The 229309-nt window shown below is 45.8% G+C and overlaps 3 protein-coding genes across 3 annotated transcripts in view; all 3 read right to left on the bottom strand.

The window, feature by feature from the left end:
• Nucleotides 1-10168: 10168 nt before the first annotated feature.
• LOC309558675 (uncharacterized protein) lies at nucleotides 10169-11048 on the bottom strand (the record flags this gene model as incomplete). Its single annotated transcript, XM_082261734.1, has 2 exons — nucleotides 10169-10552; nucleotides 10998-11048. 2 exons carry the CDS (start codon nucleotides 11046-11048, stop codon nucleotides 10169-10171), a joined length of 435 nt encoding a protein of 144 aa, XP_082117860.1.
• A 26338-nt stretch (nucleotides 11049-37386) lies between these two features.
• On the bottom strand, nucleotides 37387-180116 carry CARHSP1 (calcium regulated heat stable protein 1). The gene is made up of 4 exons (XM_082261303.1): nucleotides 179980-180116; nucleotides 92724-92918; nucleotides 49289-49411; nucleotides 37387-37557 (listed from the first exon to the last, which is right to left on the bottom strand). The coding sequence occupies exons 2-4, from the start codon at nucleotides 92903-92905 to the stop codon at nucleotides 37395-37397; spliced, it is 468 nt and encodes a 155-aa protein (XP_082117429.1). The 5' UTR covers nucleotides 92906-92918; nucleotides 179980-180116; the 3' UTR covers nucleotides 37387-37394.
• Nucleotides 180117-228785: 48669 nt separating this feature from the next.
• Nucleotides 228786-229309, bottom strand: part of LOC309558674 (uncharacterized protein) — a gene marked incomplete at both ends in the record, with an annotated part of 783 nt that continues 259 nt past the window's right edge. Inside the window, one exon of the mRNA XM_082261733.1 lies at nucleotides 228786-229309. This exon is cut by the window's right edge and continues 259 nt beyond it. Coding sequence (XP_082117859.1) covers nucleotides 228786-229309 — 524 coding nt within the window.

Here is a 229309-nt window from a genome sequence, read left to right as displayed (position 1 = left end):
TGTAAATTACTTGCCCAGCGCTGCCATCTGCGGTGTGTGCAGCTGAAGCCGCAGTGTCCCTCTTCATGCCCCTCTTCCGTGACGTCGGAGTCCCAGAATGCCATGCCTCGTCACTTCCGGTGCAGGCGCGTTATTCCACAGCTGGTACTGCGCATGCTGAGAAGCTGTTCTCATTCATTCAGCAGGGAATGATGCGCCTGCACTGGAAGTGACTAGGGACACCAGTGCAGGTGCATTGACTCCTGGGATTGATGACACTCATCTCCCAGTAGTCAATGCAAAGGAGGAAGTGACGTCGGCGGCCGCAGAAGGAGGAAGTGGCAGGAAGGTAAGTTTTTATTTTCATAAAAAAATAAGGTAAGTTAAACCTAAAAAAAAAAAATATTATCCAATTTGTTTTCATAATGTTTTAATGTAATGTGTGGTGTTAACTTCAAAAACTGGGTGGAAAAGCTCTTTAACAATACAGCATTCAAGGAACGGAGGGGATTGAAAATGAAGACTAGTAGATCCTGAAAAGTCTAAGGGATGGGATTAGGTTAGTCTGTCTTCCATGACTCTCTACAATATCCTGCACACAGGAACCTCTCAAGACAATTGAAGTATAAATGGATTGGTCTAATAATTAAATAATACTTCTAGGCCAAAATGTAAGTACAGTATACTCACCTTATTGCATTTTTTTTGCTCTATTAATTATGGGGCCACATACAGGGGTCATCCTGTTGGGACTCATCCAGCACCTAGAAAAACCAATGTATGTTACGTTATGGTGCAGCATGTTACAATGTAAGTGAATGTGTTTTTTCACATGTCATTTTTTTGGCATTGATTACTGAAAAAAAAAAAAAAAGTTTTCCAACGCAATGATTAAATCTGTGTGGATTTTGAGTATGAAGAAAATTGTTAAAGACAAAGCTTTCATGCATTGAGTGATAGACCTGACCTTTATACTGGAGTAGGGCACAAGCTATTTCCAGTCGTGCATCCATTACATATTCCGTAGATATCTTCACTTCAGAGATGGTTCTTGTCCTTAGGAACTCCTTGGCAAACTGTAAAATAACAATTCACATTTGTAACCGCAGTTGACATTTGTTATCACTGGCTGTTACTATGTTAGAAACTTTGTACCATCAAGATTAAAACTGCACAGCTACTGGAATCACGCTGGTTGCTGTGATACATAATCCATGTGCTCCATTGTGCTGACTGTTCTTCTGGCTTGTACATCCTCAAGAAAATACTAGCAATAAAAAAATACATTAAAAAATATATCAAAAAAAAAAAAATAGGAATAACTTTTGTAATTGAAGCTTGTACCAAGTTAAAACGGTTTACTGAGGCACACTTACTTCCAGTCCTGTTGCACTTTTGAAACATAGCAGTTTTCATTTCCCATGGGATCCATCAATACCGCGACCTTCTTGGACATGATGACAACCTGAAAAATATATCAGGAAATCCCACAAGTTTGTTGATCAAATTTATATTTTTAATATACCAGGTGAACCAAAAGTAGACACAGAGTGAAATTAATGAACTTCACAGCAGAAGAAAGTGTCATTTAACCACTTTACCACTGAGTACCGTAGTACTACTGCGGCAAAGTGGCTCGTTATCGTCTGACGACGTAGTACTACGTCGTCAGACACCCCCCTTTCTCGGCGGCGCGCGCTGCCGGAGGCTTGCTCTCGCTGTATTTAGTCACAGCGGGAGTCGGGCCAGGGGAGGAGCAGCGGCGATCGCCTCTGCTCTTCCCCGATCGTCAGGGATCTAGTGTGGAGATCCGCCTGCTTGTGTAAACACAAGCGGGCGGATCTCCCAAGTGACAGGCAGAGTGAGATTGCAGGGTTCAGCATAGCTGAAACCTGGATCTGTCCTTGTGTCACACAGTCACCTCCCCACACACGTCAGTAAGCACCAGGCATACATTAACCCCTCCCTCTCCAATAAAATTAACTCCTTCCCTGCCAGTGTCATTTTTACAGTAACAGTGCATATATATAGCACTGCAGTAATGTCACTGGTACCCCCTAAAGTGTCAAAAATGTCAGTCAAGGGTCCAAATCTGTCCGCCGCAATGTCGCAGTCCCGCAAAAAAAAAAAAGTCGCAGATCGCCGCCATTACACCAAAAATGACAGAAATCTTTCCCTTTGTTAGTAAACGCAATAACTTTTGCGCAAACCAATCAAAATACGCTTATTGTGATTTTTTTTACCAAACATAGGTAGCAGAAAACAAATTGGCCAAAAATGTAAAAAAGTTTTGATTTTTACATTTTTGGGGGGAATTTCATATAAAAAAAATGTGAAAAATATTGTTGTTTTTTCAAAATTTACGCTTTTTTTTGTTTATAGCGCAAAAAGTAAAAGTCGCACAGGTGATCAAATACCACCAAAAGAAAGCTCTGTTTGTGGGGAAAAAAAGGACGTAAATTTTGTTTGGGTATGGCGTCGCACGTCCGCGCAATTGTTAGTTAAAGTCGCACAGCGCCGAAACGCAAAAAGTGGCCCAGACGTAAGACAGCAAAATCCTCTAGTGGTAAAGTGGTTAAATGTTATGCATTTACATATCAGTGTGGCATTTGGAAAGAATAGTGGAGCGCAGATATAAAAAGTGGACAGCAGTTACAGTGATTCAACAGTATACATACTTTTGGACAACCCTGTATAGAGAACATTGGCATTGTGGTGACAACTTAAGGACAGAAAGTGAAATTTAATTTGTTCAATAATAAATACCAATAAAATCCAGTGAGCTCCAACGTTCACAGGGCATAAAGGAGAAATCGGGGGAACCCGGATCTAGGATTGTCTGAAGGAGGCTCTCTGGAGGTGGTCTTCCCGGCTTATGTCAGCATCCTTGTTTGGGCTTGGTTTGACCCGCATGGGTCTCTGTAGCTGGTAAGAGTACCTGGTCACTCTGCTTGGTGGTGGTTTTTCTTTACCTCACATATTTTAACTTATAGTAGAAGTGGATTCCGCCAGCACTTTTGGGACTTATCTCCTCATCTTCAGTTCATTTATTCATTTATCAACATTCTGAAATATGGACTAGCGCGACACCATTTTTACCATTACTGTTCTAGATATATGTTTTCTATCTATTTGTGTCAGCAGCTTATCCAGTAATGATTTATTGTATGTATTGAGGCATTGGGGCAAACCCATATGATTTTAGCGCAGTAATTTACTTTTAATATTTCTTATACTGAAACTAGCAGTGCTGCAGCTTTTATCGTGCATATTTTTGATATTAATTTAATATGGATATTTTTGATTTCCGTACTAAACATACTCTCAATGTGGATGAGGTTTTTGTCTCCGGATCTGAGGCCACAGATGATCTGAGTGGTCTCTTCCTGAGACTAAAAAATCTGCTCACCACTGAATTGCACACAAATTGGGATATTGTGTTTTTTGAGAGATATATTGTGGAAAACATGGTCCCCAGAAGTCTGCGTTGGGAAGTATATCCCCAAAGCGAACTGCTGGATATTAATGACTGGTACCAGTTCTTCAATAAGGCGGGGCTAAGTCTTCTGAACTTTATGCTATCTAAAAAGAAGCAGAAGTTGTTGAAGCTAGATACGGAGATCAATTCTATCAAAGAAAAGCTTAGTGCTTTTAAGGACAAGGAGGAATACAAGAAAAAATCAGAACTTTTAAAAAAACACTTAGAGAAAGAGGAATTGGAACAAAAAAAACAAAAAGAGGAAAAAATACGCCAGAGATTGTGGGGACTATCAGAACGGTTGGGTTTTCAAATGGCAGCAAAATAACCCAAATTTAACATCTGCTGATGTTGAAACCTCTAACGATATGGATATTACCCCAGCCCCCCCCCCCCCCTGCCACCCCCAGGTTGGCTCCTAACAGGGGAAATCTTGGGATGTCGCCGGCCCCTAGACCTGGCCAAGCAACACGCCGAGGCCGCGGGAGAGGCAGAGGTAGAGGGAGAGGTAGAGGGAGGGGTCACCTATCCCAATCTCACAATCAGGGAGGATATCCCTCTGATGGTAACAGATTTTCTCCATTGAGAAACCTGGTGGAGCCTGAGAGATATATGACATCTCACCCCTCGGGTCCGAGTGTGGCCAATAATGAGAGGAGAGATCCATATTTCTCTCAATATGACAATGGGTACTATCCCCCACGTCATAATCAGGAGGGAGACTATAGGAATAGAGCCCCTCCTAATCAGGGCTACCAACATGAGGATAGGCAACAGGTTTTTCCCCGGGGCACCCCGAGACTAAAAAGGCCAAAAAACTACGGAGAGGCACCAGAGGGGGGGAGGAGGATCAGAGCGAAAAAGAGGGCGGTTCTAAAGGATAGTGGACTGTTTAATTTGAGCTCTGCAACTCTTTCTAACGAGGAGAAACACGTTTTGAATCGGGGTCTTAGGTTTGCACCCCCAAAGACTCTTAACAAGTTCGAAACGTTCATAGATCTTCAAAAATACGTCCGTAAGCTTAGTATAAAGAGGTATTTTATTAGTAATCCAATTCGCCCTAGGTTGGAATACACCATGGGGGTAAGGAATACTTCTTTACACAACTCCTCTACGTTCAACCCCCCGGGTCCCTTGGCTCCTTCGTTGTCTGTCTTTCGGGACCTGGTGGCGAAGGACCTGGAAGAGTTGACATTAAAGAAACCCAGGGTTACCACTACTTTCCAAAGGGGATTAAATTCTCTTAAAGAAAGGAAGGACATAATAGTCCGCCCTGTGGACAAAGGAGGGGGGATTGTGATTCTAGACGCCTCTGCGTATGATAAAGAGATGAAACGACTCTTATCAGATCGGAGTACTTATGTGCCTTTGCGTAAGAACCCCACATTGGATTATAAAAAAGAACTTCAGGTACTGGTGGACAGGGGTTTTAGGCAGAAGCTGTTAACCGAGAAGGAGAGGGACTTTTTGGTCCCCTCAGCACCTCGGATCCCGGTAATGTATTACCTACCTAAGATCCATAAAGATGTGATTAACCCACCCGGGAGACCCATCATCAGTGGTATTGACTCTATCACCTCCCGGGTGGGTAAATACATCGACAGCTTTCTACAGCCGTTAGTGATTAAGACACCTTCCTTTTTGAGGGATTCCACGCAGGTAATTAATGAGCTAGCCCAGATAACGTGGAAAGAGGGCTACATCCTAGCAACTGCTGATGTGTCCTCTTTGTACACTATCATATCACATCATCACGGTATGGAGGCAGTTGCCCACTATCTGGGGAGGGATACCCTTCTGAGTTTTCAGAGGGAATTTTTGTTGTCCCTATTGGATTTCGCCATGCAGCACAATTACTTTTGGTATGACAACATTTATTACCGGCAATGCCGTGGTGTTGCTATGGGCGCGAAATTCGCGCCCAGCATGGCGAATCTATTTATGGCCAGATGGAAGGAGGATGTTGTCGGTGGTGTTCCTGTGCCGGGGTTGGTCCTGTGGCGCAGATACATCGACGACATCCTCCTCCTATGGGATGGCGATTCCGATTCTCTGAGCCATTTTATGTCCACCCTCAATACTAATGACAGGGGCATCTCTTTACAATTTGAGTCCAGCAACTCCGAGATACATTTCTTGGACCTCAAAATAAGAGTCTCGGAGGGTCGTTTGGTCACTTCGACCTTTTTTAAGGAGACTGACAGGAACGGATTTATCGAAAACAACCAGTTGCCATCATACGGCGTGGTTGAAGTCCGTTCCTGTCAGTCAATTCCTTAGGTTGAAGCGGAACTGCTCAACGAGGAGTGATTTCCTCAATGAGTCTGTGGTTCTTCGTGAGCGGTTCCTGGAGAAAGGGTACTGCCAGGAAGAGTTGGATAGAGCCTTTCTTAAGGCCGATCAGAGGGATAGGTCTGATCTATTGAAACCGAAGCCGAAGGTTAAGAATGATGCATTTCAGCATGCATTTTTTTCCTCGTATTCGGTACAACATTATTCTGTTAAGAAAATCCTTAAGAAACACTGGCGCAAGTTTTGCGCAATGACAGCGTTTTGGGCCCATCTCTTCCGGAGACACCCCCGGTGGTGTTTAGAGGAGTACCACCATTGCGTTTACAAATAGCGCCAAACATTCAAAACCCACCTAGAAGGGTTTCCTTCTTCCAGGAGAGGGGAGGATATTATCCCTGCAGGAAGTGTAATGTTTGCAAAATAAACATCGCAGGAGGTAGGAAAATTGAGTCTTTTCAGTCATCAACTACACAGGAGACTCATAAAATAAGACAGTTTATTTCCTGTTGTACTATACATGTGGTATACCTACTAAGGTGCCCATGTGGTAAAGACTATATAGGCCGTACCATTCGCCAGCTTCATGTTCGCTTACAAGAGCATGTTGCGAACATAGCTAAAGGATTCCCGAAACACAGTGTATCCCGGCATTATGACCTTTGTCATAATCGGGATCCTAGGGGTACATTGTTTTTGGGAATTGATCGCTTTGAGGCGAACTGGAGAGGTGGTAACAAAACAAGAGGTGTCTCCAAGCTTGAAACCTCTTGGATTTATAAGATGAAGTGCTACGTACCCTTCGGTTTGAATATCGAGTGGGATTTGAATGCCTTCATCAATAATTCTTAGGTTCTCCCACTCTGGTGTCATTTTTATAATTCCCCTTGTTTCTTATCAATATCCATGTATGTTCCTCCATGGATTGGTTTTATATTTTGAATTACTGTGCTTTTACTTGACATGTTATTCTGGTATTTATTATGATATAATATGTATTGTTATTTTTTAAATGTAATTCTTACTTTGAACTTTTAAAAGTGTGATGCAGTTGGGTTTCTTGACCACAAGATGGCGCCGCCTTCCAGGTTTGCGCTTTTTGTATTATAGAGACATGCTTCTAAATTTAGTTTGGGATGCTTTGTTTTTATATATATGATATCTGTAGACCGATATATGGTAATCTATTGCCATTATTCTGCTTTTGCCCATATCTGTCCGCCCCTTGTGGATGTACATTATCTGCGGACGGTTGGGAGCGATATCCGGTCTCTATGACGCTTTAAGAAGCGTCCACTTCCGGGCTATATGCTGCTTCCGGAGGTCACCGTGTTCTTTTGATCGGCGGACTTCCGGATCACGCCCGATCAGCCCCGCCTCCCTCGGCTATTTATTGGTGAGAGTCTCGGACCCAGGCCACACCCCTGACGACGTCATCTTCTGACGAAACGCGTCGGGATTGGCTGGAGCCGAGACGCATGTGCAGACGAGGGAAGCGGCGGCCATTTTGTTGGTTTGAAACCCACGCTACGATACTGATGTGCCATGATTCATCTATGTACAATGTAAGCGGCATTTTATTGTCTTAAATAAATGGTTTGACGCTTATTACGCTATGAGGGGCTTTGTCTTTTGTGTATTCCGAGCACCTAAAGGAGAAATCAGGGGAACCCGGATCTAGGATTGTCTGAAGGAGGCTCTCTGGAGGTGGTCTTCCCGGCTTATGTCAGCATCCTTGTTTGGGCTTGGTTTGACCCGCATGGGTCTCTGTAGCTGGTAAGAGTACCTGGTCACTCTGCTTGGTGGTGGTTTTTCTTTACCTCACATATTTTAACTTATAGTAGAAGTGGATTCCGCCAGCACTTTTGGGACTTATCTCCTCATCTTCAGTTCATTTATTCATTTATCAACATTCTGAAATATGGACTAGCGCGACACCATTTTTACCATTACTGTTCTAGATATATGTTTTCTATCTATTTGTGTCAGCAGCTTATCCAGTAATGATTTATTGTATGTATTGAGGCATTGGGGCAAACCCATATGATTTTAGCGCAGTAATTTACTTTTAATAGTTCACAGGGCATAGCCAGAGATCTTCAACTGGAAACTGTATCTGAAGAAAAAGGTGGAAAGGCAAATTGTTACAATTCCAGTTATACATTATAAATATATATATTAAGTACATTAAGTACTAAGTCACTAACCCTTCCAAGCTTTCCTATTTCACCGTAAAATAACACAGATGACAGGACAGCATCAAACTGTCAAACAGATTAAAAGTTATAATGCAAAATAATAACGCAACAAACAGAACACAAGAATGAACACAATTCACACTAGCCTGATGCTTCACAATTTGATGATGAATGTATGCATCAATCACCTGCATTAAAAAAAAATAAGATTAAATGAGTTTATATATATATATATATATACACACACACACACACAATTTTTTTTTTTTTTGCTTTACATTAATTATTAACAATGTATCTTATTACCTCATCAACCAGCCAATTATTGCCATGCAGCGTGCGGTAGGATGAAACATACAGCTTGTATGGACCTACAACTGCTTCCACAGAGCTGTCATCTTCAGCTTCCCACAGCATTTTAACTAAAAAAAAACAAATAAAAAAAATAAAAAACAAGAAAATGTAACTCCAGGTATGGAATGAACATTTGGGAGCCAAAGCTAACACAGGTTGAGTATGCCTCATCTTCAAATTAAGTTTTTTAAAATACAACTTATGGCAAAGTAAAACATCCTGCAAATATAACATCCAATTTGCAAGAAAACGCTTTATATATGCGCCAATCTTCCAAAATGCAATTCTGACAAGGGGAATAACTCAACCTGTATAGGTTCTTTGGTATAATCTCAAACTGGTATGGTTAATGATAACAAGAACTGTAAAAAACATAATGCCAAACAGTGCCAACTTCATCAAAAAAAAAAGTGCCAGAAAGGGCAACAGAGTAAAAGGCCAAACAAATGACCAACAGGGGTCAAACAGAGTGAAAGGCCATACCAACAGGGCATGGCCAAATAAATGACCAACAGGGTCAAACAAAAATATTGGAACCCAGTAACTGCTACCTCTGTCTTCTATGCTTTGCATGGCAATCAAAGATGCAGATGGCTTTAAAAAAATATCAAGATTTATGTGAATCACTTTCATATAACATTACTTTAAAATAACATACTACATAAAAGGAAGTATAGGATGAAGAAACAGAACAAGATACACTACATGTAATGCAAGGCTAGCTATATGCAAAAAAAATAAATGAATATATACACACACACACACACACATATATATATTTATTCGGGTATTCATTTTGGAGGTACCTCAATAGTGCTCTCCTTTTTTGGTGCAGCAATAGTGTGACAGAGGTCCTTTATGGTAGACAGGACACGAAGGTGCTGATTTCCTGCCTGTGGTCTGTGCTTTCCTCACGGGAGCCCCGGAGGATTTGGCTGCTAAAAGACCAGGGGTTTTTTTTTGCGATTTTTTACTGCGTCACTTTAACGGACAATTGCGCAGTCGTGCGACACTGTACCTAAACAAATTTGACGTCCTTTTTTTCCCACAAACAGAGCTTTCTTTTGGTGGTATTTGATCACCTGTGCGATTTTTTGATTATGCGCTATAAACAAAAAAAGAGCGTAAATTTTGCAAAAATAACAATATTTTTCACATTTTTTTATATGAAATTCCCCCCCAAAAAAATGTAAAAAATCAAAATTTTTTAACATTTTCGGCCAATTTGTTTTATGCTACCTATGTTTGATAAAAAAAAAAAAAAAAAAAAAAAAAAAAAAAAAAAATCGCAAAAAGCGTATTTTGATTGGTTTGCGCAAAAGTTATCGCGTTTACTAACAAAGGGAAAGATTGTCATTTTTGGTGTTTTTTTTTTTTAACGCGTAATGGCGGCGATCTGCGATTTTTTTTTCGGTACTGCGACATTGCGGCGGACAGATCGGACCCTTGACTGACATTTGACACTTTTGGGGGTACCAGTGACATTACTGCAGTAATCAGTGCTATACATATGCACTGTTACTTCAAAAATGACACTGGCAGGGAAGGGGTTAACTTTATTGGACAGGGAGGGGTTAAGTGTGTCCTAGGGGCGTGCTTTCTACTGTGCAGGGACATTGCTATTGGTGTAAAAACAAAGATCAACGGTTCTACATAGTAGAACCGTCTGATCTTCATTTTTACACCAGGGAGAATGACGGGCGGCTTGTTTACATAAGCCGCTCCGCCTTTCTCCCTTCACAGGAGCGATCGTAGTGTGAGCGGCGGACATCGAGTCTGCCGGTCACACGCACTGACTTGTCTGTGAACGAGCCGCGGCGGGCGCGCGCCCGCCCGCAAGTCAGTGACAGGCGAGTGACGTACCGATACGTCACTCTGCCTGGCCGGGGCTGACCGCCGCAGTATATAGTTGTGTGGCGGTCGGCAACCGGTTAAGTGTAACCCCGTCAGAATTTGCCAGTTTTACCACCTTGTCACACACCTCCTTGATACTGTAAAGACCAGAGAAGTCATGCTCTAGCCTTGATCCTTTTCTACCATGCTTCCTCATATTGTACAGAAGGACCTCATTGCCAACACTGTAAACTACATCTTTGTGTTTCTTCAGAACTTTCTTCGCATACGTCGTCTTCTGTTTATTCTGGGATTTTTCAATGTTTTCTGCCGTTGTTTCCTTTATCTTCTCCATCGATGTTTTCTTCTCGTTGACAAAGGAAACATAATTCTTCTCCTCTGGAAGAATGATGTTCGAAAGCTGTAAAGAAAAATATTAAAAAAAAAAAAAAAAAAAAAGAAGAAGGTTTTATATGTATACACAGACACAAAAATGTAAAACAACTAGTAAGATAATAAAGTCTGATTGAAATGTTGTAAAGATTTTTGTTGTACACAGTCATACAGCTATTAACAGAAAACAGAACTGATAATTTTCAAGATTACAATGTTTATGGATAACAATATATATTTTGATTAGTTACATGTGCACACATCATTAAATATGCTTATGGCAGAAAAGTGGATTAGATAATAGTTAACAAATAACTGTCCAACATTAAAACAATGTTATTTACCAATTATGTTGAATAAAGCTAGGCGACCGAGGCGAGATCTGTATATAATAAAGAATCATTACATATACTATATGGAAATATTAAAATATTTAAACTGTATGCAAGACAGAAAAAACAGCAACAGCTCACCGGCAGTTCAACAGGAACCTCGGCGGGGAAAACTGCCTCCCTCCCGTACATCTATAGAAACTGTGAAAATTTGGTCGTGCTTTAGACCTTCGATCTTATGGAAAATAATGTTGCATCCAAATGCACGTCCCAATTATTTTGTTTTTCATTCACCAATTTAGTGAGAGCTCTACAACGAATAAAATGAAAAACAAGATAAACACATTTACTACGCGCTTGTAAGTACAGCAGAATCTATAGTTCTCAGCATACAACAAGAGAAACAAGTGCACTGCAAAAAACTACATGAGGAGATGCCGTTTTGTGCAGTGCTGCGTTTTCCAACGCATGTTCAATAGCCTCCCAATGCTTTCATATGAGAAAGCATTGAATTTTCAGAGATGGTTAGATTTCATTATCTCTGCCAAGGAGACGGTGCATGGATGTGTATATCCGAGAGGAGACACGAGTATCTGTAAAAAGGGGAGTAAAAAGCATAATTTTAAAGTAAGCAGAAGAGGCCTGGAACTTAAAATATTTCTTTAACACTATAGTGTCATGATGAAGACAAGAAGAGGTTTGTATTCCTGACAAGATAGTGTTTTTTAAGTGAACCTGTGGAGCTAAGTTTAACTAAAAGCAGAAATAAAAACAAAACTTGAATAAAACTTGCCTTTTCATGTTATGATTAGTCTTTTCATCCAGGCCGTTGGTCTGTGGGTGATATGCCGCTGTCACGCTTCTTTCAATTCCAAGAAGACTACACATGTGGTCATTGAGCTGGGTAAAAAAGTTAGGAATATATAATTTTAATAAAGCAACATATTACAAAATAACTATTACAAACACTAGTAAATGTAAAGTACACATACTTGATTGATGAATTCTCTACCCTGGTCTGAAAGAATTCACTTGGGACAACCATGTCGATAGACCATGGAGCAAATATGGCGTCCCACCTCAGCAGCACATTTTGTTCTCAGTGGAAACATAAAGTCAATGATTACATGGCGCTCTCTGATGGTGGGTGGCATACCATGAGGTAAAGATGTAAAAATATAGAAAGTAAAAAATGGGTAGAAAAATATAAAAAAGAAGGATGAGGTGGAATGGGGGAGGGTGCCCACGAAAGCGGCTGCCAGCTGGAGCAAGGAGAGGCTCTGAGGAGAATAAACAAAAAGAAAGCAGCGCCAGCTTAGTGAAGCATAAGGTTTATTAATAAAAAAAACACATAGTGACTTACTCTTAGGTAAGTAAAGGCCGGTTCGGTAGGTGAATGGGATCATCCATCTTCTTGTCCTGGATCCTGTTGCAGAAAGGAGGGGTGCAGGGTGCCGGTGGTGCGTGGAGGCTGTTGTCTGGCAGCCTGTCTGATGGTGCTGTGGTGGTGGAGGACTCTCAATGGGGCTCCACTTCCTACTTCCTGTCAGCCCGACATCACTTCCTGTGAGGTGGAGGGAAAGATGGGCGTTGCTAGCTTTCGGAGCATCCGTGCTCCTTCATTAGGCGGTAGGGGTGGCTTATCAGGGACAGGGAATATATACCCTGTTGATAAGTAGCTCATTAGAGCATAAGTCCGGAGAGGGTGGGTCCCAAAAGGGGCAGGCCGAGGTGCTAGTGTGGCTTCAAACATAAACTCTGCATTAGGTTTAACAGGGAAAATCCCTGGAGGCATGACAGGAGCCATGATAAGTCCATTTAACAAGCATATACATGAATACAACGGTGGGGAAACACAGAATATCATATTACAAGAGAGGAAAAAAAAAAAAAAGAAAACTCTTGAACTTATAAGGGTAATGTGCCAAGGTGCACCTGGGACAGTGCATACCCTAGCAATGGGGTTATGAGTGTGAGGTGTATGGCAATAAGTGGGCCATGCCACCAGAGTGTATAAAAAAAAAAAAAAAATGAAGGAGCACGGATGCTCCCCTACCAGCTACTTGCACCCCCCCCCCCCCAAAAAAAGAAAAAAAAGGGAAACGGTTAAAAACTCCTCTATGTCATACCCAGTGACCCTGATCTGATGCTTCCTCCATGTTATGCTCTCATACCTAGTGACCCCCATATTCCTTCATGTAACACCCGGGGATCCTGATGTCCCTCCATGTCACACCCAGGGACCCTGATGTTTTTCCATGTCACACCCTGGTACCCCAATATTCCTCCATGTCATGCTGTGATACCCACTGACACCAATGTTTCTCCATGTCACACCCAGGGACCCCGTGTTCCTCCATGTCATGCCGTCATACCCAGTGACCCCAATATTCCTCTATGTCAGACCCTGATGTTCCTCCATGTCAAAACTGGGAACCCTGATGTTCATCCATGTCACACCTGGGGACCCTAATGTTTCTCTGTGTCACATCTGGGGACCCAATTCCCCCGTGGCACACTCCGGGACCCCAATTCCTCATGGCTCACCTGGTGACCCCGAACCCCTGTTACACCCGGTGACTCCTATACCCCATGTCACACCTGGTGACTCCGATTCTTCCTCCCACACGGCCGCCCCTCCCCTCAGCTCACAAGGATCATTCATGATGGAGAGAGAGAGTGCGGAGACATGGCTGCGCCCCTAGGTGGCAATGCGCCCTAGGCGGATGCCTAATTTGCCTAGTGGAAGCACCGGCCCTGCTTCCATGCCAGTGTCATTATTACAGTAGTAGTGCATATTGTTAGCACTGATTACTGTAGTAATGTCACTGGTCCCCCCAAAAGTGTAAAAAATGTCAGTCAGGGGTCCCATCTGTCCACCGCAATGTTGAAGTCCCGCAAAAAAAAAAGTAAAAAAATGCACATGTGATCAAATACCACCAAAATTAAGCTGTACTTGTGGAAAAAAAAAAGGACATCAATTTTATTTGGGTACAGCGTCGCACGACCGCGCAATTGTCCGTTAAAGTAACGCAGTGCCGAATCGCAAAATGTGGCCTGGTCATTAAAGGGGCAAATCCTTCTGGTCCAGAAGTGGTTAACATATGTTAACACTACTGAAACTATCCCTTTAACACTGTAAAATTAAAAATGCCAAACTTTGCAGTGTAAATAAACAATGGATTGACCGATATTGTTTATTTATTTTTTTTGAAAAACATTTTTTTTGATTAAAAAGGTAAATACACAAAATATCTATGCCAGTCAAAAATTATGTTTTCTAAAATATATGTGTGTTGTAATGGATTCCGTGAGAGTATTTCATTTGTGAATGTAGTGTGTTTGTGTAGTGTGTTTATAATGTGTGTGTGTGTGTGTGTGTGTGTGTCTTGGGGGGGGCGGTTCATTTTAATTTTTTTACATTTACATTCTTGTTTTTCATTAGTTTAAATAGTTTTTTCACCCCTCTCTGCTTGTTACTGGGCCAGGGAGGTGGGGGGGGGGGGGGAATATAGCATTCCCTGGTGGTCCGAGGTCATGGACTGTGCAGTGTGGGGGCCCAGCAACTACCTTCAGCCAGTGGCGGCTGGGACTCAGGGGCTCCGCCCCCCCATATCCATGCGTCCGTCCCCCTAATCTACATGCAGGGCGCCGGAAGCATGGAGTTCAATGGGGTTTTTTTTCCCTGAATCTCCTGATTAGAGCCAGAGGCTCTAATAGGCTTCAGAAAAGGGCGAACCCAGGGTGCAGAGCACTGCGCCCTAGCACACCAATTTGTGTGACAATAGCAAATGAAAATTCCCTATTGTCACACGGATCCTCCTCCTGGCCAATCAGGAAGCAGGGGTGTACCAAGGGGTTGGCCAGATTGGCACCTGCACCCATGGCGCCCCCAGGCGGCGTGCGGCTCCAATCCTGGGGCCCTGTGTCCACTCCAGGTGGCAGTGCGGGCTCTCCGGAGCTCTGTCCATCCACACATACGGGCTGTCAACAGTCACATGACATCATAAACCAGCTCCAGCTCGGGGGTAGGCTGGGGATGGGAACTGCACTGAGCTGTAAGAGGAGCCCCACCACCGGTGAGACTCCTTCAACCTCCTCTCCACTCCCAAGCAAAGCTGACTGGGGGACCCCCCCCCTCTCTCTCTGCCACTCTCTCTCTCTCTCTATCTCTCTGGCACCCCCCTCTCGCTCTCTATCCGCCACCTCTGTGCCACCCCCTCTCTCCGTCACCCCCCATCTCTTTCTCTCTCTGTCAACCCTCTCTCCCTCTCCGCCCCCCCCCCTTCTTGCTCTCTCCGTCACCCCCTCTCTCTCTCTCTCTGCCACCCCCTCCTCTCTGTCAAACACCCTCTCTCTCTTATAAAACCCACCTCTCTGTCTTTCGATACAGCTCCTCGCCAAGGGCGCTGGAGACCCTAGGTATGACTCTGTCAGGAAGCGGGTCCAAGACCCGCTTCCTGATTGGCCGAAAAGCAAACCCATGCCATTGGCCGAGGGGGAGGACTCGAGACGCGGCAGGGGACTGAGGAGAAGCCGCCGCCGCAGGTAACTGCACTGGTCTCTCTGCATTGAAGGGGGTAGGCACACTGTGGTCACTCTGCATTGAAAGGGGGCACGCTGTACCTTGATTACTGAAGGCCCCTTTTACCACTTTTGTGACCTCAACGTCACGCAATTTTTTACAGCGTTTTTTGCTGCAAAGCAATGCCTATTACATTTTTCTGTTTGCACCCCCCCATAAATTTGGAGCACCAGCCGCCACTGCCTTCAGCTCTCCTGTCTAACTCTCGCGGCCTGTGTGACTCTTGGAGGATTGCCATGGTAACCTGTGATGAGGAAAAGGGAAGCAGCCATTTTGTTTATCAAATATTTACTTATGATTATCGGGCACGGATTTGTGATTAAGCAGATATATTGGATTTATGTTTTGTGAGAGGTCGTATTGTATGGCAGCTGTTGTGTTCAGGAGCCATTTGCAGCTCCAGCTGTTAAGATTGCTATCTCTGCCGTTGAAGACCTGCTTAGCCAACAAGTTTTGGAAGTGACACATTTATGTTAAATGTCCATTTCGCATATCAAAGAATGTCATCAAAGACTGAGATGGAACTTCAAAGAAACTTTAGATAGATAGGTGCCACCCACTTCAGAATGTATAAATTGTAATACAAGTCTTTAGGAAGTTAGAGCAATGTTCATTAAGCCAACAGAATGTAATGTGATTGACTTGCTCTCCAAACATGTCTTTCTAACTACGTTTGTCTAAATAAATATAATTTTCAATCTGGCTTCAACAGTCAAAATGTTACTGAAACCCGTGAGTGTTGGGGTTACCCTTACACCCGTGGCAACGTTCTGATGGCCGCTGGACTTGCGAGATTTAGAAAGGGGAGCTAAAAAGAAAGTAAGTAAGAGCTTGCTGGGCCCCCCAGAACAACAGCATGGCGCTCCTGATTGGCAATAATCTGTATCTTTATTGGCCAATACTGCCCAAAATAACTAATATTGGCAAGACAGATAATCGGTTGATCCGTAAATAACAACACAACATTGTGCAAAGTCCACTAACACTGGACACTACAGTGTACTAAATTTACTAAATTTTAAGTCTAATAAATGTCACACTACGATATGGGTATTACTCACCGTCAGGGAGTCTGATGGGACTGGACATTGCTGACAAGTGAATCACAATGTGAAGCCTGTAAGGGGACAAGAAGTACAAAATTATAAAATATAATAATGGACTCAACACGATATTGGAATTACTCACTGTTGCAAAGTCTGATAAGACCAGACAATACGCGAGGCGAGGGACTGAATGAAATGCGAAGCCTGTAAGGAGACAATATAAGGACAAAATTATGAAGTGTTATTAAATTCCCACAAGGATATTGGTACTACTCCGTGTCAGGGAGTCTGATAAGACATGACCCTGGTTATACACAGCACAGTGTATGCATTACATAATGTTATCAAATGCTAGTGAACATACAATATCACACAGACTAACATCTGCAGTCCAGTCACATCCTCTGTACACAGTTAGGGAGACAGAGTGGAGTCTGTTAATTGGATTCATTGTTTTTCCCCTGTCTGATGTTTTATGTTGACTAGCGTTTGATAACAGTGTGTACAGAAAATGTACCTGCACTGCAGGGGGGGGAGGGGGTAATCTGTAAAACACTGTCCCTGAAAATGGATAACACATTCAGATAAAGATAAGAAATTTCAAAAGACTTAAAATAGCTTTACATGGGACAGAAGGGGGAAGGGGTGTAATTGATGTCTACATCTCTGGTCTAAACACTGCTTATACAAAGACACCTCCATAAATTTAGAAATAAATCTTGTAAAATATATAAATATGCATATATAAAACTTAAACATATACTTGAAGAGGGGATGGAAAGGACATCCTATGCAACGCTGCTATGGACTGCAACTCCCATCAATGTCGTTGGAATGCTGTGACTGATAGATGGGTTCACGGGCAGAGGCGGCTCTCTAATTAGGCCGGTAAGGCGGCCGCCGAAGGCCTCGCACTTAAAGGGGCCTCGCATGATCTTTCCCAAACATTTTTTTTTTTTTTAATGAATAGATCCGGGGTCCTCAATAGGCGGACTCTGGACCCACACGGATTAAAATCTGGACCGCCGAAGCGGTCTGCTTCCTTCTGTCTCAGCGGGGGGCAGAATGGAGAGGATCAGGAGGATCGGAGTGGCTGTGTTTAGCGCTGCATGATTACAAAAAGCCGAGTACAAGTTCTTCTGCGACGGAGAGGATGTCCTACAAAGTCCCGCCTCCTGGGCCGGCTCTTACCTATGATAGACAGAACACTGGTGACGTCTATCATAGGAGCCGGTGTTCAGGAGGCGGGACTTTGTAGGACATCCTCTCCGTCGCAGAAGAACGTGTACTCGGCTTTTTGTAATCATGCAGCGCTAAACACAGCCACTCTGATCCTCTCAATTCTAACCCCCCCCGCTGATGACAGAAGGAAGCAGACCGCTTCGGCGGTCCAGATTAATGGGGGCACACACACTGGTCAATCTGCAATATTGGGGGCACACACACTGGTCAATGCATTATTGGGGGCACACACACTTTTCACTCTGCATTATTGGGGGCACACACACTGGTCACTGCATTATTGGGGGCACACACACTGGTCACTGCATTATTGGGGGCACACACACTGGTCACTGCATTATTTGGGGCACACACACTGGTCACTGCATTATTGGGGGCACACACACTGGTCACTGCATTATTGGGGGCACACACACTGGTCACTGCATTATTGGGGGCACACACTGGTCACTGCATTATTGGGGCACACACTGGTCACTCTGCATTATTGGGGCACACACTGGTCACTCTGCATTATTGGGGGCACACACTGGTCACTGCATTATTGGGGGCACACACTGGTCACTGCATTATTGAGGGCACACACTGGTCACTCTGCATTATTGAGGGCACACACTGGTCAATCTGCATTATTGGGGGCACACACACTGGTCAATCTGCATTAATGGGGGCACGCACATGGTCGCTCTGCATTAATGGGGGCACACACACTGGTCAATCTGCATTAATGGGGGCACGAACATGGTCGCTCTGCATTAATGAGGGCACGCACATGGTCGCTCTGCATTAATGGGGACACGCTCTGCATTAATAGGGGCACACACATGGTCGCTCTGCATTAATGGGGACACACTCTGCATTAATAGGGGCACACACATGGGCGCTCTGCATTAATGGGGGCACGCACACTGGTTGCTCTGCATTAATAGGGGCACGCACACTGGTTGCTCTGCATTAATAGGGGCACACACATGGTCGCTCTGCATTAATAGGGGCACACACATGGTCGCTCTGCATTAATGGGGGCACGCACACTGGTTGCTCTGCATTAATAGGGGCACGCACACTGTTTGCTCTGCATTAATAGGGGCACACACATGGTCGCTCTGCATTAATAGGGGCACACACATGGTCGCTCTGCATTAATAGGGGCACACACATGGTCGCTCTGCATTAATGGGGACACACTCTGCATTAATAGGGGCACACACATGGTCACTCTGCATTAACGGGGGCACGCACAATGGTCGCTCTGCATTGGATGGGGGCAAGTTTTGGGGGAATGCCTTTTTTTGTTATTGGTGTTCTGTATTTGGAATTTGACGGTCACTTTTCCGGACCTCGGACTGAATGGAAAATTTGTAAGTGGACCTTTCAAGTTTACATTTGAGTACCCCTGGAATAGATCATCATCATCTTTTTTTACAGTAACAGTTGTCCCCCTTCACCTTGCGACACGCCAGGTCGCCGGGGGCCGCGGCGGCCGCATCCGCGCGCTCCACGACATGCCACAGTGACATCCACAACATTGCCAAATGCCGGCGCAGCGGCGCTACACTAGTAGACTGTCTGTTTCTCTCTCTGTATAGCAATTCTCCACTCCAGCCAGCCAGGCCCCGCAGTGCACGCACTCACATCGGCTTCTTCTGGTTGGGCTTATGGTTGGGCTGCTGGCTGCTGCTGCACTGAGTCTCCGCCTCTTTCTCCTGCATTCCACGAATCATGGTCCGGGATAACGATGACGTCACGACGTGATGTCACGTAACCCCTCCCCTGCATTCTCCCGGCTTCGGTAGTACCATGAGGAGAACTTGAAGATAAGAGCAGACCAGAAGAAGAAGACGAAAAGGTAAGGAGTAAGTACTGTAGCTGGACTGGAGGACTCAGAGTGGGTGACTGACTGCAAAAAGAAGGCCTGTCCTGTCCAAAAGGCAGCCAGCCGCCGCCTGCAGCTGCAGAGTACTGTCCTGACACCTGTCATCCTCCTGAAATTTGAATATTTAAGTTATAAGTACCATTCCAGGCTGGCTTGAAATGAAAAATATATTAATTAATATGGGAAATGTCCTTTCCTATGCATTTGAAAAAATTAGATTAAAAAAAAAATAAAGTGCTCAGTGCTTCTGCTCCATCATGAATCATGCTATTGCTTGTTATCTTATGACAACCAAATGGGATGGTTTTTTCTTTATATAAGTGCTCTGTGCTCAGATTCCTCACAATTTATTTTATATCCAGACCAGTGCATCCACTCAGTGCTCCCCTCTCAATCCCCCCCAACTCACCGGACAATTCAAGGGAAAAACGCCGGTCACAGTGTCACAGCTTTAATAAGGTGCCAGATCCCAGATGAATGGTGTAGACTGCCTGCACTTCTGCATAAAGGGGGTAACATGTTCTGGAGCTGAAGTGGTTAAAAGAGTTAGTGAATTGTTAATTTTTATAAAAACCAATAAAAAAAGTCTGCAGAGACGTTATTAATCCAGTTTGGTGTGTCCAGTATTCTTTGTATATTTGGAGTATATGTAATGCCACCTACCGTCCCCTGTTACATCACTTCTGCTTTGAACGCAAAACATCTTGTCACTTTGACACCTGCGATTCATGAAGTGTACCATATTTTTGACCAAACTTTGTGTGTGTGTAAATATATATATATATATATAAAAATAAAGTATATCAGACGGGGTTTCTCTTTTCCCCCCCATCTTTTACCACTTGCTGACCAGCCACCAAAACATATACTGCAGGTTGGCAGATTCCCGCAAAATGATGTGCCCATATGTCGCTTTGCAGGAGCGCACGCACCCATTTGCTAGGGCAGAGGGGAAGCTGATCATTGAATAAAATAACTGGAAGGTACCTCACTATAGAGATCTCTTTTTATACCCATGGGGGAGCTATGCAAGAGGCACCGTGACCCAAGGACTTGACTGAGAGCCATGTTTATGCCACGGTCTTATCTTCTGAAGAAGTTATCCTGAAGATAAGACCGGTGGCATAAACATGGCTCTCGAGTCCTTGGGTCACACACAGAGTTTGGTCAAAAATATGGTACACATCATGAATCGCAAGTGTCAAAGTGACGACATGTTTTGCGTTCAAAGCAGAAGTGATGTAACAGGGGACGGTAGATGGCATTACATATACTCCAAATATACAAAGAATACTGGACACACCAAACTGGATTAATAACGTCTCTGCAGCCTTTTTTTATTGGTTTTTGATATAAACAATTAACAATTCACTAACTCTTTTAACCACTTCAGCTCCAGAACGTTACCCCCTTTATGACCAGGCCATTTTTTGCTATTTCGGCACTGCATTACTTTATCTGGCTATTGCAGCTCTTGCAGTTGCAGCACTATACTCAAATACAGTTTATCACACTAATAGAGCTTTTCTTTTGGTGTTAAAAATATGTGTTACTTTGTGCTGTAAAACCTATCCAATGAAAAAAAATAGAATGTCTTCATTAAATTGGGCCAAAATGTATTCTGCTACATGTTTTTGATAAAAAAAAATCCCAATAAGTGTAGATTGATTGGTTTGTGTGAAAGTTATCACGTCTGCAAACTATGATATATACACTGTTCAAAAAAAATAAAGGAGCACTTTTTTAATCAGAGTATATTAATCAAGTCAATTAAACTTCTGGGATATTGATCTGGTCAGTAAAATGGCAGAGGGGGTTGTTTATCAGTTTCAGCTGCTTTGGTGTTCATGAAATTAACAACAGGGGCACTAGATGGGCAACAGTTGACCTCCAAAACAGGAATGGTTTTCCAGGTGGAGGACACTGAATTTTTCCCCCTACTCATCTTTTCTGACTGTTTTTCACTAGTTTTGCATTTGGTTAGGGTCAGTGTCACTACTGGTAGCATGAGGAGATACCTGGATCCTATAGAGGTTGCGTTGAATACCGAGGTTATGAGATGTATTAATGTTTGCCTTAAAATATGCAATTTATACAGTTAATAATATAGCTTGCTTGTTTATTTTTTTTATCGCGCAAGGGGGGCCTCATATTTTAATTTTGCCTAAGGCCTCAAAAAGTCTAGAGCCGCCTCTGTTCACGGGTCTGCTTACTAAATATTACTAATCAATTACAGAACTAGATGAGAAACTAGATTGCCGTGAAATATAGGAGGTGCCTGGTGCAGTCTCATTAATAAGGAATAAATATCAACGGTATCAGCTAAATTTCAACTAAACCATCCCTAGTGAGGTGACTGGATGTAACGGGGTAACTCAGGGGGTATATAGTGCAGGGCAGCATGGAGTTAACTGAAGCAGTACAGATTGTGAGGTTGGTATGGAAAAAGTATTCTCTTACCTTGTGTCCTGGTAAGCCTTCTAGGAGTGATGCACCCACAGGGTGGTGAAATGGTGGTAGATGAACAGTAGAACAGGTGTTCCAAATTGCAGTTAGCGATCAAACAAGAACCAACACAGATGCGACTAGTTCCAGCAAAAGCTCACGGTGCAATGTATGAAAATATCGGCGTGACAAAAGTTTCAATTCCCTACCCCCACACTGCGCAAGTGCAGTGCCATGATTTATATCGCCGCTTTAATCCCTGGAGCCGAGATCGGGCATGCACAGTGGGACGTGCTAAAACAGCTGATGAATGACGCGTGCACAGCTGTGAGCATGCGCAATGGGGAGAGGCTCAGCTGTTCAATGACAGGAAGTGATGTGGGTATGGATTTTTCACGGGATATGGTTTTCTAACGTTACAGCGGGTCCCACAGGAATACCGCTTACCAGACAGGTGGGGCTCATCATCTAAATTTAAAGTGTCCTTAACAGAGCTAATAAGCGCAGACACCGCAGTGCGTTCCCGTGCTGATCCGGAGGGGGAATCCTCCTCCACATCCGACTGAGACCCTTCAGGGGGTACACTGTCCGTGGCAACCAAATCTGCCTCTGAATCAGAAGACAGAGGGCATAGGCCTTTTCTTAGAAGCCCGGTCAGACATCAACAAATCCACTTTAGATGCTAAAGTCGCAAGTGCAGCAGTAAGTGAGACTATAGCAGAGGATTCAGGAGTACCTGAACCCTCCACCAGATCTGGGGGGAATTTTCTATCCTGGGACTCCATAATAGCAATCTCAATTTTAAATGACGCTGGCCCTTTAAAATCGGCGATTTCCGCGGTCCCCACCGCAAATGCACCGCAAAGGATGAGCAAGTCCTGTGCTACAGGAAACTGCAAAAAAAAAAAAAAAGTAAGGTTACAGGAATGCAGGCCAGGAAACACAATAAAACCCCCCCACAGTGAGCTATACTTGCCACGCTGTTGAATCGATCTGCATGTGCAAAAAGAGGAAGTGACCTCACGCCTCTAGAGGCAGACACAGCCCTGAGCCACAGAAAAATGGTTGCCAATGCAAGTCTATGGGGAAGCTCTGGGAAAATGGCCGCTGTCCACATTAGGACATATTGCCCACACTAAAGATGGCGCCCGATCGGCGCCAACAGCATTACAGAAAATGGCTGCTGCCCTCACAATGAGGCCAAACAGCCTGCCCACACCTAAAATGGCGGCCGTGCGGTTTCACGCCGATTGTGGCTCCCATACACCATGTACTCTACCCCAATAGTTGCACAAGCACATCAGGGACATAGGAGACCCCTGCAACCCCCCATACAGCGGCAGAACCGCCACAGCGCCCCCGCAGGGACCAGGAAGGGACACACAGGGACCGCGCCTATAGACATGAGGGGGACCTTACAGAACCCATACTGAACTGCCATCCCCATAAAACAGAGGGCCCACATACACACCCCGACATGACAAAGTGAGAGACAGAGGGGTACCATGGTACTCACTGGTCCAGCGAAAACGTGGGTACGGCTCTGTGACAGGAAGCCTCCCACTCTGGGTGGTGGTGCTGTCAGCCGAAGGGGGTGCTAGCAACACGCGGCGTACCGCAGTTGAGCCATCCCAGCGAGGATAGCAACTTCGTAGGCTCGACCCTGAGGTCAGGGACATAGTCGTTTGCGATGCCTGGGCATACACATAACCTGCTAACGCTCGATGGCAGGCTGGGATTCCATAAGGCTCTAGAATAACCAGTGCGAGTCCCAGCTCCGCAAACGCTGTAGTCTTCCGAAGTCCAACTAAGCGCAGGAACAAATAAAAGGCTATCTTTTTAAAAGAAAAAAAACTTTTCTAGAGAGAAAATATAAAAAGAAGAAAAAAGCCCCAGCCATGGAAAAGCCAGCCTACTCCTAAGCTAGGCAGCAGCAAACTGAATTGGAAATGCAGCTAGCTGGGGGTATTGGACCAGAAGGACAGCCCCCTGTAGGTGTGTCTATAACGGAATTTTTGTAAAATCTTACCTGTAAAATTTCTTTTCTCTGAGTCCTCTGACAGTCGCCGCCTCCTCTAAGTCATCACTGTTGGGTATTGACTTCCCATCCGCAGGAATAGCTAGGCATATAGACTTAGTCCAAAGACAAAAGGCATTAGCATATACACACCCATGGGGGCTGTCCCATCTGGTCAATACCCCCCCTGCATCACCACTCCCAACTTAGTTTGGTAGCATAGCAGTAGGTAATAAGAATCCCAAAAGAGGGGCGGGGGCGGCGACTGTCTGAGGACTCAGAGAAAGGAATTTTACAGGTAAGATTTTACAAAAATTCAGGTTTTCTCTTACGTCCTCCGACAGTCGCCACCTCCTTTAAGTCATCACTGTTGGGCTGTCCCAAAGCAGTATAGACATGAAGGGTGGGAGACGCAAACGTAGAAAAGGCAACGCAGTACCCACATCAGAGAAAGGAATCTTACATGCACTGTAAGAGAACCAACTGGGCAACAGAAAAAACAATGCTCAACAGGAGCAACAGCCCAGGAAAGCAAATGCCAACAGCCAGGGACCCATAAAAAAAACACAAGGGTCCATTAAGGCACTGCCGCACTAAGAACTTTGCGGCCAAAGGAAGCATCAGCTGATGCCAGAACGTCTACTTTGTAGATATTGGAAAAAGTGTGCACCAACGACCAAGTCGCAGTCTTGCACACCCGGGCCACCGAGGCCCGATGCCAATAGGCCCAGGACGCACTCACAGATCTGGTGGAGCGCGCCTCAACAGGGAACGGCGGAACCCGTTCCTTCAAGGCGTAAGCCTGTTCAATGGTCTGTCTGATCCATTTGGCAATAGTGGCTGCAGAAGCAGCCATGCCCTTTCGAGGTCCATCAGGAAGGACAAAGAGGGAATCCGTCTTCCGAAAGGATTCCACAGACGGCAGGTAAACCCTGATCGCCCGGACAACATCCAAGGAATGCAGAGCAACCTCCTTAGGATGCTTAGGCTTCGCACCAGGCAAGGGTAGGACAATGCCCTCATCAATGTGGAACTCAGAGACCACCTTAGGAAGAAAGGAGGGATGTGGACGCAAAACCACCTTATCCCGGTGAATCACCAAGTATGGAGAACGGCAAGATAACACTGCCAGTTCAGACACCCTGCGAGCCGAAGTGATCTCCACCAAAAAGGCAACCTTTTCAGACAGCAGAGGCAACGATATTCCCCTAATGTTTACAAAGGGAGCACACTGTAAGACGGACAGAACCAAGTTCAAGTCCCATGGAGGTAAAGGCTCCTTCCAGGGAGGAGCCAGATGTCGCACACCTTGATTGAAGGTGCGAACCAAAGAGTGAGACGCCACAGGGCGTTGAAAAAAAGAACGGCCAGTGCGGACACCTGGCCTATAAACGTGGCCAGCGCCAGGCGCTGGTCCACCCCAGACTGGAGGAAGGCCAACACTCTGGACACCGAGTACGAGCGAGGGGAGAACCCCCTGGACTCATACCAGGCGAAATAAGCCTTCCAGGTATGGTAACAGATTATACCAGAGGAGGATTTCCTGGCCTTGATCAGGGCAGGGATGACCCCCGGGGAGAGAGCCTAGTCCTTCAAGACCTGGGCCTCAACAGCCAGGCTGTTAAAGCCAACGACTGTAAGCAGGATAAAAGATCAGACCCAGAGACAGGAGATCTTCCCACAGAGGCAGACGCCACGGAGGCGCCATTGCCAGGTGAACAACGTCGGCGTACCAGGACCGGCGTGGCCAGTCCAGAGCCACCAGAATCACCACGTGCGGTTCCGAAACCATCGGCGGAGGAACCGGGATAGGAAATGAAACGGGGGGAAAAGCATACATCAGATGATACTGATGCCAAGGGGCTACCAACGCATCCGAGGCGTCCGCCAACGGATCGCGCGTTCTTGCCACGAACCTTTCCACCTTTTGGTTTAGCCGGGATGCGAACAGATCCACGTCCGGGGATCCCCAACTCGCACACAGCATTTTGAAGACCTCCGGGTGTAGGGACCATTCCCCCTGGTTCAAGGGCTGGCGGCTCAAATAGTTGGCCTGCCAATTTTCCACACCCGGAATGTGAACTGCTGGGATCACCGGGACAGGCCCAAGACAGAATGTCGGTCACCTCCCAGGCCGCTCGAGCACTCCTGGTGCCCCCCTGGTGGTTCATGTAAGCCACCGCAGTAGCATTGTCCTTCTGTACGCGGACAGGCAGGCCCCGGAGACGGTCAGACCACTGGAAGAGGCAGAGTTTGATCACCCACAATTCCAGCACATTCATCGGGAGGGAGGACTCCTCCTCCGACCAAGTGCCCTGGGCAGACAGGTTGCCCAGGACTCCACCCCAGCCCGGCAGGCTGGCATCCGTGGTAACCACCGTCCACACCAACGGACGGAAGGATTTGCCGTCCGCCACCGACGGAGACTGGAGCCACCACAGAAGAGCCAATCTGGTCTGACGACTCAATGAGACATCCAGATCCAAGGACTGAGACAGTCCGTCCCACCCGGCCACGCTCTCCGCCTGGAGAGCCCGCATGTGGAACTGAGCAAAGGGTATCGCCTCGAAGGCCGAAACCATCAACCCCAGGCCCGGCATACAGGTCCTGAGTGACGAGGACGGGCTGTCCCTGAGGGACCTGAGCTCGTCCCGCAAAGTCCGGAGCTTGTCCTCCGGCAAGAACATCTTTGCCTGGTGCGTCTGTACCGTGATGGACAGAACGCGCACAAGGTCCTGGCTGGCACGAGACCTCAGAAGCAGATCGTCCAGGCAAACCAAGACCGCAATGCCCTGGGCCCTCAACAGGCTTAGAACCGGCGCCAATACCTTGGTAAACACCCTTGGTGCCGAAGCGAGACCAAAAAGGTAACGCCACAAAAACGGAAAGGTCCTCAGCGATAGCAAACCGCAGGTACCGCTGATGACCCTCGAAAATGAGGACGTGCGGGTACGCATCCTTCAGATCTATCGAAGCCAGGAATTCTCCCGGACTCAAGGAGGCCACAACCGAATGGAGAGACTCCATTCGAAACTTCCGAACACGCACGAAGCGGTTCAGAGCTGTCAGGTCCGGATAGGACGCACTTTGCCCTCCTTCCTGGGCACAGTGAACAGATTCGAAGAAAACCCCCGAAAACCTGTCCCAATGAGTCACCGGGACAAACACCCCCTGAGCAAGCAGGTCCTGCACCGGTTGATGCAAATCCCGCAGACGCCCCGGAAGCAGATGAAGATTGGAGGGACAGAATCTGTCCGCCGGCCGGGAAAGGAATTCGATCATGTAACCCGATCTAACGATTTCCTGAACCCACCTGTCTGATAGCCGGAGCAGCCAAGGTCGAAGGAAACCGCGCAAACGTCCCCCCACCCCTGAAATAGGTGAGGGCGCCCCTTCAGGTAGAGGCGGATTGACCCGCCGAGCCGGCATTGCCGGACTCCTGCTTACCCGCCCAGGGCTTCTTCTGGGTGCCCTGGGCCTTGAAGGGCTTGCCCTTGGAATGGGTCCGAAAGGCACGAAAGGACCCCCGATTGGAACTAGACGCAGAACCCCGCCTGCCTCGAAAAGACTTTGTCTTCAGGTTCTGGGGCAGCATAGTGCTCATGCCCCCCGTGACGCCTGTTACCAGGGTGTCCAATGCCTCGCCAAAAAGGCGAGAGCCAGCATAGGGAGAATCAGCAACCGTTTCCCTAGAGGACTGGTAGGCCGACCAGTCCTTAAGCCAAATCAGTCGCCGTTGAAGCACCGCGACACTAGAGAGGCGAGCCACTAAGGGGGCCTCGGTCAAGGCTGCATCACACAAGTACATGACTCCTTGGTGGATCTGATCCACCAACTTCAGCCGGGCAGGTGTAACACCAGCAGACACAAGATTGCGCCTAAGCATCTTAGTCCAATCAGTAGCCGCCTGAGCCACCAGAACGGACGCGAAAACGGGTTTGAGCAACGAACCCGCCACCGTATAGGAATGGCGAGATAAGGACTCCAACCGCCGGTCTGTGGGACCCCGGAAAACTGGGGCATCCTCAGTAGGAACCAAGGTAGCCTTGTTCAGCACGGCCACAGTGTGATCTACCTGTGGAGGCACACACCATCGTGATTCCGTAGCCGGATCAAAAGGATAAAGCAACCTAAACCGACTAGGTACCAGGAATGGACGTTTTAATGTGCGCCACTGTTCATTAACAGTATCATGGAATTCCTCTGGGCAGGGAAAAACCTGCGCAGACTTGCGGGTCCTGTGTGTCCCAAACGGGAACACAACGCCCGGAGGACAGGGCTCATCCTCCAAATGTAAGGTGTCCTTAACAGACACAATCAACTCATCTATGGTTGCCCGTTCTTCAGGCGACCCCGGGGAGGGGGCATCAACCCCTTCCATCTCAGCCTCCCCCTCAGACCCCGGGGGGTCCAAAGATAAGCGGGACCCTGAAAAGGGCACGCTCGCAGCAGCAGCCATATCCCCATCTGAATCAGAAGAGAGAGACAACCTGGGACTCTTTCTCGCAGCCCGTTCAGACATCAGCATTTCCATATTCGCCACAGCAGCCAGATCGGGGCGCAGCGGGGCCACAGGAGAACAGGGGCCCCCCACTAAAGCTGGAGGAAACTTGCTTTCCTGAGAATCCATGGCTCAAGTTATCAGACAAACTACAGTGCAAAAACAGTGTACTGTCCCCTTTAAGAACGCTGCGGTGTGCGCAGCCCACCGCTACTGCAACAGTGATGAAAGACCCCCAAAGGAGAAAAGAAAACTGAACCAGAAGCGATATACAGAGGGAAATCGAGAGTGATAACCTGCAGAGCGTTGCTACCAGTGTCCCTGCTGCTGATGGAAAGGAAGTGCTGCTGGAGAGGGCTGGACTATAAGCCAGACCCCGGGAAAATGGCTGCCCCATAGGGATGCATTGGAGGCTACGCCAAAATGGCCGCCGACATGCGGCCGGACCAATCGTTCCACCGCCCACAAAATGGCAGCGGATGGCGCCAAAATGACATGCAGGATCGTCCCAGAGGAGCTATACATGTGTGCCCAATATCAAAGATGGCGGACCGCGCGAAAATGCACCGCTGCGGTCACCACACAAGCACAAAACGTCTGCACCCCCAACATGCACCTAAGGTGACACAGGGACAGGGACCCCCAGGCAAACATACAGAGCTGCACAAGCGATCCCCGCAGGAATCGCATAGGGAGTCACACAGGCACAGACACGGGGAACACACAGCAACACAGACTGCCACCCCAAACAGAAGCCCCACACAGAAAAGTACTTACCTGTACCAGATGGCGTGGGGAGCCCCCATGCATGGAAAAACCTCTGTCCTCATCTGACAGGGAGTGCCGTGAGCCAGGGACATGACGCTGCAGCACCGCAGACAAGTCCTGTGAGGTAGCCACCTCACGGCTGCATCCCTGTAGCGAACAGGGATGGGTCGTTCGTAATGCCAGGGCGAACCATAGCTGAACGCTCGATGGTGGGCTGGGGGTCCATCTGACCCTCTGTGCCCTGGAAAACCAGGGCGGTCAGTCTGAATCCCAGCACCGCATGATCCATCTTCATCCGAAGAGAAGACTAACACTAGAGCTGACAAAATAAACAGCTAGTAAAGTAAGAGAAAAAACTGACATTTTCAAAGAAAATCAAATAAAAGATTAGGAAGGCTGAGACTGAAGCCCCAGCACAAGGGAAGCCTGACTATTCCTGACGCTAGGCAGATTAAAACTGAGTTGGGAGTGGTGATGCAGGGGGGTATTGACCAGATGGGACAGCCCCCATGGGTGTGTATATGCTAATGCCTTTTGTCTTTGGACTAAGTCTATATGCCTAGCTATTCCTGCGGATGGGAAGTCAATACCCAACAGTGATGACTTAGAGGAGGCGGCGACTGTCGGAGGACGTAAGAGAAACAAAGTTTTTGTGAATGTTCTAACAAAATCTTCTGCCTAGCTTACTCCTGTGGAGAAGGCCAATACCCCCAGACGTGCAGATTGTATGAGTGGGCGGCGACTGTCAGAGGACACAAGAGAAAACAGTTTTCACTGTACTGCTTAAGACTGTACAGATACAGCTAGTCTGCTATAACCAATCACAAAGATGAATCCCCAGAAACAGGGTCACATGAAAACTGCCTTAGCTCTAGTCCGGCAAACCCATAAGGAATCCCCAGACGTACTGACCTAACCTTAAGACATAGTTAATGAAAAAGACATCCGTCCATCCAGTTCAACCTATGATGTATGTGTTTGCTGTTAACCGTACATTGTATACCCCTCTATGTTGTGGTCTTTAAGGTGCCCGTCTAATAGTTTTTTGAAACTATCGATGCTCCCTGATGATACGACTGCTTGTGGAAGAGAATTCCACATCCTTACTGCTCTTAGTGAAGAACCCCCTACGTATTTTAAGGTTAAACCGCCTTTCCTCTAGTTTTAGTGAGTGGCCACGTGTCTTTTTGTATTCCCTTTCTCTGAATAGTTTGTTCCTTATGCTAGGGTCGCCAGTACAGTATTTGTACATTGATATCATATCCCCCCTCAATCGTCTCTTCGAGAGAGAGAGAGAGAGAGAGAATAAGTCCAGTGCTTGTAGTCTTTCCTCATAGCTGATGTCCTCCATTCTCCTAATTAGACTCTCTCCAGTTCCAACACATCCTTCCTGAGGACCGGTGCCCAGAACTGGACAGCATAGTCCAGATGTGGCCAGACCAGAGTCCTGTAGAGTGGGAGAATAATTTCTTTATTTCTGGAGTGAATCCCCTTTTTTATGCATCCCAGTATTCTGTTGGCTTTGCATGCAGCGGCTTGGCATTGCATGCCACTGCCAAGCCTGTTGTCTACCAGTACCCCCAGGTCCTTTTCTATCTTAGACTCACCCAGAGGTTCCCTTCCTAGTGAGTAGCTTGCTTTCTGGTTTCTGGCACCCAAGTGCATTACTTTACATTTTTCAACATTAAACCTCATCTGCCATGTAGTTGCCCACCCCATTATTTTGTTCAGGTCCGCTTGTAAGGTTTTCACATCCTGCATAGAAGATGTTGGCATGCTTAGTTTAGTATCATCCGCAAATACTGAGATTGTACTAGATATCCCCTCCTTTAGATCATTTATGAATAAATTAAACAGGACAGAACCTTGGGGGACCCCACTTTCTACACCCGCCCAATCCGAGTACTCCCCATTAATCACCATCCTTTGCACTCTCCGCTGGAGCCAGTTCTCTATCCAGGTACTCACCTTATGGTCCATACCTACCTTCCCTAGTTTGAACAGTAAGCGTTTGTGGGGAACGTTGTCAAAGGCCTTTGCAAAGTCCAGATACACCACATCCGCAGGCTTACCTTTATCTAGGTGGCAGCTCACTTCATCATAGAAGGTTTATAGATTGGTCTGGCAAGAACTAATTTTCATGAATCCATGCTGATTAGTAATGAAAATGCTATTATTAGTAGTAAAGTCTTGTATGTGGTCCCTTAACATCCCCTCCAAAATCTTGCAGACTACTGATGTTAGGCTGACCGGCCTATAGTTACCCGGGATATATCTCTGCCCTTTTTTAAATATTGGTACCACGTTGGCTTTTTTCCAATCAGCTGGCTTCATACCCGTCTGTAAACTATCCATAAAGATCAAAAATAATGGTCTGGCAATCACCTGGCTGAACTCTTTAAGAACCCTCGGGTGCAAGCCATCCAGTTGCGGTGATTTATTAATGTTAAGTTTCTCTAGTTTAGTTCCAAGTCTATCTTCTGTTAGCCATGGTGGTACTTCCTGAGGTGTGTTATTTAGTTTGGCCTTACAAGCTGGGTTAGTGTAGCCCCCCAATTCTTTTGTGAAGATTGAAGAGAAGAAATTATTTAACACTTCCGCCTTTTCTCTGTCCTCTGTGGCCATATTTCCTTTGTCATCTTTTATGGGGCCAATGTGTTCTGGCCTCGCTTTCTTACTGTTTATACTTTTTTTTTTTAATTCTTTTTATTTCAATATGTGCATAAAAATGAACATTCCAAACGTCCTTTCAACAAAGGGACAAAACAATATAAAATATAAAAAAACTAAAAAACCATACAATATCCAAATAATTATCTGTTTACTTAGTATTCATAATCTCTTTATGCGAAGGTATATCCATTTAGCTTAATTGATCGCCGTTGTCCTGGGTGCCCCAACCCCTTGCTCCATCGCAATCATAGATTTATTTCCTCATCATACTATGTGCATCCCTCTATATCCTCTTGGTTATCTCCTTATATTCAACCATTGGTTAATGTTGATTGACACCAATTATCCCAAATTTTATTATATTTCATTGAGCATTCTCTATGCATATACAATACTTTTTCAAATGGTAAAATCTGATTTACCGCTCTTATCCAGTTCTTAACAGCAGGGGGCTTCACTTGAATCCACTTAACTGTGATTGTTTTCCTTGCCATAAACAGTGTTTCTCTAAGCATTATCTTGTGATATCTAGACCATGTTATTTCATCTAATATACCCAGCAAACAGGTTTCTGGGGTCAAAGGTACAGGCATATTCAGGACAGAGGATAATATTTGAATTATTTCCTGCCAGAATCTTGATATCACTGGACAAAACCACATAATATGTATAAAGTCTGCCCGCTTAGCACTGCATCTCAAACATTTAGGAGATGCAATGCTTTGCATTGCATAAAGTCTACTTGGAGAGAGATATGATTGATGTAGCATATATACTTGTATTAACCTATTGTTTGCTGCTGGCGATACATATAAATGGGATGAACAGGCTTCTTTCCAATCTTCGTCAGTTAAATTGGGAATTATTTCCTGCCATTTTGTTCTTATTGCCAAGGGATTCATTCCTGAATTAACCCTGGTTAAATGTGCATATATTTTAGAGATTAATCCTTTAGGGCCCTGGGACCTAAGGATACCAATCATTGGATATTTAGAGATCCCAGGTCAAAAAACTCCAAATTGCGCTTGTAACGCATGTCGCAACTGTAGGTATCTATATAATGAGGTATGTGGTATATCATATTTCATTTGTATATCTGAAAAAGAGTACATATGTGTTATGTCATATACGTCTGCAAGGACGGATATCCCTTTTTGTTCCCAGAACTGATACTCTACCAATTGTTTCAGTTGATTAAACATTGGGTTTCGCCATAGTGGGAGATCCATGTTTATTTGTGTGTTTCCCTCTATACGTTTTGCCTCTCTCCATATTATACGAGCTAATGTTAACATTGGTATTTGCTTATATTTTAATTTATTCAAAGGTGCTTCTAGGGCTATAAGTAAATTATCGATTTGTAAAACATGAGCCAGGTGTGATTCTACCATCTGTAGTGTTACTGGTACTATCCATCCTGTGAGATGTTTAAGTTGCCCAGCGAGATAGTATCTGTATATATTAGGAAGTGCCATATCTGCTTCTGTTTTAGCTCTCTGAAGTGTGGTTAACCTTATTCTATTTCTACCCTTTCCCCAAATAAATGTGGTAAATAGGGCATCTATTTTTTTTTAAAATAGTTTTAGGGACTATAACCGACATATGTGAAAAAATGTATAAACATTTCGGTAATAGGACCATCTTGATTAAATTTATTCTCCCTGCAACTGAAAGTGGTAATTTAGCCCAAGTAGCTAATTTAGTTTTAATTGTTGTCATGAGTGGATTAAGGTTAGCCTGTAAAGCTGCTTGTGGTAATCTTGTAATATTTATTCCCAGGTATTTGAAAGAGGACACTACCTTTTAATAAACTTGAATCCTTGCTTAGTGTGAGTAGTTGTGGTTGCAATGGCATAAGGAAGGATTTTTGCCAATTAATTTTAAGGCCTGAATAAGAACCAAATAGTTCTATTATATGCATAGCTGCTTCCAATGATCCATGTGCATCATTTAAATATAAAACAAGATCATCAGCATATAATCCCACTATATCTATCCTTTCTGCCAATGTAATGCCCCGTACAGAAGGGGTTTGCCGAAGTCGAAGTGCCAAAGATTCAATAGCTACTGAAAATAAGAGTGGTGATAGAGGGCATCCCTGCCGGGTGCCTCTATATAATTGTATGGCCTTGGTTAAAAAGCCATTTACCAACAGCTGAGAAGTTGGATTTAGATACATTATTTCCACCCAAGTACAGAATTTCTCCCCAAATCCAAATGCCTTAAGCACTGCCTGCAAAAAGGGCCATTCAATAGAATCAAAAGCCTTTGCTGTATCAAGAGAGGCCAGGACACTTGAGTCTGGTAGTTGATCTCTAAGCTGAGCTATAAGTTGTGTTCTTCGAAGATTTATAGATGTGTATTTTCCTGGCATAAATCCAGTTTGATCTGGATGTATAAGATTAAGTATTACATTGTTTAATCTATGGGCCAAAATTTTTGCAAGAATTTTGTAGTCTGTATTTAATAATGATATGGGTCGGTATGAAGCACAATCTGTTAAATTTTTTTCTGGTTTTGGAATTAGTACTACTGTAGCTAAATACATGGATTCTGGAAGTCTTTTTACCCTGAAAGCTGCATCAAATACTTGAACTAGCACTGGGGTAAGAATATCCACGTATTTACTATATACTTCTAACGAAGTCCGTCTGGTCCTGAAGCCTTTCCTATTGCTAGACTTGTTATTGCTCTTCTTACTTCTTCCTCGCTTGAATTTTCCTCTAATGATTTAACCTGCTCGGTTGTTAAGGCTGGAAAGTGTATTTCACTCAGATAAGTTGAAATTTCATCTGCATTATACGTAAGAGAGGTGGCATACATATCAGTATAAAACGAGTGAAAGCATGACATAATACCAGCCACATCCCTTATGTATTCCCCGTCAGGGCGCTGTATATTAGTTATAACTAAACTTGTACTTTGTTGCTTAGCCATATGTGCTAAAAGTCGACTTGAAGTATTCCCTTGTTCAAAGTACTTCTGTTGATATTCAAATTGTTTGTATTTAGCTATTGCTGCTATATGTGTAGTATATTTTCTTACTGTCATTTCCCATTTTTCCCTAAGTGCCCCCTGTAGATATGCTCATCCGCTGACATCCGCAATGCCATTGACATACATTATGTCCGTAAATCATCCGCAAAAAAATAGGATGATTTGCGGACATACGGAGCGGCCGTGTGAAAGGGCCCAAATTCAAATTTTTTTTTCTTCAAAATTGTACAAACAATACATCATAGTGACAAGGTGAAAGTTTGTTTGAAATCTTTGCAAACTTATAAAATACAAAAAAAAAAAAAAATCATGTATACATAGGTATTCACAGCCCTTGCCGTGGCACTCTAAATTGAGCTCACGTGCGTCCTATTTCCACTGATCATCCTTGAGATGTCTATACAACTTGCTTGGAGTCCACCTGTGGTAAATTCAGTTGATTGGACATGATTTGGAAAGGCGTACACCTGTCTATATAAGGTCCCACAGTGAACAGTGCTTGTCAGACCATAAACCAAGCCATGAAGTCCAAGGACTTGTGTGTAGAGCTCTGAGACAGGATTGTATCAAAGCAAAGATCTGGGGAAGAGTACAGAAAAATTTCGGCAACATTTAAGGTCCCAATGAGCACAGTGGCCTCCATTATCTGTAAATGGAAGGAGTTTGGAACCACCAGGACTCTTCTTAGAGTGGGCTGCCCGGCCAAACTGAGCGGTCGGGGGAGAAGGGCCCTAGTCAGGGAGGTTACTAAAGCCTCGTACACACGATCAGATTATCGAACGATCTCGCATCAGATTTTTGTTGCACGCTAGTCTCATATCTAAAGTGAAGAGGTTACTTTCATACGAAAATTCCCGTACGACAGAATTCAACTTCAGAAGTGATGTCATGTGTTGAATTGTTTTCTATGTGTACTTTCGTTTCTGAGCATGCCTAGTCTTGCTCTTACAATTTTTTTCAGACGAAAACTGTACTAATAAAACGAAAATCGGACGTTGTGTTGACGTACGATAAAAATTTTATAGTCTGCACATCCAGATTTTTTCGTCTGAAAACTCGGCCGTTGAAAGCACCATACTAACAATCTGAAAATATCGGCAGATCGTTCAGACGAAATGTTACTTCCGATTTTCTTTTCGTGTGTACAGGCCTTAAGTACCAGATGGTCACTCTGATAGAGCTCCATCATTTCTGTTCCAGAAGAACCACCCTCTCTGCAGCACTCCAAACAGGCCTGTGTGGTAGAGTGGCCAGACGGAAGCCACTCCTCAGTAAAATGCACAATACAGCCTGTCTGGAGTTTGCCAAAAGGCACCTGAAGGACTGACCATGAGAAACAAAATTCTCTGGTCTGATAAAACAAAGATTGAACTCTTTAGCCTGAATAGCAAGCGTCATGTCTGGAGGAAACCATCCCTACAGTGAAGCATGGTGGTGAAGGGGCGAAGATTCATCTTCCAACAGGACAACAAGCCTAAACACACAGCCAAGATCACAAAGGAGTGGCTGTGAACGTCCTTGAGTGGAACAGCCAGAGCCCAGACTTGAACCCGATTGAACAGCTCTGGAGAGATTTGAAAATTGCTGTGCACAGACACTTTCTATTCAATCCGAGAGGTCCTGCAAAGAACAATGGGAGAAACTGCCCAAAAATAGGTGTGCCAAGCTTGTAGCGTCATCATCAAAAAGACTTGAAGCTGTAATTGGTGCCAAAGGTGCTTTAACAAAGTATTGAGCAAAGGCTGTGAATACATGTGAATTTTTTCCTTTTTAATAAATTTGCAAATATTTCAAACAAACTTATTTTTACGTTGTCAATATGGGGTATGGTTTGAAGAATTTTGAGGAAAATATTGAATTTAATGCATTTTGGCATAAAGCTGTAAGAGAACAAAATGTGAAAAAAGTGAAGTGCTGTGCATACTTTCTGGAGGGACTGTATATACAGTTAATTTAAACATGATTATTACATTTTTATTGAAGACAAATATGGTTCAGAGATATTTATTGTTTATTTAGAACATTCAGTGAAAACAAATCCACAGTACTAAAATATATTTTAGTCCCTTGCAAAGATGCAAGTATGTATCAAGTGAAGAAGAGATATGCAACCAAATATAGTGCCCAGATAAAAAAAATATTGAATTAGATAAGCCCCTGGCAAATAACGAGCAAAAAGGCTTATTGTAACTGAGGTGAAATTCAATAGTAGTTCCTTAGATCTGGTTTTACAAATCAGAAATGGAATGGCATTAAAGATATAAATCACTCAACTATATTCCTTTTATTTAGCAGTGGCCACTTTATGCAGTAACCTATGATGTTAAACAATAGTAACAAAATAAAAAATCCAAGGCATCTTAATAGCAGTTGATGTTGGTGAAACATTTAGGAATCAATGATATGTCCAGACCACGTCTCATGCTTTGTTCCTGCAGCTAAATGGGTGATTACAACTTCTACAGCTTGACGTTTCTCATTTTTTGGTGGAATTGAGCAAAGCTTGAATGTGACCTCATCTCCTTCTACAGGAACATATTCTCCTTCAATACTGCGTGGAAGAAAAAAACAAAAAAAAAACAAACATGAACAATCCTACATATATAGATGCGTTCAGCATCAGTTCCTAGCAAAGAAAATGTTTTTATAGTTGAAAAGCTGGTCTACCTAGTACAGGGATGAGAAACCTGAAACTCATTTTACAAGACACATACAAGTTCCAGCAACCCTTACCACCCACACAGTCACACCCATACTGGAACATAGGATAATTGTAATGTAATTCATTTTTTTTTTCTTTTAATCAATGTAACCTGGTAAAAATATAAATTTATAAGCCTGTAAACTTGAGGGGGGGGGGGGGACTGACCCCACACCATTCAAGTGTCTCTTGATCAAACAATATGGGGAACAAAAAGGAAGGCTTGGGACTTTGTATGAGGCGTGTTATTAAGACCTCATCTGGAATATGCAGTTCTGTTTTGGGCACCAGTTCTTAAAAAGAATATCAGGGAACTGGAAAAAGTGCAGAGAAGGGCAACCAAACTGATAAGAGGCATGGAGGAGTTCAGCTATGAGAAAAGATTAGAGGAACTGAATTTATTCTCTCTTAAGAGGAGATTAAGGGGGGATATGATCAACATGTATAAATACATAAGGGGTCCATATAGTGAACTTGGTGTGGAGTTGTTCACTTTAAGGTCAACACAGAGGACAAGGGGGCACTCTTTATGTCTAGAGGAAAACAGATTTAATCTCCAAATACGGAAGGGTTTCTTCACCGTAAGAGCTGTGAAAATGTGGAATAGACTCCCTCCAGAGGTGGTTCTGGCTAGCTCACTAGATTGCTTTTAAAAAAAAAAAAAAAAAAAAAGGTCTGGATTCTTTCCTGGGTGTACTTAATATATACAGTAAGTGGGTACTAACATTTTTTTAGGTAAAGTTGATCCAGGGAATATCCTTTCGGGGGATCAGAAGGATTTTTTTCCCCTGCTGTAGCAAATTGGATCACGCTTTGCTGGGTTTTTTCCCCCTTCCTCTGGATCAACAGTTTTTTTTTTTTTTTTTTTTTGTTGGTTGAACCAGATGGACTTGTGTCTTTTTTCAACCTGACTATGTAACTACAGTTTGTCTGTGATGCCTCTTTGGATGCGGCTCCTTCGATTTCTAGACTGTCAGCAGTGGTCCTGGATGTGGATGACATCATTAAGGGTCTCACGGGGGGGGGGGGGGGGGAAGAGTACTCTTCTTCCCCAGGCTTCCAAAGACAAGGAGCCCCGTTATATATGGGGGCCATTCTTCTCGGGTCATGAGGCCTTTTCGTGCCTCAGGGTCTCAAGACAAGGGATCTAAGCTCTTCAGGGCCTCCACTTGAGGTTTCAAGAGGAACTGGTCTGGCAAGCCACGAGTGGGCTCTTCCAGAAAAGCCGTCAAGGCTTCCTCAGCATTAAGGGGCGCCCTCACCCATATCTGGGGTGAGGAGACATCTTCTCTGGTTTCCGGATCCGTGGATCTCCCTGGTACAGGACACGTGGGTCCACAAAGTCATTTGGTTCGGCTACAAGATCAAGTTTCGGTCTTATCCTCCAGAAAGGTTCTTCCCTTCCAACCTGCACTTGTCCCCAGATTGCTTACGGGGTCTCTTTGGGGCAGTAAGACTTGTTACTTCAAGGGGTGATTATTCCAGTTCTGACTTCGGAACATTTTAAGTGGTTTTACTAAAACCGGTTTACAGTTCCCAGGAAGGAAGGCAAGATACGTCCCAATTCTGGACCTCAAGGTGCTAAACTGCTTTGTGCGGGCACTTCTATCAACATCAAGGACATCTACATTCACATTCCAATATATAACGGTAACCAATGCTTCCTCCGCTTTGCTGTGGGCAAGGAACATCATCAGTTTGCGGCGTTATGCTTTGGCTCCTCGGGTCTTCATAAAAGTTTTGGCCCCGGTACTAGCATTGTTGCGTCAGCAGGGGAATCACAGGTCTGGGGTACCTGGACGATTGTCAGATCACTTCTTGGTAGAGGCCGAAATGCTGAGAGGGCTTCCCTTGCAGCTCGGTGCGAATCACCCCTGGAAGTGGGACAGGAGGTGACGCGTCCCAAGGAGCACTGGATGCTTGTGGAGTGCAGGTAAAGGTTCACAAGGATATCCTGGAACAACTTGCAGGGCCTCCAGGGAATCAAGCAATGTGCAGGTAAAAGCCAGGCCGAGGGTCATACACAGGTATCAGTCCAAACAGGTCGCCAAGACAAGGGGATTGAGCAGAAGCAAGTCCGTTGAGCAAGCCGGGATCGGTACACTGGAAGTCAGGCAGAGGACAAGAGAGCAAGGATGGTCACACAAGCCGAGGTTCAAACACTGGAGCAGGATCGAAGGGTCAGACGAAGCCGTGGGTCGAAGCCAGGAGAGAGAGCAGACAGGTCAGAAACAAGCCGGGTCAAACTGGAATCCAGGAAGTAGCAATACACAGGAAACAGGAAGAGCTGAAGACAATCCAGCAATCAAATGGGCTGAGCAGAGTCCTTTTATAGGCCAGTGAATTAGTCTATGGCCTGAGTCCATTGCAGCCATGGGAAGTACTGGCAAATTTGCCAGTTGCAGCACAGCCATTTCACTGACAATGAGTCTATGGCCTGAGTCCATTGCGGCCATTGGAAGTACTGGCGGAGTTGCCAGTTGCAGCATGGCCATTTCTCTGACAGTGCCCCCCCCCAAGGGGCAGCCTCCGGATGCCCAACCGGGCCAATCTTTCCGGGAATCTCCTGTGGAATTCCTGTACCAGCCTGGGGGCATGCAGGTTACTAGCGGGTTCCCAGGAATTGTCTTCAGTGGGGTAACCTTTCCATTTAATAAGATACTGTATGACCTTCATATTCAGGTTCACCCTCCACTGAAACTGGAGGTGGAGGCAATTCTTCCCTCCCTGGGAAAGGGCTAGAAATTGCAGGCTTTAGCAGGGAAACATGGAATACAGGATGGATCTTGTATGAATTAGGTAAAGCCAGTTCAAAAGCCACAGGGTTTATCATCCTTTTGATTCTAAAAGGCCCAATAAACCTTGGTCCCAACTTTTTAGAAGGGCAAGATAGTCGTAGGTTGTTTGAGGAGAGCCACACCTTATCCCCGACCTTATACATAGGATTTTCCTTTTTCTTGCGGTCATAAAATTTCTTGTACTCCTGTTGGGCTTTGGATATGGAGTCCTGTAGCACCCGGTAGTTATCCCTGATAGCCATTATCCGGTCTTGCACTGCAGGAACTGATGTTTCTGAGAAAGCACTGGGCAAAAAAGAAGGATGGAACCCGTAATTCACCCAGAACGGGGTCTGGTTGGTTGCAGAATGCAGGGCGTTATTATACGCGAATTCCGCGCACGGAAGTAAAGAGACCCAGTTATCTTGGGAGCAAGTGCAAAAGCAACGTAAGTATTGTTCAAGGGTCTGGTTGGTCCTTTCCGTTTGACCATTACTCTGCGGGTGGTAGGCTGATGATAGGCATATCTTAATGGACAAGGATTTGCAAAGCTCTTTCCAGAATTTGGAAGTGAATTGGACGCCTCTGTCCGATACTATACTGTCCGGGAGACCGTGTAGCCTGACCACTTCTTTAATAAACATGTTAGCTGTTTCCACGGCAGAAGGTGTGCCAATCATAGGCAAAAAGTGCGCCATCTTCGAGAGACGGTCCACCACCACCAGGACAGTAGTGAAACCTTCTGAAGGTGGTAATTCCACTATAAAATCCATGGAAAGTTGCTTCCAGGGCTGTTCCGGGATGGGCAATGGCCTTAACAGGCCCCAGGACTTGGTCTTAGCCCCCTTGTTACGCTGACACGTAATACAAGAACCCACATAGGATTTACAGTCCCGAACTAAATTGGGCCACCAAAAGTGGCGCTGAATGAGTTCACATGTCTTCCTGACCCCGAAGTGCCCGGCAAGCTTGTGATCATGCAAAGTCTTTAGGACCTGTAGTCTGATCTGTGAAGGAACAAAAATCCTTTCTTGGAACCACAAGAATCCCCCGCGTTTTTCCAAGGAAGAGGTCCCAGGCTCGAGACATTGAACTGAGGCTTGCTTAATTGCTGATTGCAGATCCGTTTGAATAAGCAAAAAATTTTGAGCCGAGAGGATGGTGTTAGGTTCGGCTGTGTTTGGGGTATCTGGAAACATTCTGGACAAGGCGTCTGCTTTTCCGTTCTTGGACCCTGGCCTGTAAGTAAGATGAAAATTAAACCGGGAAAAGAACAAGGCCCATCGAGCTTGACGGGGTCTCAGGCGTCTTGCTGTCCTGAGGTATTCCAGGTTTTTGTGGTCTGTGAATATTAAAATGGGATGAGTAGCCCCTTCAAGCAAGTATCTCCACTCTTCCAAGGCACATTTGATGGCCAAGAGTTCCCGATCCCCTACGTCATAGTTTCTCTCCGGAGGTGTCATCTTCCGGGAAAAGAAAGCCACAGGGTGCAGAAGAGTCTTCGGGCCTTGTCTTTGAGATAAGATTGCTCCAGTGGCTATTTCTGAAGCATCCACTTCAAGCACATAAGGTAGGGTTGGATCAGGATGCTGGAGAATAGGTGCTGAGGTGAACAACGTCTTCAGTTTGTCAAAGGCCGTTTGAGCTTCCTGTGACCAATGGAAACGGACCTGTTGGCGGGTCAATTGGGTAATGGGGGAGATAATCATAGAGAACCCCTTCACGAACCTCCGATAGAAGTTAGCAAACCCCACAAAGCGTTGAACTCCTTTCTTATCACAGGGGGCTGGCCAATCGAGAATTGACTGCACTTTCTGTGGATCCATGGAAATGCCATTTGTTGAGATAATGAGACCCAGGAATTGAATGGAGTCTTTCTCGAATTCGCATTTCTCTGGTTTCACATAGAGTCCGTGTTTCCTTAAAGTAAATAGTACCTTTTTAACATGGGTCCGGTGGAGTTCCAGAGTGGAGGAAAAAATGAGTATGTCATCTAGGTAGACAATCAGAAAGAGATCCAGGAATTCCCTAAAAATGTCATTAACTAGATGTTGGAAGGTAGCAGGGGCGTTACACAGCCCGAAAGGCATGACCAGGTATTCAAAATGGCCAAACCGCGTTCTGAACGCCGTCTTCCACTCATCTCCTTTCCTAATGCGAACAAGGTTGTAAGCTCCACGGAGATCCAATTTGGTAAAGATCCGAGCTGCCCGGAAACGTTGAAACAGTTCTGGGATAAGAGGTAGAGGATACCGGTTTTTAATAGTAATTTTATTAAGCTCCCGGTAATCTACACAAGGTCTTAGTGTGCCATCCTTTTTTTCGACAAAGAATATCCCGGCCCCTGCTGGTGAGGAGGAGGGGCGGATAAAACCCTTTTCCAAATTTTCGTTAATATAAATCCGGAGGGTTTCCAGCTCCTTCTCAGATAACGGGAATATCCTTCCGAAAGGAATCTCGGCTCCAGGCAGAAGTTCTACAGGGCAATCATAAGGCCTGTGAGGAGGCAGAGCTTCAGCCTTTTTCTTATCAAATACGTCCATGAATTCCTCATAAACTGCGGGGACATTTTCCGGGAGATCATGTACTGGTTGGACGGCCAGGCAAGCAGCAGAAGTATCAGATCCAGGTAGGAAACAATGGTTCAGGCAGTAATTAGACGTGAAGGAGATCCTTCTCTTAACCCAATCAATCTGTGGGTTGTGGGCCTGTAGCCAGGGAAGTCCTAAAATAATGGGAAACATTGGTGAGGAAAGGACGTCAAATCGGAGGAATTCCTGGTGAAGAGAATCTGTCGTGGTGAAGATGGGGCACGTCTCTTCAGTAACAGGCCCGGAACTGGGCAAAGAACCATCAGCCAGAAGAATATGGAGTCGCTGTTCCTTAGCTTGCATGGGGACACACAGTCTTTGAGCTAAAGAACGGTCCAGAAAGCAACTACATGCCCCAGAATCAACGATCGCCAGAAGCCGAATCTTCTTTTCTGCTACCTGTAGGGAGACAGGGAGAATAAGATGAGTAGGGGATGACCCAGCGACTTGACAGTTCAGCAGAGGCCGTGAATAGGACTTACTGGGTCTCACAGGACAATTGCGTAGAAGTGGCCAGATTCCCCACAATAAAGGCAGAGGTTAGCTTGACGGCGACGTTGTCTTTCCTCGGGGGTCAAGGCAGAACGGATTAGACCAATCTGCATGGGTTCTCCTTCTGATCCCCCGGAGACAGAAGGCCCAGGATGGGGTGAAGCAGCAAGTGGGACTTTCGGGAGAACCCAGGTAGGTCGGGCCCCTTGAAGGCGCTCTGAGCGTCTCTCCCGCAGGCGCCTGTCCAGTTGGATTGCCAGTGAGATTAGACCTTCCAAAGACGTAGGGGTTTCTACCCGAGCTAACTCGTCCTTAAGGGCTTCAGACAATCCGTGACGGTACTGGTACTTGAGTGCTGGCTCATTCCAGTCTGTATCCGCAGCCCATCTGCGGAAGTCAATGGTATAGTCCTCTACAGGACGTTTATTTTGTTGTAAGGCATGTAGGGCTGATTCAGCCGTAACAGTCCGTTGGGGGTCCTCATATAACTGGGCCATGGCCTGGAAGAAGGAGTCTACAGAGTTCAATGAGGGGCTCTTTTCCTCAAGGAGGTTATGGGCCCAGGTCTGGGGTTCTTCTGACAACAGAGAAATTATGAATCCTACTTTGACAGTCTCTGAAGAGAAGGTTCTGGGCTGAAGGGCTAAATACAAGAGACATGCATTCTTAAAGGATCTGAACCTTCTCCGTTCCCCACGGAAGCGTTCGGGTGTAGGTACCCTGGGTTCAGGTGGGAAAACCATGGCTGCCTGCGCAGGGCCGGCTGGTCCTTGCTGAGTGGAGGTGCCCCCGGAGCTAGCGGGCGTTTGATTGGGGTCGGAAGGAGAGGGTGCGCCAGCTAGGTTCAACACTCGACCCTCTAGTTGAAAATAACCGTCCTGCAGTCTCTGGACCGCCTGTGTTAAAGAGGAGACTTGCTGACAAAGAGCCTCGAGCTGGGAAGCACCTCTGTCGGCCTCTGACATGGCTGGATTGTACTGTCAGATCACTTCTTGGTAGAGGCCGAAATGCTGAGAGGGCTTCCCTTGCAGCTCGGTGCGAATCACCCCTGGAAGTGGGACAGGAGGTGACGCGTCCCAAGGAGCACTGGATGCTTGTGGAGTGAAGGTAAAGGTTCACAAGGATATCCTGGAACAACTTGCAGGGCCTCCAGGGAATCAAGCAATGTGCAGGTAAAAGCCAGGCCGAGGGTCATACACAGGTATCAGTCCAAACAGGTCGCCAAGACAAGGGGATTGAGCAGAAGCAAGTCCGTTGAGCAAGCCGGGATCGGTACACTGGAAGTCAGGCAGAGGACAAGAGAGCAAGGATGGTCACACAAGCCGAGGGTCAAACACTGGAGCAGGATCGAAGGGTCAGACGAAGCCGTGGGTCGAAGCCAGGAGAGAGAGCAGACAGGTCAGAAACAAGCCGGGTCAAACTGGAATCCAGGAAGTAGCAATACACAGGAAACAGGAAGAGCTGAAGACAATCCAGCAATCAAATGGGCTGAGCAGAGTCCTTTTATAGGCCAGTGAATTAGTCTATGGCCTGAGTCCATTGCAGCCATGGGAAGTACTGGCAAATTTGCCAGTTGCAGCACAGCCATTTCACTGACAATGAGTCTATGGCCTGAGTCCATTGCGGCCATTGGAAGTACTGGCGGAGTTGCCAGTTGCAGCATGGCCATTTCTCTGACAACGATCTTTTGTGAGTGGAGTCTTCGACTTCTCTGATTGGACAACTTGGGAGATTACTCTGCGAACTCTGTGGGAGTTCGGTTGGATTCTGAACCTTCAGAAGTCGGCTCTGGTTCCGACTTTGGACTCGGCCAGAGTGTTTCTTCCTCTGGAAAAGCTCCAGAGATTGTAGGAGGCAATTCAGCTTCTATTGTCCAACAGACAATCCCTCCAGGCTTGCATGCAGGTGCTGGGCGGGATGGTGTCTACCTTCGAGGTGGTTCCGTTTTCCACCGTTCCACACAAGATCTCTGCAAAAAGAGATCATGGTGAAATAGGACAAGGATCCTAGGTCATTAGACAATCTGATCCTGTTGAGCCGGGATATGAGAGGGTCCCTGATCTGGTGGCTTCGTTCGACAGGGAAACTTTGACTTCGGCACTTCGACAGGGAAAATCCTCTTCCCCTGTACTGGGCGGTTGTCACCAAGGATGCCAGCCTGTCCGGGTGGGGAGGAGTCCTCGGGAACAGTTTGTGCTCAGGACTGCCGATCAATGTACTGGAAATCCAAACAATCAGCCTTTGTCTGGGTAATTGGACAATTCGTCTACAGGGGTGTCTGGTACGCATTCAATCGGACAATGCCAGGGCTGTGGCCTATGTCAATCACCAAGAGGCTCAAGAAGTGTCCTGGGAGCTCGGGAAGTAGCTGGTATTCTAAGGTGGGCAGAACTATTTGTCCCAGCCCTCTCTGCTGTACACATTTTAGAAGTGGAAAATTGGCAAGCGGATTACCTCAGTCGACAGGCGTTAGACCAGGGGGAATGGTCGCTCAATTCAGCGGTGTTTCCTCAGTTGTGTCTCCAGTGGGGTACTCCCGAGGTTGACCTCTTGGCCTCTCGTCTCAACAGGAAGGTACAGAGGTTTGTGGCATGGTCTCGGGATCCTCTAGCCGACGCCACAGACGCATCAGTATTGTCCGATTTACGCCTCCCCCCTCTCAAACTTCTGCCAAGACTCCTGTGCAGGATCAAGGCAGAAGGGATTCCAGTCATTCTAGAGGCTCCTGGTTGGCCTCCCCGGTCTTGGTACGCACATCTGGTACGGCTGGTCACCGATGCTCCTTGGAAACTTACTCTCAGGGAAGATCTGCTGTCCCAAGGGCCAATCTTCCATCCGGCTTTACATTCACTGACTAACGGCTTGGCTGTTGAAAGCCATGTGATGAAGGATAGAGGTTTGTCTGAATCGGTGATTCCTACGCTGTTAAAGGCTAGAAAATCTACCATCATACTTGGTAAACGTACATTGCGTGGTGTGAGTCTCTTGGGGTTCACCCCCGCTCCTTTTCGGTGGCTCAGACATTGGCTTTCCTCCAACGGGGGTTGAGCAGCACTTGGCCTTGAGTACCATCAAGGGCCGGGTTTCGGCCTAAGCAGTTTTCTTTCAACGTCCATTGGGCATACATTGCTTGGTGCGTACTTTTATCCAGGAAGTTTGACACTTGGCTCCTCCAGTGCGGTCTCCTTTGCCACTGTGGAACCTCAATTTGGTGCTGTCAGTTCTTCAGAAACCTCCTTTCGAAAGTCTTTGGGAGGTTCCCCTGCTTACATTGTCCCAGAAAGTGGCCTTTTTTGGTGGCTATTACTTCGACACACTGTGCGCAGGAGCTGGCGGCGTTGTCTTGTCATTCACCTTACCTGGTGGTTCAGAGATAAGGTGGTTCTTGGCCCGTTCATTGTTCCTTCCAAAGGTTGTCTCTGATTTCTATTTGAATGAAGACATTGTGTTGCCTTCCCTATGTCCCAGGCCTAAACATCCTAAGGAAATTGCCTTGCATTCCCTGGATGTGGTTTGGGCAATCAGTATGTATCTGGCAGCTACGGAGTCTTTCAGGAAGTCAGACTCACTATTTGCTCTCACTGATTGACCTTGAAAAGGGTTGGCCGCTTCTGCTGCGATCATTTCCAGATGGATCAGACAGACAGTGGTTCAAGCCTATTTAATTGAGGGTTAGGTTCCTCCTTTCCCTGTTAAGGCGCTTGGTGCTTCCTTAGTAATGCATGTTTGCAAGACGGCCACCTGGTCATCTGTGCACACTTTCACAAAGTTTTATTGGGTGAATGTGTTGCCATCTGCAGGATGATTCCTTTGGCTGCAAGGTTTTGCAGGCTGCTGTTTAGAGGTCCTGGTCCTCTGAGGGTGTACTGTCTTTTCAGGTGAGCTCCAGTTGTTTATGGTTGAGCTCCAGGTTACCTGGTTGGCTAGGGTTTAGCCTTGGGAATTTTTTTTTTTACTGTTCCCACCCCTCATGTTTGACACCGCTTTGGGACGTTCCAATGATCAAGAAGATAAGGAGCTGTGTTCGTCAATGAACAAAAGAGAAAATGGGATTTTTGACTTACCATAAAATCCATTTCACTGATGTTCATTGACGGACACAGCACCCACCCCTCTGGAGTTGGCTTTCTTCTGATACAGCTTGTAACAAAACTGAGTGCCTACAGCCGAGAGTGGGAGTATACCCCCTGGGACTGCCCCATAGGCGTAGTCAAGCTTTTTCCTGCCTAGTGTCCTACTCCTGTAGGGGGCAGTATAACTCAATGGTCAAGAAGATAAGGAGCTGTGTCCATCAATGATCAACACAGAAATGGATTTTACGGTAAGTCAAAAATCCCATTTTGTTTACCATTTTGGGCCAGTTTTCCTTAGATAAAAAAATCAGGAGATATCCACTACCATTAACCACCAAATGAAAGCCCAATTTGTCCTGAAAAAAAAAAAAAAAGGTATAACCACTTGCCGAACAGCCGCTGTAGTTATACTGCAGCAGGTCAGATCTGTTACGCAAAACGACGTACATGTATGTCGTTTCAGGTAGCAGTTAGTGGGGGCGTGCGCACACACGACAATTGGCTAGAGGGGGACCCAATCAGCGGGTCCGGCAGACGAGATGTCCGCCGGGCACCTGCGATCGCTCCCCATGAAGACAGAATGGTGGTCTGCCATTGTAAACACGGCAGACCGCTGTTCTGTCAGTTATGAACACAGGGATTCGGTGTCCCCCCTATTTAGGAACACAGGTCTTCGTCCATCCAGTGAATACAACCCCCCACAGTTCGAAAGCATCCTCGTGGCACACATTTAACCCTTTGATCGTCCCGGGTGTTAACCCCTTCCCTGCCAGTGTCATTAGTACAGTAACCGTGCATTTTTTTAACACTGATTACTGCAGTAATGTCCCTGGTCCCCCCCAAAAGTGTCAGTTAGGTGTTCAATCTCTCACACACAAAGAATTTAGGTTGTTTTAAAACTGCAGTATTAATATATTATGGGACAGCAAATGATTCTAAGTCACTTCTAATGCAACAGTCAGGTTCAAAAAGACACCAGTCTATCTAGCTAAAGAAAAGAGGAAAAAAAAATAGAAAACCTCCCATATACTATCATATACCCACATTTGATTGAGAGAAAGGCAAAAAAATACAGGTATGATCCTATTTGCTTCGGTGGAGAAAAAAAAAAAAAAATTTCCTCCTGATCCCCCAGAAGCCAATCGGCTATTCCCTGGATCAACTACTCCTGGTGTTATTAGATTTAAAATGTTAGTACCCAGTTATATTTGTGCATTTAAGAATACATCCAGCTATTTTTAAAACAATTTACTGAGCTTACCAGAATTCGTTTTTGAAGGAGTCTATTTCACATGTACATACAGGAATTAACAAAATGATTTATTGCTTTATAAATAAGTAAATCCACAGAACATGAAGATCTACAGACTAATACACCACATTAGATTTATTAGTGAAGCATTTCTAATATAAATCAGGTTTTGATGGTTGGCTGGCAAACCCATGACATATTGTATATAGGATAATATATAGTATTAATAAGCTTTACTGAACTGGAACAAGCGAACATCCAATTTTTCATTGTAATAATAGGACAGTAAATAGGAGCCATAATATTGCCATATTGGGGTCGAGAACACCACATTTCATCACTGTGCATACAGTAAAGTACCAGTGTCACACAAGTATATCATGTCATAGCACTTACTCAGAGATATGTAAAAATACATCAGGCCCTCCATCTTGAGGTGTAATAAAACCATGTCCCTTAGAGCGGCAGAAGCATTTGCAAACTCCTTTGTAGACTGGTCCTTCAGATGCTCTTGCCGTGCTGTGACACACACAAAGTAATTGCGCATTAAAATGGAGTTGCAAAAAATAAAATAAAAAAAATCATACCAACAGGTGCATCTCAAAAAATTAGAATATCAAAAAGTATTTCAGTAATTCAATTCAAAAAATAAAAAAAAAAACCTCATATATTCATAACACACACAGAGTAATATTTTAAGCATTTCTTTCTTGGACTTTCTTTATGGATTACAACTAGTGAAAACCCAAAATGCAGTATCTCAGAAAATTAGAATATTGTGAAAAAGTTCAATATTGTAGACTCATGGTGTCCCACTCTAATCAACTAATTAATTCAAAAACACCTGTAAACATTTCCTGAGCCTTTAAATAGTCTTTCAGTCTGGTTCAGTTGGTTACACATTAATGGGGAAGATTGTTGACTTGACAGTTGTCCAGAAGACAGTCACTGATACCCTCCACAAGGAGGCCAAGTCGCAAAAGGTCACTGCTAAAGAACCTGACTGTTAACAGAGTGCTGTAATCAAGCATAATAATGGAAAGTTGAAAAGAGTAGTCCCAGATCGTGAGTGACCCATGATTGCCATCATCCCATGAAACATTTGGAATACACATTGGTTTTTCTCCTCTTAAAGGGGGATTTTCAAGGCAATCAAAAGAAAAAAAAAAAAAAAAAAAAAAAAAAAAGAAGCAAAAAAGATCTAAATAAAATATGAATGTTTATTAACCACTTGCCGACCGCCGCACGACTATATACGGCGGCGGTCAGCCCCTCACAGGCAGAGTGACGTATCGGTACGTCACTAGCCTGGGAGGGTCTGGGGAGCGAGCGCGCGCCGCCGGCGGCGTGGTCACGCACCCCCCCACGCATGTGACCAGCGGACCCGATGTCCGCCAGTCACTCTGCGATCGTCGGGGGAGAGGGAGAAAGGCAGGCAGCTTGTGTAAACAAGCTGCCTGTCAGTTCTCCCTGTGTAGAGACACTGATCATACGGATCTAATATGTAGAACCGTTGATCAGTGTAACTACACCTCAAGCCACAGCCAATCACAGTTAGAATCACGCCCCTAGGGACACACACAGCCCCTCCCTCTCAAATAAAGTTAACCCCTTAACTGCCAGTGTATTTTTACAGTAACAGTGCATATATATAGCACTGATTACTGTAGAAATGTCACTGGTAACCCCAAAAGTGTCAAAAATATCAGTCAAGGGTCCGATCTGTCCGCCGCAATGTCGCAGTACCGCAAAAAAAAAAAAAAAAAAAAAAAAAAAAAAAAAATCGCACATCGCCGCCATTACGCGTTAAAAAAAAAAAAAACAAAAATGACAAAAATCTTTCCCTTTGTTAGTAAACGCGATAACTTTTGCACAAACCAATCAAAATACGCTTTTTGCGATTTTTTTTACCAAACATATGTAGCATAAAACAAATTGGCCGAAAATGTTAAAAAATTTTGATTTTTACTTTTCTTTTTTGGGAATTTCATATAAAAAAAATGTGAAAAATATTGTTATTTTTGCAAAATTGCCGCTCTTTTTTTGTTTATAGCGCGTGATAAAAAAAAAAAAAAAAAAAAAATCGCACAGGTGATCAAATACCACCAAAAGAAAGCTCCGTTTGTGGGAAAAAAAGGACGTCAAATTTGTTTAGGTACAGCGTCGCACGACCGCGCAATTGTCCGTTAAAATCACGCAGTGCCGAATCGCAAAATACCCCCTGGTCAGGAAGGGGGTAAAATCTTCCGGGGCTTAAGTGGTTAAGAACTAGTTAAAATGATATTGGTAACAAACATTGAATAACCATAATGACTAATCCTGATCATATGGTCAAACTGGAAGGAACCATGGTTGACCATATGCAGGTGGATCCACATACAAATACTCGATCAAAAAATAGTGACAAAAAAGAGAAAGGAGGGGAAAACATAACTCCCACCATGGGGAGAGGACCCCCAAGGGGGGGAGAGTGGTGAATCTGACGCGTTTCAAAATAATTTGCGAACTTTGATTTCAAATCTTCATCAGGGATATGTGCATGTTGTAATCCCCTTTCTATGGAAAAGAGAGAAAAAAAGAACAAACAAAAAAAAGAGAAAAATACATCACTGATTGACATAAAAGTGGCCATAGACGTGAATCCTCCACATATTAGCACATGAACTGTTATCCACCACGCTTCTTGTATTAGCATAATTCATCCATATTTTCTTCCAAGAAAATGTCATCATCCAATACCATAGTAGTCTTAAGCAAGGGAAGGGGAGGGAGAAGCCAAATGCCGATCCACACCAAATATGATGGATGAGCCCTTAATTCCAGTAGGACCATGAGGTACAAGGTTAAAAGGACCCCAAATGTTGCGGTGCCTTAAAAACAGAGAAAAAATACGATATTGATATTCTGGCAAATAAGAGAGAGTTGGCTATTAGTCTTTGAGGGGTCAAAATGGCTGCTCCTAGCAGAGCCTGCACAACACTCAAGGATATAAGGTAAAAAGCCGGACCAGTAACTGAGGTACTCACAGAGAAAGTATATGCCTGTATCCTGGGTTGTTAAGTGCAGCAATCGCCTTCACGAAATAGCCATAAATTCACTCCCAATTCACCTGTTCAAATGAGGTATAAATATCCACCTCCTTCCATGTAGGAGAGTGGAAGAGAATGGCGCCGACGATGGTCCTTGGCGTCCCCTTTGTTTGCCCATGCGTGGCGGGAAGAGGCACCCCGGGCGCCTCCCCCTTCTCGGCGAGACTCGGAAGTCATCGCCTCGAAGCCGACGGACTAGAAATACAACAACCGGCGCTCTGGAAAGGACGCCAGAAGCTGTTCCGCTCCGTCCTGTAAGGAGGACACAGCCAGAGACTAATAGCCACCGACACAGGATAAGCAAGCACTGAACAGGCAGGGGCCAAAGGTCACCGCTGCTGTATCGGATGCATCGCTCATAGCCCGCCACACAACTGCATGTGAAGGCTTACCTGTGCCTGACCGGGAAAGGAGGTCAAACATCATGAAAGGTTCCCCTAAAGCTGAGTGAAATATGTATGTAAGGGATGATGATAAACAGTTAAACCACTGTGGGGGAGTCAAACAGGAAGGGACCAAAGGACGTCAGTGAGCGCCAGCGCATATGCGGGCCACCCTACATATATGAACTGCATGAACCAACCGCCAGGTTGACCATATGATCAGGATTAGTCATTATGGTTAATCAATGTTCGTTACCAATATCATTTTAACTAGTTCTTAATAAACATTCATATTTTATTTAGATCTTTTTTCTTTTGATTGCCTTAAAAATCCCCCTTTAAAGAGGAGAAAAACCAATGTGTATTCCAAATAATGGAAAGTTGAGTGGAACAAAAAAGTGTGGTAGAAAAAGGTGCACAAGCAACAGGGATAACCGCAGCCTTGAGAGGATTGTGAAGGGAGATTCACAAGGATTCACAAGGAGTGGACTACGGCTGGTGTCAGTGCTTCAAGAGCCACCACACACAGACGTATCCAGGACATGGGCTACAACTGTCGCATTCCTTGTGTCAAGCCACTTCTGAGACATTAGAGGCATCTTACCTGGGCTGAGAAAAGTCCAGATACACCACATCCACAGGCTTCCCTTTATCTAGGTGGCAGCTCACTTCATCATAGAAGGTTAATAGATTGGTTTGGCAAGAACGATTTTTCATGAATCCATGCTGATTACTACTAATAATACAGTTTTCATTACTAAAGCCTTGTATGTGGTCCCTTAACAACCCCTCCAAAATCTTGCAGACTACAGATGTTAGGCTGACCGGCCTATAGTTACCCGGGATACATCTCGGCCCCTTTTTAAATATTGGTACCACGTTGGCTTTTTTCCAATCAGCTGGCACCATACCCGTCTGTAAACTATCCTTAAAGATCAAGAATAATGGTCTGGCAATCACCTGGCTGAGCTCTTTCAGAACCCTAGGGTGTGCAAGCCATCCGGTCCCGGTGATTTATTTATGTTAAGTTTCTCTAGTTTAGTTTTAAGTCTATCTTCTGTTAGCCATGGCGGTATTTCCTGAGGTGTGTTGTTTAGTTCGGCCTTACAAGCTAGGTTTGTGTAGCCCCCCGATTCTTTTGTGAAGACTGGAGAAGAAATGATTTAACACTTCCGCCTTTTCTCTGTGCTCAGTGGCTATATTTCCTTTGTCATCTTTTATGGGGCCAATGTGTTCTGGCCTCACTTTCTTACTGTTTATATACTTAAAAAACTTCTTGGGGTTCTTTTTACTCTCCTCCGCTATATGTCTCTCGTGTTCTATTTTAGCCGCCCTGATTTCATCTTTACATTTCTTATTACACACTTTGTAATGCTTAAATGCTGCCAATGACCCCTCAGCCTTGTATTTTTTGAAGGCCTTTTCTTTAGCACTAATATGCATTTTTATGTTGGAGTTTAGCCACCCAGGGTTTAGCTTTGCTCTTTTAAATTTATTTCCCTTTGGAATGCACTGGCCAATCCCCTTGTTAAGTATGCTCTTGAAGCACTCCCATTTTTCCTCTGTGTTCTTTGTTCCCAGGGTTCTATCCCAATTGATATTTTCTAGCAGCGAGCGCAGTTTTGGGAAATTGGCTCTTTTGAAATTCAGCGTCTTAATATTACCCTTGTGCTTCCTATTACTGTAATTAATACTGAAACTTATTGACCTATGGTCACTGTTTCCTAAGTTCCCCTGTATTTCTATATCCGTGAGCAGGTCTGTATTGTTAGTAATCAGTAGGTCAAGTACCGCATTGTTTCTTGTCGGTGCGTTCACCATCTGACCCATGAAATTGTCCTGCAAAACATTTAGGAACTGCCAAGCCTTGGCTGAGTGTGCGGTTCCATCTGCCCAATCTATATCAGGATAAAGTCCCCCATTATAATGACATTTCCCATCCTTGCTGCCAATCCTATCTGTAAAATGAGGTCCACCTCCCCCTCCTCCCTCTGGTGGGGGGGCCTATAGCATACGCCCAATATTACCTTCCCCACCGTGCCTTCCCTTTAAAGCTCTACCCATAGGGATTCTGCCTCGTCCTTAGCTCCATTATTAATATCATCCCTCATATTTACCTGTATACTGTTCTTAATATACAAACATACCCCTCCCCCTTTTTTACCTTCTCTAGCTCTGCGATAAAGGGAATACCCCTGAATGGTCGCCATCCAGTCATGAGAGCTGTCAAACCAAGTCTCAGTTATCCCCACAAAATCTAAGTCCTCCTCAAACATCAGCAGCTCCAGCTCTCCCATCTTGTTGGCCAGGCTTCTGGCATTGGTATACAAACCTCGTAATTTTGACCGGTTACAACTATCCTCATTTGATGTTTTTAGGCTGCTCTTTCGATTTTTCCCCATACCCACCCTGGGTATAGGAGCTCCAAACACCCTACTGCTAATGCCCCCATTTCTGCCCTCTGAATCTTGCTTTCCACTGGCTAATTCTACATCTGTACCCTCCCCCCCATTCCCTAGTTTAAAAGCCCCTCTAACTTTGAGGCCATCCTCGCACCCAGTACGGCTGCACCCACCCCATTTAGGTGCAATCCGTCCCTACCATAGAGCCGATGGCCGACTGAGAAGTCGGCCCAGTTCTCCAGGAACCCGAAACCCTTCTTACTACACCAGCTCCTCAGCCACTCGTTAACTTCCCTAATCTCCCGCTGCCTCTCTGGTGTGGCTCGAGGTACAGGTAGTATTTCGGAAAATACTACCTTGGAGGTCCTTCTCCTCAACTTAGTGCCTAAGTCCCTGAAATCGTTTAGGACTCTCCATCTTCCTCTGCCTATGTCATTGGTACCCACGTGTACCATGACAGCTAGGTCTTCCCCAGCCCCACCCAATAATCTGTCCACCCGATCCGCAATGTGCCGAACCCGAGCGCCCGGCAAACAACAGACTGTTCGGCACACACGGTCTGTCACAGATTACACTGTCTGTTCTTCTAATAATTGAGTCCCCTACCACCAGCACCTGTCTTTCCTTTCCCTTTCTCCCGGCCTCACTGGCGGAGTTCTTCCCCTGGCAGCTAGGGGCGTCGCTCTGCTCTAGCAATGCTGGTCCCTGACTGGTTTCCCCAACATCACACAACGGGGCGTATCTATTGGGGTGCTCCAGCCCAGGATCAGCCTCCTTGCCTTGTTCCCTTCTACCCCTCCTAACTGTCACCCCTCTACTCTGATGCCTGCACCTCCGATACTCCGCCCACCTCTGTGCAGACCCCTGCCTGCACCTGACTGGTACGATCCTGGCTCTCCTCCGGTATGGACATTCGTCTCAGTCTAGTGTGAAGTTTCTACAGTCAGTCAGTGATAATTTGGGGAGCTATGTCATCTGCTGGTGTTGGTCAACGCCGAAGTCTTTCTTATGACGAAACGTTGGCAACTCCAGACGCAACGTCCACACGCCCCCCAACGGAGCCGGCTGTTCTATATGTTGATTTGGAGACCTGCGGGACGCCGCGGTTAGATCCACGACCAGCACAACTACATGCCTGTTTTTGTCTTTTAAATTGTAAGTAGTTTTTTTAATAAATTTACCTATTGGTTTACGGGATTACGCTACGGGCCTCTATTTCTTTCTACATATGGCTCTACACTTGGAGTAAATGAGAAGTTTCAAGCGTGATACATACTAATGCAATTGGTTTAACAACATACCGGAAAAGGCTTTCTGCTTTGGGAGTTTTTGGAAGCACCTGAGCTTGATATCAGTCGACCTACTGGTTTAATACTAGCTGGGAGAGGCTGTCTCATTGAGTTGAGCAGCCACGGAATTTCGGTAAGCTGCTTGTTATACCTGAGCACAAAGGTGTCCCCTTCTTACACTTTTCCTTGGTGTCACTGGAAGAAATCCTATTTTCTCTTACGTCCTCCGACAGTCGCCGCCCACTCAAGTCTTCACCAATGGGTATTGACCTTTTCTCCGCAGGAGTAGCTAGGCAACAAGAATTGTTAATAACAAAAGCTTTTAGCATAGACACACCCCTAGGGGCTGTCCCCTCAGTCAATACCTCCCTGCACCAGCATTCCCAACTCAGTTTGATCTTGCCTAGCTTAGGAGTAGCAGGCTTTCCTGTGCTGGGGCTTCAGTCTCAGCCTTCTACCCTTTTTGATTTTATTTCAAAGTATTTTTCTTTTCTTTACTAGCTGTTATTTTGTCAGCTTTAGTTTAGGGTTCTTCGGATGAAGATGTTCATGCGGAGCTGGGTCTCGGACTGGCCGCCCTGGATCTCAGGGCTGAGTGCCAGATGGATCCCCAGCCTGCCATCGAGCGTTCAGCTTAGGTTTGCCCTGGCACATTGAACGACCCATCCCTGTTCGCTGCAGGGATGCTGCCTGTTAGGTGGCTACCTCACTGGACGCCATGCTGCGGTCTATGGCTGCAGTCCACAAGCGTCCTGGCTGCGGCACTCCCTGTCTGCCTTGATAGCGGTTTGTCGCTGGAGACGGCTCCCCACGCCATTTGGTACGGTAAGCACCTTCTGTGTGGGGACCTTCTGTGTGGGTGTCAGTCTGTGTAGAACCCCCCATGTCTGTGTAAATGCGGGCTCCCTGTCAGATCCCTGTATGGCTGCATTGCCTGTGGGCTGCGAGGGGGGGCCATCCTGCTCTGCTGTGAATTATGTTCTGGTGCAGATTTAGGTACAGACATGTGTTGTGCGGCGGCCGCTGCTGCGATCCGCCATTTTTTTGCATATATGCTGTGGTCGGCCCTGTCCCTGTACAGCGCCATGTTTTGGCGCCATTTGCCGCCATTTTGGCGGGCCGCGCTCGTTCGAGCACATGTCGGCGCCATTTTCCCGTAGCCTCATCCCTCAGCCGAGCGGCCATGTTTGCGGAGCCTCATAGGCTATATCAGTCAGCCAGCTATTGCATCACTTCCTCTTTCTCTGGGAACAGCGATCGGTGGCAGCAGCCTGTTGTGCTCTCTCCAGGTTTTTACCTTCTTTGTCCTGTCATTCCTTGCTCAGTGTTCTCCATCCCTATGGGATCGGTGCATACAGTAGTGTACGGTGGGCTGCGCTCGCCGTGGTGTTAAAGGGCCAGTACCAAGGTGTCATGTATTTGTGTGATGCGGACTTAAATTTAGCTCCCTTGGCTGCGCGCCTGTCCAGCGAGGCGATACTGAACTGTTGTCTGATATGGCTGAAAAGTTGGTCGGTCGACCAATCTTCTCGCAAGACGCTGGCGGATTTTCCCTACGCGGGTTCTCGCCTTTTTGGCGAGGCTTTGGATACTCTGATTAAGAGGAGTTACGGGGGGCAAGAGTACTTTCTTGCCCCAGTCTCACAAGCATAAGTCCTTCCGTGGTAAACGGAATTCCTCGTCTAGGCCCTCTCAGGGGTCCTTTCGTGCCTTTAGGTCGCAATCCAAGGGCAAGCCCTTCAAAGGCCAAGGCTCCGGGAGAGGCCGTGGGCGGGTAAGCAGAAGTTCGGCCAGTCCGGTTCGACTTCCCACGCCAATTCCGCCTGAAGGGGCGCCCTCACCCGTTTCTGGGGTGGGGGGACGTCTGCGCGGTTTCCTACAACCTTGGCTGACCCACATTCGGGACAGATGGGTTCAGGAAATCGTTCGATCTGGTTACAAGATCGAATTTCTCTCTGGGCCGGCGGGCAGATTTTTTCCCTCAAATCTTCAGCTGTCTCCGGAGCGCTTGCAGGATCTGCACCTGGTGGTGCGGGACCTGTGGGCCCAAGGGGTGGTTGTTCCGGTGCCTCATCGGGACAGATTTGGGGGGTTTTACTCCAATCTGTTCACTGTGCCCAGAAAGGAGGGCAAGGTGCGTCCGATTCTGGACTTGAAAGCTCTAAACCGCTTTGTGCGGGTTTGCAAGTTCCGCATGGAATCCCTGCGCTCAGTGGTGGCTGCCCTGAGTCCGGGGGAATTCATGGCCTCCATCGATCTGAAGGATGCGTACCTACACATCCCCATTTTCGAGGGTCACCAGAGGTACCTTCAATTCGCCATTGCGGAGGATCACTACCAATTTGTGGCGTTGCCTTTCGGTCTCGCTTCGGCTCCGCGGGTTTTTACCAAAGTGCTGGCGCCGGTTCTGGCCCTGTTACGAGCACAGGGCATTGCTGTCTTGGGGTATCTGGACGATATCCTGATAAGGTCAAATGCCAGTCAGAGCCTGGTGACCGACCTGTCCACCACGATGCGGACGCTGCAGGAATTCGGTTGGACCATAAACGTTCCGAAGTCGACTGTGTCCTTCGGTTCGCCTTCCCTACCTGGGAATGATTCTGGACTTTGTCCAAGCGAAGGTCTTCCTACCGGAAGACAAGCTTCGGACACTTCAGGACGAGGTCAGGTCCCTCAGGGTCAACCGGCACTCGTCTCTCCGGACATGCATGAGATGTCTAGGTTTAATGGCCTCGGCTTTCGAGGCGATCTCCTTTGCCCAGTTTCACACGCGGGGTCTCCAAGCGGAGATTCTTGCCGAGTGGGACGGGCGGCCGCAATCCCTGGATCTGCGGATCTCGTTGAGCCAAAGCACCAGAAGGGATCTTCTGTGGTGGCTCCAGTCCCCGGCAGTGTCGGGGGGCAAGTCTTTTTGTCCATTATTGTGGACGGTGATCACCACGGACGCCAGCCTGTCGGGCTGGGGTGGTTTTCTGGGTGTTTTGTCCGCCCAGGGAACTTGGTCGGAGGTGGAGTCCTCCCTTCCGATCAACATTCTGGAATTGAGGGCGATAAAGCTTTGCCTTCTGCGATGGACGGACCGGCTTCGGGGCCGTCCAGTTCGGGTTCAGACGGACAATGCCACCGTGGTGGCCTATATCAACCATCAAGGGGGCACCAGGAGTGCCCGGGCGGCTTGGGAAGTGGCCGACATTCTGTCTTGGGCAGAGACGCACGTCCCGGCGATAACGGCAGTTCACATAACCGGGGGTGGAGAACTGGCAGGCGGACTATCTGAGTCGCCAGACCCTGGACCAGGGGGAATGGTCCCTTCACCCGGATGTCTTCCAGATGTTGTGCGCGAAGTGGGGTTCTCCAGATGTGGACCTGTTCGCGTCTCGTCTAAACAACAAGGTGGAAAGGTTCGTGGCAAGAACGCGCGATCCTCGGGCAGACGCCTCGGACGCGTTAGTGACGCCCTGGCATCAGTATTGTCTGATGTATGCCTTTCCCCCGATTCAACTGCTGTCCAGGCTGCTTCGCAGATTAGCCTCGGAACAGCATGCAGTGATTCTGGTGGCACCGGACTTGGTACGCAGACCTCGTAAATCTGGCAGTCGACGCTCCGTGGCGCCTGCCACTTCGGGAAGACCTTCTGTCTCAAGGGCCGATATTCCATCCTGCTTTACAGTCGCTGGCTTTAACGGCCTGGCTGTTGAAAGCCAGGTCCTGAAGGATAGGGGTCTCTCCCCTGAGGTCATTCCCACTTTGATCAAGGCTAGAAAAGCCTCTTCAGGAAAAATTTACTACCGTACTTGGAAAGCGTACTTTGCCTGGTGTGAGTCCAGGGGGTATTCCCCTCGCTCATACTCGGTGTCGAGAGTGTTGGCTTTCCTCCAAACTGGAGTGGACCAGCGTTTGGCGTTGGCCACGATTAAGGGTCAGATTTCTGCGCTGGCCATTCTCTTTCAACGCCCCGTGGCGTCTAATTCATTGATTAGCACCTTTGTTCAGGGGGTGCGACATTTGGCCCCTCCTAGGAGGGAACCTTTGCCCCCATGGGACTTGAACTTAGTTCTGTCCGTGTTACAACAGGCTCCCTTTGAAAAGATCAGGGAGATCTCGTTGTCTCGGTTGTCCAAAAAGGTTGCTTTTTTGGTGGCGATCACTTCGGCTCGCAGGGTGTCGGAGCTGGCGGCTTTGTCCTGCAGCTCTCCCTACTTGGTGCTTCACAAGGATAAGGTGGTCTTGCGACCTAACTCATCCTTTCTTCCGAAAAGGATCTCGGAGTTTCACCTTAATGAGGACATTGTCTTGCCTTCGCTCTGCGCGAAGCCTAAGCATCCGAAGGAGGTTGCTTTGCATTCCTTGGATGTTGTTCGGGCTATCAGGGTTTACCTGTCGTCCACTGAATCCTTTCGCAAGTCGGATTCCCTCTTTGTCCTTCCTGAGGGACCTCGGAAGGGCATGGCGGCGTCGGCTGCGACCATCGCCAAATGGATCAGAAAGACCATTGAGCAAGCCTATGCCTTGAAGGGGACGGTTCCTCCCTTCCCTGTGAAGGCGCACTCTACCAGATCTTTGAGTACGTCTTGGGCTTACCGTCATCAGGCTTCTGTGGCCCAGGTGTGTAAGGCGGCGACTTGGTCGTCCGTTCACACCTTCTCAAAATTTTATAAGGTGGATGTTCAGGCATCTGCCGATGCCTCCTTTGGCCGTAAAGTTCTCAGTGCGGCAGTTTCTTAGGGACCCTTGTTTTTTTGGGCCCTTGGTTATTGGGGTGTTTTACCCCTGGGTTACTTGTTTTCCTGGGTTGTTGCTCCTGTTGAGCACGTTTTCCTGTTGCCCAGTTGGTTCTCTTACTATGGTAAGGTTCCTTTCTCTGATGTGGGTACTGCGTTGCCTTTTCTACGGTTGCGTCTCCCACCCCTCATGTCTACACTGCTTTGGGACATCCCATTGGTGAAGGCTTGTGAGTGGGCGGCGACTGTCGGAGGACGTAAGAGAAAACGGAATTTTTGTAAAATCTTACCGTAAAATTCCTTTCTCTGAGTCCTCCGACAGTCGCCGCCCCCCCGCCCCTCTTTTGGGGTTTTTGTGTACTCTTACTGCTATGCTACCAAACTGAGTTGGGAATGCTGGTGCAGGGAGGTATTGACTGAAGGGACAGCCCCTAGGGGTGTGTCTATGCTAAAAGCTTTTGTTATTAACAATTCTTGTTGCCTAGCTACTCCTGCGGAGCAAAGGTCAATACCCATTGGTGAAGACTTGTGAGTGGGCAGCGACTGTCGGAGGACTCAGAGAAAGGAATTTTACGGTAAGATTTTACAAAAATTCCGTTATTTTGCACGTGGATTCATATATCTGCACTTGTTATCGGGACTATTCATTTGGACACTACCCCATTTCCTTTATATTATTTCAAAGCTTTTCAGCATTTCAATTGTACACTGATTTCAGCGCTGCACTTTTTGGTTTTATTGCATTTTTTGAATCACTGTTAGTTGATTTTGTGCTAGCTGCTCACCACTGTCTTCAATCACTTCAATTTTTTTGTCATATTTAGCGCGGAAATTTCTTTTTATATTACATTGGTGTTGGTCAACTGTTTTATCAAGTCCAAAATCAGCACAGCCCTCTACCAGGAAATTCAAGAGCACTTCATGTTTCCCTCTGCTTTATAGAGATGCTGATTTCATTTTCCAGCAGGACTTGGCACCTGCCCACACTGCCAAAAGTACTAATACCTAGTTTAATGATCATGGTATCACTGTTTGACTGGCTAGCAAACTTGCCTGACCTAAACCCCATAGAGAATCGTCAGGAGGAAGTTGAGACACCAGACCCGACCCATTAATGAGCTGAAGGCCGCTATCAAAGAAACCTGGGCTTCCATACCACCTCTGCAGTGCCACAAGCTGATCGCCTCCATGCCACGACACATTGATGCAGTAATTCATGCAAAAAGGAGCCCCGACCAAGTATTAAGTGCATACTATACTGTACATGGACATACTTTTCAGTAAGCTAACATTTCTGTTATAAAATTTCCCTTTTTTTTTTAATTGGTCTTACGTAATATTCAAATTTTTTTTTTTATACTGAATTTTGGGTTTTCCCTAGCTGTAAGCAATAGTCAAAAAAATTTAAAGAAAAAATGCTTGAAATACACTGGAGATCAAAATTAGAGAACAATTCATTAACACTTGATTTTTGTCTGAAATGATGTAATCATTATTACTCATTATTTGATGGAATTTGTGTTGCGGCTATACCATGTTAATAGAACAGTGTTTTTCAAAATAACCTAAGCCAGAGATTCCCAAACTACAGCCCTGCAGTTGTTCAGAAACTACAATTCCCATCATGCCTAGTCATGTATGTGAATGTCAGAGTTTTACAATGCCTTATGGGATGTGTAGTTCTGCAACAGCTGGAGGGCCGTAGTTTGGAAATCTCTTAACCCAAGCACACAAAAAAAAAGTTTTCTCTTTCGTAAATTGACGGACACATCAACCTATCTTCATTAGTCGAATGGGACGTCCCAAATCAGTATCAGGATGAGGGTTGGGAAACAAATACAGCAAGCAAACAATTCCCAACAGGGCTAAACATAGCCAACCAGGTAACCCAGGAGCTCAACCAGGAACAACTGAAGCTCACATACCAGGATAAAAAACACCCCTCAAGAGGCAGAAGTCTCTGCCACTGTGGCCTGCAAAACCTTGCGGCCAAAAGCAGCATCTGCAGATGCAAAAATATCCACTTTGTTAAACTTAGTGAACATGTACACAGACAACCAAGTGGCCGCTTTGCAAACTTGAACCACTGACACCGGATGACGGAAGGCCCAGGAGGCACTGAGCGCCCTTGTAGAATGCGCCTTAACAGGGAAAGGAGGAACCGGACAATGGAATAGGCCTGCACCATTGTCTGCCTGATCCATCTGGAAATTGTTGCAGCAGATGCTGCCTGTCTCTAACAGTGACCCTCCGTAAGAATAAACAAGGAGTCCGACTTCCGAATTGACTCAGTCACCATCAAGTACACCTTAATGGCCCGAACCACGTCGGGGTGCTTAGGCCATAACGAAGGCAACACAATGTCCTCATTCAAGTGAAAACCAGACACGATCTTAGGAAGGAACGACTAACAGGTGCGAAGCACCACCTTGTCCTGATGAACCACCAGATAAGAACCCTGCGTGTGAGTAATTGCCACCAAAAGGGCCACTTTTTGTGACAAGTTAAGTAAAGGAATTTCACAAATATTCTCAAATTGCGGCCTTTGGAGAGCCGACAACACTAAGTTGAGGTCCCACAGAGGCACTAGGGACTGCACCGGGGGAACCAAATGACGAACTCCCTGCACAAATGTGCGAACCAAGGAATTAATCGCCAACAGTTACATAGTTACATAGTAGGTGAGGTTGAATAAAGACATTAGTCCATCCAGTTCAACCTGTGTAGGTGTGTGTGGCTGTAATCATCTCACATACCCCTGAATGTTCTGATCCTTGAGATGTAAGTCTAAGAGTCTTTTGAAAGCCACCATACTACCCGCAGAAACCACCTCTTGTGGTAGAGAATTCCACAATCTTGTAGCCCTAACAGTAAAGAACCCCCCACGTTGCCTGAGGTTAAAACGCTTCTCCTCTAATCGCATTGTATGCCCTCGAGTCCTCATGCAATCCCTTCGAATGAACAGCTTTTTTTCTAAGCTGGGATCCCCATTAAGATATTTATAAATTGCTATCATGGCCCCCTCAGACGTCTCTTCTCCAGGGAGAATAAATCGAGCGATTGTAGACGCTCTTCATAGTCAAGGTCCTCCAATCCCCTAATTAGTTTAGTTGCCCTTCTCTGGACTCTCTCCAGCTCCAACACATCCCTCCTGAGGACTGGCGACCAGAACTGGACAGAATACTCCAGATGCGGTCGGACCAGAGTTTTATAAAGTGGAAGGATTATAGTCTTATCTCTGGAATACATCCCTTTCTTTATGCATGCCAATATTCTGCTGGCTTTGGCAGCTGCCGCTTGACATTGCATGCTGTTGCCTAATCTATCATCAACCAAGACTCCCAGATCCTTCTCCATTTTTGATTCCCCCAAGGGTTCCCCTCCTAACGTGTATTGTGCTTTTATGTTTTTAGTCCCCAAGTGCAAAACCTTACACTTCTCCACATTAAACCTCATTTGCCATGTCGTTGCCCACTCTATAATTTTGTCCAGGTCATTCTGTAGGATATCTGCTTCATGCTGTGCAGTTATTGCTCTGGCCAATTTTGTGTCATCTGCAAAAACTGATATCGAACTACAGATCCCGACCTCAATGTTGTTTATGAATAAATTGAACAAGGTTGGTCCCAGGACTGAGCCCTGGGGCACCCCGCTTACTACCTCAGACCAGTCTGAGTATGCGCTGTTTATTACCACTCTTTGGACACGCCCTTTAAGCCAATTCCGTATCCAAGAGCAAACCCTGCTGTCGATACCTGCAGATCTTATTTTATAAATTAAGCGCTTGTGGGGAACTGTATCAAACGCCTTAGCGAAATCCAAGTACACCACATCCACTGGTCTCCCCCTATCTAGCTCACAGCTCACCTCCTCGTAAAATGTTAATAGATTGGTTTGACAAGAACGCCCATTTGTAAACCCGTGCTGATTACTGCTGATGATGTTGTTGTCTTTAGCAAACTCTACGATATAGTCCCTTATCATCCCCTCCAGAAGTTTACATACTATTGATGTCAAACTGACAGGCCTATAATTTCCCGGGATATGCCTCTGGCCCTTTTTGAATATCGGAATCACGTTGGCTTTCTTCCAATCCCCTGGTACATCTCCTGTCCTAATACTGTCAGCAAAGATCAGGAACAGTGGTCTGGATATAACCTTACTGAGTTCCTTGAGTACTCTCGGATGTACGCCATCCGGGCCTGGTGATTTGTTTGTGTTGAGTTTATCCAGCCTTTCCCTGATTTCACCCTCTGTTAGCCATAATGGCAAGTCCTGTGTATTACTACTAACCAAACAGTCATGGTCAGTGTACCCCTCCGTTTCCTGTGTAAAGACTGACGAGAAAAAAGCATTCAGCACGGTTGCTTTTTCAGTGTCCTCTGTAACCATCCTCCCATCATTGTTAATTATGTGTGCAATATGCTCTGCCCTAGTTTTTTTGCTGTTGATATATTTAAAGAATTTCTTTGGGTTTTTTTTTCTATCCTCCGCTATTTGTCTCTCAAAGTTGATTTTAGCCATCTTGATTTCTTGTTTACTTTTCTTATTTGCCTCCTTGTATTGCTCGAAAGCCGATACTGTGCCCTCTGATTTATACTTCTTGAAGGCCAATTTTTTTCCCCTAATAAGTTTGACGCTATGGTTTAGCCAGCCAGGTTTGGCTTTGTCTCTTCTAAATTTATTTCCCATAGGAATGCACTGCAAGATGCCTTTGCCTAATATGTTCCTAAAGCATTCCCATTTTTCCTCTGTGGTCAGGGATCCCAGGGTTTGGTCCCAGTTTACCCTTTCCATCAATGAGTACAATTTTGGAAAGTTTGCCCTTCTGAAGTTTAGGGTTCTTATGTTCCCCACTTGCCTTGTTATATTGTTATTTATACTAAATGTGATCATCCTGTGATCGCTAGAGCCCAGATTGTCCTGGACTCCTACCTGCGAGATTAGGTCTGGGTCATTAGTGATCAATAGATCCAGGACTGCATTTTCTCTAGTCGGAGAATCCACCAACTGTGACATGTAATTATCCAGTAAGGTTTCCGTGAATAGGCGGGCCTTCTGTGAGTGTGCAGTCCCCTCGTCCCAGTCAATGTCGGGATAATTGAAGTCCCCCAATATGACGACTGATCCCAATTTTGCCACTTTACTCATTAGTGCTAAGAATTCCAGCTCTACCTCCTCCCCTTGGTTAGGTGGCCTATAGCAAACCCCCACAATTACATTCCCCTTTTCTCCTTCCCTATGGAGTTCAACCCACACAGATTCTAAATCCATGCTCATCCCTTCCGTAATGTCACTCCTTTCTATCACCTTTATATTGTTCTTGACATAGAGACATACCCCTCCCCCTCTTTTTCCTACCCTGTCCTTCCGGTACACCGAATACCCTTGGATATTGGCTAGCCAGTTATGTGAGGGGTCGAACCAAGTCTCTGTTATTCCCACAAGGTCTATGTCCTCCTCATGTACCAATATTTCCAACTCATCCATTTTATTAGCTAGGCTCCTGGCATTAGCATATACCCCTCTTAGTTTTACGGAAGTTAAGCGCAATTGGCGGTTATGTTTATTCCTGTTTGGTCTGAGATTTTCCCGCACTCCCACACAGTCTTCAAAAGAAAATAGCCAAAGCCGAAATCTGACCCTCAATGGTGCCCAACGCCAAAACGTTGATCAAACATCTCTTTGTAAAAACTCCAGAAGATGGGATAATGAAAAGGAACGAGGGGAAATTCCCTGAGACTCACACCAAGAGATCTATGCTTTCCAAACTCTATGGTAAATTTTTCGAGGTAGACTTTCTCGCTCTTAACCACGCTAGCGGTAAACCCGAGCGTGACTCGGGGTAGGAATTTCCTGCTATTATCGGTATCCCCGAGTCACGCTCGGGGTGAATGGGCAGAGCTATGCAGACAGCGCAGCGGATTGTCTTACCTTATTCTGGCGATCCAGCGATGAGCTCTCATTGCTGTGACCGCCAGCTGAGATCTCCGCCGCTCGTCTGTCGGTAGGAGGACTTCCTAGTTCCGTTCCCTGCAGCAGCAATGCTGCATGGGAGCGGAACTAGGGAGGGTAATAAAAAAAAAAAAAAAAAAAAAAAAAAAAAAATGTTGCACAAAAACACATTTTATATTATATATATGCATATATATATATATATATATATATATATATATATATATATAATAATATGTATGTGTATATATATATATATATATATATATATATATATATATATATATATATATATATATATATATATATATATATATATATACACATACATACATATACATACATATACATTATATATATATATATATATATATATATATATATATATATATATATATATATACACACATACACATATATATATAATATATAACGCATGAATTATAATCTAATCAATAATATAATTTTATTATATATATTATAGAATAAAACTATATTATTGATTTGATTATAATTCATGCGTTTGTGTTTCAAATTTATCACATCTGGGATGTCTACTAGAGCAGGGGTGGGGAACCTACGTCCCGGGGGCCGTATGCGGCCCTCAAAGTCATTTGGTCAGGCCCCCCATGCAGCTGAGTCTTTGTCTCTCAGCTGATTTGTCAGAATGGAGCCAATGCTTCCTGTATAGTTCCGGCTCCGTTCTGACAGTCTGAGTGAGTCACAGGCGGAGTGATATCAAATGCACTCCGCCTGTGACCAATACAGGAAACATTGCCTCTTCCTCCAGCGCGGCACCGCTGCTAGCCAGCATTTCCCGCCAGCAGCACACACAGCAGTACCAGCCAGAACCAGCAGTACCAGCCAGAGCCAGCAGTACTCACAGCAGTATAAGCCAGAGCAAGCAGTACTCACAGCAGTATGAGCCAGAGCCAGCAGTACCCACAGCAGTATAAGCCAGAGCCAGCAGTACCCACAGCAGTACCAGCCAGAGTCAGCAGTACCCACAGCAGAACCAGCAGTACCCACAGCAGTACCAGCCAGAGCCAGTAGTACGCACAGAAGTACCAGCCAGAGTCAGCAGTACCCACAACAGTACCAGCCAGCAGTACCCTCAGCAATACCAGCCAGCAGTACCCACAGCAGTACCAGCCTGAGCCAGCAGTACCAGCCTGAGCCAGCAGTACCAGCCTGAGCCAGCAGTACCCAAGGCAGTACTTACAGCACAGTACCAACCTGAATCAGCAATACCCACAGCAGTACCAGCCTGAATCAGCAATACCCACAGCAGTACCAGCCTGAGCCAGCAGTACTAGCCAGCAGTACCCACAACACAGTACAAGCCAGCAGTACCAGCCTGAGCCAGCAGTACCCACAGCAGTACCAGCCAGCTGTACCCACCAGCAGTACCAGCCAGCTATACCCACCAGCATTAACCGCCAGCAGTTATTTTCAAAACTTACCACCACAAAGTCGACTGCGCTCCAGACTGACTGATGCAAACCTGGAAAACCAGTTGCGAGTAGCAACATCATCAATACCAGCTAACATAACACACCTCACCAAAGAGAAGCAGTTGCAGCCATCACATTAGGGGTGAGTTAATTAAATTTTTGACCAAATGTAAAAGGCACATTTTTAAGTTGATAATTTTGTACGGCCCCCGAATGATTTTATAAATACCCAAATGGCCCTTGGCAGAAAAAAGGTTCCCCACCCCTGTACTAGAGTCTTGTTTTGGTCAGGTTTAAGTCAGTAATTACTAAGAATTGTAGGCCTATAATACATAACGCCAAATTTCCATGAAAAAAATTGTACCGCTTTTGGTACAGAATTCCTGACAGAATCATACCGCCAGGGAGGTTAACAGGGTAGGAATCACCGATTCTGACAAACCCCTATCCTTCAGTACCTGGCTTTCAATAATCAGGCCGTTAAAGCCAGAGATCATAAAGCAGGATGAAAGATCAGTCCTTGAGACAGAAGATCTTCCCTGAAAGGAATCTGCCAAGGGGTGTCGGCTACCAACGTTACCAGGTCCGCGTACCAGGAACGACGAGGCCAGTCTGGTGCCACCAGAATCACTGGAATCCCTTCTGCCTCGATTCTGCGCAGAAGTCTCGACAGAAGTTGTATTGGAGGAAATGCATTAATCAGACGATACCAGCCCCAAGGGGCCACCAAAGCGTCTGTGGCATCCGCCAGAGGATCCCGAGACCTCACAATGAATCTTGGAACCTTCTGGATGAGACAAGAGGCCAACAGGTCCACATCTGGTGTCCCCCACCAAAGACACAATGGATGAAACACTTCAGGGTGAAGAGACCATTCTCCCGGACACAGAGCATGACGATTGAGGTAATCCGCCTGCCAATTTTCACTGCCATTAGTGCCGGAACAAGATGTCCCGCCCATTGCAGAATACCGGCTACTTCTTTTGCCACTAGGGCACTTCTGGTGCCCCCTTGGTGATTGATATATGCCACAGCCGTAGCGTTGTCTGATTGGATCCTCACTGGATAACCCCTAGGCAAAGTCTGATGGCTCGAATTTCCAGGATGTTGATCGGCAGACTGGACTCCGAGGACCAGAACCCCTGGGCTGAATCCTTGCACAGGACCCCCCCCAATATGGGCAGACTGGCTTCCTTAGTCACCACTGTCCAGAACAGTGGGAAGAATGGTTTTCCTTGACAAAGTGCTGGGGAGCGGAGCCACCAAAGCAAAGACGCTCTCGCCATCCGACTCAACAGGATCAAATTGTCCAGAGACTGTGGGTGCTTCTCCCATTTGGTTGGAATCTTTTTGCAGATGTCTAGTATGGAACTGAGCGAAGGAAACTGCCTCGAAGGTGGAGACCATCAGACCCAGCACCTGCATGCAGGTCCTCGGAGATGACTGACGGTTGAATAACAGGAGGCGAATCGCCCTCTGCAACTTCAAGAGTTTTGGTTCCGGGAGAAACACCCGGGCTGACATTGCATCTAGAGTCAGCCCCAGAAAGTCCAATTCAGAATCCAGCCAAACTCCTGCAGAGTTCTTACCATGATGTTCAGGGTCCTCCTTCAGGACCGATGACAATTCGGCCCTCAGAAGGAGATCGTCCAGGTATCCAAGGAACCAAAATCTGAGTAAGGCCAACACTTTCGTGAACACCCAAGGAGCGTGGGCGAGACCAAAAGGATAATGCCACGAATTGATAGTGCTTCTCGCCCCTGGCAAAGCGAAGAAACCTTGATGTCCGATGTAGATCGGAATATGAAGGTAAGCGTCCTTGATATCAATGGAAGCTAGAAAGTCCTCCTAAGGGAGAGAAGCCACGACTGATCAAATTGATTTCATTTGGAATTTTTGAACCTGCACAAAATGGTTCAGGGCCTTGAGATCCAGGATAGACTCCCTTCCTTCCTGGGGACCATGAAGAGGTTGGAATAAAACCCCTGAAAGTGTTCCGACTCCGGAACTGGAACCATTACCCTTTGTGACAAGTAGTCCTGAACCGCTCCAAAAAGACCTTGAAGTCGGTCCTTGGACAGATGCAAATTGGGGAGGGGGGGGGAAATTTAGTGGGGGCAAGGACCGAAACTCGAACCTGTAACCGAACCAACCCGAGAATTAATTTGTCTTGGATGAACGCAGTCCATGGATCCGGAAAGAAAACAAAGACGTCCCCCCACCCCTAGAACGGGAGAGGGCGTCCCTTTAGGCAGAGGAGGGCTTCTCCGTGAGACCAGAGGGACCCGCCTTGGACTTACCACCCCAGGGTCTCTTGGAACTCCCCCGAGAAAGGTCGAGAGGGTTTTGACCCATTTCCCTGCGATCCGGTGGGACGAAAGGGCCGCTTGTGAGCCGAAAAGACCAGACCATGTTTGCGGCGAAACTCTTTATTCTTAGTAACCTGAGAGAGCAAGGTACTCTTGCCTCCCGTGAGCCCTTTAATGATCTCCTCCATGGAGGCTCCAGACAGATGGTCACCCACAAACCCACACCCACAACCATCCGTCAGAACCTTTTTGGAAGCCTGGACCAGCATCTCAACCAAATCATGTGGCGTAAAGTCACCGCCATCACCGATGCCCTACAGGCTAACGGAGCTGCATCCAGGGAGGCATTGCAGATATATTGCAATCACTGAATTATTTGCCCTGCCAGCTCCGCCATTTCCGGAGGGTGCTGACCCTCCTTCAAATCTTGGCGTAACAGCTTCACCCACTCGTCATGGTCTGGGAGACCAAGATAATGGCAAACACCGTCTCAGAATTGAGCCGACCATGGTAAAAAGATGGTGTACCAATGTTTCAGCCTTGATATCTGTAGGGTCCTTAAAGGGCGGAACATCCGCCACAGGCAATTAAGTGGCTTTATTCAATCTAGAAACCTGGGAGTCCAACACAGGTGGTACTGTCAGTTTATCTCCTAGTGAATCGCTTAGGTATCCTGGCCATGCGTTTTGGGGAGCCCCATTGACTAGTGACAATCTCGTCGAAATAGGCAGAGAAGGGAAATACTTTAGTCACCCTAGATGGCCTGCGGGTGCCAAACCATCAGTGCCTCTACCAGTGCTTTTTCCTGCGCCGAGGTGGAAGAAGAGGAATCATCCTCCCTGTCGGAACACTCGAAATGCGTGGACGAGAACCCCATAGGGCGACTTACATTTACGGCGACCATATCCACCTCAGATCCTGAGGAATCACATGAAACAGGAGAGGACAGCAGGCACTTTTTGACAGGTCTCTTGTGAACCATGTCCACTTAAGACACTAAAGATTGTAGGACTGCCGTCATGACAGAGTGAGACCTTGAAGATCCCCCTTCTGAGAGTGAGTCTGGTGGTGAGACATGTTAGGCCGGCTCCATCCTGGTGCCGCAATGTGAACACAGTGAAAGTTCCAACAGAGCTGCAAGTAATAATAAAACCCCAGCAACACTGATGCCTGTGGGACTACAGATCACAGAACACTGCAAATAGCCCGACCAGGTAGGGAGATACCGCCCTAGAACTCACCACCACTCGCGTGTCTGCAGCAAGGAGCGAGGGAAAGAGGCGCCAATCCCTTGCAGCACGCCACTTTGAATAAGGAACGGCTGCACATGGTAGCCAATGGCGGCGCCTGCGGGCACAGAAGAGTAACCCCCAACCCCTCTAGGAGCCTGCCCGGTATCCCCCCAGTACAGTACCACACTCTTGGCCCCACAGAAACACGGCAACTAGTCGTAGACCACCCACTGCACCTCATCCACAGACTAAAGGCCCCCAGGGAGGGAGATGGGGAGAATGAGTGGGGTGGGGGGAGATGGAAAGACCCCTGTGAGGGTAGTTAAAAAATATTAAGGGAGAGTAGTGTATCGCTAAGACCACCGACCCCAGGAGGACCCGCACTAATCCCTAACTTCCCGAGGGAGTAAGGGGTGTAGGGATGCACCGAAATGAAAATTCTGGGCCGAAACCGAAAATGCAGGATGCCCTTGGCCAAAAACCAAGACCGAAAATGACTTTTTTTTCCCCCAAATGATTTTAAAATAGATAGAACAGGGGCATACACCAAAAACAGGCAGCAGCGTACACCTGTTGCTGCCACCCTGTCACAGTATATGTACTGTGATGGGTTGGCAAGTGGTTAAATTACCAATGGTATTTGTATTATGCAGCATGAGGGGGTTAATGTATTGCCACTGCTGGTCACTGATGCATTAGTGACTGACCAGTGGCAGTTAATTAACCCCTCTGTGCTGCATTAGTGCAACCAGTATCAGTGTTAATTAACACTGGTTGCACTGATACTGGTTACACTAATGCAACACAAAGGAGTAATTAACTGCCACTGGTCAGTCACTAATGCTTCAGTGACCAGCAGTGGCAATACATTAACTCCCTCATGCTGCATAATACTAATACCATTGGTAACCTCGCCTCAGCGTCCCTCCCCCTGCCTCAGTGCCCCTCCCCCTGCCTCAGCGTCCCTCCCCCTGCTTCAGCGCCCCCCCCCCCCCCCCGCCTCAGCGTCCCTCCCCATCCCAATGATGCAATCTCCTTACTCTCAGCTCCAGTCCTCCTGTGTCCTTCCTTTCAAAAGATGCGCCTCTGGCTGGCGGCCCGCCTCCCGGTGATGTCACTACTACTACAATGTGCATGAATGAACTAACACACCGGGCGGGCGAGCGGCCGCTAATAGCTATAATTAAGTGAGCCCTTCACTTCCCTGTCAGCGGAGATACCCGCCTGATAGGGAAGTGAAGCGCTCACTTTGTTACAGCTATTAGCGGCCGCTCGCCCGCCCGCCCTGTGTGTTAGTTCATTCATGCACATCGGAGTAGTAGTGACATCACCGGGAGGCGGGTCGCCGGCCAGAGGCGGGTCTTTTGAAACCTGCTCTGTGCCCACGGCGGCCATCATTAATATCGGCATCTTTAACCCATTTTCGGCCGAAAATTTAGGTTGCCGAGATTTCGGTGCACCTCTAGGTGTTACTCACCATACCGTTGGAGACTCGGCAGGAATCGCTCCATGCAGGTCACCTCCCCATCTTGGAAAAAGGGGTGCTGCAGGCCCGAGGAACGCTGTGACTTCAGCAACGACCAAGTCGTGTGCATCCGTGCAAGGTGTTACACTTGCAAGCCAGTCCCTCCAGTGGGATCATGTTGCGGCCGACCTAGCGTGGAGCTGAGGTCTGCACGCGCTTACTGGCCGGACTGGGGTGACCATCGGGATCTGGAATATCCAGTGCGTCGCCCAGTCTGACAGTGAATTGTAGTAGAAAACAACAAGAGAGAAAAAAATCTTGTAAAAGTTAAAAGTGAGAAAAAATGCCAGGACCTGAGATCTCAGCACGGTGCTAGGTCCTTACTCCTGACTAGGCAGAAAAAAAAACAACCTAGAGCAGGAAGTGGGAGTATAGCACCTGGGACTGCCCCATGGGCGTAGTTAAAGTTCTGTTAACTTTGTTAACCCTTTTCCGCCTAGTGTCGTCCTCCTAGGAAGCGCAGCGTAACCCATTTGATTAATGAAGATATGTCGCTGTGTCAGTCAATGAACGAAAGAGAAAAAACTGAATTTTTGTAAAATCTTACCTGTAAAATTCCTTTCTCTGAGTCCTCCGACAGTCGCCGCCTCCTCCAAGTCATCACTATTGGGTATTGTCCACCTATCCGTAGGAATAGCTAGGCATATAGACTTAGCCAAAAGACAAAAGACATTAGCATATACACACCCATGGGGGCTGTCCCATATGGTCAATACCCCCCCTGCATCACCACTCCCAACTCAGTTTGGTAGCATAGCAGTAGGTAATAAGAACCCCAAAAGAGGGGCGGGGGCGGCAACTGTCGGAGGACTCAGAGAAAGGAATTTTCCAGGTAAGATTTTACAAAAATTCAGTTTTCTCTTACGTCCTCCGACAGTCGCCGCCTCCTCTAAGTCATCACTATTGGGATGTCCCAAAGCAGTATAGACATGAGGGGTGGGAGACGCAACCGTAAAAAAGGCAACGCAGTACCCACATCAGAGAAAGGAATCTTACATGCACCGTAAGAACCAACTGGGCAACAGAAAAAAACAAACAATGCTCAACAGGAGCAACAGCCCAGGAAAGCAAATGCCAACAGCCAGGGACCCAGAGAAAAAATCCAAGGGTCCATCATGGCACAGCTGCACTGAGAACTTTGCAGCCAAAAGAAGCATCAGCTGATGCCAGAACGTCTACTTTGTAGAACTTGGAAAAAGTGTGCACCGATGACCAAGTCGCCGCCTTTCACACCTGGGCCACTGAGGCCAGATGCCAACAGGCCCAGGAAGTACTCAAAGACCTGGTAGAGTGCGCCTTAACAGGGAAGGGCGGAACCCGTTCCTTCAAGGCGTAAGCCTGCTCAATGGTCTGTCTGATCCACTTGGCAACAGTTGCTGCTGATGCAGCCATGCCCTTCCGAGGTCCCTCAGGAAGGACAAAGAGAGAATCAGTCTTCCGAAAGGATTCCGTAGACTTCAGGTAAACCCTGATCACATCGCCCTGACAACATCCAAGGAATGCAAGGCAATCTCCTTTGGATGCTTAGGCTTCGTACAAAGCGAAGGCAGGACAATGTCCTCATTAAGGTGAAATTCAGAGATCACCTTGGGAAGAAAGGATGGGGGTGGTCGCAAAACCACCTTATCCTTGTGAATCAAATAAGGGGAGCGGCAAGACAACGCCGCCAGCTCCGACACCCTGCGAGCCGAAGTGATCGCCACCAGAAAGGCAACGTTTTTCGACAGCAGAGGCAACGATATCTCCCTGATATTTTCAAAGGGAGCACGCTGTAATGCGGACAGAACCAAGTTCAAGTCCCATGGAGGTAAAGGGTCCTTCCTGGGGGGAGCCAAATGTCGCACACCTTGAATGAAGGTGCGCACCAAGGAATGAGACGCCACAGGGCGTTGGAAAAGGACAGCCAGTGCGGACACCTGGCCCTTTATCGTGGCCAGCGCCAGGCGCTGGTCCACCCCAGACTGGAGGAAAGCCAAGATTCTCGACAACGAGTAAGAACGAGGGGAGAACCCCCTGGACTCACACCATGTGAAATAGGCTTTCCAGGTACGGTAACAGATCTTACCAGAGGAGGACTTCCTAGCCTTGATCAGGGTAGGGATAACCTCAGGGGATAGACCCTTGTCCTTCAAGACCTGGGTCTCAACAGCCAGGCCGTTAAAGCCAGCGACTGTAAAGCAGGATGGAAGATCGGACCCTGAGACAGGAGATCTTCCCGCAGACGCAGGCGCCACGAAGGTGCCACTGCCAGGTGAACAACGTCGGCGTACCAGTCCGGTGCCACCAGAATCACCATGTGCGGTTCCGAGGCCAATCTGCGAAGGAACCGGGATAACAACTGAATCGGAGGAAAGGCGTACATCAGACGATACTGATGCCAAGGGGCCACCAACGCATCCGAGGCATCAGCCAACGGATAGCGCGTTCTTGCCACGAAGCTTTCCACCTTTCGGTTTAGTCGGGATGCGAACAGATCCACATCTAGGGATCCCCATCTCGCACACAGCATCTGAAAGACCTCCGGGTGTAGGGACCATTCCCCCTTGTCCAGGGTCTGGCGGCTCAGATAGTCGGCTTGCCAATTTTCCACACCCGGAATGTGAACTGCCGAGATAGCCGGGACATGAGTCTCGGCCCAAGACAGAAGGTCGGTCACCTCCCGGGCCGCACTAGCACTCCTGGTGCCCCCCTGGTGGTTGATGTAAGCCACCGGGGTAGCATTGTCCGTCTGTACGCGAACAGGCAGGCCCTGGAGACGATCCGACTACTGGAAGAGACAGTTTTATCGCTTCTAGCTCCAGCACATTTATCGGGAGGGAGGATTCCTCCTCCGCCCAAGTGCCCTGGGCAGACAGGTTGCCCAGGACTCCACCCCAGCCCGACAGGCTGGCATCCGTGGTAATCACTGTCCACACCAACGGACGGAATAACTTGCCGTCACCGACGGGGACTGGATCCACCACAGAAGAGCCAATCTGGTCTGGTGACTCAGGGAGACCTCCAGATCCAAGGACTGAGGAAGTCTGTCCCACCTGGCCAGGATCTCCGTCTGGAGAGCCCGCGTGTGGAACTGAGCAAAGGGAATCGCCTCGAAGGCCGATACCATTAACCCCAGGCCCCGCATACAGGTCCTGAGTAACGAGGACGGATTGTCCCTGAGGGACCTGAGTTCGTCCCGCAAAGTCCGGAGCTTGTCCTCCGGCAAGAACACCTTCGCCTGAGCGGAATCCAGAATCATGCCCAGATAGGGAAGGCGCAGCGATGGAGACCGCGTCGATTTCTGAACGTTGATGGTCCATCCGAACTCCTGAAGCGTCTGTACCGTGGTGGACAGATCGCGCACCAGGTCTTGGCTGGCACGTGATCTCAGAAGTAGATCGTCCAGATAACCCAAGACCGCAATGCCCTGAGCCCTCAGTAGGCCCAGAACCGGCGCCAGCAGTTTGGTAAACACCCTTGGTGCCGAAGCGAGACCGAAAGGTAACGCCACAAACTGGTAGTGATCGTCTGCGATTGCAAACCGAAGGTACCGCTGATGACCCTCGAAAATGGGGATGTGCAGGTACTTCAGATCTATTGAGGCCAGGAATTCCCCTGGACTCAAGGAGACCACCACCGAACGGAGAGACTCCATACGGAACTTCCGAACCCGCACAAAGCGGTTTAGCGCTTTTCGGTCCAGAATAGGACGCACTTTGCCCTCCTTTCTGGGCACAGTGAACAGATTTGAATAAAACCCCCGAAACCTGTCCCGATGAGGCACCGGGACAATCACCCCCTGAGCAAGAAGGTCCTGCACCGCTTGATGCAAGTCCTGCAGACGCCCCGGAAGCAGATGAAGATTGGAGGGAAAGAATCTGTCCGCCGGTCGGGAAAGGAACTCGATCTTGTATCCTGATCGAACAATTTCCAGAACCCACCTGTCTGATATCCGGAGCAGCCAAGGTTGGAGGAAACCACGCAAACGTCCCCCCACCCCAGAGACGGGTGAGGGCGCCCCTTCAGGCAGAGGCGGATTGACCCGCCGAGCAGGCATTGCCGGACTTCTGCTTACCCGCCCAGGGCTTCTTCTGACTGCCCTGGGCCTTGAAGGGCTTGCCCTTGGATTGGTTCCGAAAGGCATGAAAGGACCCCTGAGTGGATCTGGGCGCAGAACCCCGTTTGCCACGAAAGGACTTGTTCTTCGGGTTCTGGGGCAGCATAGTGCTCTTGCCCCCTGTGACGCCTTTTACCAAGGTGTCCAACGCCTCGCCAAAAAGGCGAGAGCCAGCATAGGGAAAATCCGCAACTGTTTTCCGCGAGGACTGGTCAGCCGACCAGCTCTTCAGCCATATCAGTCGCCGGTTAAGTACCGCGACACTCGAGAGGCGAGCCACCAAGGGAGCCTCATTCAGGGCAGCATCACACAAATACATGACTCCTTGGTGGATCTGGTCCACCATTTCCAGTCGGGCAGGCGGCACGTCATCAGACACTAGGTTGCTTCTAAGCATCTTAATCCAATCAGCCACCGTCTGAGCCACCATAACGGACGCGAAAACGGGTTTGAGCAACGAACCCGCCACCATATAGGAATGGCGGGCTAGAGACTAGGGATGATCGAACGGTTCGGGTCGACCATCGGTTCGGCCCGAACATTGGGTGTTCGAGGTTCGGCCGAATTTAGAACTTTTTGCCCAAAAAGTTCGGAATTCGGCAACCAGAACCGCCCAAAATGCAATGCTTCAGGAAATGGGCTTTAAAAGCCCGTGATTGGACCAGAACCATTAGCAAAAGCCAATTGAGGGGGCAGGAGAATGCTAGGAATGTGATTGGAGTGACTAGGGGGTCCCTAGACCAATCATTAGTGAATACGCCCCCCAGTATACAAGATCGCCCCCGCCATATTCCTAGCATTGTTATACTGGACATGGAAGAGAGTGGAAGCAGTTCTGTTAATTTTACTTTAAAAGTGTCATTTAGCTATTTTTAGTGTGAGGAAAGGGATATCTAGTGTAGTTAGAGTGCTCCTTTACACTTGTTAGCTTAAAAAATGTAGTTTCTGTAGGGAAAGTATGAAGTGTCAGGGGACCGTAGTGTAGTGTAGGGTTAACTGACAGTGACTGCTATGGCAGGGTGACAAAACCCTTCCATAGCAGGGTGACCTCTATAGAGAAATGATCATTTCTCTGAATAGCTTCGGGACACCCTTATGGCTTCTCACCAGCCAAGCATTTTTTATGCTGCAGGGGCTGCCACTGTCAGTGCTTTTTTGAGGACATGTTTGATGTCAGACATGACATCTGAACATGTGTATAGGGGATATATATATATATATATATATATATATATATATATATATATACACACACACACACACACACACACACACACACATATATGTGTATATATACCCCTAGACATATATAGGTGTGATAGTAGCAGAAATAAATGCTTGCGCTAATGAAATCATGCACAGTAATATATTTCTGCTACTATCATACCTAGGTGTGTATATAAATATATGTATGTGTGTATATATACCACTATACACAAGTTCAGATGTTTTGCCTGCCTCAAAAGAACCCAAAAAAATGCCAAAAAAACGCTAGCGTCAAAAAAAAAAAAAAAAAATGCCCAGGTGTGTTTTTGCTGGCATTTTTTTGGGGGGTTTTGGAGGCAGGCAAAACATCAGAACTTGTGTATAGTGGTGTATATACACACATACATATATTTATATACACACCTAGACATATATAGGTGTGAAAGTAGCAGAAATATATTCTTGCGCTAATGAAATCATTTACAGTAATATATTTCTGCTACTATCACACCTATATATGGCTAGGTGTCTATATACATATAATTAGGTGTATATATATATATATATATATATATATCACTATACACAAGTTCAGATGTTTTGCCTGCCTCAAAAGAACCCCAAAAAATGCCAAAAAAAACGCTAGCGTCAAAAAAAATGCCCAGGTGTGTTTTTGCTGGCATTTTTTGGGAGTTTTTGGAGGCAGGCAAAACATCTATTTTTTTTTAATTTTTTTAATAATTGGCTTTTTTATCAAAAATGACAATTTTTAAGAACTTTTTTTGTGTGATTTTGTGTCTGGGGGGTCTAAAAGGTGTACCTGTGAAGTTTGAGCTCTGTAGCATGTCCAGAACCAGAACAAAAAAGATCATATAGGTGTTAAAGGAGGGTCCCACATCCCTGTTCTACTGAAAAATTATCTTTTTTTTTTCCCATGGTTCTGGACATGCTACAGAGCTGAAACTTCACATGCACACCTTTTAGACCCCCCAGATACTAAATCCAAAGTCAAAATAAAAAAATCTCTTTTTTTTTTTTTCTTTAATTTTTTCAATAATTGGCTTTTTTTATCAAAAATTACAATTTTTAAGAACTTTTTTTGTGCGATTAATAGTTAATGGGGCATGACCCAGAACCCCGGGCACTTTTTAGGGGCGTTTATTGGGTTTTAGGGCTTAAAAATTGTGTTTTTTGATTATCGAAGTTCGGGTCCCATTGATTTCAATGGGGTTCTGAAACCTGGGCCGAACTTTCGGGAAGTTCAGATGTTCTGGCCGAACCGAACTTTTCAAAAGTTCGATCATCCTTACTAGAGACTCCAACCGCCGATCCGTGGGATCCCGGAAAACCGGGGTATCCTCAGTAGGAACCAAGGTAGCCTTGTTCAGCACGGCCACAGTGTGATCTACCTGTGGAGGCACACACCATCGCGATTCCGTAGCCGGTGCAAAAGGATAAAGCAATTTGAACCGACTAGGTACCAGGAATGGACGTTTCAACGTGCGCCACATTTCATTAACAGTGTAATGAAATTCAGCTGGGCAGGGGAAAACCTGCACAGACTTGCGGGCCCTGTGCGTCCCAAATGAGGACACAACGCCCGGAGGACTGGGTTCATCCTCCAAATGTAAGGTATCCTTAACCGAAATAATCAACTCATCCATGGTCGCCCGTTCTTCAGGTGACCCTGGGGAGGATGTATCAACACCCTCCACCTCAGCCTCCCCCTCAGACCCCGGGGGGTCTAGGGATGAGCGGGACCCTGAAAAGGGCGCGCTCGCAGCAGCAGCAACCGCAGCAGCAGCCATATCCCCATCTGAATCAGAAGAGAGAGACAGCCTGGGCCGTTTTCTCGCAGCCCGTTCAGACATCAGCATTTCCATATTTGCCACCAAAGTCGCAACAACAGCAGCCAGATCAGGTCGCAGCGGGGCCACAGGAGAACTGGGGCCCCCCCACTAAAGCTGGAGGAAACTTGCTTTCCTGAGAATCCATGGCTCAAGATAATAAAAAAAAAAACTACAGTGCAAAAAACTGAATTTTTGTAAAATCTTACCGTAAAATTCCTTTCTCTGAGTCCTCCGACATTCGCCGCCCACTCACAAGTCTTCACCAATGGGTATTGACCTTTGCTCCGCAGGAGTAGCTAGGCACAAGATTTGTTAATAACAAAAGCTTTTAGCATAGACACACCCCTAGGGGCTGTCCCACTAGTCAATACCTCCCTGCACCAGCATTCCCAACTCAGTTTGGTAGCATAGCAGTAAGAGTACACAAGAACCCCAAAAGAGGGGCGGGGGGCGGCGACTGTCGGAGGACTCAGAGAAAGGAATTTTACGGTAAGATTTTACAAAAATTCCGTTTTCTCTTACGTCCTCCGACAGTCGCCGCCCACTCACAATTCTTCACCAATGGGATGTCCCAAAGCAGTGTAGACATGAGGGGTGGGAGACGCAGCCGCATATCAAGCAACGCAGTACCCACATCAGAGAAAGGAACCTTACCATAGTAAGAGAACCAACTGGGCAACAGGAAACAGTGCTCAACAGGAGCAACAACCCAGGAAAAAAACAAGTAACCCAGGGGTAAAACACCCCAACAGCCAAGGACCCAAAAACAAGGGTCCCTAAGGCACTGCCACACTGAGAACTTTACGGCCAAAGGAGGCATCGGCCGATGCCTGAACATCCACCTTATAAAACTTGGAAAAGGTGTGAACAGACGACCAAGTCGCCGCCTTACACACCTGGGCCACTGAAGCCTGATGCCGGAAAGCCCAAGACGTACTCAAAGATCCGGTAGAGTGCGCCTTCACAGGGAAGGGTGGAACCCTCTCCTTCAAGGCATAGGCCTGCACAATGGTTTGTCTGATCCATTTGGCGATGGTCGCAGCCGACACCGTCATGCCCTTCCGAGGTCCCTCAGGAAGAACAAAGAGGGAATCCGATTTGCGAAAGGATTTTGTGGACGACAGGTAAACCCTGACCGCCCAGACCACATCCAAGGAATGTAAAGCAACCTCCTTAGGATGTTTAGGCTTCGCAGAGAGCGAAGGCAAGACAATGTCTTCGTTGAGGTGGAAATCCGAGACCACTTTCGGAAGAAAGGACGGGTTGGGTCGCAAGACCACCTTATCCTTGTGAAGTACCAAGTAGGGAGAGCTGCAGGACAAAGCCGCCAGCTCCGACACCCTGCGAGCCGAAGTGATCGCCACCAAAAAGGCCACCTTTTTGGACAACAGAGGCAACGAAATCTCCCTGATCTTTTCAAAGGGATCATGTTGCAACACGGACAGAACTAGGTTCAAGTCCCACGGAGGCAAAGGCTCCCTCCGAGGAGGGGCCAAATGGCGCACCCCCTGAACAAAGGTGCGAACCAACGAATTTGACGCCACAGGGCGCTGAAAAAGAACGGCCAGGGCAGAAATCTGGCCCTTAATCGTGGCCAGCGCCAAACGCTGGTCCACTCCAGTTTGGAGGAAAGCCAAAACTCTCGACACCGAGTATGAGTGAGGGGACAACCCCCTGGACTCACACCAGGCAAAGTATGCTTAACAAGTACGGTAGTAAATTTTCCCTGAAGAGGCTTTTCTAGCCTTGATCAAAGTGGGAACGACCTCAGGGGAGAGACCCCTATCCTTCAGGACCTGGCTTTCAACAGCCAGGCCGTTAAAGCCAGCGACTGTAAAGCAGGATGGAATATCGGCCCTTGAGACAGAAGGCCTTCCCGAAGCGGCAACCGCCACGGAGTGTCGACTGCCAGATTGACGAGGTCTGCGTACCAAGACCGGCGAGGCCAGTCTGGCGCCACCAGAATCACCGTATTTGGTTCCGAGGCCAACCTGCGAAGGAGCCTGGACAGTAGCTGAATCGAGGGAAAGGCATACATCAGACGATACTGATGCCAAGGCGCCACCAACGCGTCCGAGGCGTCCGCCCGAGGATCGCGCGTCCTTGCCACGAACCTTTCCACCTTGTTGTTTAGACGAGACGCGAACAGGTCCACATCTGGCGAACCCCACTTCGCGCACAACATCTGGAAGACATCCGGGTGAAGGGACCATTCCCCCTGGTCCAGGGTCTGGCGACTCAGATAGTCCGCCTGCCAGTTCTCCACCCCCGGTATGTGAACTGCCGTTATCGCCGGGACGTGCGTCTCGGCCCAAGACAGAATGTCGGCCACTTCCCAAACCGCCGGGCACTCCTGGTGCCCCCTTGATGGTTGATGTAAGCCACCGCGGTGGCATTGTCCGTCTGAACCCGAACTGGACGGCCCCGAAGCCGTTCCGTCCATCACAGAAGGCAAAGCTTTATTGCCCTCAATTCCAGAATGTTGATCGGAAGGGAGGATTCCTCCTCCGACCAAGTTCCCTGAGCGGACAGAATGCCCAGGACACCACCCCAGCCCAACAGGCTGGCATCCATGGTGACCACCGTCCATAACAATGGACGAAAAGACTTGCCCCCCGACACTGTCGGGGACTGGAGCCACCACAGAAGACTCCTTCTGGTGTGGTGACTCGAAATCCGCAGATCCAGGGTCTGCGGATGCCGCGTGTGAAACTGGGCAAAGGGGATCGCCTCGAAGGCCGAGACCATCAATCCTAGACATCTCATGCATGTCCGGAGAGACGAGTGTTGGTCGTCCCTGAGGGACCTGACCTCGTCCTCCGGTAGGAAAACCTTCGCTTGAACAGAGTCCAGAACCATCCCCAGATAGGGAAGGCGAACCGAAGGACACCGAGTCGACTTCGGAATGTTTATGGTCCAACCGAACTCTCGTAGTGTCTGCACCGTGGCGGACAGGTCGGTCACCAGGCTCTGGCTGGCATTTGACCTTATCAGGAGATCGTCCAGATACCCCAAGACAGCAATGCCCTGTGTTCGTAACAGGGCTAGAACCGGCGCCAATACCTTGGTAAAAACCCGCGGAGCCGAAGCGAGACCGAAAGGTAACGCCACGAACTGGTAGTGGTCCTCCGCAATGGCGAATCGAAGGTACCTTTGGTGACCCTCGAAAATGGGGATGTGTAGGTACGCATCCTTCAAATCGATGGAGGCCATGAACTCCCCCGGACTCAGGGCAGCCACCACTGAGCGCAGGGATTCCATGTGGAACTTGCGAACCCGCACAAAGCGGTTCAGAGCTTTTAAGTCCAGAATCGGACACACCTTGCCCTCCTTTCTGGGCACAGTGACCAGATTGGAGTAAAACCCCCGAAATCTGTCCCGATGAGGCACCGGAACTACCACTCCCTGGGCCCGCAGGTCCCGCACCGTTAGGTGCAGATCCTGCAAGCGCTCCGGAGACAGCTGAAGATTTGAGGGAAAAAATCTGCCCGCCGGCCGAGAAAGAAATTCGATCTTGTAACCTGATCGAACGATTTCCTGAACCCATCTGTCCTGAATGCGGATCAGCCAAGGTTGGAGGAAACCGCGCAAACGTCCCCCCACCCCAGAAGCGGGTGAGGGCGTCCCTTCAGGCGGAATTGGCATGGGTTGCCGAACCGGCTTGGCCGGATTTTTGCTTACCCGCCCACGGCTTCTTCTGGGAGCCTTGGCCTTTGAAGGGCTTGCCCTTGGATTGCGACCGAAAGGCACGAAAAAGGACCCCTGAGAGGGCCGAAACGAGGAGTTCCGTTTGCCACGGAAGGATTTGTGCTTGGGATTCTGGGGTAAGAGAGTACTCTTGCCCCCAGTAACTCCTTTCACCAGAGTATCCAAAGCCTCGCCGAAAAGGTGAGATCCCGCGTAGGGAAAATCTGCCAACATCTTGCGAGAAGATTGGTCGGCCGACCAACTTTTCAGCCATATCACTGCCACACTGGACAGGCGTGCAGCCAAAGGAGCTAAATTCGAGTCCGCATCACACAAGTACATGACTCCCTGATGGATTTGATCCACCATAGCCAGCATGGTCGGCGCCTGAGTACCTTCGTCCAATCGGCAACCGCCTGGGCCGCCATAACCGAAGCAAAAATAGGTTTTAGCATAGAGCCAGCAACCATATAGGCATGACGGGCAAGAGACTCCAACCTCCTGTCCGTAGGATCCCGGAAAACCGGGGTATCCTCAGAAGGAACCAGAGTAGCTTTGTTTAAAACGGCTACAGCGTGATCCACCTGGGGCGCCACACACCAACGCTCGTCGGTGGAAGGCGCAAATGGATAAAGCAGTTTAAACTTATTTGGCACTGTAAAGGGCTTCTTTAAATTGCGCCACTGCTCATTAACCATATGATGAAATTCTGCAGGGCAGGGAAAAACCTGCGCCGATTTGCGGGTTCTTTGCGTCCCAAAGGAGGACACCCTAGCAGGAGGGGTGGGCTCATCCTCCAGGTGCAGCATATCCTTAATGGAGGCAATCAGCTCATCCATGAGTGCAAGCTCTTCAGGCGAGCCAGGGGGAGAAGTATCAACCCCCTCCACCTCTGCCTCCCCTTCAGACCCCATAAGGTCCAGAGATGAGCGAGACCCAGCCACATCGCCCTCTGAATCAGAGGAAATGGATAACCTGGCCCTCTTTGCGGATCGTTCAGCCATCAGCACATGCATCTGAGAAACTAAGGATGCCACTACAGTGGCCAGATCAGCCCCATCGGGGGGTGCAGCAGCCCCCTGGTCCCCCACCAGGGCGGGGGGAAACTTGCTATCCTGAGAATCCATGCCCAACAGCAATGAGAGGAAAAAAGGTACTGGCCCTTTAACACTACGGTGAGCGCAGCCCACCGTACACTACTGTATGCACCGACCCCGCAGGGACAGAGAACACTGAGCAAGGAATGACAGGACAATGAAGGAAAAACCTGGAGAGAGCACAAACAGGCTGCTGCCACCGATCGCTGTTCCAGAGAGAGAGGAAGTGATGCAATAACCGGCTGACCTATATAGCCTATGAGGCTCCGGCAAAATGGCTGCTCGGCTGAGGGATAGAGGCTACAAGAAAATGGCGCCGACATGTGCTCGAGAACGAGCGCGCCTCTCCAAAATGGCGCCGATTGGCGCCAAAACACAGCGCTGTACAGGGACAGAGCCGCCCACAGCAGTTCGCAAAAAGATGGCGGGCCGCAACAGCGGCCGCCGCTGCAGCATGTCTGCACACATTCCGCCCCAGAGAGAACTCACAGCAGAGCGGGGGGGCCCCCCCCCCGCAGCCCATTAAGGCATGCTAACCCATACAGGGATCTGTCAGGGTGCCCGCACTTTACACAGACATGGGGGTACACAGCCACAGACTGACACCCACACAGATGGTCTCCACACAGAAGGTGCTTACCATACCGGATGGCGTGGGGAGCCGTCTCTAGGCGACAAACTGCTATCATGACGACAGGGAGTGCCGCAGCCAGGACGCAGTGGACCGCAGCACGAGACCGCAGAATGGCGTCCAGTGAGGTAGTCACCTCACAGGCAGCATCCCTGCAGCGAACAGGGATGGGTCCTTCATGGCGCCAAGGCGAACCGTAGCTGAACACTCGATGGCAGGCTGGGGATCCATCTGGCCCTCAGCCCTGGGATCCAGGGCGGCCAGTCCGAGACCCAGCTCCGCATGACATCTTCATCCAAAGAACCCTAACTAAAGCTGACAAAATAACAGCTAGTAAAGAAAAGAGAAATACTTGAAATAAAATAAAAAAAAGGGTAAAAGGCTGAGACTGAAGCCCCAGCACAGGAAAGCCTGCTACTCCTAAGCTAGGCAAGATCAAACTGAGTTGGGAATGCTGGTGCAGGGAGGTATTGACTAGTGGGACAGCCCCTAGGGGTGTGTCTATGCTAAAAGCTTTTGTTATTAACAAATCTTGTGCCTAGCTACTCCTGCGGAGCAAAGGTCAATACCCATTGGTGAAGACGTGTGAGTGGGCGGCGACTGTCGGAGGACGTAAGAGAAAAGTAGTGTACTCCCCCCTTAAATAGCGCTGCGGAATGCGCAGCCCACCGCTACTGTCACAGCTATGAAGACCCCCAAAGGAGAAAAGAAAACAACTGAGCCAGTTGACATGCGGCCGCACCGATCGTTCTACCGCCCACAAAATGGCGGCGGATAGCGCCAAAAGGACCTGCATACTCGCCCCAGAGAGGCTATAAACGTGTGCACAGTAAAACATGTTGGACCGCGCGAATTGTCCCCCGCAGCGGTCGCCGCACATCACATAAGTCTGTACCCCCAAACATGCACCTAGGTGACACAGGGACAGGGACCCCCAGCAAACATACAGATCTGTCACAAAACGAACCCCGCAGGGATCGCACAGGGAGTCACACAGGCACAGACATGGGGACACACAGCAACACAGACTGCCACCCCAGACAGAGGCCCCACACAGAAAAGTACTTACCTGTACCCAATGGCGTGGGGGAGCCTCTATGCACGGATAAACCTCTGTCCTCATCTGACAGGGAGTGCCGTGAGCCAGGGACATGACGCTGCAGCACCGCAGACGAGTCCTGTGAGGTAGCCACCTCACGGCTGCATCCCTGCAGCGAACAGGGATGGGTCGTTCTTAATGCCAGGGCGAACCATAGCTGAACGCTCGATGGCGGGCTGGGGGTCCATCTGACCCTCAGTGCCCTGGGGAACCAGGGCGGTCAGTCCGAATCCCAGCACCGCATGATCCATCTTCATCCGAAGAATAAACTAACACTAAAGCTGAAAAAATAAACAGCTAGTAAAGTAAGAGAAAAAAACTGACATTTTTTAAGAAAATCAAATAAAAGATTTAGGAGGGCTGAGACCGAAGCCCCAGCACAAGGTAGCCTGACTATTCCTGATGCTAGGCAAAGTAAAACTGAGTTGGGAGTGGTGATGCAGGGGGGGGTATTGACCAGATGGGACAGCCCCCATGGGTGTGTATATGCTAATGCCTTTTGACCAAGTCTATATGCCTAGCTATTCCTACTGATAGGTGGACAATACCCAATAGTGATGACTTAGAGGAGGCGGCGACTGTCGGAGGATGTAAGAGAAATAATTTTAATTTTGTAGAAAACACAAAGATCAAAATTAGAGAACAGCAATGACTGTAGTATGGAGAAAGATTACAACTAAAATTTACAACAATCAACAATTAGTAAAAGATAGTAGTGTACAGATCCTTGTTTTGAATGACTTCAGCACATCTGCAGCCACAGGATACTAGTCTCTCACACAGCTATGCTGTGATTTTGTTCCACTCACCTTCAACAGTTCGGGGACTGTAGTGGCTTGCTTGGCCATAATATTGTCACCAAGGATTTTCCAGAAGTTTTCTATTGGGTTTAGATCAGGACTCTGGGCTGGCCATTTCATTATTTTAATGTTTTCAGCTTCAAGGAACTGCTTTACCGATTTTGCGATGTGGCAGGGGGCATTGTCTTGCATGAAAATTGTTGGCTAATTGGGTGATGAACGCAGTGAAGAAACCGCATGTTGTCGGAAGAAGGCAGAGTGGGCTTTCAGTCCAAATTCTCTTAAAACAGTGAGACACTGTATGATGACCTTTACTTTGTTCAGCGCTGAACTGGCGAGCAATCATAGCTGCAGTGTTGAACCGATTGCCCATTGAGATTCTCTACATTATCCTGCCCTCTCTTGCATTTGTCTTTCATAGACGACCAGCCTTCTTGGGGGACTGGAATGAGTTTGTAACGTAAAGATGCAATATTCTAGAAATCACAGATTTGGAATGACAAACTTCTCTTGCTATGGCTGTAAGGGTCATCCCTTTGGCCTTCATCTGGACAACCTGCTGCCGAAGGGTTTCAATCACTTTAGAGGGGCTCACCATCTTGCAAAGTCAGTGGAAACTGGAAAGTTAGCCTGCCAGTTAAATAGGGTTTGTCAGATAAAGAAATTAGCACAAGGTGTAAGATTAACACCAATAACTGGGAGGTAACTGAAAGTGTTCTCGAATTTTGAATAAATATTTTTTTATAAATCTCACTGAAGTTTTTTCTTCTATGCTTCAAAATATAGTCTAATTTTTTGAGATGCAACTGTATATTCACATGTTATGAAAAACATATGTAGCACCCTCCTATGTAAGTGTTAGTGAGAGAGTATAGTTTTGAGCTTGTCTGCTTACCAGAGGGGCTGCAGGTAAATCTATATTGCTTTCTGCCTACCAGAGAGCAGGATCTGTTAGTGAGGTCTGCTCATCATGCTCAGCATGCGATTGTCTAGAGCACGGATCCTCTAACTACGGCCCTCCAGCTGTTTGCGGAACTACACATCCCATGAGGCATTGTAAAACTCTGACATTCACAGACATGACTAGGCATGATGGGAATTGTAGTTCCTCAACAAATGGAGGGCCATAGTTTGAAGACCCATGATCTAGAGAGTGTTTTACACTGGTCCAATAGGGAGGCATGTTGGATAGTGGAAGGAAACCTGACGAATGGGTGTATAGTCTTTTAATACAGTCCTGGCGATTGGCAGAGGGCAGGTTGCCTCAGTGCATTCTGGGATACTGACGGCAAGAAGCCGAGGAAGAGCAGGAAGGAGAGTTATGCCATCTAGGTGTACAAGATGCTCAAGCAGATTCACCCCAACACCGGCATCTCCTCCAAGGCCATGAGCATCATGAACTCATTTGTCAATGACATCTTCAAGCTCATCGCCGGGGGAGCTTACCGCCTGGCTCATTACAACAAGCGCTCCACCATCACTTCCTGGGAAATACAGACCGCTGTCCGCCTCCTCCTGCCCGTCTCCGAGGGCACCAAGGCTGTCACCAAGTACACCAGCGCTAAGTAATACATACCACAGGCACAAAGGCTCTAAGAGCCACCAAATAAAAATTCTGGGATACTGTATAAAAGCTTGCGCGCGCCGCCGGAGGCTCGCTCCCGCTGTGTTTAGACACAGCGGGAGTCGGGCCGGAGGAGGAGAGGCGGCGATCCCCATCTCTCTTGCCCGATCGTTGGAGAAAGACTGAGAAAATCCGCCTGCTTGTGTAAACAAAGCAGGCAGATCTTCTCTGTGACAGAAAGGGATAGATCACAGGATTCAGCATAGCTGAACCTGCGATCTCTGTCACAGAACCCCCCACACACGTCAGTAAGCATGAGGCACACATTTAACCCCTTGATAACCAACAGTGTTAACCCCTTCCCTGCCAGTGTCATTATTACAGTAACAGTGCATATTTTTAGCACTGATTACTGTAGTAATGTCACTGGTCCCCCCTAAAGTGTCAAAAATGTCAGTTAGAAGTCCGATCTTTCCGCCGCATTGTCCCAGTCCCGCAAAAAGTTGCAGATCGCCGCCATTACTAGTAAACAAAAAAAAAAATGAGAAATATTTCCCGTAGTTAGTAAACGAGATAACTTTTGCGCAAACCAATCAAAATACGCTTATTGCAATTTTTTTTACCAAAAGTATGTAGCAGAAAATTGGCCTAAAATGTTAAATTTTGATTTTTACATTTTTTTGGGGAATGTTATATATCAGAATGTGAAAAATATTGTTTTTTTTTTCAAAATTGTCTTTTTTCTTTCAAAAATTAAAAATCGCAAAGGTGATCAAATAACACCAAAAGAAAGCTATTTTTGTGGGGAAAAAAAAAGGATGTAAATTTCATTTGGGTACAGCGTCGCATTACCACGCAATTGTCCGTTAAAGTAACGCAGTGCCGAATCACAAAATATGGCCTGGTCAGGAATGGGGTAAAATCTTCCGGTCTTAAAGTGTATAAACATACGCTCATTGAGAATTTTTTTGTTAAAGACATGTAGCTAAATACATTTTGGCCTAAATATATGACAAATATATATTGGATATTTTCTTAACTGTCAAAGTAGAAAATGTAAATTTTTCGCTAAATTTTCGCATTTTTTTATTAATATTGCAAAAAAAAAAAAAAAAGCACAGAGGTGATCAAATACCACCAAAAGAAAGCTCTGTTTGTGGGGAAAAAAGGATGTAAATTTAGTTTGGGTACAGCGTCACATGACCGCGCAATTGTCAGTTAAATTCACGTATTGCCAAGTTAAAAAAGTGGCCTGGTCATTAAGCAGCAAAATCCTCCGGGCTTAAAGTGGTAAAGCAGAGGCCATATAGAATAAAATGGTGGGTGTTGAAAGTTTTTCACGTCACGCGGTATTTGCAAAGTGTTTTTTCAAGGGCAATTTTTTTTGGGGGGGGGGGGGGGGGGAAACTTTCATTAATGAAGAAAAAATAAATAAAAAATTATCCCAATTTTTTCATATAATGTGAAAGATGTTACACCGAGCAACATGTCACGCTTTAAAATTGCGTCTACCCGTGTAATGGGGGCAAACTATGGTGCTTAAAATTCTCAATAGGTGGCGTTTTAAACGCCTTTACAAGTTACCAGTTTAGAATTACCAGTTTAGAATTGCACAGGAGGTCTGGTGCTAGAATTATTGCTCTCGCTCTGATGTTCGTGACAATACCTCACGTGTGGTGCGATCGCCGTTTACATATGTGTGCGGGGGTAACATATGTGTTCGCATTCGTGCGAACCCGTCCCACCATTTAAGCATGGTGGGACATGGGCGCTTTAATTTTTTTTTTTTTTCGATTAACTTTATAGCTATTACAAAGGATGAACAATATCCCTTGTGACAGCATGTACCGTGACAGGTCCTCTCAATGGAGAGATCTGGGGTCTTTTAGACCCCAAATCAATACTCTAGCCTCCCATGCAGCCAATCAGACATAGATCGGTTTGATCGACTGCTTTCCTGGCAGCTGGTGGCTAGGTAAACAGAGGCAGAAAATTGTCATTTCTGGTTGCCGGGATTACAGAGCGGAACAACGTCCGTTCCTCTGTCTCTGTTCAGGGCAGCCATCACCGCATCGCTCCCGGGCACGGCGATCGTACACTAGAGCTTGGGATTGACTCATATCATTTTATCCAATCAGTGCAAGTACCTGAATTTCACTTGCTGTCTCCTACAGTCCCGGTACAGCAGAGTTTACACTGGGGGGAGAAGCAGCACAAGAAGCCAATCAGGTGTGCTTCAATGCAAGGAGCATGCTGGTTGGTGGAGAGAGCAGAGTGCAAGAGATGGGCTCAGTCTTTTGCTCCTCCTTTAACTGCCTAATGTTAAGGTGAGGAGGAGACTTTTACAAAACTGCAGTAGAGGAAAAAAAGACAAATACAAATTCTTAAATAGTAAAAAAACAGTTACCCTTTAACCGCTTTTTGACCGCCCCATGTACCTTTACTGCAGAGGGGGTGGCCTCTCCCTGCACGAAATCACGTACCTGTACGTGATTTCACTCTTTCTGGTCTGGGGCACTCATGCACGCCACCAGTGACCAGCTCCCACTGTGCTTGGACACAGCAGGAGCCAATCAGCGGGTCCAGCGCCGATCGTTTCAAAGGCAGACAGAACAGCAGTCTGCCTATGTAAACAAGGCAGATCGCTTTTCTGTAACAGGAGAAGACCGAGATCTTGTGTTTCTGCTAAGCAGGAACATGGATCTCCGTCTTCTTATAATGCAAGTGAACACCCCTCAGTGACACCTATTGGGATTTTTTTTTACCAAAAATATGTAGATTACATATTGACCTAATTTAAAGAAGAAATTATATTTTTTTACATGTTTTTACTGTAAGTGTTTTTATAGTAGAAAGTAAAACATTTTTTTTTTACCTCAAAATTTTAAATTAAAATATTATAGCACAAAAAATAAACACGCAGAGGGGATGAAATACCACCAAAAGAAAGCTCCATTTGTGGGAAAAAGAAAAGAGGTGGGAGGGGGGAGGAGGAGGAGAGGGGAGGAGGAGAGGGAGGGAGGAGAGGGAGGGAGGAGAGGGAGGGAGGGGAGGGAGACACAGACAGAACAGGCACCTAGAAGGTGTGGCAGAACAAACTGGGGGGGGGGGGGCAGAGGACCGACACCTAGAAGGTGGGGGTCGGTGGTGCAGGGTCTACCTGTCACCTTCCGACCCCAATCTACAGCAAGCAGTTTGCTGTGGGGGCACTTGGCAGGAGCCAGGAGTGCTGACAAGGGACCCGAGAAGAGGAGAACCAAAAAACCATTGCACAGAGCAGGTTTATTTAAAAAATATATATGCTTTTACAATCACTTTAAGTTCAGTAACACAAAATAATTAATCCAAAGCCAACCTGTACTGTTGTAATTTCAGTACTAATTCTGAGTCATAGCTATAGGTTGACTATAAGAATTAGAAACCCAACTGTACTATTACTTACGCAGAAAATGTTCTTGTACGTCTAGTTGGAAGTGGGCTGGGAATGAAGTGGCCTCGCATTGGAGATGGAGAGTGATCTCTAGTACGGCGAGAATCTGGTAAATTGAGGGTCTTTGGAGACTGAGGAGATACCGGAGAATCGTTGGACGGGGCACTTACAGGCGAGTTAGATGGAGATGACATTTCTGTTGCCTATCTGAAATGAACAAAAAACAATACAGATCATTTAATATAACATTTGTCAGATGCCATACTGAAAGGTTACATGCATAATAGAGTTGTAAAATACTATGCATAGACAGAAATGAAGTCAAAACAACTAAAGGACACTTAAAATGGAATTATACTTACCTCTCTCTCCAGTGATAGAACACCCCCAAGCAACATCTTTGCCTGGTCTTTCACCAGGTTCCAAACCTTCAGGTGTAATGCCCATGTATGCGCAGGAGTGCATTCATGCTGGCAGATGCTGAAAGTGTACACTGAGCTGCACAAGTCTATGTACATTTTGAAGAGGATTTTGGACAAGAACATAAAAATCCTTCATTTCAGAAGAGACGTTGTAAAAGACTGCCTGTTCACACATTTTTTTATTTACATCATTGAATCCTATAATATGTATTCACTGCCGTGTCACGGAATTCACAGAGCCTGCCTTCTAAATTACATAGTTTCTGAGGAGGAGGAGTTTCAGTAGGCGCAGTCCGTACAGGAATAATTGCTTGCCAGCTTCCTCCTGGTAGAAGTACATGTATCCAGGGTGTTCAATGAGGGCACACATAAAAACTATTCAAGTATAACTAAAGGCAAAATTGGGATTTGCTTTTATTTTCACTTTCAATGGGTCGCCCCCTAAAAGTAATAGTATGGAAATCTTCCAATGGGGGCACCAATTCTGGTGACCTAGGAGTCCCCAAAGAAGTCCCCTAATTTTCAGGAAAATCCTCTCATTTCTTGTTTGGCTACGGGTAAGGAAGTGAAGCAAAATCTCCAAAATGGGACACAGATGGTGAAAAAAAAAAAATTTAAGGAACCCAGGAACTACTATTTGGCGTTCTGTGTGCTCTGGGATGAGGACACTATTTCTTGCTACACAGGAGATAATAGGTAGGTTTACTTTAGTATGAAACTATTGCTTGATCAATCCTAAGAGTTGGTTTGAGAGTTTAATCTCTCTTCCTGCTTTTTCACAGTCTGCACAAGGGTTGAAGTGGCCTCCTTGTAGCCCTCCCACCTAACTGGAAAAAATATTGAAGTTTATATTGAGAGAGCCAAACAATAGGACTCCTAAAAGTTTTGATAATCGCCTTTTTTGCTCTCATTTCTAACTGCCCCATTTTTCAGGGTAGGTATGTGGCTTTTCAGGTTTTGTAGGCATGCATATTATCTGGAGTAAATCCTTATTGTTTACTATACTAATATATCCCCCCTTAGGCATCAAATTCTTTGGGTTGTCTCTCTGTGGTATGCCGATATCGTTCTAACATCACCTAAATTACATATGTCTCCTTTATATGTCGGATATATCTTATTGTTTGATGCATAGAAATTTAACTATTCTTTCCAGAAGACTTATTAACGTACAGTGCATCCGGAAAGTATTCACATTGGTGCTTCACTTTTTCCACATTTTGTTATGTTATAGCCTTATTCCAAAAATTGAATAAATTTATTATTTGCCTCCAAATTCTACAAACAATACCACCATGACAACGTGAAAGAATTTAGTTTGAAATATTTGCAAATTTATTAAAAATAAAAGACTAAATGACATGTACATAAGTATTCAGACACTTTGGCACCAATTACAGCTTCAAGTCTTTTTTGTGTATGATGCTTCAAGCTTGGCACACCTATTTTTGGGCAGTTTCTCACATTCTTCTTTGCAGAACCTCTCAAGCTCCATCAGGTTGGATGGGGAGTGTTGGTGCACAGCCATTTTCAGATCTTCCCAGAGATGTACTTTTTTGCATTTTTACTCATGCTTCTTGCACACGATACTCCTGTTTGAGCATCTCCTTTTTCAGCTATAATTTTTGTCTTATTGAAAAGCGCGCATTTGAGAGTATTTTCGCGCATATGCGTTTGCGCAAATTCGCGTAAATCCGTGCCTCTGAATATGCAATTTTTTTTCAGATCAACGTGTTTATCGTGTGCGTTCATTTGATCGTATTTGCGTGCAAATGCTCGCATTAGGCGTAAATTACTGTCCAAAAATGCAGATTTTTCTATTTTGTCCTTACTGAAGAATATGCAGCGCTCATTTACGCGCCTGTGTGTATAGGCACATTAGAATGAATGGGCTCTATTTTAGCTCATAAAAAAAAAAAAAAGCTGTACTAAGCATTTTTAAGCTGCAGTGTGCAAGGGGCCTTATACTAATAGAATATTCGTTTTGGCCCAAGATTCAGAAGTGATGTCAGACATCACTCCGGTCCTCCAAGGGCATAGATCCTGGCCTCAATCGACTTCCTACCCAGCAATTTGCCACATTGTATTACTCCTGGCCTTTAACAAAGGGGTAGCGGGGGGAAGATGGGGGCAAATCCGCTCGCAGGACCACTTTTATCTGACCCAGAACCAGGGTAAAAAATATCGGGATTATGGCAGCTAGCACCAGTATTAAACGTCAAAGCAATGACGATTATTGAACTGCTATTGTAAAAAAAAAAAAAAAACTTAAAGCATATCTATGGTTAAAATGTAAAATCATAAAATTGTGATGATCCCTACACATTTAGTTTCTTTGGCAAGTATTCACAATGCCCTGTTGATAGGCACTGCTGAGCATGGATTTTAGTACCTGGGGCTACCGGGAGCACAGAGTACCAAGAGCATACAGTAACGAAGATTACTGAGAGTATTTGCATAATGAATTGGATAATATAGTAACTAGGGTATCAGAATTGGATAATATAGTAACTAGGGTATCAGAGTAATTGCATAATATAGTAACTGAGTACTGGGAGTATTAGTAGGCTTGTGACGATATCACATTTTCATGCTGCGATTAATTGATTAAGGTTTTGCCACGGTATACGGTAGGCCTGCACGATATTGGAAAAAAAATATATTGCGATATTTTTTTTTCAACGATATATATTGCGATATTGAGGGACCCGTCAATCCAGCCTTTCTGACCATAATGTATGTTACTGTAGGGAATGGGATTCAGTGCACACTGCAGCCTTCTACCATAGGGTTAATGTTACCGACACTGTAGGGATTGGGAAGGATTCTGGGAATGGAAATCAGAAAGGATGCAGGCAGCCTTCTAAATTTTAATTGCAGATACAGGGCACTGGGCAGGTCAGGGTTAATATGGTAAAATCAATTAGTGACATGTCAGCGAGGCGGAGGGGCGCTATGGCTGATCCAGCGGCATTATAAGACTTAGCTAATATAATGTCATTCTACACACTATAAAGCCATCCCGTCTGGATCTGTGTTTTTCTTTTAACAAAAACGTATGGCTTCTTTCTCTGCTCACTTAAGTAGATTACGGCATTAAAAGTTCATTGTAAATTTTTTGTTTTGGTTATACTACTTGGCCGTAACATTAATTGCAGCCTTCCCAGCAGCTGTAGGGTTAAGCCAAAGACAAATTCTTAATAAAGTACCTCTTCTTATCTCGATCAGATTAGATAGTGGTGGTTGTAGGAGGCTGGAGCTAGGAGCCGGGAAAGGATCACAGCACAGCCGCATACATTTACTCACTCCTGCACTGCAGCCTGCCCCACACGTTCAGTGAGTCTCACTCTCCGCCCTAGTTTTCTCAATGGCACATTCAGAGAGCCAATCACGCCGTGAGTAGCGGCACAGCGGAACCAATCAGGTGTGCAGGCACGCGTGATTGGTTAGCTGTGCAGCTAATCACGGCGTGATTGGCTCTCTGAATGTGCCATTGAGAAAACTAGGGCGGAGAGTGAGACTCACTGAACGTGTGGGGCGGGCTGCAGTTCATGAGTGAGTCAGTGTATGCTCACCGCTGAAGCGTCCCGACTTCTCCCCCTGCCTAACACATTAGTCTGTGAGTCCTCCGAGTCCCTCCCCCTGCCTATGCAAATATCGTGACCTCGGCGATATGAATATCGCCTACGGCCACAGAACGATAGTCGATATATCGACTATCGTTCAGCCCTAGTATACGGTATTATCACGGTATTCAATTATTAAATTTAAATTATTAAATTTCTACTTCACTTGAATTTCATTGCTGAATTTAGGGACTTTGGTTCACTTATGCACATTATTATATATTCAGTCAGCACAGACTCTGTGAACCAGGCCTAAAATGGGTCATCAAGCAGTGTCTGGCCTACCTGGTGATGACTGGTCCTGGCGCTCGGCTCCGATCCGATGGCCAAGTACTTAAGGGGGCAAATCCTTGTGGTCAAGAAGTGGTTAAACCTGAAGGAGGACCGGTGTTCTTTATAAATTACTTTACTATTGCTTTAGGCCTGGTTCACATGTATGCAGGTTGGCGGTTCACATGTATGCGGGTTAGCGGCCCACATTTGCACAGGCATAGCAGCCCATTGATTTGAACGGGCTGCTATGCCCTCATTTTCCGCAGAAAAAAGGTGCATGCAGCATTTTTCTAAAATTCAGTGGCCTTGACATCCATCCTGTTTTTGCACCATGCGACTAACCTGCAGCTCCTGCTCTGGCAAGCTTTCTGCGTTTTTTATATACGTGGGCCCAGCATTTAAAAACACATTTTGTGTGTGCAACAACTGCAGGTAAGTCGCATGGTGCAAAAGAAGGATGGATTTCATGGTAACTGCATTTTTTTTAATTCTGCATGCACCTTTTTTTCAGCCGCAAACGCAGGCATAGCAGCTCAAGCCCATTCATGGGCTGCTATGCCTGTGCAAATGTGGGCCCCCATCCCGCACACATGTGAACCAGGCCTAAAGCAATAGTAAAAAGTCATTTATAGATAAAAACACCGCTCCTCCTGCAGGTTTAACCACTTCTGGACCGCAAGGATTTGTCCCCTTAATGACCAGACCATCAGATCAGAGCGCCAGGACCAGTCATCACCAGGTAGGCCAGACACTGCTTGATGGCTATATAATAATGTAATGTGGGCTGCTCTGTGTGCGTATATATATAATATGCTGCTATGCCCATGTATGTATGTATGTATGCATGCGTGTATCTATTTATAAATATTAAAAAAAATATATATATATTTATTATCTATCTAGATCCATCTAATTCTATCTATCTATCTTATTCTATCTGCAGAAACTTATGTTTCTGTCTGTGTCTGAGCCCTGGAAGAAGCATGTGGGTGTGTGCTGGGAGTTGTCCGATTGGTTACAGGGAGGAGCTAAGTCTCTCACTCTAGGATCATATTACCAGAGCTAAGTAAAGTGCAGAAAGGGGTTGTAAACGGCGCTACCTTTGTGCAAATAAGTAATAAAGTGCATTCACTTGCAATCAAATGATAAATAAGGGGGTGTGTCCCATAAAACCAAAAAAAGGTAAATATATACTGTGTATCAGGTGGGTTCAAGTAAAATAGATCAAATATCCTGATGTGTGATAGGTAAAACCCAGAAAGTGCTGAAGTGCAATAAATAAATTAATGACATAGACAGTGTATTTATTGTGATATACAAATAATTAAATCAATACAGTGCAGAAATAAAATTAATCAAGTATTTGGTGATAATCCTGGCACTGTTACTATTATGAGCGCAACATGCCAGTAGAAGACATATAGGTGAAATAAAAGTGATGAGTGAAACCAGGGAGAAAATCCCTTAAAAATAAATGTCAGCTGCAATCACCTGTGTGACCACTAGGTGTCGCGCTGTATATACAACCTGCCTTGTACGGAAGTTAGGCAAGAGTGAATCTTCAAGGGTCCCCCTCCACAGTCAACAAGGCACCAGTTGGCATGTTTCCATATGGAGAGAAAGAAGAGGGGAGCCCCGTGAAGTATTAATCGCAAAAAGTAAAGAAAGAACGTAGCATCCACTCACTGTGAGAGCTGTGATAGCTGCCTCGGATCAGTAGCACTCGCCGGGAAGCTTCCGCGTTCCACGGCGGTAGAGTCTCAAAACCGGAAGTGACGCTGTGACGCAATGGACCCGCCCTACGCGTTTCGTCATCAAAGTTTTTTTTTATATTACCAGAGCTGTTTCTATTGAGTGAGTGAACTGTTGAGTGACTGAATGAGTCATCCAGCTCCCTGAAATGTATCAATTCAAAAGTCAGACTTGAGGAGCAGAGAAACACGGTATTTTAAAAATGCCACAACAACAATACCGTGGGTATGCAATACCGCGATATATCGAATTACCGAAAACCGGCACATCTCTAATTATAAGCATAATATAGGAACTTGTAGCGCCAGGGGAGCTTGGAGTAGTGAAGAGTACCAACAGCAGGTCTTTTCTTATTATCCCCAAGAGAAAATAGGATAAAATGTCCAACAGGACTGGTGATGCCACTCAGAGCACATTCAGCTCCATGTACGCATTCCTTGAGGAGCCAATCAAGGGCGAATACCGCTGTGCGAGATGTGAGAGTTTTCTCTAAAAGCCCAGATCCTGGATCTAGAAAACAAGGTGGCAACACTGCGCAACATCAACAACCTAGAAAGTAGTTTGGACATTACCCAGCAGGTGATGGCGGAGGTCAGTGTAAAGTAGGTTGGAGACATGGAGGCACAGGAGCCAGAGGTAGTAGCTGTGTGACAAATAGGAGGGGTAGAGGGAAGAGCGATAGGGAGGCCAGTCCCGAGTTGGTACACCCCATCAAATATGCCAAGTTGCATGAAGTTGGGGATATAAGCTCAGGGGTGGCAGTGCTGGAGCAGGCGCCTTCCCCTAGCTGCCAAGGGAGTGACTGCCCCATTAAGGAGGGGGGCAGAGATGCAGGGAAGGTTAGACAGGTACTGGTAGTGGGGGACTCTATTAAGAGGACAGAGGGCAATCTGTCACAAAGACTGTGGTTGCTGAACCACATGGCTGACCTCTCAGTTGGTAACCAGCACTTTAGTAAGGACGGGCTGCACCCTAATGGGGGTGGTGAAGCTCTATTGGGAGGAAAGATGGCCACAATGTTGGGAGGGGCTTTTAAACTAGGTGTTGGGGGGTTCAGAGGAAATGACAGCCTTTGTTTGATGTATGTAATTTTCTTTGTATACCACATTTTGAATTAATATTCGGTGGTATGTATGATTACCGCTATGTATCCATACAATCATTGCAGAACCTGTAACTTTGACCCTTGAAAAAGGCTCGAACGAGCCGAAACGCGTTGGGACACAATAACGCAGGAAAAACACTCTGTTACGATAGAGAATGTTTCTAAAAGTCACAATTTCCACATTTGTCACTTCGTTCTGAACGCTCATCACACATCTTCACTAGGGGTCTATAGCCCCTCACAAAGATCATGTCAATGTATATATGTATCACAATATAAGGAACAGTAAATCACAAATTATAATATTCTTTGTTCTATATTATTTGTTACTTTGCCCTTAAAGTCCCACATTTTTTCATGGCTTGAGGTACCATACCCCCAAACAAAGATTTACATAGGGACGGTGGCAAACCCTATACTATCTATAGGTAGCTAACGATCAAAAAACCCCCAAAGAGGAAATGACAGCCAGCAGTGCGCAAAGGACAGAGGGCAATAGTGGAGTTGGTAGTGATAAAATACATGTAACATCTAATCCTGGGGTGAATGAGTGGACAAATCAAAAACAAAACATGAGAAAACTTGAGAAATGAATATGCATCTCACACAACACAGAGGAGTATATACAAATGTTAGCCTAGCTAACAAAATGGAGGAACTGGAGCTGCTATTACAGGAGGAGGATTTAGACTTTGTGGGAACAAACTTGGTTTGACAGCTCACACAACTGGCTGGCAAATATTCAGGGGTATTCCTTGTATCGGAAGGACGGGGAAGGTAGAAAAGGGGGAGGGGTGTGTCTATATAATCAAAAAAGATGTAAGGGTGGTAGAGAGGAGTGACATTGTGAATGGGACGAGGGGTTTCAGTGGTTTCCCCGACTAAAAAGAATGCATTGCTAGATTTATTAAAACCTAAAAGAGAATTATACCAGAAAAGATTAGTTAAACCCACAAGTGCATCCAAGTCTGATCTCAGATGTGGCAATATGGGACAACGTGGGATCTAGCGATCACATTTACCGTAAATCATAGTAAAAGGAGGCATGAGAGTAGCACAAAAATTCTAAATTTAAAAAGAGCACTTTTCTGAACTTTGCTCAATACTGTGCATTCCAATGGGCAATAAATATACTATTCCAATGGGCAATAAATATACTGTGCATTCCAATGGGCAATACATATAGAAGAGCCAATTTTAAACCCGGGTGGCTAAACCATAACCTAAAAGTCTTATTAACCACTACCCATCCGCGCTACAGCCTATATACGGCTGCAGCGCGGACACGGCCCCAGCGCGCTGCGGGGAAAATCTGTGTCGGCCGTGTCCCTTGGACACGGCCGATCACAGATCGTGGTGAATGGCCAATCACAGCGGCCATTCACCACGTTATCTGGCCGTCCAATGAGCGATGATCTCATATGTAAACATATTAGATCATCTCTCATCGCCGGCGCTCCTTCCTCACACGGAGCCTGCAGTGTGAGGAAGGAGGGGGAGCCTCACAGCGCCGGGGACACAGGAGAATGTAATCAGGGCACCGATCACCAGTGCCCTGATTACACAAGGTAAAAACACACACACATTGCCCCCCCATCAGTGCCCACAGTGCCCGCCATCAGTGCCCCCCATCAATGCCCACAATCAGTGCCCATAGTGCTGCTAGTCAGTGCCCATCAGTGCCTGCTCATCTAGGCACTGATGAGCACTGACTGGCAGCACTATGGGCACTGAGTGTGGGCACTGATGGTGCTGCCCATCAGTGCCGCTCATCAGTGCCACCCGTCAGTGTCCAGTGCCATCCGCCAGTGCCCATCAGTGCCGTCTATCAGTGCCCATCAGTGCCGCCTCTCAGTGCCCAGCAGTGCCACCTCTCAGTGCCCAGCAGTGCCACCTCTCAGTGCCCAGCAGTGCCGCCTCTCAGTGCCTGCCTATCAGTGCCGCCTATCAGTGCTCATCAGTGCGGCATATTAGTACCTCCTCATCAGTGCCCATAAGTGCCACCTCATCAGTGCCCATAAGTGCCACCTCATCAGTGCCCATCAGTGCAGCCTATCAGTGCCCATCAGTGCAGCCTATCAGTGCCCATCAGTGCAGCCTATCAGTGCAGCCTATCAGTGCCCATCAGTGCAGCCTATCAGCGCACATCAGTGAAGGAGAAAAATGTATTATCAAAATTTACTCGCAGAAAATAAGAAAAACTTTTTTTTTTTTTTCAAAATTTTTTGTCTTTATTCTTTTTTTTTTGTAAAAAATAAAAAACCCAGAGATGATTACATACCACCAAAAGAAAGCTCTATTTGTGTGAAAAAAATGATAAAAATTTCAAATGGGTACAGTGTAGCATGACCGCGCAATTGTCATTCAAAGTGTGACAGCGCTGAAAGCTGAAAATTGGCCTGGATGGGAAGGGTGTTTAAGTGCACAGAAGGCAAGTAGTTAACCTCCCTGGTGGTAATCCTGAGTGTGGCTCGGGGTTCATTTTCAGTACCAAAAGCGGCAACCCCGAGCCACACTCGGGATTACCCTGTAGTAAAACTTACCTTGTCCCTCCGATCCACCGATGTCCTCCAGCCGATGCCGTAGTTCTATCAGAATACCACTACCTATCAGATTCTGCAACCGGATGTGACGGCCGAGAAAACTTACTGCGCATGCGCCATGTGTTTCAACATGGGCACTATGCCTTCCAATAGCTTTCCTAATGTAACATAACATGAAGCAGCAGCAGATATGTTCTTACAACCAAGCAACTCTTGAATTTCAGACTTATTTTTGCAGTAAACTCACCTTTTATACTGAAATAGACTATTTCACTCGCAAGTTTTTCACTATATAATCAGTTCATCGCTCAGTGTGGGGGGTGTACCAAGATGGACATCGCCACCTTCTACCCGCAGGTTACTTGCTATATTTACTATATTACAATAATAGAAATGTAATACTGATATTAGGAGGGATATACCGACCATGAGAGGATTGTTAACCACTTCCCACCCAAGGACATTCCTGTATGTCCTTGGGTTTCAGTGGTTATATCTGGATGATGCCTGCACCTACAGGCATCGTCCCAGTACCATTATTTTCAGCCGGCGATTCTGTAAAAGGCAGAAGTGAGACACTATATCACTTCTGCGGGTTGCAGAAGGGGGACCTACCCCCCTCCTGGGCTCTCCATTCCCATCGCACCGTTCCCATCGCAGAAGCCGGGAGCAATGCAGCGATGGCTGCCTGGGACAGAGGGAGGGGAACTGACGTCAATCTCCTCTCTGTGTAACCTTGGAGCGACGAGTATTCATCACTTCCGGTCCTGCCCCTTTGTTTACCTGGCCACCAGTGGCCAGAGAAGCAGCCGATCGGACCGATTTAGGTCCGATTGGCTGCATGGGGGCCAGAGGAGAGATTTGGGGTCTAATAACAAGCCATCCAGTCAAGCCATCTGGTCCCGGTGATTTATTTATGTTCAGTTTCTCTAGTTTAGTTCTAAGTCTATCTTCTGTTAATCATGGGGGTACTTCTGGAGGTGTATTCTTTAATTTAGCATTACAAGCTGGGTTAGAGTAGCCCCCCAATTATTTTGTGAAGACTGAAGAGAAGAAATTATTTAACACTTCGCCTTCTCTCTATCCCCGTGGCCAGATTCCCTTTGTCGTCTTTTTTGGGGCAAATGTGTTCTGGCCTCGCTTTCTTACTATTTATATACTTAAAAGAATTTTTGGGTTTTTTTTTTTTTACTCTCTTCCGCTATAGGTCTCTCGTGTTCTAGTTTAGCTACCTCGATTTCGCCTTTACATTTCTTATTACACTCTTTGTAATGCTTAAATGCTGCCAATGACCCCCCAGCCTTTTCTTTAGTATTAATATGCATTTTTATGTTGGCATTTAGCCACCCAGGGTTTAGTTTTGTTCTTTTAAATTTATTTCCCTTTGGAATGCACGGGCCAATCCCTTTGTTTAGTATGCTCTTGAAGCACTCCCATTTTTCCCTCTGTGTTCCCAGGGTTCTATCCGATTTGATATTTTCTAGCAAAGAGCGCAGTTTTGGGAAATTGGCTCTTTGAAATTCAGTGTCCTTATATTACCCTTGTGTTTCCTGTTACTATGATTAATACTGAAACTTATTGACCTATGGTCAAGGTTTCCCAAGTTGCCCAGTATTTCTATATCCCTGAGCAGGTCTGTATTGTTGGTAATCAGTAGGGCTGTGCATCTTCACTTACCTCACGATTCGATGCGATTACGATTATTAGGGTCGCGATTCGATACGATTCGATTCCGCGATGCATCACGATTACTGCCCAATGCCCATGCCCAGCCCACTGCCCAATGGTTTTCAAAACTTTATGAAAAAAACAAACAATCAAGCAGTCACAAATAAAAGAATCCTTTTTATTTTCATTTGCTTCAAAGGACACTTTCCTGGACCCTGTCATGGCCTGCAAGCCCTGCATACTTTAGTGCACTTGCACTGCAAACATAGGAAGGTCTGAAAATGCAAACAGCATAGCAGAGACAGACAACAACACTAGTATTTTACTAGAAGTAACAGTAAAATTAGTAAATAAACTGTAGTAGTGCAGTTTACTGCTTCATAAAAGAAAATATTAATATAAGTCAGGCCTACCACCATTTAAAGTACAACTAAAGGCCAAACTTTTTGGATTTTGGATAAAGTTTGGCCTATAGTTGTACTTTAAGGCAAGCCAAGATAGAAGCCAGCCAGCCAAGCTAATATTCTTGTGAAAATGGTCATCATAAATTCCCACAAAACATTATATATAAATCCTTTTATGTGAATATGCATTGCAATAAATTCCAGGTGTGCCATAACCTGTCCTCTACAAAACAGAGCACTTCCTGACTAGTAGCAAACATCAAGGGTGAACCTGGCAATAGTGCACTGCTGCATAACTTCCATGTTCACCGTGATGTTTGTTTCCCTCTGCAACTGCCAGTCAACTCAAGTGAGTTGATGGATTGGCTGCTAGAGGGGAGTTACAAATATAAGCTTTAAGCTTATCAATTCACTTATGTCACTTTTATGTCACTTACTTTACAGAAAACGTTACCTGTCCTGCAGACAGTCTCTGTCTCTACCACGATTAAACCCAACTGAAGCCAAGCCAAAGCCACCATGAGAGGAAGGAAAACCCTTGACAGAGTAAATCATCAACTAAAGCTTGAACCTTGAGTAAATCTTCATGGGATCACAAAAAAACACACAACAGGATTGTCTGCATCAGAATCATGAGAACTGAAGAAAGGTTTGGCATTGCCACACTGGTACAACTCAAGGCATATAGGTTAGGTCAGGTTTGTGTGTATTTGTGATCCAGTAAAGATTTAATCAAGGTTTTACGCTTCAATGTATGATTGATTTAATCTTTCAAGGATGTCCTTTCCTGTACCGTGGCTGCCTGGCTTGCCTTCAGTTGTCTAGATACACTTTTACCTTTAGTATTTGTTTGGTTGAGGGAACCCCCTACACTTGCTATTGCTACAAGTACAACAGACCAGCAGACAGACATGCGTTGCAATAATTTCCAGGTGTGCGCCATAACCTGTCCTCTACAAAACAGAGCACTTCCTGACTAGTAGCAAATATCAAAGGTGAAACTGGCAATAGTGCACTGCTGTAAACTTCCATGTTCACCGTGATGTTTGTTTCCCCCTGCAACTGCCAGTCAACTCAAGTGAAGTGAGTTGATGGCTGCTAGAGGGGAGTTATACAAATATAAGCTTAAGCTTAAATAATTATCAATTCACTTACGTGAATGGACCATTTTTGAAAACAAGCCATTCTCCATCTCTCCAGTGCTAGAAAAGCTGTAAAAAATATAAAATGTTCCAGGTTCACTGCGATTGTGTTTGCCCCTGCCATTGCCAGTCAACTAAACACAGTGTGTGTGTGTCGTGACTACTCAAAAGCTTATACGCAGCCTCATCAGCATCAACTCAACACACACACACACTTTGTGTGTGTGTGTGTGTTGCGTTATAAGCTCTTGAGTTGTCACGACAGTCAGTCAGTCAGTCACGTTACAGAAAGAAAACTTTACCTGCACTGCACTGAGCAGCACTCTACCATGTCGATTACATCTGTAACTGAAGCCAAGCTAGCCAACAAGCCACCATTAGAGGAAGGAAACTCCTTGAGAGAATAAATTGTAAACTGAAGCTTAACCTTGAGGAAATCCTATGGGGGTCACATTCACAAACTCACAAATATAGTATATTACACAAGAATCCACAATTGGCGTTTGTGATCCAATAAGATTTACTCGAGGTTAAGCTTCAAATGTACAAGTTATTTCTCTCAATGATTTTCCTTCCTATAATGCTGCACCGTGGCTGGCTTGGTGTCAGTTGTCCAGACCTCCATAGCTGACTGACACTGACAGAGACCCCCAGGCCCCCACTGACACTGACTGACCCCCCTGGCTGCCAGACTGCCACAGCAGAACAGTACCCCCGGGCCCCGACCGACCGTCCCCTGTCCCAGGCCCCCCCCCCCCCATCACAGACATCCACCAGAGATACAGACGAGAGACCCCCATGAATGATTACACAATTATTTGTTCGGACATACCTGCTGTGTGACGGTGTGGGTTGTTGTGCACTGCATTGCAGAGGAGGACAGGTGCTGTGCTGCTCTCTGGCGGGCGGCTGGCGTCACTGGCAGTGGCGTGGCGGCTGGGCCTCCAGGACCTGTCGGCTACGGTGAGGTGAGGCTGGCGGCGCTGGCTGGCTGCGATGGGGACGCACTTGGGGCTCCTCGCTCCTGTGTGTGGACTCACTGGACTGGCTGCTTCTGGCTTGGATGGCTGGCTGGCTTCTAGGCCGCACGTGGGACGCCGATACACGCGGGGGATGTCTTGCTGCGCCTCGGCCCGGGTCAAAGAGGCGGAAGGGGAGGGGCGGAGCCTTTTTATTAAGCTCCCGCCACTAACCCACCAATCAGTTGCCGATCCTGCGATCTTGTGTTTTTTTTTTTTTTCCCTTGCGCGATAGGGCGTGGCCGCGGCTGACGACGTCATTTCGTATAATCGATTATGCCGGCAGCCCGCATCGATGCAGAATCGCGAAGGGTCGAATCGCGATGCATCGATCTTTCGATTATATTCCCCAGCCCTAGTAATCAGTAGGTCTAGTACCGCATTGTTTCTTGTCGATGTGTTTACCATCTGACCCATAAAATTGTCCTGCAAAACATTTAGGAACTGCCGAGCCTTGGATGAATGCGTGGTTCCTTCTGCCCAGTCTATATCTGGATAATTAAAGTCCCCCATTATAATGACATTTCCCATCCTTGCTGCCACTCCAATCTGTGAAAAGAGGTCCACCTCCCCCTCCTCCCTCTGCATGGGGGGCCTATAGCATATGCCCAATATTACTTTACCCATAGTGCCTTCCCTTTGAAGTTCTACCCATAGGGATTCAGTTCTACCCATAAGGATTCTACCTCATCCATAGCTCCATTATTAATATCATCCCTCATTTACCTGTACACTGTTCTTAATATACAGACATACCCCTCCACCTTTTTTACCTTCTCTATCCTTGTGATAAAGGGAATACCCCTGAATGGTCCCCAGCCAATCACAAGAGCTGTCAAACCAAGTCTCTGTAATCCCCACAAATTCTAAGTCCTCCTCATACTTTAGCAGCTCCAACTCTCCCATCTTGTTGGCCAGGCTTCTAGCATTGGTATACAAACCTCGTAATTTTGACCGCATGCAAACTATATCCTCTCGTTTGATGTTTTTATGCTTCACTTGTGATCTTTCCCCATACCCACCTTGGATTTAGGAACTCTGAAAACCTAACTTCTAAAGTCCCCATTTGTGCCCGCTGAACCTTGCTCCCCACTGGCTAATTCTACAACTGTACCCCCCCCCCCCCCCCCCATCACCTAGTTTAAAAGCACCTCTAACTTGCTGGTCATTTTCTCACCCAAGTTATCCAGGAACCCAAAACCCTCCTTACTACACCAGATCCTCAGCCACTTGTTAACTTCCCTAATCTCTCGCTGCCTCTCTGGTGTGGCTTGAGGTACAGGTAGTATTTCTGAAAATACTACCTTGGAGGTCCTACTCCTCAACTTAGCTCCCAAGTCCCTGAAATCGTTTTTTAGGACTCTCCATCTCCCTCTGCCTAGGTCATTGGTACCCACGTGTACCATGACAGCTGGGTCTTCCCCAGCCCCACCCAGTCATCTGTCCACCCGAGCCATGATGTGACGAACCCGAGTGCCCAATAAACGACAGTTCGGCGCTCACGGTCTTTGTGACAAGATTGCCCCGTCTGTCCTAATAATTAAGTCCCCTACCACCAGAACCTGTCTTTCCTTTCCCTTTCTCCCGCTCTCATTGGAGGAGTTCTTCCCCTGGCAGCTAGGGGCGACGCTCTGCTCCAGCAATGCTGGTCCCTGACTGGTTTCCCCAACATCACGCAAAAGGGCGAATTTATTGGGGTGCGCCAGCCCAGGCCTCCTTGCCTTATTCCCCTCTACCCCTCCTGTCACCCATCTACTCTGCTCTGATGCCTGCACCCTTGTATCTCTGCCCTCCTCTGTGCAGGCCCCTGCCCAAACCTGACGAGTACACTCCCAGCTTTCCTTCAGTATGGACATTCTCAGTGTTGTCAGTTGCTTCCCTAGATTCAGAACCTGAGCTTCAAGGGAAGCAACGTGCTTACATTTTGTGCAGTTGTATTCGCCCTTGATCGCATGATTGAGGAATGTATACATGCCACAAGATGTACAACGAATCGCATCTCCACACCTGCCGGGCATTGTACCTACTAATCTAATCTGATGGGGATTCAGAAATTTAAGTTTGTCCTGTGTGGCTCTTTTCTAGCTTCCTAACTCTACTTTCTTACCCTCTGGTATTCCGCGACACTCACGCTAAGGTATTCCCCCCGGTCGCTAAGGTAAATTCTATTCTGACACTTCTCTCTTACATGTAAAAAACAATTTTTTCACTAGACCCCCAAACATATTTTTAGCAGAGACCATAGAGAATAAAATAGTGGTTGTTGCAATTTTTTATGTCACAGGTGATTTGCGCAGTGGTTTTTTAAACACATTTAAAAAAATAAATAAATAAAAATACACTTCAATTAATTTTAATGTGGAAAACACTATAGCCCAAATTTTTTGAAAAAATATAAAAAAAAGATGTTGTGGTGCTGAGCAAACAGATACCCAACATGTCACGCTTTAAAATTGTGCAAACTCGTGGAATGGCAACAAACTATACTACCTAAAAAATCTCAATAGGCGACACTTTCAAATTACCAGCTTCGAGTTACAAAGGAGGTCTAGAGCTAGAATTATTGCTCTCGCTATAACATTTGTGGCAATACCTCATGTGTGGTGTGAACAGTGTTTAAATATGCGTGCGGTGTCCTAGACCATAGAGATGATCGGTGATGTTCTGCTCCCAGATCACCTCTATGGCCAGCATAGCACCTCTATGTATCAACTGCCGGATCAGATGCCAGGCTCTCTGGAGATACAGAAGGGCCCAGGAAAAGTACCAGAGAGCAGCGGGAGGGGGAAGACCCCTCCTGCCACTTGTAAAAGCAATCAAGCAGCTAATTAGCCACTAGGATCGCTTTTACAGTGTAGGGTATCGCTGAACAAAACAATACTGGGATTATGGCTGACCGCTGCAGCCATGGCCCCGGTATAACCGCTTGAACACAATGACGCAGAGAAAGATGTACACCGCTCAGGCAGTTTGGAACTTCACAGCCAGCCTTGGGTGCAGGACCTCGGATCGCCACCACAGACAGGATACAAGAGAAATGGCCGCACACCAGGCAATAGCTCACGCTAAAAGGCTTTATTGAACAAGGATGCAAGGTACAGCAAAATGGATGGTAGACATGTTTCACAGGACTCATAGCGTGCTTGTTCACTACTGGCAGGCATGCCACCAGATGCAGCTTGTCACTGGCCACCAACGCAGCTCGTCACTGGCCACCGACACAGCTCGTCACTGGCCACCGACACAGCTCGTCACTGGCCACCGACACAGCTCGTCACTGGCCACCGACACAGCTCGTCACTGGCCACCGACACAGCTCGTCACTGGCCACCGACACAGCTCGTCACTGGCCACCGACACAGCTTGTCATCAGACGCAGCTTGTCCTTTGACACGTCGCCTGCCACCAGAAGCAACTTTTCACTTGCCACCAGATGAAGCTTGTTACTTACCACCAGATACAGTTTGTCACTTGCCACATTGGCTGTCGGCAGATGCAGCTTGTCACTTGCCACATCGCCTGCTACCGGATGCAGCTTGTCACAAAAATGCAAACACATGATGTCCATGTCAGTGGCAAGTGTAGTGCTGCAGCAAGGGTTAATAGATCATTGGGCACATGCCAAACTCAAGCTTTTAATGTTCATCGTGGGGCTGTATAGGAAATGGTTTGACAGCACTCCAGTGTCAAACTGGTGGCCGGTGCTACCAAGCCTTCGGGATAGATGCACTGACGGATCTATGGGAGGTTCAAAAGAGCACATGCTTTTCCCCGGATCCCAGTCATCCTCCGATTCCTGCAGCGATTCCAATCAGAGGCTGTCGAGGTAGTGAGGATAGCTCCATAATGGCTGAAAAGGCCACGATTTCCACCTTTAATACAGCTCTGTTATCAGAGTCCAGTTCTCCTTCCCCTCAATCCAGACCCTGTTGTCACGGGGCAACGCTGCATCCATGCCCGGCGCAGCTGCACTTGACAGTCTGGTTTTTGAGAGAGGCAGGTTGGAAGCCCTTGGCTGCCCCTCGGGTGTCAGCTCCACCCTGATGAGTTCTAGGAGGGCAAGCACAAAACAGAGTCTACAACAGAGTTTGGGCCAGGTTCACTGAATTCACATCCAATTAGAAATCATACACTTACCCGGGAGTTAATGAAATCTTAGAATTTCTACAGTCAGGTCTAGATCTGGCTCCGTCGGTTGGCACTCTTAGAGTTCAATTCTTGGCCGTGTCAGCCTTTACTGGAGTCTCCTGGGCCAGTCATCCGCTTGTCTGGCAATTTTTTTTAAGGGTGCAGCTAGACTTAGACCTCAGGAGGAAGCCAAGATTTCCCAAATGGGACTTTCCACTCATTCAACTCACCGGTCCGGTGCCGAAGGAGTCAACTATGTCTTTCAGGAATCTTTGCATCAAATCCGCCTTCCTTGTGGCGATCACCTCGGCTAAAGAGTCTCTGAGATTGGAGCCCTTGGCTAAAGAACCATTCCTAACCTAACCTTTCTCCCCAAACTGGGTAGTTCTCATACCCATGCTCAACTCAAATCCAAAAGTCACCTCGGTCTTCCCCGAAAACCGAGAGATTGTTCTCCCTATTTTCGGGAATCCAGAGGCTGTCAAGGCTCACCCCTTAGATGTGGAGATTCTGCAAGATTACCTTCAGGCTACAGCATCCTTTAGACAAACGGATCATCTCTTCATCCTCCTTTCTGGCAAAGACAGAGGGAATCGTCCTCATCTAGAACTATCATGGCCTGGATCGTTACATTGTTTGTGAGGTTGAAAAAAAGACATCATTCCATCCAGTTCAACCGATGTGCTTGTGTTTGCTGTTAACCGTACATTGTATACCCCTGTATGTTGTGGTCTTTAAGGTGCCCATCTAATAGTTTTTTCAAACTATCGATGCTCCCTGCTGATACGACTACTTGTGGAAGAGAATTCCACATCCTTACGGCTCTGACAGTGAAGAACCTCCTTACGTATTTTAAGGTTAAACCGTTTTTCCTCTAGTTTTAGTGAGTCGCCACGTGTCTTATTGTATTCCCTTTCTCTGAAAAGTTTGTTCCTTATGCTAGGGTCGCCAGTACAGTATTTGTACATTGATATATCCCCCCTCAATCGTCTCTTCTCTAGAGAGAATAAGTTCAGTGATTGTAGTCTTTCCTCATAGCCGATGTTCTCCATTCCCCCTAATTATTTTTGTTGCCCTTCTCTGGACTCTCTCCAATTCCAGAACATCCTTCCTGAGGACCGGTGCCCAGAACTGGACAGCATACTCCAGATGGGGCCGGATCAGAGTCTTGTAGAGTGGGGGAATAATCTCCATTTCTGAAGTGAATCCCCTTTTTTATACATGCTAGTATTCTGTTGGCTTTGCTTGCAGCGGCTTGGCATTGCATGCCACTGCCAAGCCTGTTGTCTACCAGTACCCACAGGTCCTTCTCCATCCTAGACGCAGCCAGAGGTTTCCCCCCCAGTGAGTAGCTTGCTTTCATGTTTCTGACGCCCAAGTGCATTACATTACATTTTTCAACATTAACCACTTAAGCCCCGGAAGATTTTACCCCCTTCCTGACCAGGGGGTATTTTGCGATTCGGCACTGCGTGACTTTAACGGACAATTGCGCGGTCGTGCGATGCTGTATCTAAACGAATTTGGCGTCCTTTTTTTCCTACAAACAGAGCTTTCTTTTGGTGGTATTTGATCACCTGTGCGATTTTTTGATCATGCGCTATAAACAAAAAAAGAGCGTAAATTTTGCAAAAATAGCAATATTTTTCACATTTTTTTTATATGAAATTCCCCCCCCAAAAAAATTTAAAAATCAAAATTTTTTAACATTTTCGGCCAATTTGTTTTATGCTACCTATGTTTGGTAAAAAAAAAAAAAAAATAGCGAAAAGCATATTTTGATTGGTTTGCGCAAAAGTTATCGCGTTTACTAACAAAGGGAAAGATTTGTCATTTTTGTTGTTTATTTTTTTTTAACGCGTAATGACGGCGATCTGCGATTTTTTTTGCGGTACTGCGACATTGCGGCGGACAGATCGGACCCTTGACTGACATTCTTGACACTTTTGGGGTTACCAGTGACATTTCTACAGTAATCAGTGCTATACATATGCACTGTTACTGTAAAAATACACTGGCAGTGAAGGGGTTAACTTTTTTTTTGAAAGGGAGGGGCTATGTGTGTCCCTAGGGGCGTGCTTTCTACTGTGATTGGCTGTGGCTTCAGATGTATGAACAGTGATCAACGGTTCTACATAGTAGAACCGTATGATCATCCTTCATACACAGGTGAGAATGACAGGCAGCTTGTTTACACAAGCCGCCTGACTTTCTCCCTCTCCCCCGACGATCGCAGAGTGACCGGCGGACATCGGGTCCGCCGGTCACACGCGCGGGGGGGATCCTTGACCACGCGGGAGCGCGCCTCCGGCGGCGCGCGCTCGCTCCCTAGACCCTCACAGGCTAGCGACGTAGACCTACGTCGCTTTGCCTGTGAGGGGCTGACCGCCGACGTAGATAGTCGTGCGGCGGTCGGCAAGTGGTTAAACCTCATCTGCCATGTAGTTGCCCACCCCATTATTTTGTTCAGGTCCGCTTGTAAGGTTTCCACATCCTGCATAGAAGATATTGGCATGCTTAGTTTAGTATCATCCGCAAATACTGAGATTGTACTCTATATCCCCTCCTCTAGATCATTTATGAATAAATTAAACAGGATTGGCCCCAGGACAGAACCTTGGGGGACCCAACTTTCCACACCCACCCAATCCGAGTACTCCCCATTAATCACCACCCTCTGGACTCTCCCCTGGAGCCAGTTCTCTATCCAGGTACTCACCCTATGGTCCATATCTACGTACCTTAGTTTGTACAGTAAGCGTTTTGGGGAACGGTGTCAAAGGCCTTTGCAAAGTCCAGATACACCACATCCACCGGCTTACCTTTATCTAGGTGGCAGCTCACTTCATCGTAGAAGGTTAATAGATTGGTTTGGCAAGAACGATTTTTCATTAATCCATGCTGATTACTACTAATAATACCGTTTTCATTACTAAAGTCTTGAATATAGTCTCTTAACATCCCCTCCAAAATCTTGCAGGCTACTGATGTTAGGCTAACCAGCCTATAGTTACTCGGGATATATCTGGGCCCTTTTTTAAATATTGGTATCACGTTGGCTTTTTCCAATCAGCTGGCACCATACCTGTCAGTAGACTATCCTTAAAGATCAAGCATAATGGTCTGGCAATCACCTGGTTGAGCTCTTTAAGAACCCTCGGGTGCAAGTTATCCGGTCCCGGTGATTTATTTTTTTATGTTAAGTTTCTCTAGTTTAGTTCCAAGTCTATCTTCTGTTAGCCATGGCGGTACTTCCTGAGGTGTATTATTTAGTTTAGCATTACAAGCTGAGTTAGTGTAGCCCCCCCCCCCCCCCGATTCTTTTGGGAAGACTGAAGAGAAAAAATGATTCAACACTTCCGCCTTTTCTCTGTCCTTTGTTTAGTATGCTCTTGAAGCACTCCCATTTTTCCTCCGTGTTCTTTGTTCCCAGGGTTCTATCCCATTTGATATTTTCTACCAGAGAGCGCAGTTTTGGGAAATTGGCTCTTTTGAAATTCAGTGTCTTTATATTACCCTTGTGTTTCCTATAAATATGATTAATACTGAAACTAATTGACCTATGGTCACTGTTTCCTAAGTTGCCCCGTATCTCTATATCCGTGAGCAGGTCTGTATTGTTGGTAATCAGTAGGCCAAGTACCGCATTGTTTTTTGTCGGTGCGTTCACCATCTGACCCATGAAATTGTCCTGCAAAACATTTAGGAACTGCCGAGCCTTGGCTGAATGCGCGGTTCCTTCTGCCCAGTCTATATCTGGATAATTAAAGTCCCCCATTATAATGACATTTCCCATCCTTGATGCCAATCCCATCTGTAAAAGGTGGTCCGCCTCCCCCTCCCTCTGGTTGGGGGGCCTATAGCATACGCCCAATATTACCTTCCCTATAGTGCCTTCCCTTTTAAAGAGGAAGTAAACCCTCCTCGGACACTTTTACCTATAGGTAAGCCTATGATAAGGCTTACCTATAGGTACTGTAAATATCTCCTAAACATGTACCGTTTAGGAGATATTTACCTTATATGCATCCAGTGACGTCACTGGCACATGCGCTCTGAAGGAGCAGCCGCTGGTGCCGTTTCTTCAGAGTCCCGTGCCGTGACTGTCGGCTCCCGCGCGCGTGCACGGGAGTGACGTCACCGCGGCTCTGGCCAATCAGATGGCCGTATGCCGCAAACCCGGAAGACGGGCGACATGTCCACGATCGCATGATCAAGGAATGCATACAGGTAAGCGGGCTGCACGGCGGAGGCTCGTTCTAAGGTAAGTATTGCATAATGAGCTAGTATGAGATGCATACTAGCTCATTATGCGTTTCTCTTACAGGTTACCGAAAAAAAAAAAAAAAAGAAAACTTTGTACGGGTTTACAACCTCTAAGTTCTACCCATAGGGATTCCGCCTCGTCCATAGCTCCATTATTAATATCATCCCTCATATTTGCCTGTACACTGTTCTTCATATACAGACATACCCCTTCCCCTTTTTTATCTTCTCTATCCCTGCGATAAAGGGAATACCCCTGAATGGTTGCCATCATGAGAGCTGTCGAACCAAGTCTCTGTTATCCCCACAAAATCAAAGTTTTCCTCAAACATCAGCAGCTCCAGCTCTCCCATCTTGTTGGCCAGGCTTCTGGCATTGGTATACAAACCTCGTAATTCTGTCTGGATGCATATACAGTGGGGATTGAAAATTTGGGCACCCCAGGTAAAAATTTATATTAATGTGCATAAAGAAGCCAAGGAAAGATGGAAAAATCTCCAAAAGGCATCAAATTACAGATTAGACATTCTTATATGTCAACAAAAGTTAGATTTTATTTCCATCATTGACACTTTCAAAATTACAGAAAACAAAAAAATGGTGTCTGCAAAAAGTTTGGGCACCCTGCAGAATTTATAGCATGCACTGCCCCCTTTGCAAGGCTGAGACCTGCCAGTGTCATGGATTGTTCTCAATCATCGTCTGGGAAGACCAGGTGATGTCAATCTCATAGGTTTTAAATGCCCAGACTCATCTGACCTTGCCCCAACAATCAGCACCATGGAATCTTCTAAGCAGTGGTCTAGAAAACTGAAACTGAAAATAGTTAACGCTCGCAAAGCTGGAGAAGGCTATAAGAAGATAGCAAAGCATTTTCAGATGTCAATATCCTCTGTTCGGAATGTAATTAAGAAATGGCAGTCATCAGGAACAGTTGAAGTTAAAGCAAGATCTGGAAGACCAAGAAAAATATCAGACAGAACAGCTCGCAGGATTGTGAGAAAAACAATTCAAAACCCACGTTTGACTGCACGATACCTCCAGAAAGATCTGGCAGACACTGGAGTTGTGGTACACTAATCCACTATAAAGAGATACTTGCACAAATATGGTCTTCATGGAAGAGTCATCAGAAGAAAACCTCTTCTACGTCCTCAACACAAAAAATCAGCGTTTGAACTTTGCAAATGAACATCTAGACAAGCCTGATGCATTTTTGGAAACCAGTTCTGTGGACCGATGAGGTTAAAAATGGATTTTTGTAAAATCTTACCGTAAAATCCTTTTCTCTTAAGCTCATTGACAGACATAGTCCTCGTTGATTAATAACAACTCAGGTTATACTGCCCTCTACAGGAGTAGGACTAGACAGGAAAGAAAACGTTCTGGCCACACCCTAGGGGCAGTCCCAGAGGGTATATCCTCTCACTTCCTGCTACAGCAAATTAGTTATGTCACAAAGCAGTGTTTAGAGAATTTAACCCAACCCAACTCAAAAACAGAGGGGCGGGTACTACGTCTGTCAATGAGCTTAAGAGAAAAGGATTTTACGGAAAGATTTTACAAAAATCCATTTTTCTCTGTCGCTCATTGACAGACGTAGTCCTTGTTGATTAATAACAACTCGGGACGTCCCAAAGCAGTACCACAAATGAGGGGTGGGAAAATGGAAATCAAAATCCAATCTAGAAGGCCCAACCGATGCCAACTAGAAGTTTTAAAGGCTCATCAATCACACGATGAGACTCAACTGAAATTCCAATGGAAAAAAACCCTCGAGGTAGACCACCGGTCTCCTCAAATTGCTTCCTGCAAAACCTTGCGGCCAAATGAGGCATCCGCCGATACCTTTACAAAATTTTATAAAGTTGATGTGATGGCATGAACCGACGACCAGGTAGCTGCCTTGCACACCTGGACCACTGACGCCTGATGGCGGTAGGCCCAGGAAGTACTGAGCGCTCGAGTGGAGTGCGCCTTAACAGGGAATGGAGGATTCCGACCCTTAATAGAATAAGCCTGTACCACCGTCTGTCTGATCCATTTGGAGATAGTCGTGGCAGATGCAGGCAACCCCTTTCTGGGGCCATCCGTGATCACAAAAAGTGAATCCGTCTTACGGAACGATTCCGTAGCCTTCAGGTATACCCTGATTGCCCGAACCACATCCAAGGAATGCAACGCATATGCCCGAGGATGATTGGGCTGAGGACACAAGGAAGGTAGCACAATATCTTCATTCAGATGAAAGTCTGAAACCACCTTAGGAAGAAAGGATGGCTTTGGATGAAGAACTACCTTATCCCTATGAACCACAAGACACCCTGCGTGCAGAAGTGATAGCCACCAAGAAGGCCACCTTCTGGGATAATGTAAGCAAGGGAATCTCCCTGATATTTTAAAAGGGAGGTTTCTGCAGAACCGACAAAACCAAATTAAGATCCCAGGGCGGTAAGGGCGTGCGCACTGGCGGAGCCAAGTGCCGCACCCCCTGGATGAAATTCCGTCCCAAGGAATGAGTAGCCAGCGGCTTTTGAAAGAAGATTGCTAACGCTGAAAACTTGACCCTTGATAGTGCTCAAGGATAGTTTCTGCTCAACCCCCTTTTGCAGAAAAGCCAAAATTCGAGTCACCAAATAGGTATGTGGGGGAAATCCCAACGATTCACACCACGCAATATAAGTCTTCCATGTGCGATAATAGACTTTGCTAGAAGTCGCTTTCCTTGCTTTAATTAGAGTAGGAAATAACTGAAGCTGACATTAAACTGGAGCCCAGGTAAGCTGCATTAAACGAGGGTTGTTGGTCAAGCAATCACCTTCAGCCACCTTTCTTTCTGGCGCAGATTCCAAGGGGGAAGCTTATGTCCCCTAGGACATTTCAACTCTCTGGGCCAGTGAGCATTAGGGCAGATGTGCATAAAGACTGTCTGATCAGCAGCTCAAAGACCTCACAGGTAGGTGACAGCCACCGCCCGAACAGGGACCTGAACCCTGGACCCTCAGATTAAAAGTCTGATGCTCTACCGACTGAGCTATCCAGGCTCTCTGTAAAGCACGATGGAAGATCGGTCCTAGAGACCGCAGATCCTCCCTGAGAAGAAGTCTCCAAGGAGCGTCTGCGACTAGCCTGCCCAAGTCGGCGTACCCGGCTTGACGAGGCCAGCCCGGAACTACCAGGATAACTGGAGTTCCCTCCACCTCTATCCTGCGGAGAAATCTCAGCAGTAACTTGAGAGGGGGTAAGACATACAGTAGCTGATACTTCCCCTACTGGGCGCTCAGCGCGTCTGCTGCGTCCGCTAGAGGATCGCGGGCGCGAGCCCTGTTGAGCCAACCTGCCAATAGATCCATATCGGGGGTACCCCAATGAAGGGACAGCTGGTGAAATACCTCTGGATGAAGGGACTATTCCTCTTGATCCAGAATCTGACGGCTGAATTAATCTGCCTGTCCACCCCCGTGATAAATATCGCGGAGAGAACTGGAACAACTGTTCCCCCAATAAAGAATGTTGGCCACTTCTATGGCTGCCAGGGCACTCTTGGTGCCCCTTGGTGATTGACATAAGTCATGACCATGGCATAGTTCGATTGGATCCGAACCGGACTGCCCTGGAGCTGCTCGGTCCAGTAAATCAGACAAAGTCTGATCGCTCTCAGTTCCAACACCTTTATCGGTAACCTGGAATTTATCAGAAGAAATGACTTCCCCTGGCTGAGCATCGGAGACCGAAGCCACCAGACCAGAGCGCCTCCCTGGTCTGCTCGCTCAATCGGATCCGATTGTCCAGGGAATCGGGATTCCGATTCCATATGAGAAGAATCTCCTCTTTGGAGAATTTGGGTATGAGACTGGGCAAACGGTACTGCCTCTAAGGAGGCGACCATCAAACCCAGCCAGTTGACGGACAGCAACATCCGAATCATTGACTGAATCTTCTGGAGTTTCTCCGCCTGGAGAAACACTCTTGCCAAGGATGTATCCAAAATTAGGCCCAGCTAGTTCAGTCTCCTGGTGGGAACCAGGGATGATCTTTGGGAAAAGCAAAGAAAACGCTGATGTCCTGCGAAGATGGGGATATGAAGATAGGCATCCTAAATGTCTATGGACGCCAGGAAATCCCCCTGATGCAGGGAGGCCACCACTGTCTGGATGGACTCCATCTCTTCCAAGACCAGAATTGGACGCACCTAGCCCTTCTTCCTGGGCATTGTGAACAGGTTCGACTAGAACTCCTCCAAGGAATGGGAACTACCACTGCTTGTTGCATCAAGCTGTCCCCCGCAAAGCTTTTTAAGCGACCCAGGGATGTCGAATATTGGAAGGGAAGAATCGCACCGGTGGAAGTGATCGAAACTCGATCTTGTATCCCGACCATATGACCTTGCGAACCCCTTTTCCGGGATTCTGGAAAGCCCTGGATCCGGAAACCGGTGAAGACGTCCCCCCACCCTAGAGATGGGTGGGGCCCATTCTGTCAATCCAACGAGATAACAGTGGCTTTATTTAGTCTGGAAATCGGTGAGTCCACTATTGGTGGTACCGTCCATCTTTGTAATGAGGGATTCCTCAAAATGATAGCGCCTAGCAATGCGTTTGGAAATAGCAGGGGCTCGTTTACGGACGACCCCATTTGGGCAAGAGAAAACCCCTCACCATTTTGGTAGGCTTGCTAGTACCAAAAAAGTAATATGAGAATCAGCTACCTCTGCCGGTGTAACCTCAAGATTTAAGGTTTCCCGGCAATGACAAGCTCAGAATCCGTATCTGAAGTATCAGATGATATAGGGGTAGGCGGGGGTCGCTCTTCTTGACCCCCGTCCCTGACAGGCTACCTCCACCCGGGATACCAAAGACTCCAAAACTGCTGATAATGCATCAATTACAAGTGGGGTACTGGAGGGTCCTGCGGCCACCCCGAGGGGATCAGGTGGGGATACATGAGTGGCAGGGTTCATGTAACAAGACACTTGCCAGCAAACACAAAAAAAAAATAATTGCAAAAAAACTTTTTTTTTTTTTTAACTTAGTCCCCCAGCGCAGTAGCGCCCCTCAGTCTACCTGCTTGGACCCCTCAGAAAGAGAGAGAGAGACCCCAAGGCTCACCTGATGCACAGAAGTTTCTTATCAAACTGCTTCCAGCACTGTCTGCTACAGACAGGAAGTCTTTGGCTTGCTTTCCCTGGGCCAAGGAGGCGGCTCCGCCCCTTTACACGCCTTCCGGCGCCTCCCAATTACTCCACGAGGTGTTTGGTCACCTCAAACATGGCCGCCCCCATACTGGAGACACGAGGCTACGCCAATATGGCGGCCTCGTGCGATCTGCAGGAAAATGGCGGCGGCCTGTGTAGGATAGCGGCGGCTTGCAAGCTAGCAGCGGCCTGCAGGATGTGTGCATTCGGCCTGTGCGGCCTGCGGAAGTGCTTCGGCCTGCGGGAGGTGTCCTCGGCCTGCGGGAGGCTGTGTGGCCTGTGGAAGTGACCGGCTTTCTGGAGGGATGGCGATCTGTGGCTGCAGTAACTCAGGCATAGGCATCGGCCTGTGTACACACTAGACAGGTAGGATACCTCTATACCTCAATACCTCAATAGTAATGCCTTTTAGTAGTCTGCCACTGACTTCAGTCACCCTTACAGTCATATAGTGAATTTAGATAGTCAGCTCCCAAACCAAGCCTCCTGGTTTCTATTCACAAAAATCACACTCAAATTGGGGGATCTGTGACCTGTTATAGGATAGAGGGGAGACCCAGAAAACCGAGTGTCCGACCATCCCAGAGAGGGGCCAGCGTCCACCAACAAACCCGACAGGGGGAGAGGGGGAACATTCTACTCACCATACCGGAACCAGGCGGGCGCCAACTCCTGACAGAACCCCTCTCCACCGGGGTGGGGGGGCTGTCGACCAAAACAGACGCCGTGACTCTGTTGGTCATTGGCGTCCAGGCGAGACGTTTAACTCGCAGGGTCAGTCCCCGTCCAGTGGGACTATGTCGCGGCCGACCCAGCGCGGAGCTATGGCCTGCACGCGCTCGTAGGCTGAACTGAGGTGACCACTGGATCTCAACATCCAGCCCGTCGCCCAGTTTCAGCGTACTTGCTTGAAGATCTCACAGGAACACTGGAGAAAAAAAGCTGTCTAAAAAAGAAGTATTTCTAAAAAAAAAATCTTGCCAGGACCGAAGATCCTAGCAAGGAATCTAGGTCCTTACTCCTAACTAGACAGAAAAAAACTGATTTGCTGTAGCAGGAAGTGAGAGGATATACCCTCTGGGACTGCCCCTAGGGTGTGGCCAGAACGTTTTCTTTCCTGTCTAGTCCTACTCCTGTAGAGGGCAGTATGACCCGAGTTGTTATTAATCGAGGACTACGTCTGTCAATGAGCGACAGAGAAAAATTTATTTTTGTAAGATCTTACCGTAAAATCCTTTTCTCTTAAGCTCATTGACAGACGCAGTCCTCTTTGATTAATATCAAATTGGGTTATACTGCCCTCTACAGGAGTAGGACACTACGCAGAAGAAAACGTTCTGGCCACACCTTAGGGGCAGTCCCAGAGGGTATATCCTCTCTCTCTGCTACAGGATGTCAGTTATGTCACAAAGCAGTGTCAGAGAATTTAACCCAACCCAACTCAATAATAGAGGGACGGGTACTGCGTCTGTCAATTAGCTTAAGAGAAAAGGATTTTACGGTAAGATCTTACAAAAATCCATTTTTCTCTGTAGCTCATTGACAGACGCAGTCCTCTTTGATTAATATCAAATTGGGACGTCCCAAAGCAGTGCCACAAATGAGGGGTGGGATAACGGAAATCAAAATCCAATCTAGAAGGCCCAACCGGCGCCAACTAGAAGTCTTAAAGGCTCATTGGACAAAAAGAGGAGACTCAACTGAAAACCCAACAGAAAAAAAGCCTCGAGGTAGACCAACGGTCTCCTCAAATTGCGGCCTGCAGAACCTTGCGGCCAAAAGAGGCATCCGCCGATGCCATCACATCAACTTTATAAAATTTTGTAAAGGTATGAACCGACGACCAGGTAGCCGCCTTGCAAAGCTGAACCACTGACGCCTGATGGCGGAAGGCCCAGGAAGCACTAAGCGCCCGAGTGGAGTGCGCCTTAACAGGGAACGGAGGATTCCGACCCTTAATAGAATAAGCACGTACCACCGTCTGCCTGATCCATTTGGAGATAGTCGCGGCAGATGCAGGCAACCTCTTTTTGGGGCCATCCGTGATCACAAAAAGTGAATCCGTCTTACGAAACGAGTCCGTAGTTTTCAAATATACCCTGATCGCCCGAACCACATCCAAGGAGTGTAATGCAAACTCCCGAGGATGACTGGGCTTAGGACACAGGGAAGGTAACACAATATCTTCATTTAGATGGAAATCTGAAACCACCTTAGGAAGGAAGGATGGATTCGGACGAAGAACCACCTTATCCCTATGAACCACCAGATATGGGGAACGACAGGACAATGCGGCCAGTTCTGACACCCTGCGTGCAGAAGTGATAGCCACCAAAAAGGCCACCTTCTGGGATAAGGTAAGCAAGGGAATCTCCCTAATATTTTCAAAGGGAGGTTTCTGAAGAACCGACAACACCAAATTAAGATCCCAGGGCGGCAAGGGCGTGCGCACCGGCGGAGCCAGGTGCCGCACCCCCTGGATGAAATTCCGCACCAAGGACTGAGTAGCCAGAGGCTTCTGAAAGAAGATTGCTAACGCTGAAACCTGACCCTTGATAGTGCTCAAGGCCAGTTTCTGCTCAACCCCCTGTTGCAGAAAAGCCAAGATTCAGGTCACCGAATAGGCACGTGGAGGAAATCCAAGGGATTCACACCACGCAATATAAGACTTCCATGTGCGATGATAGACTTTTCTAGAAGTCGCTTTCCTCGCTTTAATTAGAGTAGGAATAACTGAAGCTGACAACCCTTTGTCCTTCAGCACCTGGGTCTCAACAGCCAAGCCGTTAAAGCCAGCGATCGTAAAGCAGGATGGAAGATCGGTCCCTGAGACAGCAGATCTTCCCTGAGAGGAAGTCTCCAAGGAGCGTCCGCGACCAGCCTGACCAAGTCGGCGTACCAGGCTTGACGAGGCCAGTCCGGAGCTACCAGGATAACTGGAATTCCCTCTACCTCTATCCTGCGAAGAAGTTTCGGCAGCAACTTGAGAGGAGGGAAGGCATACAGTAGCTGATTACTGCCCCCACGGGGGGCGACCAGCGCGTCTGCTGCGTCCGCTAGAGGATCTCGGGAGCGGGCTACAAACCTCCGCACCTTCCTGTTGAGCCGAGATGCCAACAGATCCACATCCGGGGTGCCCCAACGAAGGCACAGTTGGTGAAATACCTCTGGATGAAGAGACCATTCCCCTTGATCCAGAATCTGACGGCTGAGATAATCTGCCTGCCAATTTTCCACCCCCGGAATGAATACCGCGGAGAGAGCTGGAACAAACCGTTCCGCCCAACGAAGAATGCTGGCCACTTCTATGGCCGCCAGAACACTCTTGGTGCCCCCTTGATGATTGACGTAAGCCGTGGCCGTGGCATTGTCCGACTGGATCCGAACCGGGCTGCCCCGGAGCTGCTCGGTCCAGTGAATCAGACAAAGTCTGATCGCTCTCAGTTCCAATACATTTATCGGTAACCTGGATTCTTCCAGGGACCAAAGCCCCTGAGCAGATAATCTGCCGAGAATTCCTCCCCATCCGGCTAGACTGGTATCCGTGGTGACAATCGTCCAGTATATCGGAAGAAATGACTTCCCCTGGCTGAGCATCGGAGACCGAAGCCACCAGACCAGAGACTCCCTGGTCCGCTCGCTCAGCCGGATCAGATTGTCCAGGGAATCGGGATTCCGATTCCATTTGACAAGAATCTCCTTTTGAAAGATTCGGGTATGAGACTGGGCAAACGGTACTGCCTCGAAGGAGGCCACCATCAGTCCCAGGACCCTCATGCAAGTCCAGTTGACGGACAGCAACATCTGAATCGTTGACTGAATCTTCTGGAGTTTCTCTGCAGGGAGAAACACTTTTGCTAGGGATGTGTCTAAAACTAGGCCCAGATATTCCAGCTTCCTGGTGGGAACCAGAGAGGACTTCTGCAGGTTCACCAGCCACCCGAACTCTTGCAAAGAGATCATAGTGATCTCCAAGTCTAGAAACAGAGCCTGCGGAGATTCCGCATGAAGAAGAAGATCGTCTAGGTAACCTAGAATCGATATGCCCCGCTGTCGCAACAGCGCCAAGACTGGGGCCAACACCTTTGTGAAGACCCGAGGAGCAGTGGCAAGACCAAAGGGTAACGCCACAAACTGATAATGGTTCTCTCCTACGGAAAAGCGAAGAAAACGCTGATGTCCTGCAAAGATGGGAATGTGAAGATAGGCATCCTTGATGTCTATGGATGCCAGAAAATCCCCCTGCCGCAGGGAGGGCACTACTGTGCGCATGGACTCCATCTTGAATTTTTGTACCCGGACAAAATTATTGAGTGCTCTTAAGTCCAGAATTGGACGCACCTTGCCCTCTTTTCGAGGTATTGTGAATAGGTTCGAATAGAACCCCTGAAAACGTTCTGTCCAAGGAACTGGGACTACCACTCCTTGTTGCATCAAGTCCATCACTGTTCCCTGCAAAGCTTTTAAGCGATCCGGGGATAGTCGAATATTGGAAGGGAAGAATCACACCGGTGGAAGTGATCGAAACTCGATCTTGTATGCCGACCGTATGACCTCGCGAACCCATTTGTCCGGGATTCTGGAAAGCCATGGATCCGGGAACCGGTGAAGACGTCCCCCCACCCCAGAGATGGGTGGGGGCGCACCTTCAGGCTTTAGTGGTTTTATCTTCCGCTCTGGGAGAGCCAAACTTTTGTTTACCCGACCAGCGCCCTTTGAAACCCCCTGGAGGGGCTTTGGAGGGCTTCGCCTTATCGCCCGCCCCAGCGGAACGAAAAAACTTTTTATGAGCGGAAAAGGAAGGTCCCCGTCTGTGACGAGGTCCTTTACCCTTAGCAGTCTGTGGCAAAAAAAGTGCTCTTGCCCCCAGTGAGATCCTTAATAATCTCATCCAAGGTGGCCCCAAACAGGCGATTCCCTTGAAAGGGAAGATTAGCCAAGGCTTTTTTGGAACCTTGATCCGCCGACCAGCACTTTAACCACAATACACGCCTGAGGACCACTGCTGAAATTGATACACGCCCCAACAATGGAGTGGTGTCCAGAGCGGAGTCACAGACAAACTGTAGCCCTTGTATCATCTGCTCCAGCAAATCCGATACTGCCGGGGGGATACTTCTCCCCTCTAGGTCACGGCGTAACAACTTGGTCCATTCTGTCAATGTTTGTGAAACTAAACCAATGGCAACCACTGGCCTAAAGGCTGACCCTATCAGGGAAAAAATGGAGCGAGATAAAGCTTCCACTTTACGATCCACCGGATCCCTAAAGGACGGAGCGTCCTCCAACGGGATAACAGTGGCTTTATTTGGTCTGGAAATCGGTGAATCCATCAATGGTGGTACCATCCATTTTTTAAGGACGGATTCCTCAAACGGATAGCGCCTAGCAATGCGTTTGGAAATACCAGGGGTTCGTTTTGGACGACCCCATTCCTCTTTAAATTACCAAAACACTTGGGCAAGGGAAAAACCTTCGCCATTTTGGTAGGCTTGCTAGTACCAAAAGGAATTTCAGTATCAGCTACCTCTGCCGGTGTAACCTCAAGACTTAAGGTTTCCCGGACAGACACCACTAGTGCATCCACCAACGCTGCTTCTTGTGCTATGGCGGAGGCAGAAACGTCCTCCTCACTGTCTGAGGAGACCGTACCAGAGACACAAGCCCCAGAAGAGGGACCTGCAGCTGCAGTGACAGGCTCAGAATCTGTATCTGAAGTGTCAGATGAAATAGGGGTAGGCGGGGGTCGCTTTTTTGCCCCCCGTCCCTGACAGGCCACCTCCACCCGGGATACAAAAGACTCCAAAACCGCTGACAATGCATCAATAGTAAGTGGGGAACTGGAGGGTCCTGCGGCCACCTCGAGGGGATCAGGTGGGGATAAATGTGTGGCAGGGTCCATGACTAATCCAAGAACACTTGCCAGCAAACAAGAATTGCAAAAGAAACAAACTTTTTTTTTTGTGTATAATTCCCCAGCGCAACAGCGCCCCTCAGTGTTACCTGCTTCGGACCCCCACAGAGAGAGAAAGAGAGACCCCAAGGGCTCACCACCTGATGCACAGAAGTTTCTACCAAACTGCTCTCAGCGCTGTCCTTACAGACAGGAAGTCTTGTGGATCGTTTTCCGGGGTAAAGGAGGCGGCTCCGCCCCTTTACACGCCTTCCGGCGCTGCCCCTGCTACTCCTCGAGGTAGGTGGGCATATCCAAAATGGCCGCCCCCATGCAGGAGACACCAGGCTACGCCAAAATGGCGGCCCTGCGGGAGGATGGCGGCGGCCTGCGCCTGTGGAAAGATGGCGGCGGCCTGCTAAATCGTGCGGCCTGCGGGAGGATGGCAGCGGCCTGCGAGATCCGTGCGGCCTGCGGGAGGCGTGCGGCGGTAGTCCATGTAACTGCATTACTATGCATAAGGTATGTGCTTAATCATATCACCCTCTTACATGACCATTTTAAATAGTAGCGCCAGCCCCTGTCTCCATCCCTGACCTCAGCTCCTTTTACAGTGCCAACTCTTTACAGTGACTATTAGATAGTCCGCTCCCAAACCAAGCCTCCTGGTTCTTATTCACCAAATCACACTCAAGAGGGAGATCTGTGAAGCATGTCATAGGATAGAGGGGGAACCCAGGATCAAGAGGGTCCGACCATCCATAGAGGGGCCCGTATACATTCCCAAAACCCGACAGGGAAGAGGGGGAACATTCTACTCACCATACCGGAACAGGGCGGGCACCCACTCTTAACAGAACCCCTCTCCACCGAGGTGGGGGGCTGTCGACCAATACGGACGCCGCGACTCAGTTTCCGACTGATCGTAAGCGTCCTGGCGAGACGTTTAACTCGCCGTGCCAGTCCCCGTCCATTGGGACTATGTCGCGGCCGACCCAGCGTGGAGCTAGGGCCTGCACACGCTCGTAGGCTGACTGGGGTTACCACTGGATCTTAACATCCAGCCCGTCGCCCAGCTCCAGCAAAATTGTTTAAATGTGTCGCGGCCGATCCAGCGCAAAGCTGGAATCTGCACGCGCTTGTAGGCCAGCTGGGGTGACCACTGGATCTCAACATCCAGTCCGTCACCCAGATTCGGCATAATTGCTTGAAGATCTCACAGGAACAACTGGAGAAAAAAAGCTAACTTAAAAAGAATCTATCTAAAAAATCTTGCCAGGACCAAAGATCCCAGCAAGGAACTTAGGTCCTTACTCCTGACTAGACAGAAAAAAACTGACATCCTGTAGCAGAGAGAGAGGATATAACCTCTGGGACTGCCCCTAAGGTTTGGCCAGAACGTTTTCTTCTGCCTAGTGTCTTACTCCTGTAGAGGGCATTATAACCCAATTTGATATTAATCAAAGAGGACTGCGTCTGTCAATGAGCGACAGAGAAAATTGAACTTTTTGGCCGGAATGAGCAAAGGTACTTTTGGAGACGAAGGGGCACAGAATTTAATGAAAAGAACCTCTGTCCAACTGTTAAGCATGGGGGTGGATCAATCATGCTTTGGGGTTGTATTGCAGCCAGTGGCACAGGGAACATCTCACTAGTAGAAGGAAAAATGGATTCAATAAAATTTTAGCAAATTTTGGATGGTAACTTAATGCCATCTGTGAAAAAGCTGAAGTTAAAGAGAGGATGGCTTCTACAAATGGATAATGATCCTAAACACACCTCGAAATCCAGGGGGGGATTACATCAAGAGGCGTAAACTGAAGGTTTTGCCATGGTCTTCACAATCTCCTGACCTCAACATAATTGAAAATCTATGGATAGACCTTAAAAGAGCAGTGCGTGACAGATAGCCCAGAAATCTCAAAGAACTGGAAGACTTTTGTAAGGAATAATGGGCAAAGATACCTCAAACAAGAATTGAAAGACTCTTGGCTGGCTACAAAAAGCATTTACAAGCTGTGATACTTGCCAAAGGGGGCAGTACAAGATATTAACTGTGCAGGGTGCCCAAACTTTTGCAGACGCCATTTTTTTTTTTTGCTTTCTGTCATTTTGAAAGTGTCAATGATGGAAATAAAATCTAACTTTTGTTGACATATTATAAGAATGTCTAATCTGTAATTTGATGCCTTTTGGAGATTTTTCCATCTTTCCTTGGCTTCTTTATGCACATTAATACAAATTTTTACCTGGGGTGCCCAAACTTTCGATCCCCACTGTATCCTCGTTTGATGTTGTTTTTAGGCTGCTCTTGTGATTTTTCCCCATACCCACCTTGGGTTTAGGAGCTCTGAACACCCTACCACTAATGTCCATTTGTGCCCTCTGAATCTTGCTCCCCACTGGCTAATTCTACATCTGTACCCTCCCCCCCATCACCTAGTTTAAAAGCCCCTCTAACTTTATGGCCATCCTCTCACCCAGTACGGCTGCACCCTCCCCATTTCGATGCAATCCGTCCCTACCAAAGAGCCGGTGGTCGACTGAGAAGTCAGCCCAGTTCTCCAGGAACCCGAATCCCTCCTTACTACACCAGCTCCTCAGCCACTTGTTAACTTCCCTAATCTCCCGCTGCCTCTCTGGTGTGGCTCAAGGTACAGGTAGTATTTCTGAAAATACTACCGTGGAGATCCTACTCCTCAACTTAGCGCCTAAGTCCCTGAAATGGTTTAGGACTCTCCATCTTCCTCTGCCTATGTCATTGGTACCCACGTGTACCATGACAGCTGGGGCTTTCCCAGCCCCACCCAATAATCTGTGCACCCGATCCGTGATGTGCCGAACCAGAGCGCCCAGTAAACAACAAACTGTTCGGCACTCACGGTCTTTTTGACAGATTGCACTGTCTGTCCTAACGATTGAGTCCCCTACCACCAGCACCTGTCTTTCCTTTCCCTTTCTCCCGGCCTCACTGGAGGAGTTCTTCCCCTGGCAGCTAGGGGCGTCGCTCCGCTCCAGCAATGCTGGTCCCTGACTGGTTTCCACAAAATCACGCAACGGGGCGTATTTATTGGGGTGCTCCCACCCAGGATCGGCCTCCTTGCCTTTTTCCCTTCTACCCTTCCTAACTGTCACCCATCTACTCTGCTCTGATGCCTGCACCTCCGTTTCTCCGCCCACCTCTGTGCAGGCCCCTGCCTGCACCCGACGGGTATGATCCCAGCTCTCCTTCGGTATGGACATTCATCTCTGTGTTGCCAGCTGCTTCCCTAGATTCAGGACTTGAGCTTCCAGGGAAGCAACGTGCTTACATTTCGTGCATTTGTATTCGCCAACGATCGCATGATCAAGGAATGCATACATATAACAAGATGTACACCGAATCGCCACTAATCGAATGGGGATTCAGTAATTTAAGTCTATCCTGTGTGGCTGTTTTCTAGCTTCCTAACTCTGCTTTCTCACCCTCTGGTACTCCGCTATACTCACTGATACTCCCACTCAGGTACTCACAGGTACACACAGCACCGTCAGTCGCAGGGCACAGTAATAGGTACTCCCAGACACTCCGGTACCAATAGGTACTCCCAGACACTCCGGTACCAATAGGTACTCCCAGACACTCCGGTACCAATAGGTACTCCCAGACACTCCGGTACCAATAGGTACTCCCAGACACTCCGGTACCACTCTACAGTTATAGTCAGTTACAGTCACAGTACATTTACAGGCACAAACTATTCCCTCTGACTCCCCCCCCCCCCCCCAGCGGCCAATCAGCTGATCGGTCACCTACTCACGTCCTGGTCCTCCTTCAGTCCCTCTGGTTCCTCCGCTGCTGCCGTCGCCACACAGATGATCCTCCCCTTCAGTCACGGGTCACCTCGGTTCCCCCGAGCCATCGTTCTGGCTATCCAACAGGCCTAAAAGGACGAAGGGATTGGCTCCTCCAGAGGTGGTGACAGCACACTCGACGAGGAGCATCTCTACTTTCTGGGCCGCTTCGGGGCATGTGGCACCAGAAGTTATCAGCAAGGCGGCCTCATGGTCTTCCATTAATACTTTATAGCCCACTACTGTGTGGAACCTGCATCTTTGTCTTCCATCTATTTTTCGTTTGAAGATTCTCTATGTTGACTGTGTGAATTAAAGTTTTTTTGTTCAGCAATCCCTCCCGTGTGGTGTTAGCTAGTTATTTCCATCCCTGCCATGGAGTCTGTCAGGAAAACGAAAAATTTCTTATCACATACTTATCGTGATTTTCCTTTCCTAATGGACTCCATGGCAGCAGGAGTTCCCACCCACTGGTCTAGATACAGCTAGTTATGGAACACATTCTCTGACCATGAGCTGTAATTTATGGGAGTAGGGTCCTACAGAAAAGGAGAGGAGGCAGGGTAAACCCACACGTAGGCTGCCATGGTGTCCACCAGGAAAGAAAAATTACGGTAAGTTATAATAGGAAATGTTCAGTTTTTTCCCTCTGTTGCACAAGAGCTGGGGAAGGAGAAACCGCAAACGCATCTTCCAAGTGAATGGCTGTGCAGAGGGAGGAGTGTCAGAAAAAATCTGATCATTGGAGGAGAGCAGGCCGAGTTCCCAGCACAGCTAAAAAACGGACCACGATGTATTCTCCTGTTTAGCATGGTCAGTTTTTAATTGGATTTTACACAAAGAAAGCAACACAAAAAGAGGAAATTATTGGTAAAACTGCAATATTTTTACAAAATGAAAAACAGCGCTGTAACACTGTACTTAAAGAAATATATGGAAAAACAAGAAATGAATAAAATGTATGTAGAGCACAGAACATTTGACGAATTGAACAAAGGAAAAAAAAAAGTGTGCAGTGAAAACAGATGATCTGCTACAAATGATAGCTTAATCCTCTTTCCTACTAACCTACTGCCGCCCAATCCAAAATGAAAAACGAGAAACAAATGCTGACGGGCAAATTCCACAAAAATGGCCATGAACTCTGGTCATGAAGCAACTGTGGATTACTGAAACTGAGCACAACAAAAAGTTTAGATGCAGATACTCGATATTACATTGTATCAGCTAGAATGTGCTTTTGTAGGAAAACTACATCAAGACAAAGACTTGTGTAAAAATTAACCTTTGGTCTGCATAATGTTTGCCACTAATATTCTGGTATCTTCCAAACATTCAATGCTACCAATAATTATAACCCGTAATCTTTGAAAAACCAAATTGAACTAATGCATTCAATCATATGCCAGTTTATTAAAAGATCGTCCTCCGATGCAATATCTGAAGATGCATCAGAGTTTACATTGCAGCCTACCAATTCTCAGATGTGGTGGCTGTATTAGTTTCCATTTTTAAGCTTTCTATTTTTATCTCATGATCCAGCCAGTAAGTCTGTTTTTTTTGTTTTTTTTATTTAACAGAAAAGCTTTCTTGCAGTTAGAGAGACAAAACAAGCCATTTAAAGTGGTAGTATACTCCACTTTTTACCTTTTACCTACAGGTAAGCCTATAAGGCGGCTTACCTGTAGGTATAATTAATATCTCCTGGCGGACATCTTTGCCGGATCCATGCGCGGTTGTGATGTCATCGCTGCTCCGGCCACTCACAGCGCCTGAGCCGCCGAACCAGGAAGAGATGCCGAGGGAACATGACGGCTCCCTCAGCGGTGATCGGGTGACCGTGTCGGGGCTTTGTTTTAAAGTATTTCATAATGAGCTAGTATGAGCTTTATTTATGTAGAACCTCCCAAAAAGGAAAAAAACGGTTTGCTGTAACTGCTTAACCACTTAAGCCCCGGAAGATTTTACCCCCTTCCTGACCAGGGGGTATTTTGCGATTCGGCACTGCGTGACTTTAACGGACAATTGCGCGGTCCTGCGACGCTGTACCTTAACAAATCCTTTTTTCCCCACAAATAGAGCTTTATTTTGGTGGTATTTGATCACCTGTGCGATTATTTGATCATGCGCTATAATCAAAAAAAAAAAAAAAAGGAGCGACAATTTTGCAAAAATAACAATATTTTTCAAATGTTTTTATATGAAATTCCCCAAAAAAAAATGAAAAAAATCAAATTTTTTTTACATTTTTGACCAATTTGTTTTCTGCTACCTATGTTTGTTAAAAAATCACAATAAGCGTATTTTGATTGGTTTGCACACGAAGGGAAAGATTTTTGTAATTTTTGTTGGGTTTTTTTTTTTTCTCTCAACGAGTAATGGCGGCGATCTGCGATTTTTTTGCGGGACTGCGACATTGCGGCGGACAGATCGGACGCTTGACTGACATTTGACACTTTTGGGGGTACCAGTGACATTACTACAGTAATCAGTGCTATACATATGCACTGTTACTGTAAAAATTACACTGGCAGGGAAGGGGATAACTTTATTGGAGAGGGAGGGGTTAAGTGTGTCCCTAGGGGCGTGCTTCTAACTGTGCAGGGATGTGGCTGTGTGTGTAACAGCACAGATCAACGGTCCTACATAGCAGGACCATTGGATCAGTGCTTTTACACAGGGAAGAATGACAGACGGCTTTGTTTACATTAGCCGCCTGCCTTTCTCCCTTTACAGCGGACGATCGCGAGTGACCGGCGGACATCGGGTCCGCCGGTCACACGCACGGAGGTGTCCGTGAACTAGCCGAGGCGGGAGCAGGCCTCCGGTGACGCGCGCTCGCCATTGGCTCCCAGGCTAGTGACGTACCGGTACGTCACTTTGCCTGGCCGGGGCTGACCGCCACAGTATATGTACTTGCGGCGGTCGGCAACCGGTTAAAGTGTTATCTGGAATTTGGTTTCAATTTGTTAGTGTATCTAAATCTGCTAACACTTCCCTTCCCCCAGACTGACAATGCTGATGTCCACATGTGCCTCCTGTGCTCCTGCACCCAGAGTTGTGTCTGTATAATACAAAAAGGTATGTTACTTGCAAGATTACCAGGTGAAAACCGAGGAAAAAAAGAAAAAAAAAACGAATGCAGCCGCCACATCTAACGCTTGGTAAGATGCAATAAATTACATGTTTGGTTTGGTCGTTATTACATCTTTAGTGCTCCATCCCTTACGGCCGGTTCACACATATGCGATGCAAGAACCCTGCGAATCCACTGTGGGTTCCCGCATCACACAATTCGCAGGCATATGCGAATCACTGGGGTTTGTCAATACAAAGTTAACGACCTCCCTAGATCAGTTCGCATATCGCAGTGCAAACTGTCAGTTTAGACATGAATCAGATCGCATAGGTGTGAACATCCATGCGATCAGATTCTGGTGCGGACCAAAAAAGGGTCCTGTGCGACTTTGGTCTGAATGCGATGCAAATTCAGCCATACAATCTGTATGGCTGAATTTGCATCTCACACACATCTCTCGATTTGCAGAGCAGTGCGCTGCTAATCACATTCGAGGTCTGACATCGCATATGTGTGAACCGAGAGTGAATACCTGAACAATGTGGCCATTGATATCCTTTTTGGGCTGGACTTTAATGAATCATGCAAGCAGGGAAAAGTACCAGGTTCAATTTTAAACTTGAAGTTTGAAATTTAAACAGCACCAGGGATGATACTTACCAAGAATGAAACGTGTCCTGTGTGCTCGTGTCTGCTGTGTTTGGTCAAAATCTGAAGCCCTCTGGCCTCATATACCCTCTCAGAAGTGATCTTCCAGTGCCGCAGGGGTTAGTATGAGCAACTACACCTATTGACAGGCACTCGTCAAAATGCCCACCCTTTCTGCTCTCCCCCGGCTCCATTCATAGAAGCTGTAATATTGGTTCCCACAATTAAAAGCGCTCTATGAATGGAGGACGGGCGGATAATTGCAAGGTTGGCCTTCTCTGAACACAATGCTTTTCATCATAAAGGAGCTGATAGTATAGCTTTTTGGAATGTAGCATGGGAGTAGAAAGGGTAGGCAATGTCTTTAACCACTTCCATAACGGCGTATAGGCAAATGACGCCGGCAGGAAGTCTCTCCCGATCCGGGCGGCCGTCATATGACGTCCACCCGTTATAGCTGTTACTGCGCACCCCCGGGGTGCGCAGCGCCGCGATCAGGGATGAGGCTCGTCCCTTGGACATAGCCCATCCCTGATCAAGGTAAACAGCCAATAGAAATTGGCTGTTTACCACGTGATCAGCTGTGTCAATCACAGCCGATCACATGAGTGGCTCCAACGCGAGCCGCTCGTTATCTCTGCAATGCGCGCCCCCGGGTACACAGATATGTGTACGCCTTTCGCGTGTACGAAGGCAGAGACTCCGAGCTCCAGCCCCCTGAGTGCCCAACGTACTTTGGAATAAGTGGCAAGATTGTCTGGAACCTAGCCTTCCCACTGTTGCAAAAGGGGCACCACATTTATATGGACAACTACTACACCAGTTTGCCCCTTTTCCGCCACCTGTACCTGAAAAAAACCTTGGCCTGCGGTACAGTAAGAAAAAAACGGAAGGGCTTCCCGCAGAGTCTTGTCACCACTCCATTACAAAACGGGGAATCCGCAAGCCTAAGGAACGAAGAAGTAATGGCTTTGAAGTGGAGGGATAGTAAGGACTTTTTCATCATATCCACCATCCACGATGACACCTCAGAGGAAATTCGAAGACGACGCGGTCCCATTCGAAAGCCTGCTTGTATCCACGAGTACAATAAGTACATGGGGGTGGATTTAAATGATCAAATGCTGCAGCCCTATCTCCCAACACGAAAGACCCTCTTTTGGTACAAAAAAGTTGCAGTGTACTTTTTCCATTTGGCCATGTACAACGCATAAGTCACCTATAAAAAGTCCACAATAACACCAATCCCCTTCCTCCAGTTTATTTTAAGATATTGCCACTGCCCTGATTTACCAGCAAGGATCCCCCCCAGAAATCATTTGTTCTGATTGTCAAGCAGACTTCATGAGCGCCATATCCCTTTCCATATCCCCCCATCAAAAACCGGAAGAAGACGCCAAAAAGAGTGTCAGGTGTGTAGCAAAAAAGGAATTAGGAAAGACACCAGTTTTCATTGTACCGATTGTCTCTCCCAACCTGGCCTATGCATTGAAGAATGCTTCAAAATCTATCACACTGCCCTAAACTTTTAGCCCATATTTCAATCAGACTGCCATTTTCCCTTTTTCAATTTTTGTGCTGAATATTTTCCTGCTGCCTCAACCAACCATATCACTGCCTTCATTGTGAACCGACCCTGGCCTGTATATCGACTATGCCTCTGCCTGCATCGTTTCTCCGCCATGTTTCTGCCTTTCACGTGAACTGACCCTGGACTGTTTATCGATTATGCCTTAGCCTACCGTCTATTTCTGCCTTTTACCTGCACTGACCTCGGCCTGTTACGACCCATGTTTTTTTCCTGCCACTTAGACTGATCTTTCGCCCTGCTACTATAGTAGTGGGATTCAAAATGACACAAGGGTCTCACTTTTGTGAGGGGCTTCAGAATATAGTGTTCTGATATGAGAAAAACAGTTTTTGGTTTTCTCTGGGTTTGTAATCTCGGAACAGGGTCTGGAGTCCCGAGGCTTCAAAGCGATTTGGGTGGGAGAAGCCTCTACCCCTGTCCCCATTCTTTCCCGACCGAGGCCCTAAGCTCGATGGTCCTGCCTGCTGCCTGGACCAATACTCTGGCTGTGCTGATCATATCCCTGCCTGCACTGACCCAGGACTTTTTATGGAACACGTGCCTGTTGCCTGGACCAATACTTGGGCTGTACTGACCATATCTCTGCCTGCTGCCTGTACTAATTATGGACAGTATTCCTGTCTGCTGCATGGACAATCCTTTTTCTGCTGCTGATCATATCTCTGCCTACTACCTGGACCAATGCTTTGGCTGTGCTGACAATATATCTGCCTGTACTGACTATGGACAGTATTCATGCCTGCTGCCTGAACAATCCTTTCACTGTCTAAAAAAAATGATAAAAATTTTGTTTGGTTACAGTGTAGCATGACTGAGCAATTGTCATTCAAATTGTGAGAGTGCTGAAAGCTGAAAATTGGTCTGGGCAAGAAGGGGTTCCAAGTGCTCTGTATGGAAGTGGTTAAGGGGGGCAGAGAAAACATTAAAACCTTAACAAAAATGGAAAGTTTGATTTATCTGTAAATTCCTTATCTTGGGAGTACAGTACAGTACAGGACTTGTATTTATAGACCATGGGATACATAGTAGGCAGGCTCCGTGGGACTGCCACTATATAAAATTCAGACAAGCCCAGGGGTTCTACCAAGCAAAATAGTTAATCGGAGTGCGTAATCACCTATACTAGATAGCAAAGAACATAGAGAACCCCAGTTATCCATGAGTACAGTACACTTCAGAAATACCATTCCCAAGCAAAAAGGTCATGAAGCACATAGAAAAACAGGAACATCTCACAAGCATGATGTAGATGGTCAGAGCTGAGAGGAAGATAAATCATGTCATTATTTGCAACCTTTCTGGGTTCCTTTGCCTAGAATGTGAAAGCTTCTTTATACTACTGAACACTAGTCACAGTCACTGTAATAGCAAAATATCAGGTGCACTAACTAGATATTTGTCCAGACATTATATAGAAAGTCTCAACAGAAGAAGGAACATTGTGCTAAGGGTTACAAATTATCCATAGACATTAGAAGAATGCAGTCAGATTTTATGGAGACCCCCCCCCCGACAGCAATCTCTGCTGCTGCTCCTCTTCTCTAGGTTCCCCCTCAGCAAGCTGTGTGTTGTGGGGGCACCCCCATGTGAGCATAGACACAAACTGTTTGGCTCAGGCATGCCCCCTGCTCCCTCCTCACAAGACTCGACTGCAACAGCAATGGACCCACAGCTGTCTGTGAGAAGAAGAGTGAAGAGAGAGCAATGCTGCTGCATATTGGCAGAGCGCTGGATCAAGTTGGGCGGGAACAACTAGTGTGACATTTTTTACCTCAATGCTTGCCCCAATGGCTCCTGCTACTGTCTCTGAGCCAATAAGGAGTGAGAAAACCTTGGCTCTCGTGCACATTACTGGATCGAGATAGGACTCCGGTAAGTATTAGCGGGGCTGGAAGAGCTGCACTTTTTACCCTTATGCATAGAATGCATGCCTTCAAGCTGACCTTCCCTTTGGATGCAAGGCTGCTTTAGGGACCATTACTTCAAGCAGCACCATGAGATGACGGAAATGCAGTTTGTAGCAAATGGCAGCCAGATGACAGCATGCGTTTTGAAAAGGAGAAAGACTTCTGTCAGTATGAGATATTTAATAGAGGTGCCAGCATGTCTGTTACGATTTATTGCCAAGAATAATTAACGTTGTGGGCAGTGCTGTTATTGGGTTTGTGTAATTTGGTGATTAATCCATCTACAGTACATATTTCATTCTGATTTCCTTTCCATAGACAACATTATGTTATCTAAAAGAATTCTGACAACTTTGCTTCAGAAGTCAGCAAACATATTTTAATGTGGTCTGGCCATAATCCAAAGAGATTAAGGTTATAATCCATTTCAGCATAAAAATGGAAAAATTTTTACTGGGTAACGGGAATTAACAACAGAACACATAGGCTAAGCTCACACTATGAAATACATGTGATGCGAATGGGCTCAAATCACACCAAAAACACACATACGGCAATTTTGGAACTGCAATGCAGCTGGATCATATGGTTGTCTTGCACCGTGCGATCTGGTGCCGGCAAATGCATTATGTTTGCGATCCGAGTTTAGGGTGTCGTTAGGATTGCACTGACATCCGCTTTTTTTTTTTAGGGCTTTGGTGAAATATCAGGGATTTAAACAGAAAATGACTGACGGATTCCTCTGCCCCTTTCTCTGCAGTCAAGCAGCAGGGGGAATCTGTGCAGTACAGAGCGATTAGGGTGTGCACAGGCACACCGGGCCCACGGCTATGCCTATGGATCACAGAAGTGCAGTTTCTTCTGCACTTTTGTGATCAGTTTTTAGCAGACAGCAAAACTGCACCATTTAGGTGCCATTAAAATTGACTAACACCCAAACACGCGTAGTACGTTTTGCCATAACTGCAGTGCGATTTGGAATTGCCAGCGGAATTTCGGCGATTTTTTTCAAAATCCTAAATGCGAATGGGGCCTAAGGGCTATTGTGTTTAGCTTTTCTCAATGCAAGAGAACTCATCTTGAAGAACAAGTAATATGCTTCCCAGATCACTTTGCTGTGTTTACCTGTTCCTGCTTTAAGGGCTGGTTCACACTACACACACACGGTGAAGGAAAGATGCATTTCATGCGCATTTCCCAAGTCAGAAGTGAATTTGCTGCCCTTGCAAGATGTGTGTGGGTGCCAATAATTGTTAATGGCTCCCCAAACGCATCTCACAAATCCAATGTGTTTGCGGCCACCAAATTGCATAGTACCACAGTACCATGCGGTTTGGCACAGCGTGATCTGAAAAAGTAGGGCTTGGACTACTTTTTATGCATTTTGGTATGTTTGGCAGCCCACTGAAACACATAGGACTGCACAGGAACATGTGCATTTTAGTGTGAACTTAGGACTCTTGCACATGGATATATATTAGTGCATATGGCTGTACAAAGTAAAATAAGCAGGTTGTTGAGGCACAGGAGCCACAGCATAATTTTGATTATTTTACACTCCCTAAACCTTATATCTCTGTGACCTTGTTCACTGACATCCCAGCTGCTACTACACAGATAAAGAAAAGAATCCTTGCAGTGACATCATGGTCCCTACAGATGGTTTTTTTCCGCAATAAATTACTTGTCAGCTAAAAAAAAAAAAGACCTCTTCATTCACTGTGTTGCATACAAAAGGGAATGGAAATACTATATAAATGATGGAGCATGGTGAACATGGATAACCTCCCCCTATACAGAGAGCGGCAAAACTTTCATATTGCCAATGACTGGTCATACATTACACAATTTTCTTGTAAAACAATTTGCCTTTAGATTTACCAAAACCATATATTATTATTATACAGTATTTATATAGCGCCAACAGTTTGTGCAGCGCTTTACAACAAGAGGGCAGACAGTAGTTACAATGAAATTTAATACAGGATTCAGAGGGCCCTGCTAAAATATGAGGTCAAAACAAAAAACACTTGAAATTTGTATGCAATCAGGCAGGCATTTGCACAACATAGTTGAAAGCAAATCTAAAGGAAATTGAAGAAAATTTTAGAATGTATGACTATGTTGTCAACTATTTTCATAATCGATTAGTTGGTCTGCATACAGAATGCATTATTTCTTTACATATCAGAAGACAATGCAGCACACAGTCCATAGATGTCATTAAGCGCCTTAGAACTTGTGAATGTATGAGGAGCAATGCCTTATGGGACATGTAGTCCTGGGCAGGAAGTGAATGGTTCTAAAGGCAGAAGTTTTTTTTACCTTGCTCTAGGGGCACTCTATACTATACTTTGCAGTTTGCTATAGGGGCACTCTGAAGGCAGGAGCCAGAAGTGTCCAAGGGACCCCAGGATATGAAAATCAAGGCTGGTCTCTGCAAAACCATTACACAGAGCAGGTAAGTATAACACGTTTGTTGTGTTTTTAATCTGCCTAAACCACAAATTGGCCAAAAAAAGCATACAAAATAGCAGCAAAATCGCATGGGCAAAACACATAGCGAAAAGCAAACTGCAAAGGTGTGAACCAAGCCTTATTATTGGTCATACATTTATCTATTTTTCGGACTAAAAAAATTATACAAAAAATCTTCATATATTTCACTGAATGAAAGAAAGTCGTTTGAAAATTTCACTTGCTTTTAACATTCAGTTTTAAAATAAATGTCATCTCTGAACAAAAACCCCATACACGGTCTGAAAATTCCTTTGACCAAGAAGTTTTCTATTCTACTCTTTCAAATCTTCCCGTCAGTGTGGTCGAAAACGAACATGGATTTGACCCCACTAATGATTTGAAAATCGAACAAATTTTCTTAAAATGAATTTTTTTTTATTTTGAAGGAAGACATTGCTTTTGTAAATCGCCAGCATAAGTGACAGCAGGCACAGGGACCTTTTATCAAGCCACCTGCCTATGACAAAGGAGTCTGTCACACACACAATATGTTACAGTACTGTCTGTTTTTTTTTTATTTCTTTAAAGCGGAGTTCTGGCCACAAAATCGACATAATCGATTTTGGGCCATCTGCTTGCTCTAGGTCATCTGAAAAAGAAATGGATAGTTACGATTTTTTTTTTTTTGCTTACTTAAATTGTTATTGAAGAAAAATATACTCACCTTTCTTCCACTTCCTCCCTCTGTGACTGCAGTCCGCGCCGTCACTTCCTCTTTGCATTGATTCCTGGGAGCTGAACTTCATCGCTCCCAGGAATCAATGCGCCTGCACCGACCCCGCTCGTCACTTCCGGTGCGGCGCCTCATTCCCTGCTAAACAGCTTCTGGGCATGCCCATAATCTGTGGAGGGATGACGCGCCCGCACCGGAAGTGACGAGCGGGGCCGGTGCAGGCGCATTCTGGGAGAAGAGGACACGGAAGAGGACGCAGAAGAGGACGCGCTGGCTTCAGCTGTCCACATCCGAGATGGCAGCGATGGAGAAGAAATTTTCAAGGTAAGTATTTCTTCTAAAAGGTAAGTGCGACCCGGGACAGTACAGAGGCTATCCATTGTGGAATGTACTAGCCCTGAGTGTCCCGGGGGTATTTTTATTAGGAAAAAAAAAATAAAAAATTTGTGGCCGGAACTGCGCTTTAAATAAAAAATTTGATCTGAGTCTGATATTTACCAGATTGAACCCCTAATAGTATTAGATACTGTATATCTCTTCTGTCTGTTACTCAGTGTGGATTAGAGATTTTGCTCCCTAACCATATAGTTGGTTATTTTTTTTAAACTTTACATATTAACTAAATTATACACAACACTTTAAGGTTATTATCCAATGAATCAAAATAATTAGATCAGCCAGCTAATAGATTATGAAAATCTTTGTTGCAGCCCTAATATATACGTGTGTGTGTGTGTGTGTGTGTGTGTGTGTGTGTGTGTACAGCGGTAAAATAAGTATAAGAACACTTCACCGTTTTTCTAGGTAAATAAAGGTGCTATTGACATCAAATTTTCACAACGCCGAACCAACCTATGCAATCCATACATAAAAAGAAATCAAAACAAATTCAGAAATTAAAAGTTATGTGTAAAAGAATGGAATGACACAGGGGAAAAGTATTGAACACATGCAAAAAGGTATGAAAAGTCAAGACATCAACTGGAATCTGTCAGTAATTAGAAAGCAATCCTGTTACTTGCCAGTGCAAATTAATATCAGCTGGTTCAGTCTTCACTGATGGCCTATAAATAGGTGTCCCATTACCAAGGTGTCACACAAGAAAGATCTCATGATGAGTAAAAGACCTCTCTCAAGACCTTTACAACCCTATTGTTGCAAAACTTACTGATAGCATTGGTTACAGAAGTATTTCTAAACTTCAGAGTTTTTCAGCAGGCAATGTTAGGGCATAATCCAGAAGTGGAAAGAACATGTCACCATAAAATCGACCACGATCAGGTGCTGCTTGCAAGATTTCTGACAGAGGAGTGAAAAGAATTATAAGAAGAGTTGTCCGAGAGCCAAAGACCACTTGTGGAGAGCTTCCGAAAGACTTGCAATTAGCAGGTACAATTGTTTCAAAGAAAACCACAGATAACGCACTCAACCGCCATGGCCTGTATGCACACGACTCCATTGCTGAAGAAAAGTTATGTTGAAGCTCGTTTAAAGTTTGCTGCAAAAAATTTAGACAAGCCTGTGAAATACTGGGAGCATATAGTCTGGTCAAATGAGACCAAAATTGAACTCTTTGGATGCCATAATACACATCTTGTTTGGAAGTCAATGGCACTGAACATGACCCCAAGAACACCATACCAATAGAGCTGCACTATTGTTTGAAAAAATTAAAACTGGCATGTCTTCGATTCATACAGGGCTGTTCTTGGCTCACTCACAGCTGTCAAAAAAAAAAAAAAAAAAAAAAAAAAAAGGCTCCTGCAAATGTTTATCAACAATGTTAAGACTGCGCAATGACTGTAAACACAATGTATCATTTTGTTCTGTTAGACCAGGGGTGATGAATTAAAATTCATGAAGGTCCAGTAGGTAAAATTTTCTTCAAACCGAGGTCCGAATCATACGTTTGGCTCTCAATGGCACCGTCCTCTGCACAATGCGCAAACATGGCGCGTCTTTACGAGTGCCACATCACATGGTGCCGCAGTACCATACAGTAGAGCTGCACGATTAATCGTATGAAAATCGCGATCTCGATTCACCCCCCCCCCCCCCCCTGATGATCTAAACCTGAAATATGCTCGATTCTTTGCATAGCTGCATAGCAGAGAGAACAGCTGTGGAAAAAAAAAAAAAAGCCTCCCGGCAAACGCCTATCAGCAAAGTCTCCCAGTAACTATAAACAAAATTATTACATTGTATCTTTTCCTTCCCTCTGCCAGGGAGAAAGGAAGTTTAACCTCTTAAAGACTGGACCTTTTTCTGACACTTGTTGCTTGCAAGTTAAAATCATTTTTTTTTTTTTGCTAGAAAAGTACTTAGAACCCCCAAACATTTTATATATTTTTTTTAGCAGAGACCCTACAGAATAAAATGGCGATTGTTGTAATATTTTATGTCACACTGTATTTGCGCAGCAGTCTTTCAAACGCAATTAATAGACTTTAATGAATAAAAAAAAAAAAGTAACAGTAAAGTTATCCCAATTTTTTTTGTTACACAGAGAATCGTGATCTTTATTCCAAGCTAAAAAATCGTGATTCTCATTTTGGCCAGAATCGTGCAGCTCTACCATACAGCTTGGTACGGCGCAATTAAAAAGAAAAAAAAAAAGGTCAGGGACTTATTTTTTTGCGTTTCTGCTTACAAGGCAGCCCACTGAAATAAATGGGCCGCCTACGCGCATTACGCAATAATGTGAACCTAGTCTACAATCCTTCACATCACAATCCTTTTTATTACATCAGTGTTCTCAGTCCCCCTGTACAACATCATCCCCCCTTCACATTACAGTCTTCAGCCCTTCACATTTTTGTCAGCGGCCCCCCTTTATATCACCCCCTATTTTAAATTGCAATTCCAAGCCCCTTTCATATCACCCACCCTTCACATTCCTGTTCTCGCCCCCTTTATAGTACCCCTCCTTCAAATTGCAGTCCCCAGCCCCCCCTTCACATTCCTGTCCTCATACTCTTTATAGCACCCCCTTCACATAACTGTCCTCCCCCCTTCATAGCACCCCCCTTCACATAACTGTCCTCCCCCTTCATAGCACCCCCTTCATACAACTGTCCTCATCCCCTTAATAGCACCCCCTTCATATAACTGTCCTCCCCCATTTTATTGTGCCCCTCCTTCACACTGCAGTCCCCAGCCCCCCATTAACATTCCTGTCCTCATCCCCTTTATAGCACTCTCAGACATTCCTGTGCTCATCTCCTTTTTTTTCAAACCCCCCTTCACACTGCAGTCTCCAGCCCCCCTTCACATCCTAATCCTCACCCCCTTTGTAGAACCCCATCCCCCTTCATACCGTATCACTCCTTTAAATTTTCTGCCTCTTTGATATCCCCCCCTCTTTCCCCCTTTACATTAGCAGTGCCTCTTCCCTGTCCTACCTTAAACAGGGCAGCGTGGCTGACATCGGAGGCACAGCAGCTGACATCGGAAGTGCTCAAAAGGGATGCACGGAGGGCGGGACCTGCCCCAGGTAACTGATTGGTTGCTAGAATACAGGGCAGTTCTAGCAACCAATCAGTTAACTGTACCAGCCCCCGTCCTCCGTGAATCACTGCGCTGCTCCTACAATGTCAGCTCTGTAAAGACAGAGCTGCAGCTGCGGCGGCAGAGGGAAAAACAGATCCTAAATGGCGCGACCGCTGCGGGGCCGGACTTGGCCCACGGGCCGCCATTTAGTGATGCCTGTTTTAGACCAAAGGAATGATCTTCCATCTGTAAGTGAGGGCAGTTTAACCTCTTAAAAGACTAAGCCTTTTTCAAACACTTGTTGCTTACAAGTTAAAATCAGTATTTTTTGCTAGAAAATTACTTTGAACCCCCACACACATATATATATATATATATATATATATATATATATATATATATATATATATATATACATACACACACACACATACATACATAGAAAATCATATCATATATATATATATATTTTTTTTTAGCAGAGACCCTAGAGAATAAAATGGCAATCGTTGCAATCTTTTATGTCACACTGTATTTGCGCAGAAGTCTTTCAAACGCAGTTTTTTGGGGAAAAAAATACACTTGAATGAATGAAAAAAAAAAAAGACAGTAAAGTTAGCCCCATTTTTTTGTATAATGAAAAAGATGTTACGCCGAGAATCAAGGTCTTTATTCTAAGCAAAATTTGCGATTCTCATTTTATGCAGAATCGTGCAGCTCTACATACCAACAGTGAAATTTGGAGGTGGGAACATCATGGCTTGTGGCTGTTTTTCAGCATACAGTACTGTCAAACTTCCTATTACTGAAGGAAGGATGAATAAAAAAACAAAATGTACCAAGACATTCTTGATAAAAATCTGCTGCCATCTACCAGGACGACGAAACAAGGGTGGACATTTCAGCAAGACAATGACCCCAAACACAAAGCCAAGGAAACACTCAATTAGTTTAAAAGAAAGAAAATAAAAGCCGATAGAATGGCCCAGCCAATCACCTGACTTGAATACAAAAGAAAAATTTATAAAGAAAAAAAAAAAAAAACCTAAGAGATCAGAGTTCATAGAAGAGGCCCACAAACCTTCAAGATTTGAAGACTGTTTGTGTGGAAGAATGGGCAAAATCACACTGGAGCAATGCATGCGATTTATTTTCTCCATGCAGGAGTCTTGAAGCGGTCATAACCAACAAAGGATTTCGTACAAAGTATTAAATAAATTTCAGTTAGCGTGTTCAATAATTTTTCCCTGTGTCATTCCATTTTATTACAAATAACTCATTTCTGAACTTGTTTTGGTTCCTTTGTATTTATCTATTGTTATGTACATGTGGTGAAAATTTTATGTCAATAGCATCTTTTAGCAAGGAAATTAGATGTGTAATTTATGTGCACAAGTGGGTGTAGCAAAATACATTTATCCTTTAATGAATTCAAGGGTTTTTTTTTTTACTGACTTCGAAAAAAGTAGTTAATATTCCAAAGCAAAAAGCATTTCCCACCCAACTCTTCCTCCTCCACCCTACACTTCCTGTCTTTGAATCTGTACAATTTGTACTGTGTAAGCTGTGTGACATTATAGGGATGGAGTGTCCCAAAAAAGACTGATGCCTTTTTAAAAAAAAAAAAAAAAAAAATTAAAAATCTAGGCTTATTATCTGTCCTACTGACACCTCTGGCAATAAATGGTACCAGTTTACAAAAAAGGAACATGATGTATATCAGGAAACTACAGATCAGTCAGCAAAACAACACTAGTATTTAAGGGCTTTGAGGAAATGGTAATGGACTTTGTCTGCAATAAAAGGCATCAGAAGTGACAACCAGCATGGATTTATGAAAAACCGTTCGAGTCAGACCAACTAGTTATTGTTCTATGAGGAAGGAAGAAATTGGCTGGTGGAAAGTCCAGTGGATGTAGATTTTACCAAGGCAGTGGATACATATTTTTCTAAGGCATGATACTTTACCTCATTACTTATCATTTATAAAGCTTACCTTTACGAACCTGTGTAAAGTGGTTCTAAACCCAGATTGTACTGCAACATCTAAATAATAGGGCAATAGTTACATAGTAGGTGAGGTTGCATAAAGACAATAGTCCATCCAGTACAACCTGTGTAGGTGTGAGTGGCCGTAATCATCTCTCATACCCCTGGATGTTCTGATCCTTGAGATGTACGTCTAAGAGTCTTTTGAAAGCCCCCATACTTCCCGCAGAAACCACCTCTTGTGGTAGAGAATTCCACAATCTTGTAGCCCTAACAGTAAAGAACCCCCCACGTTGCCTGAGGTTAAAACACTTCTCCTCTAATCGCATTGTATGCCCTCGAGTCGTCATGCAATCCCTTCGACAGAATAGCTTTTTTTCTATGCCAAGATCACCATTGAGATATTTATAAAGCGTTTTCTCCAGGGGGAATAAATCTAGCGATTGCAGACGCTCTTCATAATTAAGGTCCTCCAATCCCCTAATTAGTTTAGTTGCCCTTTTCTGGACTCTCTCCAGCTCCAAACACATACCTCCTGAGGACTGGCGACCAGAACTGGACAAAATACTCCGGATGTGGTCGGACCAGAGTTTTATAAAGTGGAAGGATTATAGTTTTCTCTCTGGAATACATCACTTTCTTTATGCATGCTAATATTCTGCTGGCTTTGGCAGCTGCCGTTTGACATTGCATGCTATTGCCTAGTCTATCCTCTACCAAGACTCCCAGATCTTTCTGCATTTTTGATTGCCCAAAGGTTCCCCCCCCTAAAGTGTATTGTGCTTTTATGTTTTTAGTCCCCAAGTGCAAAACCTTACATTTCTCCACATTTAACATCATTTGCCATGTCGTTGCCTACTCTGTTATTTTGTCCAGGTCATTCTGTAGGATATCGTCTTCATGCTGTGTAGTTATTGCCCTGCCCAATTTTGTGTCATCTGCAAAAACTGATATAGAACTACTGATCCCGTCCTCAATGATGTTTATGAATAAATTGAACAAGGTTGGTCCCAGGACTGAGCCTTGGGGGACCCCACCTACCACCTCAGACCAGTCTGAGTATGCGCTGTTTATTACCACCCTTTGGACATGCCCTTTTAGCCAGTTCCGTATCCAAGAGCAAACCCTGCTGTCGATGCCTGCAGACCTTAATTTATAAATTAAGCGCTTGTGGGGAACTGTATCAAACGCCTTAGCGAAATCCAGGTACACCACATCCACTGGTCTGCCCCTATCTAGCTCACCTCCTCGTAGAATGTTAAGAGATTGGTTTGACAAGAACGCCCATTTGTAAACCCGTGCGGATTACTGCCGATGATGTTGTTGTCTTTAGCACACTCTATTATATCATCCCCTCCAGAAGTTTACATACGATCGATGTCAGACTGACAGGCCTATAATTTCCCGGGACATGCCTCTGCCCTTTTTTGAATATCGGTATAACATTACCTTTCCTCCAATCCCCTGGTACAATTCCTGTCATAATACTGTCAGCAAAGATCAGGAACAGTGGTCTAGATATAATCTTACTAAGTTCTTTGAGTACTCTCAGGTGTACGCCATCCGGGCCTGGTGATTTATTTGTGTTAATTTTATCCAGCCTTTCCCTGATTTCATAAATAAAAGGAGATTATTCAGCGCTCAGATCTGACACAAAATGGTAAATAAGCAGCTGAACACCGGAATAGGTCAAAACTATCAATACCCAATAAGACAATATAAGTAAAAGAGGTGCAGTGCTAAAATTGCATACAATAAATCGCATTAACTGCTCGATGTATACAAAAATTGTCCATAAATAAAACACATAAGTATGGTAAATAGAGTAGTCCCTCCAACTTCACAGAAGTATGCACAGAGATGTATTTAGGAGACCCGTGCTGTTAGGATGAATACATGCACCACTTCAAACGTGAGTCCATCACCAAAGTTTGTACAAGGCTCTCACCTCCATCACTCGACAATTGAAGGTCACTGCACTTTAAGTCAGGGTAAATAACCAGATGGACTTCTGCCAAAACCCGATCTCCTGTGCTCTGCAGCGAACTCCAAGATCAATCAGCAGTTGTTCATCCCATAAAAGACATGAAAACATCTAGTGCTCTCCATCTAAAACGGCTTTTATTATATGCTTAAAAGGTACTACTCACATAAAAAGCACTTTCCCAGTGCATTGAGGAAAACATAGAAGCATAAAGCTAAGATGTGCTCCGATGCAGCGATCCCTCCGGAGCGTCGCGGGTGACGTCACGACTCCTCCCCCGTATGCGTTGCGTCAGTGCGCGTGACTTCTTCAGCGGGGTAAGGAGAAGGCGGCACCCGCACGCTTATAACGATATCGCCTAGCAATCAGACGCTCCCTCGAAGGCGGAAGTGGAGACACGCTCATCTCCACCTTTGAGCCAGGAACCCGCCCAGCTTCCGAGAGGCACCGGAATGAGAAAAACAATGAATGTTGAATCAGGACACGGGGGCTTTCAATCACGGAACAGGACACCCCAGGTCCAATAAAAAATATATAAAATATATATTAATAATATTGCACATGACCTTTGCCTATGTTAAAAAACCTACACAATGCAGGAAAAAGCATGTAAAACATAAAAATGTAAAACATATGTATAAACAATTGTTCTTTAAATATATAAGAACTTGTTATAAAAAGTCAATACTTTTTCTTAAAAAAAAACACATTATATATTAATGTGGATTGAGTCGTGTGCCCGCGAGACTCCGAATATAATTGCTACATCTTAAAACACAAATACAGAAAAAAATATATATACACACATCTATAGACATATTTTGAAAAACATAAGGAAAAACAAAACTATTAGAAATAAAACAATTTAAATCAAAATCTACATTAAGTCCTCCTGGAACCAAAACTTTTGTGAGATATATCCAGAAAGATTCACTGCGACTTAATTGTCGCACATAGTTTGCCCCCCCCTCCAGTGACGAGTTGTTTACTCTATGCCCCAAAATTTCAATCCAGTCGGATCACAATGATGGTACTTTTTGAAATGTTTTGGGACATTGTGCTTATCTTTGCCCTGTCTGATCTTATTCATATGCTCACCAACACGTACGTGTAATGCTCTCGTGGTTCTACCCACGTACTGATACCCGCATCTACATTCGAGCATATAGACTACACCCTTTGTTGCGCAGGTAACAAAATCTTTAATGACATGGACTTCTTGCGTGGCTGTGGCAGTGAACTCTTTTCTCTTTTTGGTGTTGCCTTTAGAGGTTTTACAAGCAGCACATCTCCCACAGGCACAGAATCCTTTTAAAGACGGGAATAGTCTATTTTCAGCTTTAGTTGGTGGATCAATCACCCCCTGGAGCTAACCGATCTCTAAGTGTCGGTGCTCTTCGATAAAAATCTCGGTTCTGCAGGGAGGGCTGGGCCCAATATCCTATCGTGTTGTAAAATAGGCCAGTATTTAGCAACAATATTTTCAAATTTCCTGTACTGGACATTATAGTCCAGTACAAAACTGAATTCGTTACTGGGGGCTATCTTACTGGATGTTGTGAGAGTGGTCGCTCGTTCAATGGCACAAACTCTGGACAATTCCTTGTCAATGTGGGAAGGATCATAACCCTTTTCTAAAAATCTAGAGGCTAACACTTTTGACTGGGACCGGAAATCCTCTTCCAAGGAGCAATTACGTTTCATACGCAAAAATTGCCCCCTTGGAATATTGCACAGCCACAAGTGGTGGTGGCAACTACCGGTGGGTATGTACGAGATCCGGTCAGTTGGTTTAAAGTAAGTGCGGGTTTTCAAAACACCATCATCTTTAAAAATTTCTAAATCCAAGAACACAATGCTGGTGACATTCACATTCCATGTCAGCTGGATGTTTCTATTATTGGAATTAAGATGGTTCATAAATTGCTGCAAGCTAATCATATCCCCTCTCCAAATGAGAAGGAGATAGTCGATAAATCGACGGTAGCAGCTTAATTGGGGAGGACGGTTTGTAAAGATGACCTCCTCCTCCCAGTGTGACATACAGTGGGTACGGAAAGTATTCAGACCCCCTTAAATTTTTCACTCTTTGTTATATTGCAGCCATTTGCTAAAATCATTTAAGTTCATTCTTCTTCCTCATGAATGTACACATAGCACCCCATACTGACAGAAAAACACAGAATTGTTGACATTGTTGCCGATTTATTAAAAAAGAAAAACTGAAATATCACATGGTCCTAAGTATTCAGACCCTTTGCTCAGTATTTAGTAGAAGCCCCCTTTTGATCTAATACAGCCAGGAGTCTTTTTGGGAAAGTTGCAACAAGTCTTTCACACCTGGATTTGGGGATCCTCTGCCATTCCTCCTTGCAGATCCTCTCCAGTTCTGTCAGGTTGGATGGTAAACGTTGGTGGACAGCCATTTTTAGGTCTCTCCAGAGATGCTCAATTGGGTTTAAGTCAGGGCTCTGGCTGGGCCATTCAAGAACAGTCACGGAGTTGTTGTGAAGCCACTCCTTCGTTATTTTAGCTGTGTGCTTATGCCCCGTACAGATTATCTGAAGACTTTTGACTGCAGACTTACCAAAACCATATAATATGAGGTCAAACCTAAACACTTTCAATTTGTATACAATCCGGCAGGCCCTTGCACTACATAGAAAAGGTAAATCTGAAGACAAAAGTCTTCAGATAATCTGCACGTGTGTACGGGGCATTAGGGTCATTGTCTTGTTGGAAGGTAAACCTTCGGCCCAGTCTGAGGTCCAGAGCACTCTGGAGAAGGTTTTTGTCCAGGATATCCCTGTACTTGGCCGCATTCATCTTTCCCTCGATTGCAACCAGTCGTCCTGTCCCTGCAGCTGAAAAACACCCCCACAGCATGATGCTGCCACCACCATGCTTCACTGTTGGGACTGTATTGGACAGGCGATGAGCAGTGCCTGGTTTTCTCCACACATACAGCTTAGAATTAAGGCCAAAAAGTTCTATTTTGGTCTCATCAGACCAGAGAATCTTATTTCTCACCATCATGGAGTCCTTCAGGTGTTTTTTAGCAAACTCCATGCAGGCTTTCATGTGTTTTACACTGAGGAGAGGCTTCCGTCGGGCCACTCTGCCATAAAGCCCCGACTGGTGGAGGGCTGCAGTGATGGTTGACTTTCTACAACTTTCTCCCATCTCCTGACTGCATCTCTGGAGCTCAGCCACAGTGATCTTTGGGTTCTTCTCTACCTCTCTCACCAAGGCTCTTCTCCCCCGATAGCTCAGTTTGGCCGGACGGCCAGCTCTAGGAAGATTTATGGAGGCCACTGTGCTCTTAGGAACCTTAAGTGCAGCAGAAATCTTTGTAGCCTTGGCCAGATCTGTGCCTTGCCACAACTTTGTCTGAGCTCTTCAGGCAGTTCCTTTGACCTCATGATTCTCATTTGCTCTGACATGCATTGTGATCTGGAAGGTCTTATATAGACAGGTGTGTGGCTTTCCTAATCAAGTCCAATCAGTATAATCAAACACAGCTGGACTCAAATGAAGGTGTAGAACCATCTCAAGGATGATCAGAAGAAATGGAAAGCACCTGAGTTAAATATATGAGTGTCACAGCAAAGGGTCTGAATACTTAGGACCATGTGATATTTCAGTTTTTCTTTTTTAATAAATCTGCAACAATGTCAACAATTCTGTGTTTTTCTGTCAGTATGGGGTGCTATGTGTACATTCATGAGGAAGAAGAATGAACTTAAATGATTTTAGCAAATGGCTGCAATATAACAAAGAGTGAAAAATTTAACGGGGTCTGAATACTTTCCGTACCCACTGTAAATACATTTGCCACACTGGGGGCAAACCGGCCCCCCATAGCTACTCCCTTTACTTGTAAAAAGTATTCCCGGTCATACCAGAAATAATTTAGCAAAAAAAATCCAGACATTCTACCAGGAATTTCCGGTGTCTAGATGGTAAATCAGATTTTCTTAAAGCCCATTTCACAGAGTTCAGAGCATCTTCATGATTTATAATGGTGTATAGTGACCCTACATCCGCAGTCACCAATATACTGTCTGAGGTCTCCGATAGGCCAGCAAGCAATTGTATGACATGCTTCATGTCCTTAAGGTACGCTGGGGTACCACACACTAACGGCTGCAAAAAATAATCAATATATTGGCCTAGCCTTGCCGTGACGGAATCTATACCGTTTACAATAGGGCGGCCTGGCGGCATGTCTGGTGTTTATGAACTTTTGGAAGAAAATAAATGATGGGAGTCGTACAAAACAAAGGGTTAAGATACTGGGCTTCCTTAGAACTCAAAATTCCCAATTTTTCTCCCTTACTGATCAATGCGCCGTTCTTTAAACCTTAGCATTGGGTTACCTGGAAGGGGAGAGTAAGTATCTCTGTCACTTAATAACCTCTGCATCTCTTGTCGGTAGTAAGTACCACTCAGTACCACCAATTCCCCCCCCCCCCCTTATCGGCGGGGCGGATTACAAGATCTTTTCTGCCTTCAATTGACCTCTGAAATATTAAAAATGAAGGCACAGTCGCAGTTTAGAAATTGCCCTTCACATTTGAAGATTTGTGTAGGTGGGCTTGAAAATGAGGGAGTGATGCCAGTTTGGAAATCATGTCCTGATTTTTCAGCTCCCACTCTAGTGTTGAACATTCCACCATTCATTCCTATGGGACCAATTTCGCCACAAAAAAGCAGATATTTTGTGAACCATTCGGCGAAACGTTCCACAACGTAATAGCACACCAATCGGGAACCAGGGCTCGACAATTCCCGGGCGCCAGGTCGCATTTGCGACTAGAATTAGCGACCTGGCGCCTGGGGTGCCCTGCAGAAGGTGTCCTGTCATTTTTGCCCGGACTTCCGCGCACGGAGTGCACGGACTTCCGGGCCGTCCGAAAATTGAGGCCCCGACTTTTCGGCCTACTTGAGATGACAGGCTTCCAATGGGGAACTGGCGCCCTCTTGTGGAGGCCGGGAGTAATGACTGTTGTAATGACTGTTTCCACTGCCTTTTTGTTCTCAATTCATTACCATCTCCCTGTCCAGTTAGTTACCTTTGACAGGGAGTGTGGTTATTATTATTTAATTTATTTTTAAAATGTAAAAAAATAAAAATATATATTTTTTCTCTTTTTTTTTAATTATTAAAAAAAAAAAAAATTTAAAAAAAATTATTTTTTTTTCCAAAAAAAAAATATAATATATATATATATATATATATATATATATATATATATATATATATATATATATATATATATATATATATATATATATATATATATATATATATATATAATCTTTTTTTTTTTTTTCCCCCTCATCGCCATGCCACAGCCGAAGGCCCCTTTCACACGGGCTGTCTGATCAGGTCTGCCTGTCAGTTTTTCAGGCAGACCTGATCGGACCCTTGATTCTCCTCTATGAAGCAGTAATCTGCCGCCATCTGATCAGTTCTATTTCCTATCCATCCCGTGGATCGGATCAGATGGCATCGGATGGAAAGGGACAGACAGTCTGTTTTCATCCAATTGTGCTATAGAGGAGAGTGGGGTTCTAGTCGTATTTATGTGTAAATTTAGTATCCGTTTTATTAAATAAAGCTTGGTTGTTAGTTTAAAAAAAAAAAACTGGCTCCTAACTTTTTTAGCTGGCTCCTAGATTTCAGGAAAATTTGTCATGCCCTGTCGGGAACAATCCGCACATTTCAGTATATTACTGTCTATGTAGTGTAAAAACTGTGGGAGGAGTTAGGGTGGTAAATTAGGCTACAAGACTATATATGTGAGGTAACAGTAAGTGGTCTTGCCATGCAAGAACACTTCATAATGCAAATCAGTTCAACTTATAAGTGTTCTGCTCTGTGTGCTTATGTATGAAATGTTGGTCTTTCCAAAAGGAGGCAAACATGTACATTTTGCGAAGGTTAGGTGTTTTCACACAATGCATTTTCAATGCCAGGTTTACCCTTGTTTAGTCTGGAAATTCCTGACCCTAGAGATTAAGCCAGTGAACTGCACCTACTTGTTTTTTTTCTTTTACCATCAGTTGTGACGATGTTACATCAGCTAGCGAAACACAACTGCCTAGAAACAAGAACCATAGGGACTGTAGTAACTCACCTTGGTGATAAGTAAAATAGAAGGAAGGGCAAATATGTGTGGGAGTAATTCCAGCCATGCACTGTACTCATTTTGACAGTTTCTGAGAAATCTACCCAAATGTGCTCAGTGGGTGGCTCTGCTAAACAAAAGTCCATCGTTAAGATGACTTATGCTGCTTCGCGGGACGCTTCGGACGTCTTTTCCCATCTACCGCTGCTTACTTCTTTGGTTGAGACCCCTCACCGGCACCACGGCCATCAAACCCACCATCGGAGTATATTTCCCCACGCTGTCCCTTTCTTCTCTCTTTCTTCCTATCCAACGTCCTCTCCTCGTGTTTTTTCCCTACACCTCCCTCTGTTCTCCCCCTCCTTCCCCCCCTTACCCTGATGCTCCCCCCAAGCTGCAGACCCGACCCCGCCCGCGGGCTGGAACACTTCCCTCCACTAATCCCTCGTGTGGGTTTCTTCGGAATTATCCACCCCAAGACGGCCTACACGCGTTTGCCGGTTGCCCCCTATGCCCGGATACAGCGTGCTCCCCCATGGGGGTGTCCGGACATGTGGGGGGGACCGCATGTGCCCTTGAATAAGCCTTATCCGTATCATACGCAATCGTGATAAACGTTGCAACGGTTTCTTATTTACGTGTTCTCCCCACGGCCCTGAACCATGAGTATGGGGACCAAGGTTGTCATCTCCTTTCTAAACGGTTTACAATGCCTGCCTTGTGATGATCTTGTTTATTCCTATACTCCACTGTCTGATTGTGTTGTGGTTTGTTCATACAACCCTATTCACAGTATGTAATGTTGCTGTTTCCCTTTTTTTTTTTTTTTTCATTTGATGCACTTCGCTATGCCTAAAAGTGTTGTTTACTTTTTTTACTTGTTATGTCATTCCATTTTAACTCAATAAAATGTCTTTAAAAAAAAAAAAAAAAAGATGACTTATGCTGAAGGAGCCTGCTGGATAACTTTCTGCTGACAGCGGCTGCATCCAATCCAATAGCTACTGCAGGAGATTCACTCATCCACTCTGTGTGTCATGTAGAGATGGAGGAATCATTGTATGGCCTGATTTTGACAGGAGCTCAAAAATTTGCTTATTGGTAATAAACAGCAGTTTATTTTAATCTTGTTCTACTGGTATATATTTTACAGTCAGACTTGTAAACTCAGCAGTAGGTCCCACTTAGCGTATAGTGAGCAAGTAACTAACTAGGTCTCAACTGGAGTGGAGTCAATCAGCTTTTACATTTTAAATATTCTAAGCTGTGTGGAAAAAAAAAAAAAAAAAAAAAATACAATCTTACCGTAAAATCTTTTTCTCTGATGTCCATCGACAGACGCAGTCTCATCTCCATGAGCAAATTTGAATACACATGCACAGGGGGCTGTCCCTCCAGGCATAGACCCCCCCCCCTGCACAGCACATCAGTTTAGTTTAAAAAGCAGTGAAGACAACAGAACCAACCCCAAACAGAGGTGCAGGTGCTGTGTCTGTCGATGGACAGGGAGAAAGATTACGGTAAGATCTTAGAGAAATCGTATTTTCTCTATCATCCATCCATCGACAGACGCAGCCTCATTTCCATGAGCTGAGTGGGACGTCCTAAAGCAATGTAGGCTGGGGGTGGGAAAATGCAACCAGACAGTAACGTCAACTCCAAAAGGCTAAACGTAGCCAACCGGGCAACATGGAGCTTAACCAAACAATAGGAGCTCACCCAGATAAAAGACCCCGAAGAGAAGTACAAACAAACATTCTCTTATGAAACAGCAGCCTGCAAAACCTTGCGGCCAAAAGAGGCATCCGAAGAAGCCAACAAATTCACCTTGTAAAATTTGGTAAAGGTGTGCACAGACGACCAAGTCACTGCCTTACAACAGAGGCCTGATGGCGAAAAGGCCAAGAAGCACTCGGCGCTCTAAATAGAATGCGACTTCACAGGGAAAGGAGGAACCTGACCCTTGATCGAATAAGCCTTAACAATTGTCTGCCTGATCCATCTCGAAAGGGTCGCAGAGGATGCAGCCAAACCTTTGCGAGGACCTTTTGGAAAGGACAAAGAGTCCGAGTTCTTGAAGGACTCAGTAGCCATCAGATAAACCCTTATCGCCCGAACCACATCCAGATATTGCAAGGCAACTTCCTTGTGATGTTTTGACTTAGGACATAAAGGCAGGCAACACAATGTCTTCATTCAGGTGAAAATCCGACACCACCTTAGGAAGAAAAGACAGATTAGGTCGGAGGACCACTTTATCCCTGTGAACCACCAAATAAGGCGGACAGGACAACACCGCTTCTCAGAAGTGATAGCCACTAGGAAGGCAACCTTCTGCGACAAAGAAAGCAGAGAAATCTCCCCAATATTCTCAAAAGGAGGCTTTTGAAGAACAGACAAAACCAGATTAAGATCCCACGGCGGTAACGGGGATCTCCTCGGAGGGGCCAGATGACGCACCCCCTGAACGAATGTGCGAATCAAACAATGGAGTAGCCAACGGACATTGGAAGTAAATATCCAAGGCCGAAACCTTAGCCTTGATAGTACCCAACGCCAAGCGCTGCTCAACCGCTTTTCGTAAAAAGACCAAAACCCTAGCTATAGAAAACAAGGGAGGGGGAGGGTGCAGCTGCAGCGATTCACACCAAGAAATGTACAATTTCCACATACGATGATAGATCTTCCTAGATGTCAACTTCCTGGCCTTAAAAAGGGTAGGAATTACCGAATCAGAAAGACCTCCATCCCTCAACATCTTGCTTTCAACAGCCAAGCAGTTAAAGCCAGTGACCGTAAAGCAGGATGGAAGATCGGTCCTTGAGATAGTAGCTCTTCCCACAAAGGAAGACACCATGGGAGGATCCACGACCATTTTTACCAGCTCTGCGTACCAAGACCACCGAGGCCAGTCTGGTGCCACCAGAATGCCTTCCATCATCACCCTGCGAAGAAACCTTGGCAGGAGAACGAGCAGAAGGAAGGCATAGATCAGGCGATATTCAGAGCATCAGAGCCATCAGAGCGTCTGTGGCGTCGGCCAGAGGATCCCGAGTCCTGGCCACAAACTTCTGATCTTTATTGTCGAGGCGAGACGCAAACAGATCCACGTCCGGGGTCCCCCCTGGACACACAGGAGATGAAACACCTCCAGATGCAGGGACCACTCCCCCTGATCCAACACCTGATGACTCAGGTAATCTGTTTGCCAATTCTCCACACCTGGGATGTGGACAGCAGAAAGAGCCACGCAACATTGTGCTCCGCCCAGATCAGAATCTCGGCCACCTTCTAGGCCACTCCTGGTGCCCCCTTGATTGATGTAAGCCACGGCCGCAGCATTGTCCGACTGGACCCGAACCGGAGAGCCATGTAGCCAACTCGTCCAGTGAAGCAGGCAGAGCTTGATCGCTGTCAGCTCCAGAATATTGATCGGCAAGGAAGACTCTTCCGACGCCCAAATCCCCTGCACTCCACCCTAGCCTGATAGGCTGGCGTCCATGGTGCCCATGGTGCCCACCGTCCAAAACCCTGGCAGGATGGACTTGCCATGGCACAGGAAAGGTGACTGGATCCACCAAGAGAGCCGATTCATGGGATGGCTCAACTGAATCTTCTGGTCCAATTACCGAGGGCCTCTGTTCCATTTTCATCCATTTCCATCAGACCCGGGGCCCTCATGCAAGCCTGCAAGGAGGACTGATCGGCCTCCATCAGCAACCTGACCGCCCCTTGCAACTTCTGAAGCCTGTCCAAGGAAAGGAAGACCCTCGCCAGAGCAGAGTCGAGGATCAGTCCCAGATAGGTGACCGGCACAGAGGGAGTCAGGGCAGATTTGGTGACATTTAAGTCCTGAAGGGTCCATATGGTGATGGAGATGTTTTCCAGCAGATCCGAATGGGAAACTGCTCGCAACAGGAGATCATCCAGATACCCCACAATGAAGATACCTCCTCTACGCAACAAGGCCAGCACAGGGGCTAGAACCTGGGTAAAACGTGGGAGCCGAGGCAAGACCAAAGGGCAATGCCATGAATTGAAAGTGATCCTCCTCCACCGCGAAGCAGAGGAATCGTTGATGTCCCTCGAATATCAGGACGTGGAGATACACATCTTTGAGGTCGATGCCAGCGTGGGCTCATCAGCCAATTTTAAAGTATTCCACACTGAAATAATCAGGGCTTCCACCAAAGCGTGTTCCCGCGCTGAAGCTGAAGACGACAGGTCTTCATCATTCCACTCCACTGCGAGGACAGCGACCCTTCAGGAAGGGGAGCATCCGGGGCAACCACATCAGCCTCTGAATGAGAGGACACCTCCACAGATGGAGAAGGCAGCGGCTTTTTACGGCCATCAACCTTTTTCACGACTAAATCAACTTAAGTCGCCAGGCTTTCCAGGCCGGGTGAAATTGCAGCCAGCGACAGCGATCCGGACTGTCCAGTAGTCGCAAAGTGGGTCTGAGGGTGAAATTCCAGTTTGGGACAAATTGCAAAAAACCGAGTACTGTAGCTTTAAGAACGCCGATCCACCACCGATCGCAGCGGTCTGCAGGAAGCCCCTTTAAACCAAACTGACAGCAGAAGGTGCAAGGATATGCCAGCTGGGACCCTCAATACTTTACCACCTCAGACACACAGCCTCCTGAATCTTCCACAGCATGGAGAGAGAAGCAGGAAGGGACCTCAGCTCAGCAGAAGGAAATTACCACACAGGAAGTGATGTCGCCTGATAGGGATACACTGCCAAATATAGCACCAGGGCTACACAAAGATGGATGCCCATACAAAACAATAGAAGCTGCAGGAAAAATGGCTGCCCCATACAAGTCTATGGGGAAAAATTTTCATTGCCCACACCTAAGATGGAGGCACCTACGGAGCACCATGAGGCTAGGGACCGACACATAAGGGCCTCAGGAACCACAACAGGGACCAGCAAGTCCAAGGTACCATGTCACCCCCCTGCGCACCAGAGCACTCCAGACACACAGTCCCGACAGGGGGAGGGATCTCTTGGGAGGCACAAATCCCCCTATCCCCAGGGGAGGGCCCACATCCCCCCAAGGCCAGCAGGGCAAGGGGGAGCACAGTTACTATACCATGGACCAGGTGGGCTCCGCTCCGGGCAGACTGCCTCCCACTAGAAGTGGGGGTGCTGCCAGCCAAGGGGTAAGCTGCGACTCAGGGCGTTCCAGGTCGTTGCGTCCTGGCGAGGCATCCGCTCGCAGGCTCATCCCCCTCCGGGCAAGGGGGAACTGTCGTGGCTAGGCCCAGGTCGGAACTATAACCTGCTCACGCTCGTAGGCCAGACTGGGGGGGGAACCATAAGGATCTAGATTATCCAGTACGAGGCCGGCATTGTTGCTTGTAGATCACCAGGAAATTCTTCCCTAAACACTAGCTAGCAAGTGAGTAAAGAGAAATAAAAGAGAAATAAAAGAAAGAATAAAAAAAACTGAGACCGGAGTCCCAGCTGAAAACCTAGAACTACTCCTTTGATATTGTGCAGTAGGGGGTTAATGCCTGGAGGGACAACCCCCTGGGCGTGTGTATTCAAATTTTCCTGCCTAGACTACTCCTGTTGGGAGGAGCATAAACCCATTCAGCTCATGGAGATGAGGCTGCGTCTGTCGATGGACGATAGAGAAAATGAAAGCTGGTTGGTTGCTATGGGCAACTGCACCAAACACTTTAATTATTCCCCACAATCTGTCAAATCAACTGCTCAATCTATGTGAAAATGACTGTCTGCTTTAAAATAAACAGACACACATGAAATCTCACACAAGTGCAAATTAAAGTTTTTTTTTTTCTTCTATCCACTAATCACTTGCAAGTAAGTCAGGCACAATAAATCTTTCATAGTTTTTAAAAATACTAATAAGTTATATGCCTGCACATGTCTAGCCAATCTAAACTGAAAGTCTCAGCATTACAACAAAGAGTAGTAGGACATGAATTATAATTGGCAGTTTGCAAAATTAATAAATAAAACATGCACATAGCCAATTAAATGTAAAGTAGGTGGGGGTTAGGCAAGGTAAGATAGGATTTTTTTACGCACTATAAAATACTTTTCCAAGGGGGGCATGGCCTGGAGCGGCATTGAATGGGAAGCTAGTGATTAGAGCTCCGCCGGCTGATCCTGTTACCCCTTTAATTCTACATCCCGGGCCCCTTTTTTTGGCTCCACGGCATCTTACCTGTGCCCCGACACCCCAGGCACCATGTCACCGGCGAAGAAACCTGCAGACACCGTGGCAAAGCTGGATAAATTCCGCCAGCAGGAGGACAGTGCTTCTCAAGATGGCACAGAGGCGGGAGCGGGGGGGAGCGTGGCGACTGCAGACACTACCCGTGTCTTGGATGCGATCTCTGTATGCCAGGCTTCCCTCACGGCCGAAATTGAAGAGATCAAGGTCGACATCTCCCTGATCCGCCAGGACCAGCAGAAGCTGCGGGACCGGGTCGGAGAGGCCGAACACAGGATCAGCGGTGTGGAGGATTCCCTGCCCCCCCTGCAGCATGTCTCTGATCGTCTTCAGCTCCAGCTGAGCCAGCTTTTGCTCAAACAAGACGACATGGAAAATAGACTAAGGCAGGCCATAGACGATTCGAATTTCGTTCGAAAATCGTAAATGGCAGTGTTATCGAACGATTTTCGTATCGTTCGCGTGGTATGTAAAACGTTCGATTTTCGTACGACAGCAAAAATTCACATATCCAACATGTTGGGTTTTTTTTGCGAAAATCGGCCGAATTTCGTATCATTAGTGGGGGAGTTGTATGATTTCGCCTAACAAAACACAGAACAGTAGGGAGTGTGTCCGGTAGAGATGTGGTTAAAAGGCACAAAAAATAGTGTTTTGTCGTACGATTTTCGGCTCACATTGATGGTACACTCAATGATGTGCAAGAGTGCCGCTTTCGTTTATCGAACGATAAATCGTACGTAATTCGAATCGTCTATGGCCTGCCTAAGACGCTGCAATGTCAGGCTGATCGGTCTCCCGGAGGGGGCAGAGGGAAGGGATCCAGCAGATATCCTGGAACGTATCCTGACAGATACCTATGGGCGTGAGGCCTTCTCCCCACATTTACCGTGGAACGTGCCCACCGTTTATCGGGGAAACCCCCTCCTCAGGGAGCCCCCCCTCCGCACCTTTATTGCTAAGATGTTAAAACTATAGAGACACCATTCTGCGATTGAACAGGGAAAAGGGCAATATTCCTTTTGGGAATGGGAGGATTGCGATCTTCCCCGATTTTTTGGCCGAAGTGCAAAAGAAGCGCAAGGCCTTTCTTGAAGCCAAGCACGGACTCCGTGTCAAGAACAATAAATATGCTATGTTGTTTCCTGCCCACTTGCGAGTAGAGGGGGGAGACAGAGTTAATTTCTTTGACTGGAACGCCTAGACACTCGGAACTGAACTCCCCTCTTGCCTTTTTTTCTACTGCCTACAGGTGACCGATTTGTCAGCAATATCCTCATTTGATCGCCCTTTTCCAGGATAAGTATCTTCTGCACCCCTGTTCGGAAGGGGACTATGACTGCTCCCGTGTTGGATTGAACTGCCCAACTTGTATCCTGCTCGGTTTACTTGCCATCCTTTTTTCTTACCTGGTCTGCCATTCTCAAATGTGCCTTGATTTTCTCCTATGCCTGCATCTCCCCCCTCCATGCCTACCTCTCCCCCTTATTGTCTCTGTGATCCTAGCCTCTCTCTGCCTTCTCCTTCTAAGACCCCGTGTGAGCTGTTGGATGCTGCTGCCCATGGTTTCTGGCCAGTGGGCCCTAGTCCTCTTTTCTTCTTTTCCTTTCTTCCTACATTCCTAAATTTATTTTTCTCTTTATCTCCCTCATCTTATTTTCCTCCTTTCTATTGCTTCTGGTTTTCTCCCCCTTTTTCTCTTTTCCTATTCTAGTATTCATTTTCTGGTTTTCTAGATCTGCCTACGAATGTGTCTCGTTACCCAGCGAAGTTTCGCCCGAGGGCTCGGTGGTAGAAAGAGCTGTGCACCAACCACCCCTCCACTGTGTGTGGCCAGTGGAGGCATATGCTCAATTTGTTGTTTTTTTGGGCCAGATGCCACACCTGTTTTTCCTTTTTTTCTTGCACTGTTTTTTACTTTTACGTTTTTCAGGTCCAGTTTTTGCTGTGGTTGGATATGGGAATGGTATGCCCGCACATGTTTGGGTTGGTGCAGGGCGGGGTTGGGGGAATTGTTTTCTTTATTGTTCACATCTGATCAGTATTTGCGGGAATGTGTATTGATTATCCCGTTATGTTTTTTACAACTATTTGCATTACTTATGGGACAACTGTATTCATGCCTGACCGAGGCTACTCTCTTAAAGCAACTTGTGGTTTTCCTTATTGTGGGTCGAATGGGACCCCCGAGGCTCTTGTACTACTTGCTTCCCCTAGAGCTTAATGGCCCAACCTAAATTCCTGACATGGAATGTCCGAGGACTGGTTGACAGAATTAAACGCTCTGCGGTGTTTGCTTTTCTTAAAAACCAGCGGGCAGATGTGGTGGTGCTGGTAGAGACCCACCTGGAGGGCCGACTCCAGCTGGCACTCCGACGCCCGTGGATTGGCTGGACGTTCCATTCTATATTTACTTCCCATTCTCGAGGCGTGGCTGTACTTGTGGCCAAGTCTGTGCATTTTGAGCTTCGGGGATCCCTAGTAGACCCTCAGGGTAGATACGTATTTCTTTCTGTGCTGTTATATGGGGAACCTTTCCTACTTATGGCGTATTATGTGCCCCCCTTTTTCGTCGACTATCCCTACAGAAGGCCTAGATTTTATGCTGTCGAACCCCCACATTCCAGTAATCTGGATGGGGGACTTCAATAATACCCTGAACCCCAGCCTGGACAGACTTCATATGGTGTCCCCGTCCTCCCCTTTACCCACCTTGACTAGATTTGCTAGACTGTTGACGGAATTTAACCTATTTGACACCTGGAGAGCTAGATTCCCTGACAGGCGAGCCTACTTCTGTTACTCCTCTGCTCGTCAGTCCATGTCTCGTATAGGTTTTATCTTTGTCTCCCCCTCTATTCTCCCACGCCTGCTAGATGCTGGATTCTTGGCTCATGGTTTGTTGGATCACTGTCCCTATTGGGTCCGGATTGGTTTTGGCCAGGACTGTCCCCTCCTGGCGTGGAGGCTCAACCCCCATTGGCTTGGGCTTCTTCCGACGGAGGCGGATGTGGCGTCGGTTTGGTGACAGTTTTTCGCAGATCATGACCATTCTGCCTCCCCGTCAGTGGTCTGGGAAACGTTTAAGCTCCATGTCCGATCTAGGCTTGTGACGGTATCAGATTTTCATGCTGCGATTAATTGATTAAGGTTTTGCCACGGTATACGGTATTATCACGGTATTCTATTATTAAATTTAAATTATTAAATTTCTACCTCACTTGAATTTCATTGCTGAATTTAGGGGCTTTGGTTCACTTATGCACATTATTATATAGTCAGTCAGTACAGACTCTGTGAACCAGGCCTAAAATAAGCCATCAAGCAGTGTCTGGCCTAACTGGTGATAACTGGTCCTGGCGCTCGGCTCCGATCCGATGGCCTGGTCATTAAGAGGGCAAATCCTTGTGGTCAAGAAGTGGTTAAACCTGAAGGAGGTGTTGTTTATAAATTACTTTACTATTGCTTTAGGCCTGGTTCACATGTATGCGGGTTGGCGGTTCACATGTATGCGGGTTGGCGGTTCACATGTATGCGGGTTGGTGGTTCACATGTATGCGGGTTGGCAGCCCACATTTGCACAGGCATAGCAGCCCATTGATTTGAACGGGCTGCTATGCCCTCATTTTCCGCAGAAAAAAGGTGCATGCAGCATTTTTTTAAAATTCAGTGGCCTTGAAATCCATACTGCTTTTGCACCATGCGACTAACCTGCAGTTCCTGCTCTGGCAAGCTTTCTGCATTTTTTGTATACGTGGGCACGGCATTTAAAAACAGTTTGCGTGTGCAGCAACGGCAGGTAAGTCGCATGGTGCAAAAGAAGGATGGATTTCATGGCCACTGCATTTTTTTTAAATTCTGCATGCACCTTTTTTCAGCTGAAAACGCAGGCATAGCAGCTCAAGCCCATTCACATCAATGGGCTGCTATGCCTGTGCAAATGTGGGCCCCCAATCCGCATACATGTGAACCACCAACCCGCATACATGTGAACCAGGCCTAAAGCAATAGTAAAGTCATTAATAGATAAAAATACCGGTCCTCCTGCAGGTTTAACCACTTCTGGATCGCAAGGATTTGCCCCTTTAAAGACCAGGCCATCGGATCAGAGCGCCAGGACGAGTCATCACCAGGTAGGCCAGACACTGCTTGATGGCTATATAATAATGTAATGTGGGCTGCTATGCGTGTGTGTGTGTGTGTATATATATATTAGAGCTGCACGATTCTGGCCAAAATGAGAATCACGATTTTTTAGCTTGGAATAAAGATCACGATTCTCTGTGTAACAAAAAAAAAATTGGGATAACTTTACTGTTACGTTTTTTTTTTTTTTTATTCATTAAAGTCTATTAATTGCGTTTGAAAGACTGCTGCGCAAATACAGTGTGACATAAAATATTACAACAATCGCCATTTTTTTCTGTAGGGTCTCTGCTAAAAATATATATATAAAATGTTTGGGGGTTCTAAGTACTTTTCTAGCAAAAAAAACTGATTTTAACTTGCAAGCAACAAGTGTCAGAAAAAGATCCAGTCTTTAAGAGGTTAAACTTCCTTTCTCACTGGCAGAGGGAAGGAAAAGATACAAATGTAATCATTTTTGTTTATAGTTAGGTTAGCTGTGTGAGTGAATGAGTCAGACCCAGGAGCAGAGAAACTCGGTATTTTAAAAATGCCACAATAACAATACCGTGGCTATGCAATACCGCGTTATATCGAATTACCGAAAACCGGCATATGTCTAGTCCGATCCCATTTAACGGCTACAATTAACAAAATTAAAACTGACTGTTTGGAGAGCTATAGTAGTGCCCTACGCAATTTGGCAACGGCGGAGCAAGCCTTCCAGGTGGCCCAGACGCTGGAGGGTGCTGCGCAGCTTAAGCTGGTCACCAGAGTGGTGGTGCAGTTGGAATATGACAGGGCCCGAAGGAAGCGGTTTTTCAAAAAAAAGACCCTAAATTGGTAGCCGATTCGTTCCGTGTATTTTTTCAGGATCTCTACACTTCCACGGCCCCGGCGGACGATTCTCTTATGAATGCCTTTCTGGACTCTGTGACATTTCCCCAAATGACGGCCGAGCAGGTAGAGTCTTTGGACGCCCCGCTTACGGTGGAGGAAATCACAGAGGCCATATCGCAGTTCTCGAGAGCCAAATCACCCGGCCTAGATGGCCTCCCGATAGAATTCTATTCCACTTATGTTGAGGACTTGGCCCCACGCTTGTTAGCGTTATTTGGGGATATTTTTGAGACCTTTACTCTACCCACGTCTATGCGGGAGGCTCTGGTGGTTCTGATACCTAAGCCCGGTAAGGATCCACAGCACCCAGAGTCCTACCGGCCCATATCTCTCCTCCAGGTGGACGTAAACATTTTGGCAAAACTCTAATCCATTTGGGTTGACAAGGTTATCCTCTGTTTGATCCATACTGACCAATCGGGCTTTATGCCTGGTAGGAACACATCATTTAATCTGCGATGGCTATTTATGAACCTGCAGGCCAATCATAATAATGTGGGAGCCAGGGTGGTGGTGTCCTTGGACACCGCCAAGGCCTTTGACTCCGTGGAGTGGAGGTTTCTTTGGAGATGCCTGGAGGGGTATGGCTTTGGCCCGCATTTTGTCCGCTGGGTACAGGTCTTGTACCAGGCCCCCGGTGGCCAGAGTGTTGGCCAACGGCTGGACGTCTAATAGCTTCCCTCTTAGCAAGGGGACGCATCAGGGATGTCCACTGTCCCCACTTTTGTACGCCTTAGTGGCGCAACCTCTGGCCATTGCTATTAGGGATCACCCGGGTATCGGTGGCCTACGTGTTGGGCCCCTAGAGGAGATCAGCATGTACGCTGACGATACGTTACCGTTTCTCGCGGACCCTGGGACCTCTCTACATACAGCACTTTCCCTGATCGGCCGGTATGGCCAATTTTCCGGTTTGAAAATCAACTGGGACAAGTCCCAAATTTTGCCTATTGATGATATCTTGTTGTTCCCCCATAGTCCTGAGTTCCCCTTATGCAGAGTGGACCGCATTAAATACTTGGGGGTTCAGGTCACGACAAGGCCGACCGATTACATCCCAGATAACTTACTACCTCTCCTTACTATGGTTAAAGCACAGACTCAGACATGGGCTAGATTATCGTTGGGGGTAATGGGTCGAGTCAACCTGATATCACCTAGTGATATCAGGTTATAACCTAGTGATATAACCTAGTGATATCAGTCGATCACTATTATAAATACAGTGCAGCACAATTATATACACACTCTTAAAATCATGAAAAAACAAACAACGTGTCTTCAATAGTCCTTCATAGATCTCCAACTAATAGTCTCTTCAAGATTCTCACCACTGTGTCCTAAACAAACAGTGCAAATTCTTCACAATTGTGTCCTGTGAACCACCACCTTAAGGTAAAATGCCTTCTCACCTACAGAATTAGACCCTACTACAGACTCTCATTTGCATCTACTACACTCCTCCTGTGTACGCCTCAGTACCACTCCTGGTTTCAATTTGGGTGCTCGGAATGTTCCTTACACTTGATCCTTATCCGTTTTAATACATGACATAAAAAAAAAGGAAAGAACCATAGTGCTCTCGATTTTCAAACTTTTATTAACTAAAAACAGGGATTATGAACACAAAATGATAAAAAAAAAAAAACAAACAAACAAACAAAAAAACAAAACCATGACCATCATTCAATACTTTTAGCTCACCTCTGGTGCACAGATAGCTGCTGCATTACATCACGGGCTCAGCTCCTCCCACCCATACGTGCTACACCCTCCTATTGGGCTTCTTCAGTAGGCAGGGAGCTGACCTCTCATCTGCCCTAGATATTGCGTATTATCTCCATGGTTACTATTTCTATGGTATAGGCTGTATAGCAGGCACATGGTGAAGGGGAGTCAATGATTTATCGATATTGGAGCACACAGAATTTGGTGCAATTGTGCATAGTAACCAATCAGCTTCCAGGTTTTATTGTCAAAGCTAAAGTGGATGTAAACCCTCACATATACCCAGTGAAGTGGACAGCCTCAGATGATACATAGAGATGAAACTACATCTCTGAATCTCCCTACATAAGTTTTACATGTATCTCAGTTTTCTGCATTCTTTAGAAAGTGCACATCACGCAAGAAAATTTTCTTCTCGTTTCACCTGGGAGGGGGGGGGGATACAATGTGTTTGAGCTTATTGGAATAAAAAGGCACACCCCTGTCCACATAGGCAGAGGAGCAAAGAAACTTGCAGAGATGTACTGTGAATAGACAAGCTCTATGCACCCATCCCGACACAAATTTCCAGCTGCTTTTATCTCGTGTGTCAGAGAACCATGGATGCGTGGACTACAATACCGTGACGGTAATTGAGGCCGCGGCTTTGCGGCCTGCTGGAGTGAGATGCTTGCAGCTCCCCGGAAACAAACGGAGGCTTTGGTTGCTGTTTTTGGGGATTGACTGCACTCATCCGGAGGACGTGGATGCTGTGCACGGGCATGAAGAGTGTAAGCAGGTGAGGAGTTGTCATTGGTGATGAGCGGGGTCACTGTGCACCTAAGCCCAGAGGGGAGAGGAGTGATGGAGAGCTTCTCTGATCCACCCCCCCCATCTCTATACGTTACTCTGAGCGCCCCCCCCCCCATCTCTATAAATTCCTCCGATCCCCCCGACCCCCATCTCATCTATCATAACTATAGCTCCCCAGATCAGAGAGGAACTTTGGCATCCTCCATACTCATCTCTACCTGAATCCCTGTTTCTGGTTTTCCTTTCTTGAACCACTTAAGGACCAAGCCTATTTCTGACACATGTTGTTTACAAGTTTAAAATCAATATTTTTTTGCTATAAAAATTACTTTTTTAGCAAAGACTCTGGTTAAAAAAAAATGACAGTCGTTGCAATATTTTTTGTCATGCGATTTTTGTGCAGCAGTCTTACAAATGCAAATGTTTGGGAAAAAATACATTTCACTGCATTTAAAAAAAAACTTAACCGTAAAGCTAGCCCAATTTTTTTGTATATTGTGAAAGATGTCACGCCAAGTAAATAGATACCCAACATGTTACGGTTTAAAATTGCGCACACTCATGGAATGGCGACAAACTACAGTACCTAAAAATATCCATAGGCGACGCTTTAAAAATGTTTAGCAGTTACCAATTTAGAGTTACAGAGAAGGTCTTTTTTCTAGAATTATTGCTGGTTGGAACACTGTTTTCATGTGAAGGTGTGTTTCTTTCGTGCACGAGCTTGCAGTGATAGGGGCGCTTTACTTTTTTTTTTTTTTTCCTATTTGATTAAATTTTTTATTTGTAGCACTGTTTTAAAAAAATAAATAAATAAAAAAATCGGATCACTTAGGGCTCTTTCACACGGTCCGCCTCCGTAGGCGGATCCGTGCTGCTCAGTGGGGATCGATCCGCCGATCCCTGCTGAGCCGGCGAATGACCGCTCCGTCTCCGCTTGCAGTGCGCAGAGGGAGGTGTCTCAGCTCCCGCTGCTCTCTATGGGGGATCGGTTGAGAGCGGACCGTCTCTCGGCTCTCATCCAATCAGATCCCTGAACGGATGGAAAAATAGGGTTTCCATCCATCCAGATTTCACTGACAGGATCAGATACGGATGGCAGCGGGCGTCAGCGGAGGTGTCTCCGCTGCCCCATAGAGCTGCATTGAGGATCCGATCAGATCCGCCTAAAAAAACTGACAGGCGGATCTGATCGGATCGCCCGTGTGAAAGAGTCCTTAGGCTCCCATTCACACCTGGGCGTTTTTGAGTGTTTTTTAGCTCCAAAAACGATAAAAAAAAACGTTCCAAAACGCCCAACAAGTAAAACGCCATTCATTTAAATGGCTCCTGTTCACATCTGAGCATTTTGCAAAAAGTACATGAGCTTCTTTTTGGGCTGATTACCAGCGTTTTGATAGACGTCAATGCCTGCCTCCAAAAACGCCTGAAAAAAACACCTGAAAATCGCGGTGAAAAACACGCGAAAACGCTACGCTCAAGTGTGAATGCAGCCTTATTGCTGTCACAAGGAATGTGAACAATACATTTTTTTAAACTTACCTACTATAGGCAGTTGTTAGGAAAAGAGCGGTCCCTTACCTCCTATTCTGCAGTCCCCCGCTGGTGTTCTCCACTCAGCAAGCTGTGTGCTGAGAGGGCACTCCCGCAGGCGTGCTCCCAAGCTGGGCTGTGTGCATCCATACACACACCACAGCTTGGCCTCACCCCCCCCCCCTTTACCTAACCACAGGATCTAAGCAACAGAAGCCTATGGGAGAGAGGAGAAGGCGATGATGCTACAGACGGAACAGTGCTGGATTGTGGAAAATCAAGTGTTTAGGCACAGGGAGGGAGAAAACTGCACTCCTGTGATCCATAGGAAAAAGTATAGACAAAAAAGTTTTGACAATACTTCTCGTTTAAAGGATAGGTTAAAAAAATAATTTTTTTATATATATATATACCGTATTTGCCGGCGTATAAGACGACTGGGCGTATAAGACGACCCCCAACTTTTCCTGTTAAAATATAGATTTTGGGATATACTCGCCGTATAAGACTACCCCTCTTCCAATGCCCATATTGTACCGTATATACAGTTGGGAAACATTTTATTTATTTTCTTCCACTTAATTTACACCCCTTTATCTGGTAATAATAGATGTGACCAGATAAACCCGCCTCTTTCACCTGTCTGGCTCCTGCCCTGCTTGTACCGTAGTCTATGACAAAGGACTCCGTCAGAGTTGGTATCCCCGCCGCCGGATCTTATCGCGCATGCGCACCTACACCGCTTCAGGCCTCAGGAGCGAGACGCAGGGATGGACGCCGATAAGAAGGTAGGATACCAGAGCGGGCGGGCGAGCGAGCGGGCGGGTCAGACGGCTGAAAGGCATGTTTTTCCCGATGCATCGGGTCACATTGCCGCTCTCTCCATACCCCGGGGCATACCACGGATGTTTTTGAGCGCCCCCCTCCTCCACCGCATATTCTGATTCGGCGTATAAGACGATATCCGGCGTATAAGACGACCCCTGACTTTAGAGAAGATTTCCAGGGGTTAAAAAGTCGTCTTATACGCCGGAAAATACGGTATATATTATATATATATATATATATATATATATATGTACCTTTTTTTGCAGTTAAAAAAAAAAAAGAAAGTGCATTTATTAACCACTAGCCGACTGCGGCAGTGCGGCTCTCCTAGGTTCAGCAGCGTAGACCTACGTCAGGCGCATTTACGACTCCAGGGCGTGCTCCCGCGTGCCCAATCCTGGTCTTACTGTCACTTCCAAAAAACACAACACACAAAACCGCTGTGTTAGAGTCAGGCCTGATCTCTGCTAGCACTAGCAGTTTTTTTTGTAGCTACCAAATAGTCCTCGACAACCAGGTGCTTTTTTACCTGTGAGTCACACTACTGTACCTGTAAATTTAGTGGCTAAAATGTCCAAACGTTTGTACACTAGTGAAGAAGCCTACAGTATACTGACCATGTCAGATGAAAGTGATAGGGAAGTCTCACTAGCAGAATCAGGGTCAGTAAACGAGCCTGTAGACAGCAGTGGCTCCCTGACAGATAGCTCAGATGACAGAGGGATCCCTGCTAAGGTCAGGCATACCCGAACCCCATTCTGGAGTTGCTGAGATGCAAGAACCGGATTTTTCTCGTATGCAGCAGAGTGCCAGTACTAGTACCGCTCAACATTCTGGTGAACACATACCAGCGCTGCAGTATCACTTGGTGATGTGGCGAGTCCCATAAGTGCAGTTGAAACTGGTGCGGCCCGCAGCCACCGAGAATTCGAAGAGCGGCCCGTAGAGCCCGTAATGTCCTTCCTGATGCACTTGCAAATCCCAATTGGTAGCCCACAGATTCTACAGCGCCCGTACTTCCCCCATTCCCTGCCCAACCCGGCATTCAGGTGGGAACAGCTAATTTTACTCCCCTTAATTTTTTTGAGCTGATTTTCACTGAAGATCTTTACAGATCTATTGTGGATCAAAGTAATTTGTATGCTAACCAATTTATCACCACCAATCCAAATTCGTCCCTTGGCCAGACCATTTGGCTGGAAACCTATAACGGTTTCCAAATTTAAGACCTTTCTGGGCCTATCCTTCAACATGGGCATTACTAAAAAGAGTAAATTGCGCTTTTATTGGTCCACTGACCCAATTTACCATATGCCCATGTACTCTGCTGCTATGGCCAGGGCTCGATACGACCAAATATTTTGGTTCATGCATTTCAATGATAATGAACTCCGTCGTCCTCGGGGAGACGCTGGACATTACCGGCTCCACAAAATTCGGTCCCCTCGTAAACCACTTCAATCAGCGATTTGCAGCCTTGTTTATCCCCCAACAAGATGTCTACGTTGACGAGTCCCTGATTAAGTTTACTGGCCGCCTTGCTATCAAGCAGTATCTCCCCAGCAAGCGTGCCAGATACGGGGTCAAGCTGTATAAGCTCTATGACAGGGCCACAGGCTATACAGTTAATTTTTGTGTTTACAAGGGTAAAGATAGCTCTGTGGAGCCCCCCACCAACTGCCCAGACTACATAGGGAGCAGCTGCAAGATAGTTTGGGACTTGGTGTCACCCTTATTCGGACAGGGGCACCACTTGTACGTGGACAATTTTTATTCAAGCGTGCCACCTTTTAGACACCTCTTTCAATTACAAATTGGCACATGTGGTACCATGCGATCTAATCGTCGGGGCTTCCCCAACGGCTTGTAAATGCCCCACTTAGTCAGGGGGAGAAAGCCTGCTTGAGGTGCGATGAATTGCTCGTAGTGAAGTGGAGGGACAAACGGAAAGTTTTCGTTCTGTCCTCCATTCACCCAGATACGGCAGTCGAAATTACTACGGTCACTGGTGTTGTTGAGAAGCCCGTGTCCACGACTATAACTGTAAAATGGGAGGGGTGCACTTCAACAACCAGATGATGGGGCCGTACTTAATTGCCTGTAAGGCCAGACGCTGGTACAAAAAAGTGTCTGTATACTTATTCCAATTGGCTTTTTACAAAAGCAGCTGCAGGAACATTACCTTTCCTAAATTTCCAAGAAGATATAATCAGAGACCTTCTGTATCCAGGAGGTTCTCTTGCCCAACTTCCCCAACTAGATGCAGTGAGCCGGCTGCATGAGAGGCATTTTCCGGAATACCCCCCCCCCCCCAGTACCCCTACCCAAAGATACCCCCAAAAAAGATGCTGTGTCTTTAGGCTTGCCGTAGATTTAGGCTTGACACTCAATTATTGTCCCGACTGCCACGGTGACTGTTTCCGTTGCTACCACACACTAGTGGATTATTAGTATAGGGTACAGCATGGCACACTTACACAGGGTCTCGAAAGATGTTCGATGGCTATCGTCATTTTGAGAGACCCTAAGCTGGAATGTTAAAGTTGAAGAAAAAAAAAAAATTACAAATAAAAAAAAGCCAAAAATAGTTGTTTGAGTTATTTTCTATTCTTACTCTGCTCTTCTACTCTTTCTACTTTTACTGTACTTTGCTACTGTTTTTAATTGGTAACCATTTTTTACTTTTCAGGTACCAATGTACTGTTTTATGTTTCCTGTTCAGTTTGCCTTGCAGGTACACTCATCAGCTGCCACACTGATTTATATATATTCTGACACAAACAGCGTTTGCGCTCAGCATATATGCAAATCTCTGATGGCAGCACTGTAAGAGGTGATTTCATCACCACAGTTAAAAAAATGAAATAGGTATACATGGCGTTGGCCACGTATACCCATCATTAAAAAGTGGGTTGGATGTTTTGGGAGGCTAATGATGGGTATACTACACATTTTTTGGCGGAGATTTCTTCATCCACATCGACCAATGTGGGTGAAGGAATCTGTTAGGTTCTCTTTTTTTCATTCAGCCCAGAGGCTGCATGAAAAAGAAAAAAAAAAAATACAATATATGCCAAACAAGGACCAGCAATGTACTGGTACGTTGCTGGACTGCAAGTGGTTATACCTGGATGATGCCTGCAGATTTAGGCATCATCTTGGTGACGTTTTTTTTAGGGCTGCAACTAACGATTATTTTAAAAGTCGATTAGTTGCCGATTAATCGGATAAAATAATAAAAAAACTCAATATGCCTTTTTTTTCCCATTTATTTAAAATAATAATGAGCAAACAGAGTGTAAGTGCCGGTTCACACTTGTGCGATGCTGGAAGGCTGCGTATTTGCAGCCTGTTCCCGCATCGCATCTGCACAAGAGGCAGTTCACACTGCCATATGCGATACGCAGGGGTGTCAATTAAATGTTAACGACCCCCCCCAGTTTGATCGCATATCGCAGTGCGATCTGACAGTTCGCACAGGATCGGATCGCACAAGTGTGAACCACTGTGCGATCCGATCCTGATGCGGCTGAAAAAAAGGGTCATGTGCAACTTTTGTGCGGGTGCAGTGCGAATCAGCGCACTCGCAGTAGTGTGAACCAGCACTTAGTGCCGGTTTACACTAGTGCGGTTTGCGAGATCGCATGTAATTCGGAGCGCACTGCTCCTAAATTACATGCGATCTCATGTGCGGATGCGAGTTCAGCCATACACTTTGTATGACTGAATTCGCAGCGCATCCGCAGCAAACTCGCACATGAGGCATTTTTTGAGCCGCCTCAGGATCAGATCGCACAGTGGTTCACAGTTGTGCGATCCGATTCTGTGCAAACTGTCAAATCGCACTGGGATATGCAATCAAACTGGGGGTGTCGTTAACATTTAATTGACACCCCCTGCGTATCGCATATGGCAGTGTGAACTGCCTCTTGTGCGGATGCGATGTGGGAACACGCTGCATATTCGCAGCCTTCCCGCATCGCACAAATGTGAACCGAGCCTTATACCAAAACTTTTTTTTTTTTCTTAATTAAGCTCCTATATACTGTAAATAATATAATAAATGCTTATCTAGATAAAAGAGTTAATATTCCTTATAAGGTGCAATATTATAATAGAAAAATAAGTGATTAAAAACATCCATGTCAGCCATAGATATGAAATAGGCAGCATTTTAAAGCATGTCATGTTTGGCATCTATGTACTCGGCATAAGATCATCTTTTACATTTTACTAAACAATTAGGACATATTTAGTGTATTTGTGCATTCAATTTAAAAAGAAAAAAATAAAATAATTTTTTCGCAAAAAATGGATTTTTGTAAAATCTTACCGTAAAATCCTTTTCTCTTAAGCTCATTGACAGACGCAGTCCTCTTTGATTAATATCAAATTGGGTTATACTGCCCTCTACAGGAGTAGGACACTAGGCAGAAGAAAATGTTCTGGCCACACCTTAGGGGCAGTCCCAGAGGGTATATCCTCTCTCTCTCTCTGCTACAGGATGTCAGTTATGTCACAAAGCAGTGTCAGAGAATTTAACCCAACTCAAAATAGAGGGGCGGGTACTGCGTCTGTCAATGAGCTTAAGAGAAAAGGATTTTACGGTAAGATCTTACAAAAATCCATTTTTCTCTGTCGCTCATTGACAGACGCAGTCCTCTTTGATTAATATAAAATTGGGACGTCCCAAAGCAGTGCCACAAATGAGGGGTGGGATAACAGAAATCAAAATCCAATCTAGAAGGCCCAACCGGCGTCCAGTGGGACTATGTCGCGGCCGACCCAGCGCGGAGCTAGGGCCTGCACGCACTCGTAGGCGGACTGGGGTGACCACTGGATCTTAACATCCAGCCGGTCGCCCAGCTCCAGCATAATTGTTTAAATGTGTCGCAGCCGATCCAGCGGGGAGCTGGAATCTGCACGCGCTTGTAGGCCGGCTGGGGTGACCACTGGACCTCAAAATCCAGCCCGTCGCCCAGATACAGCATAATTGCTTGAAGATCTCACAGGAACAACTGGAGAAAAAAGCTGCCTAAAAAAAATTTATCTAAAAAAAAAATCTTGCCAGGACCAAAGATCCCAGCAAGGAACTTAGGTCCTTACTCCTGACTAGACAGAAAAAAACAGACATCCTGTAGCAGAGAGAGAGAGGATATACCCTCTGGGACTGCCCCTAAGGTATGGCCAGAACGTTTTCTTCTGCCTAGTGTCCTACTCCTGTAGAGGGCAGTATAACCCAATTTGATATTAATCAAAGAGGACTGCGTCTGTCAATGAGCGACAGAGAAAATTACGTTTGGAAAATCTGTGCGCAAATATTGTGTGACAAAATTTTTCTGTAGGGCCTCTGCTTTAAAAAAAATATATATAATGCTTGGGGGTTCAAAGTAATTTTCTAGTAACAAAATATATATATTTTTCATGTAAACTAAAAGTCACAGAAAAGGCTTGGTTTTCAAGTGGTTAGAAGAATGGGTGATGTGTGGCTAAGATTGAGCATAAAATGGCAGGAGAGTTCAAACACCCCCCAAATGACCCCTTTTTGGAAAGTAGACACCCAAAGCTATTTGCTGACAGGCATATTGAGTCCATGGAGTATTTTTATATTTTGCCCCAAGTTTCGGGAAGGTGACAATTTTTTTTTTTTTTTTTTTTACACAAAGTTGTCACTAAATGATATATTGCTCATGCATGCCATGGGAATATGTGAAACGACACCCCAAAATACATTCTGCTGTTTCTCCTGAGTACAGGGATACCACATGTGAGACTTTTTGGGAGCCTAGCTGTGTATGGGACCCCGAAAACCAATCACCACCTTCAGGTTTTCTTGGCGTAAATTGCACATTTTACTTAGAAACTGTGACAGGTAGTGAGGGAGGCTAAGAAATTTCAAGATAACACACCCCCCCCCAAATGACCCCATTTTTGCAAAGTAGACACTCCAAGCTATTTGCTGAGAAGCATGGCGACTCCATGGAATATTTTATATTTTGCCACAAGTTTCGGGAATATCGTTTTTTTTTTTTTTTTTATTTATTTATTTTTACACAAAGTAGTCACTAAGTGATATATTGCTCACACATGCCATGAATATATTTGAAATGACACCCCAAGATTGCACAAACCCCCCCCCCCCAAAATGACCCCTTTTCTAAAAGCAGACACCCCAGGGTATTTGCTAAGATGCATGGTGAGTATTTTGCAGCTCTCATTTACTTTGGAAAAGAAAAAAAAGAAGAAGGAAAATGCCTTTTCCCCCCTCTTTTTTCAATTTTCAAAACTTTGTGACAAAAAAGTGAGATCTGCAAAACACTCAACATGCCTCTCAGCAAATAGCTTAGGGTGTCTAATTTCTGAAAGGGGGTGGGGGTTTGTGCTGTCTTGGCATTTCATGGCCTCCGAAACTGTGATAGGTGGTGAGGAGTAAAATCAACAACTTACGCCCTTGGAAAGCCTAAAGGCGGCGATTGGATTTCGGGGTCCTGTATGCGGCTAGACTGCCAAAAAGTCTCACACATGGGGTATCCTCATACTCAGGAGAAGCAGCAGAATGTATTTTGGGGTGTCATTTCACATATACCCATGGAATGTGTGAGCAATATATCATTTAGTGACAACTTTGTGTTAAAAAAAAGAAAGTGTCATTTTCCCAAAACTTGTGGCAAAATATAAAATATTCCATGGACTCACCATGCCTCTCAGCAAATAGCTTGGGGTGTGTACTTTGCAAAATGGGGTTATTTGGGGGGGGGGAGGGGTTTGTGCTATCTTGACATTTCAGGGCCTCTGAAACCTTGATAGGTAGTGAGAAAGTGCAATGAGAAGTTTACGCCCTTTAAAATCCTGAAGGTGGTGATTGGTTTTCAGGGTCCCGTACACAGCTAGGCTCACAAAAAGTCTCACACATGTGGTATCCCTGTACTCATAAGCAGCAGAATATATTTTGGGGTGTAATTACACATATACCCATGGCATGCGTGAGCAACATATAATTTTAATGACAACTTTTTGTAAAAAAAAAAAAAATGTATTTTAGTCATTTTTCAAACACCTGTGACAAAAAAATTAAATATTCAATGAGCTCAACATGCCTCTCAGGACATTCCTTAGGAAGTCTACTTTCCAAAAAGTGGTAGTTTGGGGGGTTTTGTACTGCCCTGCCATTTTAGCACTTCATGAAATGAGATAGGCAGTCAGAAAGTAAAAGCTGTGTAAATTTCAGTATTTACACCATAATTTGTAGACGCTATAACTTTTGCGCAAACCAATAAAAATAGGCACCCGCGATCCCTCCCCGGGGAGAGAGAACAATGATCTGCTGTCGTAAACACAGCAGACCGTTGTTCTCTCTGGAATGAACACAGAGCGTCTGTGATCCTTCTATATAGGATCACAGGTCTGTGTTGATTCCACAAGTTCCTTCCTCATACAGTTAGAAAACACCCCCTAGGCTCACACTTAACCCTTTGATCGCCCCTGGATTAACCCCTTCCCTACCAGTGTCATTATTACAGTAATGAACTGATGACTGTAGTAATGTCACTGGTCTCCCCCCAAAAGTTTAAAAAATGTCAGTAAGGCTACATTTACACCTGAGCGTAGCGTTTTTGCGTGTTTTTACCGTGATTTTACCGCGATTTTACAGGCTGTTTTGAAAACGCCTGTAATCTGCCCAAAAAGAAGCTCATGTACTTTTTTGAGCGTTGGGCGTTTTGCTCACAGCGTGAAAACGCTCAGATGTGAACAGGGGCCATTGAAATGAATAGGATTTGTCTTGTTGGGCGTTTTGAGAAAAACTCCCCAAAAACGCCCCAAAACGCCTACATGTGAACGGAGCCAGGGGTCTGATCTGTCTGCTGCAATGTTGCAAATTTGCAGATCGCTGCCATTACTAGAAAAAAATAAATAAATAATGAAAAACAATCTTTCCCCTAGTTTGTAGGCATGATAACCAAATTTTTTTTATTGGTTTGCGCAAAAGTTATCATGCCTACAAACTAGGGGAAAGATTTTTTTTTTTTTTTTTTTTTGCTCTTTCTGCTATATAACATTACCAATAAAAAACATTTAAAAATCGAATTTTTGTCATCATTTTAGGCCAATTTGTATTCTGCTACATATTTTTGGTAAAAACAAAAAAACAAAAATCCAGATAACAGATAACCAAATTTTTTATTGGTTTGCGCAAAAGTTATCTGTTATCTGGATTTTTGTTTTTACCAAAAATATGTAGCAGAATACAAATTGGCCTAAAATGATGACAAAAATTAAGATTTTTAAATGTTTTTTATTGGGAATGTTATATAGCCGAAAGAGCAAAAAAAAATAAATGTTTCCAGAATTTTAGCTCTTTTTTTGCTGAAACAATAAACATTGCACAGGTGATCACTACACCAAAAAAAGCTCTATTTGTGGGGGGGAAGGACATCAAATTTTATTTGGGTACAGCATCGCACAACAGCACAATTGTCCGTTAAAGTAACGCAGTGCCAAATCGCAAAAAATGGCATGGTCAGGAAGGGGGCAAATCCTTCCGGTTTTAAAGTGGTTAAAGAGGTTGTAAACCCGCCAAAAAAAATTCTTCTTTTTGCAACCTGCAAGAGAAACACATAATGAGCTAGTATGCATCACATACTAGCTCATTATGAAATACTTACCTTAGAATGAGCCCCCGCCGTGCCGCCTGCTTACCTGTATGATGGGCGAATTGTCCAGTCGCCCGTCTTCCGGGATCACGGCATCCGGCCATCTGATTGGCCGGAGCCGCGGTGACGTCACTCCCGCACGGGAGCTGACGGTCACAGCACGGAACTCTGAAGGAACGGCACCAGCGGTCGTTCCTTCAGAGCGCATGCGCCAGTGACGTCACTGGCTTGCATGTAAGGTAAATATCTCCGAAACGGTACGTGTTTAGGAGATATTTACACTACCTATAGGTAAGTCTTATCATAGGCTTACCTATAGGTACAAGTTACAGAGGAGGGTTTACTTCCTCTTTAAGTGGGAAAAAAAACCTTCTGGTCCAGAAGTGGTTAAAATTAGTGATCAACCGATATCGATTTTTTGGTAATCAGATATTAGTATCGGCCGATATTCTCGGACATTTTTTTTTCTCTAAAGGTTCTCCTTGTGGAAGGATCTGGGGGGGGGTCTTCTCAGCCACATCGGTTGTCATTACCATTCAGCCGACCGTCGGCTATGGACGCACTGGTACATGCACTTTACCGAAATATCGGTAACCTCAGGGGCCGATTCCGATATATCGGGGAAAGTGCAGATCGGCTGCCGATAATCGGTCGATCCCTAGTTAAAATGAATGGTACTGAAAGCACGCCACGCATTTCTTGTGTGTTCCTAGAATGCACAGATGTAAATACAGCCCAAGCCTCCTCTGGTGACTGCCCACAATGGAGGGTTTTCTCTCATTTTCACTCTTGTTGATAGTTGGGGGGGCAATGGACACCCCCCTCCCCCTCCAATGGACGCACAAACATCAAAAAATCCTGACAGGGGTTGAATTCCCTCCCCACTCTGTCCTAAACTAAAGCAAGCTTTTCCCTCAGTTCCACATTGTGTCCGGGACTATCTCCTCCTCACATCTGCAAACACTGGGAAGGACACGACCAACACCCACATCACACAGGAGGTGATGGGAGATGAGGGGTATGGGCTCGGATGTATAGAAGGCCAGCTGGGAGCTCTGCTAGGCCTGCCAGTTAGGTAGGTGAAGTCACAGCTGACTGTTAGTCTTCCTCTGACTGACCTTCTAAGTCGGACTTTAGTCTATAGCAGAGAAGTCAGACTCCTGAGGGAAGCGGACAATGTATGTTCCTCATTAGAAGCAGACTTTTTCACTCACCTTCAGCTGCTGAGGGAAGATGCTGAGCGCGCTAACACCTCACCGACTACTGATACCTCGGTCCAGCCTAGAACTTCTACCAACAACACGCTGAGCGTCCGGGATTTTCCTCTCCCCCTCCCCCTCCGACATCACTACAGGGCTCCTGGGTCCCTCCACTGAGCATGCGCACTGGCTCCCCACACACACCCCTACTCTCTGCCAGCTGCTCTCTCACACAAAGCTGGAAGTGAAGCCGACTCTACCTGGTGTTCATGTGCTGGAGTTTACTCCTCTAATGGGGGAGGACACATGTAGTTATGTAGAAAGATGCATTCAGACAGGCGATTATCACACCCTGCGATTTCCAGCCGCATGACTGCGACTGCTGAGTGCATGCAATGACAGGCTGACAGTGGCTGCAGCTATTTGTAGCCAGTCGTTAACCACTTAACCCACGGAAGATTTTACCCCCTTCCTGACCAGGGCCTATTTTGTGATTCGACACTGCGTGACTTTAACGGACAATTGCGCGGTCGTGCGACGCTGTACCTAAACAAATTTGACGTCCTTTTTTTCCCACAAACAGGGCTTTCTTTTGGTGGTATTTGATCACCTGTGCAATTTTTAGACCATACGCTATAAACAAAAAAAGAGCGTCAATTTTGCAAAAATAACAATATTTTTCACATTTTTTATATGAAATCCCCCAAAAAAATTTAAAAAACAAATTTTTTTAACATTTTAGGCCAATTTTATTTTACCATATGTTTGATAAAAAAAATCACAAAAAGCGTATTTTGATTGGTTTGCGCAAAAGTTATTGTATTCACTAACAAAGGGAAAGATTTTTGCTGTTTTTTTTTTTTAACGCGTAATGGCGGCGATCTGCGATTTTTTTTGCGGGACTGCGACATTGCGGCGGACAGATCGGACCCTTGACTGACATTTTTGACACTTTTGGGGTTACCAGTGACATTTCTACAGTAATCAGTGCTCAGTGTTGGAAGTAACTGCGTTTAAGTAAACGACGTTACTTAACGCAGTTACTTTTCAGGGTAACGAGTAATCTATCAGATTACTCATTGTCTTCCTGTAACTCCGCTGCCGCTACTTCCGGCTGCGTTACCGCAATTACATCTACCGCCACTAGATGGCAGTAGATGTAATTGTATTCCCCCTCTCCGAGTCCTCTATGACCGCTGTCCGCGGTCCTGGAGAGAGATGAGGAGGAGACTCATTGAGTGAGTCATGTGACGTCACGCGGCGCCAGCCCAGGACAGGAGTGGACGCTGTCTCACAGGCACGGCAGCAACAGAACAGCGTGCCAGCAGCAAGAGGACAGGGGAGAGCGGGCATAGAGTCCGGCGGCGAGGCGGCAAGGAGCTGGCCACTCACTGTCATTTCTGGGTAAGGGCTGTCTCAGGTGAGTTTTGCTCAGTCATAAAGAGACAGCCGGAATCCTGGTACTGACACAGGGGAACAAGAAATGGGAAAATTCTCCACTCTCCACTTGCTTATGCTCAATTGGTCAATTTTGCTGTGCCTAAATGAAAACTGGACAAATTGGTCACCACAGACAGCATTTGAAGGACCAAAGATTTCAGCTTTTTAATCTTGTCCAAAGAAAGCCAAAATTCTCTGTAGACCAAGAATTATTGGAAGCTTCTTTCAACTGCATGCTAACAGCTCCTCTGAACTTCTTTTAACAGGTACCAGGAGCTGTGTGTCAGGACTCTTGAGGGAATGGGGATTAATGGCTGATTCACAAGGAGCACGGTGATGACAACAGGCAAGTGCACTAATGACTCCAGCCCAGGCCAGGAGGAGACTCCACCACCAGTCCACCACCACCACAGGGCAGTAGGGCACTGGTGGGCAGTGGGCAGCAGCCAGCAGGAAGACCACCACCAGTCCACCAACGAGTCCAGTCCAACACACACAGCCAGCCCAGAAGAGGAGAGAGGCACAGAGACAGGCAGGCCTAAGGCCTGCAGGAGGAAGGAGCCAGAGGGACCCGGACAACAGTGTGCCTGCCAGGCCAGAGGCCACACCACCACCAGCAAGCCCAGCACAGCAGGTAACAAAAAAAAAAAAAACTCACAGACAGTCAGGACTCAGACCCCCACCAGCCACCACCACACCACCACCAGTGTGCCACGTCACCACCAGTGTGCCAAGCACCCACGCCACCACCAGCCAGGCAGCCGCCCACCACCAGTGTGCCACCCAAGTCACCACCAGTGTGCCAAGCGCCCACGCCACCACCAGTGTGCCAAGCGCCCACGCCACCACCAGTGTGCCACGCCACCACCAGCCAGGCAGCTGCCCCCCACCAGTGTGCCACACCCACGTAACCACCAGTGTGCCACTCCCACATCACCACCAGTCTGCCACGCCACCACCAGTGTGCCACGCCACCACCAGTGTGCCACGTCACCACCAGTGTGCCAAGCGCCCACGCCACCACCAGCCAGGCAGCCACCCACCACCAGTGTGCCGCCCACGTCACCACCAGTGTGCCAAGCGCCCACGCCACCACCAGTGTGCCACGCCACCACCAGCCAGGCAGCCACCCAACACCAGTGTGCCAAACCCACGTCACCACCAGTGTGCCAAGCGCCCACGCCACTGCTATTAAAGATGTTATAGAACGTAATTGCATTATAGAATATTTAAAAAAAAGTCAGTTACTTTGCTGAGTAACTAATTACTTTTTCTATGTGGTAACTGAGTCAGTAACTCAATTACTTTTTGGGAGAAGTAATTTGTAACTGTAACTAATTACTTTTTTAAACTAAGGTGAGCAACACTGTCAGTGCTATACATATGCACTGTTACTGTAAAAATTACACTGGCAGTGAAGGGGTTAACTTTTTTTGAGAGGGAGGGGTTAAGTGTGTCCCTAGGGGCGTGTTTCTAACTGTGATTGGCTGTGGCTTGATGTGTAAGAACAGTGATCAACGGTCCTACATAGCAGAAGCGTTTGATCACCATTCTTACACCGGGAAGAATTACAGGCGGCTTTGTTTACATTAGCCGCCTGCCTTTCTCCCGGTGTAAAGGACGATTGCGAGTGCCATCGGGTCCGCCGGGCACGCGCTCGCTCCCTAGAGCCTCACAGGCTAGCGACGTAGTACTACGTCGCTTTGCCTGTGAGGGGCAAAAATAGTCATGCGGCGGTCGGCAAGTGGTTAAGCTAGAAATGACATGCAACAGTCGTGGCTTGATGCAGTTTTGTGTGCATGTGATTGCCAGCTATGTGAACTGTCATAGTAGCAGAGTAGCTGTGCCTGCCGTCAGCCTGTCATTGTTTTGAATATGAGGGCTGCAGCTGGTTGTGCACACCTGTCAGGCACAGGAATCTAGAAATGGCATAGGGTGCTAATCGCCTGTGTGAATGGATCAGGGTTGCCAACCTTCAGCAAGTTTTTTTTGCTGATGGAACATGAAAAATTGACTGCCAGAGCACATTTTTTACTGACAATCTGAAAAAATGAAAGAACTATTAGCGTCGGTTCACACTACGGCGATCCGACTTAGGGGGCGACCTGTGAAGTCGCATGCAGCGCGACTTCGGCGCGACTTGCACGGACTTCATAAAATGAATGTCTATGCAAGTCGCTCCAGGTCACCCCGAAGTAGTACAGGACCCTTTTTCTAAGTCGGAGCGACTTGTGTCGCTCCTATTAGAATGGCTCCTGTACCCCACAATGGGAGCGTGACGGACCGTGACTTGTCAGGCTGGCAAGTCGTGGTCCAAGTCGGATCAGTGTGAATGGACTCTTGGAAACAGAATGAATCGATATTGAAACAGTATAAACACAATCTGTAAACACTGACAAAGCCAGTACAGAGTGCAGAGATCAAGTGTGCTACATAATGAATGCAGGTTTTAGTGGTGCACTGTGTACAGAGTGCATGGTTCAGGGATGCACTGCATACACAGTGCAGACAGGGTGGGGACAAGCGATGAGTGGGAGGGGCGGCTGGCCTGGGCACAATGGTTTACTGGGGGTACCTTCCTTCTATTGCGAGGTTGACAGGAGTAGTGACAGTGGCAATAATTTTGACAAGCAAGTGAGTGCTGGGTGCAGGATCCCCCAAGCTTGCACATCATGAGCAGGGGAGGGGGGCGCAGTTTGGAATCTTTGCCCTGGGAGTTGGATGATCTTCTCCCGCAGAGTGCAGAGTACAGGGGTGCCCCCTTTTCCCCCAAATTGCCTCGTCCCCTAATAAAGTACTCTACTTTCACCCCCAAATCCCCTTCCTTGTCAGTACCTGATAGAAAACTGCAGCTGCAGAAGAGCAGGATAGGTTACTCAGGAGGAGATTGTAGTGTAGCTGTGGGGCATGTAGGAGGAGCTGTTTCTGCTAGACAAGCATCGGGTTCCAACTACCTATTTATGCAGAGAGCAGGGGAGGACTGGGCCAGGGGGCAGGGGGGAAATTGCCCCCTGGGCCGCTCTAATGCCCCGTAAAAAAAGGCTGCACTGCTTCTGCCACAGACATGCCTAAAGGATTCCTGGTGAAGAGAAGTAAAAAGTCCCTGCTGCTGACCTACTGAGTGCGGGTTGAAGACCAGGACAGACCGCAGGCCTTCCCAAGCATGGATGGTGTAAACTGTGTCTTAGCAGAGGCCGGTTCTATGCCCCACTGGAGACTCTTCTCCCCCTGCCAGCCCTGACCGAGCTATCCCAGCTCCCCCCAACCACCCCCTGCTGGCCAGGTCGGGAACATGGTTTCAGCTAGTAAGTAGAGAGTATTTGGAGCAGGGCTTCAGCTTGGAATGGGGGTCAGGAGGAGGACGGGAAGAAAGAGAGTGGGAGGGGGGCCGAGTCGCTGCACCATAAAACATATAACTACTACACAAACAGTAATTAAATATAATGTACAACATTATATATAATATATCAATAAATAAGTTATTTATAAAGTTCATAAAAATAAATACATGTAAATACTATATTGAAGAAGTTCTTGAAAACTTATAGATGATGAAAGAACAACCAAATGCAGTACTGGATGAAATAAGCATGCTCTAATTGTGCACCTAGCAACAATCACAGCGATCCTGTGCCTCCAACCCTCACTGTTGTGCACAACACCAAAGGAGGGTATCTAAGCCTCTTACCGGAAGCATAGACCTCTGTAACAGAAGGTCTGACAGCGCTTTAGGGAAAGTTCCCTTCTGGAATGGATGGATGTATCACCGTTTAAATCAGGTTGTAGTCAGCCAACTAACAATGGTCAATAATGTCACCACTGCTTGAAATCCACCCCACCTTCTAGCACAAATCCTCTTCCCTCCCAAAGAGCCCCCCTCACATATCTGCCCACCTCCCAAATTCTAGCACAAGTCTATTTCACTCTCAAAGTGTATATAAGAATATATCTGCACAGGTTCTCCCCTCCCAAAATACCCCCCCCCCCACCCCAGAACATATCTGACTCCCCAATCCTCTAGCACAAGTCTTCTCTCTTCACAAAGCGCCACAAGCACATATCCAAAGCCTGGGTTTTGTTTAACCATGCCATTTAAGCCCCTCCCACCGTGAAGTTCAGCCACTCCACTTTTTGCCACGCTGCAGGTCTCTGCTTCCCTCAAGTGTCCCTCATTCTTAGTTGTTAAAGTTGGGTGGTATGCTAATGCATTTAATGCATTTTAGTGATAATACAAGTCGTCCTTGGGGTGACCCTGACTATGACTGGCACCACAAAATTCATCCCCTCATAAACTACCTCCCTGAGAAATTCACAGATGTGTATTACGTCCCAACAAAACTTACGCGTAGACGAGTCCCTCATACAATTTACTGGAAGGGTTGCAATAAAGCAATATCAACCCAGCAAGCATACCAGATATGGGGTCAAACTGTATAAGCTCTGTGAGGGGGCAACAGGCTATACAATTTAGAGCTTTTGAGGGAAAAGACAGTGAAGTGGAGCCCCCTGGATTACCAGACTACATCGGGAACAGTAGCAAGATAGTATGAGCCTTGGTGTCACCCTTGTTCCTTAAGGGGTACCATATGTATGAGGACAACTTTTATGCGAGCATGCCACCTTTTAGACACTGAAACAAAGTTTCGCTACCCTCTACAAAAAATGTGCTAATAGTGCTGTACCCAAATCTCTTGCCAAGGGTTAATGTACCATTTGGATTATAAATTCATATGTTCCGTGCAAACATAACAATTAAATTAAACTTATAAAAAGTGCACAAAATAGATTATCCACCCCAAAAGTGTTTCTTAAAAACAATCAAAACTTCTTAAAGGAGAGCTACAGCCAAAGCTTGTTTGGCTTTGCTTCTGTGGATCACAGGAGTGCAGTTTGTTCTGCACACATTACAGAGTCGGTCCAGGCTCGGGAAAGATCGTGACCATATGGGCAAGATCCACCCGGACCAGTTCCCAGCTCAGACTTTCAGCAAGCCGCTGAGAGCCTGAGCCGGCCACCCCCTCCAGAGTCCAGCACTCCTGTGAGCACTGGAAAGGCAGAGCAGACAGTGTTGACTGACTGACAGATTTTCTGTAAGAGTGAAATGGTTACAGTAAACCAGATAAAGTGCTCATGCTGTGTAAATGATTAAAAGCAACATACTGTATGTCCATTAAAATGTGTTCCAATTCATGAAAACATAGTGCTTCAACCCATGAGTGGCTCCTGCTTTTTCCAACTGTATGAAACTCTATGTAGTCATACTCCAAAAGTAACCACCACAGCTTTACCACAGGTGCCCCCACTGAAATTACAATCACCGGATTCTGTTGACTACAGGATTTTGTTGACAGCGCTTTAACTCTTATTCCACTTCACATCATTCTCCATATTTAATCCCTATTCAATCCTGGGATTGGCTGCTGTGGCACTATCCAACCTAATTGCCAGGGCTTCCTCCAAAGGCTCATTAACATCTGACTTAGAAAGGGTAAGAAAGCCTGCTTGCGGAATGGTAAATTACTTACAGTGAAGTGGAAGGACAAATGGGATGAATTCATGCTGTCTTCCATTCACACAGACACAACGGTCCAAAATAACATGGCATCTAGTGTTGTTAAAAGCCTCTCTGGATCCACACTTACAATCTTTATATGGGAGGCATAGACTTCAACAAGCAAATGATGAAGCCGTATTTGGTTTTCTGCAGAGTTAGACACTGGTACAAAAAAAAGTGTCTATTTATTTACTTTAATCAGCTGTATTTAATACTTTTATCATTTCAAAAACAACTGGAAGAAGTGAGATCCGGTTCACACTTATGCGATGCGGGAAGGCTGCGAACTCGCAGCCTGTTCCCGCATCGCACACGCACCCCCGGCAGTTCACACTGCCATATGCAAATACGCTGGGGGTGTCAATGTAATCTTAACGACACCCCCAGTTTGATCGCATATCGCAGTGCGATCTTGCAGTTCGCACAGGATCGGATCGCACAAGTGTGAACCGCTGTGCGATCCAATCCTGATGCGGCTGCAAAAATGCCTCCTGTGCGAGTTTGCTGCGGGTGCGATGCGAATTTAGCCATACAAAGTGTATGGCTAAACTCGCACCGCACAGCTGATCGCATGTAATGAAGAAGCAGTGCGCTCCGACATTACATGCGAACCCGGCACTCGCAGAAGTGTGAACCGGGGCTAAATCCTTCATAAAATTCCAGAAAGCTATCACCACAGCCCTTTGGTATCCAGAAGGTCCTCTGGCTCAAACCCCAAATCCAGATGCAGTTAGCCAGCTGCATGAGAGGTATTTTCTAGATGTCCTTTCTGGTATCCAAAACAGATGTTGTGCAGTGGCGGCCCGTGCATAGGGGGCGCCAGGGCGCCGCCCCCCCCCCCCTAGAGAAAAGGAAAAAAAAAAAAAAAAGACAAAAAGAACAATAAAGTTCGTAAATAAAAAAAAAAATCGGTTCGCAGGCCTAACCGGCCTATGTGGTGGCTAAAGGGGGGGTGGGGTTTACGACCCAGAAGAGGCGCCGATTGGCTGCCTTCTGGGGGCGTAACCTGGGCGCAGCAAAGAGCGCTTGGCCACCCCCCCTTCGTTGTATCCTGGCTGTGATTGGTCCAGTCTCCAGCCTGGACCAATCATCATCCAGGACATCGCCGACGTCGCAATGGGGGCGGTGCCGGTGCGTGCGTCAGTCACTCACCGTCACCGCCGCTCAGAGAAGAGGAGAGGTCGCCGCCGGTTCCCGCCGCAGAGGAGAGGGCCGAGGCCGAGACGAGGGAGAAGGACCCGCCACAGAAGAGGAAGTATCGAGGAGGGAAGAAGCCGCCGCTGGGAGCCGAGCCGCCGCCAGGTAAGTTTGAAGGGAGCACGCACGCTGGTCTCTGCATTGATTGGGGGAGAATGCTGTGGGCACTCTGCAATCATTGGGGTACAATACTGTGGGCACTCTGCAATCATTGGGGTACAATGCTGTGGCACTCTGCAATCATTGGGGTACAATGCTGTGGGCACTCTGCAATCATTGGGGTACAATGCTGTGGCACTCTGCAATCATTGGGGTACAATTCTGTGGGCACTCTGCAATCATTGGGGTACAATGCTGTGGGCACTCTGCAATCATTGGGGTACAATCCTGTGGCACTCTGCAATCATTAGGGTACAATGCTGTGGGCACTCTGCAATCATTGGGGTACAATGCTGTGGGCACTCTGTAATTATTGGGGTACAATGCTGTGGCACTCTGCAATCATTGGGGTACAATGCTGTGGGCACTCTGCAATCATTGGGGTACAATGCTGTGACACTCTGCAGTCATTGGGGTACAATGCTGTGGGCACTCTGCAATCATTGGGGTACAATGCTGTGGGCACTCTGCAATCATTGAAGTACAATGCTGTGGCACTCTGCAATCATTGGGGGACAATGCTGTGGCACTCTGCGATCATTGGGGTACAATGCTGTGGGCACTCTGCAATCATTGGGGTACAATGCTGTGGCACTCTGCAATCATTGGGGTACAATGCTGTGGGCACTCTGCAAACATTGGGGTACAATCCTGTGGCACTCTGCAATCATTGGGGTACAATGCTGTGGGCACTCTGCAATCATTGGGGTACAATGCTGTGGCACTCTGCAATCATTGGGGTACAATGCTGTGGGCACTCTGCAATCATTAGGGTACAATGCTGTGGGCACTCTGCAATCATTGGGGATAATGCTGTGGCACTCTTCAATCATTGGGGTACAATGCTGTGGGCACTCTGCAATCATTGGGGTACAATGCTGTGGGCACTCTGCAATCATTGGGGGACAATGCTGTGGCACTCTGCAATCATTGGAGTACAATGCTGTGGCACTCTTCAATCATTGGGGTACAATGCTGTGGGCACTCTGCAATCATTGGGGTACAATGCTGTGGGCACTCTGCAATCATTGGGGTACATTGCTTTGGCACTCTGCAATCATTGGGGACAATGCTGTGGGCACTCTGCAATCATTGGGGTACAATGCTGTGGGCACTCTGCAATCATTGGGGTACAATGCTGTGGGCACTCTGCAATCATTGGGGTACAATGCTGTGGCACTCTGCAATCATTGGGGGACAATGCTGTGGCACTCTGCAATCATTGGGGTACAATGCTGTGGGCACTCTGCAATCATTGGGGTACAATGCTGTGGGCACTCTGCAATCATTGGGGACAATGCTGTGGCACTCTGCAATCATTGGGGTACAATGCTGTGGGCACTCTGCAATCATTGGGGTACAATGCTGTGGGCACTCTGCAATCATTGGAGTACAATGCTGTGGCGCACTCTGCAATCATTGGGGACAATGTTGTGGTGCTCTGCAGTGATTGGGGACAATGCTGTGGCGCTCTGCAGTGATTGGGGACAATGCTGTGGCGCTCTGCATTGAAAGGGGCTCGCACGCTGAACTCTGCATTGATGGGGGCACGGAACAGTGTTCATTGCATTGAAGGGGGCACAGCACAGTGTTTATTGCATTGAAGGGGGCACAGCACATTGTTCATTGCATTGAAGGGGGCACAGCACAGTGTTTATTGCATTGAAGGGGGCACAGCACAGTGTTTATTGCATTGAAGGGGGCACAGCACAGTGTTTATTGCATTGAAGGGGGCACAGCACATTGTTCATTGCATTGAAGGGGGCACAGCACAGTTGCATTGAAGGGCGCATGCACGCTGAACTCTGCATTGTGGGGACACAGCACAGTGTTCATTGCATTGAAGGGGGCACAGCACAGTGTTTATTGCATTGAAGGGGGCACAGCACAGTGTTTATTGCATTGAAGGGGGCACAGCACATTGTTCATTGCATTGAAGGGGGCACAGCACAGTGTTTATTGCATTGAAGGGGGCACAGCACAGTGTTTATTGCATTGAAGGGGGCACAGCATAGTGTTCATTGCATTGAAGGGGGCATAGCACAATGTTCATTGCATTGAAGGTGGCACGCACGCTGATCTCTGCATTAAAGGGGGCACGCATGCTGGTCTCTGCATTGAAAGGGGGCATGTATGCTGGTCTCTGCATTGAAAGGGGGCATGTACGCTGGTCACTGCATTGAAAGGGGGCATGTACGCTGGTCTCTGCATTGAAAGGGGGCATATACCATCTCCTGTACCATGACCTGTGACATGCCTATACCATATCTGTGCCATGCCTATACCATCTCCTGTACCATCACCTTTGCCATGCCTGTACCATCACCTATGCCATGCCTTTACCATCACCTGTGCCATGCCTGTACCATGACTTCAAAGTCACGCAATTTTTTACTGCGTTTTTTGACGCGAAGCAATACCTATTATATTTTTATTTTTGCGCCCCCCCAAAAATTTTGAGCACCAGCCGCCACTGATGTTGTGTCTGTAGTAGACATGGTATAAGAAGTGACACCCCTTTTTTCTGTCCCTCCTGTCCTGGCCAACCTAGTCTCTGCATCAAGGACTGCTTCAGTTGCTATCACACACTAGTGGAGTATTAGTTTGGTGCACACCATGGCACAGTCTAGGCCACACAATTCTGCACAAGAAGGGTCTCGAAAGATATAGGGTAATCTGGAAACTAGCTGTCACATTTTTAGAGACCTTAAAAATCAAAGGCTGGAAAATATGGTTCTAAAACGTTGTTACAAAAAAGTTAGAGGAAAGTAAAAAAAATAATTAGGTGACTTCCGGTTCCGGTGCCGCATGACGGGGTAGCTCCGCGCTACAGCTCCCGCGCCCGGACCGTTTAAAACCTGCATATAAAGCCTCCCCTTCGCCTCCTCTAGGTCCCGGACTTCCCTTGCACTGGCCGCAGACACTATGGACCGTTACCTGGAGAAAAGCGGCGTGCGATCGCTCCCGCCCGCCGCTCAAATTAAGAACGGGGATGCGGCCTCCTCCTCCACCAGCTCTGAAGCGCCTGCAATGGAGGTGAGTGGTGGCTCCTCCCCCACTCCTCCGCCACCAGGGGACATGAACCACCAAATGATTGCCCAAGCAGTGGCTGCCCTTCTCACCCCTACAATTACTGCTTCTGTGGAAAATGCCATATCAACAGCAATGCAGCTCATTAAAAAGGAGCTGGGGGAACATGCCTCACATTTAAATGAAGTGGAAAATAGGCTGTCCAGCATTGAAGATGAACTATACCAGGCTCAGGCAACTGAGCAGAGTCAAGATAAAACGAATCAGTTCATTTTACAAAAGCTCGAAGACCTGGAAAATAGGTCCAGGCGCAGCAACCTGCGATTCGTGGGCGTTCCTGAATCGCTGCAGTCGTCTGATATCCCGCCTTTCTGCTCCCATCTCATCCCTGAGGCCCTGGGTCTCACAGGCCCTTGCAGTGTGGAACACGCTCACCGACTGGGATCCCCTTCCTCGGAACGCACCACTCCACGTCCCATCATCGTAAAATTCCTCAACTATGCTGACAAATCCCTCATGCTGCAGGAATACCGGCAATCTTCTCCTTTACTTGTGGATGGCGTCAAAATTTTAATCTTCGCCGACTACTCCAGTGAAGTCTCAAAGAAGCGGAAATCATTTCAACATATATGCTCACAATTATATCAACGCAATATCAAATTTACACTGGCGTTCCCTGCCATCTTACGCCTGAAGGCCCCCAATGGCGAGCAACTTACTTTTCAAGAGCCCTCAGCTGCGGAATCCTTTCTGAAATCTACCACGCCTGATAACTCAAACACCCCCTCCCCCCGTGTGCCTCCGCTCGCTAGACCCCTGGTTCAGCGCAGCCCGCGCAAGGAGTCCCCCAAGCGTCAGAGGTTCTCGGGCCCGCCTTCCTGGCACAATGCACGCTGATTTTTCATGAACGGTAATGTGTTCAATGTTTCTTTTTTATCCTATCCCTAACTTCAGGGACAGATGTTGGCTCCAACGCCTATTTTCTATCTGGTGATGTCGTTGGTCGAGCCGTGATAACTATCCTTTTGTTATCTTCGTTGTGTTCGTATTTGATGAAACATGTTGACATTCTCTCGCTTTCTCTTTGACATCACCGGGCTGCCAGATACGGGACCGCCATACTCATCATGGGTACCCTCTAATTTGGCGGGACGTATTATGTATGCTTATGGTCCGTGGCCGCCTTGGAGCTGGCTCACGATGTTGTCATGTGGAAGAAAGCGAAGTCCGTTGGTCGCTCCGTTTATTTTGTGTTTATGTTTTTATTCTTCTCCTTTTCTTCATTTCCCCTTTGGCCCCTTCATGTCACTCCCTTCTGTACATCTTGGATTATTCTGTTGTATCCAGTGTCACCTCCTCCTCCCTTCTACCTGCAGCTCACTACTATACCTACAGCTCTCAATGCCTCTATCTTTACATTTAAATTCCTGGCACACACCCCCTCTCTGTACCCCCACTTATGAAAATTGTGTCATGGAATGTCAAGGGATTACGATCCCCCACTAAACGCACCAAAATACTCCGCCATCTCAAACGGTTGAAAACTGATGTGGCCCTTTTGCAGGAGTCCCATTTGACCTCCTCTGACTTTTTCAGGCTTAGGAAACTCTGGGTGGGAACGGTCCTGGGCGCAGATGCTGTGGGCCGCAAAGCGGGGGTCCTGATTTTATTACATAAAAATCTCCCTTACGAATTGATATCCTCAGAAACGGATGACTCTGGCCGTTTTGTCTCAGTACATATTAGGATATACCACAAGGACCTCATAATCTCTAATGTTTATGCCCCTAATAATCCCACCACACATTTCTTCACCGACCTCTCAACAAAATTATTCAAATACCCTCTCATTCCACAAGTCGCGGGCGGTGACTTTAATTGCATCCATAACAAAGCAGATGACCGTTCCCCCCCCTAAAGGTCTTGCTAACAATCAAGATCTTGATACACCCACACTGTTGAGTTCCACTATGGAATCTCTTCATCTTATCGACATTTGGCTCCACCATCCTATCGATAGGGAATTTACCTTTTACTCTCATCCTCACAATGTTTAACTAGGATAGATTATTTTTTTTGCACTGACAGTGAAGTCCCCTTCATCGCTGACACTACCATCGAGAATATTGCCATCTCAGACCATGCTCCCATCTCCGCCTCGCTAAACTACCCAGACATAACCTGGCTTGCAATCAAGTGTCAGAGGTGAAAAAATCTTTTATCACACTTGGTATTGACGTACAGGATTTTGCATCCACCATTTCATTTTCTGAAGTTCTGCCTGTGCATAATGTTCAGAATGATAGGCAGAGGCGCATAAAGGAGTTCAACATATGGCTTAATAAATGATGTCAAGAGCAAGGATTTGGCTTTGTTTCTCATGATAGCTCTACTTGGAATAGAAAGGAACTGTACAAAAAAGATGGTTTGCATCTTTCTCTCAAAGGAACAAATGTACTTAGTGAACAACTCCAAGAATTTGCGAAAGAGTATTTAAACTAGGAAGGGGGGGGGGCAAAAGAGTGAAAATACAATTGCCAATTGCCCCCCGAAACAATGCCAGAACAGGTCAGACGCACAGAGGTTAAGAAATGATAAGCTCAGAGTCCTGTCTACAAATGCTCGCAGTTTAGGTAAAAAAATCAATGAACTTGGGTCAATAATGGCATCTGAGAATGTAGATTTAGTGGCTGTTACGGAGACATGGTTTAATGAAAGAAATGACTGGGACATAACCATACCAGGGTACTCTTTATACAGAAGAGACAGAGAAGGCAAGAAAGGAGGAGGAGTGGCCCTGTATGTGAAAGATAGCATTAAATCTAACCTAATACAAGTTGGTGAGGCAAACATAGAGTCAGTTTGGGTTACGTTGCAGTTTGCTAATCATGCAGTAACTCATGTAGGTGTGATATATAGACCACCTGGTCAAGTTAAAGAACTAGATGATCTACTAGTTGAAGAAATAGATAAAATGACAATGAAAGGAGAAGTTATCATTGTGGGAGATTTCAATCTTCCAGATATAAACTGGAAAACCAAAATAGCAAGTTCTACCAGGAGTACAGATATTCCAAATTCCCTACTGGGGTTGTCTCTGCAACAAGTGGTTGAGGAGCCAACCCAGAGGGAGGCCATTTTGGATTTGGTATTCAAAAATGGGGATTCGGTATATGATGTCATTGTAGGCGAAACCTTGGGATCCAATGATCAACAGTCAGTGTGGTTTAATATAAGAACTGTGAAAGAGTCACACCACACAAAAACAAAAGTTTTAGATTTTAGAAAAACAGACTTTTCAAAAATGAAATTAATCATAAATGAGTCCTTATCAGACTGGAACGGATTACATGAAGTCCAGGAGAAATGGGACTACGTAAAAGGTGCATTATTGAAGGCAACAGAAAATTGCATTAGACTTGTCAGTAAAAGCAAAAAAAGGAAGAGACCACTGTGGTACTCAGCAGAAGTGGCGCAAATCATTAAAAATAAAAAGCTAGCATTTTGTAATTATAAAAAAACCCAGAGCAATGAAGATAAGGAAATCTACAAGATTAGGCAGAAAGAGGCCAAGCAAGTTATAAGAACTTCTAAAGCACAGGCAGAAGAAAAACTAGCTCAGTCTATGAAAAAGGGGGATAAGACATTCTTCAGATATATAAATGAAAAAAGGAAATTAAAACAAGGAATAACTAAATTAAAAACAAAGGATGGAAGGTATGTAGAAGAGAATAAAGGGCTAGCCGACTGCCTTGATGAATACTTCTGTTCAGTTTTTACAGAAGAAAAAGAAGGAGAAGGACCTCCACTTGAAAGGTTGACTAATGAATTGTTTGATGCATGTGTCTTTACAGAGGAAGACGTTCTAAGATTGCTGTCTAAAGTGAAGACAAATAAGTCACAGGGTCCTGATGAGATACACCCAAAATTATTAAAAGAGCTTAGTGGTGAGCTGGCAAAACCATTAACAGAGTTATTTAACCAACCATTAGTAACAGGAGTCGCCCCGGAAGCTTGGAAATTGGCAAATGTCGTGCCCATTCACAAGAAAGGTAGTAGGGAGGAATCGAGCAACTATAGACCAGTGAGTCTGACATAAATAGTAGGCAAATTAATGGAAACCCTATTAAAGGATAGGATTGTGGAACATCTTAAATCCCATGGATTGCAAGATGAAAAACAACATGGGTTTACTTCAGGGAGATCATGTCAAACAAATCTTATAGATTTTTTTGACTGGGTGACTAAAATAATAGACGGTGGAGGTGCAGTAGACATTGCATATCTAGATTTTAGTAAGGCTTTTGACACTGTCCCACATAGAAGACTTATCAATAAACTGCAGTCATTGAGCATGGACTCCCATATTGTTGAGTGGATTAGGCAGTGGCTGAGTGACAGACAACAGAGGGTTGTAGTCAATGGAGAACATTCAGAACAAGGTCATGTTACCAGTGGGGTACCTCAGGGATCTGTACTGGGACCAATTTTGTTTAATATCTTCATAAGTGATATTGCAAAAGGCCTCGATGGTAAGGTTTGTCTTTTTGCTGATGACACAAAGATATGTAACAGGGTTGATGTTCCTGGAGGGAAACGCCAAATGGAAAAGGATTTAGGAAAACTAGAAGAATGGTCAGAACTCTGGCAACTGAAATTTAATGTGGATAAGTGCAAGATAATGCACCTGGGGAGTAAAAACCCAAGGGCAGAATATAGAATATTTGACACAGTCCTGACCTCAGTATCTGAGGAAAGGGATTTAGGAGTAATTATTTCAGAAGACTTAAAGGTGGGAAGACAATGTAATAGAGCAGCACGAAATGCCAGCAGAATGCTAGGATGTATAGGGAGAGGTATAAGCAGTAGAAAGAGAGAAGTGCTTATGCCGCTGTACAGAACACTGGTGAGACCTCACTTGGAGTATTGTGCGCAGTACTGGAGGCCATATCTCCAGAAGGATATAGATACTCTAGAGAGAGTTTAGAGAAGAGCTACTAAACTAGTACATGGATTGCAGGAAAAAACTTACCAGGAAAGGTTAAAGGACCTTAACATGTATAGCTTGGAAGAAAGAAGAGACAGAGGGGATATGATAGAAACTTTTAAATACATAAAGGGAATCAACTTGGTAAAGGAGGAGAGCATATTTAAAAGAAGAAAAACTACCACAAGAGGACACAGTTTTAAATTAGAGGGGCAAAGGTTTAAAAGTAATATGAGGAAGTATTACTTTACTGAGAGAGTAGTGGATGCATGGAATAACCTTCCTGCAGAAGTGGTAGCTGCAAATACAGTGAAGGAGTTTAGGCATGCATGGGATAGGCATAAGGCTATCCTTCATATAAGATAGGGCCAGGGACTATTCATTGGATTCAGATATATTGGGCAGACTAGATGGGCCAAATAGTTCTTATCTGCCGACACATTCTATGTTTCTATGACACAGCTTCGTCCCCACCCACCTGGCGCTTCCCTGCCTTCCTGAACCAAAATGCAGATTTCAAATCCTACATTACCCAGGCATGGGATGAATATGCCTGTGCTAATGCCCCTCATAGGGACAACTCCAATCTCTTCTGGGATGCTGCAAAATCCTTCCTCAGAGGGAAAATTATTTCCTATACAGTATCCCATAAGAGGTTGGCTCAGACCAAATATAAGCAAGCCAGCTCAGCATTACGTCAGGCTCAGCGCTCACTCAATGCCAATCCCTCCCCCACAAACAGGGACCTTTGGCTCCAAGCCAAACAAGAATTTGATACTTGGGTGCGAGAAATAGAATTGGCCAAACAATCTCGAACAGATGCCTTGTTTTTCAAACACGGTAATAAGGCGGGCAAACTCCTAGCCCGACTTTGTAGGGGTCCGTACTCCCCCACTCATATCACCTCGCTGAGAGACCCTACGGGCAAGGTTGCTAGATCCCCTAGGGATGTGGCCGACATAATGCTTCGTTATTACTCCTCCCTTTATGCCCCTGACCCTATAGACGAATCGGCTGCCCAGCTGTTCCTGGATAAATTGGCCCTTCCCAAGATCAAAAAGATTTGCTTAACGCACCTATCTCTGAACTTTCTGATACAATATCTCACCTAGCCCCTAATAAAGCCCCTGGCCCAGATGGCTTTACAGGAGAATTCTTTAAAGCTCTCCGAGAACCGTTGGAAAGCTCCCTCCTAGCACTATATAACTCCATCTGAATGGGCGGCCCATATCTACCATCTGGGAATCAAGCTACTATTAAGCTTCTTAGCAAAAAAAATAAAGACCCACTCGAACCTGGGTCGTATAGGCCCATTTCACTCCTCAATCTAGACATTAAGATTCTCTCTAAAATCGTGGCCACTAGACTCGCCGATATACTTCCCTCCCTTATACACCCAGCCCAATCAGGATTTGTAAAAGGCAGAACAGCAACTCTTAACATTTTGTAAAGTTCTCCTGGTCCTCGACCATGTGTATCAGTTGTGGATTTTTTACAAATGTTCCCACCCATGTGTAAATAATTTCTCTCACCCACAGGTAGTTTTAAAAATGGCTGCCGCATATTTAATGAACCATGTGCTTGTAGGGGGAGGTGCAGCCATGTGTGGATGACCTCACTCAAAGTGACCTAGGATGTGGTCAAAAGATATGACCACATCCTGTGGGAGGTCTTTCTGTGTACAGGATTATAAAAGGGCAATTTGCATGATAAAAGCCCTGTTTCTACCTCACCCTTTTGGCCCTTAAACATCCAGGATGCAGCCTGGCTTTTTTGTTCGTTTGTAGTTGGAGAAAACATGCGGCGAGGACCTCTTTGTCTTGTTGCTGCAGACATCCATTGGAATCCCCCCACCAGAGCTAAGTATTCAATATTCTTGGGACAAGGGTATGTTTAAGAAGCGTATTTCTGCTGTTTACAGACCATAGGCTGTTCATGTGTTAGGCATTGTTATATCTGCCAGTCTTGTGATATGTTCCTAATATTGCAATAGTTTGTATGTACAGCATGCTTTTGTTTAGTAAAAGTACATTTATACCCTGCAGAGGTCTGAGCTTCCTTGGTTGTACCGCAAAGTAACCCTTGCTAGAAACGCAAGCAAAACACCATGCCAAACGTCACCCAGACCAAGACTCTGCCATTATCACCCTGGATGCGGAGAAAGCCTTTGATAATGTTAATTTTCAATGGCTTTCCATGGTTCTCACCAAACTAGGCTTTTCTGGTCATTTCATGTGGCTTATCCACTCCATGTACTCCAAACCGTCGGCCAGACTGATGGTGGCAGGTCTCCTGTCGGACGAATTCCGGCTATACAAGGGCACCAGACAGGGTTGCCCTCTATCCCCCCTATTGTTCAACTTGGCCCTGGAACCCTTATCAAGATACCTCCTTGATCATGCCCCCCTCCACGGTATTGACATTGGCGGCTGCGACCTCCGCACCGCCCTCTTTGCTGACGATGTCCTTATCTTTACTGCCAACCCGTCGTCCGACATGCCCATCATTAAGCAATTATTTAGTGACTTCCGAACCTACTCGGGTCTACGCATAAATTTCAGCAAGAGTGAAATTCTCCCTCTCCGCGGGTCACCCACCCCGTCCTGGTCAACCACATCCCCCTTTACTTTAGCCAAATCTCATATTACCTACCTGGGCATCAAAATAGGGAAACTCCTCTCCTCCCTCTACTCTCTAAACTATCTTCCTCTACTTCACAAAATTGTTCCAGAAATGGAAAACTGGATGGATCTCCCCCTCTCATTCCTGGGTTGGTGTCACCTCTTTAAGATGGTCAGCTTTGCCCGCCTGTTATACCCAATGCAAACCATTCCTTTATTGCTCAAACATGCAGACGTCCAGATGCTCAACAAAACCCTACAGAAATTTCTATGGCAAAGGAAAAGACCCCGCATAGCTCTGAAAAAACTATACCTACCCAGGAATGAAGGGGGCATTAGCCTTCCCAATATTAGAATGTATAACTTGTCTGCTTTGCTTAAGATAGGGCTTGACTGGATTTCTGAATCTTCACGTTACTGTAACTTTGGCCTGGAATCGGCCATGGCACACCCTTACTCTTTATCCGCTCTTCTCCACTCAAAATTAACCATCATCCCCAGAGACCTGAGACTCAATTTAATCGTCAGAGATATGGTAATAGTCTGGAGGGAATCACGTATATGTCTTCGACTACCCCCCTTTATTTCTAAACACACCCCTATCCAGGGCAACCCTGGATTCACTCCTGGACTGGATTATGCTATATTCCGTGACTGGCACAAATCAGGTCTTACTAAATTTTCTTTTTTGTGTCGGGAAGACACCGGGGCCCCACTTCCATTTGCAACGGTTGCTCAAAAATTCTTTTTGCCGCTATCCCACACCTTCCACTTTTGGCAATGCTCTAATTTTATACATTCATCCTGCTCATCCGGAGGTCACCGCTTCAAGTCTTGCTTCCTAGACAAACTTCTCATGGAAGGGTCTTACCACATTTCAGCCATCTACAAACAGTTATCTAAGGCCGTCTGTCCTTCTCTATCTTCCCTCTCAGCTAATAACTGGCACAAGGACTTTCCTGATCCTAACCTTATGGAAAAGCTCCTGTTTGGACTCAACAAAACCACCCAGCTCATCCCATGCGAACAATGGCGGGAATCTCAGTTGAAAATCTTCCATAGAGCCTACATCCCTTTCCTTTTGGACAAGGATAACCTGAACTCAGCATTGTGTCCACATTGCAAAACCTTGAGACCTACTCTCACTCATCGCTTTTGGTCTTGCTCCTTTATAGCAGCCTTCTGGGATCAAGTCGTGTCCTTCATCCATAGTGTCACACTGCTACACCTCCCAAAGGACCCGCTTTTACTAATTTTCGGATATTGGGACAAACAGCTTTTGACTTACTCTCTACTGTCTCAACCCTACCCCAAGGACTGGATTATTCTATGCCTCCTTACAGCTCGGAGGCTTATCCTACGGCACTGGACTTTGTCCTCTTGCCCCTCTATTCCCCTACATAATCGCTCCTATGCTTCGGCATATCATTTTTTCACTTTTTTCTGCCAGAGATTTCTTCATCCACATTGATCGATGTGAATGTAGAAATCTGTTAGGTTTTTTTTTTTGTTCAGAACACATTTTAAACGAGAAAAAGAACATTACATGTATGCCCAACATTAGAAGAGTGGGTAGATGTTACATAGTTACATAGATGTGTGGCGGAAGATTCTTATGGTGGGCAACCATACACTTTTTTTTTGGCAGTGGTTTCTTCATCTGCATCGATTGATGTAAATGGAGGAATCTGTTAAGTTAATTTTTTTTTGTTCAACCCATAAGCCGCACAAAAAAAAAAAAAGAACATTACATGTATGCCCAACATGAAAAGAGTGGGTGGATATGTGGCTGAAGCTTCTAATGTTGGGCATAAAATGGTAGGACGGTTGTAACACTCCCCCAAATTAACCCTTTTTGGTAAGTAGACACCCCAAGGTATTTTCTGAGAGGCAAGTTGAGTCCAATGGAAGATTGTATTTTTTGCCACAAGTTGACCAAAAATGTTTGTTTTTTTTTTAAACAAAGTTGTCGCTTTAAAAGACTAAGCCTATTCTGACACCTCTCTCCTACATGTAAAAATCAGTATTATTTTGCTAGAAAATTACTTAGAACCCCCAAACATTATATAAATTATTTTCAGAAGCCCTAGAGAATAAAATAGTGGTCATTGCCTTCTAGGGCCGCATATAAAATATATACTATAGTTAAGGTATTTAAGTAATAAAACCCTGCCCCGCGCTGCCACCCCCCCCCCCCCCCCCCGCACTAATTTAACACTAGAGGATGATCAAATGAAATGGAATCATTATACAGAGGGTTGAAACACTAACCACCATGACCACTTCAGTGATTTGAAGTGTTCATGGTGGTAGGAGTCAAAAACACTGCACATGCTGGAATATTTACACCCCTACAACATATGACTTAGCCAGCCAGAAAATGTCATGTCCTCATTCATACATGTATAAAAAAGGACATGCCCTTTTATGACAAAACACCACTGGTTATTAAAAAAAAAAAATCGCAACAATTTATACCTTTTCTACTTGTTTTGCAGACTGCTGCTGGTTACTACTGGCGGATACTTCTGGTGCGGTTACTGCTGGCGGGTAATGCGGGTACTGCTGCTTATAACGTCGGGTACTGCTGGAGGAAGCAGCGGCTGCAGTAGAGAGCAGAGCCGCTGCTTCCTGTATAGCTCCTGTCACAGGCGGAGTGCATTTCATATCACTCCGCCTGTGACAAGAGCTGGAATTATACAGGAAGCAGCGGCTCTGTCACTAACTGCAGACATCCTAAGTCTCCCGCAGCAGCCGGGGGATCGCACAGCACTTGCAGACTAGTGCGTGCCCATCCAATGCAGCCTAAACAGTGCCATCCACTGCAGCTTTACCAGTGCATGCCCATCCAATGCAGCCTGATCAGTGTCCATCCAATGCATCCTCATCAGTGCGTGCCCATCCAATGCAGTCTGCAATGAAGAAAGAGGAGAGCCGCTGGATTACACAGAGCGGGCATCTCCCGCTTACCCGGCGACCGCTGTCATACGATGTCCTGCCTCCTGGACCTACTCCTATGATAGTAGTCACCAACGTGCTGTCTATCATAGGAGCCGGTCCAGGATGCAGGGCTTCCTATGACAGCGGCCACTGGGTAAGCAGGAGATCCCTGATCAGCTTTTAATCCGGCAGCACTCCCTCCCCCACCTCCCCTCCGAGGCAGCCTCTGCCTACAGTTAGTTGGAAGCCGCTGTGGCGGTGCCCCCGACTCGACTTCCTTCCTCCCCAACAAAAAAATAATTGACAGGGGGCAGTGGGCCGCAGGTTGGACATGCATGCTTTATTGCATAGACAGACTGATTTTACTGTTGTGGGTTTAGTAGCATGTTAAACCTGAGAAAGGAAAAGCCAAACTAAGGTGAGGTTATGGAAGACAGTTTCATGTCATAGGTCATACACCAAGGCAAGACTGAGCACACAAGGTTGTTATACTGCATCAACAAAGTCTCTCCCAGGCAAAGATTTGGAAGCAGACTGGGGTTTCAAGATGTGCTGTTCAAGCTCTTTTGAAGAAGCACAAAGCAACGGGCATCTTTGAGAAGTTGTCGGCAAAGGAAACGTAAAGCATTGATGAAAGACACATGATGCTTACTTCCCTTTAACATCGGAAGATGTCCAGTGGTGCCATCAGTACAGAATTGGTGGGAACCAGTGGAACCCAGCTACTCCTATCTACTTTCTGGAGAAGTCTGGCTATAAGTGGTCTTCATGGAAGTATTGTGGCCAAAAAGTCATACTTCCGATGCATAAAAACATAGGAACTGGGGTGCAGAAAAAAAATGCAATTTTGACATTTTTAGCCTGAGCAGAAGGCAGCTTGTTTGTGAAGAGCGGGAGAAGGGTACAATAATGAGTGTCTGCAGGCAATAGTGAAGGAGTTTAAGCATGCATGGGATAGGCATAAGGCTATCCTTCATACAAGATAGGGCCAGGGACTATTCATAGGATTCAGATATATTGGGCAGACTAGATGGGCCAAATGGTTCTTATCTGCCGACACATTCTATGTTTCTATGTTTCTATGTTTAATAGTGAAGCATGGTAGAGGTTCCTTGAAAGTGCAGGGCTGCATTTCTGCACATGAAGTTTGAGATTTGGTCAGGATCAATGGTGTACACAATGCTGAGAAATACAGGCAGATACTTGCCCATCATGCCATACCATCAGAGAGGCGTGTGATTGAGCCCAAATGTATTTTGCAGCAGGACAATGACCCCAAACGTACAGCCAATGGCTTTAGAATTTATCTTCAGGGTAAAAAAGAACAAGGAGACCTGGAAGTGGTGGTTTGGCCCACACAGAGCCCTGGTATCAACATTATTGAGCCTTACTGAGATTACATGAAGAAATTGAAGAATTTGAGGCAGCCTGCATCCACGGAAGATCTGTGGTTAGTTCTCCAAGATGTTTGGAACAACCTAGCTGCCAAGTTTCTTCAAAAACTGTGTGCAAGTATGCCTAGAAGAATTTATGCTGTTGGAAGGCAAAGGGTGGTCGCACCAAATATTGATTTCTCTTCTCTTCATTCAACTTTTTTTTTTTTTTTTTTTACTCATTTTGTTAATTGATAGAAATAACATGTTAACACTATTATTTCTGAAAGCATTCTTAATTGATAGCATTTTTCGCATACAACTAAAACTTTGGCTCAGTACTGTATATATAGATATATATAGATATATATATATCTATATATATATATATATATATATACACACACACACTACCATTCAAAAGTTTGGGGTCACTTAGAAATGTCCTTATTTTTGAAAGAAGAGCACTGTTTTTTTTTTTTCAATAAAGATAGCAATAATTTAATCAGAAATACAGGCAATGCGGCCCACTGCCCCCTGACAATTTTTTTTTTTGCTGGGGAGGAAGAAAGTCGGGTTGGGGACATGGCCACAGCAGCTTCCAACTAACGGTAGGCAGAGGCTGCCTTGGAGGGGAGGGGGGGGGGGGAGGCGAGCATATGCAGTGTTTCTGACTCCTACCACCATGACCACTTCAAATCACTGAAGTGGTCATGGTGGTTAGAGTGTTCCTTTATTGTCTCTCAGAAGAAGTAAACCTCTGTATACTGATTCATTTAATTTGATCATCCTCTAGTTGTGTTAAATTGGTGCGGGGGCGCGGCGGCATTTTATTACATACCTTAACTATAGTATATATTTTATATGCGCCATCAGAAAATTTCTCTACACTCAATGTAGCCCAGAGAAGCCAAAAGGTTGGACACCCATGCTCTAAACTTTCAGCTCATACAAGGAGAAGACTGATCAGAGATGCAGCCAAGAGGCCCATGATCTCTCTGGATGAACTGCAGAGATCTACAGCTGAGGTGGGAGATTCTGTCCATAGGACAACAATCAGTCGTATACTGCACAAATCTGGCCTTTATGGAAGAGTGGCAAGAAGAAAGCTATTTCTTAAAGATATCCATAAAAAGTGTCATTTAAAGTTTGCCACAAGCCACCTGGGAGACACACCAAACATGTGGAAGAAGGTGCTCTGGTCAGATGAAACCAAAATCAAACTTTTTGGCAACAATGCAAAACGTTATGTTTGGCGTAAAAGCAACACAGCTCATCACCCTGAACACACCATCCCCACTGTCAAACATGGTGGTGGCAGCATCATGGTTTGGGCCTGCTTTTCTTCAGCAGGGACAGGGAAGATGGTTAAAATTGATGGGAAGATGGATGGAGCCAAATACAGGACCATTCTGGAAGAAAACCTGATAGAGTCTGCAAAAGACCTGAGACTGGGACGGAGATTTGTCTTCCAACAAGACAATGATCCAAAATACAAAGCAAAATCTACAATGGAATGGTTCACAAATAAACATATCCAGGTGTTAGAATGGCCAAGGCAAAGTCCAGATCTGAATCCAATCGAGAATCTGTGGAAAGAACTGAAAACTGCTGTTCACAAACGCTCTCCATCCAACCTCACTGAGCTCGAGCAGTCTCTCGATGTGCAAAACTGATAGAGACATACCCCAAGCGACTTACAGCTGTAATCGCAGCAAAAGGTGGCGCTACAAAGTATTAACTTAAGGGGGCTGAATAATTTTGCACGCCCAATTTTTCAGTTTTTTATTTGTTAACAAAATTTAAAATATCCAATAAATTTCATTCCACTTCATGATTGTGTCCCACTTGTTGTTGATTCTTCACAAAAAATTACAGTTTTATATCTTTATGTTTGAAGCCTGAAATGTGGCAAAAGGTTGCAAAGTTCAAGGGGGCCGAATACCTTCGCAAGGCACTGTATATATATATATATATATATATATATATATATAATTTAAGTGTAATGAGTGTTGGCTATTTTAGGGTTTTATTCCTATCTGTTTCCTGGGATCATTGTCTCTAGTACAGAAAGTGATGGGATTAAAAACTTTTTGAATTGTAACAGAAGGTGGGAGGCAAACCTTTTAATTGGTGTTTTGGTGACATCTGTGTAAAAGGTGAAATTCCCTTTGAGATTTCCTCTCACTTCCTTTTGCATTTCTCACTTGGAATTCAAGGGAAATATCCTTAATAAGAGAGATGCAGTGAAAAATGTACATGACTTTTAAACCTTTTCTGCTGTATCCAAAACCATATTTAAGTTTTGACTTTATATACTTTTTAATGGTATTTATAAAGACCACTGACAGCCTTGACTGTTGAAAAGCATATGCATAATATTCTATGACATACCAACCAATATAACTTGCATGTCATTCATCCAGTAAAAACACTGAACAATTTTGATTGGCAAGGACACTGCCAAAGCATAATTAATAGACAATTGGAATTGACACAGTAAACGCTGCCAATAAAGCTGTGACAATCAGAAAGAAAAATAGGGCAGGAGACCTTTAACTGAAATGGTATTTAGTGGGGCCTCTCTTTGTATCCACATGTGGGTAGCCAACGTCCTAGCCCAACATCTTTTTGAGGAACTCACCAATACCTTCTCACCTTAAATATTTATACCCCACTGCTATCTTTATGCTATGATTCCAACAGTCAGAGATCCTTTTTCACTACAGCTCAAGGTGTCGATGCATTCTGTGATGGAACCAACCCACACTGTGCTTGAGTGCTTCCGTCAGTATACCGCTTCCTCACAGTCTTTAACATAGATATCAGATATTAAACCCGCATAACATACAAGACTAGCTGACAACTTAGCTTGTATGAGATCTGGAACTATTTTTTGAACAAACTATATATACCCCACAGGAGGACTGTTCTACTGATTATATTACCCTAACAATACAAACTGCATACAGGAATATAATTACCATAGCTAAACAACAAACACATGAATAACCCAGATATTTATCCAAAACATCACACAATGGTTTAGATAACAAGGTACAGCTGACACAAGGCTAATCCTATCATAGAGGATCCTCCAAGAGGTAATCAAATTAGCCACCTGACAGAAACAATATGAATGAATGCAGGGCCGGCCTTAGGTGATCAGGCGCCCTGTGCAAGCTAATCCCGTGGCGCCCCCCCCGCTCAAATTTTCTTGCACCTTTTTTGCACTTTATTTGACTTTTCTTTTTTATGATCACTAATAACTTAGCCCCCCTTACATAAGAGCCCCCCTTACATCAGAGACCCCCCACACAAAGCCCCCCTTAAATCAGAGACCCCACACACAGAGCCCCCTTACATCAGAGACCCCACACACAGAGCCCCCCTCACATCAGAGACCCCCAACACAAAGCCCCCCTCACATCAGAGACCCCCGACACAAAGCCCCCCTCACATCATAGACCCGACACAAAGCCCCCCTTACATCAGAGACCCCCCACACAAAGCCCCCCTCACATCAGAGACCCCCGACCCAAAGCCCCCCTCACATCAGAGACCCCCCACACAGAGCCCCCCTCACATCAGAGACCCCCGACACAAAGCCCCCCTCACATCAGAGACCCCCCACACAGAGCCCCCCTCACATCAGAGACCCCCGACACAAAGCCCCCGTCACATCAGAGACCCCCGACACAAAGCCCCCGTCACATCAGAGACCCCCCACACAGAGCCCCCCTCACATCAGAGACCCCCCACACAGAGCCCCCCCTTACATCAGAGACCCCCGACCCAAAGCCCCCCTCACATCAGAGACCCCCCACACAGAGCCCCCCTCACATCAGAGACCCCCGACACAAAGCCCCCCTCACATCAGAGACCCCCGACACAAAGCCCCCCTTACATCAGACCCCCCCCTCCCCACGGAGCCCCCCACATCAGAGAGCCCCCCGCACATCAGAGACCCCCTACACAAAGCCCCCCTAACATCAGAGACCCCCTACACACACACACACACACACACAAAGCCCCCCTCACATCAGAGACCCCCCACAAAAAGCCCCCCTTACATCAGACCCCCCCTCCCCACGGAGCCCCCCACATCAGAGAGCCCCCGCTTACATCACAGACCCCCCACAAAAAGCCCCCCACATCAGAGAGCCCCCCTTACATCACAGACCCCCACACATAGCCCCCCTCACACAGAGCCCCCCCCACACATAGAGCCCCCCCTTACATCACAGACCCCCCCCCCTTACATTTTTTGAAGGAGAGAGATGTCACTTACTTTACTTTGTCTGCAGCTTTTTTTTTCTTTAAACTTCCCGCCCACACATCCCCGGGAGTGTGGGCGGGCGGGAGGAGGAGAAGGGGCGAGGAGGAGCTGACGATCTCTCCTCCCTCCCTGCACTGACGCCAGAGGAGAGATCGTCAGCTCCTCCTCGCCCCGCCCCTTCTCCTCCTCCCGCCTGCCCACACTCCCGGGGATGTGTGGGCACTGGGCAGGAAGTCAGCGTGGATTCCGTGGAAGGATCGGAGGCTGAGCTGTGTGAGAGATACACAGCTCGCCTCACTGCAGCAATAGGTGATCGAGGCACGGCTGCACAGCGGGAGGTAAGCGGCGGCCGCGGCCTGTGTTAACCCTGTCCAGGCCGCAGTCGCCGCTCACCTCCCGCTGTGCAGCCGTGCCTCGATCACCTATTGTTGCAGTGAGGCGAGCTGTGTATCTCTCACACAGCTCAGCCTGATCCTCTGCGAGCTGTGATGGCCGCACAGCGCCCTTGTTGCCCATGGCGCCCTGTGCGGCCGCACAGCTCGCACACCCCAAAGGCCGGCCCTGAGTGAATGGGAATCCACACCTAGACAGTGTTTTGATTAATCAGGATCTGACTCCCGACATCCCAGCTCCCAAAGTACAATACACACATTAAACACATCCCTCGATAGTATGTTAGAATACAATATGTGTGTTAATTAGCACAACTAACAATGGTTGAAAGATGGGTGGCTTGAGTTGATGAGATCACCATCTGGACTTAAATCCAAAGTAACATTACTCCAAGGCCCCCCCCCCCCAGCATACACCTCACAGAGAGTATTATTCCCCTAAATGCCAGGGCCCATAGTCAGTAGGCAAGAGGCTAGCCTGCAATCCCCTCCAAAAGCCTCTGTCCTGAGTGAGTTTGTCACACATTTCACTATTACTGGAACAGCTCAGACCATAAAACTCAGAGATCCAGGGAAAACAATAAATACAAGTAGAACTAAAAAGTTGTAGTATTGTGAGTGTCATATTTGCACTGACTTTACATTTCAGAACTAAGAAAATCAGTTGATTGAGAGGGAGAAAAGTATATTATCTAATCTAAATATGACACATAGATAACAGAAATGATGGAATGACAGGAAATACCAAATAGACCAATAAAGGATAGAATTACATACTACTTAGTACATTTACTCATGTAATTAAATTAATCATTAATTTTCCTGCTCCTCTGACGCACAACAAGTATCCTAAGAATGATGAATTCCTCAACTGATTCCTTCTAGAACAACAAAGACTATAAAGTCTTAGAAATTTGTGAAGAAAACAATTGTCCTATGAGTTGACACTGAAAGGTCTGTAAACCTTAAAAAGACCCTGTTACCAGCTAAAATAAATGTAAGTTAAACCACACACACAAAAAAAAATCAAGTATCCTAAATGCTCACTTGCAACATTTTACCCGTTCAATACATTTTCGTTATCTTCATTTGTTTACTGGCCCCCTAAAAACACAGGTGCTCTGTAAACTGTACATTTCAAGACTTTCTGGATGTCTGGAAGGTCAGCCTACGACCTCTAACTTCTTCTTCTTGGCTAAGTCTGCTCATTATGGTGATGAGTCAATAGGGCCGGTTCACACCGCAAAAACGCAGCCAGGTTGTGTTCCGGATGCGTTTCTGCATGAGCGTTTTTGACACGTTTTTAACCACCTCAATACTGGGCACTTAAACCCCCTTCCTTCCCAGACCAATTTTCAGCTTTTAGCGCTGTTGCATTTTGAATGACAATTGCGTGGTCATGCAACACTGTACCTAAACCAAATTTATGCCATTTTTTCCCCACAAATAGAGCTTTCTTTTGGTGGTATTTGATCACCGCCAGGTTTTTTCTTTTTTGGTGCACAAATAAAAAAAGACCGAAAAGTTTGAAAAAAAAAAAAGTTTTTTTGTTTAGGTTATAAAATTTTGTAAATAGATATGTTTTTTCCTGCACTGATGAGCACTGATGACGCCGCACTGACAGGCACTGATGAGGAGACACTGATGGGGTGGCACTGATGGGGTGGCACTGATATGCAGCACTGATGGGCACTGATAGGTAGCACTGATATGCAGCACTGATGGGCACTGATATGTGGCACTGATAGATAGCACTGATATGCAGCATTGGTGGGCACTGATAGGCAGCGCTGATGGGCACTGATAGGCAGCACTGATGGGCACTGATGGGCGGCACTGATGGGCACTGATAGGCGGCACTGATGGGCACTGATGGGTGGCACTGATGGGCGGCACTGATCGGCACTGATGGGGGGCACTGATGGGCACTGATAGGCAGCACTGGTGGGCAATAATGGGCACTGGTGGGCGGCACTGATAAATGGCAATAACGGGCACTGGTGGGCAGCACTGATAGATGGCATTGGTGGGCAGCACTGATAGGGGGGCACCACTGGCAGGCTCTCTGAGCCCTGTTTTCCATCCCTGGTGGCCATGGTGGGCATCCCTGGTGGTCATGGGTGGGCATCCCTGGTGGCTCTAGTGGCATCCCCTCCCCCCAGGGCTGCACTGGTAATCAATCATCTGATTACCAGCACAGACCCCCCCTGTGATCAGTGAGTAATTAGAAATACTCACTGATCACCCCGGCTGCAGAATCGATCCTCTGATCTTCTCCTCACTGACAGGATCTGTCAGGAGGAGAAGAGATCGAAGCCGTTACAACGGCTGTATTGACATTACATGACAGCCGTCATGTGATCAGGAGGGCCAATCACAGGGCCCTCCTGCCGAGTCTTGTTGCTCTGTGTCCTAGGGACACAGGCACATCGAGATTGCGCCGCTGCGCGTGCCCGCGGCGGCGCGATCTCTCTCCTTCTGAAGGACGTTCCGGAACGTCCATTCAGAAGGACGAGACTCCCACCCGGCCGTATATGTACTATGGCCCGGGTGGGAGGTGGTTAAAGCATTATTTTCAATCATTTTTTTTTTTTTAAATCTAAGAGTGTGTGTGTGTTGTGTTGTGGTACATTGTAGTGCATGTGCATTGCCTCTACTGTTCAGCATTGGGGTGTACTGTAATGCACAGGTCTGAATGGGCTCTACAGGAGTAAAGGGTGTACTTCAGATTCCTAAAGCTTTGGACATTATTTAGTTGAAGACCATACACAGAGAAATACATAAAATACAGCAATAATGATATATAACAATGTAATTTAGTTACTGTTAAATGTCATCCAGTGGCAAAGAAATATGGGTTACAAAAGTTACAATAATAACATCCAAAAGGGTTATTACTGCATCTTTGTGTTCTTACAGTGGTTCTTACACCACTGCTACATTTCAAAAAAACTTCCAGGGACACCTTTTTATACTGTGTCCAGCAAACTGTTGTGGGCAGAGAATGTACTTTAATTAGGGGTGGGGCATGCATTTAAAATGGGCTTGAATCTACAAGAAGCATATTGTTAACCTAATGCTGTACTCATTAGGTACTGCTGTACTGTATTCAACTTATGGCTTTCCGAATCACCGCAAATCGTGGGACGCCCTTGCGATCCCTGTTATTTTCAATGGCACTCAAATCATGCAAATAGAATCACAGGATGCTCATCGCCCAAAAGAAGTTCCGGAACTTCTTTTGGGCAACAAGCGTTCCGTGATTCTGTTTGCGCGATTTGTCGACAATCACGGCAAAATCGCGCCACAATTTGAGTGCTATTGAAAATACACAAGGGCGTTTTGCAATTTGTGGTATTCGGATTCGCAGGCAGAATTGCAGCGATTCTGTCTACAATTTAAAACGCCGTAGCGTGAACGGAGCCTAAAGAAAATCTAGAGTAAACAATAGCAACAAAACACTGGTAGTAACATTAACCACTTAAGCCCCGGAAGATTTTACCCCCTTCCTGACCAGGGCCTATTTTGCGATTCGGCACTGCGTGAATTTAACAGACAATTGCGCGGTTGTGCGACGCTGTACCTAAACTAATTTGACGTCCTTTTTTTTCCCACAAACAGAGCTTTCTTTTGGTGGTATTTGATCACCTGTGCGATTTTTTGAACATGCGCTATAAACAAAAAAAGAGCGTAAATTTTGCAAAAACAACAATATTTTTCACATTTTTTTTTTATATGAAATTCCCCAAAAAAATTTAAAAATCTAAAGTTTTTAACATTTTAGGCCAATTTGTTTTTTGCTACATATGTTTGGTAAAAAAAAATCGCAAAAAGTGTATTTTGATTGGTTTGCGCAAAGGTTATTGCGTTTACTAACTAATGGAAAGATTTTTGTAATTTTTGTTGTTTTTTTTTTAACGAGTAATGGCGGCGATCTGCGATTTTTTTTGCGGGACTGCGACATTGCGGCGGACAGATCGGACCCTTGACTGACATTTTTGACAGGCAGTCGGCAAGTGGTTAAACATGTAAATTCTGATCCTAATTAAACTACCAACTTTGATATATTGAACGAGAAGCCTCTCTTTGCAATAAATCACAATACTGACTAAGCAAGATCGACCATTCTGGCGATAGTGATTCATCTTTTTCGGCTATTGGACAAGCTTCTTCATCAAGTCGCAATGGATTGGATAACTACATTCATAGGCTAACTCTTTTACCTGTCTCCTTTGAATGGGTTGTCTCCCACCCCAAGACACACGTTGACCCCAATAGGGGTGTCTGATGGATAGGATTCTGCCCATGTTATATATATTTTGACATGCCACCTTGTCTATTAATCTGGTTCAGTTGTCACTTCGATCCTATTATTATCGTCACAGTTTTTGATGTTAACCTCCATCGAACACTTGATTGTACATCAGGAATTGTTGTTGTTATAATATTTTCATAGGTTGTATATTACCTTACTGGTTTTCTGATTGTATTGACTCCTTCTGAAAAAACTCAATAAATTTTATCGGAAAAAAAAAAAAAATTCTGATCCCAAGGTTTTAAAGCAGGACTGCAGGCATTATTGCCCAACTCCGGGCAAATATAAAATGATCCATTGCAAGTGTTAATTGCTCCTTTTGTCCAGGGGTGGGGAGAAACCCTTTTACCTATATGATCCTCCTCTTCCCTGGCAGGTGGTGCTCCCCTTTTGTCTGGCGGCTGTCTTTCCCGCTGCGTCCTCACGTCCAGTACAGGGCTATGGACCTTCTAAAGTGTTACTAAATCCAGGACCCTACATTCACTATATCTGGTCTCCCACAGTACACAGAACTTAGAAATGCAACTATTTTAGTAAATATAAACTTCTAAATACTTTTTCTCATCAGTAGTTAGAGTCTTGTGAATTCTATCAGTGTCCTGCTAAACACTGGCTAAAGCTTGTGGGAGGAGTTTTCATTCTCCTCTGACTGTCCTATGAGGCTGCATGACCCCTGTCTTTCTGTCTGGAAAGTGCTGTTTGGCCCTGTGCTGATCACATGCACCCTCCCTCCCCCCAAAAAATAACACATTTCTAGCAATACACATCAAACTGAGCATGTGCAGATTTACTCCAAGACTCTGGTGAATCTGCAGATAGGGGACAGTGGAAGAAGGGGAGGATGAGAGAAGACAGGATCAAACAGCCTTTTTACACAATGCAGAAGATTAGCCCCTTAAGTTCCACAGTGAGTATAACAAGCATACTTACTGCATATACAGACTGATTTTACTGTTGTGGGCTTAGTAACACTTTAATGATGTCAGGATCCTTGAGTGGTGGAAAATGGGGATGCCAAAGCTTTGGGGACTGGTCTAGCTGCAGGGCGGAGCAGAGAATCAGGTAAATGAATTTCCTTTTTTTTCCCATATATATAAACAAGCAATTAACCCTTGTATTATAGGCACCAGCGCCACTGCAAGAGATTATTTTTTTGTATTTGCCTGGAGTTAGGCTTTAACTATGAAAAATCATTCTGCACAGTAAAGAAATGGTAGAAGAGCACAACATACATATAAATGAAAGCTGAATTCCAGCAATGCGGCCACTTTCTAATATGTACTATGATTTAAGTCCAATAAGTTGTATGTCACCTAGTGAACATATCTCTTTAACCGGTTGCCGACCGCCGCAAGTACATATACTGCGGCGGTCAGCCCCGGCCAGGCAAAGTGACGTATATATACGTCACTAGCCTGTCACTGGCTTGTGAGCCAATAGCGGATGAGCGCGCGCCAGCCCCGGCTCGTTCACTGAGGAGTCCGCGCGTGTGACCAGCGGACCCGATGTCCGCCGGTCACTCGCGAACGTTTGGCGGGAAGGGAGAAAGGCTGGCGGCTTATGTAAACAAGCCGCCTGTCATTCTCTCCTGTGTAAAAATGGAGATCAGACGGTTCTACTATGTAGGACCGTTGATCTCTGTTTTTACACTAGTAGCCATGTCCCATCACAGTTAGAAACACGCCCCTAGGACACACTTAACCCCTCCCTCTCCAATACAGTTAACCCCTTCCCTGCCAGTTTCATTTTTGCAGTAACAGTGCATATGTATAGCACTGATTACTGCAGTAATGTCACTGGTAACCCCAAAAGTGTCAAAAATGTCAGTCAAGGGTTCGATCTGTCCGCCGCAATGTCGCAGTCCCGCCAAAAAAAATCGCAGATCGCCGCCATTACTCGTTAAAAAAAAAAACACCAAAAATTACAAAAATCTTTCCCTTAGTTAGTAAACGCAATAACTTTTACGCAAACCAATCAAAATACGCTTTTTGCGATTTTTTTTTTACCAAACATATGTAGCATAAAACAAATTGGCCGAAAATGTTAAAAAAATTTTGATTTTTAAATTTTTTTTTTGGGAATTTCATATAAAAAAATGTGAAAAATATTGTTATTTTTGCAAAATTTACGCTCTTTTTTTGTTTATAGCGCATGATCAAAAAATCGCACAGGTGATCAAATACCACCAAAAGAAAGCTCTGTTTGTAGGAAAAAAAGGACGTCAACACCTTTACGAAAAAAAGGACGTCAACACACTACAGCGTCGCACGACCGCGCAGTTGTCCGTTAAAGTCACGCAGTAAAAAATCGCAAAAAAAAACCCTGGTCAGGAAGGGGGTAAAATCTTCCGGGGCTTAAGTGGTTAATTTACATCTGTCAATTTTACAGACATCTGGGTACACCTATCTCTATACTCCGGGGGCTCTTTACAGGAGGGATTCTGCTCTGTCTTAAAACAGCATCTCTGCCCACCCCCTCTGCTATTCATTCACAGAAGCCTTTGTATTTTCTGAAGTTCACATAATACAAAGCACTCTATGACTGGGCAGGAGGAGGGGAGGCACAGGCACTGCAGCTGCAGTAGGTATGACCAGAAGATCCAGCATTGGAGGTATAGCGATAGCTATGTTCCCGGCGCTCAGTAAAAATACAAATTTTAAATGAAATAGATAAGTCCATGAACTAGCATACACCTTGAAAGACTTAACGCCTACTAATGCATTACATTTGTACAAAGTTTTGGAATTCCTGGAGTTTAGCTTTGAGTAAAAAAACTGTTCCATGTATATACCTGCTGTATTAGCGCTTGGTCAGGTCACCATCTTACCTTCCAGGAGATCTGTATTGGACTGCAATCAATCTGCCTCCCTTTTTGCTGCCCCTATGATGCATATGTGCGGTGGCAAAAAGGGCGAGCTTTAACATCCACATGCTACACTTATGTGTCCATGAGCAGCCACTGCTTCGGTGCTGAGAATGTATTTACTGCATGCTCCTAGTGACCGGTCACGGTATAAACATTGATAAAATATGTCACCAGCACACCAACAAATTTGTTTCAAAGTGCAAAGCTCTTAATTATTGTATCATCACACAGAAAAACAATGCTTCTGAACCATGCAAAGCCCTTTCTCTATCATGTGAACAGGAAAAAAACAGGAAGGGAGAGGAAATCCCTCCAAAATGAGGGAATCCTTGGTTGTCATTAGCAGTAATGTCCCCATTGGAAGATTTTACATTTATTCATGTTTTAGTGACAACTCCAATTTCTTTCACTTTTAGTTTTGGTGATAACAGTAAACAGGAGAAATAAAGGGGGTGACACTCCCTGATGGGAACACAAACAGCAATAAAAACCTATTCTGGTCCCCCTCTATCCAAAACTAAAAAAGTTTTGCCTTTAATTATACTTTAACTTTGGGTCTGCTTTAAATACAGCGCTAAACGCACACACACAAAACATTATAACCACGTCCCACGCGTATGACATCATATGTTGTCTTGGACCTGTAGTGGAGTTATCTGGATGATGCCTGCAGCTACAGGCATCATCCAGATATTTTTCTTTTCAGCTGGCAATTCCCTACAATGAAAAAGCCATTCTAGCAACTGATTAGTCACTGCATTGTTTGTACAGGTAGTGCAGTGGGGACACCCCTCCTGCCATCCACTGGGGAATTCTGGCGTGTTATCGGAGAGCCCGGGATCCGATCCATCGGTGGCGTGGGTTACCACAGAGCTGGCAATGGATGGTCCCAATGTCGCCTATAGAGATTTTTAAGTACTGTAGTTTGGCGCAATAACACAAGTATGCACAATTTTTCCACAACCGTGACATGTTAGGAATCCATTTACTCGGCATAACATCATCTTTTATAGTTTACTCAAAAAGTGGGTTATATATTGTATATCTGTAGCACCCTCCTAGGTAGGTGCTGGAGAGAGAGTATAGTTTTGAATCCTTTCTGCTTACCAGCTTGCAGGTAAATCTATATTGTTTTCTGCCTACCAGAGAGGAGGATCTGCTAGTGAGGTCTGCTCAATGTGCACAGGTGCAACTGAGTCTGTCTGGAGAGTATTTCCCATGCCCATGGCTCCAATAGGGAGGCATATTGGACTGTGGGAGGAAACCTGACAAATGAGTGCACAGGCATTTGGTACAGCCCTTGTAATTTGGCAGAGGAGAATGGCTTGGTGCATGCTGGGATACTGTATAAATGCCAGGAACACATGTGCTCGGTGTCTTTCAACTAGAGAGCGGAGTCCTGGAGGGAGGGGACGGCTAACTCCTCCTCTGTAGAAGTGCCATGCTGCCTCAGGTGGTCGACCTGAGGGCATAAAGAGCTATAGAGGAACTGAACCAGGAGGTTCTGTAAAGCTGACTAGAAGGGGAGACACTGGAAGGATCTGATTCTGCATCACAGTGAGTACAGATCTGTGTCAAGGGGCCTGACCTGAAGGGGGGGCCACCCCTGCAGCTAGAAGAGTCAGTGGATGGGTGTCAGTAAAGGGGATGCTAGAGAGTATCCTGAAGATAAAGTAGATCACCAAGTCTATTGCTGGAGAAAGACCAAGGAGACTTAACCCTTTCCATACATGTGGCAGTATGGTCTAAGCAGTGAGACTGCTTCCTCAAGTAATCTAGTGAGGCCAAGTGAGAGTTGTCCTTATCCAATGTATATAGTTCCACTTGGAGTATCCCACTATTCCCTTCTTACATCCATATTCCACAATAAATACTAAAAACCAATGCTGGTAATCAGAGGAGGCCCAAGAATTCATCGTACAGCAAGCCCCATGGGGGCAGTGCTACATATACTGTAAATAATACAATATATATATTGTGGGGTTTTTTTGCATTAAAATTCAAGTGTATTTCTTCCAACATAAATTGTCTGAAAAATCCCTGTGCAAATACCACGTGACTTAACATTTGCAATGACTGCCTTTTTATTCTCCAGGGTCTCTGCTAAAAAAAATATATAAATATATATATATAGATACAAATTTAAGGTGGGACACCTCTGCTTTGTACATCTCTTTGTGCAAAGATTACATCTATTTTGGCACTCCTTACCACAAAGTACCCATCAAATAATAGAAGATGCAATCCAATTGTTGTTCCAAATATCCTTTACTTCTGATCTTCGTGCATATAAGTAAACATACATTTACAAGCGACTGCACAGATTCTGACATGCATATGTCCTTCATCAAGCTGCATATATATATATATATATATATACACACTGCTAAAATAAATTAAAGAAACACTTTTTAATCAGAGTGTAGCATCAAGTCAATTAAACTCCTGGGATATTGATCTGATCAGTTAAGTAGCAGAGGGGGTTGTTGATTAGTTTCAGCTGCTTTGGTGTTAATGACATTAACAGCAGGGGCACTGGATGGGCAACAATGAGACGACCTACAAAACAGAATGGTTTTACAGGTGGAGGCCACTGAAATATATTCCCTACGTATCTTTTCTGACTATTTTTCACTAGTTCTGCATTTGGCTAGGGTCAGTGTCACTAGCATGAGACGATACCTGGACCCTATAGAGGTTGCACAGGCATTCCAACTCCTCCAGGATGGCACATCAATATGTGCCATTGCCAGAAGGTTTGCTGTGTCTCCCACCAGTCTCATGAGCAATGAGGAGATTCCAGGAGACAGGCAGTTAATCTAGGAGAGCTGGACAGGGTCAAAGAAGGTCCTTAACCCATCAGCAGGACCAGTATCTGCTACCTTGTGCAAGGAGGAACAGGATGAGCACTGCCCTGCAAAATGACCTCCAGCAGGCCACTGGTGTGAATGTCTCTGACCAAAAAATCAGAAACAGACTTCATGAGGGTGGCCTGAGAGCCCGACGTCCACTAGTGGGTCCTGTGCTCACTACCCGGCACCGTGGAGCTCAATTGGCATTTGCCATTGAACACCAGAATTGGCAGGTCTGATGCTGGTGCCCTGTGCTTTTCACAGATGAGAGCAAGTTCACCCTGAGCACATGTGACAGATGGGAAAGGGTCTGGAGAAGCCATAGAGAATGTTATGCTGCCTGTAACATTGTTCAGCATGACTGGTTTGGTGGTGGGTCAGTGATGGTCTGGGGAGGCATATCCATGGAGGGAACGCACAGACCTCTACAGGCTAGACAATGGCACCCAGACTGCCATTAGGTATTGGGATGGAATCTTTGGACCCATTGTCAGACTCTGGGCTGGTGCAGTGGGTCCTGGGTTCCTCCTGGTGCATAACAATGCCCGGCCTAAAGTGGCAAGAGTGTGAAGCCAGTTCCTGGAGGATGTAGGAATTGATACCATTGAATGGCCCCCACGCTCGCCTGACCTAAATCCAATAGAACACCCCTGGGACATTTGGTATTGGTCTATCTGACGCCACCAGGTTGCATCTCAGTCTGTTCAGGAGCTCAGTGATGCCCTTGTCCAGATTTGGGAGGAAATACCCCTGGACACCATCGGTGGCCTCAAAAGGAGTATGCCCTGCCGTTGTCAGGCATGCATACAAGAACATGGGGGCCATAAAAGCTACTGAGTACCATTTTGAGCTGCTGCATTGAAATTTGAGAAAAATGGACTAGCCTGTTGCATCATTTTTTCACTTTGATTTTAGGGGTGTCTTTGACTTCAGCCCTCTGTAGGTTGATAATTTTAATTTCCATTAAACGATGTGGCATCCTTTCATTCCTAACACATTACCCAGTCCATATCAGTATAGTCCAACATGATATTTTTCCCCATTGAGAGCTGATGTGTTTTTAAAATGTTAAGTGTTCCTTTAATTTTTTTGAGCAGTATATATATATATATATATATACAGTATCTCACAAAAGTGAGTACACCCCTCACATTTTTGTAAATATTTTATCATATCTTTTCATGTGAAAACACTAAAGAAATGGCACTTTGCTACACTGTACAGTAGTGAGTGTACAGCTTGTATAACAGTGTAAATTGCTGTCCCCTCAAAAAAACTCAACACACAGCCATTAATGTCTAAACCACTGACAACAAAAGTGAGTACAGCTCTAAGTGAAAATGTCCAAATTGGGCCCAGTTAGCCAGTTTCCCTCCCCGGTGTCACGTGACTCATTAGTGTTACAAGGTCTCAGGTGTGAATGGGGAGCAGGTGTGTTAAATTTGGTGTTATCGCTCTCACTCTCTCATACTGGTCACTGGACATTCAACATGGCACCTCATGGCAAAGAACTCTCTGGGGATCTGAAAAAAAGAATTGTTGCTGTACATAAAGATGGTTTAGGCTATAAGAAGATTGCCAAGACCCTGAAACTGAGCTGCAGCACGGTGGCCAAGACCATACAGTGGTTTAACAGGACAGGTTCCACTCAGAACAGGCCTCACCATGGTCGACCGAAGAAGCTGAGTGCACATGCTCAGCATTATATCCAGAGGTTGTCTTTGGGAAATAGATGTATGAGTACTGCCAGCAGTGCTGCAGAGGTTGAAAGGGTGGAAGGGGTCAGTCTGTCAGTACTCAGACCATACACCACTGCATCATATTGGTCTGCATGGCTACCATCCCAGAAGGAAGCCTCTTCTAAAGATGATGCACAAAAAGCCAGCAAACAGTTTGCTGAAGACAAGCAGACTAAGGACATGGATTACTGGATCCATGTCCTGTGGTCTGATGAGACCAAAATAAACTTATTTGGTTCAGATGGTGTCAAGCATGTGTGGCGGCCACCAAGTGAGGACTACAAAGACAAATGTGTCTTGCCTACAGTCAACCATGGTGGTGGGAGTGTCATGGTCTGGGGCTGCATGAGTGCTGCCACCACTTGGTAGCTACAGTTTATTGAGGGAACCATGAATGCCAGCATGTACATACTGAAGCAGTTCATGATCCCCTCCATTTGGAGAGTGGGCCGCATACCAGTATTCCAACATGATAACGACCCCAAATACACCTCCAAGACGACCACTGCCTTCCTAAAGAAGCTGAAGGTAAAGGTGATAGACTGGCCAAGCATGTCTCCAGACCTAAACAATATTGAGCATCTGTGGGGCATCCTCAAACCAAAGGTGGAGGAACGTAAGATCTCCAACATCAACCAGCTCTGGGATGTTGTCATGGAGGAGTGGAAGAGGAATCCAGTGGCAACCTGTGAAGCTCTGGTGAACTCCATGCCCAATAGGGTTAAGACAGTGCTAGAAAATAATGGTGGCCACACAAAATACTGACACTTTGGGCCCAATTTGGACATTTGCACTTAGGGATGTACTCACTTTTGTTGCCAGAGGTTTATACATTAATGGCTGTGTGTTGAGTTATTTTGAGGGGACAGCAAGTTTACACTTTTATACAAGCTGTACACTCACTACTTTAGATTGTAGCAAAGTACCATTTCTTCAGTGTTGTCACACGAAAAGGTATAATAAAATGTTTACAAAAATGTGAGGGGTGTACTCACTTTTGTGAGATACTGCATATATATATTTTGTTATTGTTATGTTATGTTTTTTTTTTTTAAGCAAAAAAAAAAAAAAATTTTACATGAAGGACAGAAATGTCAGAATTGGCCTGGTTGAAGGCTAGTTAAGGATCAGATAATATGAATAGCATTACATATTACATAGTTACATAGTTACATAGTAGGTGAGGTTGAATAAAGACAATAGTCCATCCAGTTCAACCTGTGTAGGTGTGTGTGGCTGTAATCATCTCACATACCCCTTAATGTCCTGATCCTTGAGATGTACATCTAAGAGTCTTTTGAAAGCCACCATATTGCTAAAACAAATAAGGGTTTCATTATAAGGCCTTATGCACACCGGACAATTTCGCAGCTGCTGCTTTTAGCTGCAGGCGATTTTTATTTCTGCAGCCAGTAAACTCCCCAGCATGTTATCCCATGTGTCCATGCCCACATAGGCTTTTATCATCATTTTTTGACGGGGGTGTTTTCTGGCTGGAAAACCCCCCCCAGAACTAGTGGTTTTGAAGAGGATTTTTTCAGCTGTATAAAGGCTATGAGCATTTTTGAGCCATAAGCTTTAGTAGGAGCATAGTTTTGCTAAAAAAAGGTAAAAAAACGCAAATGCTAAAAAAATCATTTTACAGCTACAGCTTTCTACAGCTAGTGCTACTGGCGTTTTTATAACGCCCAGTGTGCATTAGGCCTAAAAGTTAATCTTAGTTCAAGATCAGTTCCCAAGACCACTCCCCGAAACCTTGAACTGTGCCATGGAAATCAGAGATAAATGGTATGCGGAGTTCTTGAAGGATCCTTACTGTCCCAGGCAAAAAGTGAAATCCAGAAGGTGACTGCCACCATGTGGAGAAGTTGCAGAATTTTCTGTAACTGTTTTTTTTTTTGTTTTGTTTTGCAACTATAAAAAAAAACCTACAGTATATAAGACAACACATTATTTATGAAATAACCATGTACTTTTATAAATTTACAGATATACTGTATATTTTAGTGTATTAATGATAAACTTCCCAAAGGTCACATAAATAGACACTACTGTAAACATGAGCTTAATTCAGCAGCAAAACAAAATGAAAATATCGTTTTTAAAGTGAAACTTCAGGAAAAAAATACTTTTTAAATCTTGACTGGTCCAGAGAAGTTATGTGCAATGCCTTCCCAACTACATCAGGACGGCAGCTGGGTATGTTAGTTTTATTCTGCCAGATGCTAGCGTCAGCAGTGAACAAAAATATCTTATTTTCTTTTGAAGCCGTTCTGAGAATGAATGACTGGAGATCCCATGGTTTACTCACCTCTCCTCTCATTAATTCACAGAAAACCTTGTGGTAAGTGAAAATGGAAAATTGAATCAAATACTTAACGTGATTTTCCTTTCCTGACGCCAATATATTGCAGTATACAAATGATATAGCTCCACCCCTATATCCACCCACAGGACCTGTTTAAATCTATAAAAGTCTGACTGAGAGCAACCTCCCCCATTCTCCGTATAAAGCACAAAGATCAGAGGGAGGGATTCGTATCCTGCCATGTATTGGCATCAGGAATGGAAAATTACGGTAAGTATTTGATACAATTTTCCATTTTCCTGATGCCAACATGGCAGCATACATATGATAAATAGCGAGCTAAACAGGGTGGGGTATAATCAAACTTTACTACAATGGACATGGAAGCCTAGACCGTCATTCCATTGAAGTCCATTGATGTACAAGTTCCTGGATCTTACCTGTAGCCCTGTAGGTAAGTGCACCATGCCAACCAGCCTGTTGTTCTGCAGAGGTCTCTATAGGCAAATGGCCAAATTTAAAGATGTAAAAATTGACCTAGCTGAATAAGCAAGTATCACTTCTGAAAGCGCTTGCCTGGCTGCACCAAGTTTTCTGGATGACCCTGACTCTTCAAGATGACAAGGTTTTGCTGTAGTTTCTTTCTCCGAACTTGCCTGATGGAAACACAATCAGCCTTCTGAAAGATTTTACCTATTAAGCTTCTTGAAGGTAGGCATTTTAGATACACTGGTACATCCAGTGTAGATTCGGTACTGTCTCTGCCGGAAAGGATAGAACTGCCACTTTGTTTTTTAAGATGAAAACAGAAGCCACCTTGGGAACAGAGGTGCTCGAGGAGCATAGGTCCCAATTTGTCCAGAAGGAATAAGATGTAGGACTCTGTATGTAGCTCCAAGTGTTTGCAGAGCCGATATTCTGCCCCTTGGAGTTATCACCTGAAGTTATCGAGGGACACTGTTTCTTGAGTGATGTCCCACTGAGGACTGCTTTCTAATGATGCAAACAGAGTCCTAGCAAGAAAGCCAGGACCAGAATAAAAACCTACTGGGGAACGTTATTCCTCCTCAGGGCAAATTCTCAGGACTGACCTCATGAAGCATTCCCCTGGCAGCTCCCATGCCTATTTTCACTGGTGAAAGCTGAAATTAGCCCTTACAGGACTAGGCTGAGCAACAAATCCAGAACCATATACCAATGCCAGAAGCCTGGCTAACAAGATGGGAGAGCTGGAGCTACTGATGTTTGAGGAGGACTTAGATTTTGTGGGGATAACAGAGACTTGGTTTGACAGCTCTCATGACTGGATGGCGACCATTCAGGGGTATTCCCTTTATAGCAGAGATAGAGAAGGTAAAAAGGGGGAGGGGTATGTCTATATATTAAGAACAGTATACAGGTAAATATGAGGGATGATATTAATAATGGAGCTATGGACGAGGCAGAATCCCTATAGGTAGAACTTCAAAGGGAAGGCACTGTGGGGAAAGTAATATTGGGCGTATGCTATAGGCCCCCCAACCTGAGGGATCAGGGGGAGGCGGACCTCCTTTTACAAATAGGATTGCATGGATGGGAAATGTCATTATAATGGGGGACTTTAATTATCCAGATATCGACTGGGCAGAAGGAACCGCGCATTCAGTCAAGGCTCGGCAGTTCCTAAATGTTTTGCAGGACAATTTCATGGGTCAGATGGTGAATGCACCGACAAGAAACAATGCGGTTCTTGACCTACTGATTACCAACAATACAGACCTGCTCACGGATATAGAAATACGGGACAACTTAGAAAACAGTGACCATAGGTCAATTAGTTTCAGTATTAATTACAGTAATAGGAAATACAAGGGCAATATAAGGACACTGAATTTCAAAAGAGCCAATTTCCCAAAACTGCGCTCTCTGCTAGAAAATATCAAATGGGATAGAACCCTGGAAACAAAGAACACGGAGGAAAAACGGGAGTGCTTCAAGAGCATACTTAACAATTGGATTGACCAGTACGTTCCAAAGGGAAATAAATTTAAAAGAGCAAAACTAAACCCTGGGTGGCTAAACTCCAACATAAAAATGCATATTAATGCTAAAGGAAAGGCCTTCAAAAATACAAGACTGAGGGGTCATTGGCAGCATTCAAGCATTAAAAGAGTGTAATAAGAAATGTAAAGACGAAATCAGGGTGGCTAAAATAGAACACGAGAGACATATAGCGGAAGAGAGTAAAAAGAACCCCAAGAAATTCTTTAAGTATATAAACAGTAAGAAAGCGAGGCCAGAACACATTGGCCCCATAAAAGACGATAAGGGAGTTTTGGCCACAGAGGACAGGGAAAAGGCGGTAGTTTTAAATAAATTCTTCTCTTCAGTCTTCACAAAAGAATCGGGGGGCTACACTAACCCAGCTTGTAAGGCCAAACTAAACAACACACTCAGGAAATACCGCCATGGCTAACAGAAGATAGACTTAGAACTAAACTCGAGAAACTTAACATAAATAAATCACCGGGACCAGATGTTTTGCACCCGAGGGTTCTTAAAGAGCTCAGCCAGGTGATTGCCAGACCATTATTCTTGATCTTTAAGGATAGTTTACAGACGGGTATGGTGCCAGCTGATTTGAAAAAAGCCAACGTGGTACCAATATTTAAAAAGGGGCCGAGATATATCCCGGGTAACTATAGGCCGGTCAGCCTAACATCAGTAGTCTGCAAGATTTTTGGAGGGGATGTTAAGGGACCACATACAAGACTTTAGTAATGAAAACGGTATTATTAGTAGTAATCAGCATGGATTCATGAAAAATCGTTCTTGCCAAACCAATCTATTAACCTTCTATGATGAAGTGAGCTGCCACCTAGATAAAGGTAAGCCTGTGGATGTGGTGTACCTGGACTTCGCAAATGCCTTTGACACCATTCCCCACAAACGCTTACTGTTCAAACTAAGGAAGGTAGGTATGGACCATAAGGTGAGTACCTGGATAGAGAACTGGCTCCAGGGGAGGTTGCAAAGGGTGGTGATTAATGGGGAGTACTCAGATTGGGGGGGTGTGGAAAGCGGGGTCCCCCAGGGTTCTGTCCTGGGGCCAATCCTGTTTAATTTATTCATAAATGATCTAGAGGAGGGGATATCGAGCAAAATCTCAGTATTTGCGGATGATACTAAACTAAGCATGCTAATATCTTCTGGGCAGGATGTGGAAACCTTACAAGCGGATCTGAACAAAATTATGGGGTGGGCAACTACATGGCAGATGAGGTTCAATGTTGAAAAATGTAAAGTAATGCACCTGGGTGCCAGAAACCAGAAAGCAAGCTACTCACTGGGGGGGGGGGGGAACCTCTGGGTGAGTCTAGGATGAAAAAGGACCTGGGGGTACTGGTAGACAACAGGCTTGGCAGTGGCATGCAATGCCAAGCCGCTGCAAGCAAAGACAACAGAATACTGGGATGTATAAAAAAGGGGATTCACTCCAGAAATAAAGAGATTATTCTTCCACTCTACATGACTCTGTTCCGGCCACAGCTGGAGTATGCTGTCCAGTTCTGGGCACCGGTCCTCAGGAAGAATGTGCTGGAACTGGAAAAAGTCCAGAGAAGGGCAACAAAAATAATTAGGGGAATGGAGGACATCAGCTATGAGGAAAGACTACAAGCACTGAACTTAGTGGTCTTTGAAACGCAATTTTTTTGGAAAAAATTCACTTTTTTTGAACTAAAAAATAAAAAAACAGTAAATTTAGCCCAATTTTCTTTCATAATGTGAAAGATAATGTTACGCTGAGTAAATAGATACCCAACATGTCATGCTTCAAAATTGCGCACGCTCGCGGAATGGCGACAAATATTGGTACTTAAAAATTACCATAGGCGACAGTTAATTTCTACAGGTTACCAGCTTAGAGTTACAGAGGAGGTCTAGGGCTCAAATTATTGCTCTCATTCTAACGTTTGCGGCGATATCTCCCATGTGTGGTTTGAACACCAATTACATATGTGGGCAGGACTTGCATATGCGTTCGCTTCTGCACAGGAGCTAACGGGGACAGGGCGCTTTAATTTTTCTTCCTATTTATTTTATTTATTATTTTTTATTTTTACACAGTTTTTTAAAAAAGAATTGATAATTTTTATTCCTATTACAAGGAATGTAAACATCCCTTGTAATAGAAATAGGCATGACAGGTCCTCTGGTCCTCTTTATTGTGAGATCTGGGGTCAAAAAGACCTCAGACCTCACAACTACACTAAAAAAGAAAAATATAAAATGGTTGAGAAAAAATCGGCCCTTTAAACCTTCAAAGATGTTTGACGTTGCTCCGGTCCTCCAGGACCATAGAGTGGAGAGGGGGCCATCTTGCCTTCACTCGACTTGTCTCTGAGGATCCGGGACCGGATAGTTTTCCCCGCTGCCAGTGGGTCCGGTAAGCGGGGAAAATAGCCGGGACGCAGCGGAAGGGGGGGGGGGCACCTCTTCAGCTGCACCGTAAGGGTGATCCTGCGGTGAATCCGCCACAGGGACCACCCTTATCTGAAAGCCGACCGTCCACCGTTTAAAAAAAAATACCAGAATTATGGCAGCAACCCCGGTATTTAGCGCTAAACGACCGGCGTATATAGTCGCTGGGCGGTCGGTAAGTGGTTAAACCCTGTTATACGGCAATCAAGAGCCGACTACAAGCACCATCCATCTGCATATCTCCTGTCCAAATGATCAGAATTTCGTCAATGAACCTCCTATAGAACGCCAGGCCCTCCCATCTTTGTTGGTAGATGGCATCCCTCTCCCAGTAAGCCATGAACAAATTTGCTAGGCTTAGGGCAAATTTAGCCCCCATGGCTACTCCTTTTTGCTGGAGATAAAATTAGTCTTGAAACCAGCAAAAATTGTGGGACATAGCAAACGTCAGGAGATGTAAAATAAACCTCCTCTGCTTAGCAGGGAGAGTTCAATCCTGGCCTAGATAGTAATTTACAGCCCTTAAACCATGTGCATGATTTATATTTGTGTTATTAGCGTTAAACGACCGACATAAATAGTTGCTGGGCACTTGGCGGTCTGTAAGTGGTTAAACCCTGTTATATGGCAATCAAGAGCCGACTGCAAGCACCATCCATCTGCATAGCAAAAAAAGATAAAATTGCAGCGCCTATCAATAAAACAAATCAGTCCAAAATGGGACAGTTTTAACCACTTAAGCCCCGGAGGATTTGGCTGCTAAACGACCAGAGGGTATTTTGCGATTCGGCACTGCGTGATTTTAACGGACAATTGCGCGGTCGTGCGACGCTGTACCTAAACGAATTTGGCGTCCTTTTTTTCCCACAAACAGAGCTTTCTTTTGGCGGTATTTGATCACCTGTGCGATTTTTTGATCACGCGCTATAAACAAAAAAAGAGCGTAAATTTTGCAAAAATAGCAATATTTTTCCCTTTTTTTTATATGAAATTCCCCCAAAAAAAAATGTAAAAATCAAAATTTTTTAATATTTTCGGCCAATTTGTTTTATGCTACCTATGTTTGGTAAAAAAAAATCGCAAAAAGCGTATTTTGATTGGTTTGCGCAAAAGTTATTGCGTTTACTAACAAAGGGAAAGATTTTTGTCATTTTTGTTGTTTTTTTTTTTTAACGCGTAATGGCGGCGATCTGCGATTTTTTTTGCGGTACTGCGACATTGCGGCGGAAAGATCGGACCCTTGACTGACATTTTTGACACTTTTGGGGTTACCAGTGACATTTCTACAGTAATCAGTGCTATATATATGCACTGTTACTGTAAAAATACACTGGTAGTGAAGGGGTTAACTTTATTTGAGAGGGAGGGGCTGTGTGTGTCCCTAGGGGCGTGATTCTAACTGTGATTGGCTGTGGCTTCAACTGTATGCAGAGTGATCAATGGATCTACATAGTAGATCCATGTGATCAGCTCTCATACAGAGAGGAGAATGACAGGCAGCTTGTTTACACAAGCTGCCTGACTTTCTCCCTCTCCCCCGCCGATCGCAGAGTGGCCGGCGGCGATCGGGTCCGCCGGTCACACGCGCGGGGGGGTCCGTGACCACGCGGGAGCGGGAGCGCGCCTCCGGCGGCGCGCGCTCGCTCCCTAAACCCTCACAGGCGAGCGACGTAGACCTACGTCACTTTGCCTGTGAGGGGCTGACCGCCGCCGTAGATAGTCGTGCGGCGGTCGGCAAGTGGTTAAAATGGATCATGTAAAAAACAACAGAAAAGAGCACCATATGGGCCATTTGAGAGGGGAAAAACCAGTTTAAACTAGTGTACAATCCATGGGTCAGTTTAACAATAGAATATATCTACTAAAACAATACATGAAAAGGCTTTTGTTTTCCCTAACACAGTGCTGTAAATGTGGGGTGTCGTGTGTCTGAAATTGCGTTTGTGGAAGGGCCGTTCCGTCTCTGCTCAGCTGTCTGATGTGTTAATATGTAGGTAATTGTCAATGTGTTCAGGTGTTGTCTGTAATCTGTATGCGAAGCCTAACTGTTAAGTGTCCAGGATGAATGACTGAGATGTGTTTAATATGTAAACACTTATCAATGTGTTTGTAATCTGTATGCGAAGCCTAACTGTTAAGTGTCCAGGATGAATGACTGAGATGTGTTTAATATAATTGCAAGGGACCACATTCCATTGTAAAGTGGGCACTAGCTAAAATGTATCATGAAATTTAATATTTCATTAAGGCACATTGATACACTCTTTAAACCCAACCTTTGATCCCAACCTTATTCATAAGGGTGGGATCACCTAGAGACTGAGAATAGCACTATGTGCCTTCCTGGGATATATGTCCAACTATGAGTCCCACATGATAGTAACCATCCCTTAGGGAGCTGGACATTGTTGACATAACTGGGTTGCATTATTGTATGAGTGCACGTCATATTATTGGTAACTGACTTGCACAGACGAGGTTCTAAACAGGTGACATTATATTCTAAGGTGTATGTAGGCTGGCGACTTGGTTGTGTGCACATAGGGATATAACTTCTATTGCAGGTCATGTTGTAACATACCTCAGCGGAGGTTACATATCCTGTATCTACCTCTACCATTGTTTCTGTGAGTGAATATGAGGATCTGTCACTATGATAAGCATATAGATTTGGATGAGTGTATACATCAGTGTCTTCCATACTTGAGTCGGCCCATACCCCACTATAATAGACTTTTAAAACATTAACTGGGGTAGGAACAGCTAGCAGGCAGGTAGAGAACAAATCATTGGAATTGTAGTGATCAGAAAGGCAAAAATCAGAAGAGTTCA

The sequence above is a fragment of the Pelophylax lessonae genome (genome assembly GCF_965119305.1).
Source record: "Pelophylax lessonae genome assembly, chromosome: 6".
Classification (NCBI taxonomy): domain Eukaryota; kingdom Metazoa; phylum Chordata; class Amphibia; order Anura; family Ranidae; genus Pelophylax; species Pelophylax lessonae.
This window is presented reverse-complemented; position numbering and strand designations above follow the sequence as displayed.

Coding starts and splice junctions, on each gene's coding strand:
- CARHSP1 (XM_082261303.1), bottom strand. CDS start 92,905: ATGTCATCTCCATCTAACTCGCCTGTAAGTGCCCCGTCCAACGATTCT. Junction 49,412..92,723: donor CGTACAAGAACATTTTCTGC/GTAAGTAATAGT, acceptor TGTGTGTCACAG/CACGGCAAGAGCATCTGAAG. Junction 37,558..49,288: donor GTATTTTTACATATCTCTGA/GTAAGTGCTATG, acceptor TCTTCCACGCAG/TATTGAAGGAGAATATGTTC.